This window comes from Pan troglodytes, chromosome 14 (assembly GCF_028858775.2).
Source record: "Pan troglodytes isolate AG18354 chromosome 14, NHGRI_mPanTro3-v2.0_pri, whole genome shotgun sequence".
In the NCBI taxonomy this organism is placed as follows: domain Eukaryota; kingdom Metazoa; phylum Chordata; class Mammalia; order Primates; family Hominidae; genus Pan; species Pan troglodytes.
The window spans coordinates 26,645,936-26,934,293 of NC_072412.2; the positions used below are offsets into that span (position 1 = coordinate 26,645,936).

The window sequence follows — 288,358 nt, forward strand, 5'->3', positions numbered from 1 at the left end:
GCAGGATGATCTTACCAATGCCATGGCTTTCTTACTGGTGTTTATCTGGGACACACATACACACAGCCTCTTCTTCTGCCATCTCCTAGTTCTGACACTCAGCCCTGAGCAGCCCTCAATCCAGCAGCTGGAATACCTCCATGCCCAGGCTTTAAGGCCATAATCAAACTAATACTGTCTTAGTCTATTTTGTGCTGCTATACCAGAATACCTAAGAACATAAACTTTATAAAGAACATAAACTTTTTTCTCACAGCTCTGGAGGCTGAGTAGTCCAAGATCAAGACACTGTCATCTGGCAAGGGCCTTCTTGCTGAGTCCTCACATGGCAGAAGATGGAAGAGTGAAAAAGAATCCAACTTCTGCTGTCAAGCCCTTTTAAAACAGTATTAATCTATTCAAAAGAGCAGAGCCCTTGTGACCCAAACACCTCCCAACACTGTTGCATAGAGAATAAGTTTCCAACATATGGATTTTGAGGGACACATTCAGATCATAGCAGATATTAGCAGTGAAGTTCCAACCAGGAAAATGAAAATATCTCCAAATATTTAAAATGAGGAAAATAAATTTAAGAATTGGCTTCATAAATGAAGGAAGAGCTAAGAGGCCAACAGGGACCATGAAGCCACTGATAGCTCAGTACCAGCAGGAAGCCACTCCATGCACTTGGACTGATGGTGTCTGGTAAACCCACGGCTAAAGAAACCACAGAGGGAGGGAAGGAATGTCCTGGTTTCTCCCTTCCTTCCTCTCGTCTTCTACCAGCACCTCCCATGCCAAACCCAGCTGGCAGCAGCTGCCCCTGAATCCCACTGTGATACCAAGCAGGGCAGGGGAAGGAGGAGTAACAGGTCTGAGGGCAGGGAAGCTACAGACTGGACACCACCTATCATTGGGTCAAAGAGCCTGTGAGCTGCCAGCTTGTCCCTTTCCCTCCCACCCTACTCCCCTGCCTGTTAGCAGAATGCACTTGAATCATGCCAGCTAATTTTTTCCTAGTCTATATCATCTTTGTGCCAGATCACAAAGATGAAAATATTACATTAGTTAAAAACGACCTCGTAGTCATTTTCATGAATGAGGGAACTGAAGTTTCAGAATGGCAGTCCCTCTCAGCCCTTGCTTCCAAGTTCCACCAAACTGAGAACAACTTCAGGGGCCAGAGAGGATCAGCTTTATAATTGAAGCTCATATGAAAACTAGTCTGCCCCTGGGCAAGGTAGGGGCTTTCTTCTCCCTTTCCCAAAGTCACCAACTGAAAGTCCTGAATGTCAGCAGGCCGAGAAGCAGGAAGGGGAAGTCCTCTAACTCAGGAGGGGTGTCCCCAAGAGCATATAGACCCAAGGAATAGGAAAGGAGGGCTGGGGCTGGAGTTGCTTTTTGGGCACAGTGATCTTACCTCTGCCACTGTGGTCCAATAGACAGAAGGTCTTGCTAATTAGATTACTATCTCTCCCTTGTAGGGGACTGCTATGCTTTGAATGTCCATCCCATCCAAAATTCATGTTGAAATTTCATCCTCAAAGGGGCAGTATTGAGAGGTGGGGCCTTCACGAGATGACTGGATCATGAGAGGGCTCTACCCTCATGAGTGGATTAATCTATTCATGGACTATGAATTAATGAGTTATCATGATAATAGGACTGACTGCTTTACAGGAAGTGGAAGAGAGACCTGAACTAGCATGTGAGCTTGCTCAGCCCCTCACATGTGATGCCCTGCGCTGCCTGGGGATTCTGCAGAGAATCCCCACTAGCAGGAAGGCCCTCACCAGATGCAGCCCCTCGACCTTGACCTTCTAAACCTTCATGACTGTAAAAAAGAAATTTTTTTTCTTTATAAATTACCCAGCTTCAGGTATTCTGTTATAAGCAACAGAAAACAGATTAGGACAAGGAGTGAAAAAAAGAGGTGAGGCATCCAAAGCTCCCTTTATATTTCCCTGAGTGGTACAAATGTACACAGAAGATCCTATTTTATGAGCCAAGGCAGGAATTAAAGAAATGAAACAGGAGGGAGGCCTCCTCCCACCCACACCTCCACCCTCAACTGTGAAGATAACTTGGGGCATTTGGGGGCTCCCTCAGCATTGAAGTTGTAGTCATGATAGAAAAAAAGGCTACCTGGAGCAAACGGAGTAGGACAAAATAAACCCACCCATACCTGACAACGAGAGATAAACAGATGAGAGATAATCTGTTTATCTCTCATAAACCTCATTTAGCCTCATGTTTACATTTATTTCCAGTTCCTCAGATGGTCCTATTTTTGATAGGTAAATGTAATACAAAGGGATCATACATATGTATAGTTTTAAATTCTGCTTTAAAAAATAACATTATGTTATATATTGTATATTAGTAAGTATTCTTCTAAAACATTATATTGGTAGGTTTATAGCAGGTCATCGAATGGCTGCTCAAAATTTAAATGTAGATTGTAAGACTTGCTCTACACAGTGTAAAAATATGGTCATACCTCTGCTATTAAAGCCGCAATTACTTTTGCACCAACTTGTCTTTTTGTTTCCTGTTTTGTTTTGTTTTTGAGACAGAGTCTTGCCCTGTCGCCCTGGCTGGGGTGCAGTGGCACGACCTTGGCTCACTGCAACCTCCACCTCCCAGGTTCAAGCAATTCTCCTACCTCAGCCTCCCGAGTGGCTGGGACTACAGGCATGCACCGCCACGCTCGGCTAGTTTTTTGTATTTTTAGTAGAAACGGGGTTTCCCCATGTTGGCCAGGCTGGTCTCGAACTCCTGACCTCAAGGGATCCATCCACCTCAGCCTCCCAAAGTGCTGGGATTACAGGCGTGACTCACCGTGTCCAGCCTATATTCTTTGGAAATTAATTGCTGAAGCTTCCCAGGCCCTTTGAGCGGAAAGTCCAACTTGTCCCTCTCAAAATTCCCTGCATTTCCCCCAAGTTGTCCAAGAATGCTGGATCCTTCCTCAGCCCCGAGAGGACTCCAGGTAACAGGCTAGCAAAATGACAGCCGGGGCTCCAGCCTGCAGTTCCCGGTGGTTGCCACGTGGTGTCAGTGTTGAAGAGTAGTCCTGTACCCTGCAGCCGGCAATGACCATCCGTCCTGGGATGTCCCTCCGCGTCTAGCCCCTTGTCGTTTACATTTCCATGCTCAGACATTGCCCTCTAAGACACAGCCACTAGGCAAGGCTTTTACGGGTCGGAGGTACTTCCAAGGTCAGCCATATACTTAATGCTCTGGAATCAATTCCACTACCAATTCTTTGGCCCTTGTGAAATTGGGACATGAAACTTGAATCTCCTTCCTGCAGGATAACTATTTCAACGTCTTGTTCACTTCCCTCTTACTAGATTTGAGTCCCCCTTTTGTACGTTTCTAATTTCAAATCAGACCTTTCTAATTTCAAATTTGAGAAAGTGGTGATTGGACTGCTGGCCCCTTTAGAAAACCCTGAGCTTCTCAGGGAAATCAGCCCACTTCTTCCCCAGCCAACAGCTCTGCAAATCAAGGACTATGTCAGATTTTGCTAAGCCATTCAGGGAAACAAAATGTTTTATGGTTTTTTGTTTTTGTTTTTGTTTTTAAATGGGTGCCTCCTTGTCCTCTGTTTATAAGAGACCACTGACACAATTCTTTATAGATCGAAGATCTGTTTCAGTGTGATTATCTATACCTGTGTTAAAATTTCTTGGTAAATAAAAATCTCATCCTCTATGTACCCCATGACCTGGTAGTTGTTCTATTGCTGGACTTCAAGTTGTTACTATGTTTTAAAAGTCATAATAATAAATAATGCTGACTTTTGGCTTAAAGATGTCAAATTGTCATGTGTTTATTTCCACTCCCTCCTGGTATCTTACTGAAATATATGACAACAACAAAAAAGTAAACAATGGGGGAAACCTCTGGCAGAGAGAGATAGTGGGAAAACATACCATTGATAGAGAAGAAACATGGAGACGTTCTGATGTAATAATAATGGCTGTGTGGGTTTACTGTGCACCCAGCCCTGCTCAATGCCTTTACATGCATGCATCATCTCACCAAAGAATATGAGATAGGTGGAAGCTCCAAGCAAATGGAACTGGACTGCTGGGCACATGATACGGTTTGGCTCTGTGTCCCCGCCCAAATCTCATCTAGAATTGTAATCCGGACGTGTAGAGGGAGGGACCTGTAATCCCCATGTGTGGAGGTAGGGAGGTGATTAGATCATAGGGCGGTTTCCCCATGCTGTGCTCTGGATAGTGAGTTCTCACAGGTCTGATGGTTTTATAAGGGGTTCTTCCCCTTTCACTTTCTCTTCTCGCTTCTGCTGCCTTGTGAAGAGGGTGCTTGCTTCCCCTTCCGCCATGATTATAAGTTTCCCGAGGCCTTGCCAGCTTGCAGAACTGTGAGTCAATTTAACCTCTTTCCTTTATAAATTGCCCAGTCTCAGGGAAGTTCTTTATAGCAGTGTGAAAACGGACTAATACAGCACATCAAGCAACACTCCTGTTTCTCCTTTTTCACACAGAAAAAGAAGAGGAGGGCTCCTCTGAGACCTAATTGGATGCATTCCCCAGCTTAGCCCAAGTGTGGGCTGCTCATGGGGTGTTGTGAGGGTGCGGGGATGGTTTGAAGGGCAAACGTGTCAGTGCGCTTCCGGGACCCCTCTCCAAGCCAGGCACCCAAAGGCAGGACCGGGGACTCAGTCTACTCACGAGGACGAAGCTCAGCTTGGAAACCCAGATGCTCCACCTCCTCAGAACTCCTTCCAGCGATGCGGGGACAAGGTGATGCAGCCCCCTTCCCGTTGTCTGAACTCCAGCAGGTGCAGAGTGAGCACTTTGGTTGGAAATTCTTGACTGCGAGCTGTCTCCTGGGCTTCTCTCACAGGGGCCCCACAGTGCCCCAACCCTCCAGCAGGTGCCTGGACCCACTGCCATGCTGTTTCACTTGCCAAAATCAGGGGAATTCCTTTTCCTGGCTGGGCCTTTTCTTCTTTCCCAGTGAGCTGGGAGGTGAAAATTTTAGGACTCTATGAACAGAGACCAGTCAAGGCTCCTTATGGTTTTGTCCTTACTGCCCTTGATTTTCAGTCCAAAACCATTTACAAGGACAACCTGCCATGACCTCCACTGGCTCAGCGTTCTGCCTGAAGGAGAGCTGCCTTCAGCAGCAGATCTCAATTGCCCGCCTTTTGGAGGTGGACCAAGGGGTCTTGCCTCCAACCAAATGACAACCTCAAAGTGGACCAGGTGTTTTCCTTACCTCATTTATAACCTGGGGTGTAAATGATTGGCAGTGGAAGGTCAAGCCGTAATTCCTGTGATGAATTGGGGCAGGTTAAATGGACTGATCTGTTTCTGTTCATCCATAGTAACATCATGCAGCTGCCCAGCAACATATTTGAACAAGAGTTTTGCAATCATCACACGTAAAATCTTTCTGTTGGAAAAAGGCACGCATATCCCTTGGTAGAATATATTTGTTAATTGCTATTTTTGTTAGCTTCATCTTTTCTTCAAAATAGAGGAGAAATTATTACTTTGATAATGGGTAGAGGGGTTTCAGGCTTAAAAAGAGGAATTTTCCAAGGGTATTAAGAACAAACACAGCAGCCAGGCGTGGTGGCTCAGGCCTGTAATCACAGCACTTTGGGAGGCCAAGGTGGGCAGAACACGAGGTCAGGAGATCGAGACCACCTGGCTAACACAGTGAAGCCCCGTCTCTACTAAAAATACAAAAATTAGCCGGGTGTGGTGGCGGGTGGCTGTAGTCCCAGCTACTCCGGAGGCTGAGGCAGGAGAATGGCCTGAATGTGGGAGGTGGAGCTTGCAGTCAGCTCAGATGGCACCACTGCACTCCAGCCTGGGCGACAAAGCAAGACTCTGTCAAAAATAATAATAATAATAATAATAAACACAGCAGGGCAAAAACTGCTGTCTGCCGTCTGCAGCCACACATGATGCTGGTTATTGAGGAGAGTGTGTCCATCTGGAATCAGATGCAATTGCTGAGGGAACTACTGATGCTTGTATACCATGGCATGTGATACATGGAAGCAGACAATAACAACACAGAATCACTGGATGTTTGTGGAGAATCAGCACCTCGAAGGAAAGAAAGTATTTCAAGCAATCAATATAAATACCTATCCCTACATATTATAGAGTTATTTCAGGAAACAAGAAATAAGACAATTATAAGTAGTATTCTTAGAAATATCCAGGCATGGCCTGGCGCAGTGGCTCAGGCCGGTAATGCCAGCATTTTGGGAGGCTGAGGCAGGCAGATCACTTGAGGCCGGGGGTTCGAGACCAGCCTGGCCAACATGGAGAAACACAGTCTCTACTGAAAATACAAAAATTAGCCAGTCATGGTGGTGCACACCTGTAGTCCCAGCTACTCGGGAGGCTGAGGCAGGAGGATCACTTGAACCTGGGAGGTGGAGGTTGCAGTGAGCAGAGATTGTGCCACTGCACTCCAGCCTGGGCAATAGAGGGAGACTCTGTGTGTGTGTGTGTGTGTGTGTATATGTGTGTGTGTGTGTGTAGTTTTTGGATATGTATATATCCAAGCAGATATTCCTTCAATAAAGCAAGAGCAGACTTGGAAAAGAGCAATTAGATAAGAAAGAAGCATATTTTAGAAATTAAAAATTCCAATGGAAACAAAAGATGATATACCCATACAATGAAATACTACTGAGGAATAAAAAGGGAAAAAATTACTGATACACTCTACGGCATGGATAAACCTCAAAAGCATTATGTTGAGCTAAGGAAGCCAGTTGCAGAAAGTGCATGCTATATGGTTTCTTTCATATAAAACTCGAACACAAGTGAAATTAATTGATGATATTAGAAATCGTTCGTGATTTCTGGGGAGGGGTCATGAATTGACCAGAAGGAGATGAAAAAACTTTCTGGGGTCATGGAAATGTTTTACATCTTGATTGAATGGCTATACGTGTTATATGTATGCATTCATTACAACTGACTGTGCACTTAAAATTTGTGCATTCTATTGTATGAATATTATACAGGAATTTAAGAAAGGTGGCAAAGACTAATATGAATGGACTCCACTCTCAAAAACAACAGCAGCAACAACAAAACACCTTTATATATACTCTGACTTATAGTAATTCAGCTGAAAACTGAATTAGTGAATTAGAGGAAAAGGTGATGGAAGTCATGAGAGATGGTGAAATATAAATGCAGTGTCACCATCACTTGTATAATAGGAATTTCATGATGAGAGAATAGAAGGAAAAAAATCACTGAGAATATGTAATAAATTGTTTCCTGAGTGGAGAAAAAGAGGCCATTGAATGCCAAGTAGGAATTCTCAGAAAACTACCTCCAGTCTGGGCAACACAGCAAGGCTTCATTTCTATTAAAAAAAAAAAATAGCCGGATGTGGTGGCACACACCTGTAATCTCAGCTACTCAGGAAGCTGAGGTGGGAGGATCGATTGAGCCCAGGATAAGCCCGCAGTGAGCTGTGATAGTGCCACTGCACTCCAGCCTGGGTGAATGTATAATGTATGCTTTCATCAATAGTGCACAAGAGGTAAGACTCTGTTTCAAAAAAGAAAAAAGAAAAAGAAAAAGAAAGAAAAGAGAGACAGAAAAAAAGAAAAACTACCTAAACATAGTCTGATGAAATTTCTCAAGCCTATGGTTAAAGGGAAAAATTTATAAGCTTCATGACAGGAAAAAAAAATACCGTCATAGAAAAGAGAATCAAACTTTTAACTTACAAACCAAATGCTAGAAGATTGTGAAACCACGTTCCTAGGGTTTCCTCTTGGAAAGGATTGTTAGTAGCATTCCATACCCACTCAACTTATCTATCCTGTGTCAGGGTAAAGGAAGGCAGTCAGTATCCTACTCATATACCTCCTCTGCTAAAAATAAAACAACAGTAAGAAACCTCAAGGCCGGGCGCGGTGGCTCACGCCTGTAATCCCAGCGCTTTGGGAGGCCCAGGCGGGTGGATCACGAGGTCAGGAGATCGAGACTACCCTGGCTAACAAGGTGAAACCTCGTCTTTACTAAAAATACAAAAAAATTAGCCGAGCGTGGTAGCGGGCACCTGTGGTCCCAGCTACTTGGGAGGCTGAGGCAGGAGAATGGCATGAACCCAGGAGGCAGAGCTTGCAGTGAGCTGAGATCACGCCACTGCACTCCAACCTGGGCGACAGAGTGAGACTCCGTCTCAAAAAAAAAAAAAAAAAGAAAAAAAAAATTCAAAACATCAAAATAGGGCAGGCGCAATGGCTCACATCTGTAATCCCAGCACTTTGGGAGGCTGAGGTGGACAGATCACAAGGTCAGGAGTTTGAGACCAGGCTGGCCAACATAGTGAAGCCCCATCTCTACTAAAAATACAAAAAAATTAGCTGGGCCGGGTGGCGTGAGCCTGTAATCCCAGCTACTTGGGGGGGCTGAGGCAGGAGAATTACTTGAACCCGGGAGGCAGAGGTTGCTGTCTGAGCCGAGATTGCATCACTGCACTCCAGCCCAGGCAACAGTGGTAGACTCTGGATCAAAAAAAAAAAAAAAAAAAAAAAAGGAAAGCATCAAAATAAATAATTCAGAAAAGATGAAGACAAAAAACAGTAATAAACAATAAGACCTGTAAAGTTTAAGTAATTATTGGTAACACGGCTGTTTAGTACATTTTAAAGCTTTTTTTTTTTTTTTTTTCTGGAGACGGAGTCTCACTCTGTCGCTCAGGCTGGAGTGCAGTGGTGCAATCTCAGCTCACTGCAACCTCTGCATCTCAGGTTCAAGCGATTCTCCTGCCTCAGCCTCCAGAGTAGCTGGGGTCACAGGCATGCGCCACCAAGCCCAGCTAATTTTTTTGTGTTTTCAGTAGAGACGGGGTTTCACCATGTTGCCCAGGCTGGTCTTGAACTCCTGACCTCAAGTGATCCACCTGCCTTGGTCTCCCAAAGTGATGAAATTACAGGCGTGAGCCACTGTACCCGGCCTTTAAAGCTTTCTTAAAGTAGAAGAGGCATCATGTAAAAAAAATAATAACATCAATCTAAACATCTAGACGATTTCAGCAGAGCTGGAAATACCCAGCAGGGGAGGCAGAGAGGAATTAGAAGTATGTGAATCACCCTTTTTTAAATCGAGGGAGTTATTTATATTGTTTAATTCTTGACACTGATGAAAAATACATTTTCAGATATGTCTGTTAGAATTGAAACAGGATTTTTAAAATGTTTCATTTCCCACTTTAGCAGCACATACACTAAAATTGGAATGACACAGAGCACGGCCCCTGAACAAGGATAACATGCAAGTTTGTGAAGTGTTCCATATTTTTGATGACTGGATAAAGAAAATCTGGTATATTTACTCCATGGAATATTATTCAGCCATAAAAAGCATGAAATCCTGTCATTTGTGGCAACATGAATGGAACTAGAGGACATTCTGTTAAGAGAAATAAGCCAGGAACAGAAAAACACCACATGGGATTCATTAGATTCTTATAAGGAGTGTGCAGTTCACAGTAAAGTTTGTGCTCCTATGAGACTCTAATGCTGCCAATGATCTGATAGGAGGCAGAGCTCAGGCTGTAATGCTTGCTGGCCCGCAGCCTGCCTCTTGCTGTGTGGGCCAGTTCCTAACAGGTCACGGACTGGTACAGGGATCCCTGCTCTAGAACAGTTGTATAATGTACACTTTCATCAATAGTGCACAATAACCATTTCATTGTAACTGCAGCAATACTGCATATTTTAATTTTAAAAAATTAGCGGCCGGGTGCGGTGGCTCATGCCTGTAATCCCAGCACTTTGGGAGGACAAGTCGGGCGGATCATGAGGTCAGGAAATGGAGACCATCCTGGCTAACACGGCTAACAAAACAAAACAAAACAAAAATTAGCCAATTTGTTAAAAATAAGAGTATTTAGGGGTAGCACTTCATTAATGTTGAAGTCTAACATTTTTTCTATATACTTATTTTTGTCAATTATGATTCCATTTATTTGAAACTGTAGAACATATATGGAATTGGGGGAGATTGTTTTTATTTTTGCTATTTATATAACTTGTGTAAGTTGCTTTGTAAGTCTTTTACTCATTTTTCTAAGAGACTTAATATTTTTCTTGTGGATTTTTGTAAACTTTTCACATATTAAAGACATTAATTCCTTATCCTATTTCCTTCAAATATTTTCCCAGTTTTTCATTTGCCTTTCAGTAGTGCCCTTTGACATATTCAGAATGATTCAATTTGGTCTTAAAATTTATTTTTGCTTAGATAAGTTCTTATGCATCTAAAAATCAGATATGCATATTTACTGGTTTTTGTTTGTTTATATTTTACTCTATATTCCATGTGAAATTTTAACCTATATTATGAAACGGGAATTTAACTTTATTTCCCCAAATAAGTAATAATTTGTACAACACCGATACAGTCCTGAACTCGAATCCTGGCCCAGAGATGAATTCTTGCTTGACCTTGGACACGTTACTTAATCTCTTTAAACATTGCTTTTATCATCTGTAAAGTGGAGATAATAACACCTACTTTGTAGAGTTATAATAATTAAATAATACAATAAATGCAAAATTCCTAACAAGTATCCTGTTTAATAACTGTGAAGAGCCTGAGATTTTACCCTACTTGCCAGCTGACAAGTTAGCCTGCCAGTTTCACAGATGCTGGCAGAAGACCCAAGACTCCTGGATCAGAAACAAAGGACTTTATTATTATCTAATGCACAGCAGGCAGCAAGAGCATCACCATATGTGCATCAGTTCTCCTTGACTGAAGTCCCATGGTGGTGAAAGGATGAGCCCAGATAATTACCTAAACATGCAGTGGGTTGCATTATAGGAGAGGAACTCTGAGTTTAGCTTATCCAAATCTTCTAAAGCGTTCAGTAAGCATGCCTGCCCTTTGCTCTGTGGGAGCACCTCTTTCTATTTTCCAAGGCTGTTTGCTAAATGAACAGCCATAAAAAGATAATCTAAAACAAAGGAGAGTTAGTCCCCCACAAGACTTGCAGAAAAGTGAAAGACCCATGGAGAATTGTCTCCCAACACCTGCATGTTCAATAAATGGAATTGTGTTTGTTATTATCTACTAAATTATTGTATACATCTGTCTTTGGGCTTTCTATTCTCTTTTATTTTATTGGCACTATGTTTATGTAATCTTATGTTCCATGAGAAAAATCTATGTTAATTTAAAAAAATTACTTTTATATAAAAGCTGAACAGATGATGAATTTGAATAACGTCGTATAGAGCAAAGTTAAACAACTTTGCTATATATGGTTTCGGTTATGGTAGAAAAATTGGTTCACATGGAAATCATCCCCCACTTCCTTTTGTGCTCTAAATACATAACAATGATAGACAAAACATCTTTAGCAACATATGAAAGACATAACTATCTCAAAAACAAGATAAACATATCTGGGAACCAGAGTCAGGATAGAAACGTGAAGGCATTATTACATAAAACCACAAGCCTCCTGGGCTCCAGATCCAGAAGCAGGCAAAACTGGCCACAGGGCTGCCACAGTACACTACTATAGGGGCAGCATTCATATTGCTGGGTTTTTTTAAAAAAAATTTTATTTTTCTCTTTAGAAAAAAAAGGACAGACACATTGTTATCTATGTGAATGGCCTCTCCTGGAGCACAGCTCCATTGGAGGGAGGGAACCAGTTTCATTCATAAAGCAGCCTAGAAAACAGTGTGACAAAGTTGAGAACGCTGCTGATCCGGACTGTGTTGGTATGGAGCTGCATGTATGCTGGAGTGAACATTTGTCATTTGTGGCTGCTTAATATTTTGACCACTGCCATGGTTTGAGAATGATGCCTCCGAAACTCATATTGAAATGTAATTGCCATTGTGATGGTATGAAGAGGTGATTAGTCATGCAGGCTGTGCTGTCAGGAATGGAGCAATGGTATTGCCATGGGAGTGGGTTTGTTACTGCGAGAGTTGGACCCCTTTCCCTCTCAGTCTTGCTTGCTCTGGCCTCTTGCCATGTGATACCTTCCATGTTATGATGCAGCAAGAAGACCCTCACCAGACGTGGCCCCTTGGTTTTCGCCTTCCCAGCCTCCATAGCCATGAGCCAAAGAAATATTTTTTTATTATAAATTACCCAATCTGTATTCTTGTTATACCTGCAGAAAAACAGACCAAGACAACCACCTTGCCCTCATTGTGGTAATTCTCCATATTGAGTCTTGCCTTCCCATAGCAGAAGCCAGAAAATGTGCATTCCAGGAGTTCCTTGAAACTAGGCTCCAGGCATGGGACCTTGTCTCGGCCAATCAGGTGTATCCCCATGAGACGCGGACTTGGGTGAGCAAGGTGTCAGAGACTGATTGTGTTCCCCTAAAATTCATATGTTGAAGCCCTCGTAAAGAGAAAGCCTTTAAGAAGGCAATTAAGGGCCAGGCGCGGTGGCTCATGCCTGTAATCCCAGCACTTTGGGAGGCTGAAGCCGGCAGATCACGAGGTCAGGAGATCAAGACCATCCGGCTAACACGGTGAAACTCCGTCTCTACTAAAAACACAAAAAATTAGCCGGGCGTGGTGGTGGGCGCCTGTAGTCCCAGCTACTCGGGAGGCTGAGGCAGGAGAACGGTATGAACCCGGGAGGCAGAGCTTGCAGTGAGCCGAGATCGCACCACTGCACTCCAGCCTTGGCGACAGAGTGAGACTCCATCTCAAAACAAAACAAAACAAAAACTAAAAAAACCCGAAAGCAATTAAGGTTAAACGAGAACACAAGGATGGGGCCCTAATTCAATAGGACTAATGTCCTTACAGGAAGAGGAAGAAACAGGAGGGATGTGGACACACAGAGGAAAGGCCATGTGAGGACACGGCGAGAAGGCACTGTCTGCAAGCCGAGGAGAGAGGCCTGCTGCTATGGTCTGAATGCTACCCCCCAGATTCATACATTGAAACTTCATGGCTAGTGTGATCGTGTTAAGAGGTGGGGCCTTTTGGGGGTGATTAAGCCTTGAGGGCAAAGTTCTCATGGATTGGACTAGGGCTCTTATAAAAGGGGTTGAGGGAATGGGTTTGCCCTCTTCTGTTCTTCCACTGTGTGAGGACACAGTGTTCATCCCCCCCGGAGGAGACCAGGCCCTCACCAGACACGAAACCTATTGGTGCCTTGATCTAGGCCATCCAGCCTGCAGAACTGTGATAAATTTATTTCTGTTTTTTGTTGCTGTTGTTTGTTTTTTGAGACGGAGTTTTGCTCTTGTTGCCAGGCTGGAGTGCAATGGCACAATCTCAGCTCACTGCAACCTCCGCCTCTGGGTTCAAGTGATTCTCCTGCTTCAGACTCCCGAGTAGCTGGGATGATAGGCATGCACTACCATGCCTGGCTAATTTTGTATTTTTAGTAGAGATGGGGTTTCGCCATGCTGGTCAGGCTGGTCTCAAACTCCTGACCTCAGGTGATCCGCCCGCCTTAGCCTCCCAAAGTGGTGGAATTACAGGCATAAGCCACCACGCCTGGCCTAAATTTCTGTTTTTTAAGCCACACAGTCTGTGCCACATGCTGACAGAGGCATCTATTTATTTGGGGGACAGCAATGGTGCAGAGTTGGTACCTGGTTCTGAATATCATCAGTGAACAAGTAGCAGTGGTGTTTTTGCTAAAATAGACCCTGTGATGTCATTGGGCATCATCCCTAGTTGTGTAGCTCCAGAGCTTGGATTTCTAGCCCTGCCAGAGACCCTTGAGTTACCTAACATCCTATCAAAAGTTCCTTTTCTGCTTAAACACCGCTGTTATTTGCACCTAATACCCCCAATCGATATAGTAATTTTTTGTAGAAGACAGTATTGCAGAAAACCTGACTGCAGTGTCTTAAATACAAGGAAAGTTTGTGTCATGCTCCAGGCATCCTTGACTTGGGCTGGCCAGGTGGGTACAAGAGTTTTTTTTGTTTGTTTGTTTGTTTGTTTGTTTGAGACGGAGTCTTGCTCTGTCGCCCAGGCTGGAGTCCAGTGGTGCGATCTCGGCTCACTGCAAGCTCTGCCTCCTGGGTTCGTGCCATTCTCCTGCCTCAGCCTCCCAAGTAGCTGGGACTACAGGCGCCCGCCACCACACCCAGCTAATTTTTTTTTTTTGTATTTTTAGTAGAGATGGGGTTTCACTGTGTTAGCCAGGATGGTCTCGCTCTCCTGACCTCATGATCCACCCACCTCGGCCTCCCAAAGTGCTGGGATTACAGGCATGAGCCACGGCGCCCGGCCTAGTACAAGGGGTTTTATGAGGGACTCAGGCTCCTTTCTCACCGTTGTCTGCTGTCCTCCCTGTGGAGCTTTTGTCCTCATGGCCATAAGTTGCCTGTTGCGTCTTCTATATCAGGCGTCAGCAAACTTTGAAGGGGCCAAATGATGATGAACGCTGTGTCCTCACATGGTGAAGAACAGAAAAGGGCAAACCCACTCCTAAGCCCTTGTGTAAGAGCCCTACTCCAATCCATGAAGTGTGGGCCATAGGTCTTTGCTAGAGCTACTCAAGTCTGCCACTGCAGCATGAAACAGCCACAGACATGTGTATATAAATGGGCATAGCTGCGTTCCAAAACACTTTATTTATGAAACCAGGCAGCAGGTGGAACTGGGCCCGTGGGCCACAGTTTGTGGATCCCTGTTCCATATCCAGGAGGAGGAGGAAGCAAGAGCCAGAGTCAGCACCTTCAGCTTAAAGCTCAATGGCCAGAGCTGTGTCGTATGACTACCCCCAACTGCAAAGGCAGTTGGAAGTCTGAGCATCTATTAACATTTACAGCCTTTAGAGCAGGGCCCCCCAAACATTTTCATGCCGTGTGATGCATAGAAAATAGGGGTACATGTTTGATGTTACTTACTGCCAACTGGATACGGGGCAATGGCTGGCCCAAGTCCTACCTGGCTGCCGCAAAGGTGGAAGGGATCAAGTTCTCGGTCACACCTGTAACCCATTTGCAGATGCTGATTGGAAAGTTCTGCCCTGGAGTCAGACAGGCAAGGAAGAAGGTTGTAGGACAGAACAAGCTCCCCCACATGTGTACAGACTCAGGGACTGTATCTTTAATATTCTTATGACACGAAAACTCCCAGGCACCACAGAAAACCTGGTTTTCATTAAATACATATTCTAAACTTTGATTGCAAAATTCTTCATAAATAGAGCATTCTTAAAATGTTTTTTAACATGGTGTGACACTCTTATTCTGGTACTTCCCAGGAAGTGGGAGTTGACACTTCAAATTGTAGTTTCTCCACCAGAAATAAGGGCTTCTTTTTGCATCCTGTGAGTAATTGCGACAGGGTGACAAGACACCCTAGCACTGGCCAAAACCACAAAGCTCCATATTTTTGGATTAGTGTGGATATTTAAAAAATGATTCCAATCCCTCACAAAGCTTTCTTTCTGCCCAGGCCCAGCTCTGGCTTTCCCTGGGCCCATTGAGTTACCCAGTTCTTTTGTGCTCAAGCCCATGCTGTATTTCTACTTTGCTTTACTTCTTGTGACTGAGACACACACGGTGTGATGGAACAGTGGTCTCTAGGCTGCCTTTGCCATAACTCCAGGTATATTCCCTGAAACTTGTTTAACCATTCTCTGTACCTGGCCCATATTTGCTTTGCTGCACATAATATAATACTTTGCTAGTGGCCCTTAAGCAGGAGAATATGTATTGTTTACTTAACAAAAAGTTGGGAGGTGGGCAGCCTGAGGGTGGGTTTGGCAACTCAACAGTGTTACTGGGACCCCGACTCTTTTCTGCCACCCTCCGTAGATCAGGTGTCTTTTTTCTTCATGGACACAAGCATTGGCTTCTCCTGACAACACCCATGAAGGAAAGGGATGGTTGTCAAAGCCTTTCTCTCCCTGCACCTCTCTTAGAGAAGGAGCCCCCAACATATTTCTCCATATGTCTCACTGCCAGAATTGGGCCACAGCCCAGTCTTAAATTAAACAATCGCAACAAGAAGAGGAGACTAGCCAATCGCAAATCAACCTACACAGCTGAGACCAATCATGGATCAACCTGCATGGCTGAGACTAATCACAAGTCAACCTGCATGGCTGAGACCAATTACAAATCAACCTGTATGGCTGAGACCAATTACAAATCAACCTGCATGGCTGAGACCAATTACAAGTCAATCTGCATGGCTGAGACCAATCACAAATCAACCTGCATGGCTGAGACCAATTACAAGTCAATCTGCATGGCTGAGAGCAGTCACAAAACAGCCTGCATGGCTGACATCAATCACAAGTCAACTGGCATGGCTGAGCATACTACTGACCAGACAAAAGGGGATTCCAAGAGCAAGAGACAGGAAGGATGGTTATTGGGTAGAAAACGAATAGCACCTGCCATTGTCCCCTCAGCTCTGAGTCAGTTTCCTTGGTGCTTGTTCCTTAGAGTGCAGAGGTCCTGTCTTCTGTGCCTTTATGATCCCCTCTTAGAATCCACTAGAGTGGCCTGTCCAAACGGAGATTAAAAAGATATTTTTAAAAAATATGTGTTCTCATGGAATACTACTCAGCGTTTAAAGGACAAATTACTGGCACGTGGAACAACATAGATGAATGTCACCAATGATATTATGCTGTGTGAACACAGCCAGCATACTACTTTTTTGTAGCATACTGCAAAGAGTATATACTGTATGATTGCCTTTATATGACGATAAATAGAACAGCTAAAAATAATCAAAGGTGGAAAAAAATTCAGAACAGTGGCTACCCATAAGGGGTGTGGAGATTACCTGGGAAAGGAGCCAAAGAAGCTTTCTGGGAGAAGTAAAATGTTCTATTTTGTGTAATGTGTGGATTACAAGGGTGTGTCTATTTGTCAAAATCATACTGCTAAGCTGTCAGAGCGTTCGAGTGTATGCACCTTTTACAATAACAATTGAGTGCGGGGAGTGGGGAATGAGGGAGCTATAGAGATGAAACAAGAATGACAGAATGTTGCGAATTGTTGGAGCTGGTGGATGAGAACTTGGGACATGGGGTTCACTATCTTTATTCTGTTTATTTTGTATGTTTGAAATTTTCTAGAATTAAAAATTGTTCAAAAAGTATTTCTCCCTTCTCTTTCATGCCACTGGGTTTTTAGTTTGCATCTCCTCTCTCCGAGGCTCTTCTCAGAGAAAGACCTGGATAAGCAGGCTTCTGCTGCCTTCTGGCATCAGGGGACTAGAACTTAGTATTGTAACCATGAGCATCTCCGTCATCGGGCAGGGGGCCCGAGTGCAGGCTCCACAATGTGCAATCTGACTCCTTGGAAACAGAGATGCCCACTCTCCCTGTGTGCCTGGCCTCTAGCACAACAGCCTGCTCAGAGTGGGTGCTCAGCAAATGTTTGGTGAATGAATAAATGAATTATGAATTAACAGAAGAATGAAACTAATAAATGATCGTTGCAATAACCTGTAAAAAAACTTTTCAAAAAAAAGTGTATCGTAGGCAGGACCCAATTTATATAAATGGATCGTGCTCCAAAGAGTCATTTGTCACTTGTTTGGATTTCTTGAATTTCTTCTTAGTGGTAAAGTTTCCAGATCAGCCACTAAATAAGGTGACCTACTTCGAGTGAAAACGTGTAACATCGTTTCAAAGGAAAAAAATGCATTCTGAGATCTACCTCCAGAAAACCAGTCTCTAGTTGAAAGCTACGCGTCGCCCTGCAGCCTGGCCTGCAGCTCTACTTTCCTGACTTATACAGCCTGGCTGACTGTAAGATGGAATTAAGTAGTCTGTATTTACTGAGAGGCAATTACTCAAAGCAAGGTGGACAATACAACCTCCTGGAGGCTGTCCTGTCCCATGTTCTATCTCATTTCCCATTACAAAGGGCAGCTTCAGAATTTCTACCCAGGAAAGGGCTCAGGGCCCTTGTATAGAAGCTGTGTTTGTTTTTATTTACATCACTGATGTATTTAGAGTTGCTTAGCAGGGGTGGCAGAGGCCCCCTAAGGCACCCCTGGGCACTGTCACTCCTCATACGTTGCAGTTGTTATTGCTTTTACAAATATGAATCTTCCACCAGTAAATGGCCTGCCTGGTTACGGCAAGCTTCGTGCTGTTTTCCATGCCATTAACCCCATCACCTGGTCAGCACTCCATAGCTGTTGTGGAACGGTGATGTCTGGGAGTGAGGCAGCTGAGTGTGGTGCACGCATGGGGTCTGCAGGTGCTTCCAGACCCCTAGCAGAACATCGCCAACCACTGCAGGCTGGGGCTGGGTTGGACCCCTTTGCAGGTGGCTATGGAGGCATCTCCCATGGGTATTGAAGGAATGATGTCTAGGAGACAGAAGAATGTTTACCCCATGCTATGTGCTAGTGTTTTGATGTACATGATCTCCTTTTATCTTCACCAACTACCCAGTGAGAATTAGCTAAGTAGCCCCATTTAACAGACAAGGAAACAGAGGCTTGGAGTGTTGTTCTGCTTGGAGATAAGAAAGTGTATAAACTCACGAAGATATGTAATCCTCAGGGCCAAAGCCCTCAGCACGTTGAGGACACCAAATCCCTCCTGTCCCCAAGCTCCATTACTATTATGTTGCAGCTACTTCTTGGATGTCAAAAAAATTTCATCCTACAGTCAGCCAGGCTGTATAAGGCAAGAAAGTGGAGCTGCAGCCCAGGCTGCAGGGTGACGCGTAGCCCCCTTACCACCCACTCAAGGACACCCAGTGTGTTGGTGTCTTATTTCCACTGTCACGAATGAACACAAACCGAGTGACTAAAAACAACATACATGTATTCTCTTACCGTTCTGGAAGCCAGAAGTTCAAGCTCAGTTTCGCTCAGTGAACATCCAGCTGTCAGCCAACTGGTTTTTCCTGGAGGCTCTGGGGGGATTCCATTTCCTTGCTTATTCCAGCTTCTAGAGGCTGCTGAATTCCTTGGCTGATCCCCCTGCCTTACACCCCTTCTACCCCTTGCTTCCCTTGCCCCGTCTCTTACTTCTGTAGTCTAATCTCCCCTGCTTCTCTCTTGAGAGGGCCCTTGTGATGATGGGGGCCCACTTGGATAATGCAGGATCCGTACTCAGTCCCACCTGCAAAGTCCATTTTGCTGTATGAGGCAACATTCGAAGTTCTGGGGATTAGGCCAGGTGCGTCCTATGGGGGCCATCACTCAGCCGACCACATTCAGCACCACCGCAAAGATCTGGTGTGGGCAGGCCTAGGGGCAGGGTCAACATGCCAGGAAGAGAATGAACTTGGAAATGGAAATACCAACATTTCACTTGTTTAAGGATAGAAGAGAAAAATCATCCCACTGCAACTTGAATGAATTGACCATTTCTACTTTTCCTGTTTCCCTTCCTGTCCTTGGCTAAATGCAGAGGTAATTTTATATAATTGCAGTGATAGGATTAATACAATTTTCTGTTCTGCTTTTTTCACTTAATATCACTTTTTTTTTTTTTAATGGAATCTCAGTCTGTCGCCTAGGTTGGAGTGCAGCAGTACAATCTCGGCCCACTGTAACCTCCACCTCCTGGGTTCAAGTGATTCTCCTGCCTCAGCCTCCTGAGTAGCTGGGATTACAGGCGTGCACCACCACACCCAGCTAATTCTTTTTCGTATTTTTAGTAGATATGGGGTTTCACCATGTTGGCCAGGCTGGTCTCGAACTCCTGACCTCTGGTGATCCGCCCGTCTCAGCCTCCCAAAGTGCTGGGATTACAGGCGTGAGGCACTGTGCCCGGCCCACATGTATTTTAAACTATTGATAATTGCAACTCAGAATTCATGTTAAATTATTCTTTAATGTAAAAGAGGGTGATGTAAAAGGCTTCCTTTAAGCACCAAAGACCCACTAAGGTTAATAGATGTGCACAAGGCTGTGCCTGTGTTTCCTGGGCCGGGTCTGTGTCACGATTCCTCCCTCAACATCAGGCTCTGCTCCCCTGATGCCTCGTCCCTGGAACAATTTAAGATGCTTTCAATTGAAAGCCTTGGAAATCTGTCTAACCCTTTTATGTCTATTGGGTCCCTCTTGTTTTCTGCTGGATGAAAAGGCCATGCAGGAGCCACATTGATGGTGGAGAAGAGAAAATAAATGCGTAAGGGGACACGCTACATAGACACTGGCCTGGGTCTCATTCCAAATGTATTTCCTAACTCATCCGTGCCCAGCAGCTGAGCTATCAGAAGATTCTGGTGGTGGCTAGATGTTTAGGCCTTTCCTAGACTGGAAATATTTCTTGCTGAAATAGCAGCTGCATATGCCTCCCCCGGAGAAGGTAAAGACGACCAGCAAGAAAAGTCATCTGAAAGTTGATTGAATTCCTGCATCCAAAGGTTATTCTGACGCTGCTGTTTCTCTTTCTAAATCCTACAAAGGTAAGGCAGGAGCAAATTTTACCATAATAGAAAAAAAAAAAAAAAAAACACCCAACCCTTGGGCCTGTGTTTTCAGTAATTAGCTCAATGTGCTAATGAGAGTCTTCAGGGAGAACAGCATTAATTAATGGGTGAATTTCACTTTAATAAATGTATAGGCAATTTTCTAAATGCAGATGGCAGAGTCCGCCCTGATGGCTCTACCTAGAGCCACTCAACACGGTAAGTGTCGGAGGAAAGTGGTTAATTTGTAAAATGTTTCATGATCCTGATTAGAAGAGAAATAATGCTTGTGTTTGCTTTCCAATGTATTATTCATGTCTTCACAACCCAAGAACTCCACATCCTTCCCCACCTCCCAGTGTCCTGAGGCTCTTTGTCACTCCTCTTTGTCGCTTCCGAAATGAGAAGGCCTCTCCCTCTGGAGGACGGGGACCTCCCACCTCGCCTCGAGTGGGCTCTCTCTCTCCACCAGTTTCTAATCCCAGGGAAGCTGAATGCCTTCCACTCTCTCTCTCTGAGTAGACAGGGGCGGAATGTTGCCCAAGCAAGATCAATGACACCGTCTAAAAGAAAGTGCCTTCGAGGCTAGGAAATGTAATGCACCAAAGTCATCATTTCTTTAAGAAATAATTTGCTGGTAGTTGATTACAGACTTTAAAAAGCACCAGTCATGATAGGGAGCTAAGAGAAGTTCTGCTTTTTTAACCAACCCTCTGGGTCAGTGTTATCCTCCTCCTTCACAGTCAGGCAAACAAAGGACAGGGTGAGAACCTAGGCTGCAATTTGAAAACACATTTCCAGCCTTTCCAGATGGGCTCATCTTGATGTTTTGAGAATTAAATGGAAAAGTACATCACAATTATTGCTATTGCTTAGAGAAAAAGAGATGAAGGACAAGATCACCCATTTGTACCTGGTGCAAAGAGATTTATTGAGCACTTGCTTATGTGAACCTATTGGGGGGGAGTCACATGACAATAAAATCAAACTGCTCTGGATCAATAAACTTTATTTATTTTATTTATTTTTATTTTTTATTTTTTGAGACGGAGTCTAGCTCTGTCACCCAGGCTGGAGTGCAATGGTACAATCTCAACTCACTGCAACCTCTGCCTCCTGGGTTCAAGCGATTCTCTTGCCTCAGCCTCCTGAGTAGCTGGGATTACAGGCATGCACCACCATGCCCAGCTAATTTTTGCATTTTTAGTAGAGATGGGGTTTCACTGTGTTGGCCAGGCTGGTCTCGAACTCCTGACCTCATGATCCACCAGCCTCGGCCTCCCAAAGTGCTGGAATTACAAGCATGAGCCACCACGCCTGGCTGTGGATCAATAAACTTTAGCAATTACAACAAGTCCAGATTCATTACAACCATTATCTTGACAATAAAATCTCAATCTAACAAATCTGTCAGCTGGACTCAAAATAATTGAAAAATCCAGTTAAATAGAAATGCCCTGGCCTGTCACTCAATGTTTTAATAATCAAAATGGAAAAGCGCTTCACAATTGTTGCTGTTGCTTAAGGGACACAGAGACGAAGGTCAAGATGACCTGTTTGTGCCTGGTGCAAACTCCCTCCTCATTGGGTGTCGGCCACACTCACCAGAGATCTGTCACCATCACGTACCTTATAAATCTGCGTTGATATCAGAATATGACTCTGAGGAACTGCACGATTCTCAAAGCAGATCCCGCCCACCTCGTCTTCGTATGACATCTTTTCGGGGGAGGCAAATCATCACATTCCAGGGACACTTTTTTATACATAAGGTGGAATTTCCCCCCTCAACCCACAATGACTCAAAAACCAAGTTAATCGGGTGTGATATTCTGATAGATTCTAAATGCAGCACAAAAATCCAGTATAACCACAGAATTTATATAGTCCTGAAATCACAATTTTTTTTCTTTTTAAGAACCAGAATGGAATTTGGGATTATCAAGTATTCATCACCCAGATGAGAAAACCCAGGCATAGAGGAGTTGGGATATTGACTCCAAGCCAGGTGGCTACAACAGAATGATGTCCAGACCCAGCTACTAATTTGCAGGGGCCCCATGACCCAAGAGGGAAATTTGCCCACTTGCTTTTTTCTTGCCAGTCTGCTGGTGTGCACACTTCTGGGACCCAGGCATGAATGCTGTGGCCCATCGCCCTAGGCTTGGCTGGATTCTAGTCTTTGGAGTCAACAGGCTGCTAAATTCAGACAAGTGGAGCAAATCTAGCAAAATGGAGAACCAGTATTGCCACGTCAGGACGCAGCGCAGCTTCACCAGATGCAATCCCTGTGTCTGCTGGGGACTTCTTCCTAATTCACTGGTCCTGGGAAGGCAGGAAACAGTGAACCATGTTTCGTTTCATAATCAAGCTGAGAAGAAAAATGTGTGCTGGTCTCCACTCCATGACATTGGTTATTGGGAGTTGGATAATTTTTGAAAAAGTGTTCAGAAAATTCTCGGTCAGGTGCGGTGGCTCACGCCTGTAATCCCAACACTTTGGGAGACTGAGGCGGGCAGATCACCTGAGGTCAGGAGTTTGAGAAGAGCCCGGCCAACATGGTGAAACCTCGTCTCTACTAAAAAAAATACAAAAATTAGCCGGGCATGATGAGGGGTGCCTGTAATCCCAGCTACTTGGGAGGCTGAGGCAGGGGAATCGCTTGAACCCAGGAGGTGGAGGTTGCAGTGAGCTGAGATCGCACCATTGCACTCCAGCCTGGGTGATAAGAGTGAGACTCTGTCTCGCCAAAAAAAAAAAAAAAGAAGAAGAAGAAAAAGAAAATTATTGCTACGAGTTAGAAGAAACAGTGTGTGAATGGCCAGGAACATGTTGATGCTTTCTCACTCCAGCCAGACTCAGTTCAGGGGCACTGGCTGGAACCAGGAGTGGCCTCTGCTTTGCTGTTATGAGAAAGTAAGGACCATTGATGGTCAGTGTCATGGGGTCTATTTTGAGAAGTCCCCGGGTCACATGAGCATTGAGAGGGAGACAATTTTCTGGTCTACTCCTGGACCATGTTCAAAACTACCAGGAGAAATGCACAAGCCCTGCCCACAACACCGTTGGTGTGCCCAATTGGTGATTTTCACCCTTCAGCAATTCATCCATTTATTCCATAAGCCTTTAACTGACCACCTTTTCTGTGCCAGGTTCTTGGGCTAGGGATAAAATGATGAGGAAAGTGAATGCAATTTCTGTCCTCAAGGAGCATTCAATCCAGCAGTGGAGAGCAAGAAAAATAATCATCTCCACAGTGAATGGATTAGGTGACAAGTGTTCCCTTTGCCTTGCCTAGCCGATCTAGCCAATATGCCAACATGGGCACTAACAGGATAGGTCAGCTTAGCCAAGGCCAGGAGCAGAATCCATCTAGGCTGGAGGCTTAGACAGCAGAGAGATTCAGAGGGTGACTTCTGGAGTAAGACTGCTCTGGTCACTGTTTTGTCCCTGTCGCTCTCTAGTTTTGTGACCTTGGGCAGGTAACTGAGCATGTCCTGGTCTGTCTTTGCAGTTGTAGAATGGGGGGTAGTGTCTCCTTTGTAGGGCTGCTGTGAGCCTCCAATGAACTGGTGCTCTTGCACAGAGCCTGGTATATGGGGAGTGTTGGCTGTTAGCGCACCAAGAGTTCATGGCCAGAAATTCAGTTTGTTGAAAGCAAGATTAACAAGAACGCTAATCTAAGCAGCACAGAGGGCCTGGGGAGTGTCACGGAAATATATTAATAGTAGCAGAGTTTGGCCAGGCATGATGGCTCACACCTGTAATCCCAGCACTTTGGGAAGACGAGGTGGGTGGATCACCTGAGGTCAGGAGTTCGAGACTAGCCTGGGCAACATGGTGAAACCCCGTCTCTACTAAAAATACAAAAATTAGCTGGGTGTGGTGGCACGTGCCTGTAGTCCCAGCTACTTGGGAGGCTGAGGCAGGAGAATTGCTTGAACCCGGGAGGTGGAGGTTGCAGTAAGCTGAGATTGCGCCACTGCACTCCAGTCTGGGTGACACAGTGAGACTCTCAAAAAAAAAAAAAAAAAAAAAGTAGCAGAGTTCAAAAATGAGGCTGGTGTCAGGCAGGAAGGTGACAACTGGACTGACCAACAGGCAGTCTGCGAGTGTTGTCCTCAGAGCTGGAAGGCGACGTGGCCAACAGCCTGCTGTGAACAGATGTGGTCCTTGACCCCCAGGCTGACCCGAAGGCTCTGTTTTGCATTTCCTGAGTCATCAAGATAGGGGTTGCAGCAGAATGGGGAGGCCAGGAGTTTGAAGGGGAGACAGACTTATGTTTAATGCTGTTTTAAGTTTTAAAATCAGAAGGTTAAACTTAAACTTTCCCTCTTGCTCACCTTTAGGAAGAACAAGCTCAATCGAGGTCACATTCACCGTGGTGCACCTGTTTTTCAGCCCAACTATTCAGAGGAAGGCAGGACCAAATGTTGTTCTCTGTCTTGATTTTCACTGGAAGCATAAGAAGTGGGGATGCCTGTCCTGTGCGTGTGTGTAGGAGAGTTTAAGTTCATAGTAAAACTGCAATTGGAGCCCATTAGGGAGAGATTGGGCTGCTGACACACATGGGAAGCAGTGCATTAGCCTATTTCCTTCCCGTAAAGACCTGTAAAAGCCAGTGTGATTTTTGCAGAATGAGACTCTTGCAGCCAGTAATCGGTTCGGGCAGCACCAGAAGCCCTGAAATCAACCAGACCGGGTCAAAGAGGCTCTGTGCTGGCTGTGGAATGGGAACTAATTTATCTTAACAGTCACAATGGTCAGATGGGGTCATGATCACCTTACTGCTTCTTGAGAGTTCTGCTGTTGCCAGAATTCCTTACATGCTCTGGGTTTTTTGGCGATCTAATGTGTGTGCTTGAGTTTTGTATCCCTTGAGAATACAAATGGCATCTTGTCTCAGCTGGAGAAGGGGAGAGAGGGGAGGGACTGGCCAAGGGGCAGCTTGTGAGTGTTGTCCTCAGAGCTGGAAGGCGATGTGGCTTTGGGAGCGCCGTGTGCCACACTGAGGGCCTCACGCATGCCCAGCCATTTATCAGCTGAGTGTACCCAGCTCCTGGCCACGCGGTGGCCTGATGCAGTTTACCACTTACTTTATGCAATGAGGATCTCAAAAGAGTGTAATCGTGTGACTATTTATTCCTTATAAATCACTCACTGGCTTGTCTGGGAAATTCTTTCCCATTGATATCTGAGTTAGAGAAAGCCGACCGCTGCTGTGAACAGTCTCTGAGTAATTTGATCCTAAAACCATAACCCAGAAGCAATCAAAGACACAGCTCTGTTGGGGAGACAGGGCCTTCCCATGATGTGGCTTTGAACAACTCAGAAATCACTGACCTAAGTGATGGAAGAAGAATTTCCAGATTCAGACCCACAAGGAATCCTTAACACTTTTGGATGGCACCACTCCAAGCCCAGAGCCGCTGCCGCAGGAGTCACCCCCATCGTGGCATCCCCCGGGGGACCAGGGCACACAGTCCAGCACTGTCTAGTTTGTGATCATCCCTCTCGTTCAAGGAGGTTCTATGCAGAGCTTTCCCCCGTGTGGTTTATGGTTTATTATCCTGTTTGGAGCTCCTTTAAATTAAAACAATCCATGCCAGTGTGGCGCTCTCATTGTTGCCCCTGGTCTGTTTACTCCCAGCTCTCTTCAGGGAGGAAAAGGCTGGAAACTGTGTCCTAATGGCCCAATTAGTCCTAATGCTGCGTAGTGTTGACTGTTTAGTCACTACCATATTGTGTACAGAACTAATTGTGGTGAAAGCAAATGAATGGTCAGGAAACAAACAGGCTACTAGAAAATAATTACTTGGAGTGTTTCTCTTTAGTACCTGTGCAGCGGATTTCATTATAGTCAACAGCCTCTAAGCTGCTCGAAATAGTGGTATTTGTCATTTTCATAGAAACTTGATAATGACATTAATTTATCTTAATGGCCTGTTCTATTGTTATAAATAGTAAAATTAGCTTAAATTGTCTTGCTTTTGCTGGTTTTGGATGGCTGCAAAGGGCCCCACGGCAGCCGACGAGTAGATAATTTGGTGTGCTTGACAAATTTCCAATAATTTGTTATGTGGAACATGAGTAATGCTAGTACCATTAATGTTCATTTTCCTCTAAATTCATTACTGCCCTTTTCCCTTTTATCTTTTTTAATGTCTGGGCCATTTTTCTATATTTCAAGTGGAGCCACAGAGCCTATTCATATTCAGCCGGCTATTAACATTCTGCACATAGCGAACATCCTGTAGAAAAACAACTCTTTATGAAATGATGAGCCTGGTTGCTCTATCTGAGAGAAAAGCAGGCAAAATGGGGCTTACTGGTATCAGGGCCTGGGTATAATTAAGTCAAATGTAATTTTAAAGAAATTTAAATGTTTTCATTTTATGGCAAAGGTAAAACACACTCCAGGGAGAATCGAAGAAGGTGTAAATGCACTAATAACATTCATTCCTCCCTTTCATATTCCTCCTATTTCAACTTCACATGGCATTTTATCAAAGGTTATTATTCAGCATTCTCTATAAATTTGATTCTAATTAATCCCTAAGAAATATGGTGACTAATTTCATTTCTGTAAGCAGATATGTTGACATCTGAACAAATGTGAGGACTCTTTTTTACTAGAAAAACCCCTAGAATTTAGTATGCTTACTTTCAGTTCCACATCTTTGTCTTTCATTCATTATGGGTTGGGAGAGGCCGCATCATCAGTTGATTCAGTCTTTCTGCAGTTTCTAAGCATCTCCTCTACTTTCTTTCGTGTTGTCATATGAAGGCCACCAAACAATAAAGAGGCTGACTAGAGCTTTATATCAATTAAATAATGTATGTAAAACATGTACATTACAAACATGAAAACAATGTGTGCAATATCTATCCTGTACAAAGGAATGGACATTGAGACCCAAATCCAATTTATTTCTACAATTTGGGTAGAATGATGTTGAAAGCTCAGGGCTTATCTACATTAATTCTTAGACTGGTACAATCCACCCCACTTTCACTCCAGGTTAAAATGCCCATCTAGAGTATAAAGAAAACACAAGCATATCTGGGGAGAAACAGGCATCTTAAGAAAAAAAAAATGTTGGCTTTCTTAGGATGCCTTGCTTTCTAAAAAAGGAAGAGTCTCCTTTCTGGAACTGTGCAAAACTCTTCCCAGTATTGTCTGGTCCTATTGGGGAATGCCAAGGAGGAAAGATTAGCTATTTTTTTTCTTTTTTTTTTTCTATTTCTATTTCTTTTCTTTTCTTTTAAGAGATGAGGTCTCACTGTGTTGCCCAGGCTGGTCTCAAACTCCTGGCCTCAAGTGATCCTCCTGCCTCAGCCTCCCAAAGTGCTGGGATTTCAGGTGTGAACCACTGCACCCCACTGCTGATATTTTTTAAGTAGACCTTAGACATTTCTGTCAACCTAAAAGTCCCTGGATGACGACTTTTACACTGAAACAGAAAATCATCATTTAAAGAACTTTTCTTTTCATGAGACAAAATTATTCCTCTTTTTCCACTAATACAAACAGATTTTAAAAGCAGCCTATTCAATAAAATCACCCAAATGTACTCCTGAGTGTGTACCCAGGCTCTTCAAACCTCAGGGAGGGATGAAGCATAATGTACTAATAATGTAATGTATCAGCGGGGCAATTCATAAAATATTTATCCTAAAGCAGAAAATGTGTCTGTCTGCCTTGTTCATTTATAAAATAATAGTTTAGGGGAATTAGGTACCAGCTAGATCCCTTAGTCAATGTAGTTGGCTTCACCCAGAGTCCATTAGACTAGGTTATGTATCTGCTAAGGAAGACGCAGCCTGTCAGCAGTGCATAATGGATCATGAAAGATAAATGGAATTAGGCAATTGAATAATTAGAGTGGTGCCTCCCAGAGTGGCTCTAAGTAAAGGGTTGCAGGGATTTCCATTAGAAACCTCCATTTCCATGGTTAGAAATCCATCTGGAAAAATTTGGCTGGGGCTGAAAGTTAGTACCAGGTGGGGCACTGAAGGGAAAGAATCTCCCCAGAGGCGCTGTGGTCCTCAAAGGCCAAGGCTGAGTGATTTAGGAGTCATGATACTGGAGAGACTCAAGCCCCACTCCCTTCCTCACCTAAGTCAGCCTCCCAGGCACCAAAGCACCAGATCTGATGGAAGCGAACATTTCCCAGCTTGGGGGAAGGGTGTTATGTCTGATCTGCTCCTCTGCCCTCAGGCTTGGAGCACACAGTGATGTCTTAGGGAAAGGCTGTGCTGTGAATGGTGTGCCCTGGGACAGTGCAGTCTACAATCTACACAACTGTGCGAAGCCTCCCTTCAAGGGCCACATCCCCAACACCTAGCAGAGTGCCTGGCACACAGAAGCTGCTCAACAATATCCGATTAATACACAAACAAATTACTGTGATCTTTACAGAATTCAATGAGAAGCAAGAGGAGACAAATTGCAAACGAAGGTATTCCTAGGCTTGGCAGACAAAGAAGAAGAATCGCTGCAGCTCTGTGCAGATGCCTTATGAGAAGAGAATAAAATCTCTGGGCCATTTTTAAAGACCCCAGAATCAATTTCTTCAGTCACCGGTGTTTACTGAGCAGCTACAATGTACCAGGCTGTTCTAAGTGCTGGCAATACAAAGATGAAAACACAAGGATCCTGCCTTGGGGAGCTTTGTGTGTATGGGAGAGACATCAAGCTGGAGTAAAGGATGGTGCCCAGGGCAGGGGAGCACTAGGAAAGAGCCCCTCAGTCTGCCTGGAGAGCCCTGAGGGCTCTAAGCACACTCGTGTGAAGTAAAACCCACACCAACATTCAATTGCCTATGTTCATTCAACAGGATCTAGCTCTATTCTGAAAACTACTGGTGGAGGGAAAGGTTTTTATTCAATATGTGACTACAAATACAGGGAAAAGCAAAGTCATCTGGCCCCTGGCTTGGCCTCTTATTAGGTGAGAAACCTTGGGCAAGTCACTGAACATCTTTAAGCTTCAGTTTCCTCAATGTTAAAATGTTAATAGGTTGATAATAGCCAACTCACAGGTTCTGGGGTTTAAGTGAGAGATCCTATGCCTGAGCATACTGTGAACTCTATGTGTGCACAGTTTAGTTATGGCCAACACTATTTAAGGGAAATTTGAATAAGTCCATGTAGCTTTTTTTTACTTTTTTTTTTTTTCTGGGGGTGGGGTGGGGACAGAGTCTTGCTCTGTCGCCCAGGCTAGAGTGCAGTGGCACGATCTCAGCTCACTACAACTTCCACCTCCCGTGTTCAAGTGATTCTCGTGCCTCAGCCTCCCAAGTAGCTGAGACTACAGGCGTGTGCCACCATGCCCGGCTAATTTTTGTATTTTTAGTAGAAATAGGGTTTCCATGTTGGCCAGGCTGGTCTAGAACTCCTGGCCTCAAGTGATCCGCCCGCCTCAGCCTCCCAAAGTGTTGGGATTATAGGCATGAGCCACTGTGCCCGGCCCATGTAGCTTTCATACATGAAATACATGACATGTTTTCATCCACCACACACATTTGCATTAGGTCATTGGGCCCTATTTTATAGAGGAGGAAAATGTGACTTTAGAAGGCTTGGTAATTTGCTCTAATTCAATTGATTCATAATACGGGCGGGACTCAATCTCAGGGCACGGGGCTGTCAGGCAGCAGGTTTTGCTTGGCCTGCACAGTGGGGAGGGCCTGGCACAACAGGGCGCAAGCCGGGAACTCGTGCGTGGACACACAAGCCTGGTCCACAGTGGAGATGGGTTTCCACCTGCAAGCTCCTGCTGGTGGAGATGCACCAGGGACAGATGCTCCCAAGGAAGTGCTGTTAGGGGCTGGTGTGTGACCATCGTGGCTTCAGGGAGCCAGCCTTGGGAGGGCCAATGGCCTCATTACTGTCCACACAGTTGCTTTATTAACAACTTTGCCCAGAGTGGCCCATAAATGGTTCAGCACCTCTTGAGGTCTTGCTCAATACAAAGGTGTGCTTCCATCCTGTTTTCTTCTCCATCTTCCTGATCCTCATCCCTCCTCCTTCTCTCCCGAGCCCACCCTCACTGTGTGCTGGCCCCCGTCCGGCCTGCTGCTTCCACATTCTCACACTAACAACCCTTCCCACTTCTCTATCTCCAGCTGTCTCTTTCACCCAGCTCCTTCATGTCAGCTTAAAGATATTCTCCATCCTCCCAATCCTAAACATAAATTCCTTAAACAACAGTCTTCCAGCCATTCTTTGGGTCCCTCAGCTATCGTAAGAATCCAGGTTCTGTCCCCGGCCCTCTATCTCCATCCCCTTCATGCAGGCTCTGCTTTTGCTGTGGTGACTGATGACCTCCTGCCTGGACATCCAGTGTCTTCACCCAGCCTGTCGTCAGCATGTCCTCAAACAAGTGGTGGGTACTGGTTTTGTGCCTCCTTCTCAGGGCTCTCTTCTCCCTGCAACACCCTCTTATCTTTCCACCTGTCCATCTACACCATCATTGATTCCTCCTCCTGCTCCAGCCCTTGCAAACGTGGTTTTCCCTACTTCTTTGTCCCATAGCCTCAATGCTATGTTCATACATATCATATAGGTGATACTGTCCTCTTCACCTGTGATCCTGATACTGAATACATCCAGGTCAATGAGCAGATCCCATTGCTCTCTGCCCCTTCCTGGCAGCATTGTTATCCTTCCGTTCTTCCCTCTTTGTCTCTCTCTTTCTTACAATATTTATTCAGTGCCTGCCATGTGTCTGCTTCTGTGCTTGGCCCTGGATACTGAGAAAGACTGATGGGGTCCACCCTAGCTCTGGGCCTGAGTGATCCTCGCAGTCTGCTGCCACCTGCCCCAGGACATCCCTCCCACAAGGAAACCACCCAGGTGTTCCATCCTGAAGCTTTAGAAACAGCTCACATTTCACCTCTCCCTCTCACTTCACATCCATTCCATCCCAAGCCCTCTCATCCTTGTCTCATAAACGTGCCTCATCCTGCAGCCACTGTCCTCTGCTTCCTGCTGTTGTTGCTGGTTATCTTCCCATAACTGGAACCCTGCTGGGGTTACCCAACTGCTCTCTGGCTCCTGTCCCACCCTCCATTCTGGTTTCCGCGCACCAACAGAATGGTCTTGCTAAAGTGCAAAATGCGCGATTTGTTCTTTCAACATCTGCGGTGCAGGGTGCTGGAGATGCAATGGTGGAGCAGCAGGTGACGCCCCTGCCCTCGGGAGCTTACAGCCCAGGCTGGGTGGAGATGGACACTACAGTGTTGTGGGGGTCTCAAGGGAGATGTGCTGTAGGCTGGGACCCTTCGATGGCTCCTATCAGTTCAAGCTCAATCTCCTTAAATGATAACTCAGGCCCTTCCCATCTAGTGCCCACCTACATTGCTGGTGCCATCTCCCACATCCCCCCGGTGTCCTTCACACTCACCACACACCAGCTCACCAGTCCTTGAAGACACCCTGGGCTCTTTCAAGGCTCCACACTTAGGGGTGCTCTTATCTGCCAGGACGTTCTCTACTCTTTTTTCTTTCTGCTTAAAAATGTTAATTGTGATAAAACATACACAAATAAAATGTACCATCTTGACCATTTTTAAGTGTGCAGTTCAGGCCGAGCGTGATGGCTCACGCCTGTAATCCCAGCACTTTGGGAGGCCAAGGTGGGAGGATCACTTGAGGTCAGGAGTTCGAGACTAGCCTGGCCAACATGGCGAAACCCCGTCTCTACTAAAAATGCAAAAGTTAGTTGGGTGTGGTGGTGCATGCCTGTAATCCCAGCTACTGGGGAGGCTGAGGCTGGAGAATTGCTTCAACCCAGAAGGCGGAGGTTGCAGTGAGCTGAGATTGCTCTACTGCACTCCAGCCTCAGCAACAGAGCAAGACTCCATCTCGGAAAAAAAAAAAAAAAAAGATGCAGTTCAGCGGCATTAAGGACATTCACATTGCTGTGCAACCATCATTACCATCCATCTCCAGAATTCTTTCATCTTGCAAAACTGAAACTTTGTACCTGTTAAACACTAACTCCCACTCCCTTTCCCCTCAGCCCTTTGCAACCTCTGCTCTGTTTTCTTTAAAAAAAATTTTTATTTTTAATTATTTGGGGTACATAATAGGTATATATATTTATGGGTACATGCAATGTTTTGATACAGACATATGATGTGTAATGATCAAATCTGGGTAATTGGGGATATTCATCACCTCAAGCACTTATCATTTCTTTGTGTTAGGAATCTTCCAATTCTACCCTTTTAGTTATTTTAAAATATACAATAGATTACTGTTGGCTATAGTCACCCTGTTGTGTATCAAACACTAGATCCTATTCATTCTATCTAATTGTATTTGTGTACCCATTAACCATCCCTACTTTATCCCCCTCTACTTCTGTCTCTGGATTTGACCACGCTAAATACCTCATGTAAGTGGAATCATAGAGTTTTTTCTGGCTTATTTCACTTAGCATAATGTCCTCAAAGTTCATCACATTGTATCATGTGTCAGAATTTCCTTTCTTTTCAGGGCTGAATAATATTTCATTATATCTGTATCTAGCTCACATTTTGTTTATCTATTCATCCAGCAATGGACACTTGGATTGCTTCCATCTCTTGGCTATTGTGAAAAATTCTGCAGTGAACATAGGTGTCCACATAGTTCTTTGAGTCTCTACTTTCATCTCTTTGAGATATATACCCAGAAGTGGAATTGCTAGATCATATGCTAGTGCTTTTTTTTTTTTTTTTTTTTTTTTTTTTGAGACGGAGTCTCGCTCTGTCGCCCAGGCTGGAGTGCAGTGGCACAATCTCGGCTCACTGCAAGCTCCGCCTCCCGTGTTCACGCCATTCTCTTGCCTCAGCCTCCCAAGTAGCTGGGACTACAAGCGCCCGCCACCATGCCTGGCTAATTTTTTGTATTTTTAGTAGAGATGGGGTTTCACTGTGTTAGCCAGGATGGTCTCGATCTCCTGACCTCGTGATCTGCCCGCCTCGGCCTCCCAAAGTGCTGGGAGTACAGGCGTGAGCCACTGCGCCCAGCCGGCAGTGCTATTTTTTGAGGGACTGTCATACTGTTTTCCATAGTGGCTGCACCATTTACATCCCCACCAACAGTGCACAGGGTTCCCATTGCTCTATCATTCCCAACACTTATTATTTTACATTCTTTTTGATAGTAGCCTAATGGGTGGGTGGTGTATTTCACTGTGGTTCTACTCATCTTTGACCTCACTCAAACCTCTTCTCTCCTATTAAAATTCCCCTGATTTCCCCAAGCAGAGTTAGTGTCCCACAACCCCTGCCTCCCAGTCGATCACATTCCATGAGGTTCTATATGTATTTGCTGATCTGTATCCCCTCAGGATCTTGAGTTCCTAGAGGTTGGTCTCATTTAGTCAGTGAGGTGTCCTCAGCATTCCAGGCACAAGAACTATTTTAGAAGTGTTTGTTGAATGAATAAAAAGTGTTGTATCACACGTATTTAACACATTTTTGTTGGTTGATTTGCTGGTTTTAATTTTTTATCAAACTATAGCTTACATATGTTAAAGTGCACATATTAAGTGTGCAGCTCTGTGATTTTTTTACATTTCCACTTGTGCAACCATCATCCAGAGCAAGATGTAGAACATTTCCAACACCCTAAAAAACTCCCCAGTCAAACACTTGCCCCACCACAAAAGTAACTCCTGTTTTGATTTTTAAAAACTCTCGATTGGTATGCCTGCATTTGAATATTCTACAAATGAAATCATGGAGAATGTACTCTTAAGTGTCTGCAAGATTCACCCGCATTGCTGTGTGTGTCAGTGACTCACTCCTTTCGATTGCTGAGCTCTGCTCCATTGTCTGAATGTACCACAATTTACTTATTCACTCTCCTGTTGGCAGATATTTGGATTGTTTCTAGTTTCTTGGCTATGGTGAATAAAGATGCTGTAAATATCTCGTACATGTCATTTGAAAGATATATGCACTCATATCTCTTATGTACATGACTTAGAGTGGATTGTGCACAGCTTTAGTAGGTAGTCCCAAACAGTTTCCAAGCAGGTGAGTAAATTTACAACCCACTCCCCAACAATGAGCTCTGGTGGCTCCTTATTCTCACCAACACTTGGGTATTGTCATTCTTTTAATTTCAGTCATTCTGGTGGTGGAGCATAGCCACCATGAAATTAACAAACCATGATCTTGTATCTAATTTCAAACTTCTTCTTGGTAGCAAAATTTTTATTTTTTACCAGCCTTTTAAAAATCACTTGTCACTCACATGCACACGTATGTTTATTGCGGCACTATTCACAATAGCAAAGACTTAGAACCAACCCAAATGTCCATCAATGATAGACTGGATTAAGAAAATGTAGCACATATACGCCATGGAATACTATGCAGCCATAAAAAATGATGAGTTCATGTCCTTTGTAGGGACATGGATGAAGCTGGAAACCATCATTCTCAGCAAACTACTGCAAGGACAAAAAAACCAAACACCACATGTTCTCACTCATAGGTGGGAATTGAACAATGAGAACACTTGGACACAGGAACAGGAACATCACACACCGGGGCCTGTTGTGGGTTGGGGGGCGGCGGGACAGATAGCATTAGGGGATATACCTAATGTAAATGGCGAGTTAATGGGTGCAGCACACCAACACGGCACATGTATACATATATAACAAACCTGCACATTGTGCACATGTACCCTAGAACTTAAAGTATAATAAAAATAAATAAATAAATAAAAATAAAAATCACTTGTCACTGATAATTTCTTTGTCTTTCCTTTCTTTTTCTTTTTCTTTTTTTTTTGTGAGACACGGTCTCACTCTGTTGTGAGGGCTGCAGTGCAGTGGTACAATCCTAACTCACTACAGCCTTGAACCCCTGGACTCCAGGGATTCTCCTGCTTCAGCCTCTCATGTAGCTGGGACTATAGGCGTGCACCACCACGCCTGGCTAATTTTTTATTTTTTGTAGAGATGGGGTCTCACTATGTTGCCTAGGCTGGTCTTGAACTCCTGGGCTCAAGTAATCCTCCTGCATTGGCCTCCCAAAGTGCTAGGATTACAGGCCTGTAATTTTGTAATTGTGTAATTGACACACCTGGCAGATAATTTCTTCTATTTATTAAGTGCCAGTATATTTACCTCCTTCTACATTTGAGATATATATTAAATACACTTTTTATGTAAGTTTTTTTTTTTTTTTTTTTTTTTTGAGGCAGTCTTGCTCTGTCACCCAGACTAGAGTGCAGTGGCACTCCACCTTCCAGGTTCAAGAAATTCTCCTGTCTCAGCCACCTGAGTAGCTGGGATTACAGGCATGCACCATCACACCCAACTAATTCTTGTATTTTTGGTAGAGACAGAGTTTCACCATGTTGACCAGGTTGGTCTCGAACTCCTGGCCTCCCAAAGTGCTGGGATTATAGGTGCTGGGATTAAAATAGGACCGCATGCGGCCTATTTTAGCATTTTTAGTAGGGTTGTTAAAGCCTGTTTAAACTGTTGGGCTGAAGTTCTCTCCCCACTTTAGCATGAGAGGAGTTACAGCATGGGGCTTGAGAGGCCTGGACTGAGAATGCTTTGGTGGAAATTCCAGCTCTGCCACAGAGCTGCTGTGTGACTTTGGGCAAGTTTATACAAGCTCTTGGTAACTCAGTTTCTTCATCCATAAAATAGAGATAATAATATAATATGCCTTATGAAGTTGTCATTAGTATTAAATTAATTATTGCACTTGAACTCCTGGTGCAGAGTTAATTCTCATTAAATATTAGCTGTTACTGTCACCCAGTTCCCCATGACACTATTAAAAGTCACTTCCTTTCCCATTATTTTCTTATTCCCAGTTAGTCTTAATAATAGCTCCCAAAAAGGTTAGGCATATATAAGGAATCTGTGCTTTATTTTAATCATTATTTTTCCTCTTCTTATGCTGATATCATCTAGTTTTGTTGATTGTCATTTAACAATATATTTTATAGTTATCTGAGAAGTTTAGTTCTCCTGGTTCTGCTGTTATTTTCCTTCCCAAATGCAATACTCTTAACTATTTATTCTTCCAGATGGATTTTGATGTGATTTCTGTGGGAATTTTAATTGCTAAAGGAGCTCTTCCGTCTTTAGCATTTTAAATTGTCCTAGACTGAAACAGAGCCCAACACCCAATTCTTCAATACTTTATTTATTTCTCCCTCCAGAATTTTGTAATTTTTTTCCATACCAGGTTAATTTCCAAGTATATTCTTTAAAACTTTTGTGAACTGGATTTCCTCCTTCACTGTACTTAGTTTATCCCTTATATTAGAAAGTGATTGTATTTGTGGATTTATCTTACAGCATGTCAGTTTGGGGAACCCATTGATAGTCTCTAATAGTATTTTTCTGCTTGGTGAGAGAGCAAACAACAGTGGGAAGGACATGGGCTTTGGGGCAGATGGGCCAGGCTGAAACACACCTCCTTTCATGACTTGCATGTAAGACTTCGGGCAAGTTTCCAGCTTCCCTGAGACTCAGGGTCCTTATTGGTAAGGGGGGCATGCAACTACAGCTAGGGAGGGCTTGTGCTGGAACTCTAGAGCTTCTTTTTTAAATATCATACAACCTGTTGGGTATATACCCAAAAGAACTGAAAGCAGGATCTCAAAATGGTATTTGAACATCCACATTCATAGCAGCATTATTCACAATAGCCAAGAAGGGAAGGTAACCCAAGTGTCCATTGATGGGTGAATGGATAAAAAAAAAATAATATATACATACAATGGAATACGATTCGGCCTTAAAGAGGAATGAAGCTCTGACACATGCTATAACATGAATGAACCTTGCAGATATTAAGCTAAGTGAAATAAACCAGTCACAAAGAGCAAATATTATAAAACTTAATATGACGTGCCAAGAGTAGCCAAATAGAGACAGAAAGTAGAATGGTGGTTGCCAGTGGCTGGAATCTGGAGAAAAAGAGAGTTATTGTTTAATGAGAACAGACTTTCAGTTGTGCAAGATGGAAGAGTTCTGGAGATGGATGGTGGTGATGGTTGCACAATCATGTGACTATACTTAATGCCAATGAACCATCCACTTCAAGATGATCAAGAAGGTATATTTTATGTTACCATGCATACCATGTGTATTTTACCACAATTACAAAGAATAATAACTTTTAAAAATTATATAAACTGGAGTTGCCATTCTGGAAACAGATCCTGAGCAGATGGAAGTTATCAGTGCAGCAAAACTTTCAAATCTCCTGATATGTGATAAAGGGAGTCACATTTGCTCCTTTCTTAAGCTAGTAAGTTGAAGGGAAGAGTATTCCTTCCACATGCTACACTGGTGGGTAAGTGGGGGATTCCAGGTGAGAGTAAGGGGAGCACAAAGAAGCACATGTAGAATAATCTTGTTTATAACATTAATAACATTAAATTAGCACGTAGTATTTATTGAGTCTTTGTGCTAAACATTTTAAATCATTAATCATTCCTTTATTAAGTATCCATAGCAACCCATGAGGTAAGAATTATTCCAATTTTCCCAGCAGGAAAACTGAGGTTTAGGGAGGTGTGTGTTTGTGTGTGTGTATGTGTGTGTCTGAGAGAGAGAGAGGTAGCAGTCTATTTTGCTGTTCCTGCAACTGTTCTTTTTCACTCCGCAGAGGATATGGGGTTGGTATTTCTGAGAGAATTCTTACAGTTTTCCAATCAAAGAGGCAAGGATAGGTTATTCCCTCCCCAATCCAGTTTGACAGATCGTGGAAGAAGGCTGATGGGCCAGCTTGTTATATGTCCTTTCCTGAAGCAATCACTATGGCCAGGGGACATGTAATACTGTAATTTTCCCAGAGAAAGACAGGAGCCTTTAAATACCCTGGTCTTGTGCCTAATTTTAAGGGAGATGCATCTGACCTATTACTATTAAAATGATGGATTTTTAAAAACTCTAAAATGTTTTATTCAACATTGTATTCAAGGTCTTAGAGTAGTAAGAGAAGAAATATAAATAAAAGATATGTATTTTGGAGAGGTGAGGTGGCTTGTGCCTATAACCCCAGCTACTCAGGTGGCTGAGACAGGAGGATCGCTTGAGCCTAGGGGTTTGAGGCTACAGTGAGTTATGATCATGCCACTGCACTCCAGCCTGGGAGACAGAGTAGACTGTCAAAAAAAAAAAAAAAAAAAAAAAAAAAAAAAAAAAAAAAAGGAAAGAAAAGAAAAGTAAAGGTTACTGGTGGAAAGTAATAAATAAATCTAAATTTTATGACACTTGACGTTATCATTTACACAGAAAACTCAAGGGATCTATGGAAATATTATTAAAAATAATAAAATTTTGTAAGGTGCCTATGTGTAAGATTAATATGTAAAAAGCAACTAAATCGCAAAGTAAAGAGATGAATAAAAACAAAACACAACATACCAATACTAAGGGGGTGTAGCCAAAGCAGTGCTAAGTAGAAAATTTATAGCTTTTAAAAACTTCTATTTAAAAAGGAGAAATATTTCAAATTAATGATGTAAACTTCCACCATAAGAAGAAACTATGAATAAAGAACAAACTAAACCTAAAGCAAGCAGGGGAAGAAAATAATGAAGTTTAAGGTGAAAATTAATAAAATAAACAAATAGTAGAGAAAATCAATGAAACCAAAAGTTGGTGTTTAGTAACAATCAACAAAATGGACAAACCTTTAGCTACACTGAGCAAGAAAAAAAGAAAGAAGACTCAAATTACTACATGGCCTAGTGAGATTTATTCCAGGAATACAAGGCTTTTTCAAGATACAAAACCAATCAATATAATATATCATGTTAACAAAATAAAGGACAGAAACCACAGGATAATCATTTCAATCAATGCAGAAAAAGTATTTGACAAAATCTACCACCTGTTCATGACTGAACAAACTCAGACTAGAAGGAAACTTCATGAATCTGATAAGGGGCATCTATGAGAAGCTCACAGCCAACACAATATTTAATGGTGAAAGACTGAAGGCTTTCCTCTTAAGATCAGCAAAAACTTAAGATGTCTATTTTTGCCACTTTCATTCAACATTGTACTGAAAATTCTAGCCAGGACAATTAGAGGAAGAAACAAAAATTGGAAAAGGGAAAGATTGAAAATGAAGAAATAAACTATCTTTCTTTGCAGGTGACATAATCTTATGTATGGAAAATCTGAGGATCCTCATCCACACAAAACTATTAGAACTCATAAAGAAGTTCAGCAAGATTGCAGGATACAAGATCAATATACACAAATTGATTGCATTTCTAAACAATAGCAAGAAATAATTTGAAATTAAGAAAATTTAATTTATAAATTGATAAAAAATTATAATTTATAAAATTATGGCATCAAAATGAAGAAAGTACTTAGGAATGAATTTAACCAAGGAGGAACAAGATTTGTACACTGGAAATTACAAAATATCTTTGAAAGAGTTAAAGAACACCTAAATAAATAAAAATACATACCATGTTCATGGGTGGGACGGCTTAATCTTGTTAAGATGGCCATAGTTTCCAAATTAATCTGTAGATTTAATGCAATTCTTATGAAAATCCCAACAGAGCTTTTTCCCCCCAGAAACTGACATACTAATTCTAAAATTTACAAGGAAATGCAAGAAGCCCAGAATAGCCAAAGCAGTCTTGAAAAGAAGAACAAAGTTGGAGCACTCACACTTTCTCATTTCAAAACTTACTATGAAACCCTAGTAAGAAAGACTGTTTGTAACTGGCATAGGATAGACATATATCAATGGCATAGAATTGAAAGCCAGAAGTAAACCCATCCATTTATGGGTAATTGATTTTCAACAAAGGAACCAAGGCATTTTAACAGGAAAAGAATAATTTTATCAACAAATCGTGCTGGGACTACTGGGTATCCACTTGCAAAAGAATAAAGTTGTATTCCTACCTCATATCATACAAAAATTAACTCAAAAAAGATCACAGACCTAAAGTTAAGAGCTAAAACTGTTCAACTCTTAGAAGAAAACATAGATGTGACTCTTTGTAACCTTGGATTAAGCAATGGTTTCTTAGATAATGACAATGAAAGTATAAGCAACCAATGAAAAAGCAGATATATAGAACTTCATTACAATAAAGAATTTTGTGCTTCACTATCAAGAAAGGAAAAATGCAACCCATAGAACAGGGGAAGAATATTTTCAAATCATATATCTGAAAAAGGACTTGTATTCAGAACATTTAAAGGGCTCTTACAACTCAACAATAAAATTTTTTAAATGGGTAAAGGATTTGAACACGCATTTCTCTGAAAAAGATATAGAAATGGCCAATAAGCACATGAAAAGATGCTCAACATCATTAGTCATTAGAGTTAGGCACATCAAAATCACAATGAGATATCACTTCACACCCACCAGGATGGCTGTAATAAAAAAAATAATGAATGTTGACAAGGATATGGAAAATTGGAACCCTCATACATTGCTAGTGGGAATGTAAAACGGTGCAGCTGCTTTGTAAAACAGTTTGACAGTTCCTTAACAAGTTAAACATAGAGTTACCATAGGACCTAGCAACTCTACTCCTATGTATACACCCAAGAAAAGTGAAAACATATGTCCACACAAAAACTTGTACACCAGTGTTCACAGCAGCATTATTCATATAAGCAAAAGGTGAAAACAACCTAAATGTTCAGCAGCTGATGAATGGATAAAGAAAATGTGGGATATCCATACAATGTTATTCAACCATTGTTCCACGGTGGTCAGGTTGATGCAAAGCTACCCCTAAAGTCCTAGGAAGATGAGAGGCTGAAGATAAAATCTGACTTATCCAAGTTTCTTAGAAAGAAGCATTTAATAGGGTCTTACAAACAGAAGCCATAGCCTTGGGCGGCCACAAGACAAGACGGTGGATCCCCACACCATTTCCCCCAAGACCCATGGTGTATATGCCATAGGCAAGTAATGTATAGACCAGGAAAAGGTAAGAATGCTATGTGAATCTGCCTAAGGGTATAATTTATAATAAAGGTTGGTTTACCTAAGGGCAGGAATTATGGTAACATTACATAAAGTATAAATCTTAGAGGCATTTCCAGGTGTTAATCAGAAGTCAACATGGTAGCCGGGTGCGGTGGCTCACGCCTGTAATCCCAACACTTTAGGAGGCTGAGGTGGGCGGATCAGGGGGTCAAGAGATCAAGACCATCCTGGCCAAAATGGTGAAACCCCCGTCTCTACTAAAACTACAAACAATTAGTGGGACACGGTGGTGGGCACCTGTAATCCCAGCTACTAGGGAGGCTGAGGCAGGAGAATCGCTTGAACCCAGGAGGTGGAGCTTGCAGTGAGCCGAGATTGCGCCACTGCATTCCAGCCTCTACAGAGCAAGACTCCGCTCTAAAAAAGAAAAGAAAGGAGAGGAAAGGAAAGAAGGAAAGGGAGGGGAGGGGAGGGGAGGGGAAGGGAAGGGGAGGGAAGGGGAGTGAAGGGGAGGGGAAGGGGAGGGAAGGGGAGCAGAAGGGGAGTGAAGGGGAGGGGAAGGGGAGGGAAAGAGGCGGGAAGCGGAGGGGAGGGAAGCAGAGGGGAGGGGGAGGGGAGGGGAAGGGGAGGGGAAGGGGAGGGGAGGGGAGGGGAGGGAAGGGGAAGGGAGGGGAGTCAACATGGCAGATTAGATCCGAGATGGAGTCGCTTTGTCCTCCACAGCCATAAAAAGGAATAAAGTTCTACATCATAGATGAACCTTAAAAACATTGTGCCAGCTATGGTGGCGGGCGCCTGTAGTCCCAGCTGCTCGGGAAGCTGAGGCAGGAGAATTGCTTAAATCTGTGAGGCAGAGGTTGCAGTGAGCCGAAATCGCGCCACTGCACTCCCGCCAGGGCGACAGAGCGAGACTCCACCTCAAAAAAAAAAAAAAATTGTATATAAAATGAAAAAAGCCAGTCATAAGAGACCACACATTATATAATTCCATTTATATGAAATATCCAGAATAGGTAAATCCATAGAAATAGAAAGTAAATTAGTTGTTGCCAGGGGAAAAGGGTTTTGGGTGATAAAAAAAAGTTCTGGGGTTAGATAGTGGTGATGGTACATAATTTTTGGAATATACTGAAAATCACTGAATTGTACACTTTTAAATGGTGGCTTCTAGATCTGTGGATTATCTCAATTTAAAAAGTAAAAGCAGGCTGGGTGCGGTGGCTCATGTAATCCCAGCACTTTGGGAGACCGAGGTGGGCAGATTTTGAGGTCAGGTATTTGAGACCAGCCTGGCCAACATGGTGAAACCCCATCCCTACTAAAAATACAAAAATTAGCCGGGCATGGTGGTGGGCACCTGTAATTCCAGCCACTCGGGAGGCTGAGGCATGAGAATCGCTTGAACCCAGGAGGCAGAGGTTGCAGTGAGCCAAGATCGCACCACTGCACTCCAGCCTGGGCAACAGAGTGAGACTCCATCTCAAAGAAAAAAAAATTAAAGAACTACTAAAAATAATAAGAAAAAAAATCATACTACCCAACAATAAAATGGGCAAAGGTCATGCACAAATATATTTCAGAAGAGAAAAAGTAAACGGAGAACAAACTTATGGCACGATGATAATCTCATTAGCAAGCAGATAACTGTAAATTAATACTGCAATGCTATTCCATCCTGACAGGTCTCTTGTGAACTGCTGGGAAGAATGTAAAATGATACAGACACTTGGGAAACAACTTGGAGTTCCAGCAATTCCTTTCCGAGCTACATGCCCCTGAGTTGCTCTTGCTTTTGCCAAAAGGGATCTGGAAGAATGTTCACAGCAGTACTCAGAACAAACAAAAACTAGAAACAAATGAAATGCCCATCAATAGGATAAATAAATCATGGTGTGATCACACAATGGAATATTCTAAAATAGTGAAAATGGATGCCTGTCAGCAATATGCAAAAGCAAGGACGAGTCTTAGAAACAACACTGAATCAAAAAAGTCTCAGAAGAGCCAGCATGTAACATTTTATAAATCTCAAAATCAAGCAAAATTCTACCTCATATTATAAAACTGTACATTTAAAAAACAAGGGATGATAAACAGAAAATTTAGACTTGTGTAACCCCCAGGGTTGGGGATGAGGCAAGAGAAGTGGGTGCAGGAAAGGACGCTCAGCCGGTGTTAGTGACTCTGGTGACACTTTTGTTCTCAGGCTGGGTGGTGGGTTCATGGTGTTCATTTTATTATTATTGCTCATGTTATCATATGCATTATTTTGTATATATTAAATGTTACATTTTTTTTAATTTAAAGATAGTTTTTATAAAAACAAGCAATGGGCAAAGAGGATTTTTTTTTTAAAAAACCTTAGTGTTTATAGAGGAAAATGGAATCTTTCGAAGTCTTCAACAGACAACAGGCCAAGTGGGGGTGCCTCATGTCTGTAAAATCCCAACATTTTGGGAGGCCAGGCAAGAGGATCACTTGACTCCGGAAGTTCGAGACCAGCCTGGGCAACATAGCAAGACACTGGACTCTATAAAAAATATAAAATATAAAATATAAAAAGAAACAATGGAAGCATCTGTGTGTCTTTCAGCTGAACTGTGTGCCACGAATCAGACTGCTGGTCTTAGTCAATTTATCTAGAGGGCCTGGTGCGATTCAGGTGAAAATGCCATTCAGCCACTCAACAAACCTTCCCTAAGAAAGGTGCGTGCTGGGCCCATCGGTCCTCTGGAGGAAGCCAAGATGGGTGGATATAGCTCTGCCTGCTGGAGCTTCTTAGGTCATAGAGGACATTGTTATACTAAGAAAATATTCAAGGGAGACAAAAATGATCTTTTTGGGATGCAATCATGTCTTATACCCTTTGCTTACTAGCATTGAAGGACTTCCCCTTAGCCCTGGAATGAAACTCAGCTGCGACGCATGCAAGGACTTCCTTTATCTGGCCCTGACACCCCTACAGCCCTCAGTGCCTTGAGTCTCTCACCCTTGGTTCTCCATGTGACACTCATACTGAAGTTCTTTGGGCCCCTGGAATGTCCCTGAGCTCTCTTCCCCCTATGCTTTTGCACACTCAGTTCCCTCAGTCTGGAATGTCTATCACCATCTGCCCTACACGTGGCCGAGCACCACTGACCTATTCTGTTTTTTTTTTTTTCAAAGAAGCATTCCATGAACCCTGGACCAAAATAAGTCCCCTGGCTGCACACATCTACAGCGCCCCAACCCCTGTCACCTCCAGGGTTACTGTGTCAGACTCATTCACTATGGTAACCCCAGCATCGCCCCAGAGCATAGCAGAGGTGGAATCAGTATTTGCTGGATTTAATTTTATGTATGTCTTAAGAGTTCTGTGCAAACTGTAGAAGAGGAAGAGATAACTTGTATTTGGAGGGAAGAGGTGGGCTTGAGGAGGAAGTGGCACAGCACGAGGCTGGGTCTATGACATGCATCACTGTCAATCACTGGGGTGCTTTTCCTGTATTTGAGGTTGTCCTCAAGCTGTTGGCTGTGTCTCCCTGTGGTTGCAGCAGCAGTGCTGGGTAGAAATGATCTCTTCCTCCACCTAGTCCCAGCTTATTCCTTCCCATGAGGCTGGAGCGTGTGCTGTGTCCTTTCCTGGTTCTAGCATGGGCCATTCCCAAAGCTGCCTTCCAGTCTGGAAGAAGCTCTGCATCAACTCGAATGGGCTGTTCACCACCATGTGTTCAAATTGCAGTGCTCTGTTGACTCCAGCTCCAGGGTTACAGCTTCCTTTGCTATCCCAGGCAGGACTGCCAAATCCACAATGCTGAGCCCCAGGGGATAAAAGCCACATGGTGCAGAAATCTGTGTGGCCAGTGAAGAAAGTGGGCCTGTGTGTGTGGAATATGAACAAACTAGCTCAGAATCTGCAGAACTTAGAGGAAGCTCAGTTGTGGCAGTGCCTTGGTCATAGGTTGAGACTGTGAGATGGAGATTAACAGGCAGGGCCTGCTCTTGGGATCAACACTTGGTCCCCTTCCTTGAGGCCCTGGGGGAGGTCAGGCAGCCCCATCCTGGCACCCACAGACCACCTCTGCTGAATGGGCCTCCCTGTCAACATCCCTAGACCTTCTACCTGCTTCCTTGAGAGCATAACCTTCTTCCCCAAGTGTGTTATTTTTATTTTTGTAATCTCCTTAAATGTTATACAAAATTAGTTTACACACAAAGAAAAACAAACAAAAAAAAATTTTTAATGATGCAATTTCAAGAAGTGTGGGATGGCTAGAAACCCGAGGAGATGTCTCCAGGAAGACACTGGGGTCTCCAAATGAGCCACCTGTACCCTTGACAGAACCAGGGACACAGAGGGGGAGCCTGGCTTTGGGCGGAAGGTGACGGATGCTTTGGGTCAGTTAGAAGAGTTGGCGATCTGTGGGAGCTCAGCACAGAACTGCTGCTCTGGTTACAGGCCAGGCGAGTGGGAAGCAACAGAACAACACCCAGCTTCTTTCCTGAGTGCCACTGACAGAGGAGGGTACCCTCCACCAGGGAGAATGCCTCATGCCAGGCAGCGGGAAGGCAGGGCTGCGACTGCCAGGAGAGCCCATCAACCCTCATGCCAACAAGGCCCCAGGGCTTCCAGCTAGATCATCCCAAACCCGACTTCTTAGATGTATTTTGAGTTTTGAAACCTGAACGTTAGAAAAGGGATTGAAAATGGAATAGGATGTTTTATGACATTAAAAATGTAAACATTCATTAAAGCATAATGCACATAAATAAAAGTGCACAGATCATAAATGTGCATCACAAAGTGAATACAGCCATGCAGCCGCCACCCGGGCCAAGAAACAAAATCTCTGCAGACCTCCAGAAGCCTGATCTCTCATCCCCCCTTCCAATCTTTAAAGTTTTAGAACATGTCTGTTGTAAACAATAATAATAAAAAAAAGTAAAACAGTTCCTACACACGGGCCACCGGTCCATTCATGCACCCAGGTACCACCAAGACGCACATTCTCTCAGCAGTCCCTCTGGTCTTTGAGACCATTTCATCCCAGATGCAGTGCTGTGCTTAAGAGGCATTACATCTGAGCATTAGAGAGTGCCAGAGCTGCGCGGTACTCGGAGAGCCTCCTGTTCAACCCCCTCATCTTTCAAATGCAGAAACTATTATGGAGAGTAGTATTAATTTGATGATGATGAGGCTTCTCGTGCATCTGTTTCAAGACTTGCCCCCACCACCGCCGCTGAAAGTAACTAAGCAAAGTCTATGAGAGAAAACTCCAAGTTTTAATACACTTTGTTATTCACCACTTCTCTTTTCTTAATTCCTTGTTAGCTGTGGAGGTGGGGTCTGTTAAGGTGTCTTTTAGTCATTCCAGGCAGAGCAAGTCACAGCAAAGGTTGTGGCCTGATAACTGTCTGTGTTGTTGGGTTAAGAATCCCATGTGGGTCATGGATTATCTGCTGGAAACTTCAGAATCTCCTTTCAGTGAGATCCTTGTAAATCCATCCTGCTCTGTGGCTGACAGGGGTTAGAGAGGCATTTTTTCTTGTCTCTGGTACTCCATGCAAATGCTCACTGCTCTCTTGATTTTATAACCGGAGCTCCAAGCTCCTGTCTGGCTCAAGTTTCCAGGGATGATCCCTGAAGCAGGAGCCCATTCTCTAACTGCAGGTGGGCATCCTCACCCTGCACAGATGGGGGTGTCATGTGGAGATCGTGGGTATCCCCTCCTGGGCGCACTCCATCTCTTGAAGCCTCATGCCAAAACCCTTCCACTCCTGGGTACCATCTGTTTGCCTTCTATTTTTATTCCTTTGGTTTTTGTCTTCCTAATTATCCCAACCTGACTAGCTCAAGGATGCTAGAACTACATTCTCACCATTGCCAGAAGAATAGACAAACAGAAGCCTGAGTTTTACCTAAAGGTAGAATGACAGTCTCTACTTGTATATTTGTCTCTCTTTCTAGGTTGGGTTAGACAGAGCCCCATTTGCTTCTTTGCCCCTGGCTCCTGGTGGGCATGGGTCCTGACACTCATTCATTGGGAGCTCTAAAGCTGTCGGCTTGGAGTTTGCCAGGTGCCATCATCTGACTCCTTGACAGGCTGCTGCAGGCTGCCTGGGTGCAGAGCAGTGCCCCTGGCCTTCCACAGGATGCAGCTGTATCATTGCTGCAGGATTCTCTTCCACACAACATATGGGCAGAGAACAATGAAAATAACTCCTTACATCTATTTGCACACTTCTTTCTAGTTTACAAAGTATGTTCACATTCGTTATCTCCTTTTAGTTTATGTTTCCTCTGTCACTTTGTCAGCTTGGAAAGGCTATCATTATCCCTTGGTACAGAGGAAGACACTGAGGTTCAGAGGTGAGATGCTTTGCCCAAAGCCCACAGCTAATAGGAGTGAACCCAGAATTGGATCAAGCTTTTTCTTGATTCCAATTCCGATGCCCTTCTTCCTTTCCCAGTAGGAAACCCAAATTCCCTTAGGTCAGATCAGCCTCTCCCTTGGTGTTTAAGCCCAAATACTCCCGTTTCCTCCTCCTCCAAGACAGGAAAGCCTAGCAGGAGGTGTCTGGGTCATGGGGGTGAACCCCTCATGAATGGCTTTCTGTCATTCTGAAAGAAGTGAGTGAGTTTTGATCTCGTGAGACTGGGTTAGTTATCACAGGAATGGATTCGTTCTCACAAGAGTGTGTTGTTATAAAACCAGGAGGCCCCTTGGTTTTTCCTCTTTGCATTTATCATTTCTCCTTTGACCTTCTGCCATGTCGTGACACAGCATGAAAGCCCTCACCAGACACTGAGCAGATGCTGGTGCCCTGCTTCTTGAACTTTTCAGCCTGCAGAACCATGAGCTAAATAAACCTCTTCTCTTTATAAATTACCCAGTCTCAGGTATTCTGTCATAGCAACAGAAAATGGACAAAGACAGTAGGAAACAGGGCTATTCAGGGTCAAATTTGCTTCCAAACCCTCTCTTCTCAGTTCTACCTCATGCTAGGTCCATCTGGATGCCTTTCTCAGGGTTCCCTTCTGAGCAGCAGCATACTTACAAGGCTACCTCTTAGGGCAGAAGAGGGGACGGAGGCACCCGGATCATCTGGAAGTAGGTAATGAGGAATGGTGGCTGAGCTCTGTGAGCACACACCAATGCTGGGAGGATGCCACATGTGCCAACCTGGGAAACAGCTGATGATGCTCAGGCTCAAAGAGGTTAAGTGACGTGTCCAAACTCACACAGGTAGCTTGTGGCATGGCCAGGATTCAAACCCGAGAGTGGCTGGATCTGAAACTCCACTCTACAGGCTATAGGCAGGAGTGCTGGGAGGTGAGGTGCTCAGCCCCACAGGAACCAGGAATCAGGGCTCCAGGCCCGAGGAGAAGTGTCTTCCCTGAAGAAAGGGCATGCATTTGGTCTCCTCTCCTTTTGTTTGTGGTCATCTTAATGAGATTTCCTTCCCCCTTGGCCTCACCACCCACTTTCTTACACACTGGCCTCCTGTGTGGGAAGGTGGAGCTAGCATTAGATCTAGAGGCTGGAGCCTGGATCCTGGTTCTGGTTCAGCCCAGCTGGTTCAGCCCAGCTCCGGGGAAGTCATTTAACTTATCTGAAGTCTGGTTTCCTCACCTGAAAACCAGGGGGTTGAGCAGGTGATCCCCTGCTGAGATGTTCTCACCTGCAGCATTCCAGGACTCTGACATCTCCGTGATCCACAACCCTCTCCTCTTCTCATACCCCCCACCTGCCTGCCTCTGCCACCCTTGTGGGGGTACAGATGACCTGGCACAAGGCACTGTCACTATCAGCCAAGGCCGGCTAAGGAAGACAATGCCAGCCAGCTAGTGCCGAGACACCCCATTCTGAGGAATGCTGGCACAGTGAGGTGCTCTGTAGAATGCAGCTATTTTCTTCTTCCTAAAATGATCCCCAGTAGCTGTGCCTTGGGCTGCCAGAAGTGCTCTGCAGGAGATAACTTGGTCCTATATGCTCTTCACTCTTGTTTTGCATGACTTTAAGCAGTAAATGCCCCCCGACACTCCTTTTCTTCAGTGTTCCCCACTAGAAACTCCCTGATATAGTTTGCATATTTGTCCCCTCCAAATCTCATGTTGAAATGTAATTCCCAATGTTGGAGGTGGGGCGTTGTGGGAGGTGTTTGGATCATGGGGTGGCTCATGAGGAGGCCCTCATGAATGGCTTGGGCCATCCCCTTGGTGATAAGTGAGTCCTTGTTCGAGTTCACAGGAGATTTGACCATTTGGAAGTGCGTGGCAACTCCCGCCACTCTCCCACTCTGGTGCTTGCTCCTGCTTTTGCCCTGGGAAGTGCTTGCTCTTCCTTTGTCTTCTGCCATGATTGGAAGCTTCCTGAGGCCTCCCCAGAAGCCAGGCAGATGCCAGCACCATGCTTCCTGTAAAGCCTGCAGAACTGTGAGCCAATTAAACCTCTTTTCTTTATAAATTACCCAGTCTTAGGTATTTCTTTATAGCAATGCGAGAACGGCCTAATACACCCCTCCACGCACCCAAAGGAGCCCCGCAGATGTGATGCAAAGGCATGGCCCTGACACCTTCTCCTTAGTCCTAAGTCACCAGCCAGAATCTCAGTGTTGGAGGTCACTTCCTCCAACCTCGCTCCCATGCAAGAAGAGTCTCTCCTGATGCCCACCTGGCTTCTCCATGGAGCCTTCTGGAGACACTGGCCTCGTGCCGGAGTGCCTGGAATTGTTGCAACTTGTCTTGGCATTGTGACCCCGTCTGCCTTCCCACAATTCTCAACACGAGCACCCGCTCAGCCTTCTGCAGTGATGCAGGAAGTGTCAGCTCTCTTCTGCAGGATGGCCTAGAAGCTTATGAAGACAGCCGATGTGTGCCTTGGGCCACTGCATGGTCAACGTCTACAGTTTCCTGTTACAGCTCAGATGATGAGGTTTCCACAGCTACCTTCGGGACATGATCCAGATTCCCACGTCCACCTCTAGGAGTGCCCAGAAGAGCTGGATGTGTTATACTGAGAACAGACGACAGCGGGGGCCACCCTCCCTTCATGTAGACGCTGTGCTCCACTGGGTGAATGGAGCTGACTACTGCACCAGCAGCCAAGTTACACACCAGTTCATGCTGAATTTGTGGCTGTCTAGAATTTCCAACTTTACTCCATTTTGTTCATATGCAATTAATCATTTGAGCCTAAATGAGACACTTTACCTTTTAAAAGTTCACCCTTTCCGTTTCAGCATCATCTAACTTTTTAGTTTTTCTGCCTAGCTTTGTGACATTTTGAAGTAAAAAGTCATATAGGACAACCCCCAGGACAGAGCTCTAACCCCAATTTTACGTTACACACACTCTTAGTTGACTCTGAAGCGCTGGAAATTAGGTATTATTTCTCAACCACATCTTAATAGCTCTGAATGTAATAACATCTATTCCACATCTCAGAAGGTTTTTAGAAAATCTTTTTCGCCCCAGGTTTTCTAACGGGGAGGAGCTGCTTGGCTGGCAGGGCCACACATCGGGCAAGTTACTTTTCCTTCATTTCTACATCTATAAAATGAAAATGAGAATACTTACTTTGCAGGGTTGTTTTTTTGTGAGCATTAGATAAAACAATTTGTTTCCATTTCCACGAGTAAGTTCCTTTTACACCTCCCTGGGGACTGTGGCCTGCACGCGAGCATACCCTGAACATTTCTTTCAGTTTACATCGGAGACACAACATATGTATTATAAAAATTCATGTTCATTCTGCGAAAATGATAAAATACGCTGAAATCAACCAAAATCACACTAGTAATTAGATGTGACCACTGTAAACACTTTGAAACATCCTTCCATTCCTTTTTAATGGATAATTGCACATACACTCACACACACATAGTCTTTAAAAATCATTTGTATAATCTGAACAGTTTGTATCCTGTTTTTTCCCTTAACATATTCATAAGCATATTTGCATGTCAACAAGTATATTTATAAAATATTTAATGTTTTCATTGTGGTAAAATATGCATAACATATTTCATGCATAACATAACACCATTTTAACCATTCTAAAGCACACAGCTCAATGGCATCAGGTGCATTCTCATTGTTGTGAAACCATCACCATCATCTCCAGAACTTTTGCATCTTCCCAAACTGAAACTCTGTGCCCATTAAACACTAACTCCCCACTCCCCACCCCTTTCTCCAGCCCCTGGCTGCCACCATTCTACTGTCTATGAATTTGACTACTCTGGGTGCCTCATATGAGTGGAATCATACAGTACTGTCCTTTGTAACTGGCTCATTTCACTTAGTATAATGTCCTTGCGGTTCATCGATGTCACAGCATGTGTCAGAATTGCATTCCTTCTTAATACTGAATCACATTCATTGTATGTATAGACCACATTTGGTTTACCCATTCATCCATCAATGGACACTTGGGTTGTTTTCACCTTTTAGCTGTTGTGAATAATGCTGCTGTAAACACGGGTGTGCAAATATCTGTTTAAGTCCCTGCTTTCAGTGTTTATCAATATAGACCCAGAAGTGAAACTGCTGGATAATTGGACAATTCTATCTTCAATTTTTTGAGGAACAACGATACCGTTTTCCATGCTGGCGGTACAATTTTACATTTCCTCCAGCAATGCACAAGGGATCTGATTTCTCCACACTTGTTATTTTCTGTTGTTGCTGGGGTTTTTTGTTTTTTTGTTTGTTTGTTTTTTTGTTTTTTTTTTTGATGGAGTTTTGCTCTTGTTGCCCAGGCTGGAGTGCAGTGGTACAATCTGTACTCACTGCAACCTCCACCTCCCAGGTTCAAGGGTCCTCATGCCTCAGCCTCCCAAGTAGCTGGGATTATAGGAGTGCGCCCTCATGCCTGCCTAATTTTTGTGTTTTTGGTAGAGACAGCGTTTCACCATGTTGGCCAGGCTATTCTCAACCTCCTGACTCAAGTGATTCACTTGCCTCGGCCTCCCAAAGTTCTGGGATTACGGGTGTGAGCCACTGCACCTGGCCTGTTGTTTTCTTTTTAATGGTAGCCATCCTCATGGTGTGAAGTGGTATCTCATGGTTTTTATTTACATTTCCCTAATGATTAGTGATGTTAAGCATCTTATCATGTGTTTATTGGCCATCTGTATATCCTCTTTAAGGAAATGTCTATTCACCTCCTTTGCCCATTTTTTTCATTGGGTTTTTGTTTGCTGTTGTTATTGTTGCATTATAGAGCTTCTTTGTATATGCTGGATATTAATCTCTTATCAGATATATGATTTGCATATATTTTCTCCCATTCTGTGAGTGTCCTTTGATATACAATTTGTTAATTTTAGTGAAATCCAATTTATCTTTTCATCATTGTTGCCTGTTCTTTCGATGTCATATCCAATAAATCTTTGCCAGAAAACTTTTTGCCTGGTTTCCTATGAGTTTTATAGTTTAGTTGTTACATTTAGATTTTTGAGTTAACTTTTTAAAAACTATTAGGTAAGGGTTAGGTAAGGGTCCAGCTTCATTCTTTTGCATGTGGACATCCAGTTTTCCCAGCATTTGTTGAAAAGACTGTCTTTGCCCCACTGAATGGTCTTGGCCCCTTTGTTGAAAATCATCTCTCCATATATGCAAGGGTTTATTTCTGGCCCCCTATTCTCTTCCATTGGTCTATATGTCTGTCTTCATGTCAGTACCACAGCTTTGATGACTAGCTATGTAGCAAGTTTGAAATCAGGAAGAATGAGACCCTCAACTTTGTTCTGGGCCCCTTTAAATTCCATATGAATTTTAGGATGGATATTTCTATTTCTGCAGAAAACATGGTTGGGATTGTGATATTGTATGGAGTCTGTCTTGGGTAGTATTAATCTTAACAATATGAAGTCTTTCAATCTATGAACAGAAAATTTCTTTCCATTTATTTATGTCTTTTTTAAGTTCCTTCAGCAATATTCTGTAGTTTTCAGTGTACATGTCTTTCATCTCTTTGTTCAAGTTTATTCCTAAATATTTTATTCTTTATAATGCTATTGTAAATGAAATTATTTTAACTTCCTTTTGGGATTGTTCATTGTTAGTGTTTAGAAATGCAACTAGTTTTCGTGTGCTGATTTTGTATCCTGCAACTTTGCTGAATTCAACATAATTTTAATTGCTTTTTAGGTTTTATTCTTATAAATTGAAATGGGGACCCCAGCCAGAGAACACTCTGGACCACACAATCTTTTGTCCTCAACCTCCATATCCCAGTCTCCCCATAGTCCAAAGATTCCCTTACCCTGCACTGCCAGAGGGTTAAAGGGTCAGTTCCAGGCAGCTCCTTTGTCAGGATTGCTGGCCTCCAAAGCTCCACCTCGCTAATTCTGTTTCTTCATTGTCAAATAAGGAGGTCCATCTCTGTCCTCTCAGGTCTTCTGCAGCACTGGATACCATGTGTTAGCTCACGTACCTGAGTTCAGTTTTCGTGAGAGTTCATGATGACTGCGGTATGGTTAATCATTTGTTAAATAGTTAGATTTTTATTCCAGAGAAACACCTACTCTACAGAGCACATATGAAACAGGTTTGCATTGCATGAATTATTTTACCATTTGAAACCCAGAATCTCACTCAAATGGCTTTCCAACCCATATTGTACTGAAGCATCCTGTTCGTTCCATTAACTATTCACAGAGTCAACTGGGGAACCGTTGTTATTAATTTCAATGGAAAGCTAAAATGCAGTTCATTTTCTGTAATTGCAGGCCCACGGTCTAAAGAGCCAGCAAAAGCTTTTAATCTGAGGCTTTTTTAGAGGAGTATGATCAGAATTACATTGAACATCTTTTGAAGGTGCGTAATTATCAAAACCTCAATAACATTGACATTCAAAGAGCCCTATACCATAGAAGCGAAACTCACATGCAGGGAGCAGGACAAATTGCGGTCTGAGTTACCCAGGGATAGAGAAATGGCCACGGGGAAGGTCGACAATGTTTGCACATCTTGCTTTGCTATTTTATTCCAACTATGAGGCTCTTCATGCCACATGGGAAGGGGACAGACGCACTCCCTTCATATATGTAAGTTGTTTGTGGCCTCAGATATCCAACCCTTCCTGCTGCAGCTTCCCTGACCTCCTGCACCGGGAGCCACCGGCTGCAAACAGGCTGCAAACACCGGGGAGCTGCAAGCGAGGGCGGCCAGTCCATCCAGCCAGCAGAGGGCGCTGAAACGCGGCCCAGTGAACCAGGGACGTCCAGGGCCAGCGCTGACCACTGGTGGTGCCCGAGCTCCCAGGGCTCTGATGCCCGGCTGCTCCAGTCCGCAGAGAAAACTAACCGGACACTCCACTGCTACTTTCTTCCCGATGCTCATGAGTCTCACCTTTGGTGAGGGCTGTCACCCTTTAGCCACAGTTCTGTGAGAGAACCACCTCCTTTTCCCCCATAGGAGGAAGGACAGCGGCAGAGGAGGCCAGGGGATTGGCTCACGCAGTGACAAGTGACTGCAAGGCCACCCCCACAACACTTCCCACAGGTGGCACCACATGTGCACTTCCGCTCAAAACTGAAGCGGGGTGACAGCACACTGCTTGGCATGGGGACAGAGACAAAGGAGGCAGGCACCGGGGACAGGGTGTCAGCATGTATGTGCATATATATATGTGTATGTGTGTGTGTATATATATACACACACACACATATATACACACCCTGTATATATATATATACACACCCTGTATATATATATACACACACACATATATATATACACACACATACATATACATACACACACAGACATACATACATATACACATACATACATATGTATATGTATATATATATTTTTAGTTAAAATCCAGATCGATGATGCTGGCACCATCACGTACTCCAAATGTCAAAGCCACACGTTATGAGGTTGGTGAGATAGGCCACCCACCCTCACATACTCATTCATCTTCAGCTTGTTGCCACTTACTATATTTTGTGTGCACCCGGATAAGTGGATTTAAGGATTTCATTATTCAGTGTTAACTAAATTAAATTTGGAAAAAATGTATATGTAGCTTTAAAAATATGGTTGCAAAGAATCTGTAGGTTGGCAACATTAGTAACGGGAGCACAAGTGAACTCAAAGGAAACAGCAGAGCTCTCGCATCTCTTACTCCTAGGAAGGCCCCTTTATCAGCCAGTCCGCAGGAGAAGCAATGATGAGCTCAGCAGATCTGACAGTCTTAGGCCAACCAGAATTTTTTTTAGAAAAGCAAACAAATCTGTCATTTCAAGCAAAAGATGTTGCCACAATAAGTGAGAATGTAATTGTTCCTTTTTTGCCCCCTGGGAGTGGGGGTGAAATAAAAGAAAGAAAATGGGAAATCCTATCTATAAGACCAAGTAAAAATAATCATGCATCGGGCATAGCTCTTACCATGAAGTGGCAGCAGACACATCAGAACCGTGGCAGATCACAGACTCTTTCCAAGTGGCAGGGATTGTCCAGGGAGCGGCTGAGTCAGCAGCAGGGCCTGTCCCACCTGGGCACTATTTCCTTCTTTCCTTTACTGCCACCCCATGTCAGATGGTGACAAGAGGATCATGACAAACAAGAGGCAAAGGTCAGATCAGAAGTCAGAGTCAAAGGCAGGGTCAGAGTGCAGATTTCTGACTCCCTGACCAGTGCTCACAAAGGAATCAAGCCCGCATCTAGTGTGGGCCCTGGCGTGGCCTTGGTGTTAAACACAGGAGAGAGCATAGCATGGTGGGCTCTAAACCCAGAAATCAGACTCCCCCGACAACTTCCAGCTCTGAGACCCAACCTCTCTGTGCCTGTCCTCTCTGACTGTAGAACTGGGAAAGTTAATGAAACTTGCTTTGGAAGCTTGTCGTGAGAAATGAATGGATAAACACATGTGAACGATGCTTGGTGCATACTCAACTTTTAACAAATGTTAGCTGTTGTAATCTTATTTTACCACTGAAGCTGAAGAAACTTTTTTCAGGTTGAGATACTGCATTCCTGGAGTCCTTCAGATCTTTTACCAAATTCCAATATCAAGTTCTCAACTTCCACAGTCTCTGAATCCTGAAGTACACTTGAGAATTTCTGCCAAGATATGCACCTTCAGAGCCAAGAGCAGCAATTAAGAGACCAGTGAAGTTCTCCTGTTTAGACACTACAACGGAAAATTTGAAAGCAAATATCTCAGACAACAAGGATGGCTGAAATACAGTACAAACCAAGAATGCTAATCATTTTCAAAGTCAAAAAGTAAATTGGGACACCGATTTAGCACAGCTTGCAACCTTGCAAAATTCCTGCTCCACAGAACTGTAACTGCTGGCCTCTCCAAAGGTCGGGCAGAATGCACTTTATTTACATTTCATCCAAGCTTGCTACTTTACAATGTGGACTTCCCAAAGGGCAGGGCTGTCTTACTTATTTCTGTGTTTGTTGAATGAATGTTGAACATGGCAGTCTACAGCCATACCACCCTGAACGTGCTCAATCTTGTCTGAACGTTGAACGTGGCAGAGTGCTCCTCATGGGGAAAGAAAATGCGAGAAGAGGTGGGATGCAATTATTTCCTTGTTTTCAGGATGGGCAGTGTGATCAGGATACTAATGTGAAATGTAATGATGCCGAGTCCTTTTGCAGTGGGCAGGGAAGGGTCACTAGGGGTGCCGGTGACTGGTGTGTATTTTTCCACTTGCCAGTTATGTGCAAATGAGTAAGTCATGAAATCTCAGTGTTTTTCATTTATCCAACGGGAGCAATCTATTTGAAACATACCTCACAAGTCTATTATGAGGATCAAATGAAATGTTTGTAAAGAATGCACAAAAGTGCAGAAGTGAAATGGTGTAGTGAGTGCACGGGTGTTAGACACACGCATGGTGTTGTTAATCATTTGCCACCCGCACTTCTTGAACATGTAAAGATAAAAGAATCAAGTCTGCCTAGAAATTATGCCAACATAGGTAAAGGAAAATAAATGACATATTTCTTATACAGGCTCACTCTATCCATTTCAAACCGCAGGGGCCTGGCTAACAACAGCTTTTTTTTCTCATTTCCAAACTTTTGCACTCATTTGTTTCTGCTGTTCTATTTCCATTATGAAAACCTTCAAACATTCCCTTACTCCCGTTTTCTCTTCTTTGTTTCCTGGATGGTTTGAAAGCAGACCTCAGACATCATGTCGTTTCATCCACAGGTACTTGCACATTTTGCCAAACTTTTTGTAAGAGCAGCCGAGAACAACTCTGTGGCCTCGGTGTCCAGTCCTTAGCGCTTTGCCATTGGACTTCCCAGCTCTACCCTGCCATGGAACCTATTCTCTGAAAAGTCACCAAGGATGTAAACCCAGAGACTATTTCTCAATCCTCACCCTCCCAATTTCTCTGCAGCTTCAGACACTGCTGAGTCAAAGCCAGCAGGCATTGCATGAACACCACGTGCAGGTGCTGTCAGGTGTGTGGGTGGCTGAACACCCAGGCCCTGGAGGAGCTCTCAGGTGCTGAGGGGCACAGACAGGACAAGTGGCAGCCAGCGTGTGCCTCTAGGGAAGTGCAAGAACAGCGAGTGGCGGGGGGGCTGCAGGTGCCAGGCAGCCTTGATGCCGCTGGCATTGGGCTGGGCTTAGAAGGATAAGCAGGGCTTGATGGCTGGGGTCAGGTTAGAGAATCAGCAGGACAAGGCATTCCTGGAAAAGCGGCACAGTGTGAGCAGGAGCTGGCTCTTCGGAAAGCTCAGGGTGATGCCTGGGGAATGTGAATCACTTGTGTGATTAAGGCGCAGGAGAGAACTTGCTGACTGTGTCATATTTACGAAAACACACACCATGTTGAGAGTAAACAAAAGTTTGAGTTCAGAGGAACCTCTAAGAGTAGATTTTTTCCCCCTGCAGTCTAAAGGGAGCTGTTTTTTTGTTTTTTGTTTTTTTTTTCTTGAGATGCAGTCTTGCTCTGTTGCCCAGGCTGGAGTGCAGTGGCGCTATCTTGGCTCACTGCAAGCTCCGCCTCCCGGGTTCATGCCATTCTCCTGCCTCAGCTTCCCTAGTAGCTGGGACTACAGTTGCCTGCCACCATGCCCGGCTAATTTTTTGTATTTTTAGTAGAGACAGGGTTTCACCGTGTTAGCCAGGATGGTCTCGATCTCCTGACATGATTCACCCGCCTCGGCCTCCTAAAGTGCTGGGATTACAGGCATGAGCCACCACGCCCGGCCAGAGGGGAGCTGTTTTAATAATTCATTTGTAGTGTAATTCTTGGTCATTTCCAGGGATGAGTAATTCTAGCCAAAATCTCTCTGTCTATAATATCTACAACTACCACCTATTTAGCACAATGTGTCAGCCACGTTACATGCATGATTTCTAGAACTTACAGCAATCAAGCAAGGTAGGTATTAACCTCAGGCTGCCTGGCTCTACCCACTGTGCCACAGCACTGGCCTCCCTCTCGATCTGGATCATGTGTGCACCAACATACTTAGTGTTTCTCTGTTACAGGACAGAGGGAAAAAGGAGTGGAAGTCAGCCAGCAGGCTGTGCCCCCAGAGCCCATCACACCGGCACGGCCTTCCTAGAATGATCACTATTGAGACAAAAATATCCCATAGTCATGAAGCCTTTCACACATGCACACACGTCAAAACCTAACATGCCACCGAGAACCTGGATTCAGCCTCTGTTATGTCTCCTCAGGCCTTCCCCGCACACCCGCACACCTCTCTCACTTGGTTCATTTCGATCCTGTGTTCTCCATTTACCTGGCTTTGTTTCCCCATTGCATTTATCAGTTTAAGGGTGAATTCAACAAGAACTCCCTTCTTTAGATTGCCTGAAAGCTGACCAAGAACGGTTAAGTTAGAGACATCTATTCCCCAGACTCTAAAAGATGAGAAGCAACAACGACTTGTCCAATGTCAAGGTTGTAAGGGTGGCGGCAGCTATTACAAATAAGGTTTTTTTGAGACGGGACGAGGTGATTCCAACTGTAATCTTAGCATTTTGGGAGGCTGAAGTGGGGGGATCACTTGTGCCCAGGAGTTCAAGACCAGCCAAGGCAACAGAGGGAGACCCCCATCTCTGCAAAAAATAAAAAAATTGCCAGGCGTGGTGGTATGCGCCTGTAGTCCCAGCTACTTGGGAGGCTGAGGCGGGAGAATCATTGAGCCCAAAGGGTGGAGGCTGCAATGAGCAGTGACTGAGCCACAGCACTCCAGCCTGGGCAACAGAGTGAGACCCTGAAGTCATGTTATTTCTTGATTATGTCCCTGTGTATCTCTGTGTAAGCACAGAGATAGCAACTACTCCGTCTTAAAAACAGATGAATTCTGAGCCTCTAGAGCAGTGCCTGGCACATGGTAGATGCTAAGAGAACATTGGCCAAGTACAATGAAAAGATGAATCAGTAAGTGTTTTGTGTCTTGGGCCTGCCTAATATTCATTTAAATATGAAAAGTAACAAATGAAGAGACATCCCACCTGCCTGGCCTCCTCGTTTCTACACTCTAGCTAGGAAGAGGGACAGGGACAAATTATTACTAAAAAGGAATCGCTTAACAATTAGACATGCCCAAGGGAGGCGATGCCTGGAATGCAGCAGGGAGGTCCCTGTCACGGGAAGCCTTCAAGCAGGAGCTAGATGACCATATCACAGCGGGGACCCGTATACCAGAAAAATGGACAAAGAGCTTCCCTTTCTAAGGTTCCATGACTTGGGATCAGCAGGGGGAAAAAGTAGCACTAGACTGGGGACCTGGATGACACAAGGACATCATATCCTTTGGAATGACTTACATATGACAGGTGACAAGGACTGCCTTTCCTTAAACATTGACTAAGTATCCACAGAGGGAGTTTTGTTGCTGTGAGCACCCCCCATCCTCCACAGGTGCCCATCTATCTCAGCACAGGCCAGGACTCCAGGAGCAGGAGTTTAGCCCACAGCCGCCAAGAGACCAGGCAAGGATCCCAGACTCCAACTCTTTAGGACTGTGCCACGCAGGAAGGAACAGGCACAGAGGGGTGAATCTACAAAGGGCTCTGGGGTATTGCTTCCCTGGTGGGAGAGGCTAGCAGTCAGGAGAATGGGACTAAACACATCCCATGAACTAAGACATGCTCAGGTCATTTCTAGAGGAGGTGAGTGAAAGGAGACCTTTCAATTAAACCTAGGTAAAGTAAAGAAAAACTTCATTTTTTTGAGACAGGGTCTCACTTTGTTGCCCAGGCTGGAGTGCTGTGGCTCAGTCACTGCTCATTGCAGCCTCCACCTCTTGGGCTCAATGATCCTCCCGCCTCAGCCTCCCGAGTAGCTGGGACTACAGGTGCACACCATCACGCCTGGCAAATTTTTTACCTTTTGCAGAGATGGGGTCTCCCTCTGTTGCCTCGGCTGGTCTTGGACTCCTGGGCACAAGTGATCCGCCCACTTCAGCCTCCCAAAGTGCTAAGATTACAGTTGGAGTCACTTCGTCCCATCTCAAAAAAAACCTTATTTTTAATAGCTGCCGCCACCCTTACAACCTTGACATTGGACAAGTCATTGTTGCTTCTCATCTTTTAGAGTCTGGGGAATAGATGTCTCTAACTTAACCGTTCTTGGTCAGCTTTCAGGCAATCTAAAGAAGGGAGTTCTTGTTGAATTCACCCTTAAACTGAAAACTTTTGAAGAAACAAGGCAAATGCTGATCCAAGTTTGTGAAATAGCCCATCTTGAAAGTGTTATTTGCAGGTGAGTGAGTGAATAGAGCTCAAATGGAAATCTCTAAGTGCTTCTCACTCAGCCATGGAGCGAAACCACCTTCTCCTGATGGGAGGCACGCTCTCTGCCACCTGCGGGGACGGTGTGAGTCCTCCAAGTGCTAGTCTTTTTTTTTTTTTTTTTTGAGGCGGAGTCTCGCTGTCGCCCAGGCTGGAGTGCAGTGGTGCGATCTCGGCTCACTGCAAGCTCTGCCTCCCAAGTTCATGCCATTCTCCTACCTCAGCCTCCCAAGTAGCTGGGACTACAGGCGCCCACCACCACGCCCGGCTAATTTTTTGTATTTTTCTTTTTCAGTAGAGACGGGGTTTCACTGTGTTAGCCAGGATGGTCTCCATTTCCTGACCTTGTGATCTGCCCACCTCAGCTTCCCAAAGTGCTGGGATTACAGGCGTGAGCCACCACGCCCGGCCTAGTCTTTTATTCTTGTAGGTGATTAAAGTTTTAGCATTTCTCACTTAGGCACTTTATAGCTATTAGGCACTGTGCTTACATGTACAACTTCACTTCTAAAGAGCTTCTGTGTTGCCATAGAAATTAATTAGTAGTATATTTACACCATAAAATGGCAAAAGAGCTTTCTAATAAGGACCTTAGGGAGCTGAAATCTTTCCCTCAGCAAGAAGACAAGACAGACTTAAGAGAAAAACCTCAACTCATGAATTCCTAGCCTGTTACCAGGGCAGCAGTTTACCATGTTGGTGTGTAATCTATATGGTTTTGTTGATCACCCAAGGTGGACAAATGAAAGAAAATCTGCATTGTAAAAGACGAAATTAGGTGCTGTGAAGAAGTGACCCAGAGCCTCTCACTATGTGTTGTGCACAGCAGGTGCTGGATAAACTGTTTAAACGATTCCATGGAAAAGCAACACAGCCATCACTCGAATGAGCCTAGGTATTTTATAGTGCTTAAGGAAACTTGGAAACAGTATACTTTAGCATGCACTTGAAACATCTCACTTTCCATTTTTTAATGTTGATTAAAGATACTTATTGCTTATATAAAGTGCCAAGTTAACCTCACCTCTCTTTAAGCTTTCAAATTCCAAATTAGTTAAGTCTGAATTAACAGGGCATTAATGTACTGTAACATGGGTGTCAGGCATGATGAAATGGGCGAAGTGCCCACAGAAGCTGAAATTCAGGTTAACTTCAGATTTAATTTTAACCATCCATGTATCTGATTACAGCTTCAAACATGTGAGGAATCATAAAGCAGCAGCCCACTTTCATTTACAGAAGAATGGGTATCAAGTTCTGAAGGTACAGCAACAGAATGAACAGACCTCAGGTCTTCTAGTGAGAAAAGAGCCACAGCTAGGACAGAGAGGGAGGATTCAGCCGTTAGAGAACTGGTCACTGTGCACAGTATCTTGAGAAAACGAAACCCTCTAAATCTGCCTTCCAAAATTTCCTATGAAAACATGTCTCTGGATTTACAATGCAAGTTGCATTTGCTCTAGAAAAGTTGGTGATAGTGACCTTTGCTGAACTGCCCTTCCCCCAACCCCTCCCATAAAAAGGCAAATTGCTTCAGTGATTTCCAGACTGCTTGGAAACGGGCAATATAATGGTGAAAATGTTGTTGCGTCCCAAGCTTTTATAAAGTCTTTCCTTATATCTGGATTGCAACTTCAACTTTCAGATAGCATGAGTCAGTGTGCTGCCGTTAATCCCACTCTGGCCTTCTGTTGCCCACATGTCCTTTGTGGGATGTTACTGGAATGTTAGGAACTATCATAAACTGTGCTTGCATCAGCCTTTCAGTATTTTACATAGCTCAGAAATGAAATCTAACCAAACCCCAACAGTATATAACAATTACCATAATACTAACTGGAGAGGAGAATGAGGAGGAGCTACAACGCTTGCCACTAAGTCAGACCTCAGGGTGGTTGGAGTCACGTGGTCTCAGGTCCTTGTATTGTGCAGAGGGGATAGAGCTATTGTTCACGTTGAAACTTTATGTTAAATATGCACGAAGAAAAATTCAAGGGTAACTGCAAAGTGAACAGAAACAGAGCTACAATTCAGTAGAAGAAAACATGAAGCACAGAGAGGCAGAGGAAATTAATATAGGGTGGAAAGAAAACATATAATAATCATCACAACATAAATGGACAACCCTTGGCAAAATAACAAATTCCAAAAGTAACAGAAAAGAATCTGCTTATATGCTATTCATACACTTGTTCACATTATAATGATGAACTTTGGTTTATCACATCATTACAGCTGAAATGAGGTCACAAATTGGGAGAAGATATGTATACCTCACATCATCCACGAAGTATTAACATCCAGAATAAAGAATGTCTACAAATGAAAAAGAGAAACACAAATAGCCCTTTAGAAAATGGTCCAACAGGTTAGTCACCAAAGAAGGGACCTGAAAGACAAGTAAATATGTGAGAAGTTCCTCAACTTCACCAGTAAATGGGGAGATGGGAATTGAAGTCACAGTGGGATGCCCTTTTCACCCTCTTCGGTTTGAGAACACCAAATGTTGGCAAGAATGTGGATCAACAAAACTTACCCAATTACTAGTGGAAATGTAACATTAGTGCAACCACTTGGGAAATTAATTACCTCGTAAAGATGCACCTACTCTAAATGCAGGAATGCAACTCCTAGAGCAGTGGTTTTCAACTATGGCTGCATGTAACCCCCCCTGAGGAACACACAAAACCAAACAAAATTGATGTCCAAGCCCTAGCCCAGACCAACTAAAACAGCAAAGCTCCCCAAAAGATTCTTGTGTGCAGCCAGGATTAAATGAGAATCACTGCCCTGCAGAAAGTCTCCACATGCACATGAATACTTGTTTATGGGTGCTCCCACCAGCACTGTTAATGATGAGAAGAAAAAAATAACCTAAATGTCAAGTAACTAAAATATGGATAGAAAATTGTCATAATCATTGACTAGCAAGAAAAACTTGAGCTACACAAACATGCATGAATCTTGCAGCAAAAGTAGTTGCAGAACACCACATATGCACATCATTTAAATATTTAAAACCATACACACAATACTATATTTGAATGATGTATGAATACGTAGTATAACTATGAAGAAACAATGGGAAGGCCAGAGGGTAGACACAAATGGGGAAGGAAGTCAAATGGCAGTGGCCCTGCTTATATTTAAGCTGGGTGGTGGGTACACAAGTGTTCACTGTATTATTTCTGACTTTTGTGTCAGAAAAATTGTTAGGAATTAAAAATAGCTAAAGAATGCAAAATGGAGACAACTCTTTCGGGAAACTTTACTATGAATAGCAGAGTCAAGAGAGGGTTATTTAGAGACAAGGTCTTGCTCTGTTGTCCAGGCTGGAGTGCAGTGGCACAATTGTGGCTCACTACAGCCTTGACTTCCCAGGTTCAAGCGATCCTCTCACCTTAGCCTCCCAAAGTGCTGGGATTACAGGCATGAGTCAATCTGCCTGGCTGAGTTTGTTTAAAATATGAAATATGCCCCTGATATTTTTTCTTTTTTTGAGATGGAGTTTTCACTCTGTCACCCAGGATGGAGTGCAGTAGTGCAATCTCGGTTCACCGCAACCTCCACCTCTCGGGTTCATGCGAAGTCTCGTGCCTCAGCCTCCTGAGTAGCTGGGCTTACAGGCACCCGCCAGCGCACTCAGTTAATTTTTGTATTTTTAGTAGAGACGAGGTTTCACCATGTTGGACGGGCTGGTCTCAAATTCCTGACCTCAAGTCATCCGCCTGCCTCGGCCTCCCAAAGTGGCTGGGATTATAGGCACGAACCACCGCACCTGGACTACTGCCCCTGATACTCTTAACCAAGGATTTCTACCTGCCTTCTACCCACAAGGTGCTCCCTAAGCAGCACTAGAGGCCTCAATTTTCCTGACCAGCTCAAAGATAAACGGACAGAATAACTCCCACTGCTCAAGCATGGGCTGCACACACTATTGTAGAGAAACCGGATAAGTAGTTGAGGCCAACTTCAGCAGCCATAAGGCACACAGACAGCAGGTATCCTTGATATGAGGACAACAACATTTTACCTTGGGGATATTGCTCCAAAAACCCATTTGCCAGTCATAATAAGAAAAAACAGCAAATTCCAATAGAAAGCAACTTGCAATATACCTGACCAGCATCAGCATTCTCAGCACCCTCAAGAGCAAGGAGTCTGAGAAAATGGCACAGCCAAGAGGAGAATAAGAAGACATGATGACTAAACGTACTGTAGACTCCCTGAACAGAAAAAGAAATTAAGCCTCGATTCTATCTTGGCAATATCTTGAGCTCTTCAGAAGTGACAGAATCTCTGACATTTATTGTCTAGTTTTAAAACACTGCCACAGATGGGGTAATCAAGCATCTACCTGGCAAAGTTTTCTTCTTCCTAGCATATAGCTATGACCATAAATGTGTAACTTACTGAAATCTTTAAAAGGAGCCAGAAAAAGCTTGCCCAGAGAGATTGGTAAAGATTTCTTAAGAGTGGTGTCACTTGAGCTAAGTCAGTCCCTGCAGACGCAGAGAGCAGGGGATGTATGCGGGCTGGGGTGGTTTATATAGGAAGCAAGAAAGGATGGGAAATAAGGCCACAGGGGCAGGTTGGGGGCCAGACCACAAAAAGTCTTTGTGCTATACCAAGGCTTTTGATTTATCCTGCAGACAACATGGAACAAATTTTTTGTTTGTTTGTTTTTGTTTTTTGTTTTGAGACGGAGTCTTGCTCTGTCACCCAGGCTGGAGTGCAGTGGTGCTATCTCAGCTCACTGCAAGCTCCACCTCCCGGATTCACAACATTCTCCTGCCTCAGCCTCCCAAGTAGCTGGGACTACAGGCGCCCGCCACCACACCCGGCTAATTTTTTTGTATTTTTAGTAGTGTGTTAGCCAGGATGGTCTTGATCTCCTGACCTCGTGATCTGCCTGCCTCGGCCTCCCAAAGTGCTGGGATTACAGGTGTTAGCCACTGCGCCCAGCCAAATGAAGATTTTTAAACAGGGCAAGGATATGATTAGAGTTGGGGTTCAGAAGTTACTCTCAAGGCTTAAGAGTTTGGATTGAAAGATGAAGAGATAGGAAGTAGGCAAATGCTTGGGAAAGCACAGATTTCAGTTTTGGAGGTGCTGAGATCTAGGTGTCTGTCTCAGGCTGTGGACTGTGGGAGCTGTAGACTTAGGTGTCAGTGGTGCTCCAAGTTGCAAGGTTAAAGATGGTACTTAAAACTCTAACTAGGTAGCAAGAGATCGAGGCCAGAAGAAATGCATACACAAAGGCCTATGGAGATTCACCATTAGGAAGGAAAGTGGGGAGTGCAGTTGAGAGTGAGACACATGGAGCGTCACTTGAGCCCTCACTCCAGATATGGGAACAACGTGAACCAGCAGAGAAGAAAAAGCTTTACAGTTGGAGGAAATACCATAAGTGTGTGCTCTGAGGAGGCTGCTGGAGCAAGGGAGGGTAAACGGCACCATGGAGCCATCTGGACAATCCAATTAGGAGTCTGACCACAGAGGCCTTGGTTTGAACTTAACTTACTAGAAAACTAGGAGACAACTTTGTTTCTTTCAGTTACAAATTTTTTTTTTTTCCTAGTAACCATATTAGAAAAGAAAAAGAGGCCAGGCCTGGTAGCTCACCTCTGTAATCCCAGTGCCTTGGGAGGCTGAGGCAGGTGGATCACCTGAGGCCAGCAGTTCGAGACCAGCCTGGCCCACATGGCAAAACTGTCTCTACTGAAAATATAAAAATTAGCCAGGCCTGGTGGTGGGCACCTGTAGTTCCAGCTACTCAGAAGGCTGAGGTAGGAGAATTTCTCAAACCACAGAGGCAGAGGTTGCAATGAGCCAAGATCGTGCCACCGCACTCCAGCCTGGGTGACAGACCGAGACTCCATCTCAAAAAAAAAAAAAAAAAAAAAGGAAAAAGAAAAACTGTGGGGTGAGAATAAGGTGGGTTTGTGATCCTGAGGTTTCATGCTCGGTGCTCGGTATATTATAAGGACAGTGGAGCCAGCAACAAAAATACAGATCACAGACTAAGTTAACAGCTGCTGTTCAAGAAAAGAGACAACGTCACTATTACAGAAAGGATGACTTTTATTTCCATCCTGAATGATTCACACCATTATTTAAACATCTGAAAAATCCTGAAATAATTTAAACTGAAGGCACAGAACAAACCAAAATATTTAACTATCAGAACTAAAAATGAGAAAATCCAAATAGTTCTATAGTAACAATAAATTATGAACAAGTTTCCATCACCAAATATCACTCTAACCAAAAATGACTGTCTTTTGTCATAAAAGCTACAGCTTAAGCTGACTCCAAGATTTCTATAAAAATGAGAGTGAAAAAATTTCTTCTTTCAAAATACTCATTATGCCACCAGGTTCAATGTAAGTATTTTGTATATAACAAAGTAGCAGTCAGGATATTTGTTGATGGATGGCTACTCCCCAAGAAATGACACATTCTTACAAACTTTAAAAAAATAGCAAAGTTGGTTACAAAATTCTATTTGGGGAGCAGGGAAAAAACTTGTTCCATGTCAATCAGAATATCAAGGCATTTCAAAATCAAATTGCTTCCAAAGCCAATCATCACACAACAGTAATATACTGTATGGGCCATTCCACTGTATCTTGTTATATGTTGATCATACAGTGTAACTAAGGGGTTGAACAAGTCAGTAGCAATGATTGTTGCTGTATCTTATTCCAAATAGATATGTTTTTAAAAAATCATTATAAAACTAACTGAAATAATCAGTGACATGCTACAGATACAATAAACCCCAGCAATACAATTGCTAAGTTTCAAAATAAAGTGGTCATGCTTCATAATATATTGTACTGTAGTATTCTGAAATACATTCTCTGATTATCAATACCATTTATTACAGAGGTCACTTGTAAATTAGCTCAGATTCTGAACTAGGTTTCTAAATGAAATTTTTTTCAAGTATGTATAATATTAAGGTAAAGATATTTTTATCTTATTCACTTATTTATGTGTTCAGAGGATAAGTATGTTGAATAAAGGACAAAAAATGGGCTAGTCATAATTTTCAAAAACATTTCAAAAAATATGAAATAGTCTAGTGACTGAGAGCTGACTGAAAGATACATCTAAAACCTACATTTCCAACAAAACAGAACTTTTCTGTCTCCTACTTGAAACAACTAATGTCATAAGAAATAATGGGAAAAATAATTGTTTCTAAAATACACAAGAAATACTCCTACCTGAACAAAATAAAAAGGTCTCCCTTTCTCCTACTTAGCTGTGATATATATGTATTTAATAATATGGTTTTATCTTTATCATTTCGTTTAATCGCATAAATCACAAAAACATTTCTAGCCAAGATTACTGCTAAGAATAACACAACTCTAGAAATAATTTTTTAGCAAAAACTACTTCAAAATTTCCCTACATAGCAAAACATTCCTCTGGAAATAGATTTTTAATGCTTTTGGGCTGTTCAAGTAAGTGCAGCTTTACCATCTCTAACATTAAGTTATAATTATCATCCAAATTCCTTTGTAACTGGATAACATTATCTTTTATCCTCTACTATTCTAATAATAGTATATTAAGAAATTTCTTTAGTGTTGTCAGACTTATTTCTTCATCTTCTATGAATATTGAGAGATTACAGTAGAAATAAACCAGAAAATCAGTTTATAAACAGTATGAAGTTTTGAAATGTTGGCACCAATAAAAAATGGGAACGGCCGGGTGCGGCGGCTCACACCTGTAATCCCAGCACTTTGGGAGGCTGAGGCGGGCAGATCACAAGGTCAGGAGATTGAGACCATCCTGGCTAACACGGTGAAACCCCGTCTCTACTAAAAGTACAAAAAATTAGCTGGGCATGGTGGCGCACGCCTGTAGTCCCAGCTACTCGGGAGGCTGAGGTGGGAGAATGGCGTGAACCCAGGAGGTGGAGCTTGCAGTGAGCTGAGACTGTGCCACTGCACTCCAGCCTGGGTGACAGAGTGAGACTCTGGCTCAAAAAAAAAAAAAAAAAAAAAAAAAAAAAAAAAAAAATGGGGAACAGTTATCACCAAAATTTAAAGTATATTCATTCATGGTATTGGTTATGACAGTGGCAGTACACGCTGTTGTTACTGGCTTCGCTGACATCAGGCCTGAGGGATACAGAACTCGTTCTATGATTCAGTTACTGAAAACAAAGACCCACCAGAAGGTCTTTACTCCAGCTGGGGCACAGTTTGGGTGAGCTTTGCTCATTACCATAGGTAACATTTTAACAACTAAGTCTGAATTCTGAAAATATAAACTCACAAAGGTTAGTGGAAGACTGTTTCCCAGCTAAAAGAAATGTAACTAACTTAGGAAACCATTTAAATAAACATAAACGGACAATCTTAGTGGGTTTTGGCCCTGTGTATACCAGCAGTGTCAGCAGCTCCTAAACCACAAACACAATGAAACCAAAGGGTTTTCTTTCAAAAATCTAAAAAAGGAAGATGCAAGATTTGAAACCAATTTCCAAAATCTATACAAGGCTGCCAGGCCAACAAATAACGGTCAGAGTGACTTTGTTCCTCTGCTCCTTCAACATGGGAACTAGTGCAGAGTGGCTCATGCCCACGGTCGACAGCCCATTTACGGCCACAATCATGTCGCCACACCTGGACAAAGAGAGACAGATACAGAATGTTACTATTTTCATGGTATTAAAAATATCCCAATTGAGATTTATGTAGCATGAAAAATGCGGTTTCACTTACCACTGAACTGTCAATGGTTAGGGTGTATAATCTACTTTGTCTGGGACAGCCCTTAAGCCTATGCTGGCTTTCCCTTGCCAATCAAGGAAACCCCTGTGCCGATGACTCCATAACCAGTAGGTGAATGTCAAGGACAAGCAGAGTAATTTTCACACTAATTTAAGCAAAATATAAATATGCTCTCTCTTTAAAAAAATACCAAGTCATGCATTTGAAGGGGGTTATTATTTTGACTGCTATTTTTCTATTCATTCTTAGAGCTCATACATCTGAGGGCTGAATTAGATTGGAAATAAGACCCATACTTCCTCTTCTTTCAGCTGTTGACACTCACTGTACTCTAAGCAGAATTATTATGGATGGATGATGAATTGGAGGACCTTTCCAGCCTTATAATTACCATAATTATCCTTATGGTTTTTGGTCTTCTATTTATACCATAAATATACTATTTTATTGTTAATTACTTCAATTTCTTTTTGGAAGTAGGAGGAATACAAATTATAATTAACAGAGGCCCAGACTGGTTGAGTAACTTAGCTAAGAGAGTGATTAATTCATTTTTCCCTACTCTTTCCTCCTAAAATGATTTTTTTCCATCTTTATCAATATAGGCTGACCTGGAGCATACCACTCCCAATCACCTTTCCATACATTATTTAGATGTCACTTACTCCTTGCAAACAGTGTACATTCTCCATCTGCATAGCATTCTATATAGAATGTCAACATTTACTTTTTAAGAACTGGTTCTTCCTTCGTAAACCAGGTATTAAGAATTTACAATCAACTACCTCCTCTCTGCTGGTGATGATGTCTTGCCATGACACCTTCTCTTTTCTTCTCCCAGTGCCCGAGCTTTGATAAGACACTGTACACTGAGCGAGGACTTTTGCTCAGTGGTAGAGGCTGGCAGAGGGGTTAAAGTCCAGGGATCTAGAGCCAGATAGTCCTGGGTTTGAATGCCAGCCAACCACTTTCAGCTGTTTCATTGTGGGCAAGTTTCTTAACCTTTCCAAGCCTCAGTTATCTTGTTTGTTTTAAAACAGGGATAATAAAGAAACTTACCTCATAGCATTGTTAAAAAGATTACATAATGCATGCACAGCACTTAGCACTGCGCCAGGCATCCTGTAAGCTATTGTACATTCATTCATCAAATATTTATGGAGATCTTACTTTATGCAAGGTATTGTTATGACTGCTAGGGATATAACAATAAATGCAACAAGATCCCTCCCTTATGGAGCTTGCATAAATACGATCTCAGGTAGAGATGAGTGCTATGGAGAAAAATAAAGCAGAGTCATCTAATGACAGGACTGGACCTGAGTAGGCTGTGTGGGAAACTTACTCAGCGCTCAATGTCACATCACAACGTGATGAATGAAATATGTCCGATGAAATAACTCAGGTTCAGTTTCTGTCATCAGATTAATGAAACATAGCTATAAGTGACAAGACAGTAAAGGTAACATTTCAGTCTAGATCGGGATTGGCAAATTTTTTCTGTAAGGGGTCAGATGGTAAATATTTTAGGCTTCAAGACCCATACAGTCTCTGTCACGATGACATCAACTCCGCTGGTGTAGTGTGGGAGCCAGAGAGTACATAAACCAGTAAGTGTAGCTGCACTGCAATGAAACTTTATTTTCAAAAAGATAATGGGCTGGATTTAGTGCTGACCCCTGACCCCTGGTCTAGATCATGTCCAATGTCATCACCATGAATCACATCATTAATTAGAACAAGACTCACTTTAATCTTCCATCATAATAAGCTGGAGTTCCCAAGACAATAGTTTTAATGAAAAAAGGCTGATTGGTGTGGTTTTCTTCATATCCACCAACGATACTAAAGCCCCAACTTCCCAAGTAACTTCTTCGTAAAACTATATCGTGGCAGCTATGAAGTGTGCTATAAACAAACAGAAAAATAAAGAAAAAATTAACATGGAGGCTTTTATAGCCGCTTATTTTTGTTATAACCCCATACCATGTTATATTTACCACTCTTGGAAAAAAGAAAAAGGGCTATTAATAAATAGATTATTTTGACAATCCATTTTCTAGCACAGACACAGTCCTAGGTAGACTCAAATTTCTCCAACTTTTTTCAGTCTTCCCAAGTGAAGACACACACACACACATACACACACACACACAAGTAGAGAACCTGGTTACAAATTACACCTCAGTAACCTGTACAAAAAGGTCATGTATCTATATCAGCTCACTGCATTGTCAACAAAGTCCTCAATTCTACTAATCACTTTTATCTACAAGAGGAATTACAATGTGGGATGAAAGAGGTCTAGTACTGCCAAGCCCAGCATGCAAATGAAAGAAGAAAAAGATTAGGAACGCAGCTTCCGAAAAGAAGGCAGATAATTATCTCTCTTTTCTAAAGGTCCTATAGGCTTTTAGTCTACATGAGGAGTTATTTGTTATTTTCTCCTTTACTTAGGATGTTTTCATTTTAAGGGAGACTCTAATTGCCAAAATAGAGAAATCAATCTGGAAAACACTAACAAAAAATCTTTTTCTGTTTTTTTCTATCATAGACAAGCTGGGTACAGCGTCATGTGTCTGTAGTCCCAGTTACTGGGAGGCTGAGACAGGATGATGGCTTGTGCCCAGGAGCTTGAGGCTGCAGTGAGCTATGATCATGCCAACTTGGGTGACAGAGCAAGACCCCATCTTTAAAAAAAAAGAAAATATATACACATCTATACACACACATGCATATATAAATGTATCATAGACACTGAGAAACTACAGTTAGAATGCTACTGCCAGATTGCAGGATGTGTCCAGAGAGGGAGAAAAAAAAAATGTACTTATGTTTCCATAGCTCTATGGATTTGGGAACAAGCAGTGAGTAAAATCTTAAAAACAAAACAAACAAAAAAACCACACCTAAATGATAAGGAAAAAAAAAATCTCTTCATAATAAATAAATATCTTTCATCTTTAGGTGGAACTGGATCTAAATGCATGGAAGGCAAGGTTTCCTGTTTTAAATCCATAATAAAATAATAAATATATATAATATAAATATAATAAATAATTTTAAAAATCCTGTTTTATTATTTCTTAATAAAGCCAATTCTATAAAGCAATGTTTACCATGCCAGAACTTCTCATCTTATCTAGTTTCCTAGCTCACTGATAAGAAAGGCTTCTGGGATGGAACAAGGTCCCATGCACTGGCCTGGATTTAAAGGGACAGTGTTGGTTATTTTCCTAATGCTGCATCTTCTGAAACAAACAGCTTTCTTGTATACCCCAGCAAATCGCAGTGGAAGAATCTCCCTTTTCAAGAAAAGCAGAGCAGAGCTGCTACACTATGCCGTGTGAAACCTGCATATAGGGGCCACCTGCACCCACTGAGGAGGACACATGGCTGTTGAATATAGCTTTGCATTCAACAGAGACCTCCATACACACATTGAATAAGTAGCCTTTTATCGACAGGTATTCTTTCAACACAGGTGGGCTCAAAAACAGATTTTACTATACTGTGTATTTCTCATCTAAAATCTTTGCTATTATGCCTGGCACACCAGAAAATGCTCTGAACAAAGAGGTCAATGTGCCAACCTCCAAACTAGACTGGTATATCAGATAAGGAAAATTAAAGGAAGCACTAGGGACCAAGTTTCTCCAGGACGCTGCTGCTCTCTGCCTGCCCCATCATTAGAGGTGCAGACGAGCTCTGAGGTCTGCAACGTGCTGCCCAGCCACTGCACGAGTAGACCACTTCTCACCCACTATGAGCAAAGGGCCTTGAAGCACTATATAAATGCTAGTTGCTGTTATAAATGTATCCCACGAGTCAGGTGGCTCAGAAAATAGCAAATTCTTATTGTTTTATTTTAAAGAATCAATAATTTTCATACTTGGTCAAAAGTCAAAATGCTTCATAGCTTAGTTTTAGGATTCTTAGGTACGGTAAGACTCTAAACGGATTAGACAACAAATGATGATAGGAACACATTCTTCCTATCTCAAATGTCAAACAACAACAACCGCGGAAAGGAATGTACCCTGGGATGCCACTGGAGGTTCCATGTGCTTCTGTGACCCCGACACTGACCAACCACAGCATATCTTGGCTGGTCACATTTATAAAAAATAAAAGTGAAGCAGCCATTCTTGAACACTAATGGTTTGGCTTAATAGACTCTTGTATCCAATAAAAATTGAGTTTTAAATGCCGCCTTTTTTAGCGAGTTAAAATAAATTTAAAAAGGTGTTAAGAAAGGCTTCTGGGATGGGGGGAAGCCCCAAGATTGGCCTGGGTTTTCTGATGAAAAATGCATGAAGTCTCAGCACATAGCAGAATGAGTGCTGGTAAACGACAACTTTTCTAAGCAAGAGGCTGGGTTATCCAATCTCATGGCTAGCCCACTGAGGAGCCTTAACAGGAATGGACACAACTGCTTTCTTTGTGTACCTTTTAAAGTGTAATATCCTAAGAAAAATTATCCTTTTCTTTTGTAATTTGATTTGATGTTGCTATTTTACTGAATTAAAGCTTTTTTTTTTTATCCCAACGAGTAAATTTATCATGCTACACACTGATAAGGGCTGCAAGCATGATTATGATTTCCATAAAGCAACAAGAAAGCGCTCAGTACCTGGGAAGCCCAAGCCACATGACCCATGATGGGGACCAACTGGCATCATACTCATTTTCGCTGAAAGTACTCGGCTGCTCCTCCGCGTTCTGAGTCGCCTCCTCAACAATCTGGACCTCAAGTGCTTTAAGGGCAACAGCAGGGGACGCGGCACTGGCTTTCAGCATTGCAACTGCCTCACTGTGACTTAAATTGGTCAAATCAATGCCGTTGATATTTAGCAACACATCACCTGTTCAGATGAAGAAACAAGAAAAATGAGCTGAGCCACTGAGTTTTCACCTGCAAATCTTGTTGTTTATAAACTAAGCAACAAAAGTTAGTTCCCCCAACTCTGATGAGATAAGGTATAATAATAAATGGCATTTATTATTTCTTTGTAATTTTTATAATATTGAGAAGAAACCCAATGCACAGAAAACATTCCATAATTTTAAAATAATGTCATAATACATAGAAAAAAGTGTGGCCTGAGGCACCTTGACATGATTGGAAGTTCGAATCATCAGTCTGAGTTTAGCTGTGTACAGGCCCTGGGCAGGTTCATTTCTCTTCTTAAGAGTTTCAGAGATTTCTACAATTCTGTCCAATCAAAAATCACTTGATCCTTTGCCCTTAGAAATAAATCTTTAATGTATTCTGCTTTATATTTACACAGTTCTATACATAAGGACAGCCCTGTATAGTTTATTCAGGGCAAACATCAGAATATGTACAGAGAAGCTATCCCTGGGCCCACACGAAGAAATGAAACTTGCGGTTTGAATGTCTTCCCTGTTTCAGGAAGAAAAGAACTGTTGCTCTGCTAAGTAATATAATAAAAAATGGCAATGAGGATTATATCAAAGGTTAGGAAAGGATTAGTTTTGTAGGAAGCAGACATTTGTGCTACAAAGTCTACAGAAATTTATCTCTCCCAATTTATCATCAGTTTTTCAGATTATTAAAGCAAATCATTCTCATTGAAGAAAATTTAGAAAACACAATAAAAGAACAAAAAGGAAATAAAATTACCCCAATACTACAACTGGATAAATAACCTTTACTTAATAGCAGCTTGAGAAATAATTCACATACTATTCAATTCACCCATTTAAAGAACATAATTTTATGGTTTTAATATATTCACAGTTGTGCAATCATCACGACAGTAATTTTGAGAACATTTTAATCACTCCCTCTATACCCATCATTTCCCTTCCCCAACCCTAAGCAACTACTAATCTACTTTCTGTCTCTACAGATTTGCCTCTTCTGAACATTTCATGTAAATGGAATCATACATGGTCTTTTATATCTAGCTTCTTTTACTTGCATAATATTTTCAGGGTTCATCCTTTTAATTTGTGCCAGTACTTCAGTCCTTTTCATAGCCAAATCATATTTTGCTGTATGGGTAGACCACATTCCATTGATCCATTCATCAGCTGATGGACATTTGAGTGGTTTCCACTTTCTGGCTATTGTGAATAATGCTGCTATGAACACTGGTATACAAGTTTTCATATGAACAGCTGTTTTCATTTCTCTAGAAGTGGAATTGCTGGTCATATGGTAACTATATGAGGAATCAGTTTAACTCTTTGAGGAACTACCGAACTGTTTTCCAAAAACAGTTGTACCACTTTATATTCCCACCAGCAATTAATGAGGGTTTCCACTGCTCCACATCCTTGCCAGTGTTTGTTATTGGCTGTCTTTTTCATTATTGTCATCCTACTGGTTGTGAAGTAGTATCTCACTGTGGTTTTGATTTGCGTTTGAGACAGGATCTCACTCTGATGCTAGGCTGGAGTACAGTGGCATGATCTCAGCTCACTGTAGCCTTGACCCTCTGGAGCTCAGGTGATCCTCCCACCTCAGCTCCTAACTAACTGGGATTACTACAGATTCACACCACCACAGCTGGCTAATTTTTGTATTTTTTGTAGAGACAAGGTTGTGCCATATTGCCCAGACTGTTCTCAAACTCCTGGGCTCAAGCGACCCACCTGCCTTGGCCTCCCAAAGTGGTGAGATTACAGGCGTGAGCCACCACACCCAGCCTGAGCATCTTTTCATGGGAAAACTGGCCATTTATTTATCTTCTTTAGAGAAATGTCTATTCAGATTCTTTCCTCATCTTTATGTTGTGTTTTCTGTCTTTTTAATTAGAGTTGTAAGAATATATATTCTAGACACAAGTCATTTGTCATATATATAATTTGCAAATGTTTTTCCCATTCTGTGGGTTATTTTTTCATTTGCTTGGTTGTATTCTTTGTAGCACAAAAGTTTGCAGTTTTAAAGTCCAGTCTGTCTATATTTTATTCTGTTGCTTTTGCTTTTAGTGTCATATCTAAGAAACTACTGCCTAATCCAAAGTCATGAGGATTTACATTTGTGTTCTCTTCTAAGAATTTCAGCTCTTATATTTAGATCTTGAATCCATTATGATTTAATTTGTGTTTATGGTGTGAGGTAGGGGTTCAACTTCATTCCTGGAAAAATAGGTTTTCAGAGTCACTTTTCTTACCTCATATACAAACTAAGTCAATGGAGACTGCTATTTTTACCATGGCAATAGTGGCTAGCTGCAACCCCCATCTATACAAATTATATAGCATTGATAGGGAATATGAAATGGCAAATGCATTTATCCCTAAAATTAATTTTGTCTTCTGCTCCACCTCCTCTCTGAGTCCCCTTCTACACAGACACTTTATTAAAAGAAACATTTTTCAGTGAGATGGCCCTTCGGAGTATCTAAGTCTGTTGTAATGCTAGAGGATCTTTTCCCAAGATAAAATAATCTAAGAGTCTGAGTAACTGTTAGCAAATTCTGGAACTGTCATCAAGGTTCAGCAACTTTCCTTTATATAAGGCATTTTTCTAACCTCATAGAATGACTTTATGCTTCCATATGCAAGGGACAGTTTAAAGAACTTTAAAAAGTCATGTTTAATAGATACTTTGTAGATATTCTTTATTTTTTTTAATGTGCATTTAATTCAGAAATAAGATGTGGTAAAATTTTTCAAGATCCCATCTTACCTCTCTTTATTCTGCCATCTCGTGCAAGGCAGCCATGGGGTGGCACACTGGTCACAAAGATGGGCAGCTCACCACTCTTACTTCCCCTGCCCCCAGCAACGGTCATGCCAAGGGATTCATGTGGTTCCTTCTTTACAGTAATGTGTTTTTCTTGGCATGTAACACACTGAGTAAGATCCTAAAACATACAAGAAAAAAATCATTGGATAATGAATAAAATATAGTTGAAGTAAAGTTATTACTTCAAACTAAGGTAATAACTTACATGGCATTTATAAAGTAATTATTTTTTATTCCTTAATTGCAAATGAAAGTAATACACAGTTCTTAATAAGTCTGCTGTGGATCAATGTCAAATTTTGGACTATGTTATTTTCATATGACTGTTTATGTAGCTGAAAAAACTCAGGACTGCTGAAATACAGCAGTCAAAGTAAAATAAGCACATCATTTGTATAATTTGTTTGAGCTTCATGTTTGATCAACTTCACAAAAGGAAATGATGCTTTTGAGTTTTAAGATTCTGAAGACAAATCAATTAATTTTACTTCCATCTTTCCCCCATTTCTTTGAAAGAAAAGTTGACAGAGTAGTACAAAAGTGTAGATTTTGGCAACTGCCAGAAAAAGGCCATCGACCTATCTCCTGATTCTCACTGACTACTACTATGAGTGCTCAATCATGAAGAAGATGCAAATCTACCTTCAAAATCTTCATGAAAAGCTAAAAGGATATAAAATGACTGAATTTTTGAAAAAGTTAATGACAGGGAAATAAATTCCCAACAAATTAATATCTCCTATTTTTACTGACATTTGTTACTACTACTTATTATTGAGATGTTCCTGGAAGAAAAAGAATTTAAAACATCACTTTTCTTTTGAATTAGAATTCAGTAAAAAATAAGATGTACATATGCAATATTAATATTAAAATAATAATTAACATTTGGGCTTAGCCTGTGAAAAGCTAATGCCTTTACATGCATTATTTCATTTAACCTTCACAAAAGTCCTGAAATTATATATTATTATTGACCCCATTTTACAGATGATGAAACAAACTTAGGGAGGTCATGTAACTTGTCCCGAATCATGTTAATATAGGCAACTGTCCTGGGATTCAAAATTTATGTATGTTAAAAGAATGTACTATACATTAATACAAATAGTATTTTGTATATGTTTATATAGTGTGATAGACGACATGTACATATTGTATATATGCACCTACACAAGAACTATCCCATTAAGTGTACAGTGTAAGATAATGTCTCAGAAGGTTTTAACACTTATTAACTTTTAAGAGAATGTTGTAGATAATTAAAATTGTTAATAATATAAAAAATACAAATTACATTCACAGAATTATAACATTTCCTTAAATCACATTAGAGAATTGACATGTATTTAACTGTTAATAATGGCATTTATCAAATCTCTAAATCAGGGCCTGGAATTCTAGGCCTATCTACCCTTCTCCAGATGTGAAATCTATACTCTTGAAATTTTACCAAAGGAGCTATGTGTAATAGCAGCATAGTATTCCCAGAAAATGTTATGACCAAGGAGAAAATTTGTAAATGTTTTAAGGCAATCTCCTATCTAAAGGTATGAAATTTTTGTCAGCAGCCTTCAAAATTAGACAAACACAACTTTATTCTGAAGACAACTCAGGTAAACTCAACCTTGAGTATATTTATTTAAGCAGGTTCAGCCCTTACATATTTAAGCAAAGTGTGGGTATTTTATTACTCTAGGTGTCTAAAATGTATGCAATTTTTACCCAGGAACCCAACCAAACTTCAAAGATTATACTCAGTTTGCTTCAAGGAACTTCCTAAAACAAACATGAATGTTTATCAGAACAGCTACTGGGAAGCTTTATAGAAGACTAATATATATTTTAATTTTTTCAGAATGATTATAATTGTCTGAAAAGATTGTTTTGGTGAATGTGTATGTGTTTTCCCTAGGAGACCTTTACTTTGCTGTATCAGGATTTGACAAAACAAATGGAGCATGTTAGTAGTAAATAGCTAAATGAACACATTCCATTTCAAGTGGTTTTTCTAACCAGCCAGGTTTGCAGAGTGCCTGGAATAGAACAAATTCAGCATCACTATTTAGAACATTGTCATATAAAATTAAAGAGAATGAGAATTAGCATAGTTATGACAGAAAAATACATGTGCCCACAACAAATTGAATTAAGGAGAGTTTGCTATAGGAATACTGGAATTATTAATTACAGTTTTTCAAACTCTCTTAAAACTATAATGTTGTTATATACACCCATATCTCAAATTATAAAATTCAATAACATAAAAGATTCAATTATCAACTTGTACCTTATATTATAGTTTTATATGTATAAAAAACTTGTAAAGCAAGGACTAGCTATATGAAACAACGCCTATTCAAAAAGTCCTGTTTAAAACAATTACCCCTTTTCCACAGTCATTATTTAAAGGCAAATTATAGGTTTCCTTCATACATTTTGGTTTTGCTCAGAAATGAGAATGAAGTCTGTGATTATAATTTCTTTTTAGTATTAACTAAATCAAAGACCAGTGACAAGTCTGTAGAGAACTTAAGCTCAGAAAACCATATAAACCCAATGGGCCAAAAATACTGTGTCTTTAAGCTATGCTTTCTTAGGGTACCAGAGACAGACTCCAAAGCTAATTATTCACTCAAATGTTACTTTCAGGTGACAATAAATAAGTTTTTGCTTAGTAAAGCAATTTAATTTTACTTAAGGAGAATTACTCTGGTAGGTCACATTTAGCTTTTATTTTTGCATAATCGGGTAAGCATAACATCATTGTTTTAAAACTTCTGGCCCACTGGAAGTTAAGAGTTCAAATGAAGGATGAAATGAAGTAAATAATATCAAGAATGCTAAAGTATCATCCTTTCAGATTTTTGGACTGAAAGTGAGGTAGCATCAAAATTCTCAGCTCAGGTAGAATACATTATAAAACCAGTGAAATACTGATTCTGAAGAAACAGTAACAAAGCTTAACATATGGGAATTTTAAATGATTTAGGGTAATATTCCTCTAAGCTTTAACATAAAAAGAAATATGCTATATATGTACCTATCAAATATGCTATATGCTATATATGCTATATATGTAAATATGCTATATATGTACCTATCAAAATTCATGATTCATATGTTTAATCTTCATGTATCTAATTCAGGTTCCGTAGGCAACAGGCTCAATTATTAAGCATAGATTTGTCAATCTTGTCTTATGTTTTTTCATTAACTAACTCTTATATTTAAATAAGCAACCCAAGATAAATTCCACTTTCAAGTAGGATTAAACAGATAGAAGATTTCACGCTTCTTGTTAATCGCCTGGCAAAGGAAATTTCCCCTCCAAGAAACTATCTCCAGATCTAAGGAACAAAGCGGTCACTTTCCAAGACAGCAAAACATATACATTTCATATTCCAAACACCTATATTTTTCAACAGAATAACAACCCTCATTTGAATCTTTTTTTTAAAAAACTGCTTTATTGAGGTATGACTCACACACAAAAAAACCTTCATTTAAATCTTACCAGCTTGTAACAATGATCCTTTGATGGTGGCATAAAAAAAAAAATCCTCACCTTATGTGAGCTTGGTCTGCTATAATACGGTGGTGGTGTGTGGTGCTGGCTGCTGCTGCTATGATTTCCTGCTTCTCTAATGGTGTTACCAGGCTGGGGTTTCCCTGGTCTAGCAATTGTTAAATTCACTCTCTCTCCACTGGCCTGGAGAAAACACAAATACATTACCACAAGTGACTAATGATGTTTGTCATTTTAAAGATAACACACAGTGTAATTTTCAATGAACTTCTTAATCACTGTACCAGGGCGTCATCTGGACAGTGACCGCAAGCAACTGGTGGCAAGAGGAATGAGTTCATTTCATTAGCTAATATCTTAAAACTTCAGCAGTTGAAGCGCATACACACAAAAATCTTGGGCATGCCCTCTGCAACCCCACCTCCAAAATGACCAAGGCAAAGTGGTCACACTGCCTGGGCTCTTATCGCCCCGTGATTGGTAACTTTTCCTGTAATACTACTTTGCATCTTCAAGGTTGGCCTTAATATTGCAAGACAGAGCAAAGGAAATAAAACAAAAGGAAGAACTGCTTCAAAACTTGATTAAAGTCCATTGTGACTTTTGAAATAAATTTCCATGGTGGCTACTTCAGAAATCGTAATGAAATTCTGCACAGCTTTGTTTCTGCTGCTATAGGTCTGAGTCAAAAGTAGGATATCGGCTTCAACATTCTTGAAAAGAATGACTACAGAAATCCTGCATAACAAGACTTTATATGTATGTGTGTGTATATATATAGCATACGTGTGTGAATGTGACACACGTCTCAAGTGTTAAATTATTTTAGAGGTTCATGACTATCGTTTTAAATTTAGAGGCTTGTTAGCTATCATATTTTGAACATATGTTTACATCAGTTACATTTTTACAAGTTATTTAATGCTTCCTTTTAAATTATAAGTCTAATTTATTTGATGCTGACTCTTGGTCATGACCACAATGCCCAATTTTACTGTAATTCCTATGGGAAAATATGATAGCCTGCTTTAAAGAAATTGTGGTACAAAGTGGAGACCTCTCCCATGATTATAGTCAATAATGTTAAGAAATCACTTTATTTTCAAATCTTACATTAGAAAAGAAGTGAGAAACAAGTTTAATGCCTTACTAAAATCATTTACTATTGGTCTCCTTTTAAGACATGGAGTATATGTTATTTTTTAAAATCCAAAAACAATAAGGCTTTTACTTATTTTCAAAAAGAAACAGAGCAACTTTAGTTTTCCATTATTTGGAGAAAATTATAGCACAAAATACGTTGAAACTATTTATAACATCCAAATATAAAATATGATCACGGACAATTTAAAATACATTTTCTATCTGTGTATCTGTATTTTTCACATTTTGGTTAGAAATTTAGTTAGAATCATCCAATTGAATGAACTAGATTAGATAATTTAAGCATTGCCTGAAATACATATAGTCCATCTATTATTTTCTGTCTTATTGATCTGGCCTCTCACTTGACTCTTTTACTCAAACAGATGCTATAACTCTATTAGCTTTCTTCTTCCTCCTCCTCTTTTCTCCCCTCCCTCCCACTAATCTCCACTCTTACAAGATGAGCTGGGTTTTAGTGGTGCAGCTGCTGGCTAATACCCACAGATATAGGTCCTAATGTTGCCTTTGATTTGAGGAAATTTTAAGGCATCCAATTTCTTTCAACCTCAAGTCTATGAAATTAGACCAATATCAGAATCTCCTCTCAATACAATAAAGAGAGTTGAGACTTGGATTTTCTTATAGTCTTAAATTTTCATTGTTATTTGATTCTGTGTTGTAAACACATTCTTCAATGACTATCGGCCTACCCTACTTCCTGATCCTCAATTACATAATTCTTGGTTTCCTTTACAGTGTTTTGTTTTGCTAACTTTAAGAAAGACATCTTTTTGTTGCACCCTTATCACTGTAGAAGTTGCTCATATCATTAAATGCTATGGCATGTTGCAGAATGTATAGATCTCCTCTGGATGACTTTCCAACTTATCCGTCTTCATGCTTTTATGAAAAACATGTTCTTTCTCTAATAATGACTATCCTTACTTACGTCACAAAGATGCTATGAGGACAAATTTTATCATGTATTTTAAACACTGTGAATTCCTTAGAAACAACAACAAAGCACTATAGAGATAAGATTTATTCTTCCTCTATTTATATAGATCCTGACAGGGAGTTAAGAGACCAGGTAAGTCAGATCCTTGGTAATCACAGCTCTTTTGAGCCTCCCTTTCCTCACTTCTAAAAGGTGGACACTATCATCTGCTACATCTGGCTTAATAGTAGAACCCAGGACCCAAATGAGAAATGAATGTGAAACAGTAGAGCCTACGCTCAGTAAATAACCATCCCCAAAATTCACAGGGATATAGTTTTTAGAAAAAACTATCTCCAATGAAGTTATACTAGTGTGGATTTTAAAGAATTCAGGTAGCCACACCTGATTTTCTAATGAAATATAAAATGTCCCCTGAATTCTGATGTTATTGGCCAGTGAAAACAAATACTACTATATGATCATTTCGGCCAAGCCTTTGGAATGAAGGCCAAGAGGGTTTACCTGAATAATCTGGGCAGCAAGCTCCGGAGTTCCATGCTTCAGGTCGTGCCCATTGATGGCCAGCACTCGGTCATTGCTGCTTAGCCTGCCGTCCTGGGCAGCCAACCCCCCTTCCAACAGGTCAAGAATAAAAACCCCTGGCTCATCTGTCCTTCGCACCAATTTAATGCCAAGCTGTTCACCAGAGTCCCGTTTATGAAGAGCCACTTGGAAAATCTCTTCTCGTGGAGAGTTACTATCAGAATGGTTGTGTGCTCGGTTGCCAAAGCGCCTCTCTCGAAGCACAGTAAGATGCAGTGTGTTGCAGGGCTGGGAAAGGACAGCTCGGGCATAGTTATGGGACACATTGCTGATATTGTAGTTGTTGACCTAGAAAAAAAGAATTGTGACCGAAGTGTGACAACCTTTTATTTTTCCAATTTGTAGGAATGTTTATGTGACATTTCCACAGGAAACTAAGTTAAGTATTGTGAGAGTGCTAAGTATGGTGAGAATGCTATATAATCATTATTTACAAAGAAAACCATATTAAAGACATTTAAAAACAGAGTTTCTAATATTAACTTACAATGACTAGCATCAAGGAGAGAATAGTAGCTAGGATCACGGGCTTTAATGACGGTCTTGAATTAGAGTCCTAGGTACTACCATTTACTAACTGATAACTTAGGCAAATTATAGAACTTGTCTGAATGAGTCTCCTCATCTGTAAAATGTGTTTACTTCATGGGATCAGTATGAGAATGAACAGATTAACATGTGGCAAGTGCTAATGAAATAAATACTAATTCTAGTGGAACAGAAATTTAAGTTTTACTAGATTACAAATTTGCTTTTTCCAAATTAAATACACTTAAGCTAGAGAAAATAAATTGTTATTTTAAGGAAAGTAGCACATTTCAGGTATACAAACTTATTTTAGATAAGTGACTTTTACCTGAAAGAAAACCAGGTTAATTGTAATTTCACTCTAATTCTTCAGCACAGAAATATTAGGTTGGTGCAAAAGTAATTACGGTTTTTACCATTAAAAGTAAAATATAATGTATATCTAATGCATTATTCAATACTCATATAACATTTATGTATTCACCTTTATAATCTCGAAAAAAGTATAGTGACTGATCCTTGGGTATGTAACAGCACTTAGAAAATACACCTAACTTCAATTATTTCTTTAGTTACAAGAGATGAGCATGATTCTTAGCATTTATCACAATTAGAGTTCTTCTCTGAATCGGTCTGAGATGAAACCAACATCCTCTGACCATCTGTTATATGACAGGCTCTGAGTTAGGTGTTTATGATCACCTAAAATTCTTACATCTTTTTCACACAAATCCACATTAGGCAAGACTTTCCTCTTCCTATTTACTTAGGATTGATAGTTGTAAATACTATTTTGAATTTTGTTGATTTTGACCTATTAACACCTTTCAGAATTCAGTCACCAAATGCACAGATGTCACACACGAACTTGCTTTCTCCCAAGTCTGCAACATCTATTTATTTGGTAGTCATCCAAGTCCTTGGTAAAAGTATTGAATAATACAGGGTCAAGAATGGAACTTCTGAAGTTCTATTATATTTAGAAAGCAGCTTCTAAAAATCCACGCAGATATAGATTCATTAGTCAAACCACCGTTTCCAACTATTTAGCTACAAAGCTACCTACCTGTAGGTTCACATTTTTCTGTCTTATATTCAGACATATCACACTATCACAAATGACTTTACAAAACGTCTGGCTAAAATCCAGCCATGTGTAAACATGCAGCCTCATAACATCTTTGTGAAGCAGGCTGGGGAATATTCTACAACTGGAAAAAGATTTTTCCTCCAGGAATGCATGGTTGCCAGTGAAATTCAGAGAAAGCAGAAACCAAATAAAATATTGTTTCTAGATTTTGTAAAAATAACATCAGCATAGCAAACTATCTCATTTTTGAGCTAAATGTTTTTTTATCAATACAATCAACAGCTGTAATTATTTTCCTTCAGAACTGAAAATGCCATTATTGATGACTTCATTAAACTGAAAATACTTATTCTTAATAATGTTCTAAGTTATATTACTTTTATTAATGATAGTGAGGTAATTTATAATAGCAGTATTTTTTTTCTTCAAAACTGCTCAAAGAGGCTGCATATGAAACTCTAAGAGTAGCAAAAAGCTCTGAAAGCATATGGTTCTCCTTTTCAAAGAGGCTATTTAATAACATTTGTATATGTAAATAAATATATATAAATGTGGGAAAACCACCAAAGCCACACACTGCTTATGTATATGGTCTGCAAAAATGAAAATGCAAGCTAGCTCTCTGGTCTGCAAATCAACCATCTTACTGCCTCTTTGAGATTTTCAAATTGGCTCACTGTGTTATATTTATTTAGCTTATACAAAGTTGGAGGTAACCAGATAGTAAAAAATACCAATAGGCCTCTTTCCAAGTGTTTACTCTTGAATAACCATAAACAGTCCATATGTGGGAAACGGGGGTGGCTTTACTTGGCTCCAACACACCAGTTAAAAGCCAACCAGAAGTCAGGGCCTATAATAGGAGAGACCCTTTGTGAATTCATTAATCAGATTATGTGCTCAGACTTTTCTTATCAATTTGAATCAGTAAACTAGATGTAAGATTGCCATTATTGGAGTTATTAGTATACAGGTTTCCATAAACAGTAATAATGCAGTGGAATTTCTACAATGTAGACTTTATAACTGAATTAATTCCCAAAAATATGGTTGATAATTTCAGATAATTACAATCTTTTGAGGTCTAAAGATTCAGTAGTGTTAATGAACCATTCTCTAAAATAGAAACAAGCCCACTGATGAAATGTATTAGTAAAAAAAACTTAAACGAATCTGTTATATTCTAAGAAATATAAATAAAAACATTTGTAACAATACTGGGCAAGTAGCAAAAAATAAGTGTACACTTACATTTCAGCTAAAAAGCCCAGAAGTGGAAGAGTCAAAGAACACTCAGTGGGCTGCAGAAAAGGACTATCTGCCCTTCCTGGTCCTGACCACCAAAGTGTCAAGATGTCTGGGAGGATGAATCTGGGAAATGAGCTGTAAGAGTCCCTCTCTGCAAAATCAAGTCAGGAGCTAGCATGTAAATAATACAAGGGGTCCTACAAGTTGTGCCAGCCTGTGCAGCTAAAGTACTAATATCATAAAATGCAGCTAGGATAACTAAATAGCTAGCTATGACAGGATCAGAAATCTGATTTTATATGAGCTGGATTAGTTATGTTCCTGTATTCCTCTATTACGTCTAAGTATTTGGTAAAAAAAAAACACTGTTTGAAAGTTCAGTCTGTCTCAGCCATGCCTAGGGGTAATGAAGGAAGGGTTTTGGGCTTGGTGTTAATTATTTTCAGGAATAATACACCATGAAAAGCAGCATACAAGCGGGAGTGGAAATCAAACCCAAGAATCCCTAGTAGGGTCAATCCTGGCTGCCTTTGTAGACTCCCATAGCCCCAAGTCTAGAGATTTCTTTTCAACAACTAAAAATCCTAACCAAGTTTTTCTTTTAATAAAGGAGATGGCTATTCCCAACAGCATCTTATATTCAAATTCACTCTTTTATTGACTCAGCAAATATTTTCTGAGCACTTACTACAAGCTATGAGAAATCTGTATCATAATCTGTACCATTAGGGTGGTTGCAATTACCTTAGATCATGCCTACATACGTAAAATGTTCAAACAATTCTCTGTAACTCATCACGTGCCAAGTGATGAAAAGAAAAGTGATGAATGCCAATAATAACTAATGTAGGAGGAATCAGTATGGGGGAGAATGGCTGAACAAAAGCTTTAAGGATGAAGGTGAACAAACTGGCTCATGAGATGAGGACAGGCTGCAATGTGGGAATAAGGTGTTTGCAGGGAAGGAAGAAGACTGCTATGTCTGGCTCTTCCACTAGACAGTATATTCCACGAGGACAGGTCAGTATTTTGCTCTGAAATGTACCACCAGCAACTAGTATAGTGCCTAGAATGTTGTGAGAAATGAATGAGCTGGTGTGCCTGAAATGAAGAATTGAGATTAACAAGACAGGTTGTAGAAGAGACTGTGGAGGACCCTGACTATTAGATTAATCAGTCTGGACTTGACCTCCTAGTTGAACCTTTGCAAGGCAAGCAGGGTTACTGATGTATTAACCTGGCAGAGATTGTTTCAGATTTAAGGGAGGAGAGTTGGGAGGCAGAAGTATATGATGGGGTATTCTACTAAGTTAGATATGAAGAAGAGAAGTCCTAGACTCAAGAAGTGGCAGGAAAATGGAAGTAGGGGGTAGATATCAACAGGTCATGGTGAAGGACCGAACCACAAATCCAAGGAGAGAGAGGAGTCCCTGCGCTTGGGTTGACAGGAGACATTTTCTCTTGTTCATGAATATTTCCTCCCTCTCCTAGAAGTTATCCATTTTTAAGCTTCAATTATTATCACCTTTGTATGATGAAAATGGTCCAGGCCGGTATTAACATCAACTCCGGTATTGTAGAACTCTTACCATTCTCCTCCCCTCATCTCAACTTGCCCTCTAATAAAGTATCTTATCCCATGCTAGTTATTTTTGGAGAATACCTGTTTCTTCTTAAAGATCATCTTCTGAAAGGGAAAACAGTAAGGGGAGCGAAGGGGATTATTGAAAATGCAGAGTTAGGGTGTTTGCTGAGGAGAGTGCATTAGGGAGTTGATAGGAGATGACTGCAAGATTTCTGAACTCTATCTTATAATCTGTGGTATAAATTATGAGTGCTGCATGGTTCCTTCTTTTCTAGATTTTAGTAGTCTGTATACAAAAGGATAAATCCAACAATGAAGGTAATGAATGGGAAAACTGGGTATAAAATAATACCAATGAGATGATAATTTCAACTTGGATGAAGGTGACCCTTGAACAGCCATTCAAGAAGTCCAAGCAGGAAGAGGCTAGTCAGCCCAAGGAAGAGTCTAGCTAGCTCAGCGAGCCTGAGATCATGTGCCAAGCCACATTGCATGCAGGAATGAAAATTAAGATAGGAAGAAAAAATACTCTGTGTATATGGGAAAATACCACAAATTACACATAAATTCTGATGTTTTGCATATAGAAACAGTAAAACTAATCTATATATAATTTAGGTTCCATAACAGCACAATTTTCTAAGGTTTAAGTGTTAAGAATGGAACAAAAAGGCACAAGTTAACAGAATAATTAAAACTGATACCTGAAGAATCTGGTCTCCAGCAAGAAGTCTCCCGTCTCTGGCAATGACCCCATCCCGATAGACCTCCTGGATGACAATGTTAATCAAAGGTGTTTCGTTGCCACCCACAATGCTGATTCCTAACTGAATGTAAGGATTGGACCGATGAATTTCAATCGTGGTGATTTCTCCTTCTGGTAAACTAAGTGGCTGTTGTGTGGCTGCCAAGTTAAAAATGAGACAGACAAAAACAGATGTTAAAAAAATAAACAAACCCAACAATTTATATTCTGATTATCTTCAGGTAAGTATGTCACATTAATACATGATTAACAGCTAAGCAGTATCACTGGATAAGAAACAAAATGACAAAATATCTGTTGTTAAGATTATCTAAAAATTTTCTCTACTAAAAGTGATCAGTAAATAATAAATAGCTACTATGTATCAGATCACTAGGGACGACACAGTGATCTGATTAAGAAATATGAAAAGAAAGTCATTCTGTCCTCATTGATGAGAGAAAATTTGGACCACGAAACAACTGTACATAATGTGAGGCAGTACAAAGGAAACACTAGCTCTCTGGCATAGAAACAGCACAGGTGTTGAGAGAGTAGCCACATCCAGCTCGTAAGAAGAGGTGGGTCTTGAACGGAGACGTAGGAAATGAAGAAGGCGCATAGTTGCGGCAAGGAAAATTCAAATTTGTAGTAGAGCTTGGAAAAAGAAAATCATTTTTAAAAGGAAATATCAAGGGCCCACTACCATGATATGCCCAAGATCCATGACTACAGGCCTTCTGTTAACTTCCTAGTGGGTAACAGAGCAGTGGCTGGTACCAGAGGTGTATAATGGTGAGATGCATGGTCTTGGAGTCAAATACAAACCTAGTCATTTACTGGTTGTAGAAACTTGACCAATTAATCTCTCAAGCCTCAGTTTTCTTGTTTAAAAAAAAACAAACCCAAACTTAAAATGTTACAAGCATCTAAATAGCTAATACATATAAAATGTTTAGCACAGTGCCTGACACAGAATAGCATTTAATTGTGTTGTTCTTGATGTTGACTTCTTATGACAAGAAGCAAACAAGTTTCTGAACACAGACAGTAATAACCACGCGAATGACTAGTGAGTGCACAGACTGCAACAGAAAAGGGATGGGTTAGGACCATCTGCCTCGGGGGTAAGATTTGTGATTTGTTTCTAAAATGCAAACTGTTAGAACTGTACAATGAAAAGGGTGAATGATGTATATAAATTATATCTCAATGAAGTTTCTTTTATTTCTGTTTGTTTTCTTATTTTTATTTTTTAAATTTTTCTTTAAAGATGAAAAAAGTACATCTTGGGCAAGTAGTGGGAAGAAGGGAAATAGAGATGAAATACACAAGGAGTTGCACCACACATACTGTCAGCTCCAGCGCTCTCCTCAAAGGCAGGGTTGTCAAGGCCAGGCTCCTCACTCCATGTGGGAAGAGATGCTGATGTCAAGTGCCGCTCCACAGGCACTGCGCCTGTCCCCAAACAGTCTGCTTCTGGAGATAAGGTACCTGCAGGATCTAGTAGAGTGGGCCCATTTTCATTCTCAATATCTGCTTGAGTTCTACTAGTTTTCCTTCTCTCCAGGGCAACTCTCCGATGAGAAGCTCCAGGACATCTAGAAAAAGAATATCAGATGGTTTCCAGATGATTTTGAAAACAAACAAATAAATAAAATAGGGAGGGGGACTAATAGCTTCTACACAAACAGAACCAGAAGCTAGAAGTACCTATACACAGTTCTGATCCTAATCTCCACTCACACTAAGTTCTTACTGCTCCATAGAGCAGATAATCAAGAACAGAAGGATTAGCATGAACAATGGTTTGGTATGTATCCAAAGAATACGTCAGTAAAAAATTGTATGCAGGTATATACTTGTCACCAGAAAACACCCTCATAGTCATCTCTGTACTGCAAGAATTATTCTGAAATTCTGATCACATAACCCATTTACAGGTTAAATGGCTTAACCACAGCAGTGAAATCAGCAGTCTTCTCCCACAAGTGGTTGCGTCCTGACTTAGACCTTGATTGTGCCACCATGCTTCTACACTCTTCACAGACACACGACATGCTCATTAATTAGTGGGTAGTGAGACATCTGAAGCTTTACAATTTACTGCAAGGCAAAGGAAAGACCCATATAATTTATTTTATGATAGACATGGAAAGAAAAATATGCCTCCTAGTTTGTGAAATTAGAATTTCAATAGAATTATTGATATGCTATGTAAACTGAAGAATATATTCCAAGTACTTGGAAACTTACATAAACACCCAGAAATCACAACCGTTAACCTGTTTGTTTTTACTTATTTAAGCAAATAAAAGGAGCCGATGGATGCTTGTTTTTAAACTTATAATCAAGGAAACATTTAAATAAAGGCTCTATATAACAAATATTAAAAATGATGTCAAGGGGCCAGTGCCTTTCCATTGGACACCTTGATTGGACAGTGACTAATAACCCCTAGTTTGAAGGATGGGAGGAGGACAAGAAGATTAGTGAAGGAAAGTTGGACACATATACCTGAGGCCTACCACGACTCTACGGATGCCACATGCTTTGGTTGTAATTAGCTACAGTAATGCTTGGTAGGATGGGTGATCATAGACCTTATGCCTAGGGTTGCAGACCTTCACTCAACAATATTTTTAAAACTCCAAAATTTCTAACACAACACAGAATTAAATACAATTAAAACTAAAAGCTATCGCTTAACTATAAAAGTAATATTTTCCCTCCTGAACTAAAGATTTCTTTTAAATCCTGGATTTCAAGTTCTTGAAAGGGATTCACTATGAAATATCTTTATTCACCTTTCTCTCATTTCTTGTTTGCTCTACACCTTGTTAAGAAGGGGGACAAATGGTTTTCTCCTCTGTATTGTTGTACAGCACTCCAGGGAATGCTCTCGCAAGGGCCTGACAAGTATTTTTGAAAATTAGATCATGAAAAAAATTACTTTTGTCAAGTAAGCAGGTTTAATTCGAAATATATTTTTAAAATATTTTATTCAAAAAAAAGTTGAGGCTAAAACTAGACCATAAAAATAGTATGACTGAAAAGACAGGTAAAGATTTAATTTACAAAATCACGTCATACACAAATATCTACACAAGAATAGCTAGTGTTCAATGGAAAAAACGAACCAGGAACTGGAACTGAAGAAGAAATACAGACAGATTATGTACATCTGGGAATCAGTCTAGCTGACAACTCTACACCTTCACAAACGAAATATGTAAGGCCTATCTTATAGTTATTAAACACACAAAAATAACTTTTAAAAGGAAAAGCTAAAGTTGTTAGAGAGGTAAAGTAACAGGTATACTTACAGTCCCAGTGAGACAGCAAACTGCTAACACGAACTAAAGAAAAATATTAAAAATGACATCATGTAAAAATACAGAAAAATTATTTCACTCAGCATTAGAAGAGGAAGGCCATAGATTGAACCTTTGGGAAAACCCATATTTAAATGAGATGGACCAGCCTGAGTAGATGAAATTGAACAACTAGACAGAAAGAGATTATGAGACAAAGAGTGCAAACTTAACTAGGGAGACAAGCAGTCAACAACAACAAAAAGTGACCAATAGTGCAAATGGCCACAGAAAGGGCAAATAAGGACCAAAAAGTGTTGGTAGACTTGGCAATTAGAAGGTAACCTCAGAAAGAACACTTTCACTGATGAGGGCAAAAGCCCAGATTATACTACAAACATTTCTTTTAACATAATATATGCATTCTAGAAAAACTGCAACAGGGCTTAAAGGAAAAAAAGAGTTGGGGTAGACACTCAAAACCGTGTATCGGGGAATGGGAAATGGCTGCTAATGGGTATTGGGTTTCTTTTAGGTATGCTGAAAATGTTCTAAAAATTGGATTGTGATGATGGTCACGTAATTCTGTGAATACACTAAATAGCACTGAATTGCACACTTTAAATAAAGTGAATTTATTTAAAGTGGGCAATTTATAATGAATTTATAAAATAGGTGAATTTGATGATATGTGAATCTCAATAAAACTATATTTAAAAAAAAACTATTAGGGAATGAGTAGATCAGAGCAGACTTGGGCAGATAAAAGCTCATGAATACAGACAGCTCAGAGCCATCATCCCTCAAGCTGCAAATACTTGGAACCGAAAGAGAAAGGAAAAACTCAACATTTGTGGAGTGCCTAATTTGTGCCAATTATTTACGTAACAACCTTTATATACATTATTTCATTAAATCCTCACAATTACTCTGTTATCCCCATTTAAAAATGGGAAACTTGAGACTTAACCAACTAAGCCAACATCACACAGCTATTAAATTGCAGAGCCATAATCCAAACAAACTCAGATCTGATTTCAAAGGCTTCTAGCTTCTGTTCTTTCCAGTGTATCATACTAAATTCATTCCTATGGTATTCTTTTCCTAGGCCTTGGGAAAATATAAATTGAATTTCTTCTAAAAACTTGTACCTAGAAACACAATCACAGAACGTTGGGGCTAGAAGGGTATTAGCGATCATTAAAAAACAGAAATCACAAAAATAAAAACCTATCCATCTTTGGAAATGGAACATTTAAGAACACAAACTGAAACTGCACTGGGGGAGGTGACTTGGTTTATTCAGGCAGGTGACTCAGTGTAGCAGGAGACTAGTACAGAGGATATCAAAATTAAATAAAAACAATAGAATAGAACAGCATGTGACATCTAATTAGATTGAGGTAGGCACATGCTGAGACCATACAGTGGAGCTCTGAGATGGTGGGCTGCTGAGGCAGTGCAATCTGCCATGGGCTGAGGGCTGCACCTCCTGAGGGAGGGATCTGTACATGTAGGTGTGTTTTTTAATTTTCTTAAATAAAACCAAAATGCTCTTGCAGCAGCCAAGACCCAAATAGGGATTTTTCCTTTCCTGCTGAAGGTTGTTCTTCTATTCCCACTATTCTGGCTCCCCTCCTAAGGGAAAAATTATATATGGACTAATTTGATTTATGCTACCGTGACATCATTCCCTGATAACAACTGCATATGAGCTAGTTCACACTAGGAAACACATGGTGCAACAACACACTATATTACTGTCAGTAATATTAGTATTAATAGTGGGGGTGGTGGTAGTGCAGTAGAAACAAAATAAAACAATGCATACTAACCACTGCACAATGCCAGGTATTTAATGACACTGAAAGAATGTGAACACCTTAGAATCAAGAAAAATGATAAAAATAGCTAGGGAATAAACAAAAATTAATTCAAGTCATGTCAGTGAAAATGGTGAATTAAGAATATCTGAAAAGTCTCTCCTCCATAAAAGCAGTAAGAACACTGGAAGAAATTGTCAGAACCAGCCATTTCTGAAGTGTGGAAATTAGCCAAAGAATTATAGCAGTAGGGAGAACATTTGTTCAAGAAAAATGGCTGACTCTCAGTAAGAAGAGAGAGCTCTGTGGCATTTGAGTTTACCCTATTTCCATCCTCACCTCCCCAGAATATTGGAAAAGCAACAGCCCACATCACAGTGGAAATCAGGAGGCTGGCAGACACTGGAAGAGCAGACTGGAGAACCTTCAAAGCCCCATTCCCAGAGATCTGTTATTAACTGACCTGTCTATGGTTCCCCTCTTGTGTGCTTGTCTTTTTTCTTCTTTTTTTCCCCTATACTTGTTTCCTGTATGACTGTGTGCCTGTCTTTACTTGGCTTGACTCAGAGCTCACCCAGGGCAAACTTCCTTTTCATTGGGGGCATTTGTTAAGCATTGGTTAAAAAAAAAAAAAAAAAAAAAATCAGAGGTCATTGCTGAAGATTGTGGCTGCCTGAAGACAAATACAAGGCTAACCAGAATGTTTACAAGAGCCAGGGAATGACACGTCCACAGAGGTTCAGCTATGTTCAGGGCTGTGTGTGTAGGCTAAGGTGGAGCTGTCAGTGGCGTGAGTGTTGAGGGTGTGGCATGCCCCACCATGCACACAGAACCCCCATGGAAGACGGGGAGATTTTTTTTAATCTCAGGCATTTAAAGAATTCTCTGTCCAATCATTAGCTGTCCAGTACACAAAATGAGCAGAGACTTTACAGAATTAGTTCATAAGAGTCACGTAGCAAACAAACAACAAACAACAACAATAACAAGTCCTCAGGAAGGAGAAGAATCTAGTTTTCTGAGTTGCCACATTATATTATTTAAAATGTCCACTGTTCAATACAAAATTAAGAAACATGCAAAGAAACAAGTACAACCCATTCACAGGAAAAAAAGAAAAAAAAAAGCAGCCAACAGAAACTGTCCCTAAGGAAGCCCAGGCATTAGCTTTATCAGACAATAACTTACATCAGCTATTTTAGATATGTTCAAAGAAGTAAAGGAAACCTATCTAAAGAACTAAAGAAAAATATGAGAATGATGTCTTATCAAAAATAAAATATCAATAAAGAAACATTAAGTCATAATAAAGAACCAAATAGAAATTCTGGGGTTAAAAAGTTTAATGAAAAAGAGTGCATGGCCGGGTGCTTTAATCCCAGCACTTTGGGACGCCAAGGCGGGTGGATCACTTGGGGTCAGGAGTTCAAGACCAGCCTGACCAATATGGTGAAACCCCGTCTCTACTAAAAATACAAAATTAGCCAGGTTTGGTGGCACATGCCTGTAATCTCAGCTACTTGGGAGGCAGAAGTGGCAGTGAGCTGAAATTGCGCCATTGCACTCCAGCCTGGGGAACAAGAGCAAAACTCTGTCTCCAAAAAAACAAAACAGAAAAAGAATTCACTAGAAGTTCAACAGCAGAATTGAATCAGAAGAAAGAACTGGCAAACTTGCAGATAGGTTTATTGAGATCATCCAGTCTGAGGAACAGGAAAGAAAAAAAAAAAGAACAGAGCCTCATGATCTTGTGGGACACCATTAAGAGAATAAACATATACATCATGAGAGTTCCAAAAGGAGAGAGAGTGAAAGGAGTAGAAAGAATATTTGAAGAAATAATGGCCAAAAATCTTCCCAAATTTGATGAAAAACATTTATCTACACATCCAAGAAGCTTAATGAACTCCAAGTAGGAAAACTACAAGATATACACACTTAAGACACCTCATAATAAAACTGGTGAAAGCCAAAGATAAGGAATCTTGAAAACAGTAAGAGAGGAACAGCTCATCACAAGGAAAGGATCCTCAATAGTATCTGCTGATTTCTCTTCAGAAACCATGGAGACTAGAAGGCAGTGGGATGACATACTCAAAGTTCTGAGGGAAGGGGAGACAGAGAAGGGGAGAAAACTCTCAACCAGGAAGTCTATATCCAGCCGACTTCAAAAATAAAAGAGAAATTGAGACATTCCTAGGTAAAAACAAAATGTTTGTTGGTAGCATGCTTAACCTGCAAGAAACACTAAAAGAAGTCCATCAGGCTGATGTGAAAGGACACTAAACAGTAACTCAAGTTCATGTGAAAAATGAAGAGCATCAGTACAGTACTGAATTATTTTATTTGGTTTGTAATTCTTTTACTCCTATCTGATTTAAAAGAAAAACATATAAAGCAATAATTCTGTGTTGATGGGCATATAATGTGTGAAGATACAACTTGTATAATAATAATAGCACACAGGAGGGGAGAGAGAATGAAAGTTTTTGTATACTACTTGTGATGGTTAATTTTATGTGTCAGCTGAGTGGGCCACGGGGTATCCAGATTAAACATTGTTTCTGGGTGTGTCTGTGAGGCTGTTTCTAGCATGTGAATCAGTGGACTCCATAAAGTATAAAGTAGATTGCCCTCCCCAATGTGGTTGCATCATTCAATCCTTTGAATGCCTGAAGAAAACAGAAGGTGGAGGAAGAAGAAACTCATTCCTTATTTTCCTGCCTTACTGCTTGAGTTGTGACATCTCATCTCCTGCCCTCAGACTGGGATCAGTGGCTCTCCTGGTTCTCAGACCTTCTGACTGAGAAGGTCTGAATTATGCTACTGACTTCCCTGGGTTGCCAGCGTGCAGAGAGCAGAATGTGTAATTTTTCAGACTCCTTAATCACGTCAGCCAACTCCTCATATATTGGTTCTATTTCCTTACAGATCCCTGACTAATTCATTAGTGAAAATGAAGCTAGTATTCATTTAAAATAGACTGCTATAAACTAGGATGTTAATTGTAAGCCCCAGGGTAACCACTAAGAAAATAATTTTAATTAAGAGAAATGACAGGGGAATTAAAACAGAATATTAAAAATATTTAACACAAATGGAAGAAATGGAAGAAAAAAGAAATAAGACATATAGAAACAAACAGCAAAATGGCAAATGTAAAGCCTACCTTATCAGTAATTACATTAAATTACATGAATGAAACATCCCAATAAAAAGTCAGTGACTGGCAGAATGGGCTACAAGAAACATAATCCAACTGTCTACAACAGACACACTTCAGATTCAAAGACATAAATAAAGCAAAAGACAGAAAAACATAACAAGATGTGACAATTATAAACAGAAATTGTACCAAACAATGGCCCCAAAATACGTAAGTAAAAAATGACAAAGAGAGAAATAGACAAATCAACAATAAAGCTTTTGATACTCGACTTTCAATACTAGCAGAACAACTAGACATGGAACCAGAAAATAGACCCTTTAACACTATAGACCAATTAGACCCAATAGACATATGGAGCACTCCATCCATTAACAGCAGAATACACATTATTCCCAAGTACACACAGGACATTTTCCAAGACAGGCCATGTGCTAGGCCATTTTAAAAAAGGCCTCAAGGCTGGGCATGGTGGCTCAAGCCTGTAATCCTAGCTCTTCGGGAGACCTAGGTGGAGGATCACCTGAGCTCAGGAGTTTGAGACAAGCCTGGTGCAATATGGCAAGACCCCGTCTCTACTAAAAGTAAAAAAAAAAAAAAAAAATTAGCTGGGCATGGTGGAGTGCGCCTGTAGTCCCAGCTACTCGGATGCTGAGGCACAAGAGTCACTTGAACCCAGCAGGTGAAGGCTGCAGTGAGCCAAGATTGCACTGCTTCACTCTAGCCTGGGTGACAGAGCGAGATGCTATCTCCAAAAAAAAAAAGAAAAGAAAGGCCTCAATAAAATTTAAAGGATTGAACAACACACATTATGATTTCCCATTGCAATTAATTCCAAATGGATCAAAAACTGAATTATAAGAGAGAAAACTAGAAAACTCTTAGAAGAAAACATACATGTAAATTTTTGTGACCTTGAATTGGGCAATGTTTTCTTAGATATGACACCAAAAGCATAAGCAAACAACAATGAACTTCATAAAAATTAGTTATTTGTTCTTTAAAGGATGTAGGAAAGTGAAAAGACAACTGACAGAATGGGAGAAAATATATGCAAATCATATATCTGATAAGGGTCTAGTATCCAGAATACATAGAAAATTCTTACAACTTAGCAAAAAGACAAATAATCCAATATAAAAATGAACTAATGATGTTGAGCATGTCATGTGCTTACTGGCCACTTGAGTATCTTTGGAGAAATATCTATTCAAATCCTTTGCCCATTTAAAATTGGATTTATCTTTTCATTTCTAAGAGTTCTTTATATATTCTGGATACTAGAATACACATGATTTGCAAATACATATATCTGCTTTTTCACACCATACATGAAAAAACAATACTGATAAGAATGTGCTAAACACAAACTTCCCTCCAAGTTAAAGTGTGAATTTAAAAGTGCAATCATGCCTCAGCCTATCCTGATCCCTTTTTTTTCTATTTAATTTTTCCTGGACCATCATCTAAAGCAGGGTTGTCCAATCTTTTGGCTTCCCTGGGCCACACGGGAAGAAGAATAATTGTCTTGGTCCACACATAAAATACACTAACATCAATGATAGCTGATAAGCTTAAAAAAAAATAATCCCAAAAGCCTTCCTGGGCTGCATGTGGCACAGGCTGAACAAACTTGAACTTAAGGTTTCATAACCATCTCACGAACAAGAAAAGTTCTCAGCAAGGAAAGAGGCTTCTTTAAAGGTTTTCTATTGTAAACTTTTTATAATGGCATTAAACTGTAATTTTTAAGAGGAAAAGTAATTCTGAACCTTGCCATAAACTAGGGCACAAACACACAATTTAAAAACAACAACAACAACTAGCACTTACAATTACCAAAGGCTTAAATGTTAAATCATTAAGGGTGGGTTGGAGATGAGTGGTAGAGGGTAGGAGGAATGCTATATAGCTGATGTTGCTTGGCAGAATTTCAAAGAAACAATTAAAATGTTACATATTTAGTACAACTGTAGAATATTTTTCAAAGGCTTTATTTCTCTGTTCAAAGATAGAGACTGTCCATGTCTCTTAAAATTCTTCATTTCACTAATACATAATCAGTTAAAAATAGTAATTTTATTTGAACATGTTCATCTTTCATAAATATTTTATCTGTAGGAGAAAAATGTTTGCTCTTCTCAAATCAAAACACATTTGGTAAGGGCAGAATTTCATTCAAATAGGAAGGTGATCTTAAATGTGAAATTATCAAATTTATGCAAACTACTGCTAATGCTCTATTTCTACCAATAATTAAGAGATTCCTGTAAACCCTAAAAGCTCAAGAGCAAAGGCACATGACAGCCATGCAACTTTTATACAATGACTCATTGTTGCTGATGCTAAAATCCTATGAATTTCAATGAAACTTACAGACTTACCAATTTCTAACAAACAAGTGAGATTTGTATACCGAGAAGCCGCAAACAGTCGTAGTAATCATATTCTGCGCCTCATAACATCATTCTTCTTGCTAGTTTATGTTGGTTTTAGAACATGGTTGCAAATTTTTTTGACTTCCCATCACAAGGTGAAACCTATGTCCCCTTTTCCTTGGATATGGGTGGGTTTATGACTGCTTCCAACAGAGAAGGGATGCCAGGCAACTTCAAGGCTAGATCATACGAGGCCATGTAGCCTACTAGACACTGAACCACTTACGTAAGAACTTTAAATACCCTGAGGCTGTCATGCTGGGAAGGCTACCTGTAGCCTCTCCAGCTGACAAGTCCCACGCACCTAGTCATTCCCATCAAGGTGCCAGAAATGTGAATGAAGAAACCATCTTGGAAGTAGACTCTCCAGTTACAACTGTTGCAGTCCCTGGCTTTCAGCTCCTTCCCAGCTGTGGCACACATAAAGATAGCAGAGACAAGCCATCCCTGTTTCATCCTGTCTGCATCCTGACTCACAGAATCAACAAATGCTTGTTGTTTTATGTCAGTATGTCTGCGGTGGTTAGTTTCTCAGCAATGAATAACTGAAACATAGATCAACAATTTAATTGGACTAACATGAGATGACTGTCAACTTTGGGCAAATAAACTGAAAGACTATAAAGACATGGTTCTGTTTCTAAAGGAATCTACAACCCGGCATTAGATTCTAACTTGCAGAGACTACCTAACACCTAGAAAAGTATCTGGCACATAGCAGATAATCAATATTTGCTGAATAAACAAATGAACTATATTATTTAGGGTTGAATATTGTATAATATACATTTCTACCTGAATTTCAATGTTCTTATTTAAGAGAACAGAGAAAGGTCAGGCTGTTCATCACTATCTGTTCAAATGGCATATAAAAATCATATTACATTTTATAATTTTTTTACATTTATATACTCAGTAATCACTCTTAGCTGTCTGTATCAGGCAAATCACCACCTTTTCCAATCATCCATCTTTTCACTGTATCTTTCATGTTACAGGCCTAAGATACTTTAGAAATGATAAAATTGGTTACTTCAATACTAATAAGCACAGCTGGAAAATGAAACCTTCAACTGGATAAGCCTTTACCAACATGTAAATGAAAAGGCAGTTTGCAATTACCAAGGTTTTTAAAATTCTCATTATAAATGGTTTGATAAGAAACACTAGTAATAGTTCAACTGCAAATTAAATTCTTGAATGCATGTTAATTAAAGGAATATTCCTGAAAATGTGTGAAACTGTTATCTTTCAGCTCTCAAAATCATAAATAACTGAACTGACATTTCATTCAGTTCCTCTAACATCTCATAACTGATATTTAGAAAAGAAGCCTATACACTGAAAAGAACAGTTCTACTGAAAGAAGCAGCCTGAAATATTCTTCAGCCATAACTAGTCCTGACTCAGACTAGTATATTCAAAAGACCAGTGTCCGTTTCCAGGAGGCCTCTGCCATCATGTTCAGATTCTATGCTTGCTGGTTACAGAAGATATAAAAAAATGTAATGCTACATTATTACATGCATTTTCAAAAGTCTGTGTATCCTACTCTATCTTATCTCCTAGTTCTAGACAACACAGTTTAGAGTTAAGCATTCTATAAATCTAAATGTTTCCAACATTTTAATAACATCTTTGTTTTTTTCATTGTTTCTCATGTCAACTCTGATGTTTAGAAATAAGGGGGAGGGGGGAGGGATAGCATTGGGAGATATACCTAATGCTAGATGACGAGTTAGTGGGTGCAGCGCACCAGCATGGCACATGTATACATATGTAACTAACCTGCACAATGTGCACATGTACCCTAAAACTTAAAGTATAATAAAAAATTTAAAAAAAAAAAAAAAAAAAAAATAAATAAATATCAACAATATATTGATACAAAATGAATGTGTATTTCATGTGCACATGAATGAAACTTTGACTACTACATAGCAGTAGAGAACATGACTTGACCTGTGATAGAGTCAACATGGTTTATTAGAATAGTAAACAAGAACAGTAAAGCTTGAGTCTAACTACAGCATTAACTAAATTTTTGTGACTCAGTCTCCTTATTCATAAAATGAGGGGGATTAGATAATCTCCTTCAAGTCTATGATTTTATGTGTGAGTATAATAGCAAGCCATTCTATATCAGACTTACACTCTTACATCTAAGTCCAGTATAATGTAGTATGCATTGTTTTTCACAGCAATCGAGATTACTGCAGATTTATACTGTACAACTGGCTTAATTTGAAATTAGAAACCAGTATTTATTTCTGCCATTTTATGTGATTCTACACAAATGACGTATACTGTAACTCTTCCTAAGTTAAAGATCAAGTCTTTTAGCAAAATCGAATTATAAAACTCATCAGCTAAATAAATTACTTAACCTTTTAAAAAGCTTTTATGAGAACAGAAATTCCCACTAAATATTTATTTTCCAACTCCTAATTCTTGTTCAGTCTAGTCCCTGAACCCAGAATCTTTACAAGATCTTAGCAAATAAAATAATGTATTTATTTCCATATTGCAACAAAATTATCATTTTTATTGGCTGCATAATATCCCACTGAGTTTATGTGCATAGCATTTTTTAACCCTTCCCTACTTTTAAATAACTGATTCCAATTTACCAAACTATGCACAATGTTGCACTGAACATATTTACATACAATTTTTCCTCCTTTTAGATTATTTCCTTAGGATAATAAACTAGATAAAAGGAGATTTACATTCATATAGTTTTTAAAAACTAACTGCCAAACTGCCTTATAGAAAGAATCTATCATAATATCCTGTCATCCATTTGAATATATCAGTTTCATATTACAGCAGCAGAAATATTAACAGGTATAAAACAGAACTTCCTCACTGTAGTTTCTGTATTCATGTTTTTGATAAATAATGTTAAATACTGTTCCATACGACTTATTTATTGTATCTCTTCTGTACTTGATTTACCCATTTACTTACTAGTGTTCTGCTTTGTTTTGTTTTAATCAAGTTTTTATGTTCATTTGAACCACCTTTTTCCAAAATCTGGAGTTGCTTCTTTTATATTTTTTGCTTACCTGTTTTTGAGATGTGCCTCCAGATCACAGCGTTGCATTACATCTTTGCACACTGAAGAAAATGGACATAAAACTAATAATTTGTCTAGGAGTTTATGAACTAGAATACTAGACTTCTTGCACAACTTAAAATGAAGTCTTTTCCGGTCCAACGGACAGAAATCTTTCTCTTGTAAAAAGTTTCTGAGGCACTTGTAGCAGAATGTATGTCCACAGGGTGTGTCTAGTGGCTGCAGCAGAGGCTGAAGGCAAATATGGCAGACTAGATCATCATCCACTTCATTCTGGTAATTGTACAAATGGTTTTCTCTTGTCCAGTGCTGTTGGCCACATTCAAAACACAAGGGGTTTAGAGAAGAGGAGGAGGTCTGTTCCACAGACACCATCTCATCACTTGTTGTTCCCATTTTGAATCAATTCTGTATCCTCATGTGTTAGACTTCCACTTCAGGCTTGGTTTCCTTTAACAGACAATGATGTATCTGACTAAAGTCAAGGTGTGTTTTTCTAGATAAGCAAAACAAACACATTAAAAAAGGTAATTAATATCAATCAAGATAGGTTAAAAGTATCAATGTAATATTACTGGTTAGCTTTTTTTAGTAAAAAATTAAAGGTTCAATGAGGTAATAAATTAGTCATAAAAAATGAAATTAATTTTCTAGTTGGCTAAGAATGACTTACACTGCCAAGTTCTTTTTTATTATAATTTTTAATTGTCTCATTTGTTTTTTTATTTATTTGCTTTTTAAGTCAGGGTCTTGCTCTGTCACCCAGGCTGGAGTGCAGTGGTGCAATCTCAGCTCACTGCAACCTCTGCCTCCCAGGCTCAAGTGACTCTCCCATCTCAGCCTCCCGAGTAGCTGGGACTACAGGTGCACGCCACCATGCCCTGCTAATTTTTTTGTATTTTTTTGTAGAGACAGGGTTTCCATGGTGGAAAGCCCAGGGTGGTCTTGAACTCCTGGACTCAAGCAATCAGCCCTCCCAAAGTGCTAGGATTACAGGTGTGAGCCACCATGCCTGGCTCCCACTGTCAAGTTCTTGATAAAAAAAAAAACTTTTTATGAAAGGTAAAGACACCATATATTATATAGTGTGACATAAGAAACAATCAATTTGTTTTACTAACTGAAATCCCCAAATATGTTACTGTTCACAATGGTAGTTTTAAAGCCAATTAATTGTGCTAATAGTAATGCTGTTTGAGGTATATAACACATTTGCATGTCATCTTAGACATGCTTCTTTGCTTCTGATTGATTTTCTGCATTTACAGTACAATATCAAAGATTGTGTCTTCGAAATGTAGTCTCAAGGATAATTCAGAATCAACTAACACAGGAACAGAAAACCAAACACCCCATGTTCTCACTCATAAGTGGGAGTTGAACAAGGAGAAGAAATGGACACAGGGAGGGGAACATCACACACCAGGGCCTGTCAGGGGATGGGGGGCTAGGGTAGGGATAGCATTAGAAGTAATACCTAATGTAGATGATGGGTTGATGGGTGCAGCAAACCACCATGGCACATGTATACCTAATATAACAAACCTGCACGTTCTGCACACATATCCTGGAACTTAAAGTATAATAATAATAAAAAATGACCTTTGCTCAGCACTATGGGAAAAATGAATTTCAAAATATGCATGATTTGAATACTCTCTCCATATGTAACACAGATTATAGAAAGATGCATCTGCATAGCATATATAAATAACAGCGCAAACGCTGCGAAGTACAATACTATTTTATTCCACTAAAAGAAAAAAACCTGTCAAAATTCAATTAAACAGATAAGATATGTTATACATTTCAATTTCACCTCATAGTATTCCATACTTCGATTTGGGCTTGCTTACTCAGAGCAGCAGAGAGAGAGAGAGAGAGAGAGAGAGAGAGAGAGAGAGAGAGAGTGTGTGTGTGTGTGTGTGTGTGTGTGTGTGTGTGTGTGTGTGTGTGTGTGTGTGTGTGTCTCCTCTCCAATATAACTTTTTTTTAAGTTCGATCTGTTGCCCAGGCTGGAGTACAGTGGCGTACTTGGCTCACTGCGACCTCTGCCTCCCAGGTTCAAGCGATTCTCCTGCCTCAGCCTCCCGAGCAGCTGGGATTACAGATGCCTGCCACCACGCCTGGCTAATTTTTGCATTTTTAGTAGACACAGGGTTTCACCATATTGGCCAGGCGGGTCTCAAACTGCTCACCTCAGGTGATCCACCCACCTTGGCCTCCCAAAGTGCTGGGATTACAGGTGTAAGCCACCATGCCCGGCCCTCCAATATAACTCTTACAGCAGCCTCCTCCAGGGTAGTGCGAGCCGAGCCAGGAATGCTCCCCTCATCTAACGGTTTCCATCTTTCTACTGCTGAAGGATCAGGGATTAAATATTCAACTCCAAAGGCAGCAGCTCTGTATTTCTTCTTCTGTAAATATTTACATAAGAAGAGACTCTAGAATGTACCAAACGTTGAATATCGAGACAGAAGAGGTAGGGAGAGGACAGTTAAAACCCATTATTAAAATTCAATTTAGTAAGTACTCTAAGAAAAGTTATGCACAGGCTGTTATGTGAGAGACATGAAAAGAACTGGCATCTAACTCTGGCTTTGTGGCCGGAAATATTTTCAAAAGGGGAAAAAAAAACATGGGACTGCTGAGTTGTGACAGGAAGTATCAGTCAGAGAGAAAAAATGGACAAGGGCACCTTGGGTGAAAAAAAGCATCAGCTAAGTTGCAGGGGCTTGAGGGTACACAGCACATTCAGGGAATATGAAGCAGGTAAAACTGTGCAGCAAAGAAAACACACTCAGGGGAGGGGAATTCTAGAACTTAGCGTGCCTGCCACAAGAACCTTAAGAGTAGGATACCATGTTGAGGCTACTAGCATTTCTATTTCAGTAACAAAATTCTCCAATCACGTATATGTATTTGCTTATTTATTTAAAGCATTTATTGGAAAAACAACATTAAAGTAGGCCAGGTGCAGAGGCTCACTGCTGTAATGCTAGCACTTTGGGAGGCTGAGGTGGGAGGACTGCTTGAGTCAGGAGTTCGAGACTAGCCTGGGCAATATGGTAGGACCCTGTCTCTACAGAAAAAAAAAAAAAAATTGCTGGGCATGGTGGCATGTGCCTGCAGTCCCAGCTACTCAGGAGGCTGAGGTGGGACGATCCCTTGAGCCCAGGAGTTTGAGGCCAGCCTGGCAACATGGTGAGACCCTGTCTCCACAAAAAATAAGAAAATTAGCCAGGCGTGATGGTGCATGGCTGTAGTCCCAGTTAATTGGGAGGCTGAGGCAGGAGGACTGCTTGAGCCCAGGACTTTGAGGCTGTAGTGAGGCAAGCTTGCACCACTGCCCTCCAGCCTGGGCAACAAAGCGAGACCCTGTCTCTAAATAAATAAAAATTTTAAAAGAAAAACATTAATGTTTTAACAGATTTAACAACTGTCATAAATTAGGAGGTGGTGGCATAGGATTCAGGTGGGACAGTTGGCCTCAGATAAATTGTGTTTTTAAGAACTAATAAAATAATACTAGCAAGGCTGGGCACGGTGGCTCACGCCTGTAATCTCAGCACTTTGGGAGGCCGAGGCAGGTAGATCAACTGAGGTCAGGAGTTTGAGACCAGGCTGGCCAACATGGTGAAACCCCATTGCTACTAAAAATATAAAAATTAGCCGGCTATGGTGGTGGGTGGCTGTAGTCCCAACTACTTAGGAGGCTGAGACAGGAGAATCACTTGAGCCTAGGAGGCGGCAGAGGTTACAGTGAGCAGAGATCATGCCACCGCACTCCAGCCTGGGTGACAGGGTGAGACTCGGTCTCAGAAAAAGGAAAAAAAAAAAAAAAATGGGCGAGGCGCGGTGGCTCACACCTGTAATCCCAGCACTTTGGGAGGCTGAGGCGGGTGGATCACGAGGTCAGGAGATCGAGACCATCCTGGCTAACACTGTGAAACCCCGTCTCTACTATATTTTTAAATCAGCCAGGCATGGTGGCGGGCGCCTGTAGTCCCAGCTACTCAGGAGGCTGAGGCGGGAGAATGGCATCAACCTGGGAGGTGGAGCTTGCAGTGAGCCAAGATCGCACCACTGCACTGCAGCCTGGGCAACACAGCAAGACTCTGTCTCAAAAAGGAAAAAATAAATAAATAAATAAATAATAAAAAAATACTAGCAGCCTATAATCTAAACTCTATCAATACCAACATCAAGAAAGCAAACATTTCTCGCATTTCATAATTCATGTTCTTCTCCCTTTGAGCATCGTAACTTTTAACACGTCAGTGCAAGTACATGAGATTAAGGAGAGAAACATCCTGTATCTCAGCCAGACAGACACGTCCAAGCTAGGTATTTTAATACGGAATTTCTGCAGATTCTTGTTTCCTACCCAATAGCAAGAATTACCAATTAGCAAGAATATTCACTTATTTTTTATCCCTCTTTGTGATAGTGTTTATTCTAATTTTTCTCTTCCTCAAAAAAAATACTACAATTCTAGCCTCCCACATGATGACTAAGAAAGTATTTAAGACGATTATATTTTAGCTACTTTCTAAATCTCTAAATAACTTCAGTTCTTTATTTTCATTTTATCAAAAAACTTTTCATGAAGAAAATTAACATGTTCCCATTTAGTAACAGCGGTCTATCTCAAAGGGTCAATATAAAGAATAAGTGTATATATATATACACTTATATATATATACTTACATACATATACTTATATATATAAGGCAGTACATATATCTATATCTATATAATATCTAAGTTCAGATAAATACACGTATATATATATACACACATACACATATATATTGCTGTATCTGGCAAATCATAGGTGCAATGTAAGTGCTATCTGTTATTAAAAATAGAGAATCAAATGTTCACACAGATTTTATTATTTGCACAAAGCCATATAGCATATAGTTACTTAGTAAGAAAGAAGGAAGATAAACCCATTCCTTCTGGCTTTAAAATAACATAATAGGAAAGATATTCCAGGAAAGCTTTAGAGTATGAGTTTTGTAAGGAGAAAGGCACCCTGACCTCACTTCTCTAAGCCCCAATCCCACCCCTCTTCTCCCAGCTCAGGCAGATCTTTCTCTTTCTGCTTTGTGTGCAAGCTGGCTGTACTGCCTTACACTACTCTCACACTGGGGTCCCTCACTGAACTATCAGCTCTAAGAGTGAGCCTCCCACAGGGGAGGAGCTCAATAAATGTTGAATGACCAACTGGGTGACAATAATGCTTTCTCTCAGCAAGTTTAGGTGAACAAAACTACATCTATGTATACAGGAGGATATGCCCATGTTCATATATGTTTGAGTTCAGATATTATATATCTGTGAGCAGTGTGAAATACTAAAGTACAAGTTAAATAATAGTCTCAAACATTTCCTAAAATATAAAGATAAAACGTAGCATAATGTGCATCTTTTCTAACTGTATAATCTATTTAACAGTATTGCTGGAATAGTAAAGAGAAGGAAGCTGTTAGCCTGGGCGGGATTATTACAACACATTTAAAATAATATCTTGAAAAATAGCCAGTGCAATAGGAAGGGAGTTTACTACCTAATTTCAGTTAAGATTAACATGCTTGATCTTCCTGGTTTAAGGGATAAGAATATCCACAAAGACTCTCAGAAAGAACTATGGTTTTCCACCATCAGTTTGCATACTCCAAAACTATGTATTATTCAGTCCATTTCTCTCGATGTTACTCCTGACTCAGATTTAAAGGGTCTTCACTGGCCCTAACCTAAGAGATCCAGCTCAGGGAAAAAGACGATGAGCTAAGAGTTACCACCCAAGGTTAGACAGGAAGCATCTGTGGTTCCCTTAACTCATCGGTACCAGGGGTCTAAGAATACCCTACCTCTCAAGTCCCCCTGGCCCATCCTTCTCATTCCTTAGCTTCAGCTCAAATTCTGCCTCCTCCTACTCTTGAGCACTCCCCCCCTTCCCTTCTGCTCCTGCTGCCCTTTACACATATTTTCCCTTCAGCAATTCCTACAGTGCATGTTTGCTCATCTGCCTCCCCTCCTCTTTGAGGATAAAAATAGCCTTTTTAATCTTTTGTATTCCCACTTCTTAGGACATACTAGGCATTTAAAAAAGATTGTTCTCAGGCTCATACATGATCCTGAAATGCAAAAAGGGTCCTGATATGTATAACTATATTCATATATGAGGAAATATTGTGCATTTGTGGCACTTCAAAGGAATCAACATATGAACCCAGCCCGTTAATTTACAAATGCACAAAGAATAAGGTAATACTCCCTTTAATCTTCAAAGGGGTAAGGGAAAAAAGTTTCCCCACTTGGTATCAACACAAGAAAGTTTTCTCATGGTATATGTCACATACCAGCTTTGATAGCTGCTTCTGTATAAAGCAGTGCTGTCGCCAGGCGCGGTGGCTCACGCCTGTAATCCCAGCACTTTGGGAGGCCAAGGCAGGCAGATCACAAGGTCAGGAGATTGAGACCATCCTGGCTAACACAGTGAAACCCCATCTCTACTAAAAATACAAAAAATTAGCCGGGCATGGTGGTGAGTGCCTGTAGTCCCAGCTTCTCGGGAGGCTGAGGCAGAAGAATGGCGTGAGCCCTGGAGGCGGAGCTTGCAGTAAGCCGAGATGGCGCCACTTCACTCCAGTCTGGGCAAGAGTGCGAGACTCTTGTCACCAAAAAAAAAAAAAAAAAAAAAAAAAAAAAAAAAAGCAGTGCTGTCAAACCTGTTTGACTTCAGAATCCTTTTATCCACTCTGGACAAGTTTGGCAGTTTCCTTAAAAAATTCATGCAACTACCATATAATCCAGCAACTATACCTTTAAGCATTTATCCCAGAGAGGTGAAAACTTACATTCACACAAAAACTTGTGCACGAATGTTTCTAGCAACTTTTATTTGTAGTAGCCAGAAACTACAAAACAACTCAGATGTACTTCCACTGATGAATGGGTAAACAAACTGTGGCACATCTATACCACAGTTTTACTCAGCGATAAAAATGAATGAACTATTAACCTCTATGAACAACAACCTCTATGAATCTCCAGAAAATTATGAGCGAAAAAAGCCAATGCTAAAAAGCTGCATACTGTATTGTTCCATGCATATAACATTCTTGAAATGACAAAATTATAGAAATGGATTAGAGGTTGCCAAGGATCAAGAAGTGTTAGGGGCAAATAATAGGGCAACACAAGGGGTTATGTGACAATGGAAATTTTATCAATGCCAATATCCTGGTTATGATACTGTACTATAGTTCTGCAAAATGCTACTATTGGGGGGAACTGGATAAAGGGTACATGGGATCTCTCTGTATTATTTCTTCTTACAACTGTATATGAATCTACAATTATCACAAAATAAAAAGTTTAATTAAAAAATTACTGAAGCTCCTAAACAGCTTTTATCTGTCTGTATTATGTTAGTAATGAAGATTCAAATATCCATGTTAATAAAAAAACAAACCCAGTAGATTAACATTTTTATGGAAAATAACTTTTTTCAAAGTAAAAAACATAGAAGAAATATATTATTTTACATGTTTGTTAATCTGGAGTCTCATATATGTTTCTGTTTTTAATCTGTCATGAGCTCACATGTGAGGTCTGGAAAATTCTACTAGACACTTGTGCAAAAAAGAGTGAGAAAGGCATTGTGAAAACAGTTTTGACCCTGTGGATTCAATGAAAGAAAAGGGGGTAAATGACTGATATAGAGCATCGAAGAGTTCTAAAACCCTTCTTTCACAAGAAGTACCGGTCAATAACCAACAATCCTTTTGGAAAAGCAAAAACTAAAAATGGAAAAATGCTTGATTGAGCCTTGCTATAGGAGTCTGTCTTTCCCGGAATAAAGTTCTTTCCCCAGGGCCTCTTCCTACTGGAAGAAGCATATCTGGATATTTAGCTGCACAGAAATATTTGCTGTATCATATGGGAGCTTCACATAAATTTTATTCTATAAACTACTGGCTATAACTATAATCTACTGGCTTTGCTTAAATAGTAATTAATCACATACACACACAGAGGGAGTTTGAATTTATCTCTAAAACACGATTCTGTATCTGTTTATATATAATAAAACACTTATTGGTATATTTACCTTTTAGTCTCAGTATTTGTTCATTTTTATTTTTTGATAACTTTAATCTTTTAAATATTCTATATAAGGGAGGTCAAATTGTGGCTAATAGAAAATTTTAAATTTTAAACGCCCTTCACCTTTAGTTCTCCTAATTTTGAAATTCTCCTAAACCATGATGAAAAAGGTTTTTTTAGTGCAAAGTGATCAAGGCAAAAACCAAACTGGGTTACCTGCCTAATTCCTACACTGAGACAGTTATACTAAAGTTATACTTTCAAAGGTTACTCTAAATCATGTTACCTTAATTTGGAAACAGAATTTACATAAAATTATTTCAAAAAGGAAATATATTAAATATCATGCTAAACCTTTCCAGTAACATCTAGATGAACCTCTGCCAATAAGACCGCTGTGGAAAGAACTTTGCTCCAACAAGAAAGACTTCTCCAGCACCTCCAACACGTGGGCTTTCTTCATTAACAGCAGTCTTCACCAGCCAGCTGAGTTGGGGCAATTTTTTTTTTTTTGAGATGGAGTCTCGCTCTGTCACCCAGGCTGGAGTGCAGTGGCGTGATCTCGGCTCACTGCAAGCTCCGCCTCCCGGGTTCATGCCATTCTCCTGCCTCGGCCTCCCCAGTAGCTGGGATTACAGGCGTCCGCCACCACCCCCGGCTAATTTTTTTGTATTTTTAGTAGAGACGGGGTTTCACCATGTTAGCCAGGTTTCACATGTTAGCCAAAAGTGCTATTTAGGAGATGCTGCTGCATCTATGGTTGGTTTTTTATTTTTATTTTTATTATTTATTTATTTTTTTTTTGAGTCTCACTCTGTTGCCCAGGCTGGAATGCAGTGGTGTAATCTCGGCTCACTGCAAACTCTGCTCACTACAACCTCTGCCTCCTGAGCAGCTGGGATTACAGGCACATGCCACCATGCCTGGCTAATTTTTATATTTTTAGTAGAGATGGGTTTTTGCTATGTTGGTCAGGCTGGTCTCGAACTCCTGACCTCAAGTGATCTGGCTGCCTCGGCCTCCCACGGCCTCCAAAAGTGCTGGGGTTACAGGTGTCAGCCACCATCCCCAGCCCGGTTTTTTTTTAAGGCAAGCACAGGTAAATGTTAGCAGCATAGATGGCTTTAGTACTAACCCAGATGTTAGTAAATAGGTGGTTTTAGATAGCAGATTTTGCCTCAGAGCCAATCTTATACTTTTTCATAAAAAATATCTAAAGCTACAGAAGAAGAAACTTGTCAGTCCTATTTTCTCCAATAAATGCAAAAGAATCAGGTGGATACTGCTATTCTGTGATCAACCTATGCAATAAGGTAAAGGAAATAGAACTAAAATAATATCATGGTGATATTACTAATAAAGATTCCCAGGCTTCATTATCTTAACTAAGAACAAGATATAAGAAATTTAAATGTTGCAGCTTTCAAAGCTAATCAGTGACACCAATAATTTAAAAAGCATATTTAGGATGTTCAATTTGCTCTACTTATAACTTTATATATGTATTATATATATGAAGTGTATATATACATATACTATATATGTGTGTGTATATATATGTGTGTGTACATATATATATATGTACACACACATATACATATATACCATCAGATTAAGAATAACTTTGGGTCAGACCTTGAAAAGCCATATTTGTGCTTTCTCAAGGCCAGACTAAATAGACAATGGCCTCAGGGGCAGGGACCAGAGCCTTGTTGGCCTTGATGTTTACACAGAATGATTCCCATGTGCTGACACAATGTCTTCTAATTTACTTAAGTTACAGTTCTAACACTGAGAAAACTTAAAAGAAAGAAAATACATTGTAATTCATTACAGATTCATATATATCAAATATCCCTGCAAAATACAAATGCATGTTACATGATTCAAATATTAATAAAATATTTGCACTGTAAAGCCAGAACTATAAAGAGGCTGTACTATATGAAGTCCCTAGGATGATCAACAATGCACCTCCAATTATAGTAGTTTCCTGTGTTTCCAAAACAGATTCAAACAAAATCCTAGGTTTCACATGTTAAGTTGCTATTACCTGCCTTTCTGACATCTCCACTAGGGAGTGAACTTTCACAAACCAACTATATTGAAAAGCATACTAATTATTCTTTTCCCTAACCTCAAACCTGACCTCCCATTCTTTTTCCTGTCTGTTCGTCCATCCATCTAGGATTTATTGAGAATCTCCTATGTGCCAGACACTACTGTTCCAGGGCTAGGAATTGAGCACTGAACAGACAAAAATCCCTGCCCTTGTGAAGTTAACAGGGGGAGAGGGTGGAGGATAGACAACATATAAGAAGAAATGAAATGCAGTATTTTAGACGCTGAAAGGTTTTACAGAGCAAAGGAAAGCAAGGCAGGGAAGTCAGAGTACTGGGAGGACAGCTATTTTAAACAGCATGATCAAGGAAGAACTCACTGAGAAGGTGGCATTTGAATTTAAAACCAAAAAGAAGTAACTAGAAAGCCATGCAGGTATCTGGTGTAAAAATGTCTGTTACAGGCAAATGAAACAATAAGTACAATGGCCTCGAGGCGAGAATGTCCCTGGTGTGTTCAATGAACAGTAAGGAGGCCAGCATAGATAAAATTAGGAAAGTTCAGAGAAGACATCAGAATGGTTACTGGGCTAACTAAATCTTGTAGGGCCTAAAAAACTTTGGTTTTTACTCTGAGTCAGATTTTAAAAGATCATTGGCTGCTATGTTGAAAATAATCTGAAGGGCTCAAAGGCAGAAGCAATTAAAAGCCTACTGAAATATTCTGAGCCACAGATGATGGTAGATTGAACATGATGAACATAGTTGAGATAAAGAGAAATTACTCAATTTTAGATATATTCTGAAGGTAGAACCAATACAGTTTGCTGATTAATAAAATGTGTTCATGGGCTGATGGGAGGGGGGAAGGTCAAGGGTGACACCAAGATTTTTGATCTGAGCAACCGGAAAGATGGGGTTAGCATAACTGAGATGCACAAGTCTGTAAGAGAGCAGGTTTAATGGGTATGCTCAAGCTGGAATATGTAAAATTTGGACTGCCTGTTAGATTTCTAAGAAGAGACACTGAATAGACAGTTGCACACACAAGTCCAGTTCAAAGACAAAGACTGGGAAGATGATATAAATTAGGAAACACTGGTGTAAAGATGGTATGGAAGGCCATCAGATTGGAAAAGATCACTAAAAGTGTAGATGAGTGTAAGCAGCAAAGAGAAGGGCTGATTCAGGACTCCGCCTTGGCACCTTTCTGGGGGATGAAGAGGACCAGGCAGACGAGGAGTGTCCACTGTGACTGGACGAAAATTAAGAGAGTATTGTACAGAGAAAGCAGATAAAGAAAAGGGTTCCGAGGAGGAAGAAATAATCAACTGTGTCAAATCCTGTAAGCAAGTAAAATAAGATTAGGACTGAGAATTAAGCACTGGATTTAGCAGCATGAATTCATTGGTGACCTTGATAGAGTTTTGGTGGAGACAGCAGAAGCCTCCTGGAATGAGTTCAAGTGAGAATTGGAAGGGAGGAGTTAAGAGCATAGACAATTCTTTTGAGAAAATATGCTAAATGAAAAGGGGAAATTTGTATCTTGGTAGGAAGCAAAACAATCAGAGGTGATAGCATTCCACCCCATTAACAAAACATTTTTCACCCCCATGTTTACAGGTTTATGATTTGCATCTGTCTACATCCTTTCTTCTTTTGCCATATCTCTCCCTCTCCTTTCTAAAAGCTAGTTTCTCCTCCACCTGGGTTCATCCCTTTGGAAGCCTTTGTCATTTATCTCATCTTCTTCCAATCTCTAACTTTCTCCCCATCACGTACAAAAACATTCATGTCTTATCAACTTTAAAAATAAAAACAAATCATTCTTCTACAATGGTTACCCTTTCCCTCACCTCCATTTCATCTCCAATAGTTTTGAAAAATACCATGCTGCAGTTGTCAACTCCTTACCTAAAAGGGCTTCTACCTCCATCAGCCACAGAGACTAGTTTCACTGTGGTTATGAATGTCTAACTGCTAAACCTAATGCCAGTCTCAGACCCTCATACTACTTTATCTCTCTTCAATATCACTAACGTCTCTCTCCTTGAAACTCTTTGCTGGCTGAAACTTTTTTTTTTTTTGAGATGAATTTTCACTCTTGTTGCTCAGGCTGGAGTGCAATGGTGCAATCTTGGCTCACTGCAACCTCCGCCTCCCGGGTTCAAGCGATTCTCCTGCCTCAGCCTCCTGTGTAGCTGGGATTACAGGCGCCCACCACCACGCCTGGTTTGTTTGTGTGTGTGTGTGTGTGTGTGTGTGTGTGTGTGTGTGTGTGTGTGTGTTTTTAAGTAGGGACAAGGTTTCACCTTGTTGGTCAGGCTGGTTTCAAACTCCCGACCTCAAGCGATCTGCCCGCCTCTGCCTCCCAAAGTGCTGGGATTACAGGTGTGAGCCACCACGCCCAGTCTGCTGGCTGAAATTATACCATTCTTGTTCTTGTTCTCATCCTATCTATCACTCTTTTGTAACAGCTGTCCAATTACTTCCTTTATACAAACCCCAAAAAAGTCAAACTGTTGGACCAAAGTGAAAGGAAGACTTCTGATTTACATTACAAAACTGCCCTCCAAAATGGTGAACAAAATTTGGACTCCTACTAGCAATGTATAAATATACTAACTTTTTCAAAATTGCTCTAAGCCTAGTCAATTTTCTTTTAATATTTATAAATTTTATAGTTGAAAATATTTCATTGTTCTTTTAATTTGCATCTTTTTTAGTCCAGCTAAATTAAACATATGATTATTATCCTTAGTTATCTTGTGAAGTGTCTGTTTATAACCTTAGCCCCAGTTTTTTCTTATTGAATTGTACTGTTTTTCTTATCAATTGATTTGAACTCAACATATTAAGACAGCAACCCTTTATCACATTATTATAGTCACCTCTCCCAAGCCTCCTGTTTGCCTTTTAGTTGTCTACCAGCATAAAGACGCTGTCAATTTTCATGTAATTGAATACACTCACTTTTCCCTTTGAGAGTTCTTCCACCACTCTTTTCTTCTTCTTCATAATGAGATAAAGATTTGCCTCTATTTTCTTTATTTGTATAGTTCATTTGTATAATAAATTTTTTTATTATCACTTTATTCTGGTTAGTATGCAGTATGAGAATAGATCTAACTTTATTTTTCTCCCAGTTGTTAGAGTATATCTGCCTCACACTTGTGTTCAAAAACTAGGTCTTTATTCCCCTCTAAATGATCCGTTTCCTCACGGCACGCCTATATTCCCAGTATCACATAATTAGAACCAGAGGATCCTCCCGTTTCTCTTTCTCACTCCCTGCCTCATTTTCCATACCTAGGCACCAAGTTCTCCTCGATTCCACCTCCAGAATGTGGCCTCCCCTTTCTTCCATTCGCACCACCACTCTCAGTTATTTGTTGCACCTACTCTTTCAGCAAACGCAGAAGGTTTTCCCGTCTTTTTTCTGTCCTACCTTCCGTCACAACACTAGTATCCAAAAAGCCATGATACTATTTTCCCTGCCTGAATACTCTTCTGTGGTCCCCAACTGCTTCTACAAAATTAAAGCCAAATTATTCAACCTTGCAATTAAACCTTCCCAGATCTGACTCTAGTTTCACTTTCTGACACAATTCTACACATTTGTGCTTTGGCCACACCAAATTATTTACAACTTCCTGACCACAGCATCCTCTTCCCTGCCTGGAATGTCCTTTCCTACCTTGGGTATCTGCAGAACCCCCATCCATTTAGTGGTCAGCTCAAGTAAACACTCTGCTGTGAAGCTCTACCCAATCCACCCAAACACAGCTCTCACTATGTCCCTTCCACCGCCACTTATCAGAGTTATCATGCACCTCACTGCAGTGGTTTGCAATCACTTGTTTGCATGTGTCTTCCCTACAGACTGAACAGCCATTAGAAGGCAGAAACCAAGTCTTAGTTGTTCATCTCTATAACCCCATGCCTGACATGAGTATGTGGTTAATAATAAACCTGAGGAAAGGGAATATGAATGAACAAATGTGTCCTCAACTTTTACCTGCCTTACCAATCCTACCAATTTTGTCTCTAGAATTCTTATTCCCACTACCTCTGCTCCAATTCAGATTATTGCTACTTCCTGATAATCTTCTAATTGCCTCTAGTTTCACTTCCTCATCACAAAAGGTGATCTCTTAACAAATAACTAAGATTCTATCATATCTGTCTCTATGTCCACCTGTAAACCCGAAAACCCTGTGTCCTAGCCAGCTGTCACTTCAAACCATTCATCCAAACCATTCAAATCTCTCTGTTTCCAATATTCGTTAGTCTGTCTCTTGTACCTGGATATTATCTTCTACTTTTCAGTTTCTCTGCCACCTCCCCTAATGGTATTTGTCACTTGTTACTTCATCCTCTTTTCTCCCTGGCCCCCAACAACATACTTAGAGCTGTTGCTGCTAATCTGCTGTAGGCTGAGTATTCAGATACTCAAACTTATTAGGAACCATATGCTAAGACGAAGCCAACACTGAGGCTCAGAAAAGGAACAAGTAGGTGGCTTCAGTGCAGGGTATTAAACACAAGTATCTACGGTGCTCAACTATCTTTTACATGTACAGCTGACCCTTGAACAATACAGGCTTGAACTGCATGGGTTCACTCATATGTGGATTTTTTTCAATGAATTTATTAGAAAATTATTTGGAGATCTGTGACAATTTGAAAAAACAGATGAACAGTATAGCCTAGAGATACTGAAAAAAATTATGAAAAAGTTAGGTATGTCAAGAATGCATAAAATATATGCACATTTTGTCATTTACTACCTTAAAACATATACAAACTATAAAAAGTTAAAATCCATCAAAACGCATACACACAAACTGTACATGGCACCATTCACAATTGAGTGAGATGTAAACAAATATACAGTATTAAATTACAATTGTTTACAGATTCATCCTTTATTATAAACCATGTTTCTAACAAAGCCAAATCACCGTTATTTCTAAAACAAATTATAACAGAAAAGATGGTGAACAGGAAAGGATCCCATGGAGATGTATGTTAAACATACACATACGGCCAGCCCTAGACCAATTCCATTTCACAAATTTTATTTTGTTATTTTCTTAACTTTTTCTCTTTTTCTTCATTCTTCCCTTCCTCTGTTTCAATATTACATTCTTTACTCTTACCCGCCTTTTCCAAACAAAATCTTTCCAAATAAAATCTTTCACAAAATCTGTAAGAAAATCTCAATCAAGTGATCTGCACACGATTTATGAAAATATACCTTTGTCTAAGGACATTTGTACATGACAAGAGAAAAAGCTAAACATTAAAGGAACGACTCTTTAAGACACTGCCAAGGAAATACAATTGAATAGAGCCAACATAACAAAGAGGCTTTCTCAGTCTACTCCCAATGTCATAACATACAGATAAATGTCTCTGTAAAGTTTAACCCACCTGCATAAGTGTCTAATAGAGAGTGCTTCTCTGAAGGTTGCCTTCCACATCTAAGTAGGCAGTTTCCCCTCAAAAATATAAGGCTTCTATTAGCCTCCCTGTTTTCTCTAGTCTCAATCATAAACTTCTTTATCATTAGATTACTACTACAGGGAAAAACCTCTAAGGCCTATCCTTATCAGAAATCAAAACCTCTAAGGCCTATCCTTATCAGAAATCAATCTGTCCTTTTGTAGATGGCCAACTTCATTGAAACCATATCTTCCTAATTTCACAATAAAAACGGCACTCAATATTTTGAGAAACACAGCAGTTTATAAGTCCTGCTATGACATATAGGAGAGGCAGACATCCAATATAAGGATATCTGGGTCAAGTGGAATAAAAGAAGCAAAGTGTTATGCAAGTATAGGCGGAAAAGAGTAATTTCTATTGCAATAATTGGGAAAAGTTTCTTGGAGAAGTACACGGGCTCAGAAACAATACGAGGACTCTCAATGGACAGTTATGGGGAACAAGGAACAACAGCTTTAAAAATTGATATTTCAGAAATAGTTGATGCACTCTATGTGGGTATATGCATGTAACGGGGGTGGACGGACAGAAAAGAGAGTCTGAGGGCTGGACTAGGTACAGAGAGAAAGCAAGGGTTCCTGAGTCAAATGATGTGACTAGACCCATGTGTCTGGGTAGGTAACTCTGGCAGCAGAGTTACGGCAATAATGAAGGGGGGTAAAACAAAAAGTTACTGCAATGGCCAAGATGACTGGTAATGAGAGCTTGAACTAAGGGAATGACTATGAACAGTCAAAGGAGGAATGGATTTGAGCAACATTTTAGGATACAAAAGTTTTAAAAGAGAGAAAGAAAAGAGGGTAAGAAAAGGTGTTAGCATACCATAACCAGCATAGACATATCAAAGAAAAGAGAATTATAAGGGAACTTTCTTCATATTTCCCATCAAAATATCCCTATATTCCTTACAATTCAAAAGTAGTTTCTCATAAATATAAGAATTTCCTGGTATCTCCAAAAAGCCAAAATTTGATAATCCATTTACTATTTTACTCTATAAACTGTACTGTTGAGAAATAAAATGTCTTTCAATTTACAACAAATGTCCATTATCAGCAGGAGTTGCAGCCTCAGGCCCTAACCTTCTGCTTTGAAAAACTGGGGCACTGTGCTAAACAATCTACAAAGCTTCTTCCAGCTCACTGCAGCACATCACTTAGCACATCCTTACCACACCACTTAGGAGTGGGTAAGGGTCTCAGCACTGTTTTAAAAAAAAAAAAAAAAGACATGATCAACCCCTATGGCCCACATCTGGCTGAAACATCAAAGTCCAATTACCTAAAGAAAAACAGTACAGCTAGAAAAAGGTTGAGATGTAGGCCACTAAAATTAGAAGTGAAAAAACAAGAACACAGGACAAGGACAGAATATTAGGATTTTTGTTATTAAACAAAAGGGGATGAGACCGATGTCACAAAATCATACACAGTCTAAATTGAACAGGGATTAACCCATGGGGTCAATTTTGACATGTAAAAGGAATAGATTGGGAGAGGGAATGATAATAGCTAACATTTATTTAGAACTTACTTTATATCAGGCATAGTGTCAACTGGGATGGAGAATTAACAGATTTAATCCTCAAGATAACCCTGAGATGGATACTATTCTCACATTCCTCCCCATTTTTCAAATGAGGAAACTGAGAGTAAGGCCCAAGACCTAAAGCTAGTGAGGGATGGAAACATGATTCAAATCAGGCAGTCTGATTCCAGAGCTATAATTTTAAAGTATATACTGTACCTAGTACTTACAGTATAGTAAATATAAGCAGGCTGCACAAACCAAAATATATACATACCTATACATATACAGTATATACATACACAAACATGTACATATACACATATATATGTTTACATAAACAAGTGAATGACAGATCCAAGGGGAAGTTACCCTCTATTGTTAACTTTCCAGAAGAAAACATGTATTGCCATCTATATGGGGGCCAAAATGCTGGATGGACCTCATTTCTTAGTCTCACAAAAAATTTTCCACAATTCTGTATTTTCACTTTTAATTTTTACTGTAATAAAATGGAGGCTTCAAAATTGACACTACTTTTTGTATCCACAGAATTCAATAATTATATGCTTCTGTGTTCAGATATCAAAATCAATTTGAATGAACACAAAACTGAATAGCATCTCAAATTTTGAGCTGCCCATCAATCTCTCACAAAGCTTCTTGGAAAACATTCATTTATATTTGTCATGGGGCACAAAATTTGTACAGTGCTTTGAATGCAACCTTTGTATATAAAAGGGTCTATACAGAAATGTTTTAACCAAGCTTGAAGCTTTTCTCCTAGGGTTTTAACATACAGATACCAAAAGGAGCCTTTGTTTACTCATTGGAACAACACTGTCTTCTAAGGCCACTCACCACTACTTTGTAAATTAGTGCCTCAAGATCTGGAATCCCACTTGGTTTTTCTTGCCAATGGCTCTAGGTGTTTGAACAATTTGGGATATAACTGCCTCTATCCTTATCTACTAGCATCCTCATTGCAATCTGAACTTACGATTCTAGTAAAAGAAATTCATTTACGTTACAGACAATATACTTATGTTCTAACCAGGTAAAGGTCAATTAGTAATCCATATTTACAAAGCTATAATTAGGAAGTAAGTTAGGAATAGACAATATAAAGTAAAACAATAACAAAGGTATCTCGTAGGAATAGAATAGCACCTGTACTTTGGCAACTCTTACTTTCCTGCAGATTATGTTAATGGAAGGGAAGAATTTCAAAGGCACCCCAAAAAGGCAAATATTTAGCAACTTTCTCTCAAATCAAACTTTTACACTTTGGATCTCAAACTCAAGAAACACACATCTAAATATTTAAACTTGTGGGTCTTGGTTAACAATGGCAGCAAATATCACCCAAAGAGCATTACGCCAATCCTGAAAATCTTTTGGTTGCTGTTTCCATGGAAACAGCCTAGATGAAGAAAACCTAAGAGTAAAGAATAATACAATTTTTAAAACCACTTTATCTTGTTTTCCCCTATCAGTTAACTAGCATGGCACATAACTAACAGGCACATCAGTTATGTACCAGAAAATTCATGACTCATTCAACAAATATGTGTTGGTTATCTGCTGCATGCCAGGCACTGCACCAGAGGATAGGGTTACTCTGGAGAGCTCACAGAGCTCAGTCTAGCACAAAGACATTTACTAGCCAACGACACAAAATGATCGAGAAATTTCACATTCTTTTGTCATATTAGGTTTTTGAAATTTTACATTTCAGAAACAGTGTACATTTTATACTTACATCACATTTCAGTTGGGACTAGCCACATTTCAAACCCAATGCCAACAAAAGGCTAGTGTCTTGTACTGGACAACATGGGTACAGATATTCCAATGGGGACGAAAAGCATGCATATCAGGAGTAAGTCGTTTCCTCAAAGAACATAAAATCTAACCAGTAGATTAGCCACTATACATGCAAAATATATATGGTACAGAAACATAACCGTAGAATTAGTAAGTAAAGAAATCTGTAAGAAACATTAATATATAAGATACTGGGTGAGCAACTGTGTGTAGAATTCTTTCAGCTGCAAATGATGGAAAACCTGACTGAAAGTGGCTTAAGTGAAAAATAAGATAGGTGTTACTGACTCGGGGCTTTCTCCCAACTCTGCTTCCTCTAGATTGGGTTCATTCTCAGGCTTCATGTGGCAGCTAGTTCCCAGCAGTTTTAGGGGCACAGTGTCAGACCCCTTGTTCTGCTTCCACAATACTGCCAACAAATGCCCCAGAATTACATCTTCCTATTTCTAATGGCTGGCTTGGTCATGTACCTATGCTGAACCAATCACAGTAGCCAGGGACATGTGATGCTTTAATGGGCCAGACCTGGGTCACTTCTGTAACAAGGCATCAAGTCAACTTCCCCAGAATCACAAAGACTAAAGTGGCTTAACACTGATAAGCCTGATGTATGGCCTATCTTCCTTTAACCATATTACTTGACTGCTTCACTTGATACTCAAACAACCCGGAAGAGTCTTATAAAGTCCATTTCCAGTGATTTATTCCTTCATAGCTCAATTTATTCACTATTACTACATGCTGGACATTATACTGATTGCTTTACAAGCAGTATTTCATTTAATCTTTCCAACAAACCCTATGAAGTAGTTACCATCACCATTACCATTTTATAGATGAGGAAAACGGGGATCCAAGGGATTAAAAACAACTAGGCTATCAGTGATTGGAATGGGATTCAAACTCTGGTCCATCTAATTCCAAAGTCCACATTCAGCAGTACCTGAAATTAAGATATTTTTACTGTTCCCTCCCTCTTCCCCATCATTAAAGAAAAAATAAGAAAGACATTATATAAGCAATACGTGATGCAATTCCACAGAAGCCACATGATTTATAACACCCTATCTGCAGACATTGCTGAGAAAACTGATGACAGCCCCAAAGAAAGACAACTGCATTAATAAACTAGAATGATACTTCTCTAAATTCTAACTCCTCAAATAAGGCTATGATTTGGTGTAATTAACAGTATAGTTAAGTTCTCAAAAATTCTCAGCCATAAGCTCATAAATATCACTGGAGCAAAGAGGAAGAAAATAAAGTTTCTAAAATAATATATCATGCATGAACAGACAATGAAAAGTTCCATTATTAATATTTTCCCAAAAATTTTTTAAAATTTTTATTTTTAGAGACAGGGTCTCAGTTCTGTCATCTAGGGTGGAGTGTAGTGCCATAATCACAGCTCACTGTAGTCTTGAACTCCTGGGCTCAAGCGATCCTCCCACTTCAGCTTCCAGAGTAGCTAGGATTACAGGCGTGTTGAACCATTGCACCTGACCTTCCCAACAATTTACTATGAACATTTTCAAACATACTGAAAAGTTCAACATTTTCAGGGTAAACACTTGTACTTTACAAGTCTACCATTAAGATTTAACTATATGTGCTTTGTCACATATCTCCTCATCCTTCCCTGTTTTATCAACTTCATGATCTTCAAAGTAAATGCAGAAGTCAGTACACTCCTAAATATGACAGTATGCATATCAACTGAAGTTCCTATTTGTTTACATTTAGCTTTTGAGGTGGAATTTAAATACAAAAAAAAATGTGCAAAACTTTTTTTTTTTTTAAGACCGCATTTCGCCATGTTGCCCAGCACTCAAGCAATCATCCTACCTCAGCCTCCCAAGTAGCTGGGATTACAGGCATGTACCACCATACCAAGTAAAATGTGCAAATCTTAAGTCTACATTAATTAAGCTTTTGATAAATGCATACAACTATGGAACGCAAATCCCTATTAAGATAGAGAACAGAATCATTACTCCAGGTTTTTTAATGCCCTTCCCAGCCAATCTCAACCCCAATTATCTCTAGAGGCAACCACTGGTCTGATATTCTTTCCATCATAGATTAGTTTTGACTATTCTAGAGTATCACCTAAATGGGAACATAGAGTATGTACTCTTTTGCATACAGCTTCTCTTACTCAGCATGTTTTTGAGATTTACCTATGCTGTGGTATATATCAGTAGTCTGTTTCTTTGCATTGCTTGGCAGTATATCACTGTATTGTGTCCCTTATTGATGGACAACTGGGCTGTTTCCAGTTTTTGGTGATTATCAACAAGAACTTCTATGAACCTATGTTTTCATTTCTCTTGGGTAAATACCTAAGAGTAGAAGGGTTGAGTCCCAGGGAAGGTAGATGCTTAGTTTTATAAGTAACCACCATACCTTTCCCAAAGTGGTTGTACCATTTGACTTCCCTAACAAGAATGTATAAGCTTTGGTTGCTCCATATTCTTTGTCAACATTTGATGCTGTCTTTTTAATTTTAGCCATTGTGTTATGTGTGATCAATTAATATTTTAATTACTTTTGAGTTAAATCTATTTGTAAGATACAGCACAAAAATAATTGAGGTACATAAGATATAGGGCAACATTAAGAGAAATTACAATATTATAAATTTTATATATAACTTTAAACTTTTTTCTACTTTCAAGAAGTCACATGATTTAAACTACACTTTCATTCAATGCCTCATGAAATAATTATGCTGTCAAATATTAGCACTGTTGCTTAGGAAACTGGTATCAAAATACTAACTTTTCTTTCTGTTTATCTCTTACTACTTAATAATACCAACAATTTATGGCTCACTTAACCTACAATTTAGATCAATAATATAAATTGAAAGATATTTGTTAAAAAAGAACACTGTCAATGTCTCTCTTTAAAATCTAATTCTCATTTGCTATACTAAAATATTTAGTCACCTTTTCTAACATAACTCCATCTTGGAACTATGTCCTCTAATTAAGTTCTGGGGGGACCAAGAATGGCATCTGATGCCATTCCTTAAAATAAAAACAAAAACACACCTTGGTACAATCGCACATTCTGAATTAGCTTGTAAAAGCAGCACAACTGTCCCAGAAACAAGCAAATCACTCTTGGATATATTATGATATTTTTCAATACAGTATGCTTACATAATCGATGCCATTATAGAACTCAGCAGGTGACAGTCCACATCAGTAAACAGACATCTACTGATGACAAAGAAATAGTAACAATAGCCACTTAGGGAAGCCACTAGCGGTGCCTGAATAGATAAACAGTTTCATGGTCAGATCCCATTTTTTATGCAGTCTCTTACCTGTCAAGGGGCAGCCAATCCCTACATAGTTACTGTTGACTTTTCTTCTACACAAATGTCAACAATGGGGCACAAAATTTTAAGAAATGCTTCCTGACTCCTTAATGTCATTGTAGCTTACAATGACAAACTTCAAATTGGTGAAAAAATGACTATTATGTATTCCACCAAAAAGGAGATGTCCAACTACCATTTTAACACATGCCTATCTTATTCATACCACTCTGCAATGCACCAATTTGTTTTGCTGTTTTTCTGAAATGTTTTCCTTCCTTTAAAAAAAAAAAAAAAAAAGGCCGGGCATGGTGGCTCACACCTGTAATCCCAGCATGTTGGGAGGCCGAGGCCAGTGGATTACAAGGTCAGGAGATCAAGACCATCCTGGCTAACACGGTGAAACCCCGTCTCTACTAAAAATACAAAAAACTAACCGGGCGTGGTGGCGGGCTCCCAGGTACTCAGGAGGCTGAGGTAGGAGAATGGCGTGAACCCGGGAGGCGGAGCTTGCAGTGAGCCGAGACTGCGCCACTGCACTCCAGCCTGGGCGACAGAGCGAGACTCCGTCTCAAAAATCACAGTATAAAATGAACCACACTCTTTCCATGCTATGCTATGGTACCCTCTCAGATGAGGAGAGCAGGCATGGCTAGCAGATCCACACAATGGGCAGAGTCAGCAGTGCACTCCGTGCAAATGGCTCCTCAGCTATCGAGCACACTATGGGTGATCAAAGAAACAGAGGGTAAAGAATAAGAATAAGGAGGGATTTAGTGGAAGTCCTTTGACACTCCAAAGAGCATCACAAATTTAGTCCACCATAAGTTTCACCGCAGATTAGAAGAGTGCCCAACAACTAGAAATGGGAGCAAGAGCAAACCATGGAGATATAATATATATATGGTACAAGAGATTACACACTTTTTTTCTTACTCTTATCTGTTTTTCCAGATTTCCTATGAATATCTATTACCAAATGTTCTACCATTTAATTATTTTATAATATAAAAAGTAAAAAATTCTACTATTCCACAAATTAAAAAAGAAAGAAAGAAATCTATGGCTCAAAGGGTTGAAACAAAGATGTTAGTCTTTTTTTTGTTGCAACCCCTTTTCTTATGCTTGCTCCTAAATTGCCATTTCCTATGGAATTGTATTATTATTAAGTTATTTCTATTTAATTTTTTTTTTTTTTTTTTTTTTGCCCTGCCTTTTGCTGCTGACCTACTGAATTTTAATGGGGGAAAAACAGATCTTTTCTGAAGAAAACGACATACAAAATGAATACACAGAACCATGTAGGTAAATATCTCACTAGATAAGTATTACAAGAAGGGTTTGATAAAATTAGAGTTCTTGCTAATAGCCCATTACAAAAGTCAGGGTAATTATATGCTTTTTCCGGGTCCAGTCTCTGCAACAAAGAACCAATTACTCTTTAACCCCCTTACCCTTCCAAATATTTCACTACGTAAGCTTGAAGACTACTAACCCAAATTAAACAACGAAGAAGTTGAAGCAGTATATAAAGAATGTAACTATTCCTTTCTCTAGGTTTAATAGAGAGATGAATGGCAGACAGGCTGACAGACAGGTGGACAGTGATAGATAATGCAAGCAACAGGCTTTTCCCTTTAAAACTGAAACCAGGGTTTCTACAAAATCATTCAACTGCATTAAAACAAAACAATTCCACTGAGTTTCTATTGAAAAATCATCTCATTATGAGTCCAAGAACATGACTGTGGCCATTTACTCTTAGAACCTATCTCTTCATTGGCCAGCTATGTGGCATGAACTAAAATGATCTTTAAAGTCCTTTTCAGCAAGAAGAAAGAAAACAATTATGATTCTATCAAAACTTTAACTTTTCATATAACCCTAGTACAGTAAAGAGTAAGACAGCTTTTAGATCAAAGAAGTCTGGTTTCCAATCATAGGTAACCATATTATCTTGTCCAAATTGTATATTACCTCTGAAACTTTCTGAGCTCCAGTCCTTAAATGAAAAATATCGACCTTACAGGGTTACTATGACAATTAACTACTGAATGAAACTTAAAGTTCCTAGCTCAGAGATAAGCCACAGAGCAGTCACGCAAATGGCAGTTATTACAATGATTAATATTGGCAGTTGCACAATTCTGTCCACTTATATTTCACCACAGAAAGAAAAGCAATGTAACACTGAAAATATTAAAACTTTCTATGGCAATACTCATAAATTACTGAAAACAATTTACCTTTTTTTCCCCTCTAGATCTAACATCATATTCTAATTGAACTCAAGGAAAAGACCACCTCTCCCACAACCCTTTTCAGAAAAACAAAATGGATGCACCTGACAATCCTCAAAATGAAAGCTATTCTAAGAGTGTCCACTACAAATATTAAAACTGTAAAGGGACAATCTGCAGACTTGATGAACACTGTAAAATGCACAAAGACATTTCCAATTAGCAAACAGATGTGTTAAACAAATAATTTTTAATTAAGCACAACTTGTACTACAAAATTCCCTAATAATCAAGCTTTTTAGCAGAATTAGTGTACCAAATATGTTTTATTTCATGGTTGTGCTATATTTGCTAGACCAAGGCCACCTAGTAAATATCCTATTTTAAGTTATCATGAAGATGCCCAGATTAATTTTTATTGTGTTCAGCATTCCCTTGAAAAAGGATTAAGTAACAAGGTCATGATTTATAGCGAAAAAAAAAAAAAAAGAGAAAAGCTCAAAAAAAAAAAAAAGGCTCAAATAATAATTTTGTTCACAATTATATCCAACAAAGAAGACCTCTGTTTTCCTTAAGGTTACATTAATTAAGGTGGGATCAGCAAACGAAAGGTGATCAAGTTAAATTTCAAAAAAATTAGCAAAGTAAAACAAATTTTGCACTATTTTAAATCAAGGTACAGAACAGTATGAGTTTTAAAATATCTATGTATTAATATATAGACAGACACATGAGTTTATACACACAAAATATGCCTGGAAGGATATACAAAAAAACTAACAGCAGTCAACTCTAGGCGAACCAGGTAGCTGGGGTGAAGAGCTCACCTCAGGCTTGTTTTTCATGAAGTATCCATCTGAACACATACACTTTCATGTGTATGGAAGTATATTTATGGCAGGAGCAAGGGAGCATGCACAAAAAGAAATAAAGCAGAAATTAGAAAGCAGTCAAGACTGGTTCTTATATACATGATTAAAAAGCAAAGTACAGAAACAAGATCTTCACATCAAAAATAAGAACAATTTTATGGAGCACTAAAAATGAAGTTGCATGCCCAAGACAATGCTTTTTCTTTACTGCTTCATTTCTGTTTCAAAAGTAAATAAGTAAAACACAAATCTAAATATTAATTATCACATTTATCTGCAAAGTTATTTCCTATCATAAAAATGGGAGAAATGTAAATTATTGCTACATTTAAGAATCTTTTTGCAAGACACATTGTTTACACATATTCTATTCAAGCTTATTGAAATGTCCAGTGTTATAATACATTTCTAAGAATCAATTTAACATTCAGCTGTAATCACACCAGCACAGAAATAGACAAATTTGTGTTTTCTTGTATTTACTTCCTCTACTGCTGCTTAAGGGAAATCTACTATGGCATTCCTGGTTTCTAAAAACGCACCACAACGTCAACTGATGAGTCATGGGTCACACTCCAAGTTCTTATGTACCAAAGAAAGCAGGGCACTAAAGTCTTACACACCAATTTTAAAGACTGTCTAATAAGCTCGGTTACAAACCAAGAGTTCTTTATAAGGTAACACAGATGACAGTTTTTAAACAAGGCGTGAAAAACTTCAAAATAAAACTGCAAATTCCACAAAGAGTGATAGAATTATTTACTCTTTTTCAGACTCCTAATAACTGGTAGGGTTTTGTTTTTCTTAATTGAGAACATACAAACATAAAGCACTGTTGAAATACTGGCAGGTACAAACTCAAGTTTGTAAAAACTCAACAAACTCCTAGCTTCCTGAAAGTCCAAATTATCTGAGAAATAATTTTCTATATGCCTTGTTTTGACTCTTAATTATTTCCAGTTTTCACTATTTAACCATTTCACTGACTGGGAAACCTCCAGGAGAGGGTACAAAAGGGCAGGAAGCAAAGATGACACCATTTGATTCCTTTGGGCATTATTAGTTAAATTTCCGTGGTGAAGAGACAAATAGCTAAAAGGAAACCTGGAGACCAGCTGTAGATTCTAGTAACCAGCATAACAGACCATTGAGATTTAATCACATCATCTAATTTTCCTCCTAGCATCCATCATTATCCACTCCATTAATTGCTTACCTATTTGCTGTTGTTTCTCTTCCTGCCCCACAGCATGTAAACTCCATGAGAACAGAGATCACACCTGTCTTGCTCATTGCTATAGTCTCACCATGTAGAACAGTGCCAGGCACATAACAGGCATTCAATAAACACCCAGTGGGAAAAGAAGACATATATGTATTCAGTTATCTTAGGACCTGCAGTCATGAAAAGGCTAAAATTTATGTTTGCTTGAAACTATTCTTTACTCGTAACTTCTAATAAATTTTTATTTTGCCTTGTCACAACTCTATGCTTTTGTCATCTAAATATGTTATCAAAATAGAGTAATCATACTGAAATTATAATCTAGACTAGATTTCTGAGAACAAGAACTTCTATAATTCACTTTTCTATCCCAAATATCTAGAATGGTACACAGCACAGAATAGGCATTCAAATATTTGTTGGAAAATATTATTTTAAAAGAATTATAACTGGTGGGATTAGTAATGTTTATTCTCTTTGCATAGTTTATGATTTCCTGCATTTTCTACATTAAGCATGTATTAATTTTAAAAATATACACTGCGATTTTAAAAAAGAAAATCAACATGTATCCCTTATATCTTCATGTAGTTTATAATGTATACAATAAGGTAAATCAAACAGATGTGCTGCTTAATCCCCAAGAGTAACCAAACAGAAAAACATTCTTTAAAATTGAGATATTGCTAAATTTTAAATTAAATTTAAAGTATTACTTTTAAGAATATTAAGCTTTATTGTCCAGAAAGATATCCTTCCATAAATCCTAGTGTACTCAGAGAGCAATTTCTTTGAGTTTTTTGTTTTGTTTTGTTTTGTTTTGTTTTGGTGGGGGGCCAAAGTCTTGCTCTGTCACCCAGGCTGGAGTGCAGTGGTACGATCTTGGCTCACTGCAACCTCTGCCTCCCAGGTTCAAGCGATTCTCTTGCCTCAGCCTCCAGAGTAGCTGGGACTATAGATGTGTACCACCACCATGCCCAGCTAATTTTTGTGACGGGGTTTTGCCATTTTGACCAGGCTTGTCTTGAACTCCTGGCCTCATGTAATTCACCTGCCTCAGCCTCCCAAAGTTCTGGGATTACAGGCATAAGCCACTGCGCCTGGCCTGTTTTTCATTAACAGAATCATTTTCTTTTCAAAAGGTTCAAATAACCAACAGTGATTTTTTTTTTTTTTTAAGAGATGGAGTCTCGCTCTGTTGCCCAGGCTGGAGTAGAGTGGCACGATCTTGGCTCACTGCAATCTCCGCCTCCCGGATTCAAGCAGTTCTCCTGCCTCAGCTTCCCAAGTAGCTGGAACTACAGGCGTGCATCACCATGCCCACCTAATTTTTGTATTTTCTAGTAGAGACAGAGTTTCATTATATGTTGGCCAGGCTGGTCTCGAACTCCTGACCTCAGGTGATCTGCCTGCTTTGGCTTCCCAACGTGCTGGGTTTACAGGCGTGAGCCACTGCGCCTGGCCCAGAGTGATTCTTTTTGAAGACAAAGAAAGTTATATTATAAATAAACAACTTAAGAACTACATAATGGTTTGCTTTCCTCCAGCACCAACTTTCAGGTGAACCCAAACTGTAGAAAGAGAAAATATAGTCACTATCACATTTAGAAAGACTAAAATCATGCAGAGCAACTGTGTTACAGGTAATCATTTTATAGGAAAAAAGTTAATACAACATAAATTAGTTGAAAGTTGACTGATGTTTAATAACAGTACTCAAGATTTTACCATCCTTCTACATTCTGCAAAAGGGATTCATTAAAAGTTTTTAATCTTTTCAAAAAATAGGTACTATACCATTGAAAAAAATCCAGACTCTCAAAATAAATCCTGAATGGTTTCTTAATGTTATCATACTCCATTAAAAACAGAAAAGAAATTCAAATGTGCTAATAAATGTACTACATATACCGGAAAAAGAATAGGTCAGTGTCCCAAAATAGAATTATGTCTATTTTTAGCAAAATCTAAAATTAGTCTATTGAAGTATCAATTAATACATCTCATCTATAATAAAAGCACAAAGCCTGAAACTGAGAAATCCATGAGATTAATAAATATTTCATGTGGGAACTAATTGCTATGGACACTTGAAATCTATTAAATAGCCTTCGCATAGTGGTCTTAAAAGGTCATGCACTGCTACTGCTGATCAAATGCTTGACATATTTAGTAGCAGAGGCACAGGATACAACCACATGCACTGTGATACCTGGCCTCTCCCTACCAATTTTATATTTCAGCTTCAGCTAAACCCAGACTATTGACTGTTTCCAAATTGGTATCTTGCAACTATAAGAAATAAAAACAACAGAGAAATTCACACTAGAATATACTATGAAGCAGCTGAAAACTGTATTCTAGCCCAATAAGCGACATCAATTCTCCCAACTTAAAACTATTCCATGTATTTCAGACCTTTCTCTCTCTTTGCTATAAGCAGGGTCTCAGCAATATGCTCAAAATATTTTGTTTGGACCCTTCCTTATCTTACACCATATTCAAAAATTGCCTCAAAATGGACTAAAAACCTAAATGTAAAACTTGAAACTATAAAACTCCTAGAAGAAAACATACTGGAAACGCTTCATGACACTGGATTTGGCAAGGATTTCTTGGATATGACACTAAAAGCACAGGCAAATAGACAAATGGGACTACATTAAAATTAAAAACTTTTGCACATCAAAGGACACATCAACAGAATGAAAAGGAGAAAATATTTGCAAATCGTATCTGATAAGGGGTTAATATCCAGAATATGTGAGGTACTCCTACATCTCAACAATAAGAACAAAAAAAACAGGCCAAGGATGTGAACAGACATTTCTCCAAAAACGATACAGAAATGGCCAACAAGCACATAAGAAGTTCAGCATCACTAATCCCAGGAAAATGCAAATCAAAACCACGAGATATCACCTCATACCCATTAATATGGCTACTATTAAAACAGAAAAGAACAAGTGTTGGTGAGAACATAGAGCATGTAGAGAAACTGGAATCCTTCTGCACTGACAGTGAGATTGTAAAACAAGTGCAACCGCAATGAAAAACCGTATGGAGGTTCCTCAAAAAGTTCGACTACCATATGATCTAATAATCCCACTTCTGGGTATACATCCAAAAGAATTCAAAGCAGGGTCTCAAAGAGACATCTGCACACTCATGCTTATGGCAGCACTATGAGCAATAGCCAAGAGGTAGAAGGAACCCAAATGTCTACCGACAGATAAACAAAATGTGGTATATGTATACAATGGAATATTATTCAGCTTTACAAAGGAAGGAAATTCTGTCACATGCTACAACATGGATGAACCTTGAGGTCATCATCCTAAGTGAAATAAGCAAGTCACACAAAAAAAGACATATATTGTATGATTTCATTTACATGCGGTATCTAAAGTACTCAAATTCTAAAAAGTAGAAGAGTGGTTACCAGGGACTGGGGAGAGGAGGAAATGGGAAGTTGTTTAATGGGTACAGAGCTTCAGTTTCATAAGATGAAAAAGTTTTGGAGATCCGTTGCACTGTAATGTGAATATATTTAACAGTGTACACTTAAAAATGGTTATGATAGTAAATTTTATGTGGTTGCCACAATAAAAAGCTGAAGCAATGTAAAATATTATTCTGTTAAATATTCATAATTTTGGTAAAATTTATTTTACTTCAACCACTGAAAATTCAGCATCCAAACTGAGATATACTGTCTAAGTGCAAACCATTTCACTAGATTTCAGTACTTAATATGGGAAAAAAGAATGTCAAATCACATTTACAATTTCATATTGATGACATATATTTTGAACACACTGCTTTAAAATATGGAATTTTAAAAATGTTATGCTTTAAGAACAATAATTAGAGAAGAATGTGGGGTCAATGGAACTGTGTTTGTTTTACAAGGTTAAAGATTGGAGCATATTTATAGGCTGGTGTGAAAAAGAAAGCAGGGAGAAAGAGATTAAACATAGAAAAGAAGGGAGTTAATTGATAAAGCCGCTCCTGAAGGAGACTTGAAGAGATAACAGGCACATTTGGAAAAACAGATCTGAGACTTAAGTAGGTAAAGTTCGGAAAGGGAGAGACAGAAAAGTCCTAGAGAAATCACAGCAGATCATCTCATTTCCTCCATGAAATAACCAGATTATCTGCAGACTATATAGAAGAGGTGGAGTTGGATAAAAGGGTTTGTAATGATGAGGTTTTGGAATAAATCACGAGTGATGAAGAACAAAACCCTCATTGGGGCTAACAAGACCCATATGATCAGGCCATGGCCTACCTCCCTGGCCTCAGCCCCTGCCATGGTCCCAGCTCTCTCTCATCCACCTCCTCCCCCTCCCTCAAAGTGCCATCCACCTCTGACTGCCTCCTCTGAGGGTTTACCTGTGTAACACCTACTCAGCCAGATATCTGTTTAAGGACAACTTCTTCAGGAAGTCTTCAGTGATACCCCACTTTGCAGAGACTAGGGCAGTTTCCCTTCTCATAACCCAAACACCCTATGCCAGCATCATCCAACAGAAAGATCACTTGAGCCACATGTGTCATTTCAAACGTACCAGTAGCTATGTTTAAAAAATGAAAAGAAACAAGTGAATGAATTATTATCATTTTGAGACAGAGTCTCACTCTTGTTGCCCAGGCTGGAGTGCAGTGGCACAATCACAGCTCACTGCAGCCTCAACCTCCTGGGCTCAGGTGATCCTCCCACCTTAGCCTCCCCAGTAGCTGGGGTCACAGGCATATGACACCACACCCAGCTAATTTTTTATAGAGACAGGTTTCGCCATGTTGCCCAGGCTAGGCTCAAAATCCTAAGCTCGAGTGATTCTGCTGCCTTGGCCACCCAAAGTGAGCCACCATGCCTGGTCGAATTATTTTTAATATTTTATTTAACCCAATATATGCAGAATATTATCTTGAATCGCCTCTAGATTGTAAACTCCATGAGGATACCACAGCATCCTTGGCTCAGTGTCAGAGCACTCAGTAGGAGCTAAACAAACGTTTACAAATTGACTGAAGGGTATGGGGGTAGGGGGTTGAGGGACATTTCCCTGCATTGAGGACCAGCCATTTAATTGGTGATACCAAAGCAATGTGGAGACAGAAGCAGAGTTAATCTGAACAGGGGCGTTATCTGGCAGGTACAACACAAAAGACAAGTCCAAGGGAGGCAAAGGTGCCAGTGGGAAGCATATTCCAGGTGTTTAACCATGGGCTTCCAAACTGGATAGAGACGCTCTGCAAGGCCAAAAGGTGTCCCTGCAGCAGGGAGGGGAGGGTGAGGTGGAACAGAAGGACTGGCACACTGTTGCTGTGAGGGGGAGGGGGCACTCTAATAGAAAGTGTGGGTATTGAGAGAGCTGCAAAGATACGAGAAGAGACGGAGGTCCAACTACAGGATATGTAAGTTTTAAGATTTCTAACATGGAAAATTTAGGGAAACGACAAGATGCCAAATGAATGTTCAGACACAGTGGAAGCAGGCCGGGCGTGGTGGCTCATGCCTGTAATCCCAGCACTCTGGGAGGCCAAGACATGCAAATCACCTGAGGTAAGGAGTTCGACACCAGGCCAACATGATGAAACACCATCTCTACTAAAAATACAAAAATTATCTGGGTGTGGTGGCAGGTGCTTGTAATCCCAGCTATTGGGGAGGCTGAGGCAGGAGAATCACTTGAACCTGGGAGGTAGAGGTTGCCGTGAGCCGAGATTGCGCCACTGCACTCCAGCCTGGGTGACAGAGCGAGACGCAGTCTCAAAAAAATAAAAATAAAAAAATAAAAATACAGGCTAAGCAAAGGTCACCCGGCTGCAAATGATTAACTACTCGAATGAATGTCTTTTAAGATTTTAAATACTACAAGGGCAGAGACAATCTTTTGTGTGCCACCCAAGCCCAGCACTTCTTAGGTACTTGTTAAATACAACTAAACTGAAAGTCAAAGTTCAAATGTTAAAAATCAGATAGAAGTAAAACTGCCTTTGCAAAAATTATATCAGTGAAAACATAGCAGTGGGGAGATCTTAGCCAATTCTCTTCTTGCCTTTAGCTTTCAAGCTGCCCTTAATTATTCCTGGGCTTAAACCAAGCTAATTTTGGGAGAAATTTAGTTTATAGTTTAAATGGTAACCGCTCTTCCCCAAAATTCAACCACCTTTGTAAAGCTAATGAGGGACCACGAAGCTAGGCAACAGAGGAACCTGAATTCAGCTAAGGTATAGACATAAACAATTGCCAGCCACTATTCCAGAGGTCACAGGATATGCAACTTGCCCAATTACTCCCTCAGATAACATCACTACTGGAGAAACTAAGATTGGCCTTTTGAGATATCTGTTCAGGTTTTTTGGTTGGACCCACTGACCACTCCTGTGGCCTCACCCAGAAGCCACTCAGAGCATAGGAGTACCATTTCCCACACCCCTATGATTGTGCCCCCAACCAATCAGCAGCAAGCACCCATTGCCTAGCCACTCCCACCCCTTCCCCCAGACTACCTTTGAAAATAGCCCCCAAATGCTCAGGTAGGCTGATCTGGGTAATAATAAAATTCCAGTCTTCTGTTCAGCAAGATCTATGTGTGTAAAAACTCTTTCTCTATTGCAATTCCCCTGCCTTGATAAATTGGCTCTATCTGGGCAGTAGGCAGGAAGAACCCATTGGGCAGCTAAAGAAGAAAAAGTCACAAAACTGAAATAAGATTTAAGTAAAGGTCTCCAATTTATGGGTTCAGTAATTATTTATTTGTCTAAATGATAAGGGTTCTCATAAACGATTAAGTCTTTAAGATTAGCAGCCGAAATCCCAACGGGGAAGGGGGTGGCAGGTATAAATATTTCCCAGACTTACCTTACTTTTATCTATAAAACAAAGTAATAGACAACAGAGCCTTGGAAACTGAGAGGAAATAAAAACACACTCAGGAGTGTTTTTTTCTATTCTCTTATTCAACACAACAGTCATCAACACAGAATACTTCTATGTCCAAATGTGGGTTCCCCCCCACACCCCAATACACAAAGCAGTGGACACCAGCTGGGTGTCCTCTAGTTCAATTCAATTCTGACCTGGAGATAACCTCAGATCCCAAAGCTGAGGGCTCAGTCTCCAAGACCGCTCCCCTCTCCACCAGACACCAGTCGCAAGTGCAGGCCTCAGAAAATTCTAACTGACTGGCCTCAATTTGGGGTTCCCATAACCCCTCTTTGGGTTCAATTAACTTGCCAGAGCAGCTCACAGAACTCAGGGATACACTTACTTAAGTTTACCAGTTTATTATAAAAGATATTACAAAGGATATAGATGAAGAGATGCACAGGGCGAGGTACGGGGAAGGGGTGCGGAGCGTCCATGCCCTCCCTGGGGCGTGTTACCCTCCAGGAACCTCCATGTGATCAGCTGTCCAGAAGCTCTCTGAACCCTGTCCTCTTGGGCCTTTTATGAAGACTTCATAACATAGGTATGGTTGGTTAAATCATTGGCCATTGGTGATCAGCTTACCCTTCAGCTCCTCTGCCCTCCCTGGAGGGTGGTGGTGGGGCTGACAGTCCTAACCCTTTAATCCAGCCTTTCCAGTGCCCAGGGCCCATCCTGAAGCTACCTAGGGGCTGCCAGCTGTTCAGTCAACTCATCAGCATACAAAGACACTTAGCGCTTTGCAGATTCCAAGGAATTTGAGAGTTGTATGCCAGGAAACAGGGATAAAGACCATATATATATTTCACAACATCACAGAAGCTTTAATACAGCCAAATACATCTTATTTTACACATAAGATATAGGTCCTCGAAACTTGGCTATCAACACTTTTTACACCGGGCCCTATTACATACTTTAGAGCAATCTGTTATTTAAAATAATTCTAAGATTACTCTTCAAGAAAGAAAAAATTAAACCCTCATTTGTTTTACATATGAAGGTGGTATGCTTTTAAAGCAGACACACAATGATTGTTTTATGGTATGTTACTTGTCTATTGCCTATTTTCTGCATTTGTTTCTATTCCTCATTTCTCCTGCTCAGCCTGATTTTTTAAGAAAAAATAATTTTTCCCTGCATAATTTCTCCACTGAGGGAAAATGACTGTCAAAATTATCATTCATAAATCTCCAGGCTGGAAAGATTAAACGTATAAGCTATGCTTGCATCCTATCCTCCACAACAGTTCTGTTCCTATCTCTCCAGCTATCTTTATCGAGACTTCAGAGGCTCTGCCCCGGTGCTTTGCAAATAACCAACAGAGGACAAATTTATGATGCGGCTATTGTCAGTTTACCTCTGAACAAAGCTTTATCTCTATAAAATAGTTTAATCATAAGCCATCAATGTTGCAGTTCTTCTATATTCCTATAAGAACAGGAAACAGTTCAAGCTTCCTCACTGGATCAATTCTCTTTTGCTTTCCCTCTGACCAATGACTGTTTCAAAGATTTGGAGAAGTCTGTGAGCCAAGCCAGATCAAAGCCAATTTGGATCCAATTTGTTCATTAATGCATGCTGTCAACAAAAAGAGTCAAACTCTGCAACATATTTGAAGAGATTTATCGTGAGCCAAACCTGAGTGACCATGGCCCATGACACAGCCTTCAGGAGGTCCTAAGAACATGTGCCCAAGATGGTAGGGGTGCAGCTTGGTTTTATACATTTTAGGGAGGCATGAGACATCAATCAAAAAATTTTAAGAAATACATTGGTTTGGTCCAGAAAGGTGGGACAATTGCAGGGGGTCGGGGATGGGGTGGGGGGTTGGGGGGGTAGCGGGGAGTGCCATTCCAAGCCATAGGTAAATTTAAACATTTTCTGGTTGACAGTCGGTTGAGTTTGTCTAAAGCCCTGGGATCAACAGAAAGGAATGTCTGGGTTAAGACAAAGGATTGTGGAGACCCAAGTTCTTACTTTCAGAGGAAGCCTTCAGGTAGGTGGTAGTAAAACGTTTCTTATCGGACTTAAAGTCTATGTTAATGTTAATGTCAGAGAGGTATAACAAGTCATGTCCGACCTCCACTTCCCAATCATGGCCTGAAACTGTCTCTCAGGTTAAATTTTAAAAGACCTCTGGATGAGGAGGAAGTCCATTCAGATGGCTGGGGAGAGGGGAAAGCTTAGAATTTTATTTTTGGTTTACAATACATTAATATTTGTTTAAGTACTTACGGATTCTGCAGTTAGCAAAATAGATAGGATCCCAGCTCTAGGAAGCATACATTCTAAAGGATAGAACCTACCACACCTGCTTCTTTAAAAGCATACTAACTAGAGGACAATTTATTATTGTAATGTCATGAGCACTTGCTTGTTAAAAAATTCCTTTTTTGAGACGGAGTCTAGATCTGTCACCCAGGCTGGAGCACAGTGGTGCAATCTCAGCTCACTGCAACCTCTAGCTCCTGGGTTCAAGCGATTTCTCCTGCCTCAGCCTCCTGAGTAGCTGGGATTACAGGCACCTGCCACCACGCCCAGCTAATTTTCGTATTTTTAGTAGAGACAGGGTTTCACTGTGTTGGCCAGGCTGGTCTTGAACTCCTGACCTCGTGATCGCCCGCCTCAGCCTCCCAAAGTGCTAGAATTACAAGCGTGAGTCACTGCACCTGGCCAAAAAATTCCTCTTAATAACTTCTTAGAAGGCTAATACACAAAATAGCCACCTTTTCTGAATCCAACCAAACAAAATAACTTATTAACCACAGATTTTCCTACTGCTTTGTATTTTCTGAGGAAAAGAAACAGACGCCAGGAAAGCTAAAAGGGATGTGTTTTGTAAGACTCTCTGGCCCTCCTACAGGGTCAATTTAGGTAGGCCTGCCCCAGTCTTCTAATTCTACATGCAAGATACATATATATTACTTTTTCAAACAACACTGCTTCCTAAATAGAGGAGAACCTATGAAATGAGACCTGTGATTCTTTTTTAAAAACCTAGATGCATTTGGATAGAGGAAGGTGGGCCTGTGAACTCTAGCCCTGTAAGCAGGAAGGAAAGTTAAATAGTTCCTCATAATACAATTTAAAGATATCGGGTGGCAATTGTAAAGGAAAGAAAGAAGAGGGGAAGAAGGCCAAAGAGCCAACCAGATTACAAGAGCCTGGAGTCCTCCTTTCTTTGATGGTGGCCAAAATATATTTTAAGGATAGAAATGCCTAATATTCAATGTCAACACTTCTGATATCGCTCCACTGTGAACCCCTTCACCCTCCCTTTCCTCTAAATCTCTCATAAAGCTTACCATACCCATAAAGCCTTTCTGTGAACTCTTTTTCTTTTCTATTCTTTCCTAGCTCCTGTGAGACACAACTATCCAACAACTGCATCATGGATCTCTCAACCATCCATTTAGCATCCTTAGATTAGTCCAAAACTGAACTTATCTTCCCTTCTACACCTCTACCATCAATTGTTTTTAACTGCTCCTTCTCATATCCTCCAACATTCCACTAGCTCATTAATGTCATCATCTAAAGGAACAACTAATATTTACTGAGCACTTGGAATGTGCTAGGTACCCTGCCAAAGGCATTACATGCATAATTCCTCAAACCCTACTCAACAGGTACGACGATCATTTCCTAAATGTTAGGAAATCAAAGTTCTGTCAGGATAGTTATTCCAAGGGTAAGTAATAGAATTAGAATTTGACCCGTTTTAATTTCACAGCCAGCTTACCCAGTACATGTCAATCAATGCCTGAAGTCAAACAACCCAGGATTCATCCTTCCCTCCTTAAGCCTAACCAGTCACTTATCTAGTCCAGCCTCCTAGTCATACCTCTTAAACACCACGTCATTTCTCCTTCCACTGCCAGCACACTAGCATTTACTAAGTCCTTACTATCTGGCAATCACTATTCTAAGTAATAGACATGTTTTTTCAAGTTCTATCCCCCAAACTCTGAGATGACAAACCTAAGGAACAAAGAGGTTTCAGTGTATGACAGAGCCTGATTCCACCCCAGGTAATCTGAATAGAGAATCCCTGAGCACTTATCCCCTCCATTAGAACAGCCTCCAACTTAGTCTCCATATCGCCCATCTGGAAGCCCACCATCCTCCAGACGCTGCAGATATCTTTCTGGAATGCTTACCCGTTATCATGACATTCTCCTGCTTAAAATTAGCAGCTCAGTATCACTGACTGGATAAAGTCCAAATTTCTTAATCTGGTATAAAAAATCCTTCATTTTTCTGTTCAAGTCAATTCAGTAAATATTTTAGTGCCCAATGTAAGCAAGAAAAGGTGCCAAGTGTTCTGAAATGAATAATACATGTCCCTGACTACTACCTCCACCTCGGACACTGGGTCCTTCGGCCAGACAAGCCCATATGCAAAGCTCGTAATACAACAGCCCAAAGACACATACATTTATTTTTAAGTGGCCTGCGTGCTACGTGCCTACAATGTACGAAATCCCAAACCAATCTGAAGACTAAGTGCCTACGTAACACCTATTCTTACAGGTCTCCAGGCAGAAATGCTCCCTAAGTTCAAATTACTTCAGGGTAACTAGTGGGATAAAGGCATGGATCAGTTTCCAAATGAGAAAACTGGGCAAGAAGCAACCCCCGCCATCAATGGCTGGCATGCAGTAGGTACTTTATCAGTGGCTAAATGAATAATGAAAAAATTTCAAAGTTGATGAGAGAAACAAGATATATGGAGAATGTAACACACAAGTGGGCCGAATTAAAAGTGATGTTATTCTACTTTGGTTCTCATTTGGCCTACTTTTACCCCATGGGAAAACTCACATGTGGGACTTGGACAAGCTAAAAAGCCAAAACTTTGTTATTCATGGCTCAACAAAGCTTTGACAAGCCAAAAAGGATACCAGATTCCCGCTTCCTTCTTTACCTGCCAAAGTCCATTTTCTAAAGAGGTGTGGGGGTGGGAATCAAATCTAGCAAAGTAAATAAAATTGATCTACTGAGATCCAACTTCATTAGTGCTGCATCGAAGTACATGCAAAAGAAATATCAAAACCTGTCCTGGGAAGAAGGCCAATTTACAAGTAAGTACTATTGCCGCAAGAATGTGAAATTCTTAAAGGCAGTTCCAATAAGCTGGAGCTCACAAGTGTTCCTCCTCCTGCACCGCCACCGCTTTTCACTCAACTTTGTTTCTGATTTCTGTGATTTTAAAAAGCATAATATACACAGCAAAGCCCATGCATAAGTGTACTTTAGCTCCTCGTACAAACGAACGTCTGGATTCATAAACTTAACGTAAACTGAAATACTAGAAGAAACACTACATGAGTCAAAAGTCCTTGTTTAAAACGTGGCATAAAGCTTTGAAAAGCGAGTGATGTATTTCCTGAATGATGCTTTGTGTGCAACTGCTTCCAAATCAAGATTCATATTTTTAAATTACCCCCTGGAAGATGTCAAATCTCTCTCCCACCCTCTCCAGCCTAAAGAGAAAGGTGAGAATTCACAGGCAACAGGCTGGGGCGGAGGGAATGATCTCTGCCCATCCCTTTCCAGAGGAACAAAACCCGATAAAGGCAGCTAGTGCCACTCTCATTGCCGACACCACACACACACAGAGGAAATTTAAACACTCACCCCACCTCTCCCTTCCCTTAAGAAGCAAACGACGCCAAGATCTGCACCACGGTGGCCGGAACCAGCAAACGCTAACAACCGGAGGCCGCCCGCCTCCCGGGCGCCTGCAGGCGGCGGGCACCGGGCGCCGACTCTCCCTCCTGGACCAGCCCCACACCCGAGTCCACGCCAGCCCCGCAGCCCGGGCGAGTGAAGACAGTCGCGAAGGACCAAGGCTCCGGGGCGAGCTGTGGCGCCGCTCCGGCCGCCTCCCGGGGCGCGGCGCTGCCCCACACCCAGATGACGCCCGCACCTGAGGCGGCTGCCCGCAGCCAGCGAGAGGGCGCGCAGCGAGGCGGGCAGGGCAAAGTTACTCACTGGGAAAGCGCGGCTGCCCGGGCCGCGCACGGGCTCCTGGCGCCGCTGCTCGGCACCAGCTCCCGCTCTCCGCGGCCCGCTGAGGGAGCGGAGAGCCTACCCGGCTCCGCTCCGCCAGGAATCGCCGCCGCCGCCGCCGCCGCCGCCGCGGATTTCCTGGTAAGAAGCAAACTCCGGCCAAGACTTCACTTCTCAACCGCCCCTGCTGCCTTCCCGAGGGCAGCGCCAAGGCCGAGCGGCCCAACCCGCACCCGGGCCAATCGGAGGTAGCACAGGGAGGGAGGTGGGCGGACCAGAGGGCGGCTTCACCTATCCGAGAGCTCGGGAGGCGGGCCAGAAGGGGCCCGTCACTCCCGGGTTAGAGTGAGACCACTCCGCCCTCGCCGCCCGCCTCCCCCACTCGCCCCGGGCTGTCCCCGCCGCCCGCCTGATTCGCCTGCGGAAGCCCCGCTGGCTAGGTGTCTGCGCGCACCCCCGGCCGCCGCCAAGAGTGGCACAGCTGGGGAAGGAGTGAACATCCAGAGGAATCGCGGGGCGGGGCGGGGTGGGGGGAGGCCAGGAGAACAGGTGGCGCAGGGAAGCAGAAACGTAGTTGCGCTGGACAGCTGGAGTGGGGCAGGGTCGGGGCCAGCGGCGAGGGGACAAGAAGGGCCGATTCGAGAGGAAGCGCACCTGAGGAAGCACAGCGAAGGCCGGGATGCAGGGAGCTGGGTGGAGAGCGAGCCTGGGCGGCGAAAGGTTGCCGAGGCGGGGGCTGGGCGCCTGGGAACAAAGGTGAGGGCGGGTTCCGCAGGTGAGGAGGTTTGAGGAGCCACTGGGGAGAAAGGGAAAAGGAAGTCTACAGCCGGAGAGGACGCGCTCTGGGGGTAGAAGGAATCCTAGGACGGAAAGGATAAGGTGGGAAACAGTTTTCTCCCAAACTCTCACTCCCCCAAAAGAGACATTTCTTTCTTGCCCTTTTTTGACCCAGTTGAAAATGCAACTGCAAGCTCCCCGGTGAGACAAATACCGCCTTCAACCTTCGTATTCTGTGGTGACTCATCTCGCACGTGACACTCCCCCCCCCCTTCAAGGTGTGTTGACCGACTACAGTTTAAGCCTGTCGTCCCACAAAAGGCCCGGGAGGGCCGGGGTCCCAGGAAGGGCCATCCTGGGTCAACACCGCCCCAGTTGGGAAGTCGGGCCGCTTTCGGACTTGCCACTGGAAAGGGAAGTGATTTGGGGGCGGCAGGTAAGGCCGCGCCCCTTCGCCATCACCTGGGGAAAGGTACCAGAGTTGAGCCGGGGCGCCCGCAGGCCTGTCTGGGCCTCGGGGTAAGGCGGCGCTGGCCCCGCCCCCTGCCCCCCCCGCCGCGAGTGGCCTCGCGTGGTCGTCCAGGTGAGCCGCGGGGCCGCGAGCCACCGCTCACCCCGCGTCGGGGCGGGGCCTGGGGGCGGAGCCTCATGCCCCGCCCCGCGGCTGGGCCCTGCCGCGCCGCTGCGGCTCCTCCTCCCTCCTTCCGTCCTCCGCGCCTTCCGTCGGTCGGTCCTTCCTTCCTGCTTCGCCTCCGCGCCTCGCGCTATGGGACAGAGCCCCCGATCCGCCAGCACCACCTGAGGATCCGGAAACCGCCCCAGCGATGGAAGAGGATCAGGAGCTGGAGAGGTAACGGCCGAGGAGGAGGCGGGCGGAGCGGGCCGCGCCCAAGGGGAGCGGGTGGCCGAGGGGCACGCTGCCTGGCCTGGCAGCCGGGGCCTAACTCGGGGCGCAGAGAAGAAGCATGGAGAGAGAAGTGGGGAGGAGACATGAATGTGTTTCAGTTGAGAGGCTGAGAGGTACACTAGCTATCAAGGAGGGAAGACAAGTTGGGAGACCAGAGTTAAGTATCCGAACTGCCCACCCCCGTTACAACAGCAGTGTGTAAAAATCACGCCCCGGGCCTCTGCTCCTGAGGACGGTACTCGTGCCTCTGTCCCTGTAACTACGGCTCACCTTCTTTTCTATGTGCAGACTGCTCCTAAAGCCACTCTGTGCGCTGAGCTCTTTTTCTCCCTGCTGCTTGACTCCTGAACCTTCCATTCTAGTTTCCTTCTCTTGCAAAATGGAAGCCGTAGTTGGGCCTGCACATTGATCATCTGTATCCTGTATTTTTATACTAGAGCAATCGGGATTTCTATGCCTTTCAACCCCCTTTTCATCCTCTAGCAGGACCAGTCCTATTCTAATCCTATCCCTTGCTTGTGACTCTACCAAAAAATATTTTTGCAAACACTTAAGTTTGTGTTTTTCTAAGAAAACTCCCCTTGTGGCCAGTGTGGATGGTCAAATGGAGCAGGGAAAAACTGGAGGCAATAAATTAAATATTTATTCATAGAGTTTGTGGAGGCAGGAAAATGAGAGGCGAATAATTCTGTGTAGCTGGAGTAGATTAATAATAATGTGTTGCAATGTGATATAGTAAATGAGAAAAAGCTAGTTACAAAACAATATTCAGTATGATCTCATTTTTATAAAAAATATGTGTGTAGAAAAATATCTGGATTGAAGACCTCAATGGCTGAAGGCGAGAGGAAGACAGCCCTGGAAATGGTCCAGGCAGCTGGAACAGATAGACACTGTGTGACATTTGTATTGCACGAGGAAGACCATACCCTAGGAAATTCTCTACGTTACATGATCATGAAGAACCCGGAAGTGGAATTTTGTGGTTACACTACGACCCATCCTTCAGAGAGCAAAATTAATTTACGCATTCAGACTCGAGGTACCCTTCCAGCTGTTGAGCCATTTCAGAGAGGCCTGAATGAGCTCATGAATGTCTGCCAACATGTGCTTGACAAGTTTGAGGCCAGCATAAAGGACTATAAGGATCAAAAAGCAAGCAGAAATGAATCCACATTCTAGTCCTTTATGCAGTATACAAGGAGAACTGTCCTGTAGGATATTCTCTTCCTGATGGTGCAGAACCCAGAATTAGAAGTTTGTGGTTACAGCATACTCTGTCCTTCAGAAAGGCGTGATTCTAGCTGTTGACCCCTTGCAGCTGTTGGAATCTCTGCAAGAACCTCTGTATTCTTCTAATAAATTCCCTCTTTTATTTAAACTAGTTTGACTGGTTTCTGTTCCATGCAACCAAATGGTCCTTGAGGATGACTTTTTTTCTAATTAAGCCAGCATTGAAAATGAGGAAACTGAGAATATCAGAGGCCTAGACAAGAACTGTGATCATGGGAATTAAAAGGAGTATATATCCATGTCTGTAGTTGGAGTGGTGGGGGTAAGGGAAGAGACAAAAACCATGACCCCAGTTAGATTGTTGTTAGTTTAAAAACAGAAGGAAAGAAGATTGGGGTGGGGACTTGGCTTCTTGCTAAACTTTTTGGCTTTTAAAGAATTGCATCATTTGCTGTGATTGGTAGACTGGGCAAGGGTGGGAATAATTTGGAAGAAGTGTGAGAATTCTGGTTTTACATGAGAGTTTTAGGGAGTAAGGCTCCATCTTTGAGGCATTTACAGGAAAGATAGCAGTTTACTGCTTGAATTTTGGGATATATTTAGTCATGATCTAAGTAAGGTAAGATGTTTTGATTATATTACAGAAGGAGAAAATTGGGATGACTAGAAAACATTTTCAGTCCTTAAGTAGGTATAGCCTAGGGTAATGTAGAAGAAGCCCTATTTGAGAGAAGGTAAAGCCAAGGAGAAGGAAAATTCCATATAGGGGAAATGACTGTTTTGGAAAACACATACCCCACCCGGCAGTGCTCTGTGCTTTGGGGCCTTGTTTATCTATCCCCTCTTCCTGGGCCAGTCTTACTCCTGCCATACTCTTAAGTCAAAGCTTATGTGTCAGGCCTCTCAGCCTAGTTTGGGTACTTCTTTGTGCTTTCATTACACCCTGTGTTTCCTGGCCTTGGCATTTACTATGCTATTGGTAGTGCTTATCTTGTTTACCCACTAAACCAACTTGGAGGTCAACATGATTCTGGTACCTGGAACACCTGACAGGTAGTGGACACTTAGTAAATACTCTATGAATTCATGTAAGTAGTTATGGCATGCAGCTTTTCAGTCCCTCAAACCTGACCTCTTACACTAGCCTGCCATAGAGCCTACATTTCCTACACTCAGTCAACTTCTTTAAAGATATATCCATATTTTTGAGTACTAGTATGTTCCAGGCCTTGGGGATAGATACATAGTTATAGTGGATGAGACAGAGTAAGTCCTGTTCTCATAAAGCATGTGTTATAAGAGCCCCTTAAAAAAAAAATTGTGAGGCTCGGCATGGTGGCTCACACCTGGGAAGCCAAGGTGGGAGGATCACTTGAGCCCAGGAGTTTGAGACAAGCCTGGGCAACATAGGGAGTCCCTGTCTCTACAAAAAAATAAAAAAGGTAGCCAGGCATGGTGACACATGCCTGTAGTCCCAGCTACTTGGGAAGCTGAGGCAAGAGAATATCTTGAACCTAGGAGGTTCAGGCTGCAATGAGCCATGATCACACCACTGCACTCCAGCCTGGGTGACAGAGGGAGACCTTGTCTCAAAAATATATATAAAATTAAAAACTTGTAATTCTGTAAAAGCAGCAAATTTAGGGTCAAGATAGAAAACATGAGAAAGGAATCTACTTTAGGCACGGAAGTTAGGAAAGGTGTTCTAGAGATTACAGGAAGGGAGAGAGCTGGCTGTGCAAAGAGGAGAGAAAATGCACTCTGGGGGTATAGCATGTGCAAAGGTCCTAAAGCAGAAAACTGGTGGCATGAGGAACTGAAGATATTGAACAAAGATTTGCATGTTTTTGTAGCACAGTAGACGAGAAGGGCCTGTCCTCTGGAGTCCGTGGGAGGAAGAGTTGGGGTAGTAGGGATTTTGGATTTTAGGTACAGTGGGAATGACATCTTCATTACTTTGATTACAGAGTGGGGGGAGATGAATTATAGGGAGGCTGGAGTAGAAGCAGAGAGAGACACTATAAAGAGTTGAAGTGGCCTGGAAGGGTAGAAGCTAGTGATGGAGAAGAGAAGGTAGGTTTGAGGTATATTTTAGAACTGAATTGGCACAGAATTGGTACACTTCAGGAATTGTGGAAGATGAAGAATCAAAGATGACTACTGCCTAGCTTTGGGGCCAATTACTGAAATTGGGAAGCTTAAAATGGAAAATAGATTGGGAGGTGGAAAAGATGATAGGAGTCAAAAGTTTCATTTGTGAACGTTGTAAGCAGTGGCTATGTGAGTTGGAGATCGTGGAAGAGATCTAAGCTGGAGACAAATTTTATGAGTCCTTGCCATAAAGATGACATAAATTGATTTAAAAAAAAAAATAATAGAGGGTGACAAAGAAATGGGCCCAGAACAAAGCCCTAGGCAACTTCAGTATTTAAAGTTTGGGTCAAAGAAGAGTTAAAGATAAGAGTATTTGTAAGTTTGGGTCAATGTGATGGTAGGAAAGTGCAAAAATAGGGTGTGGAAGCCAAGGGTTTCAAATAGGGAATAGAAAAATGTCACCTGGAGTTAACATGGAGGTCACTAGGCAGTAACAGCATTAGTTTACTGCCTAAGAAGAGTAAACATTACCACTCATTATACAGAGGAATGGCTTAGTTTGGTTTTCCAATAAAAGAATCACATGAAGACGTTGGAAGAGGTGAGTTTAGGCGGGAGCAGGGATGTCATAGGGCAAGGATACAGCATATTCTCTTATGGTAATAGTAAGAAATTCTGGAAAGTCAATGTTTGTTTAAGGGCATTAGCCTTTGAAGATAAAAGGAAGCTCAAAAAGGATGTGGAAAAGGATTAAAAACTTTTTTCCTCTCCCAAAACTTTGCCTGTGGGGATAGTAAACAGAATGACTTACCTGGAGTTTAATTCCTCTAAACCAAGGCCTGTCAGGAGATGAAAACAAAGTTTAATTAGTGGACATCAAGGTACAGACTGATGATAGATGAAGTACAGTGGGAAACACAGCCAGAGGCGACCGCTCACCACATCACGACTTCATTGCACCTAAAAGAATTTAGACTGATCACGTAGCATGCAGTCTTGAATGTCTTTAGGGTGACCATAAACTCACGGGTTCATACAAAACACCTGCAGAAGGCAGTTGGGTGGAGGGAAGAAACTGAGAATGGGGCAGGCAGGTTAACCAAGAGTCTTGTATATGTGAAAGGAATCTGCATAAAGTCTGTAGGGACCTGAGGGAAAGCTGAGTTGGTCCAAAAAGGACTAGGGAGATGAATGTGAATCTTATATATCCTGTGAAAAGTTAATCCGCATCTGATTTGCACTCCAATAGCATTTCATTCTAAATAAACTCATGCCAGTGATTCAAGATCAGAAATTCTCTTCAGCTGTAAAGTACTGTGACTTTTAAAAAGCTGATTATTAAATATATACCAAAGGCTTTTAACATATAGTAATTCTGAGTACTTGCTGGTACTTTCTATTTTCAAAGTACTTTACAAGCTAATTATTTACAAATTGCATATAGCTGTAACATCTAAGTACTCTAATTAGTTGGCATAATGCACAGGTTCACACAGAATCTCGAGAGATGGAAAGGTGTCTACAAAGTGGTCTCTTCAGTACTGACCCAAAGAGTGTCTTGCATCTCAAGAGATAGGAAAGCATATCAAGTTCCGTGGCCTACCACTCCCCACCCTTCTTTTAGTTTCCCTTAAACACGTTATTCAGATTTTAGATGGTCTCCAGATCACTAGACAAAAGTCATCTTTTTGGTTAGCGTAATTTAGAGTCATTCTTTGTAACAACCTTTAAACTGGGCTCTTAGGAAGTTTACCCAAATCTACCCATCTGCTTTCAAGTACTTATTAAGACCCCCAAACCCAGCCTTTTCTTGCTCAAATTCTTAATGTTGCTATTTTCTTTTCCTGCTTTATAAACTATCCTGGTACAGTTACTGCGTGGGTCTGGTTTTTTTTTTTTTTTCTCATGATGAAATTATTCTTAAACTTGGATTATTAGATCTCTAATTATATAACTATACAGTAAGTATGTACCTAATAGTAGCACAGTCCTGAGAAATGGTGGAAATAAGACACTATGAGTCTGTCCTGAAAACCCTTCTGTGGTTTTGGAGAAGGCAGACAAGAGCTGTACACATGAAAAAGAAAACCAATTGTATTGACAATGAAGTGCCCGAATGTGCAGTGTGGAGTATTATGTGATGAATTCAGAATGGGATGGGTGAAAGGCACTGCTGAAACATCGATTCTTTCATGAGCACTCATTCTGTTGGCCAGTGAAGATGGCAAATAAGAATTGGCGGCTTATTATTAATAACAGGAATAAATGGTTTCCTTTTTTCCAGTGTAAGAGAGCTGTTAAAGATTCTTGAGCTAGAACTGCCGTAAAGTTTTAGTTTTTTTTTTTTTTTTTTTTTTTTTTTTGTCCCATGCCTGTGTGCAGAATGGGTGAGTGGAAGGAAACTGGAAGACAGCAGTGAGCTGGGGACATTTGTAATAGTCCAGGTATAATGTAAGGAGGGCATACTTGTAAGAGAGGAGATAAAAGGATGGATACAAAAAAAAATGCTTAAACAAAAAAAGTAACTTGGAGACAGATTCTATAGAGGGGTAATAGAAGAGTTGTAGATGACCCCAAAGGCCCCATATCCAGGTTCATTTACCCCTTTGTTTATCCTACCATTCCCTCACAACCAAAAACCAGTAAGGCAGGATTTATCATTTCTTCTCTCCAGCCTGTCCTTACTAGTGGGAGTTAGTGGGTGCAACCACCCTTACCTCCTTCCCCGACCCATATCAGAAGAATTCATGTATTTTACAAGGATATGAATCCAGGGCTACAGATGTGAAAATTGATAGTTGAGAAGAGGCGATCAGGGCAGTGAACAGCCTGGCTCTTACGGTCTGCACTCACCAAGCTGCTTGCTTTACAGGGAATGTTTTCATTAATTGGCTCTGTAAATATTGAGCACATACTATATGGAGGCACAGTTTAGGGGCCAGGATACGGCAGTGAACAAGTTGGCCCACATGCAGTTTATTTTCTGATGGCAGAGTTAGACAATAAAGAAACATGCAAACAAATTTAATTTCAGGTAGTAAACTAATAATGACAAGGAGAAAACACTGAATAGTTAAGGAAGGCCTTTCTGAGGAGGTAACATTTGAGCAGAGAAATACAAGAAGAGAGAGACCAAGGATAAAAGAGAATGAGCCCAGAATTTTTTTAAAAACCTGAGCTTAGATTATTCAGCAATGAAAGCAAAATTATGAACCTTTCTAGAGGAATAAATTGTATATTTCAGCCTTGTGTTTGTGACTTTTATTAGTGCCTAAATTTATATCATCTGTTTTTAATCTGTATATGTATTTACCTAACAATTATAGTAAAGAATATTGGACTACTCTGTGGGAAGGAGGATATGTAGGATATTGGAGTTATTTTCGATTGGCTGATACATGTATGTATATTGGAGGGGCTTATTTTAATTGAACTTTTTAATTCTTTTTTTGAGACAGTCGCACTGTTACCAAGGCTGGAATGCAGTGGTGCAATCTCAACTCGCTGCAGCCTTGACCTCCCAGGCTCAAGCAGTCCTCCTACCTCAGCCTCCTGAGCAGCTGAGACTACAGGCATGTGCCACCATGCCTGGCTAATTGTTTGTTTTTGGTTTTTTTTGTGTGGAGACAGTCTCACTATGTTGCCCAGGCTGGTCTTGAACTCCTGGACTCAAGTGATCGTCCCATCTCAGCCTCCCAAAGTGCTAGGATTATAGGTGTGAGCCACTGTGCCCAGCCAAAATAGACCTTCCTTAGGAATAGAAATTGATATGTGTGGAATCTTGGGTATCTTTTCAGTAAGCATAGGCATAGCAAACTTAGGCAGTATAACATTGGAATTTAGAGCTGTTGGACTCACAATGCCTGGGTTTTGATCCTGGCTCTAGATGTTAGCCATGTGACCTTGGACATACTGTTTGATCTCTTTGTGCCTGAGTTTCTTCTGTAAATTGGGATAACAATAATACCATATAGGGATGTTACAAGTGTTAATTTAGATAATATTCAAAGTGCTTAGGACAGTACCTGAACCATAAAGCATACTCTCAATCAATGTTAGCTATTAATGTTATTATTGTAATATCATTGATGTTGAGCAAGCTGGGTTGGTTTATATTCCTTCATGTGAAAACTTTGAAACAAAAAACCTTAGTAGCCTGTGTATTTTTTTGTTTTCTTCAGTCTGTAATATGATTTGAGGACCCCTGTATGGAAGGTTATCAGTCTGTTAAACCCATAGCTTTTAAGAAAAATACTATAAAATAGCATTTTTATTAATAGGATATAGAGAAAAGTCGCAGACAAATTGTGTTTCTCCTCTTTTTAAAAAGAAATTAAGATTCTGATGGAACATTCATAATCATCCTTAAGCTTTAAGATAAAGGTTAAGCAGAAGGAAAAGCAAGTTCTGTAGCACATGGGTACCTGGCTTGGTGCCAGGTATCTGGACTATTGGTAGGAAGCCAGGGCTCAATCTAGGTCAGTTGATTGTAAAAACTGCATTAAAAAGACTTTATTTATTTATTTATTTTTTTGAGATGGAGTCTCACTCTGTTGCCCAGGCTGGAGTGCAGTGGCGCAATCTTGGCTTACTGCAACCTCCGCCTCCTGGGTTCAAGAGATTCTCCTGCCTCAGCCTCCTGTGTAGCTGGGACTACAGGCACCCGCCACCAGGCCTGGCTAATTTTTGTATTTTTTAGTAGAGACGGGGTTTCACCATATTGGACAGGCTGGTCTTGAACTCCTGACCTCGTGATCCACCCGCCTCGGGCTCCCAAAGTGCTGGAATAGCCAGCCTGATTTTTTTTTATCTAGTACTGTTTCTCAGTATATTCCCTGTTCATTGTGCAAGGCACTTAGCATATCTCAAAAACAAAAGCTACCTTGGTGCTTTTCTAAGTTTTACCTTCCTGACTGGAGTCAAACCTCAAAAAAATTATGAATAATGCCCCCACCAATTTTATTAAAAGGACTCCAAGAGAAAATCCAACAGCCTGGAGCATCTAAGTACACAGAGATTGAACTAGTTGGCTTAAACAACAGCTTGGGGTTACAATTTTTGTTTTTTGTTTTTTTCATGGGTGGAAGAGACTTTCTCTGCTGACCTCTTTCAAGGCAGTGTTGTGTAGAGGCGAAGGGTAGGGACTCTGAAGTCAGAGGGCCTGTTGGCTCCACACTTCCTATCTTATGAATGTGGGCAAGTGATGTAACCTTTCTGAGCCTCAGTTTCATACCTATAAAATTAGGCTAATAGTAACACCTACTTCATAGGGCTATTGTGAGAAATAAATGAAATAAAACACTTAGCACAATTTCTAGTACACTTAAATACTCAAACATTAGCTATTGCTATTGATATATATGGTTGTTGTTCAAGTCAGTTAGTGGGAGTTAAATTTATGGTCTTCATAGTACAGGTTGTGTCATGTTATCCATAGGAGCCCTCCTGGCTGGCTTGCATGAGCTGCCCGCCTCCCCCACCCTGCTGTCTACCCAAAGCATCACCTGTGACTCTGCCATGCTGGCCTTCTCACTTCTTTTATTCATATAAGCCCAACATTGCCATTTCAGGGCCTTGGCACTTGCCCTTTACTTCCTGAACCTCTCTTCCCCTAAATCTTCACATGGCCTGTCCATTTCCAAAGTCGTTTGCTCAGAGAGACCATCCTTGACTGGGTATTAGTCCATTGCTGCATAATAGATTATCCCAAAACTTAGTGGCTGAAAGCAACAAATACATCTCAGTTTCTGTGGGTCAAGAATCTGCGTGGAGCTTAGCTGGGTGATTTTGACTCAGGGTCTCTGACAAGGCTGTAGTCAAGATGTCATCCAGGCTGCAGTCTTGAGGATTGCATGGGAGAGGATTTGCCCACAAGCTCACTCATATGGGGCTGCTACATGCCATGGCAGCTGGCTTCCTGCCAGAGCCAGGAAAACAGAGTTAGATAGAACGCAAGACAGAAGCCAGTCTTTTTATGCCCTACTCTCAGAAGTGGCATTCCATTGCCTCTGCTCTATTCTGTTGGTTAGACATGAGTCAGTAAGTCCAGCCCACACTTGAGAGGAGTACATGAGGGTCTGAATACCAGGAGGTGGGGATCCTTGGCACCATCTTAGCGGCTGCTTACCCATCCGCCTTCTCTAAAGTGGCATGCACACCCACATACAAACCTCCATCACTCTCTATTCCTTTACCTTGCTATATTCCTTCATAGTACTCATTGTCAACTGACATTATATTATGTATTTATCTATTTATTGTCTAACTCCACTTGAAAAATATCTCCTTGGTGGCAAGGGCTTTGTCCTTGTTCGCTTCTGAACCCCAAGCACTTAAAGCTGGGTCAGGCACACAGTAGGCTTTCATTAATGTTTCTTCAGAAAGTCAATGAATAATGTGCATGATTACATACGAGTGTCAGAGTGTGAGTACCACAACAGGAAGAAGGACTGATGATTTATAATGACATTATTTTGTAGACTTATCAGCTGACATTTGCAACTCAGAAAGCTACCACAGTAACAAGCTTCAAGAAGACAAAAAATTATTGAGTGGGACAAGGAACCATGCCTATCCTGTGGCTTCAGTGGGAGGAGGAGCTGGGGGGAGGCAGGAGTAAGCATCATAGAGAGCCTTGATAAAGGTGGTTATGCTTTATATTCTGTTTCATTTTTGTCTTCTCTGTGTCCTCAAGAGCCTCTAACACTACTGTCTTCACCACGTTGATCCCATGCCTCATCTGTTATCTTGTCTATTGGTTTAAAAAGGTAGAATATCTCCCACTTGAAGTTGATTGATGGATATTTTTACTTTGCAAGAGCAGTATGGGAGAGTGATATGAATTTTCCTTGGGATCTTGTCCCCACAGAACTCTAGTAGGGAAAAAGCGGTAGGATTGTTGTTTTGAGTACCATGAAGTGGAATTGAAAGGATTTGATTCCAAGGTATGCTGTTTTTTCAATGCCGAATAGTACACTCATTTCCTAACCAGCTGTCTCGTAAATCTGTGCCATTTACTACAAATAGCATTGCTTTGGAAAAATAACAGAATGCATGCATTTGTTTTTCCAGCAGCTATTTAAGGTCCATTTGTTTTCCAGGTACCAAGAAAGCAAAGACGAATCTCATTTCATGCCTACCTTCACAGAGTTTGCAATCCGACTAGACCAAAGAGCTGTGTAGTATTAAAGAACTGAAGGATAGGTGTCATTTCTTGTAACTCTTTTACCTCATTAAAATTGCAGCACCCCCTCCCCACCCCCCAGCACTCCTACCTTGTAGTATTTTTTCTATAGCACTTATCTTCTAACATATGAGATATATAATTTACCTTTTTATTGTATTCATTATATATTGCCTTTCCCTCTACCCCTCAAACACACACACTGTAACATAAGCTCTGTGAGAGCAGAGATTTTTGTTTGAATGTTCACTGATGTATCCACAACCCCTGGAACAATGCCTGGCTCTTAGCAGGTGTTCAAAAAATGTTTATCAAATGAATGAATAGCAGATTGACTCTGTATTGTTTTTACATTAAATACCCCAAGAGCTGAACTTGAATTTAAAAAGGGAAATAACTATTCTATAAGCTTCGAATTGAGAACCACAAATTTGTGGTTGTGTGTCTTCAACTCTATAGTCTGTCACATGTAGTTGGCAAGAGACTGGGCCTGTCCAGGAGGAGTCAGACCTAGAGGTTCATTTAGGCAAAGGGTGACCAGAGCAGGCAAAGATAGAGTGCCAGAGGAGTAGCCTATGCAGTAGGAACCAAGCAGATCTGATAGATATTGCCAGGTAGATGATTCCAGAGGGGTCACGTGAGCTAAGAAGAATTGGGCATGTTGTTTATACACACATAAGAAGGCAGGGCTTTGTATCTGCAAGGCCAAATTTGACTGCAACGCATCTCACATTAATGAGAACTGACCCCCGCCAAGGCCGACAATGTTGGTTTTATGAGCACCTGTTCTACCCATATACCTACTGTGTGATTTTGGATTTGGGGAATTCCCAGACCGATAATATTTCAAAAAAATCTAATGGGGTGAAAGGATGTAGGATTGCTTAAGTTTTATTTTGCCCTTACTTTGTGAAATGGACTTTCCTTCACTTTGGTGGAAAATTGCCAGAAATCCTAGTCTTTATTTAGGTGACCTGAAGCACTTGAAGGACAAAACAAAGACTTAAAGCATTCAATAATTTGATGTCTGTTGTGCCATTTTTATCATGTTAGCTCCATAATAAATTGAACAGACTATTGCACTTTTCCCTTGGGTCCTCATGAGCATTTGTCTACAACTGTTAATAAGTTACATGGGATCTAAGAATAAATTTTCATTGGAATTCAGATTTCAAGTGAAGGATCACCCAACATTGCGATCCCTCATCTAACATTATTTCAGATCCTGAGTTGCTGCTTCGTTCTGCATACTTAAACATAAGTCCCGGTACTTGGAATACTTAACAAGGGGTTTGTGTTGCTGTTGTTGTTTCCAAAAGTGATTAAAATTGGTAATATAAAATTAATATAAGCTTCATTTATCTCTTCATTCCCTGAAGATGAGGAGTAAGAGAGTACCATCATCATATTCTTGTCAAAGTAAATGAGTTGGAGTTATATTCTTTATCAGACCTTGTAATTGAAGCCTTCTAGACTTGATTCTACAGTTTTATTTCTGCTTTTTGTTTATTGGTTTGTTTACATGGCAAAGATTGCAGTTTGTCCTTAAATGGATGGAAAATATTAGGGATTCCAGGGGCTTATGATTAGAAACTTATGATTAGTTTGTTTATATGGCAGAGATTGTACTTTGTCCTTAAATGGTTGGAAAACATAAAGGATTCTAGGGGTTTATGATTAGGAACTGTTGTGCTGAAAATGTCTGTCTTTAGAAGTGTTAGCTTACAGGTGTGTCACTGTCTGCTGCCCAGAGTTGTAGCAAGCAAGCAGAGGATTCCCTTCCTATTTCCTTGTTCTAATAAGTTGGTCCCCATCGGAGAGCAATGAAAGATCAGAACAAGCCAGAACATGAGGAAGCCAACTAGACTTACTCCTGGCCAAAAGCAGACAGCCTAACAGACACGTAACTGTGACTGTAAAGTAAGAAGACTGATTTGCCTCACCAGGTAGGAAAACCAGTTTAATCCTCCTTCAAGGTAGATAGTGTCTTTTCCCCTTTATAGAAAAGGCAACTGAGACCTGGGGAAGTTAGGTAACCAGCCTAAGGTTATATGACTAGTAATTAGATAGGAACTGAAAGATGGCCTGACTCCATAGACTCTGCTTTTTTTTTTTTTTTTTTGACACATGGTCTCACTCTGTCACCCAGGCTGGAGTGCAGTGGGGTGATCTTGACTCACTGCAGCCTTGACCTCCTGGGCTCAAGCAGTCCTCCCACCTCAGCCTCCCGAGTAGCTGGGACCATAGGTGCAAGCCACCAAGCCTGGCTAATTTTTGTATTTTTTGTAGAGATGGGGTTTTGCATGTTGCCCAGCCTGGTCTCGAACTCCTGAGCTCAACCTATCCACCTGCCTTGGCCTCTCAAAGTGCTGGGATTAGTCATGAGCCACTATGCCTGGCCAAACTTAGCTTTTAATGGGCGTGATGTTGTCGATGTTACCTGCCTTGGACTCATAAAGATAACAGCTTTGCCAGAGCATATCCTCCAAGGAGTTCAGTTTAAGAGACAAAATTGTTGGCCTAGCTGAAACATGCTGGCAATAGGGCTGTTCTTTGTAAATCTTAAACATGAAAAGAATCAAACGAATGAGAGAGTAACTTGTTAAGAACCCAAATAAAGGTTTACTGATAATACTTGGTTTCTGAAAACACCATTTTTCATATTATTAAACCTTATTAGTATTATCTTTAAATATGTTCATTTTAACTTTTTCATCTATATTGTGCTAAAGCAGTACTTGATCATCCTCAAAATATAGAAACTTTTATTCACGGATTGAATGAAATAAGGGTATGTGTTATTTGACAGGACTCTGGATATGAAGTCAGAAAGCTCTGGGGTAGAGTCAGCTGTTCCCCTTACTGGTTGACCTCAGACAAGGCAGCCTCCCTAAGCCTTGGTTGCCTAAACAATAAAAGGGAAACAGGAACTTCAAGGGTTCATCTCAGACTTGGTGAGGTAATATATATTATTCAGTAAATTGCTGTGCACATGATATTTTAGTTAACATACATAACTATCAATAGTCTATCTATGATTACTATTAAAATTATAACTATAAAATGATTATTTTTTTAAAAATTCTTAATAGATTTGTTCGGTGCTCTATAGTTACAAAGTAACTATATATATATACATACACACACATATATATATAAATTGTATTTAATCCCCCTAAGAATTCTGAAAGGATAGTAGAAATATCTTCATTTTAATCGCATAGCTTTGTGACCTTGGATATCACAGGATCACAGAGCTAGTAGGTGCGGAACTGGGACTTATTTTCTCACCACTATATTGTGGCTGCTTTCTTATTCTCTTAAGGTTACTTGATGGTGTCCTAGATTTAAAACTGTAAAGGAAGAACTGCATAATTTGTCTTCTAAAAGCACTGAGAGGTGTTTTAGGGACTATATAAAGATAGAACAGTTACTGAGTAAGTCTATTCAGTCTGGATTTTTTGGGTAAGAAATTCTGCTCTGAAGCTTGTGTATTGCAGATCACAGTAATCATAGACACATCACATAGCATTGGGATAGTGTTAGTGTTGGTACTTAAAGTGTTGTCCTCTAAAGGTAATGATCCTGGGCTGAAATATTATAATTATAATCTGTCTCCTCATCGTTTCTCCCTAGGGTGACCATACATGCCATCTAGGCTTAAATATTGGTAATTTTGAGTTAAATTTTCAAAAACCAGATATTATTTAGTGTTAGGCAAGTTGTTAACTTCTCTAAACCATAATTTCCTCGGTTTTATATGACAAAGTTAAACCAGATGGCCTCTAACTCTAACATTTGAGAAACTTTTCCCTTACATTTTTTAATAATATAGATTGTATTTAATGGATCTTTACCCGAACATTTTGGTTCAGGTAATTAAAATGAAAGTTATAGTGAAAAGATCCTTGAAACTTTTCTAAAAACACTGGGCGTTCAGGAATTAATATAGTGTATGTCCCGATTTCTATCAAGCAAACGCTAAGAGAGAATTGTAAATTTAGGGGTCTAATATTTCAAATGAGATGTGAAAGTATGGTCCCAAGCATTTGTACTGAAAATGCAGTGCCCCTTTTTTGGTAAGCGTAAGAGTGTATTAGACTTTGGGAGGAAGCCAAATTATGCTGTTTGGATAATCAGCATGATCTATCTCTCAGAATTTTCCCCTGCGGTCTCAATTGGGTACCTATTCTATTTTTAACTTAGTTCTAAACTCTTTGTTAGCATTGCTCCATCCAATTAAGCTGCAGCTGCTGTTCCATCCCTAAGGATTGTTTATGTTTCAGTGGATGAGATGGTCCTAATATGTACGGCTACTTAAAGTATAGTTTTAATTCAGGGACAAGAAAAGATTGTGTTTAAGTTTGTGATATTTTTTAAAACAATGCATAGTTAAACATTGGCTCTAGAACATGCTTTCACATTTCCCTTCTTAGTTATATCATCACATATAATTTATAAGTCTCTGAATGATAAAGTGTGGTTTGCTGGGTTTTGGTTGTCTTGCAGCTGGTTTCTGATGCCAGAATCATCGATTGTATTACTCTCTGTGGTTTCTTTCTTTTGGCAGCTGATGTGTTGTTGGTATGATATGTGTTATGATATAAAGGTAAAGGTTGGATTAATTGTAATAGAATTTTCCATGCCTTGGGTTTTTCTCCATGCTATAGAGATTAGTCTCCATGAGCTGCTTCCTTCCTTCCTTTCAGTTAATCTCTGCAGCCTTTCTAGTGGTTCCTCCTGTGCTGTTGAATTCAGCATCTGTAAGAATGTGTTTGCATTGTACCAGAGCTCTACAACTTTGGCCAGATAAGAAGGAAGCATCTCTGGGAGCTTTGAATGTCAATATAAAACCTTATTTGCACAGTTGTGCACTTTTGGCTGACTTGTTCAGTGGACCATCTAAGTTCATCACTTTGAACTTTTGTAAACATTTTCCTTAAAGGGATGCTGCTCTCAAAGTTAGGTTTATGTGTATGTTTAGCCGCTTAACTCTATTAACTACTCCTTTATATAAATATAGAATTTTCCCAAAACACTTGTACATATATTAACTAAGTTTTTAAAATTGTAAAATGGGATTTAAAATTACCTTGTCCTACTTAATTTCATTGCCGTATAAATTGGCACCAGAAAAACAACTTGAAACTTGAGGGTGTAGGGTTTAAAGAGTTAAGAATTTACTGATGGGTTTTAATACATTAAAAAAAGTTTTTTTTTTTTTAGAGATAGGGTCTTGCTGTGTTGCCCAGGCTGGCCTCAAACTTTTGAGATCAAGCGACCCTCCCCCATCAGCCTCCTGAGTAGCTGGGACTACAAGCATGTGCCACCACACTGGCATAAATTTTTTTTTTGTATAGTATATTTTTGTAGTTAATTATTGATGTAGAAAATATTGTCTACGTATATATGTACTATTTTTTCAAAATCTCTCCCTGCCAGTGTGTAGAGGAAACTACCATATGCCTCAAAGCCATGTTTGATGCCTAGAGTGTGAAAGACAGAAAATGCCTGGTGATCAAGATGAGGCCTGGTCTGGCAGTCCCCACAGCAGGAGGGAAGCACGGTTGCTCTAGAGTGGGCTACATCCTCTATTTCACTGGCCCTTCATCATCTCTTGCCTCTAAGGCAGGACTGTGCCTTGCACTTAACGGTCACAGGACTGTCACTGAACCTGTGATGTTGTCTGTGGAGTGCAGGCTTTCTCTTCTTCCCATCTCATTGTGTATTGCTAGATTTCTAAGAATTAGAAGTATACACATGTTTTCTTCCTGGGGTTAAAAATGGCTTTATTCAGATGATGACAGGGAAATTATTTATCTTGAAATAGCATTTTCAAGAGACTAATTTCTACGTGTATTTTTAAATGAAAACTCTTTTTAAAGAGCATGAAATGATGAGATGCCAAAATCCTACACATTCTAGAACTTTCTTTTATGTTTTTTTTTCCTATTCTTTGGCTTTTAGCTTTGAGTATAATTTATAATCATTTGCTGAATCAGAGACTGAAATCTACAAGGGGTGGACAGCTTGTTTTCTAGCAGATTACTGTAGCCTTGACACGCTGAAGAAAATAGCTTCAGCAGGCTGACCAGACTTTCTGCTGAATAGGCCATCCTCGGGGCTGAGATCCAAGAGCTCTGAGGTATTGTTTAGGACAGTCTACAGAGAACTGCAGATGATTTGTATAAAATAAAGCTCTTTTAGGATTAAGAGAGTGATTTACAGACAACGCTTTTGGTGAGGTGATTTTTCTGGTATGTGGTGTGTTTATCAAAGAACAGTACACCTACCAAACTTCTCCCTCATTAAAAAAAAGCTGTAGAGGCAAACTTTAGAGGCTTATGTTGTAATGTTTTCTTTTGTACAAATTCTGCAATATTTTTTTCCTGTCTACATTTTGAACAGCTATTTGGTGAGAGTCTGAATTTTATTTTTTATTTCTGCTTTTTGGTCTTCTGCCATTTTTCCTATCCTTTACTAAATTCAAGCAGCTGCCATATTAGCTTTTCTTTGCTTGGATATTGGCTCCCTTCCACACCCATCTTTCTAGACTTTAAATCCCTTTTTCTTTTGCAGTTTTGTTTTCATCAGTTTTGTTCTCCAAAGCATCTGTTCTCTTAAAGAGATAACAAAATACATTTTATTGAGTAAAAGAACTCAATAATTATTTGACCTTATATTCTCTGTGTGGATTTTTCCCCTAACTAATATTTCAGAAGAGCATAGACTGTAATATTTTTAAACCTAACATTTGACCTATCAACAGATCTGCTCTTCCTGTTATTGTATTGTCCATGGGCTTTTCTATTCAGAGTTTACTATTTCCTAAGTAACCCTATCACCACCACCCCACAAAGTTATTTTCAGTAAGAGCTGCCTTTCTTCATAGCTTATATAAAAATTTACCATAGCACATTTACTCAGGTTTTATAATATGAATTGAAAAACAATCACTGTATTTTCTGTATCAGGATTTAAGAATAAATATTTGTAAAAATACTTGCTGCTTTGAAAATGAGGTCAGTAGACCCGACAGTGAAGTAGGTGTCTTATGAACTGAGAAATAAGTTTTCGCTGGGAGCTAAACGTTAAGAATTAACCCACATTTTAACTGAAGAAGTGATCTCTCTGTAATAGTAATCCACTCTCAGAGGCCATCTATAAATGGGTAGTTGCAGATTTGAGAATGTCGAAGTCCAGGTGAGGGGACTTGAGTTTTGTCTTTGCCAGAGCAGTTCTTGTCATGATAAGTACCATTAAATATTGCTGCTCTCCTTGCCCCTCTCACTAGACTGAGCTTCTTGAGGACTAGGATCATGTTTTGTAATAGAGCCGTAGTGTAAGGATTAAGATCCTGGGGCCTAGAGTCAGGTTGCCTGGGTTCACATTCCAGGCCCTATCATTTATCGGCTGTTGTGGCCTTAGGTAAGTTTCTTGACTTTTCCTTATATTCTCCTTATTTCCTTATCTATGAAACGGTAGCTACATAGAGTTGTGAGGATTAGCTGTAAGGTACATGGTACATAAGTACTGTTACCATTATAATTTTTCATCATGTCCCAGTGGTGCATATTAAATGCATATTATAACTGTATTCAAAGGAGAATTGCCTGGACCCTGGATGAGGAGAGCAGCCCTATATATCACAAATATATAGATGCCTCTGTCAGTGGAGATCCAGTGCTCAGTGCAATTCATAACCCAGGAAACACCCTACTCATGTTTTGACCTGCACCCTTGAATGAAAGGAAACTGTTTAAATATGTGAAGATTGTACCAATGTTGACTTTCCAGTGGACACTAATTTAGAGTATGGAAAGGTTTTGAACTGCAGAAAAGTTAAAAAAGACATTAACTTGTCAAATCCTTCATCTTGGCATGAATGCAATAGATCCTTCACTAAGAAAATATTGTTTCCCACTAGTGCTAAGCTTCCATTTTCTTGCTTGTCATATTATTTCAGTTCATGACTCTGAAGATACTCATGATTTAATACTGTACTTGAAGCAGCTGCACCTGGAAACTGAGTAACCTTTTGCAATCTTAAATCATATTACTCTTATGTTTGTATATGTGTAGGTCTATGTGGAACATACAAGAAATTTGACACTGATTCATAGATCATTTTATTATTTTACATTTTGTTTTTTAATACTTTTAGACTATTATGGTTTATAGAACATATAACCTTCCCTCAGTATCCCTGGGGGATTGCTTCCAGGACCCCCATGGATACCAAAACCTGATATAAAATGGCATAGTATTTGCATATAACCTACATGCCTCTTCCTGTATACTTTAAATCATGTCTAGATTGCCTGTAACCTAAGTAATCTATTATTACTAATATTACATTGTACTAGGTATAATCTAGTCTTACCTAGTACAATGTAAATTCTATGTAAATAGCTCTTATTCCGTATTGGTTTTTATTTGTGTTATTTTCATTGTATTGTTATTTTTTTGCTTCTTTAAAAAAAATTTTCAATCCATGTTTGGTTGAATCCACAGATACAGAGGGCCGACTGTACACTCTTGTGCTTACAAAAAAAGGGGCACTGCATTTTCAATACAAATGCCTGGAACCATACTTTCACATCTCATGTGAAATATCAAATGCCTAAATTCACAATTCTCTCTTAGCGTTTGCTTGACAGCAATTGGGCCATATGCTAAACTTCCATATTAATTCCTACACATCCGGTGTTTCTAGATAAGCCCCAAGTCAAAGTATTTACAAGGCTCTTTTTCCTATAATTTGCAAGGAATGAAACCACTTTTAATTTATATGAAAATCTTGATTATAACAATATAATTAGGGACTTTATTAAAATCAGTGCAAGAAAATAAGTTTCATGGAATATAAACGAAATATTTCTGTCTTTCCACATTAATCCAAATATTACCATTAATCCAAATATTAATATTAATCCAAATATTCAGCCATTTCAAAAAATGGCTGAAAATATTTTTTATTTTGTTATGATGAAAGCATATTTGTCAAGATAGGAAGAAGAAATATATTTAAATATTTTTAGCTTATTTTATAACTTTTACATGTTCGGAAATATTGTATGGGGACTTCATGTGCCCCTCAGTGGGCCTATAAGAAAGGAGCAGTTACTTCTATTGATGTGGAGCAAACAGGGAGATCGGGAAAGGCTTGGTGGAGAGGTAATGTGAGAGCTGAGCGTCTGGTGTAAAGGTTGTGAGTGGAGAGTGATTTGGACAGAGGGCATAACCTGGGCAAAGCTCCCCCGTGCATGTAACAGCAAATGTAGTGTTGCAGTTGGTGGGAGTGTCTAAGTCGTGTTATGTCTCTGGACTGTCAGAGCCAAGGCCCTAGATGTGGTTATCCCACAGAGCATCTGTGTGGCAAGGCCTTGCAGAGACAGGCCAGTGGCCCCACTGTGACATCTCACCCTCTCTGTAGTGGCACCCTCCACTCCAACACTAGGCGCTGTCATCTCAAAACACAATTAGCATCTCCACTAAGAAATGGAGTTCAGAGGATGTTAACATGTGTATATATATATATAATGAAGCAAAAGAATAATATTGGAAGCTAAACAAAGGCCATTTATCTCTGATCAGTAGCTCACTGAAGGGAAAAGTGTTTTCCAGATCTGAAACCTTGCTGAGATTTTCAGGCAGCCCTAGTAGATCAAAGTCCTCAATCCTGACAGGAAATATTCCAGCTCTGCCTCATTCTGTGTCCTTGGTCAGTGTCTGTGGTTTCCCAGTCTGCCCTAATGTTTGATGACACTAAGGATACGTGTTGCTGTTGTGCCCCTGTTCGTTTGGCCACTACAGGGGATTGCTCCCTCAGGAACCTGTAGCTCTTCATTTTTTTCATTAAATTTATTTACCCAGTGACATACTATATTTTTTTCTTTTATCTTCTTCTCACCTCCTTTGTCTTTCCTCTTCTTCCATCTCACCCATCATCATCTATTCTGTCTACAGATGCAGTATTTTTATTTTTAAAACCTTGCATTTGTATCATGTCCCACACATACCCAGAACCCATTTATTCCCCAGATCTTAACTTAACCATGTATGTGCCAGGCATAGAGAAAACTGGGTTGAAAAAGACAAGTTCCGAGACCTTTAGGAGTGTAAAGAAAATAGCTATCATATTTCTTCTGCTTCTTATAAAATACAGAACACTTGGATCCAAATCAAATATTTTATTTTATCCTCATAACAACCCTGTGAAGTAATTATTATCATCATTGCAAAAAGCAATCTGCAGTATCTTTGTCTTATTTTTCCACCACTGCTTAAAATACCACTTTCATCTATCTCTTTAGTTCATGTTGGGCATGAAATCAACAAAGGAGCTCATTAATTTTCCTTTCAAACTCATGTTCCTCCATCACCTTCCAGTCTTTTACCAGCATAAGTTCTTCTTAAAAATTCAGCACCTTTTCTGTTTGTTATTTTATAAATGAATATTGGAGCTCCCTCCTCACATTCTCCTAGATAATCCAGTATTTGTTTTTAAAGTACATATATGGCTCTTTATTTTATATGCAGGCCCTAATAGCCTCTTCAGGGAAGAGCCTAATTCACCGTATAAATCACAGTACCTTGTATTTAGCAAGTGCGTAATATAGATTAGCTGAATTTAACAAAATGTGCAGATTAATTTATTGTGCCTTTAGTTTATGTCTGTGAATAACTCTTTTCATTTCCCAAATAACCTCAGTGTTCCTATTGAGTTTTACCTTGTCTTTAAAAACCCTTTTCACAATTTGAATTTTTGTACCTTTCTTTAGAGCTGATACATGACCCCAGACAATCTGATATTTTACTGAAATTAAATAAGGATATTTCTGAATTTTTGCCTGTGTCTGTAGTCAAAATACTAAGTCATAAAGAACCCAAACTTTGTCCTGTGGTTTCTACAGATCCCTATGACTACTAAACCACTAGTTACTACTGGCAGTATGAACCTATAAGCAGTTGTTTGCAGATGTTCAGAGTGATCTGATCATCTGTCTATATTTTTTTAATCAATGACCTGACATCAAAACTTTACTGAAGATCGAGTAGATAGTTCCATTTTTCTCTCTAAGCTTTATCATTCCATTATGGGAAGAAATTTAGATTGCCATAGTAAGGTTTCTTTTACACGTATGTGGACGACTCCACAAGTATAAACATGTTTGCCTTCAGCACTGATAATGTGTTGGGCCTTTTAGATAACTTCCCAGTCAACAGCAGCAAATGATGCTGTACTCATTTCTGCCAATTTTCTAAGAAGTCTGTATTCTTGTCACCAAGTCATGCTTGTTTGAACACATCAAGAAGAGAGTAGTCTTATTAAGCAATGTATTGCCTTTTTCGAACCTGTTTTTCTGTCCATCATGTGACAGATACTGTACTATACAGCTAGCTGATCAAAGGTGACTTTTAAAGACTGAGAGAGACACAAATGAGGAAAGCTTCTAACGTTCAGCCTTGTGTTCCTAGCTTTCCTTCACCATCACAGGAAGAGGCCTATAGTTCCCTCTGACTGACTCCATCATTTTTGAGCAGTTATTTGAGATTTAGCTTCTCTGATTTTATTCCTTTAAAATTCCTGTTTTCCTACTCTATTATTTAATTTTCCTCTCAATTTCTGGTGCTTTATTTCAGTTGCCTTCAATTTCTTGCTATCCTTCTGTACACTGGAACAGTTAACCCTCAGTTGATTAAAGTGATTAAAAAGAAGCAGACCCAGATAACTCAAAACTAATTTGTTTGACTTTGGATTTTAAGATGATTTTGTACCAGATTTGCATTCCTACTTGGGTTTTATTTAAGCTGCTATTATGATCAGTTGACATTCCTTAAGCATGTACCAGCTGGCTAATGGAGTGAACAGGCAGGCCTGAGGAAGCTGTGTTAGGATGGAAAATTGGCTGGAGATAATACACACATGGATCATTGAAAATTGATTGTGGTTTGTTCCTGTGCCCAGAAAACCGTCTGCTTAATGACTCAGCTCTCTTGGGTCTCCATGGAACTTAGTATTCTAACATAATTAATTAGTTGTACAAAGAAACCTTCAAGATATTGAAAAGAACCAAGTATAAAAACTAGCATACCAAGAACTAAGTTTATGTCTGAATAATTTTTTAATTGTTCAAGTTCTGTATATACTTAGTTCTTATATATTCTCCTATTTGCTTTTCCTGTATTTTAATTACAGTTTACACTTCTTTCATCACCTCATTAAAAACTATCTTGTTTCATGCATGTTGATGTTTCATAATCTTTGATAATTTAAGTTATTTTGCCCCTGTGATCGTGCAGAATAGAAACTGGATTTATAATTTCCTTACCCAATAATTCATTAATGAGATTTCTAGAGGAAACAACAGAGGCTACAGTAATGGGGAAGTTGCTGACTTTCTCCCCTTAATTTTGAAGGTAGTTATAGTGTTTTAAGGTTGGGATACTTGATTGCTAGAAATTGTTTTCTTCTTTGGAAGTAAAGCTCTGTAGAGGGAGCTTATGCAGGAGACTTTTGGGTGGGAAGTAGCGAATGCTCAACATTCTTAGGACAAAATAGTGATCAGTCCTCCTTCATTCCTTCCGCCTCTCCAGTATCAGCCTATCCCCCAGTTCTCTTTGAATGAATGCAGTAGTGGCACTCTGTTAGGCCTTTTTTTTCCCCATTTAGTTTATATTTTGCCTTTTAATGATAAACAATTTCTCCAGGATTTGCTGCGCAGATATTTGTGGAGGAGATAGCCTAATAGAAGGATCAGATGATGCCTAGCCTTAAAAACAGAAGTTGGGTTTTGTTTGCTTTGTTCCTCTTCCTCATTGCCCTTCTCCTTGATCGTTAGCAGTGTTACTTTGGGCAAGTTAGTCGATGTCTCTGAATATCACTTTCCACATCTGTATTGGTGGTAATAACTATGTTATCATGGTTATATAGAATAGTACTTGGTATACTTAAAGCTCTATATCGACATTAGTTGTTGTTAAACCAATTGCAGATACCTAACTTGGGTAGATCCGAACCATGGGAATGGGTCACACTGCACCACTTTGGCTGTGAACAGCAGCTAAGCCCCCTTTACCAGTGGGAACACGGTAGACCAGCTGACTGAGTGCCCTCCCACCCAGTATCTACTCCTCCTTTTATGGTCCTCCATCCTTGGTGAATTTGTTTCACTGCAGGCAGTCTTTCTCATACATATATCTTCTTTTCTCTTTGATTGTACTTGTAAACCAGAAGGCATCCTTAAGCGTGCCAGGTAAAATTAATAACAGTGCTAGAGACAGTTTTAAGTAGAATCGACACTAAAGAAGAGTCACTGTCAAACTTCAAGCTCTTGAAAGCACCTAGAATATGCCTTCAGGGTCTCTGCAAGAATCTTTACTGAGTATCTTCTGCAGATGTATAGCATTTCAGCTGGTTTCTGACTCAAATAAGCTTCTATAGTCTGGTCCAGAAAGCTAGGCAAACATTTTAACATAGTTTTTATGGGAAAACACATTCTAGTTTATTTGTAACTGATACATATTTTGTTCATAATTGGGGAACTGCCCCAAAAAGTTGTTTTCCTGATTGTTTTTAACCATTTCTTTTGACAGAAGGAGAGCACATAGGTGGATCTAGGTATGATTTATCTTTTTATTTTAAAACTACCACACTAATTTATGGGAAAGGAAGAGGCATATTTGGAATATTTATACCCTTTAATTTTTTTACTTAAATCTATAAGGGTGAAAAACAATCTCTGTTTTGGAATTAGGATAAATTTTGCTTGAACTGTAAGAGACAAAGTCCCCAGATCATTTCAGCAGGCCATATCATTATTCTAAAGAGCTAGAAGAAGCAGCATATGTGGTCATCAGATGAACTTACCTCTTTGTGATTCCATAAGAGGTTGGGCTGCGAAACTTGTGATTGAGGGAGTCAACATGTCAGTAGATAGGCAAGCGCTTTAGTTTTTCATTGATCTGTAGCAGTGGGCCTTCCCAAGAAGGATCAGAAAATGTCAAGCTGCTGAGTTAACTGAAAAGACATCTTTTAAAGATCTCAATAAGAGTTTATTTTAAAATGAGTTACACAAAAATAAGCAGATGTATTTTTGAAGATTAAGAGGTGGTGAAATAGTTTGAAAGCATAGTATTAGGAATATGGAGGTAAATAACGAGAAACAGATGAAAAAAGTTGAAATTGTTTTCTTTGGTGGGTAGGGCAGGATAATTTAGAAGACTGTTGTATTTAAAATCTTTTAAATAATATTTGTCTTTTTAAACTATGTGCATGCTTTACTTTGATAAAACAAAAATCAACATGAAATAAAACATTCTTATAAACAATGTTAATATCATTTGAAGATTATGTAGTGTATGGTAGTATTATAATAGTGTCATAATATTTTAATATAGACTGTATGTAATTATCCAGCTTCAAAAATTCATGATTAGATTTATAGTTCTGTCTTTGGACTATATTTGTTTTGGACTATATTTGTTTATACCTCTCTTTTTCTTAACTTTGTTTTTTCTTAACTTTGTTATTGATACATCATATTCAAGTCAGGGACGATCATCTTCCTATGTTGCTACCCATAGCACCTTGCACAGTATCTTACACATAGTAAAGTCTCAGAATATGGTTGATAAATATGTTTTGTTTTTTTAACCTCTTCAAAAATTACACAAATAATACATGTTCATTGTAGAAAAAATAGAAAATACAGCAATGCAAACAGAAAAAATCACCTTAAAACTCATCTTACTGTTTTGATAACATCCCTCCAAATTTTTTTATTATTATTATTTTTATTTTTTTTAGAGACCAGGTCTTGCTATGTTGCCCAGGCTGGTCTCAAACTTCTGGCTTCAGGTGATCCTCTCACCTCACCCTCCCAAAGTACTGGGATTACAGGCATAAGCCACCACACCTAGCCGTCTCCAAATGTTTTTCTATGTAATATATATGTAAATAAATTTGAAATTAAGGTTATTCTACACATATTCTTTTGTACCAGCTTTATATACTGAATATGTTATGAGTGTCCTGTGCCAAAAATTCATTTGTCTTCATTTTTAATGACTGCCTAATCTTCCACATATGTGGATATGTTATGATTTATTTAACCAATCCTTTATCAGTAAATATTTAAGTTTTCTGTTTTTTCTTTAATTGTTAACAAGTAGTTTGAATATCCTTGTACATATACTTTTCCGTACTTATTTGAATATTTTCATAGGACAAAGTAAAAAATTTTTAGATCAACTGGTATATACTATTCTTAAGGTTCTTTATTGTGTTGCTGGATTGTCCTCCAGAAATGTAATATCAGCTTCAGTCCCCATTAGTAGAGAAGAAGTTATCCATTTCTCTACCCCCTCACTAACTAATGGGCAGAAACATTTATCCTTGTTGAGTTCACTGGTATTTCTTTGAATAACAGTGAATTTGAAAAAATATAGATATATACATATTTGGCTGTTCATGTCTTTTGGTTATTCAAATTAATAAGAAAAGATAATTCTTATATTAAGGATATATGATTTAACTGTCTCATATCAAAAATATTTTTTCCAGTTTGTAATTTTTTTCTCTTCAATGTTGCTTCTCTTTATATTAATAGTTTCTTTTTAATTTATGTGTTCAAAATTGTCAACCATTTAAAAAAAAATTTGCCCCAGCAATCATGCTTCAAAAGTTAGTTCCTTTCCCAAGATCATGGACCTGGAATGAATTGATTTTCAGAACTTAGTAGGGTGACTGCCTCTCAAATCTTTTCCTTTTTCTTATCAGGAAAGCAATAGAAGAACTGCTTAAGGAGGCAAAACGTGGGAAAACTAGAGCTGAAACAATGGGACCCATGGGTTGGTAAGTTCTTTGAGTAATCTTCCTTAAAACTTAAGAAAAAATTCTTAGCTGGAGATATAAATATGTAAATCTTTAGCATATAGAGGAAATGGGAAACCATGGAAGCAGAGGAAATCGCTCAGAGACAAGTGTAGAGTAAGACACTGCTGAGAACTGAATGTTGAGAAACTCTAATAACATGAAGAAATGGGCAGCGGGCGCCTATGGAGGATACGCAGTATAGGTTCATTGTCCCTTTAGTTCACAAGTCTCCAAGAGGTATTTAGATACTACTGTGCCCAAAGTCACCTGTGCAAGAGTAATATTATGTTGGTGTTCATTGTTTAAGAATTTCTAGTTTACTTATAGTCCTTAGTAAATTAAAATTTATTTTAGGAAATTAATTTTAACTGTAAGCATTTTGATTATGTGACAATTCAGCCATGTAGAATTAAAGATTACCTTTGCAGATTATGTACAAAATAGAGCTTGTTAAAACTTAATAATATGGGCTGGGCACAATGGCTTATGCCTGTCATCCCAGCACTTTGGGAGGCCAAGGTGGGAGTATTGTTTGAGCCCAAGAGTTTGAGAATAGCTTGGGAAACATAGTGAGACTTCATCTCTACAAAACAAACCAAAAAAAACACCCTTCTAGGCACTACTTTAGTGATGCCATTTGCATTTGATGAATTTGCTGATTCTGGAACTTATATCTACAGTTAAAAATGTACTGCAATGGAATAAGGAGGGTCATTAAAAAGAGTAAAATGTAAAAATGTGATAAGAGTAGAAGCTAAACTTCTGAACATAGCTTGTTTTGTAATTTTGACATTTAGAACCATGCACATAGTTTACCTAAAATCCAAGACAAAAATTAAAATGGAAAAGATAATACCTAAAAATCAAGCAAAATAAAACATGGACCTGATAAACCATTGAGTGGATGGCTTAGCTACATGGAAAGAAACTATTTCAGGTGATCTGGAATTTGACTATATTTCCAAAAGATAAAAAATAACTACAAAGAAATTGTTTTCAGTCATCATATTGTTAGTAATAATATTGGTATTGCTATTCTGAAAATATTATATAGTAGGATAAAACAAGCAATACTTTCTATATATAAATACCAAGATTTAACATGAAAATTTTAAAGAGCTACAAATATAAAATCAAAGAAATAAAAACCTACCTATAATCCTAAATTTGAATTGGAAACATCAGTATGAGGTTGTGCTAGATTTTCTCTTAAAAAAGAGAGGGAGAGAGAAAAGCTTTTTCTAGTTCTCTTCACAGAAAAGGCCTAGAAACAATGACCACCCACCCAGTAGCAGTGAGCACCCCTGGTGCCAAAACTGTGTTATGTAAATACCATTTCTCACTGAAAGGAGAGCGGAATCCTTAGAGTAAGAACTGATTGCAGACCTGAAGCAGTGCCCAGAGTTAGCCAAACTGCAAAATTAGAGGTCACAGTCCCCACGACTATCCTTACTTCTTATACCAACCACAAGTTCAGAGGGTTCCCCCAAACTACCACGCTTAGCTTCAATAATTCACTGGAAGAACTCACACAATTAACTGAAATCTGTTATACTTGTGGTTACAGCTTATTACAGGGACAAGATACAAACTAAAATCAGCCAAAATAAGACACAAAGATTAAAGCCACTGTTATCCTCTGCTCCGTGAAGAGGACATGCTACCCTCCCAGCATCAGTGTGTGATAATAAGCATGGAATATTGCCAAGCAAGGAAGCTCATCTGAGGCTCAGCATTCAAAGTTTTTATTGCGGTTTCATTAAATAGGTTTGAAGTCATGACATGCTACCCTCCCAGCATCAGTGTGTGATAATAGGCATGGAATATTGCCAAGCAAGGAAGCTCACCTGAGCCTCAGTGTTCAAAGTTTTTATTGAGGTTTCATTACATAGGTTTGATTGATGGATGGATGGATTACATGACTGATCTCAGTTTCCAGGTTGACTGATACCACATAACCCAAAGCTCTCACCCTAAGTCACATGTTAGTCTCTCTGGCATGGCCAGCTCCCACTCTAAGACTCTTAGGTATGACCAGCTCCACCCTAAACAAAGACATTTCTATGACATTACTTTCTGGAAGCTAAGGCAAAGGCCAGCCCTCTCTTTGGGCCAAACCAAACTCTTGACTACATGGGCAGGAAATGTATAAGAGAAGCTGGAAAATCTTGTCACACCAGAAAGAAAAGAAACTGTCAAAGACCAATGTACTCATTTCAGAAAGACTCAGGACCCACTTGAAAGATCTCCCATTAGTCAAAGATGATATAATTTGATTTAAAAAACAAATAAATGATTAAAACACCTAAAATATGTTAAAATCTGTAAGGTCATAATGATAATCATAATAATAAACCTGGTAGTCCCTTTTATAGGATGCTAGAGCACCAAATCACTATTCACAAAACTGATAAATAGGAAGAAGTAAGCATTTACCCTGTTCCCTGTACAAATTATACTTCAAAGTCACCAATTAATTGATGAAAGAAAACTTTACAGAAGAATTGTAACTAATATATTAGAAGGATTATAGAATAATATTATCATCATTTGAGTTTCAACACATTCATTAACCCTCATACCACAGAAAGATGCAAGAAGAGCAAACCACCACCTCTGGGGCATCCTTGTCAAAAAATTGAACCTGAATCTGATCAAGTCTCTAGTTAGAACTACTAGTTTGCAAGAAATACAGAGGGCAGAGAAACATGTTAAATGACACCATAAGGCTGCAATCACAAAAATCCAAAATGTGAGAAATGCTACAGGACAAAGAACCCAGTTTCTTTAACAAATGAATTGCAAGGAGAAAAGAAAGAAAAGTATCCTGTGAATTAATAGATTTGAGGAACATCAAATAAAATGGGTACCTTGTTTGGGTCTTTATCCAAACTAACTGTAAAAAGTTATTCAACAATTGAGGGTATTTGATGATATTAAGGAACTGATGTTGATTTTTTAGGTGTGATAGTATTGCTGTTATTTTAATTTTTAAAAGCCATTATCTTTTAGAAATGTATTCTGATATATTTATGGATGAAATTATATAATGAAATAATCCAATGTGAGTCAACCTGTATCTATCAAGTGTAATCATCTTAGCTTCAGTAAAATACCTAGTAAATAATAGATATATTATTTTAGAGTGAATACTGAAAAAAATGCTCAGCTTTAATTTTGAATATTTATATTAATAGATATAACCCACATAAACAAAATCTCTTTGGGGTGTCCGCAATCATTTTTAGGAGTGTGAGTGTAAACTACCCTAAGACCACAAAGTTTGAGAACCACTATTATAAGACAATTGAAAAAAATAAGAATGCCAGCAGGAATTCTTGTCTTATAGACTCATGGGAAAATTGGGAGGATGGTAGTGAAAATCTGGTGAGATAATGTGTATGAAAACACCCAGCATGGTTCCTGGCATGTAGCAGTTAGTTAGTAAATATTAGTTAAATCTGCTCTTCTTTCCAGCCCTCCTCTGTGCTTTACAGAAATAAGGTGCCTCTACTATTATGAGTCAGATTAGTATAAACTTTTTAGGCACAGGGTGCTTTGGTTTTGGATATAAGGCTGAACCTTCATCAGGCTGTCAGTAATCATTGGTCCAATCTAATACCTATTAGAAAGACTCAGCATAGAGCTAAAATCATGCAATTTACAAGTGAGTAAGAAAATATCAATTATAGTTCTTGCTCTGTAAGGAGCGTTCAAGGGGATTGGTTGTTTCTTGCCAGCTCTCCAGATAGACATCATTTATCCTGACAACTTTAGTACCACCTACTGGCTTCATAAAACTTTCTGATAGTAAAAGAACTAGTGTATCAATGCTAGTTCTGCTCTCCCTGGGGAAAGTTACCATGTGCACCAGACTGTCTTGAGATTTGTGTGGGCGTTGATGTACTCTTTAGGAATAACACTGGTTAGGTTGGTAGTTACACAGAGTTACTGGGGACCCAGGCTCCTTCCAGTTTTCCAAATCTCCCAATCATAGGGTATGACTCTTTTCTACATAGTCTAATATAGTAACAGACATTGAGTCCACATTTCAATCAGCAGAAAGGAAGAAGAGAAAGAAGGCACACCCCTTTCCTTTAAGAAAACTTGCCATGACTGGGCGCTGTGGCTCACGCCTATAATCCCAGCACTTTGGGAGGCCGAGGTGGGCGGATCACTTGAGGTCAGGAGTTTGAGACCAGCCTGGCCAACATGGTGAAATCCCATCTCTACTAAAAATACAAAAATTAGCCAGCTGTGCTGGCATACGTCTGTAATCCCAGCTACTCAGGCTGAGGCAGGAGAATCACTTGAACCTGCGAGAGGGAGGTTACAGTAAGCCGAGATCACACCACTGCACTCCAGCCTGGGGGACACAGTGAGACTCCATCTCAAAAAAAAAAAAAGAAAACTTGCCAGAAGTTGCATTTACCATTTCATTTTTTTGAGACGGAGTCTTGCTCTGTCGCTGGATCTCAGCTCACTGCAACCTCTGCCTCCCGGGTGCAAGCAATTCTCTGCCTCAGCCTCCCGAGTAGCTGGGATTACAGGTGCCCACCACCATGCCTGACTAATGTTTGTATTTTTTTTTAGTAGAGATAGGGTTTCACCATCTTGGCCAGACTGGTCTGGAACTCCTGACCTAGTGATCGCCTGCCTTGGCCTCCCAAAGTGCTAGGATTGCAGGCGTGAGCCACCGTGCCCGGCCTGAATGTACCATTTCTTCATGTACCCCACTGGCCAGAATTTAGTCTGATGTCTACATCTAGCTGCAAGGACAGAAATTTCATCTTTTTTTTCATAGGCAGTTGCGTGGCAGATAAGTATCTGGGGTTCTTTGACTACAGAAAAAAGAAAGAGCAGATATTGAGGGACAACTAGCAGCTTCTTCCCAGGTATAGGGAAAAAGCATGTTGAAAAGGGAGTAAATAAAAGATGGCAGGCAAAGTAAGATACTCCAGATTGTAAGAGGTGGATCCCGTGGGAGACTAGGATGTGAAATTACACTTTCCCATGAGTCTGAAAGACACGAATTCCTGCTGGGATTGTTACTTGGTTATCTCAATTGTCTTGGAACAGTGGTTCTCAAACATCTTAGGATACTTGCACTCTTACGTTATTGAGAACCCCAAAGAGCTTTTGTTTATGTGGGTTATATCTATCAATACCAATGTTTAAAATTAAAGCTGGGCAATTTTTAAGTATTTATTCATTTTTAAATAATAAATACATTAAGATAAATAACATTTATAAGAAAAATAACTATATTTGCAAAACAAAATGCATTGAGTACAGTAATTTTGGAAACCTCTTTGATGTCTGGCTTATAGAAGACACCTGGGTTCTTATATCTGCTTCTGAATTCAATCTATTGTAATGTGTTATTTTGGCTGAAGTATGTGAAGAAAATACTACCTTACAAAGATATGTATTTTCAAAAGGAAATACATATCAGAAAGTTTAACGAAGCCAGTAGGTGATACTAAAGTTGTCAGGATAAATGATGTCTATCTGGAGAGCTGGCAAGAAACAACCAATCCCCTTGAACGCTCCTTACAGAGCAAGAACTATGATTGATATTTTCTTACTCACTTGTAAATTGCGTGATTTTAGCTCTATTTCAATAACTTTTTCAGAAGACTGTAGATATTCTTCTTTGATACTACATCAGAACTTTGCAAGTAACTTCAACAAGTAGTAATTTCATAATATTCTTTTTAATAATGTGTACTTTTCCTATCCTATTACAGTAAAAGCCCTTTATATAATATCCTTGTACCTTGGCTGGATCTTCTACTTATTCTTGATTTTGTAACATCATCATTGGTCATCTGGAAAATATTGGTTCACTGAGTTATGAAGCTTCCAAATGTTGACACGTGTCATTATATAATATTTTTTAAATCACATTTGTAAATATCATCACCAATCTCATCAGATCAGTCTTTTAAGTGTCAAGGGAACCTGTCAAGTTCACCGTTTGCCAAAATTCTAATTTTCTTTCATCTGGAAGCTCCAGTTGTATATTGGCAATGAATACTGTGAGTTGTTTTCCTAGAAGTGACAGGCTCACCCACATCTGAATAACCAGCTAGTTCACTTTGCCATTCAGTCACACAAGTACTTTTCCTTGAGGCCTCCATCATAATCTCAAGTAGCAGAGTGCTTTGTTATGTATGTCCCGTTTATACACATACATTATTAAAAAGACTGATGCTCAAGGGTAAAAATTTAACAAAATTAATAATTTGCACTGCTTCATCAAGGACATTCTCAAGTAAAACTGGCCATTTTTAACTGGAAGTGCATGGTGGTAAAGAGTACAATGACCACTGGTACAGTTTTTCATCACTGCCTTGTTTCTTGCCACTGTTTTACTTGTTGCTTTTGCACCATCAGTGCAAATGTCAACCTTCTGGAGAAGAGCAAATTATATCAAAACTATGGAAATAGCTTTGACTTTGTAGATTGCCTCATGAGTCTGGAGGACTCTCAGGGTTCACGGGTCACATGGTGAGAACTGCTGCTTTAGATAGGTGCCAGCAAGCAAATACAGCAAAACAAGGAAAATAACTAGGAGGAGAAAAAAGGAGACAAAGGGTCATTTGTTGAAGATAGGATGTCTACCCATAGTGGTTTAGCACAAGATAAACATTCAAAATCAATTCCTTATACAGTCAATAGCCCACTAGAAAATATAATGAGAAAAAAGGACATTGTTTGATTATCTATGATTGTGTGATATATTTACATGTAATACACAAACATATAATTTTTGGCTGAACCATGTGAAAATTAATTGTAGGCATCTTGATACTTCAGCCCTAAATTCTTCAGCATGCAGATCTCAAAGACATTCTCATACATAATCACATTGTAATTACCATATCAATGAAATTAATGTATAATTTCATATTGTCATCTAACATCCCAAAAATGTCTTTTATAGTGGTCGCCTTTTGTTTGGGATGCAGATTCAGGATCCAGGCAAAAATGTTCCACATACTGGATTTGCCTTATTATGTTTTCTTGATTAGATTCAGGTCAAACTTGTTTGACGGGAAGGAATATTACACAGGTGATGTTTTTATATGTCTTAATTACAACAGATCAGGAGGACTTAATGTCAGGTTGCCCTTGATAAAGCTGGTGACTACCAGATCTCTCCATTATAAAGGTGCAATTTTTCAGCTAAGATATTTTTGGGAGGAATGAGATGAGAATATTGCATGCTCAATATAATAATAGTATGTAAATTTATAGTAATTAGTATGAGATTCGTGTAAGACTAAAGACATTAGTGAGAGAATAGAGAATCAAGAATAGAGACTGGGGGAAGAAAGAGGCAGGAGGAAGGAAGGGAGTGGAGAAGGAAAGAAAACAAAAAAAAGAATGGAGACCGACGTATGTATATGAACTAACTGTGTGGAAAAAGGTCATTGTTCATACTAGTGGAGAAAGGGTGGATTATTTAGTAAGTGATGCTGATACAGTTGACTATTCATCTGTAATACTGAAAATTAAAAACTAAACATACAAAATATGAATCTTATAGAAGAAAATACAGGATAATATTTTTATAATATTGGCAAGGATAAGGTAGAAACCTCCCTCAGCCAGGCACAAAACCTAGAAGCTATGAATGAGACAATGGCAGATTCAACCATGTCATAATAATAGTAAACTTCTACATAGTAAAAGATACCATACAAAAAGTTAACTTGTGAAAAGACAAGTGGTAGACTGGTTGAAATTATTTGCCATATATAACAGACAAAGGACTAATACTCTAAGTATTGAAAAAGCTTCTACAAATCAGTTTATAAAAAGAAAACCATATCTGTGTGTGTCTGTGTCTGTGTCTGTGTATGTGTATATATCAAAACTACAAATGGCCAGTAAGTAAACATACTAACACGTTTATTGAGTACTTAGCAGAGCTAGGCTCTGCTATTTTGACACTCATGTATCTGTAAACAGAATGACAAAGATTCCTGCTCTCTTGGAATTTATAATCTAATGGGGATGGGAGTGCATGCATAGGTATTTATATTCCTCTTAAATAGCACTTAAATTTCACCCATTAGATTGGCAGAAATGAAAGAGGCAGTAATCCAGTGGAGATGAAGGGATGTGGAAAGGGGTGCAGTGTGGTGCTTCAGGCAGTGGTGTGGTTTGCTCTGTGCAGGGCCATGGGCAAAATGTTGAGTCACAGTTCTCTGTGCCCCTTTACCCAGGATCTCTGCTCCCAGTAATCGCTCTTTCATAGAACTTAATAAATGTGTGCAGACCTAAGTACAAAATTATTGTAGCACATTTTGATAGTAAAAAAAATGGAAGCAGTCCAAATGTCCATAGATAGGAAAATGCTTAAATAAACTGTGGTACATCCTACTGTTGAATATTTTACAGTCACTAAAAAGAATTGGTCAGCACTATATGAATCCTTGTGAGAAAATATCTACTATGTATGTGAAAACCCGAGTTGTGGATCAATGCATGTAATCCTCTATTGGCCAGGTCAGGGAAGGCCATGGGACCCCGTAACACATAAAGGTCTGTGAGAAGTTAGGCCTCCTAACAGTGAGCACTAAGGGGAGCATGAGAAGCGGGGAATGCTATCCATTGTAACCCTCTACCAGGGGCTCTGTTACAGTAATATATAACAAATATGTGTTCTATTTATCACTTTTTAATAGAGTTTTTTTAATTAGAAAATAATCTGGAGAGGTTTTTAAAAATACAGATCTCCAGCCAGGCGTGGTGGCTCACACCAGTAATCCTAGCACTTTGGGAGGCCGAGGCAGGTGGATTGCCCGAGCTCAGGAGTTCAAGAGCAGCCTGGGCAACACAGTGAAACCCCATCTCTACTAAAATACAAAAAATCAGCTGGGCATGGTGGCGCCTGTGTTCCCAGTTACTCAGGAGGCTGAGGCAGGAGAATCACTTGAACCCAGGAGGCGGAGGTTGCAGTGAGCCAAGATTGCACCACTGCACTCCAGCCTGGGTGACGGAGCAAGACTCCATCTCAAAAAAATAAAAAATAAAAATACACATCTCCTTCCCTGCTTCACTCTAGGGCATTCTGATAGAGAAGTCTAAGATCGGTCCTACAGGTTTTTTGTTTCTTTGTTAGTTTTTTAAGCTTACCAGAAGATCTCATCAATCAAGTTTGGGAAGCACTGCTCTGAACAATTGAGCAAGTCAATCCCATAGAAGACTTCACTTCATTAAAAATAAAAAGTTTATCTGCTTTTTTCTCTATCTCTCTCGTAATGTTTACGTTTTGATTCTTGATCTGTGTTGCTCTGGAAGCAGGACTCTCTGGGTACTTGCTTATTCCAGGGGCAACTGTTTTTTCCTAGCCAGAGTTCAGTCCAGCAGTTCAGCACACCCAAACAGATATGGGCTATGAAAGGAGGTCTGGACCCATGACAACCGTGGCTTGCTTCTACTCACTAGTGCTGGGACAAAGGGCACCTGCCCTTCATCTGCTCGTCCTGGAAGATCACCTGGTTTCCATTTATTTAAATAAGTGTATGTGAGAAACTTTTAACCACTAGTCATTAGTTCTCAAATTTGTCTGCACATTTGGAATCACCTGGAAAGCTTCAAAAAATACTGACGCCTGTGCCCCACTATCAGTGATTATGAACTTGGGGTGTGGCCTGGGCTTTGGAGTTTTAAAGAGATACCCGGGTGATTCTAAAGTGAACACAAATTTGAAAAACATTTTACTAGTCCCTTTTGTTTTATTAAAAAGAATGATACCAGCCTGCTCTGCAGAATCCAGAACAATCCTACACCTCGGCCAGAGGCAGACAGCTCCTCTGCACTGAAATAGCACTTAGGTAGCCTGGCCAGGTGTTCAGCCACAAGAGTCCCAAGACCCATCGCTGTGGAGTGGACTTCTTGGACAGTTCTTAAAAGAGTAGCAATCTGTTGTTCACTAGTGGCCATGGCCTGGTTTTTTCTAAGTATCTAGAAGACCTTTTATTTGCTTTAAAATTTAAAATAGAACTAGAGTGAGTGGTATTATTTTTTTCATTTTGGATATTCCATAAGAAATAGATGGTTGAGCAGTTGCCAGAGAGAGATTGCTGATCTAAAGAAAATGCAAGTGGGATGCCATTTTTTATTTTATAAAGAAAGAGACCATTTGGTGCTATATTCTTCCTTGGATGTATTTCAGCAAAAGAATCTCTTTAGAAGCTGTTGTTGACAGATGCTTTAGGAGAAGCTGAAATATTGGCTCATATGACTTCCTTTTAGTCAACATAAAGGAATTTATAAGCATAAATTTCAGAAAGTTGCCCAGCTTCATTGTCTACAAAGCTGTTTTTATTCTGGTCACATTCACTTTAGCTTATCTACTGCCCAATATAATTTCTGAGTCTAGTGCCTGTGGAACTTCAGCCTTATACTTGGAAAAGCTTATATTTTGGCAAAATAAATCCTAAAGGTTGAATTGAGAGAAAATGATTCTTGAGTTCTCTTAACCCAATTGTTTTAAGGGGAATGACTTTTTTTTATGCTTTTCTGTTTGGATTGAGAGTCAATCTAGAGATATGGAAGGAAGTCACCCATCTTGTTCTTCCAGTTTATGTCATCAACTGTTGATTATTGGAAACTAAATAATTTCTCCAGTCTTTATCCAGACATGTGTTTATTTATTTATATAAATATTCACAGGGCACCAGCAGGTATGTTAAGAGGCTGATCATGGACAGCAGTAAAGAAGACTCACTTTCCTGGCCTTAAAGTTTTTAATCCCCTGGTGGATACAGAAACAAGCATCAAGTGATCACAGTGTGGCATGCCACACTGACTGTGTTAGAACCAATGAGGAGGGGAGCAAGGGCTCACATCTCAGACGATTCGTGGAGGAGGCTCTTGGCAATATTTTCAGGCCACAGAGATCCAAAGCCTTTATACGTATAGAACATGAAACCCAAAGAGTTTTCCTAAAGCCCTGGCTAGCGAATTGCTGATGGGACTATAACTTGGCTTTCCTATCTGTCACTTAACACTCCTTGTATGGCATCATTTCTCTCTGTGGATTATTGTCTGATAACATGCTGAAATGCCAATGCTTACTGCCCCTGCTTCCCACATTCCTTTCATATCCAGTTATGAAAGTGAATGAGAGAGCCCTGAATGTGTTACTGTTAGAGCACATATCTATGTAAATGATTTGCGTTGCTGAGGGAGCTGGAGGCCGAGGATTATAGCCTTGCAAACTGTCTCAGTGTGTTACTATTCACGTATATGCTTCTGAACTTTGACTTCCCCTACCTTCTGTTCCTCTTGGTAGTCTCCAAAGACGACAGAGACACATAAACAGATAGCTTGGTATGTATCTTTGCTACAGCGCTTAGCATAATGCTTTGCATATCTCAGGTGTATATATATATATATATATATATATATATATATATATATATACACACACACACACATACATATACAGACAAACACATGTCAATGATTTTTTATTACTTTTAGGTACAATGTTGGAGACAGTCATTGAACACCCACTGTGAGCCTCAGGACTGTTGTACATAGTAATTAAGGGTTAACAGTTTACTAATAGGGATTATAACACCATAAAAAGCATTTTTCAGGTGGCCACATGCTGAGGCATTTGATTGCCAAATTATAAACTGTAGCACCATGGGTGGTTTTGGTAGTTGTGGCAGCATTAAACAACAAAATGAGTTGTAATCAACCACAGCATCAAGATAAAAAATATTCCCCTTGTTTCATGCAGAGTTGGGAGAGTTAGGCCTCTGCTTCAGTCTTTCTAGATGCATTATTCCAGACCTACATCCATGAGAGTGCAAAGACATGTACAGAATGGAAGATATGCTATTTGCTAGTATGGGAATGGATTTGTCCATAGAATAAAAGAACGCATTGAAGTGCACTGCATGGAAACTTGCTTCCATGACTCCAAGGTGTCTATTCCCTAACCATAAAAATAATTCTTATTTCCCACTACCTGTTCGACTTCACACATCTCAGAGTCAGGCATGTTTAAGGGACTCTCCACCTTTGTCCTTGGCCGTGTTGGTGACTCTCCTGGGCTCCTGAGTGGCCAGCTGTTCTCAGCAGACCTGTCACTGTGTGTGCATCTGCTGCTTCATGCCTGTCCTGGATGAGGAGCCTTAGCCACAGCGTGCTGACAAGCTTTTCACCTGCGGTTTCTTTCTTGACTGCTCTGTTAATTGGCCATCTGGTTGGACTGCAGTGAGTCTTTCTCTGCTCCACTCTCTCTGCCCCATTCCAGACTCCCTGCTTCCAGTCTGGCTCCACATCTTACTAGCTTGGGATGTGGATAGGCGCTGTACCTTTCTTCTTTTCTTTCCTTTCGGATGGTGGCTGTGGAGATGAAATGAGGCAACATTGGTAATGGAATAGCACAAGGTAATTGTGTCTTCAGTGTACCCTGTTGGCTGGTGATCCTGTGTCACTCTCAGATAGGTCCTATTCAGGAAATATTTTAGAAGCAAAAGGTAGCAGGTCTAAATCTGTGGAAAGTTAGATACTACTACCTCTATCCTTCAGCAAGAGAGACAAAAAAGATGAAAAGCTTGTAATTCTAGCCCCAGTGAGTCTTCATCTCTCCAGTGGCAGATTCTTGAGCAGTCAGCCTTTCCCATGGCATGTGGAACCCTTCCATCACAGCCTCTGAGCCCACAGGTTTGAAAGTGAAGGAAATTGCTTTCCTTTTAAAGTTTAACCTGGATAGAATGCCAGATCTCAAATCTGACATTGTGTCATGGGTACTTTCCAAAGCAGATTTAACCAGTCTCATGATATTTAGGGTTTATATCCATTTATGTTGTTAGCACCTTAAATCTGGCTCTTACCATGTGAGCTAGCATAATTTTCTAGAAACAAAAATAAACTAAATATAAAAATAACTAGCCAGGGTGAGAAAGTCGCCCCCCAGGTCAGAGCTAAGACAGGAAATCAGCTGCCCTGTCCTGTGGCCTCCTCCAGTCCTTCCCCCAGCACACCTTTTGGGCATAGACAGTGACAGACAGTGCACACACAGCAGGCAGCCGTGGCCTATGATCTTATGCTCAATTTCAGGGCTCAGATGGTTACCCTAAAGCTGATACGAGAAAAGCCAGGAATGGTGGAGTGTCTAATGCCAGCTTATCATGTCATCTCAAATACTGTGGAAGATCGGGGGAGGCGGGAAATGGCAGTAAGAAATAATTTCCTAATGTGATAAATGAGAAGAGTGAACTTTTCTAAAGAGTTAATGTACAGAGCATGAGCAGAGGATCCTAAAACTGGAAGGGACTCTAGAGATCACCTACCTACTTCAACCGTTAGTTTTACATCTGAGGACAGAGGCCTAGAGGGTTTGTGGAACAGTTGGAAATACAAATGATAAGCTCAAAGGTAGTATGTAGTAGCCGCTTGATCCCGGTGGCAATGGAGAATTGAGATAGCCTGGAATCTGAAACTTCTACAAATACAAATCTAACCATGTTAAAAGTACCAAAACTTTTAAATTTTAACCCTTTTTTTGGAAACTTATGTAAAATGTCTCATTAACTTTTAATGATGGCTTACTTTTTTCTTAATCTTTTCTTTCATAGAGATTCTACTCTGTTCTTGATTAACTTATTATCACAGGTGATTTGAGGCTTTGGGATATCTTGAGTTGCCATCTTGCAAAAATTCCGGATGTATTAGCCTATTTGAGAGCTACGTGTACTCTTTCTCATGAAGAGAGAGTAAAATAATATATGTCCACCATCCTTTTTCTAAAACCTTTGTATCCAAATAAGTCTCTAATTTTAGATATTTTTACATTTTAGAAAGGTATTACAGCACAGATAGCATGTACTAGACACCCCCCCACCACTACTCTGTACTTGTTCAACATGGTATCATTTCTTCAGCAAAACATGAATGTTTATATTCAATGGGATAAAGACTATATAAATAGCCCAAAGTCAGGTCAGATCAAGTTTTGCTGCCAAACAAACTTTGGTGTCATAAAAATAACTTGGTTTTAATAGGTTTTTAAATTTTGGAATTAGGGATAAGAAATTGTGGACCTGTAGGTAACATTTGTTGCAGTTTGCTGTATGCCAGATACCATGCTAAATGCCTTATGCATTATCTCATTAAATCCTCACAATAACTTTATAAGGTAGATACGTCTGTTATTCCCATTTTGCAAGTGGGGGAAACGAATGCAAAGAGGAGTTAAGTAACTTGCTTGTGATCACACAGCTAATTAAATAGTAGGCTGTGAACCAAAACTGAAATTAACCAAATGCCTTTATGTGTCAGGCATTGTTCTGAGTACTTTACATGTTCTCATTCATTTGATCTGCATGCAACCCTTTAAGATAGTCGCCATTATTATCCCCACTTAACAGCTAAGAGGCAGCAGGGAGATTACATAACATGCCCAAAGTCCAGTCTGTTAGTGTGATTCCAAAGCATGTGTGCCCAGCCACTGTCTCATGTAGTGTGATTTCTTAGCAATGAAACAACCGTGAGATTCAGCAAAATTAATTTCTATCTTAAAGGCCAGAGAAGCTCTCCCCACTGATTCCCTCAGACATTGGTTTTGATGTTGCCGTCCTTAGACTTGGATCTATTCTGTGCAGATTTTGGAATTTCTTTATATAAAATGATTTACTATATGTACCTTCACATCTGCTTGCAACTACTGTATCTCATTGCCCTGCCCTATTTATTAGTAGAGTGTGAATGAGCACTTGTCATCACTTCTAAAATGTGTACTGGCATGCCTGGGAGATGTCTGACTTTCAAACCCCACCTCCACCCCACCCCAGTAAACCAAGATCTCCTCAGGCCACCCTTGGCTATTTACCTAGAATAGAATCCCAGGCATAACCAACATTAAAAAACTGCATCTCTGATGTTAAAAGAGATGTAAATGCCAGTTTTCTTGTGGAATTATTCTATAAAACCATCTCATTCTCTGGCTAACTCTTTGGGTCACTATGTTGAGTCAGTGGGTTACACTAGCAGTTGGAAGATAGGTGCAGTCCCCTCTGCCTCTTGGCATGAATGCTGCAGTTAGTAGCAGGGCTTTGCTCACCTCGAGGAAGCATTTGGTTTTAAAGATGATCTGACATTGAAAACAGCAAAATAGAGTGGAATTCACCAGTAGTTACCAAAGGTTTTGTTCTGAGATCCTGGATTACCATCACGTCTGGGAAAAGTACCTTTCCTTGTTGTTTAATGCAGAGAAGAACTGGCCAGTTTACCACCACTGAGATGGCCCACTTCAGTGAAAAGACCCCAGAATTCTTCTGTTGCTGGACATGTTTCACCAGCTACTCCTAGCCCTATATATCCAAGAGACATATGTAGTTCATTTGTCTATAAAAAAGATTTTGCTCTTGTAGTAAGCACCAGGCCACCATTGCCAAAGATAGGCCCTCTAAGCTTTTTACTCTCTGTGATGGAGGGTAGTTTTTCCTGTAGGCTGTCTGTGTTACGCTGTTTTGGAACATGCCAGTGTTTAATACTGTTCTGAATCATTGCTGAGTTTGCAACTGCAGTGGGTCAAGTGTCTTCACCAAAGCAACGCCTGCATTCAGTAGTACCCTGTCAGACCCTGCAGGAGAGCTCGGCTTGCCTCTCATCACGTGCCTGCCCTCCTGCACAGGAATGTCCTAATGCCAGCGTGCCCCCAAGAGGTAGAAATGTCTTTACCTTGAGACTACTAAGGGAGCGTAATGCCAGTGTACCTTTTCTGGAAGCTCTGTGAAGCTCTATAGTTCGTACTTGCAGAACTGTTTTTTCTTTGTTTTTGCCTTTCTTCTTTGCCCTTCGTCTCATTCACTGTGGCTTCTAAACTCCAGAGCTGTCACCACCCCTGAATGTTCCCACTATTTCTATTGCACTCCATTGTCCTTTTCTTAAATTTTCTAATTTTCCACTGTCCTTTTCTAAATTTCTCCTCGTTCTAGTTCATTCCTTTGTCACTTTTCTGGCCTGACCATTTTTCTCAGATATTTTCTCTGTCCTTGTAGGCTCAAGAGCTACCTATTTGCAGCAGGAGGTATTTTCTTGTTTTTCTTCCTTTTACTTCCAGATTCAGTGCCATTTTGGTTTTCTGAGGTGGTCTGACCTCTGTGAGTGAGGCTATGATAATGCCTGACTGCTTATACTTCACCTGTACAGTACTAGTCCACACAATTCCTATGTGGAGTGTTGTTGGCTTGATTTTGAAGTATTGTTTGGGGTTCTCTGTAAATCAAAGTTTTAGAGAAATGTGGCTATTCTACATTCGTTTTTGTTTAATACCAGCCACCCTGAATAACATGATTTTGAGAATCAGCATACTCCTAAAGTAGCCCATCATATGGCAGACACCTCAAGGCTAAGAGAAATATGAATGTTCTCATTTGTATAGGGTCATGTTTTTGAAAATGAAAGATTTATTAACACCTGAAAAAGATAATACATAGTATATAAGTAGATCTAAGCACATTAATTAGCAATTTGATTGGTTGCAGCCTCTCCTAGGTAAACTTGAATCATGAAGGTACTGAAATATATCCTGCACAGAAATTCACCAGGGCAGGAGATTGAGTAAAGGGCTCCTCCACAGAGCATAGCCTGGCATCCTGAAATGGAAGTGTAAGAATTTTTTTAAGTAAAAGATTATTGCATATTTATGGATTCTTTACACAATTTTTTTTATTCTATAGTAGATCCTTTAGCTCCTGTATTTAATATACAGCAGAATATACTTTTTAGTTTCCTTGGAAAGGAACAGTTTTCACTGTCTGGTAATAAAACGCAAGATGCAATAAATTTAATCCAAAATAAGTTACAGTAAAATAGGGCACTTACTAGTTTGAAAGAAAATATTAAATGATTCTGTTAGTTCACAGTGTGGTCAATACCTGTACATATGAACTTCAGTAGGAAATTTAGTCCCAGGAAGGAAGAAAGGTTTAAAGTGTTCCAGCTAGTCTTGTCTTAAGAATTCCAATCGTCTTTTTTTTTCCCCCTGGTACTCAGAGTTTACACTAGGTGGCATGCAAGGAAAGCTAACAAATTCAGAAACTCGATTCTGTGGGAGCAGGATTCTTTGGTACTAATCACGATAGTGGGTCCAGCTTTGGAGTTAACCATTTGATTTGTGATGGTTTTTCTTTTCTCCTCCCCACCCCAGGATGAAGTGTCCTCTTGCTAGCACCAATAAAAGATTTCTAATTAACACAATTAAAAACACATTGCCCTCTCATAAAGAGCAAGACCATGAACAAAAAGAGGGCGATAAGGAACCAGCGAAGAGCCAGGCCCAGAAAGAAGAAAACCCGAAGAAACACAGAAGCCATCCTTACAAGCACAGCTTCCGCGCTCGAGGTTCCGCCAGTTACTCCCCGCCACGAAAGCGGAGCAGCCAGGACAAGTACGAAAAGCGGTCCAACCGGCGGTGAGGCTGGAACCAGGGCCAGCCAGCCCTGCGGGCCTCCGTGCTCCCTCGGGGTGCGGTGTGCGGAGAAGGCGTGAGCTGGCAGGGCAAACACCTGAGAGTGACTTTGACAGTAGGTCCTTTGTTGTTTTTAAAGAGGCTGCTGGCCACAGGCAAAAAAATGACCTAGTAACTCTTGAGGAAACAAGTACAAAGGAGGATGTCTTGGCAAGTTTAAGCTACTTCCGCAGTGTAGTAGACTTACGTATTGTTGTTTATCTTGTTTGGAAGTGTGTTTCAAAATAAACATGTCTAGAATTTAAAGTTTTCAGAGATTGTTAAAACTGGTTCCAATTTTCTGGTCATTTCTCAGAAAAATAAAATACTTAAAAATTCTATATTTTACTTTTTGGGGGTATCACATTTAAAATTTAGAAATCATCAGTCCAGTGACCATATTTATGAAAAGCTGTAGCCCTCCAAGGTCTGGGAATTTATTGAGAAGCTCTTTGATAGCTCTGCTTTTGTTTTCCCTTAGGTGAACAATGTAGGAAATCCTCAAAGTGGCTTTGAATTTAATGCTCCACTTCAGTTACCAGAGGTTAAAAATGGGTTTTGTTGTTTCCTGTGCATTCTCAAACTCATTTATTAGATAGAACAATCTTTCTATATTTAATTTTTTTAATATATAGGTCTTAAGTGGTGCTTTAAAAAGAACCCTCACAAGTTAAAAATTAACAGTTGTTTCAGTGCTAGATCTTACCAGCTAAAGACTTGTGATACCACTGTATAGTATAGTTGTTCCAGAAATCTTCATTTTAAATAGAAGTGTTTACAATGCCTTTTTTCCCCCAGTATTGGTTTTCAATACCTGTTTTCATATACAATTACAAACCTTTCAAACCTGTATTCCTTCTTTATACTCAGGAAAATGTCACCAAGCACCCTCCTCCCCAGTCCACAAAAGGAAGAAGATGAGGATTCTGTCTCCCTGTTCCCCCTCCCCAGTTTTCCAAAGTGTCTGAGCATATGCCTGGCTGTCCTCAGATCATCACCATGCCACATCCCTGCTCCCCACTTCCTGGCAGCCAAGAAAAGCCCTTTCTACATGCTAGAAGGAAATACATCCAAAAAGTTAGCATTGGAGTGTTAGAAACTAGAATAGACCTCTCTGCCACCGAGCTGCTGTGTCACACCCTCAGCCTGCTAGGGAGTGACAAACCCAAATCATTCTTGATCCACCCCTTCTGCCACCCCAGATCCCAGGGACTCATCCTGTGACTTTGTAACCACACTCATTCCTTTCAAACACAGAGGAGGAATTATTGCTTCATCTGACTTTATTCAAATCTAGTTATGTATTAGCCTAAATTATTTGTGCAAAATTTGAAATGTTTTTTATTTAAATATTAGAAATAGCACAAAGTCATGGAGTTTTTAAAAATTGTTATAATTAAGTAAAAATAAAGCTGAATTGTGTCATTTGTGTATGCATTCCGTATTTATTCATTATTTATTTATTTATTTTGTTTGAGACGGAGTCTCGCTCTTTTCCCCCAGGCTGTAGTGTGATGGCACGTATCTCGGCCCACTGCAACCTCCGCCTCCTGGGTTCAAGCGATTCTCCTGCCTCAGCCTCCTGAGTAGCTGGGATTGCAGGTGTGCGCCAACATGTGCAGCTCATTTTTGTATTTTTAGTAGAGAGAGGGTTTCGCCATGTTGCCCAGGGTGGTTTCGAACTCCTGAGCTCCGGTGATCTGCCCGCCTCGGCCTGCCACAGTGCTGGGATTACAGGCATGGGCCACTGCACCCAGCCTTGCATTCTGTATTTATAACACACAGACAAGTTCATTATCCTTTAAAAGGGAATGACTGAAATGAACACATTTTTGTACTCAAAATTAAGGGAAGCTTTTTAGCCTAACTATACTTACCTTTCTTAAGTTGTGTTAAACGACAAGTGGCCTACAAAACCATTTTCCCTTTTAAAAGCACTGTTCTATTTCAGAAAAGTTTATTGGAATCTTTAGGCTTCTATCAAGAGCAGCCATAATTTCCAGTCTAAAAATGTCAAGAGAAAATTATCTATTTTTATTCCCTATGTATACAGTAGATGTTAGGGGAGGGATTGGTCTTGAGATACATGCACCAGCCACCTCCTGTTTCTGTGGTTAACATACTGGCACTGCCAAGAGCTCCCATCCGCCTGTGTTACTATCTGATCTCCATTGTAACTATATTTAGAGATCACAAAGCCTGGGATAGAGGTTAGAGAAATTGAATCTTAGTCCTGCCTCTGCTTCTGGCTAGCTTCAGGCCTTATCTGGGTCACTTTTCTGGACTGCATTTTTTCATCTGCAAACTAAGATGTTTGGAGTGAGTCTTTAACTTTCAATAGGTAAAGAAAGAAGTGCAAATAGCCCTAAATTTTAGGAACAGCGTTCCATGCTTCCACTAGAAACCTTTAAGACTTAAACACAAATGCAACTTGACATAATTTTTTGTTTTATCTCATATTAGAAAACATAGCCTGTAAGAAATAAAAGCAAAAAGCTATGGTTCCTAGCCATATCTGGTCACCTACTGGTGGCTAGTCTTTCTGAATCGCCCATGTATGAAGGGGGAGGGACTTAGGGTAGGTCCCTCTGAGTAGGCAGTTTATAAATTTTTATTTGGAAACACATGTTATAAATCTCAGTGGGCTTTACTTTAGGGCTCAGCAGGCTAAGCACTAAAGGACATTTCCTCAGAGCTGATTCTGGAAGATGGCTGTGGAGTTTTGAATTTCCCTGTGGACTTTTTTGCTGAGAGGTTGGCAGGGGGGCGGGGGGCACATTGGCACATCTGCTTCAAAGCATAAAAAATGCTTTGGGGTAGCACTTATTCTTTCACTGATTATTCAAGTGACTTAGCATGGCACTTATGTATTTATTTATTTTTTGAGATGGAGTCTCGCTCTGTTGCCCAGGCTGGAGTGCAAAGGCACGATCTCAGCTCACTGCAACCTCTGCCTCCCAGGATCAAGCAACTCTCCTACCTCAGCCTCCCGGGTAGCTGGGACTACAGGCATGTGCCACCTGGCTAATTTTGTATTTTTAGTAGAGACGGGGTTTCACCATGTTGGCCAGGCTGGTCTTGAACTCCTGACCTCAGGTGATCTGCCCACCTCGGCCTCCCAAAGTGCTGGGATTACAGGCGTGAGCCACAACACCCAGCCCATATTTTTACAATTAATTACATATTCGTCATTCGTAGAGGTCATGCCATCACCTTAGAATCATAAAGAGTATCTGGTGGATAAGCAGTGCCTATTTAATAGACATTATATGAGGTGGGTTCCTGATGAAATGAAGCCTCATCACTTTCCTAAGGAGTGTTCTGTGTCCTGGGATCCAGTATAGAGGACTCCCCTCCCCCAGAGGAGCTGAATCTAGGAAACCTATAAATATTCTCCCTATGAGGTGTTTGTAGGTTGTATTGGAACTGTGTGGACAGTAACAGTGATTGTCTATCACCTGTGGCCAAACACCGTTATATCTTTACCTGTGTCCAGGTAGTTATCCCACAACCCTATGAAGAAGATGCTATTCACCTTCATTTTACAAATAAGGGAAACTGAGGATAGATTAAAAACTTTGCCCAAAATCACAGAACTAGGAAGTGGCAGAAATGCTAGCTGAAGCCAAGACTCTCTGAATCAAAAACCCATACTCTTTCCTGTACCCTATGCCAAACTTAATCCAAACTCAGCTCCCTCAAAACACAGGACTGGAGGGTCGTCTCAAGGTGTATATGCTCCATGTCTTCCCAATTTAAGAACCTAAAGAACTTTTATAATCACTGCATTTTGCAAGCCAAAATCTACTCCCATAGATCGGAACATGGAAGCCCCAGCAAAGAACATTTGTATGGGGAACTGTTTCCCAAGGGCCAGTGTAGACAGCGATCTGAATCCAAGAGAAAAACTCTCACAACTCTTGTGAAATGGTTAAATGGCAGCTAATGGAATATAGCTATGGAAAACTAAAACCTCAGGTGAAGCCAGTATTTTAGATCTTCCATGTTTGAATTTTTTTTTCTCCATCCATAAGAATAGTGAGATTTGGGAGTGAAGAAATCCTTGGGACGGGGCCTCTTTGATACCATAGAAAACATTCTATAATCCAAGGAATCTGAGAAACTATGTCTTGGAAAGCCATGTCAGCAGATCATAAATTGAGCCTCACCCATGGCTCTTCTGAGTCTAGATACTGAGAAGGTTAGTTTGCCAAGTGGAAACTCTTGTTCTCAACATGGAAAAGATGCCCAGGAAGCATGCCCTTTTACACACAGGAACACATAAAGAGGAAAGTAAATTAATCCCCATTAAACTGGCAAGACAACACTGAAGGCAGAATTCAAAGGCAACTTATAAATTTTTATTTGGTAACCCATGTTATAAATCTCAATGAACATTACCATGAAAAGGCCAATAATAAACATGGATTTTGGAGCATCATTAATAGTAAGATGAAAGATGAACTATTTCTCCCATCCACATAGTCCTGTAATATTCACCTTTGGTTTCGATAACTTATAAATACTCTCTATGTGAAACAAATACCAGATATAACACATCATATGAAACACCTGAGGGAGACATTTCTCCTCCACATAAATGTATAGCCTGCCCTAAGTGGTGGTCCCTTGTCCTTCCTGGATTGTTTTTTCTTATTAATTCCTCAGTGGTAGCTCCCTCAAGTTGAACTAGTATATACTGTCCAATTACAAGCCCCTATCTACTCCAAATTACACTTATCAGTCTGCTAAATACTCCTTTCAAAGCTCAGTACCAATTTACAAAGAAAACTCCACAAGACTTATTTTTAATCCCATATCCTGCATGAAGAACAGACCATTGGTGTACTCATTCATTCTCTCACTCAGTGAACACTTAGAGAGTCAGGAGATTATGACAAGCACATGCTGGGCCCAGACCTGGACAATTTAACCCCGTTCCCAAAATCTAGGCCATGCTTGTGTCTTCCATATTTAAAGCTACAGAGTATTTGTTCAGTACAATACTTGCTTCCTGAAATTTTTTTGGCCCTGCCTGCAGTTATTCTGATCTTCCATACTGGTGAAGCAGTTGGTAGTTGTTCATCAGCACAAAAACAGTGCAGATTCCTTCATTTTCATTTTGTTAAAGAGTCCAAATTTTCATTTTGATGAATTCTAAAAACATACATCTGATGAATCTTAAAAATATGTATGTGAATCTCTAAAGTATTAACAGCAGACATAGCAGGCAATGTATAATATATAACCAGCTCATGTAAAACTACTAGAAATAAACTAAGAGCACAGTAAAAAAAAAATTGGTAAAGATGAAATGCTCATGGAAGAGAAAATACAACGGTCCAATAAGCATATGAAAAAATGTTCAAATCAGCAGTAAACAAAAAAAGATGCAAATTAAAACAACTTTTTTTTACCTTTCAATTTAGCAAAGACTGTGAGGTTTTTGTTTTTGTTTTTGCTGTTGTCATTTTAAGTAATTCTTCTGACAAAGGTGTGGTAATGCAGATACTCAAAAAATTTGTAAGAGGGCACAATGGCTCAGTATTTCCAGAAATATTTAAAATGTTCTCTTTTGTTGACAAAGTACTTCTTCTAAGAGTTTCACAGTTGGTTTTGTGTTTGGCTTCAGTATTTATCTATTATGGGTTGAACTGTGTCTTCCTCAAATTTATATGCCGAAGCCCTCACCTCCAGTACTTCAGAATGGGACTGTATTTGAAGATTGGGACTGTAAAGAAGTAGCTAAGGTAAAAGACTGTCAGGGTGGCCTCGATCCAATCTGACTGGTGTCCTTATTTAAAAAAAAAAAAAAAAGAAAGCCAGGCGAGGTGGCTCACACCTGTAATCCCAGCACTTTGGGAGGCCGAGGTCAGGAGTTCAAGACCAGCCTGACCAACCTGGAGAAACCCCGTTTCTACTAAAAATACAAAATTAGCCATGCGTGGTGGCACATGCCTGTAATCCTAGCTACTCAGGAGGCTGAGGCAGGAGAATTGCTTGAACCCAGGAGGCAGAGGTTGCAGTGAGCTGAGATTGTGCCATTGCACTCCAGCCTGGGCATCAAGAGTGAAACTCCACCTCAAAAAAAAAAAGAAAAAAAGAAAAAGATTTGGATACACAAAGAGACACCAGGGGCTCCTGCATGCAGAGGAAAGGCCATGTGAGGATGTGGGGAGAAGGCTTCCATCTGCAAGTCTAGGAGAGAGGCCTCAGGAGAAACCAACCCTGCAGACACCTTGATCTTGGACTTCCAGCCTCCAGAACTGTGAGAAAATAAATCTCTGTTGTTGAAGCCACTCAGGCTGTGGTACTTTGCAATGGCAGCCTAAGAGACAATATAGTATCCTTATCTAGATGGTTGCTAAAACTTTCTTCTGATTTAATCACTGGGCTTTTGTTCTTGTTTTAATTATTCTGCTTTGGAACTATATGAACAAACATAGTAATAATTATATCAATGTAAAAATGAAAATAAATCACAAATGTCTTTTCTTACATGTTAACTATGTTCATTTCCCCATGTTCCCAATGCATTATGAGATTGGGATGCTGTTTAACAGGATGCAGTATGTACTCTGAATTAGTGACCAACAAATTGTTTTTTCTCCCAAAGCCAGGACATGACTAGTCTGGAAACCAAGAGGAGGATGTGGCAAAACTCAAAATTAAAATTAATGATTTACTTTCAAAAGCTTGTGCTCAGTCTCCCTAAATCTCTGAGCTCTGCAGATCTGTTTTAGGATCCAGTGGAGAAAGGGTACTACCAGGGATCATAAAAGCAATGACACTGAATTGGAAGTTAAGACTGCCATGTGGCAATCAACCCAAATGCCCGTCAATTAACAAGTGGATTAAGAAACTGTGATACACACACACACACACACACGATGGCATACTTCTCAGCCATAAACAGGAATGAATTAATGGCATTTGCAGTGACCTGGATGAGATTGGAGACTATCATTTTAAGTGAAGTAACTCAGGAATGGAAAACCAAACATCATATGTTCTCACTCATAAGTGGGAGATAAGTTATGAGGCTGCAAAGGCTTAAGAATGACACAGTGGACTTTGGGAACTCAGGGGGAAAGGGTGGGAAAGGGGTGAGGGATAAAAGACTACAAACAGGGTGCAGTGTGTACTGCTCGGGTGATGGATGCACCAAAAACTCACAAATCACTACTATAGAACTTACTCATGTAACCAAACACCACCTGTTCAACCAGTAACGTGGGGAAAAAAAAAGACTGCCACATCTGCCACGTGGCAATTTCCGCCTCCTCTTTAGGATCACACTCTTGAATGGGGAATTTGACCCTGAATATTAAAAGAAAATCGGGTTGGCACTCTATCTTGGGAGCTGGAGAAAGCTTAAGAGAAATCCTGGTACACCTCCATGTGGGATCATGCTCAGGGGTAAAGGTTAGTGGAAGACCAAGCATCAATTAGCCATGCCATGTAGACCAGGGGCATGCTTTGCCCATATAACACCTTTATGTGAATGGGAGCAAGATGCCTGCTTTGGGTGGCTAAATTCTGGAGGCTATATGCATTGGCAAGCTGGATTTTGCCTCCATTCGCACTCACATCTGGGCGCCCTTGTGCAGGTTCCATCACTTGGAGTTCCAAGTGGCAGCCCTGACATGGACTTTACGGACTTTACTTCATGAATGAAAGTTTAGGTTACCCCACTAGACAAAGAGTCCCAGGGAGCTAAGGTGCTGGCGGAAGGCAACTGTTTCATGGAATGGGAGAGGACTCACAAACGCCAGCTACGCTGTTATAACCAGCTAAAGAAACGAAGACTATAACTTTTCATGATTTAAATTATTTTTCTTGATCTTTCTTTCTCCTTTCCCTTACTATTGTATATTCAATGTGTTGCCTGTGGTTTGGTTTATACTTGAGTCCACAGAAGTGAGTGGAGACTTGAGACAAACTAAAAGTAAAGTAAATCAGCTGAGGTGCTGGAGCTCAGTAGTCCCATGACATCACTTCTAGAAGCAGTAGTTGGGTGTGATGCTGGCTCTGCCAATGATGAAGTGAGTTTGTATGTAGGACAGTTACTTGGATTAGACTGGGATATTTTTGGAACTCTGTGTGTCTCTCTGTTTATGGACAGTGTAGGGGTGGACTGAAATGACCTTATCTGCCCAGTACCTCTTCCTAGCCTTCATTTTGTAATGGAGCCTGCCCCAGCCATAGAGGTGGGTACGTGAACCAGGCTGGGCCAATCAGACAGACTACTTCACACCTGAAGCCAAAAAGGGTTTATCCAAGGATGGGGATATGACCAAAGGAGGCTCAGATTAGGCCTATTCTCTCAGGAGTTTGGAACCTGAACAGAAACATACAGAGAGAGAAGGCAGTTGGAGCTGAAGTCATTGGATGTGAGTGTCTAAAAGAGATGGTCCTTGTGTTCCTGCTGCTAAGCTCCCCAGAGAATCCTGTTCTTGTCCTTTCCAAAGCTTGGTTGGGAAGCTGTTCACCAGCATCCTTCCAATAACGTCCCTTTGTGCTTAAATTTATTATGTAGATTTCTATTGCTTGTAGCCAAAGGACCTTCGCTACTATAATCACTATGCAAGGATTAAAAAAAAAAAAGCTCCTAGATATTTTAAGAAAAATAGCAATATACAGAATGGTATGTATAACATTACCATTTGTATAAGAAAATAAAATGGAACATCTTTGTATAGATATGGTAATATATCTGTATACAGACATACACATACCATTCTTTGCATAGAATACCTCTGGACCAATACTTAAGAGACTGTAAACAGAGTGGGAAATGGAGAGTGGAAGGCATACCTCCAGTTTTGCTGTTTCCATTTGATCCATATAGTTTTGAACCATGAGCATTATTTTGAAAATAGTTATTTTATTTTAAATAAATGAATTAAGTATATTATACTGCTATCATTTGGATATTTGACCCTCCAAACCTCATGCTGAAGTTTGATCCCTAATGTTGGATGTGGGGCCTACTGGTTGGGTGTTTGGGTCTTGGGGGCGGATTCTTCATGAATAGATTTATGCCATCCCTAGGAGGTGGGGGTGGTGAGTGAGTTCTCATTCTGTTAGTTCCCATGAGAGCTGGTTGTTACAAAGAGCCTGGCACCTCCCACTCCTTGCTCCCTCTCCTACCATGTGATCTCTGCACATGTGGCTCCTCTTCACCTTCTGCCATGAGTGGAAGCAGCTTGAAGCCTTCACCAGAAGCAAATGCCGGCACCATGCTTCTTGTACAGCCTGCAGAACTATGAGCTAAATAAATCTCTTTTTTAAATAAATTACTCAGGCATTCCTTTATAGCAACACACAATGGACTAAGATATATGCATTGTGATGGAAATGATGTATTGTTATGTGAAAAAAGCAAGCTGCAGAACTTTAAGCAAAATATGACCCCATTTGTGTGTGATTTCTTAAGTCTTTGTGTGTGCATTCACATGTGTGAGAGGGCATGGCCTAGTTGTATGTACATGGAATACCTTCTACTAGGCCCCACCTCCAACGCTGGGGATCACATTTCAATGTGAGGTTTGGAGGGTCAAATATCCAAATGATAGCAGCATATACATCTACTTAATTCATTTATTTAAAATAAAATAACTTTATTTTTAAAATAATGTGCCCATGGTTCAAAACTATATGGATCAAACTGATGTCTTATGTACATACAACTATGTACATATAATACATAGAACTATATGTATCAAACGTACATACAACTATGTACATATAATACATAGAACTATATGTATCAAACTAATAGCAGTGGCTCGCTCTGGAGTGAGAGGGGATAGTATGATTATTATCATTATTATTATTATTATTATTTTGAGATAGAGTCTTGCTCTGTTGCCCAGGCTGGAGTGTAATGGTGTGATCTCAGCTCACTGCAACCTCTGCCTTCTGGGTTCAAGCGATTCTCCTCCTGCCTCATCCTCTCAAGTAGCTGGGATTATAGGCGCGCACCACCACACCTAGCTAATTTTTTTTATTTTAGTAGATACGGGGTTTCACCATGTTGGCCAGGCTGGTCTCGAACTCCTGACCTCAAGTGATCCACCCACCTTGGCCTCCCAAAGTGCTGGGATTACAGGCATAAGCCACCGCGCCCAGCTGAGAGTATTATTAATACATTTCTTTTCTTTTTATGCATACTCTTAAAATGTAGATGTATATAAATTTGTAACAAAAAAAATCTGTAAAGAAAAAAAGAAAGAAAAAGAAATGTGTAGGGAGCAAACCCAGTGACTTATCCCCACCCTGTTCAGTTCTTTTCCCTCACACATGTTCACAAGGGCTCAAAGTGGTGACATCACTCACATGTTTGTGGTGGTGCTGGGGCTAGCAAACCTATTGCACTGCCAGTGATATCACAGTACAGCACATGCAATTATGTACAGTGAATAATACTCAATAATGATAATCAATAACTATGTTAGTGGTGCATGTATTTACTATATTTTTATTGTTATTTTAGAGTGTACTCTCTACTTATTTAAGAAAAACAGTTAATTGTGGAACAGCCGAGCAGGTCCCTGAAGGGAGTACCCCAGAACAAGGTGTTGGTATCATAGGAGATGACGGCTCCGTGCGTGTTATTACCCCTGCAGACTTTTTAGTAGGACAAGATGTGGAGGTGAAAGACAGTGATGTGGATGATCCTGCTCCCATATAGGCCTAGGCTTACGTGTTGTGTTTGTGTCTTAGTTTTTAACAAAAATGTTTAAAATGTAAAAAAATATATATATATAGTTAAAAGCTTATAGAATATAAAATAAGGATATAAAGAAAATATTTTTGTATGACTGTACAATGTGTTCATGTTTTAAGCTGTGTTATTACAAAGCCAAAAAGTTTTTAAAAATTAAAAGTTTATAACACAAAAAAGTTACAGTAAGCTAAGGTTATTATTGAAGAAAAAAAAACTTATTTAATAAATTTACTGTGGCCTAAGTATAAAGTGTTTCGAAAGTCTCCATTAGTGTACAGTCATGTGCTAAGCCCTCACATTCACTCACCACTCACTCACTGACTCACCCAGAGGAACTTCCAGTCCTACAAGCTCTATTCATGGTAAGTGTGCTATACAGGTATACAGTTTTTTATCTTTTATGTTGTACTTTTCCCGTTTTTTCCTATATTTAGATACACGAATGCTTGCCATTGTATTACAATTGCCTACAGTATTCAGTAGAGTAACATGCTGTACATGTCTGTAGCCTAGGAACAATAGGCTACACCATATAGCCTAGGTGTGTAGTAAGCTACACCATCTAGCTGTATGTAAGTGTACACTGTATGATGTACACACAGTGGTGAAATCATCTGGGCTGGGGGCGGTGGCTCACGCCTGTAATCCCAGCACTTTGGGAGGCCGAGGTGGGCGGATCACCTGAAGTCAGGAGTTCAAGACCAGCCTGACCAACATGGTGAAACTCCATCTCTACTAAAAATACAAAATTAGCCGGGTGTGGTGGTGCATGCCTGTAATCTGAGCTACTTGGGAGGCTGAGGCAGGAGAATTGCTTGAACCCTGGAGCTGGATCGCACCATTGCACTCCAGCCTGGGCAACAAGAGCGAAACTCCATCTCAAAAAAAAAAAAAAAATCATCTAACAATGCAGTTCTCAGGATATATCCACATCGTTAAGTGACACATGACTGTATTTGACAAAGTGCTCAACATCGTCAGTAATCAAGAAGTTGCAAATTAAAACCAAAATGGGATAGTACACACCCAACAGAAGAGCTAAAATTAAGGAGACTGACAACTCCAAATCTCAGTGAGGAGCTAGAGCAACCAGAATTAACATATATTGCTGGTGGGAGAGTAAAATGGCATAATCACTTTAGTAGTATTTTTTTATTTGTCTGTTTGTTTGTTTTTTGAGACAGAATCTCACTCTGTCACCTAGGCTGGAGTTCAATGGTGCGATCTCGGCTCACTGCAACTTCCATCTCCTGGGTTCAAGCGATTCTCCTGCCTCAGCCTCCCAAGTAGCTGGGATTACAGGCATGTGCCACCACACCCAGCTAATTTTTGTATTTTTAGTAGAGACGGGATTTCACAATGTTGGCCAGGCTGGTCTTGAACTCCTTACCTCAAGTGATCCGCCCACCTCAGCCTCCCAAAGTGCTGGGATTATAGGCGTGAGCCATCTGGCCCAGCCTTAGTAGTTTCTTATAAAACTAAACATACACCTACCTCATGACCCAGCAATTCCATTCCTAGATATTTACCCAAGATAAATGAAAGCATTTGGTCATGGTAAAACTTGTACAAAGTGTTCCTAATGTTCATAACTGATAATTGCTTCAAAGTGGGAAAGCCCAGAATGTGGCATGCACATAAAACTGTAGACCTGATGAAGATGCCATTCAGATGCCCCTCGAGAAGGATGGGCTGACCAGCTGCAGGGAGTGCAGTCAGCAGGTGGCTTCCAGCTCCCAGCTCCTCAACATCAGTCTGAGCTGCAAAGAAAAACATACCCTTCTGGGCGTGGCCTGCATCTGGTGACTGAGCAAGGTGGAGAGATAAAAGCACGACTGTTTCGGCTCCACATGGGAAACTGGCAGGCAGGACTTCCTCCGAGTTCCCCACTGGTTTGGCAAGGCTCTATCTGGCCTGCAGGGCAGTTCAACCTCTTCATCTTTCTCAACTTCAATTGTACTTCTGCCTGCTTCCTTACACAGGTGTTGATCCCTAGTTAGCTTCTTGCACCCTAAACTCTGTCTCATCATCTGTGTCTAGACAATCCAGTTTGCTGCAGTTGTGTCTGGAAAGAGCAGGCAATCAAATGGGATTTTGGAGCTGAATCATTCACCGCCCAGCTAGCAATGTGGACACCTTGCACAGATGGTGTTTCCATTGTTAAAACTTCCACTGGTGGTGAATCAGGAGAGTGGATTTCTGGAAAGGGATGCACTGCAGAGGTGATGAGTCAGGTGCTTGAGAATTCTGGAAGAAATAGTAGATACAAGGATAAGGGGATTCTATGGCTACTGCCTGGTGCTAAAATGACTTGGGAAGCATGGAAAAAGCAATGGCCCCTGCTGAGTGAAACTGAAATGTCATTATCAAATAGCTGGTCTTTCATGAACTTTTACCTCTAGTCATAGCTGTATTAGGAAAGAACTCAAGTTCCAGGTATTCGGGAGTAGAGCCCCTCTCTGCCCATAAAGTGCAGCAATAACCCTATTTCTACTTGTTAATTAGGAGCAATCACCTCAGCAAACACAGCACCTCCACTTTATGCCAGTTGATTCACTAGCATCAAAAGCCACAATGGCCGTGTGATTGTCTCACTGGACCCATTGTTGAGTCCCCTCTAGAAGCCTGCCTTCTTTGTCAGGCCTCTAAAGAAGCAGGACCTAAACCCAGAATAGGAAGCAACATTTTACAAGTGAGTCCTTATGTGTCACAGTGGTAGGTGCCACTCCTACTTTCACCCCTTGATTCTTGGACCCATTTTTTCTGCTTATGCACCATAAGAAGAGAAACTGCACCATATATTGGCTGTTGTATAGAACAAAACCCTAACTTCACTTGTAAATCTCCAAGTTGATATTATGAATGAGTCATCAAAAGGCCATTCTACCACTCTATAGGATGAGTGACTTCTAGCTGATGGTGTTTATTCTAAGAACAGTGAATCCTTTGAGCATATTGAGTCACCTTTTTGCTGTCAAATAAATTTCTGCCAGATGCAACATTGTAAGGAATAACGTGATGGTGAATAAGACACAAAAAATATCCATGGATGGAGATGCTAGATGCATGGTGGACAGGAAAGGCAAATCTATATTCAGAATGTCTACTTCAAAGAGGATAAATTACTGCCCTCTCCATGATGTAAGGAGTCGAGTGCAATCAGTGAGCCACTAGAAGATTGGCTGGTCCCTTCAGGGCATGGTGCTAAATGGTAGTTAGCAAGTTGGATACTCTGCAGTGGTAGTGGTAGTCAGATCAGCACAGTGGCAATATCCATGGATGCCTAATCTCCAGCCCTGCCACCATGACCACATTGTACACAAACTCCTCAGATGTAGTTCACTGAGATCTACACAGTGAGTCATGTTGTCCATTTGGTTAGTGAGATCCTCTTCTACCATGGGCTCCCTCTGGCAAACATTCATGTAAGATATCAATTTATCTCACGCTGTGCATTCTAAGAGGTTTGGCCATATATCTCTTGCGCAAACTTCCTTGTCTCTAATTCTCTGATCTTGTTTCTAGCATGTCTCTGACCATCTGGCCAAATCATTGTCCAGTGACTATGAATCAGTATAGGTGTGCACCTCTGACTTCTTCTTCCATTTAAGTTAGACAACCAATGTCCTGCTAGATGTTCTGCCCACTGGGAAGATTCCTTTCCCCAGTGTCCTTCAGGGCCACCCATGAGTGGGGCTGTAATGCTATAGCCATCCCTACAACCAGCAGAAGAAAGCTGTAAATGAGACCAGAGGGATGAAGGAGATGAGCAGGACATCAGGAAGTCTGAGCCACTTCTTCTGAATCCTACCTGTCAGGTGGTGCCTGATCTTCAGGATCCTGCCTTCAGGACCTGCTTTTGCCTGATCCCATATGAACACTTTGTTTGAAGGTAAAGTGCTGCTTCATATGCCCAAATGTATGATGTTTGGATGACATCATAATGGGCAGTTCATAATGAGCAGTTTGAGTCATATGTTCAGTTAATGCCCTATAATCAAGTGTTTAGTCCCCACTCAGACCCAATAGACATCTAGGAACTGTTTCTCAAGAGGAGATTAGCTATTTGCTCAGGAGTGTATAGCTTCTTTCAAACACTGTAACTGTAACTACAATTCTTCCATGAGTTTGCCCAGGGCTCAATAGAGTATCTTCTACTTCAGACATATTGAGTATCACTAGATTTGCTAGATCATAAAGCCTGAGGATGATAGTCACATTGTGCATGACCCAGCTAGGAAGCATTCTCTTGCTCTTGATGCCACTCAGACCTGCTAGCTTTACATATTTCTTGGTAAATGGATAGAGAATCACACTCAAATATGGCAGAGTAGGGCACTATGGAATTTGTTGTCCCAGTCCAAGCACATTAAAACAAAAAAATTACTTAAAATACGTCAAGACAACAGGCATAGACTTGAACTGTTCCAGGCAAATAAGTCACTCTAGACATATATTGCCTCCAAGATTCAAAGAAGCCCAGCAAGGATTTTGATTTTCTTTAAGTGGAAGAGGATGCAAACTGTTGTGTTACCCAGTCACTGAGCTATGTTCAAATTTTAATTATAGTCTTTCTATTCTCTCTGTGGTTCAAGGGTTTTTCCTGCAGGAAAACAAATGCAGTCTCAGTGTGAGAAAGGTAAAGGGATTACCCATTGGCATCTATGACTGAGTAAAGACGACCTTGAAGTCTTGAAAAACTGCATGAAGATACAGGAAAAATAACCTCAGGACTACCTGTATGAGCTGGAAAACCAGTCAGCTAATATAAACTGTATGATACCTAAGTCCTTCTCTTGCCTACAATTTAAGTTTGTTGTCGCTTTAAGTCTTGTTTTCCTTCTATTCACCTTGTCCACCTCCCAGAGGTTTCTCTTACACTGAGGATGAACAACTACAGCCCTTGGAAAGGTATAATTACAGATAATGAATATATACATATAATGAATGGATTTATATATCCATAGAGAGAGGAGAATGATGAGGGAAAACACCTTTTATGGCAGATATTCTGAAAACTCTAAAAGAATATTGTCATTACCTTTCTTTGCAAGTGTAAATTTTTTCTGGTTTACTACCACTCCATCTGTTTTCAAAAATATACACCTGAATCACTTTTCAAATTTATACTATATGTTTATTTATATATTAGCTAGTTTATATGTAGAAAGGTAGGGTGAAGATCTTGGGTTGTACTTGTGTAAACAAGAACCTGTGAAATTAATGTACTAAGAACTGAAGTGAACTTCTGCTTCTGGCCAAAGTGGTACACCAGATTTACTCTCTGAGAGGACCAGATTTACCCTCCCACATGAAATAACGAAAAAAAACCAAAAAGATGAAAGATGTGAAAAACAGATCTCAAGATATGGGCAGCAGGCAACAAAGAATAATGATCCTTGAGTAGAAGACAACAAATGAGGTGGACCCTATGATTGTCCTTGTGTGGAGAAAGTTCCTAGGCTATGGTGCAGGAAACAGGAATCCAGGTAGAGCCACAAGGTTCTCCTGAGTTGAGAAGACAGAACTTTCTGGGAGTCTAGAGGGGGCCACAGCAGCTAGAGTTTACAGGGGAACATATTGAAGAGGAGAGATCACAAAGAAAGAAGCCAAGATCACCAAAGGGTCACTATAAGATATTCAGATAAATACTGATCAGTGAATGTGTGTAAAAAAAAACTATCTGAGGCTAGGAATAAAAACAACAATCATGAAGGCATTAAATGAAACAATCCTCAGAGCTCACATAGGGTTAGGAACAGTTTCTGGTTTTGCTAGCCACAGTGGAAAACCTAACAATTCACAAAACATCAGAGTACTTACATGAATTTTGCCTCAGTAGTAGGGAAAATTTAGCCCTAGACTAAATAGCTTTCTGAATCCACCAAGCAAAGATTAAAAGCAAGACCTAAAATAAACAAATTGTTTCCAAGTAACCTAATTGCATTCCAGAACAAAGTTATAGAATGATCACATGAATCCAAAGATATACAGCATCACCAGATAAAATCACAGTGCCTGGCACTCAATCAAAAATTAGAAGGCATGAAAGGAAGCAGAAAAACACAAGCCATTAGGAGGAGAAAGACAAAAAAGACATAGAGATGTTAAAGATGATAGAATTAGTAGCTAAGGACAATAATTGTTATTTCATATATGTCCACATAAATAGATCAAGATTAAACATCTTAAGTGGAGACATGGAATATATAAAAAAGACCCAAATCAAATAGATAGAGATGGAAACTCAATGTTCTGAGATGAAAAATATTTTGGATGGGATTAATGACAGATTAGGCATTGCAAAAAAAATTAGTGAACTTTAAGACAGCAAAAGAAACTATTCAAAATGAACTATGGAAAGAAAAATGACTGAAATGAAAAGGAACAGAGCCCTGGAACAAATTCAAGTGACTAAATATGTTTGCAATTGGAATCCCTAAAGATTAGGATGAGTAAAAAAATATATTTGAAGAAATAATGACCAAAAAATTTCCATATATAATGAAAACTATAAACACATGGACACAAAAAAACTCAATGAACTCCAAGAATAGAAAACATGAAGAAAACCACACCAAGGTGCATAAAAATCAAATTGCTTAAAACCAATGATGAAGAGACAATAAATATTAAAAGTAACCAAAGGAAAAAGATACAGTACATTCAGAGAAACAATAGTAAGGTTGAAAGCAGATATGATCACAAACAATAGAAGCCAGAAGACAGGGAAACAACATCTTTAAAGTACAGAAAGAAAAAAACAATTGCCAATGTAGAATAGTTAAAATACCTTTTGAAAATGAAATATTATTTCCAATGTCCTCATCTTCACTCTCTCGTCAGCCTCATCAGCCATGCCCTTCCTTGCACAAAAAGTCCTCTTTGGAGAGAGTTTTCCAGCCATGGAATTAGAGTCCCCTTCTGTAGCTGCCACCAGCTTGAGCCCCTTGTGAACACTTGAGGGAAAATAACTGAGTAGGGTGATGATGAGGTACTGTTGTTTTGAGGTTTTTTACATAGTGCTTTGGATTTTTTTAAGGTACTGTTCTCTGTTACAAAATTTATGCATTTTTTATTTTTAAAAGAATGTCAAAAAGAAAAGAAATGTACAAATTATACTCTTCCCTTACTCTTACCTAATGGTGAAAGTCTGAATGAATGTTCTTCCCTATAAGATCAGGAATAAAGCAAGGGTCACTATTTCTCTCCAACATTATCCTGGAGTGTCTAGCCAAGTATAATAGCTCAAGAAAAAGGGATAAATGTTGTTCATACCAGAAGAGAAGAATCAAAACTTTCTTGATTTGCAATTGACATAGTTTTCTATTAGAATATCCTGTAGAAACTTTAAATAGCTACCAGAACTACTGAGCAAGTTTAGCAAGGCTGCAGAATACAAGAAGAGAATACAAAAATGAATTATATTTCTAATACTAACATCATTGTTCTAACGAACAGTCAGAAATAAAATTTAGAAAAAAATAAGTATTATTAAAAATATGAAATACATGGGGATGAACCTGATAAAGATATGAAAGGCCTGTACACCAAAACTACAAAACATGGCCGAGATTTCTGAAATCTGGCCAGGCATGGTGGCTCACACCTTTCATTCCAGTACTTTGGGAAGCTGAGGAAGGCAGATCACTTGAGCCCAAGAGTTCAAGTCCAACCTGGGCAACATGACAATACCCTATCTCTACAACAAAATACAAAAATTAGCCAGGCATAGTGGCACATGCCTGTACTCCTAGCTACTTGGGTGGCTGAGGCAGGAGGATCTCCTGAGCCTAGGAGGTTGAGGCTGTAGTGAGCCATGATTACACCACTGCACTCCAGCCTGGGTTGACAGACTGAGACCCTGTCTCAAAAATATGTATATTATAAATAAATAAAAAGACTTCTAAAATCTTAAAGATCTAAATAAATGGGAAGCTATACCATGTTCATGAATTGAGAGATTCAATATTTTTAATATCTCATTCTTCCAAAATAGATATATAAATCCAATGCAATTCCAATAGTGTTTTTTTTTTCAAATGCCTTCAAAAATTCAGATGAAAATGCAAAGGACCTAGAGCAGCCAAAAAACTTTGAAAAAAAAATGTTAGAGGACTTATTCTACCTGCCTTCAAGGCTTATTATAACTTATGTAATTAGGAGAGTGTGATATTGGCATCAAGAAAGACAATTAGATTACTGGAACAGATAAAGATTCCAGAAGTAGACCACACATATATGCTCAATTGACTTTTGGCAAAAGTGCAAAAGCAATTTAGTGGGATATGGATTTCATGCATAATAGTATGGGGAGCTCTGCAGACATGTTCCCCAGTAAAATGGTGAAATTATTTTATTATTTCATTTTTTAATTTAATTTTTTGAGACAATGTTGCACTCTATTGTCCAGACTGGAGTGCAGTGGTGCAATCATGACTCACTACAGCCTTGACCTCTTGGGCCTAAGCAATCTTCCCACCTCAGACACATGCTACCATGTTCCACTAATTTTTTTATTTTTTCTTTGTAGTCAGTCTCACAATGTTACCTGAGATGGTCTCAAACTCCTGAGCTCAAGCGGTCCTTCCACCTCAGCCTCCCAAATAGTGCTGGGATTACAGTATGAGCCACTGCATCTGGCCATGAAAATTATTTTAAAAACAACTATTTAAATATCCCTAGAAATGATTTTAAGAGTGTATAGCCAGCGAGGAAACATCTATCTTTTTAAGGCTACTAAAATTTGGTAAGAACAATGAGAGTTTTGATATTTAAACCAAGACCACTTCTCTCTCCTCATTGATCACCAGTTCAGCAAGACAGAAATTCCACCCCAGACAGGTGCAGCCAAGAACACAGGGCTCCCTCTGCCCCCAGCAACCAGTCAGTGGGCCATCCTCCTTGGAGGGGCAGGACATCAGCATTCTCATCCAGTTCCCAGCTACCTGTTGCTGAGACTGAGTTCTAGGCAAGTATGCCCAAGGGATGGGCTTCCTTCTCCCATCCAGTCCCCACTGGTGGAACAGAGGCTTGGCCTTGGGCATGGCACCACTGAGAATTCTGTGTCTCTCATTTTCCCTGCCCTAGTTCATAAGGTGATGGTTCAATGCCAGGAGAGGCAAGATGAGAAGACCCAAAACCACTGTCCCCCCTCCACCTCATGATCAGCTCCTTAAGTAGGGATATCACTCAAAGAGAAGCACACCATTATCACAAACCCCAGCTCCAGAGCCCTGGATCCAATATTTCGCCTGGAAGAAGAAGCAAATCTAAAAATAAATGGCACCTAATCTCATCCCAAAGCAATTGATTTTATTTGCAATAGAGCATGAAGAAGTTTAAACCTAAGGATGCACTCAAGAACAATGAAGGTTGTGGTGAAAGGCATTTGGAAAGATATTGGTAGATTTGTTGAAGATTTGTGCATAAGAGAGCTGGAGAAAGAGATAGATAGAAGTAGCCCTCCTAGGGTCAAAACAAATATCAAACACTGACCACAGGAACTATTCCTTCGAAGGAGATGAAATTTGATTGGCTAAGTCTGTAGATCGATTTATGCCCCAGGGCATTGTTGAAAACAATAATGCAATTAGCCCCCAGTTTGTAGAGTTTAGCAGCTGGGTGCAGTCTAGGGTAGAGACAGCTAAAGAGAGCTCTGTCAAAACCACTGTCATCCCAGAATGACTGTGGAAATACCCAAGGCTGCCCACCCTAGGAGTAACACCAGGGGTTTAACACTGTGTTTGTGTGTGTGTGTGTGTGTGTGCACGCATATGTGTGTGAGACAGAGAGAGAGAGAAGGGATGAGAGGAGAGAAATAGATAGAGATGGTGGTGGTGGTATGGTGGTGGTGGTGGCGAATAGATTTCACTAAGATAAAAGCTAGTCACTAAGCAAATAGCACACAAATAATAAGCCCTGGAGAGGGGAACCATAACCGAGACTTTCTATTATATATTATCTAAAATGTCTTGTTTCCAACAAAAAAACTATGAGACATGCAAAGAAACAGGAAAATATGGCTCATATACTGAGGGAAAAAAGCAGGCAACAGAAATTACCTGTGAAAGTGACCAGATTTTGGATTTAACAAAGACTTCAAAGTAGCCATTATAAATATGTTCAAAGAACTAAAGGAAACCGTGATTAAAGAAGTAAATGAAGGTGTGATGACAATATTGCATCAGATAGACAGTATTAATAAAGATACAAATTATTTAAAAAGATAGAAATTCTGGGGTTGAAAGGTACAATAATTGAAATGAAAAGTTTATTAGAGGGGCTCAACTTCTTGTGAAAGAATTAGCAGACTTGAAGATAGACTGATTCAGATTATACAATCCAAAGAACACAGAGAAAAAGAATGAAGAAAAATGAACAGAGTCTCAGAGAAATGTGGGATATCATTAAGCACGCCAACATAAATGTAATGAGAGTACCAGAGGAACAGAAGAGAAAGGATTTATTTGTATATAAAAACCACAATGACCTGACACATCAATTAGAATATCTAAAATTAAAAATAGCGGCCATCCCAAATGTTAGCAACAATGTGAAGCAACTACAGCTCTCATACACTGATGATAGAAATGTAAAATTGTACAACTACTTTATAAAACAGTTTGACAGGTTTTTAAATGGTTACACATATATTTATTATATAATCCAGCGATTCCTCTCTTAGGTGTCTTACCCAAGAGAAAGGAAGTCATATGCCCATACAAATACTTATTCATAAACACTCCTAACAGCACTATTTGTAATAGTCAAAAACTGAAAACAACCCAAATGTCCATCAAGGGGTGAATACATTATCAAGTTATGGTATATTTATGCAACAGAATACTGCTCAGCAATAAAAATAATTTAGTATTGATTTATACAATAACATGAATCACATGGATAAATGTTGATAAACTTCAAAATAATTATGCTGAATGAAAGAAGTCAGATGAAGAGAGTACACAGTTTTGCCTCCCTTTATCTAAAATTCTAAAAAGTGCAAACATCTGTAGTGACAGAAAGCAGATCAGTGGTTGCCTGCGGTGGGGTTGAAGTGAGGAACAGGCAGACATGAACAAAGGGGAACGAGGAAATGCTAGGGGTAATTAATATGTTCATTATCTTGATTATGGTGATGGTTTCACAGGTGTGTGCATAGGTCAACATGTATAAAGCTTTATACTTTAAATACATTACTTTGTTTTATACCAATTATGCCTCAATATAGTTGTTTTAAAAATGTTATCAGAGAAAGAAGAAAACTAAAGTGAAGTAAATAATCATCCAGCTATTGGCTGATGGGTATTGTTATTCACATAAAAATTTTTCTAATAAAGAGTAAAAGTTGTATTTGAAAAAAAATCCTGGCACCCCAGTCCTGAGGATCCCTAGAAAATTTACAGGGGTGGCAGTCTTAAAAAATTTTTAAGGGCAGATTTTCAATCCTTGGCTTGCATATACCTTGCCAAGACACCTAAGGCACCTGCAATTTCTTGCTTACCAGGAATTTCCAACACCTGCCAGCAAGATTTTATTATATCAGTGTAGTAGACCAGCCTGAAGTGCTATGGACTGATAGGGGTACAGTCTTTATGGGCTTGACTATAATAAAGAGATAGAGGGTCTAGTTAGGTAAACAAAAACAGTTTCTGGGCTTTTTGCTTAGAGGAAGTAATGAGACAAAGACATACTTCAGATTGATAGGTAAATACAAGAGGCCAAAGGTTTTACTCCAGTGAAGAAACTACATGTGGGACAGTAGCTGCAGTTGGAGTCATCACCTGATTAAGTTTATGATGATACACTCTTACCCTCTAAGACTGTCAGTCTTCGAAGCATATACTAAACAGGTGAGTCAAATGCAGATTGATAGGAATAATTACCCTGCATTTTTAGTCTTGCTTGGTTACATTCATCTTTGAGATTCCACACAGGGATTTAGTATTGCCTTCTATTTTTTGTAGGGTAATCCCAGGTCCTTCCACTTGGTTATTTCTACCATAATAACTGTTATTCGATGTGTCAGAAAGCCAATGTGGGAATTCCATCAGTTGTCAGGTGTGCTTATTGAAGCATTCACTCAGGAACAGTATAAATAACCACAAGACAGGTTTATGGATACACTGAACCAGCTATGAGAAGGACTCAACAAAATTCCATTTGTTATCGCACCCCTATAAACACCCATTTTGATGGGTGGGCCACAGTGGAGTCCTGGGTTCCAGCAAATTAACCATGTCCAGAATTCCTAGAAAGTCTGGATATTTTCCTTTCTCTAGAACACAATTATTCTAATACATGGCTGCATATTCCTTTGGGGAAATACTAGGAAGAAGCAACAGAGTATACATTCCTTTCACAAGGGTATCTGGCCTCTTATTTTAGGTCAAGTTATTGAAGAATAGTTTACATACAATAAAATTTACTTTTAAAAAGTGTATAGTACAGTTCAACAAGCTTTGACAAATGAATACAATCATGTAACCACCATCATAATTGAGATTCATTAGGGTTTTAATGTCAGTTGACAAGCTCATCCAAAAATTTGCACAGCAGAGCAAGACTCCAAAAATTAACATGAAAATTCTGAATCAGAAAAAATATGACAATTTTGACCAGATATGAAGACTTTAATGATTAACCTTTAGTATTAAATATAGTGTGAAATTATGCAGATATCAGTAGACTAATGAAACAGAATAAATTCTAGAAACAGACTCATTCCTATAGAGAAGTAATGTATTACAGAGGTGGCATTAAAAATCAAGGGATAAAGTATAAAATTTTCAATCCATGTGTTGGGACAACTGGTTATCTACATAGGAAAATAATTGATCCCTACATCTCCCACAACATACCACAATATATTCCAGGTAGACTAAAAACTTAAATGGGAAAAGCGAACTTAAAAATCTTTGGAGGAAAATATGATGTAAGAGTACAGGATTTTTGTTTTTTTAAAAAAGAGATCAAGTGGAGTATTTATACATCTGAATACATTAAAATTTAAAACTCATGCATAACAAAGGACATCATAAACCAAGCTAAAAGACAAACTACTGTATATACTTCTGAGAAGATGAAATCGATGTATTTTTCTCTACCCCTCTTGCTAAGTACAATTACATACCCTGGACATTATACATAAAACAAGCATAACGACGTTCTGAAAAGTCAAGAAGACAAACTGGGTAAGGACCTTGGAACCCAAGAAACATCATGATGATGAGTTCCCTAGCTTTTCTTTTGCCTCATATATCCCAGACTTGGAGCTGAGGAAGCCAGCAGTCAGGAAACACCAAAGGGTACAGATCTTAAAAGCCTGCTCTCTCTAGCCAAAGAACTAGGAAAGGGACAGCCTAGGAAGACAGAAAACTTTCAGACAATAAATGCTCTATCTAGCCAAATACCATAGAAAAAGCAGTGGATCCATCCCAACCGATGCCAGAAAAGGCTTAGTGGAAAACCTAGACTTCCACTCTTGCCGGGCTGTAATGGAGCATCACAATACTCCCACTAGGGTAATGTCAAAGAAGACCAAGGCAGGAGCCAAGACTTACATCCCCAGTGGGTGGTAATGAGAGCTGATCCCCAGCCCCTACCTGGCAGTGTCCTTTTTTTTTTTTTTTTTGAGACGGAGTCTCGCTCTGTCGCTCAGGCTGGAGTGCAGTGGCACGATCTCGGCTTACTGCAAGCTCCACCTCCCGGGTTCCCGCCATTCTCCTGCCTCAGCCTCCCAAGTAGCTGGGACTACAGGCATGTGCCACCTGGCCTGGCTAATTTTTTTTTTGCATTTTTAGTAGAGATGGGGTTTCACCATGTTGGTCAGTCTGGTCTTTAACTCCTGACCTCAAATGATCCTCCCACCTCAGCCTCCAAAAGTGCTGGGATTACAGGCATGAGCCACTGAAGCTGGCCGGATCCACCCTCTTTCTACTCCTGGAATGGTGTCATATGAAGCCAGCTAAAACAGAAGGTTTAAATAAGTTCCAGACTTTTATAACATAATATCCTAGATTTCCAGGTTTCAATAAAAAATTGCACCAAGGACCAGCAAGATCTCAAACTAAATGAAAAAACACAATCAATAGATGCCAACACCATGGTAATATAGATGTTAGGATTATTTTACAAAGATTTTAGGTAGCCACCATAAAAATGCTTCAACAATTACAAATACCCTTGAAACAAATGAAAAATATGTCTCAGTAAAGAAATAGAAGTTATAAATAAGAACCAAGTAGAAATTTTTGAAATGAAAAATACAATAACTGAAAAGTAAAAATTAATAGATGATTTAACAGCAGAGTGGAGGAGCCATATGAAAGAAGCAGTGACTGGAAGATAGAATAATAAAAATTACTTAATCCCAACAACAGAGAGAAAACCTTGAGAAAAATAAACAGAGCCTCAGGGACCTGTGAGGCTGTAACAAAAAAATTGAACATTTATGTCATCAGAATTTCAAGAGAGGAGAAAGAGGGCAGGTTTGAAAAAATACTTGAAGAAATAAAGGCTGAAAAAGCCTCAAGTTTGGCAAAAGGCATAAGCCTACGTATTTAAGAAGCTGAATGAATACAAAACGGATATGCCCAAATAAATTACACCAGACACATAATACAGTCAAACTTCTGAAAACTAAAGACAAATTAAAAAGAAACTGTGGTATACCAGAAGGAAGTGGTACATTTTTCAAGTGCTGTCAACTCAGAATTCTATATCCAGCAAAAACGTCATTCAACAATGAAAGGAAAATCAAGATAGTCTCAAATGAAAGGAAATGAGAATTTGCTGCCTTTTAGGATGACTAAAGAAAACTCTTAAAACAGTAAGAAAATAATAAAAGAAGGAATCTTGAAACACAAGATAAGAATAAAGAACAGTGGAAAAAGTAAAATCATGGGAAATATACTACATTTTCTTTCTCCTCTTGAGTTTTCTAAATTACGGTTGATGCAAAAATTATAACACATCTGATGTGGTTCTAAATGTATATAGAGGAAATATTAAAAACAATTAAGAGCTGGGCATGGTGGCTCATGCCTGTAATCCCAGCACTTTGGGAGGCCAAGGCAGGTGGATCACCTGAGTGCAGGAGTTCAAGACCAGCCTGGGCAACAAGATGAAACCCCATCTCTACCAAAAATACATACAATTAGTTGGGCATGGTGCTGTGTGCCTGTGATCCCTGCTACTTGGGAGGCTGAGGTGGGAGGATCACTTGAACCTGAGAGGCAGAGATTGCAGTGAGCTGAGATCATGCCACTGCACTCCAACCTGGGTGACAGAGTGAGACCCCTTCTCAAAAAAAAAAAAAGTTATAAATAGGAGAGAATAAAAGGGAGTAATATTTAAATGACTCACCGGAACTGGTAAAATAATGACATCAGTAGATTGTGATAAATTACATAATACCCAAAGCAACCATTAAAAAAAGCTATGCAAAGAGGTACACTCAAAAGTACTATAGATAAATAAAAATGAAATTTTAAAAAATGTTCCAAAACCCACATGGAGCAAGGAAAAAAACAGAAAGACTAGTTAAGAGGTAATTACAGGTTAGAGGTGTAATGATCTGGATATTGTGATAACAGTAGATATGGACAGAATGTAGTTTGGGAGTAAAATTTACTAAATTTTCTTACATATTAGATATGAGGTGAGAGAGAAAAAAAGGAATCTAGAATGATTTCTAAGATTTTGACAGGAGCATATGGGTAATGCTGATGCTGAGGTCCGGAAGACTAGAAAAGAGATAGAGGTTGACAATTTATTGCTTGATCTTAGAAATGTTAAATTACAGATTAAATTCAAGTCAGTTTTTCCCTACATTAAGAACCTAGAAAAAGTCCCTGGTGCTTGGTTAAAGTGCATACAAGGTCTAAATAAATAAATAAATAGGCATTGTTGCTTCAGAGATGGCAGTAACTTGGGAGAAAATACCCGGAAGGAATGGAGTTCTATTTTACAGAATGCATTTATATTTTGAATTGGAGACCATTATATGGTGCTATCTCCACAAGAGCCAGCACACACTGCTTTGCAAATCAAGGGGTGAGGCAGAAGTGAGAATGGATCTTCTCACCATTGCACCTAATAGTCTTCTCATGGAATTTTTGCTTCCTATCCCAGCAACTTTGAGCTCTGCTGGTTAGTCGCCAAGGTGGTGGTAGTTGGGAAGTGGGAGAATGCTTCCACCAGGGATCACATGAATGGTTCCACAGAATTAGAAGATGAGACTGCTACCAGGCCATTTTGGGCATCTTATGCCACTGAAGCAACATGCATAAAAGGAGGGAGGGGTGGTGTTACCCTACTTGTTGAAGTGATTGATTCCAATTACCAAACTGAAATTGGAGGCAAGGAGGACTATGTGTGGAACCCAGGGGACTCTCTGGGGTGCCTCTTAAGTGGCTATACCATTTTGCATCCCCCCCAGCAATGAATGACAGTTCCTGGTGTTCCACACCCTCTCAGCATTTGATGTTATCAGTGTTTTGGATTTTAGCCATTCTGATAGGTGTATAGTGATATCTCATTGTATTAATTTGCTGTTCCCTGATGATATATGATGTTGAACATCTTTAAATATGCCTACTAGCCATGTGTATATCTTCTTTGGTGAGTGTCTAAGTATTTTGCCTATTTTATAATTGGGCTGTTTGTTTTCTTAATGCTGAGTTTTAAGAGTTCTTTGTGTATTTTGGATAACAGTCCTTTATCAAATAGTTGTTTTGCAAAGATCTTTTTCCCAGTCTATGGTTTGTCTTTTCATTCTATTACCAGTGTCTTTCACAGAGCAAAATATTATTTTTCAACTTTTATTTTAGATTCAGGGGGTACATGTGGAGGTTTGTTACCTAGGTATATTGTATGATGCTGAGATTTAGGGTACAAGTGATCCTGTCACCCAGGTACTGAGCATCATACCAAAGAGTTAATTTTTCAACCCTCCGCACTTCCTTCCTCCTCCCTCTGGTAGTCCCCAGGCCTATTGTTGCCATCTTTATGTCCACGAGTACCCATGTTTAGCTCCCACTTATAAGTGAGAACACACAGTATTTGGTTTTCTGTTCCTGCATCAATGCTTTAGGATAATGGCCTCCAGCTGCATCTATGTTGCTGCAGAGGATATAATTTCATTCTTTTTTTATGGCTGTGTAGTATTCCATGATGTATATATATACCACGTTTTCTTTATCCAATCCACTGGTGATGGGCACCTAGGTTTATTCCATGTCTTTGCTATTGCAAATAGTGCTGCAATCAACATGTTTGTGTCTTTTTGGTAGAATGATTTGTTTTCTTTTGGATATATATCCAGTAATGGGATTGCTGGGTCAAATCATAGCTCTGTTTTAAGTTCTTTGAGAAATCTCCAAACTGCTTTCCATTACAGCAGGACTAATTTACATTCCCACCACCAATGTATAAACATTCCATTTTCTCTAAAGCCTCACCAGCACCTGTTGTTTTTTTGACTTTTTAGTAATAGCCATTCTGACTGGTGTGAGATGGTACCTCACTGTGGTTTTGATTTGCATTTCTCTGATGATTAGTGATATGGAGCATTTTTTCATATGTTTGTTGGCTGCTTGTATGTCTTCTTTTGAGAAATAACTGTTCATGTCTTTTGTCAATTTTTAATAGGGTTGTTTGTTTTTTGCTTGTTTGTTTCTTATAGATTCTCGATATTAGACCTTTGTTTGATGCATAGTTTGAAAATATTTTCTTCCATTTTGTATGTTGTCTCTTTACTCTGTTGATAGTTTCTTTTGCTGTGCAGGAGCTCTTTAGTTTAATTAGATCCCACTTGTCAATTTTTGCTTTTGTGGACATTGCTTTTGAGGATTTGTCGTAAATTCTTTCCCAAGGTCAGTGTCCAGAATGGTGTTTCCTAGAATTTTTTCTAGGATTTGAGATCTTACTCTAAATTTGTAATCCATCTTGAGTTAATTTTTGTTTATGGTAAAAAGATAGAGGTCCAGTTATATTCTTCTGCATATGGTGCTCCAGCTATCCCAGCACCATTTATTGAAGAGGGAATCATTTCCCCATTGCTTATTTTTATTGACTTACCTGAAGATTGGATGGCTGTAGGTGTGTAGCTTTTTTTCTGGGTTCTCTATTCTGTTCCATTGTTCTATGTGTCTGTTTTTGTACCAATATCATGCTTCTATGGTTGCTGTAGCTTGAAGTAAGGTAATGTAATGCCTCTGGCTTTGTTCTTTTTGCTCGGGATTGCTTTGGCTATTCAGTCTCTTTTTTGGTTCCATATGAATTTTATAACAGTTTTTTTCTAGTTCTGTGAAAAATGATGTTAGTAGTTTGATAGGAATAGTGTTGAATATGTAGATTGCTTTGGAAAGTATGGCCATTTCAACAATATTGATTCTTCTGATCCGTAGTATGAAGTGTTTTTCCATGTGTTTATGTCATCTATGATTTCTTTTAGCAGTGTTTTGTAGTTCTTTTTGCAGAGATCTTTCACCTCCTTGGTTAGATGTATTCCTAGGTCTTTTAAGACTATTGTAAATGGGATTGTGTCCTTGATTTGGCTCTCAGCTTGAACATTATTGATGTATAGAAATGCTACTGGGCCAGGCACGGTGGCTCACACCTGAGCCGAGATCGCACCATTGCACTCCAGCCTGGGCAACAGAGCGAGACTCTGTCTCAAAAAAAAAAAAATGAAAGAAAAAAAAAAAGAAATGCTACCAGTTTTTGTACATTGATTTTGTATCTTGAAATTTTACTGAAGTCATTAATTTTTGAGTTAATTTTTATTTATGGTGAAAGATAGGAGTCCAGTATCATTCTTCTGTATATATGGCTAAGCAGCTATCCCTTGAAAGGATAAACAGTTCCAGGAGCATTTTGGCAGAGTCTTTAGGGGTTCCTAGGTATAGAATCATTTCATCCACAAAGAAAGATAGTTTGACTTTTCCTCTTCCTATTCGGATACCTTTTATTTCTTTCTCTCACCTGATTGCTCTGGCTAGCACTTCCAGTACTATGTTGAATAGGATTGATGAGAGTGGGCATCCTTGTCTTGTTCCAGCTTCCAAGGAGAAGGCTTCTGGTTTTTGCCTGTTCAGTATGATGCTGGCTTTATGATGCCGGTGTGTTTGTCATAGATGGCTTATTATTTTGAACTATGTTCCTTTGACGCCCAGTCTCTTGGGGGTTTTTATCATGAAGCGATGTTGGATTTTATTGAAAGATTTTTCTGTGTCTACTGAGATAATATATGGTTTTTGTCTTTAATTATTTATGTAGTGAATCACATTTATTGATTCACATATGTTGAACCAAATTTGCATCTAAGGAATAAAGCCTACTTGATCATGGTGAATTAACTTTTTTTATTTTATTAAAATATTGAGTTTATTTCACATGTATATTTTTGTCTCCCTACCATTTCCATTTCTGACCACTGCTACCACTATGTCCTATCATAACATTCCATACGTACTTAAAACCAAGCAAAGGGTGGAGTTCCATCTTTAAAAACTAAACAGGCATTTTGGACAACATATTCTTGGCAATGGTACCTGGACAACATTTACCAAATATGGTAGGGAAAGTTCTCATTCTGCATTATAAAAAGGACAGCCAGATATCAACTGTTACTGAAATGAAATAAGATGGAACGTTCGTAACAAACAATTTAAATTATTTTCTTAAAGAGACTTCCTTCACTGCCAGAGATCTTGAATAGCCTCCTGGTCAGTCATCCAGAAGCAATTCTTCACATAAATGATGAACGTGGTTTCCACTTTGGGAAGAGAACCACCTTTTTCTACACTTGCTTGCATTTTTGCTTTAATATCTTCTACAGAACTAGATCCTTTTGGTGTTTCAGTTTTTTTCTCTTTTTGAAGGATTCTTGTCTTTTTTGTCTTGGTGTTGATGGTTTTGAGTCTTTTCCATTCTCGTTTGACTTCTGTGCTTTTTTGGCTGGAGTATCTGGTATAGATTTCTTCACTTGTGCTTTTTTTTTCAGTTTCCTCATCATCTTCATCATCATCATCATCATCTTCTTCTTCATCAGCAGCAACTTTTTTCTGTGAAATCTTGCTACCACCTCCAGGGGCAGATCACTTTCCAGATATACTTAAGAGTTTTACAACCTCCTCCTTTTCATCTTCGGACTCTGCATCTTCCTCTACAGCTACTACGTGCTGTCCACTATTATGCACTGGCCCTGAACCACACTTCAATCGTAAAAGCACAGGTGGTGTTATTTCAAAGCCCCCAAGGGAAACCATTGGCTATGCAAACATTTTCAAAGTTGCCGGTGTTACTTTAATTGGATTTCCTTCATAATTCATTGCCTCTGCTTCAACAATGTGCAATTTATCCCTCAAACCAGCCCCTAAACTGGTGCTCATTTTCATCATTATCCAGATAATCTTTGGTCAGCCTTTAGTTCACAACCAAAAAGATAGTTGTGGGGCCTCAGGGGGCTCATTTCCATGTCCACCAAATCTTCTATGGGTTGGTGGCATGCACTAAGGCGGAAGAGAAGACAAATGGAGATAAAGGACTACTGCTCCAGAGAACAGCTGCTCAGGACACAGTCATACCAGGGAACTGAATTAACTTTTTCAATGTGCTGTTGAATTCAGTTTTCTAGTATTTTGTTGAGGATTTTTGCATTTATGTTCATCAGGGATATGGGCCTGTAGTTTTCTTTTTTGGTTGTATCTTTGCCAGATTTTGGTATCAGGATGATGGTAGCTTCATAAAATGAGTTAGGGAGGTGTCCTCCCCCTTGACTTTTTTGGAATAGTTTTAGTAGATTTGGTACCGGCTCTTCTTTTACATCTGATAGAATTCAGCTGTGAATCCATCTGGTCCAGGGCTTTTTTTGGTTGGTAGGATTTTTCTTACTGCTTCAATTTTGGTATTCGATATTGGTCTGTTCAGGGTTTCAATTTCTTCCTGATTCAATATTGGGAGGTTGTGTGTTTCCAGGGATTTATTCATTTTCTCTAGATTTTCTAGCTTTTGTGCATAGAGGTGTTCATAATAGTCTCTGAGGACCTTTTGTATTTCTGTGGGATTGGTTGTAATGTCACCTTTTTTGTTTCCAATTGTGTTTATTTGGATCTTCTATTTTTTCCTTTGTTAATATAGCTAGTAGTCTCTTTATCTTGTTTATCCTTTAAAGAAATCAACTTCTGGTTTCATTGATTCTTTATATGGACTTTGGGTCTCAATTTCCTTCAGTTTGTTCTGATTTTAGTTATTTCTCTTCTTCTGCTAGTTTGGGGTTACTTTGTTCTTGTTTTTCTACTTCCTGTAGGTGTGATGTTAGATCATTCATTTGAAATCTTTCTAACGTTTTGTGGTAGGCATTTAGTGCTATAAGCTTTTCCCTTAGCATTGCTTTTGCTGTCTCCCAGAGATTTTGGTATGTTGTGTCTCTATATGTTAGTCTGCTTTTGTGTCATTATAAAGAAATACCTGAAGCTGGGTAATTTATAAAGAAAAGAGGTTTAATTGGCTCGTGATTCTGCAAGCTGTACAGAAAGCATGGCACCAGCATCTTCTTGGCTTCTGCTGAGGCCTCAGAGGGCTTACAGTCATGTTGGAAGACAAAGGGGGAGCTGAAATATCACATGGTGAGAGAGGGAGAAGAGAGAAAGTGGGGAGATGCCACAATTTCTTAAACAACCAGATCTCACATGAACTAATAGAGTGAGAGTTCACTCAATATTGCTAGGGCAGCACCAAGCCATCCATGAGGGAGCCACCTCCATGACCCAAATACCTGCCACTAGCCCCCCCTCATTTCACATGAGATTTGGAGGGGACATACATCCAAACCATATCACTCTGTTTTCATTTATCTTAAAGAATTTCTTGACTTCTGCCTTAACTTTGTTGTCCCAAAAATCATTCAAGAGCAAGTAGTTTAATTTCCATGTAATCGTGCAGTTTTGAGAGATCATCTTAGTATTGATTTCTATTTTTATTCCACTATGGTCCAAGAGTATGATTGGTATGACTTTGATTTTTTTAATTTATTGAGACTTGCCTTGTGGCCAAGCATGTGACTGATCTTGGAGTATGTTCCATGTGTAGATGAGAAGAATGTGGTTGATGAGTGGAGTATTCTGTAGATGTCTATTTGTTCCAATTGATCGAGTGTTGAATTTAAGTCCAGAACTTTTTTTGTTAGTTTTCTGCCTCAGTGATCTGTCTAATGCTGTCAGTGGGTTGTTGAAGTCCCCCATTATTATTCTGTGGCTAAGTCTTTGTAGATCTGTACTTGTTTTATAAATCTGGGTGCTCCAATGTTGAGTGCATATCTATTTAGGATAGTTAAGTCTTCTTGTTGAATTGCACTCTTTAAATGATTTTAATTGTAATGAAGTCCAAATTAATATTTTTTCTTCCATAGATTATACCTTTGGTATTCTTTCTTTTTTTTTTTTTGAAACAGAGTCTTGCACTGTCGCCCAGGCTGGAGTGCAGCGGTGCGATCTCGGCTCGGGCAAGCTCCGCCTCCCAGGTTCACGCCATTCTCCTGCCTCAGCCTCCTGAGTAGCTGGGACTGTAGGCGCCCGCCACTACGCCCGGCTAATTTTTTGTATTTTTAGTAGAGATGGGGCTTCACTGTGTTACCCAGGATGGTCTCAATCTCCTGACTTCGTGATCCACCCGCCTAGGCCTTCCAAAGTGCTGGGATTACAGGCGTGAGCCACCGTGCCCTGCCTTACCTTTGGTATTCTATCTAAAAACTTATCACCAAACCCAAGGTCACCTAGAGTTTCTCCTATTTTATCTTCTAAGAATTTTATAGTTTTATGTCTTACATTTAGGCGTATGATCCATTTTGAGGGTTTTTTCAGGGTTTTTTAAAAATTGGTTTCTTCAGATTTTCTTCATAAACAATCTATGAACAAAGACAGTTTTCTCTCTTTGTGACCTGTATACTTTTTGGGGTTTTTTTTTGTCGTTTGTTTGTCTGCCTTTTTTTTTTTTTTTTTTTTGAGACCGAGTCTTGCTCTGTCACCCAGAATGCAGTGGCGTGATCTCTGCTCCCTGCAACCTCTGCCTCCCGGGTTCAAGTGATTTTCCTGCCTCAGCCTCCCAAGTAGCTGGGATTACAGATGCCCACCACAATGCCTGGCTAATTTTTGTAGTTTTAGTAGAGATGGGGTTTCACCATGTTGGCCAGGCTGGTCTCAAACTCCTGACCTCAGGTGATCCACCCACCTCAGCCTCCCAAAGTACTGGGATTGCAAGCTGGGATTACCTGACCTCAGATGAGCCACCTCGCTTGGACTCTGTCTACCTTTTGTTTCCTTGTCTTGTCATATTGCATTAACTAGAACTTCTTCTACAATGTTAAATAAGAGTGAGTAATAGGGGATATTCTTACCTCCTTCTTGATCTTAGCAGGAAAGTCTAGTCATCTCACAGTATCCATGAGGAATTGACTCCAAGATTCACTGTGGATATGCAAATCCACAAATACTCAAGTTCCTTGCATAATATGTACAGTATTTGCATATAAAATATGTACATCCTTCCGTATACTTTAAATCATCTCTAAATTACTTATAATACTTAATACAATGTTAATGCTATGTAAATGACTATATTTTAAAATTTGCATTGTTTTTTATTGTATTATTGTTTTTCATTGTTTTAAAAATATTTTTGATCCACAGTTGGTTGAATCTGCAAATGCAGAACCCACACATTCAGAGGGCTGACTGTATCTAGTTTCTCACCTTTAAGTATGATGTTTGCTGTAGGTTTTTTTGTAGATTTTTAAAAATCAAAGTTCCCCTCTCTAGTAAACTTACAGTTTTTATCATGAATGGTGTTAGATTTTGTCAAATGCCTTTCCTGTATCTATTGACATGATCACATAATTTTTTTAGCTGTTTATGTGATGGATTGCATTAGTTAATTTTCAAATGTTAAACCAGACTTACATATCTGTAATAAATATCTTTCAATCATGTCGCATAATTCTTATACACTTTTGAATTTGATTTACTAATATTTTGTTGAGGATTTTTACATCTATGTTCATGAGAGTTATTGATCTGTAGTTTTCCTTTCCTGTAATGTCTTTTTCTGTTTGGTATTAGGGTAACACTGGCCTTATGGAATGAGTTAGGAAGTATTCTCTCTGCTTTTGTTTTCTGAAAGAGATAGTAGAGAATTGGTATGATTTCTTCCTTAAATGTTTAATAGAATTCACCGGTTAACCCACATTGGCCTGGTGCTTTCTGTTTTAGAAGGTTATCAATTATTGATTCAACACATTTAATAGATATAGGTCTATTCCAATTATCTGTTCTCCTGTGTGAGTTTTGATAGATTATGTCTTTTAAGAAATTGGTCCATTTTATTTCAATTATCAAGTTTGTAGTCATAGAGCTATTCACAATATTTTTTTATTATCTTTCTAATATCCATGGGATCAATAGTGATGGCCCTGAATTAGTCAGAGTTCTCCAGAGAAACACAACCAATAAGATAAGATAACCCACTTATAGGAATTGGTTATTATTTCTACAACCAATTATAGGAATTGACTAACATGGTTATGGAGGCTGAGAAGTTCTATGATCTGCTGTCTGCAAGCTGGAAAACAAGAAAAGCCGAGATGTAATCCAGCCTAAGCTCAAAGGCCTAAGATCCAGGGGGTCCAGTGGTGTATGTCCCAGTCCAAGTCCATTAAGAATTGTTATGTCCTGGTTGGGTGTGGTGGCTCACGCCTGTAATCCCAGCACTTTGGGAGGCCAAGGTGGGTGGATCACGAGGTCAGGAGATCAAGACCATCCTGGCTAACATGGTGAAACCCCGTCTCTACTAAAAATACAAAATAGCTGGGCATGGTGGTGGGCACCTGTAGTCCCAGCTACTTGGGAGGCTGAGGCAGGAGAATGGCTGGAACCTGGGAGGCAGAGCTTGCAGTGAGCTGAGATCGTGCCACTGCAATCCAGCGTGGGCGACAAAGTGAGATTCTGTATCAAAAAAAAAAAAAATTGTTATGTCTTTTAAAGAATTTACTTATTTATTTATTATTAGGTAATGTTCCTCTTTATTCTTGATAATTTTCCTTGATCTGAAGTCTGTTTTTTCTGAAAGTAATATAGTTACTGGAGTTTTATTAAAATTATTAGAATTAGCATACTCTTTCTCCATCCTTTAACTTTTTTTTTTTTTTTTTTTTTTTGGAGACAGAGTCTTGCTCTGTTGCCCAGGCTGGAGTGCAATGCCACGATCTCAGCTCACTGCAAGCTCTGCCTCCCGGGTTCATGCCACTCAACTGCCTCAGCCTCCCAAGTAGCTGGGACTACAGGTGCCCACCACCACGCCTGGCTAATTTTTTTGTATTTTTAGTAGAGACGGGGTTTCACCATGTTAGCCAGGATGGTCTTAATCTCCTGACCTTGTGATCCGCCTGCCTCAGCCTCCCAAAGTGCTGGGATTACAAGCATTAGCCACTGTGCTCAGACCATCTTTTAACTTTTAATCTATGTGTCTTTATGTTTAAAGTGGATTTTCTATAGACAACATAAAGTTGGGGCTTGTTTTTTTAATCTACTATGAGAATCTCTGTTTTTAATTGGTATATTTAAGCCATTTATAGTTAAAGTGATTATTGATATGGCTGGATTAATATCTACCATATTTTTCACTGTTTTCTCTTCATTGTCTCCCTTTCTTTTGTCTTCTACTCTTCTTGTCTTCTTGGTTTTAATTGAGCATTTTTTATAATTCTATTTTTCTCCTCTCTTAGCATATCAATTATACTTCTTTCATGGTTGCCCTTGAGTTTGCAATATACACTTACAACTAATCTAAGTCCACTTTTAAATAACACTATACTACTTCACACATCATACAAATAGCTTAAAGCAAAATTCTCAATTCCTCACTCTCATTCCTTATAACATTGCTGTCATTTGTTTTGCTTATCTAATAGCTATAATCACAAAATATATTGTTGCTATTATTATTTTAAATAAATGTTATATGTTAGCTCAGTTCAAATTAAGAAAACTAAAAGACAATTTTACCTCAGTTATTCTTCCTCTAACACTTTTCTTGTTGAAAGTTCTTCAGAGAGAACATTTCTGGCAACCTAAATAAGTTTTTTAAATTTTTGTCTGTTTGAGAAAGTCTTTACTTCTCCTTCACTTTTGAAGAATAACTTTGCTGAATACAGAATTCTAGGTTGGCAGGTTTTTTCTTTCAACACTTTAAATACTTTACTTCACTCTCTCCTTCGTTGCATGTTTCCTGAAGAGAAGTCTGATATAATTCTCATCCTTGCTCCTCTAAGATTTTATTTTTCTCTGGGTTTTTTTTCAAGATTTTCTTTTTATCTTTGATTATCTGCAGTTTGAGTATGAGATGATTAGGTCTAGACTTTTTGGGTATTCATTTTGCTTGGTATCCTCTGAGCTTCCTGGATCTGTGGTTCAGTACCTACCATTACTTTTGGAAAATTCTGCCATTATTGCTTCAGATTTTTTTGTGTTCCTTTTTCTCTTTCTTTTCCTTTTTGAATTTTTATTATGCATATGTAACACCTTTTATAATTGTCCCACAGTTCATTAATATTCTGCTCCACTTTTACATTTTTTTCTCCTTGTCTTTCAGTTTTGGAAGTTTCTGTTTACTTTTCTTCAGATTCCCTCGTTCTTTTGTTGGCTGTGTCCAGTCAATTAATGGGCCCATCAAAGACATTCTTCAATTCTGTTACGAATTTTTTTTATTGCTAGCATGTTTTTTATTCTTGCTTAAAGTTTTCATCTTTCTTCTTACATTATCCACCCATTTGTGCATATTGCTATCTTTTTCCATTAGCACCCTAAGTGTATTAATCATAGTTGTTTTAAATTTCCAGCATTTCTGTCATACCTGAGTCTGGCTCTGATGCTTGCTCTGTCTCTTTGAACTGTGTTTTGTATATTTTAGTATGCCTTATATTTTTGGTTAAAAACCAGACTTGATGTATTGGCTAAAAGGAACTGAGGCAAATAGACCTTTAGAGTGAGGTGTTATGTTTGTCTGGCTAGGAGTAAAATTGTGTTTGTGTTTGTTGTAGCTATAGGCATGGGATACTAAAATTTCCTTTGGTATCCCTGTTTTTTGTCTCCCCTGTTTTCTTTGCTTTTCCCTAGAGACATCTTAAATAAGATCTGAGATGAGTATTCCTTTTAGTTGTGTTCCCATTATTATATAGGAGCTCTATTGATGTGGTAGTAAGAGGGGTGTGTGTATTGAGGGGAAATATTCTATAGTCTTATGATTAGGTCTGTCTTTTAGTGAGCCTGGTCTCTGGGCTGTGACCTTCATAAGTCTATTGACGAGAGCAGTTCTATTTTGACTTGTTTTATCTTCCCACCCCTGTCAGACAGGAAAGCTAGAGGGTCTGGAGATGGGCATTTTCTTTCTGCCACACAGAAAGCTAGAGCAGGGTGGAGTTGGGTATTCCCTTTCCCCCAGGTTGGTAAGGCTCTGGTAAAATTCCAGTTGGTTAGTCTCTGGTAAAGTCAATTTCCTTTGAGGCAGGTCTTGTTAAGAACAGAATGCCCAAGGTGTATTTTAAAATAGCTACTTTTTCTCCTTCCCCTCTGGAAGCACAGATTTTTCTCAGATCTTCACTGTGAGAAACTGGGGAGGAACGTGGTGGTAAAACACTCAACAGTGTGTAGGTCCCCCTAAGACTGGGCACACTGGTGTTTTTAAGTCTTAAATATGTCCATAATGAAATTCTAGAGATATGTCAAATATAGTTTAAATTTAATTGCACTGTGATCCAGCAATCCCACTTCTGGGTGTATATCTAAAAGAATCCGAAGCGGAATCTCAAAGAGATATTTGCACATCCATGTTTATTGCAGCATTATTCACAATAGCCAAGAGGTGGAAGTAACCCAAATGTCTGGGTATGAATGGGTAAAGAAAATGTGATATATACATGCAATGATATTATGAAGCCTTAAAAAAAGAAGGAAATTTTGTCACATGGATAAACTTTGAGGACATTACGCTAAATAAAATAAGCCAATCACAAAAAGACAAATACTGTGTGATTCCACTCATATGACGTATCTAAAGTACTCAAAACAGAAACCGAAAGTAGAAGAAAGGTGCTTTCCAGGGGCTAGGGGGAGGTGAGAGAGGGAATTACTGTTTAGTAGGTATAGAGTTTTAGTGTTGCAAGATGGAAAAGTTCTAGCAATCTGTTGCACAACAATGTGCATATACTTAACACTACTATACTGTACATTTAAAAACTGTTAAGATGGTAAATTTTATGTTATATATTTTTACCACAATAAAGAAGGAAAATATGCTAAGATTTTAATGGAGGCTGTTTGGAATATTTGTCTTTCATTGAGGAAGAACTGACATCTTCATTTTGAGTCTTGATCTCCATAAATAATTGTGTATCTCCACCTATTTAGGGTTTCTTTATTCTCTTTATATGTTTTATAGTTTTCAGTGAAAGGGAGTTTTACATTTTTTGTCAGATTTTCTGTTACTAGTTCATATTTTTGTCATTTTGTAAATGGTAGCTTTTTAGATTCTACTTTCTGAATGTTCATTTCTAGAATATAGAAATACAACTGATTTTTGTATATTGATCTTATATTCCCGCTATTTTGAGAAACTTGCTTGTTAGTTCTACTAGGGTTTTTTCATTGATTCCATAGGATTTTCCACATAGATGATCATGTTATCTGAAAATAAAGACAGTTTTAATTATTTCTTTTCAATCTAGATGCCTTTTATTTCTTTTTCTTGTCTCATTGCACTGGCTAGAATTTCAAGTATGATGTTGAACAGAAGGAGTGAGAATAGACATCATCTTGTTTCTGAACTTAGGAGGAAAATATGCAGTATTTCACCAGGAAGTATGATGTTAGCTGTAATTTTTTGTAGGTGCCTCTTCTCAGTTTGAGGAAGGTCCCTTCTATTCACAGTTTGCTGGGAGTTTTTAAAAATCTGGAATGGATACTAAATTTTGTCAAATGCTTTTTCTGCATTTATTGAGATGGTTATGAGGTTTCTTAACATGATGAATTATATAGATTAATTGTTGCATGTTTAACAAACCATGCATTCCTGGAATATGCCTCACTCAGTGTTGATATTTTATTTTTGTTATATATCAATCCTTGTTGGATTTGATTTACTAAAATTTTGTTTAAAAATTTTGCATATATGTTCATTGAGGATATTAGTCTGTAGCTTTCTTTTCTTGTAATATCTTTGTCTGTTTTTGGTAATTGGGTAATGCTGGCATAGAATGAGCAAAATAGTTCCTCTTTTTCAATTTTCTGGAAGAATTTGTATAGAATTTAGTATTATCTCTTCTTTAAATGTATCAATGAAGCCACTTCACCTGGGGATTTTTCTTGTGGGAAGATTTTTAAGCATTCAATTTTAAAAATAAATATAGAGACATTTGGGTTATCTATTTCTTCATGAGTGAGGATTGCTCATTTTTTTCAATTTATTGGCATAAAGTCATTTATAATATAATATGATTATGCTTTTACTATTTGTATAATCTGTGGTAGTGGCACTTCTCTTGTTCCTGGTATTGACACTTTATATCTTCTCTCTATTTTCCTGATCAACCTGGGCTACTAGGTTACCCATTTTATTGATCTTCTAAAAAAAACACATCACCCCAATCCCTGCTTCTATCATCACATTGCCTTTTCCTTTTCTGTAGTCAGATTTTCTCCTGCCTCCCTCTTTTTTCATTTCTTTTGAAACGAGGTCTGACTATATTTCCCAGACTGGTCTCAAACTCCTGGACACAAGCAATCCTGCTGTCTCAGCCTCCCAAGTAGGTAGAACTACAGGCATGAGCCACTGCACCTGGCTCTGCCTCCCTCTTATGAGGACTCATATTTAGGGTCCATCTGGATCATCCAAGACAAACCACTCCCCCGATCTTTAATCACATCTACAAAGTCCCTTTGCCATATAGAGTAAAATTCACAGGTTTCCAGTCATTATTTGCATGTCATTAATTATTCCACCACAGCTCTTTTAAATAGTTGCAATGACATTCTATATAGAATTGTGCATCTTGCTTTCTTCACTTGCTATAGTTTATTAGCACTGATTTGTTTACCATGAATGGGCTTCAGGGTGATAGAAAAGGTTTATTTTGTTTTTTATTTTTATTTTTATTTTTATTTGAGATGGGGTCTCGCTGTTGCCCAGGCTGGAGTGTAGTGGCATGATCTCGGCTTGCTGCAGCCTCCGCCTCTCGAGTTCAAGCAGTTCTCCCACCTCAGCCCTCCGAGTAACTGAAATTACAGGTGGCCGCCACCACGCCCGGCTAATTTTTGCATTTTTAGTAAATACGGAGTTTCGAACTCCTGACCTCAGGTGATCCACTCACCTCGGCCTCCCAAAGTGCTGGGATTACAGGTGTGAGCCACTGCACCTGGCCAAAAGGGTTTATTTTAGAAAGAGAGAAAAAGAAAAGAGAAAGAGCGAGAGGAGGGCAAGAGGGCAGGAAGGGAAGAAAATGAAAGAAGGAAGGAAGGAAGGAAGGAAGGAAGGGAGGGAAATTCCCAGTGGAAGATAAAGGTATGGATCCTCAGGATGATGTGTGAAGACAGAAATCCTAAGAAAGGACACTACACATTCAAGCTAAAGACAATCCTCACCTGATCTAGTAGGATCCAACATGAAAGTAAAGTATAAAACAAGAAATGTAAGTCACGACACTTAGTTATTATGCTAAACAAACATTTGTTGAGCATCTACTATGTGGAAGGCATGATATCAGGTCTAGAGGTAGGCATGAACAAGGGGAAGGGGAAGAAGGAAATGAAAAGATGAATAAGACAAGGTCCCTGCTCTCAGTGCCCTGCAGGTGAGGAGACGAGTTGAGGAATGACTAATGGAAAGCAGAAAAACTTAAGTGCTAGGAAAGAGGTTTCCAGGTATCAAAGAGGGAGGGACCACAGCCAGCTCTCAAGAGAAACCTTTCATGAAAGAAAGCGGTATTTGACGTGGGGCTTGGATTAAAACTTTTTCAAGGCCGGAGTGGTGGCTCATCCCTGTAATCCCAACACTTTGAGAGGCTGAGGCAGGCAGATCACCTGAGATCAGGAGTTCGAGACCAGCCTGGCCAACATGGTAAAACCTTGTCTCTACTAAAAATACAAAAATTAGCCAGGTGCGGTGGCGGATGCCTGTAATCCCAGCTATTCGGGAGCTGAGGCAGGAGAATCGCTTGAACCCAGGAGGCAGAGGTTGCAGTGAGCTGACATCACATCATTGCACTGCCTGGATGACAGAGTGAGATTCCGTCTCAAACAAACAAAGAAACAAAAAACTTTTTCAAATGTTTACTATGGAAGCATAAACAGAAGGTTGACCATGTATCCTTTCAATCTGAGAAGTACCTAAACCTTGGGTAATGATAATGTCATCACAGGAAGAATGTGAAGACGATCCTCAGTTGTACTAACATTGGGCTGCCTCTTGACAACCTAACAGAAAGAACAGCAGCAACTTCTCGGAGAAAAAGAAGAAAGCTAATAGGGGATCAGCAAGATTGGAAGAAAATTGCAGGGGTGGTTTTGCGAGGGATCCACCCAGCTAGCCAGAACTGTTTCCCAGAATTCCTTTCCTGTGTGAATCCAGGTTTGAGTTGGCTACAGGGAAAATATGTGGATGACGTGAAAAGCAAAAGTGCAGCAGCATCCACTAAGCTCTGAAGATCGGTGCCAGGTAGAGGCACAGCTGTGGCTCATGCATGTCGTTGCTGACGTGCTGGCCTCCTGCTGAGTATGGGACAGCAGCTGGGCTCCCTCCAGCTCCCATCCGATCTCTTCCTTCAGCGCCTCTGAATTTTAGGACAGGCACAGGTGCAGCTCAGGGAGGAGAATGCCAGCTTCTGTAGGTCACCCATGCTGTCGAGGCGAGAGGTGATGGGAGACAGACACAGGTCCCAGTTTGTCTTTGTGGGTCGTAGTTTGTCCTTGCAGGTTCCAGTTTGTCTTGCTTGTCCTGTTTCTGGCCTGGCCAACCTACAGCAACTTCAAACCCACCCCCAGACAACAAAGGCAAGGGCTTTCCCTAGATATTCACAAGCTCCCACAACTGTGAGAGGTCCAATCTCTACCCAAGTCTCTTATTTTGTATCACTCATTCCGGTTCTGCCTCCCTGACTGAACCCAGACTTGTGCAGTGCAGCCTGATCCAATGAACCTATCTGGTGAAAAGGGGTTAGGTATCTTTTTCATTACTTTAGAAAAGGTAAATCCAAGAGATTGCTTGCTTTGAAAATATTTACAGAGCTATCAGCAAATATATGGAGTTTTTTACTGTTGAAATGCAGATAAAAGCCTCTAACTATCTTCTCCAACCAAATAACTCTTAAGGACCTCAAACTGTGAAATCTAACATGTATTTCTTGATAAACACAGCTACTGGACTTTTTTTTAATATCGTAGAAAAATCCTAGACTTCTAAGAAAATAAAAGAGGTCAACCTACAATCAGAGTATAACATTGGTTTTAGTCTCAAAATATTTCTATTCAACTAAATCCTTTTTCTCCTCTTTAAAAAGCCACTTGAGAAATCCCATTTGACAAGGGATATTACTACAGTTTGTACTGCTCAACATCAGGGCAAGACTTTTTTCCCCCTTTTGTAAAATCAATTTGAGTTATTTACAATGAACTTAAAAACCATGAACTTTAATGAAAAAGCTTGACAGGTTTGATGTATGATAGACTAAAGTTTAAAAAAAAGACAGAAAAAGATTTTTTTTTTCTCTTTGGCTGTGGGATAAAAACATGGGTCTAGCTACTCAGAGTCACTTCTCAGAGAGCAGTGTAATAGAGTTGCCCAGTGATTATAAAATTTCTACAGAAAACTAGCTAACAAAGGAGATGTAAATGTTTTTCCATCAATGGAATAATGTAGCAGGAGGGGGTTGCGTTTCTCCCAACAAACAGAATCTTTTTGTGTGGTGTGTTTGTCTGCAAGCTAGTTGCTGATTACATTATTTGGTTTATTTTGTTGGGGTAGCTCCTAATAATTATTTTCTGGGAGAACCACAAAATAGATTAAGGTGCAGGACATCCTTCCAGAAGGGGCTGGATTCTGGCCATGGATGGCCTAAAACACTGGATGTTTTCAATACATGACTTCATGTCCTCCACGGCATTTGCATCCCAGCTCCTTGTTTGCTTAATGCCTTCACACTAGTTGTAAGCAGTTTCTCAAACATAATCTTCAGCTGGGTGTTTACTTTGACCATGGACTTGATTTAGAAAGAACACTTTTTTCAAAGCAAACCCATCCACTCTTCCTGTGTCTAAAGGCAAAAGAGAATAATTGTGTCATGGCACCCAGCCCTGTGTGTTTAGAGCTTTGAAATGATCCCAAAATTACTTTTCCCCTTTCATTTATTTTCTTCTTAAATCCTGTTTTACAGTAATCATTGAAGTGACTTCACTACATGGTCAGCTAAATGATGGCTTCAGGAATCTGGCTATTTTAAGTAGTAGAGACTAAATATCCACTTCTCAGTACAAACCTTTTTAAAAGGTATTTGTTTAATGGATGAGAAATGCCTGGAATATGAATTAAAATGTGCCCAAAGTACAACTGCATTTTTTCTAAAACACTCTGTGCAAGAAAATGTAAATTTTGTTCCTTGTTTGTACCTTTCTTCTAGATTGTATTTGTGTCTCTTTATATGAAATAAAGAGGAAAAGAGCAGGGCAAATTTAGAAATAAAAACATATTTTAATATTATTAGTGACTTCTACCTGATCACTTACTAATTAATTTTAAGTCAGTGACTTTGCAATGTAAATATAAAATCAGTTATATAGTTTGGAAAAACTCTGCCCCCTGAGTTCTATCCCTTTCACACGTTCTTTGACCCTTTTAAGTTTATCCTTTGGCTATAATGAGTTTATTCTTTGGCTGAGTTTAATATTTAGACTACAGAAAGAAAAAAACTTGAGTCACTCTAAGTTAGTTTGGCACTTCCTTTAATCTGGTTGTTCTTGTTCAACTCCAACCCCTCCCACCCCCGAATGAGGACAACAATATCAAACAACAATTGGGATACTGGGTGAGAAAGTGCTTCCTAGTTGGGCTTGGGAAGAGGTGAGCTCAGGAAGTGAGGGCCACATTTAATTGCTGAATTGATTCACAAGTGCTGAGAGGCTGTTGGAGTTGAATACACTCAGATAGATTCAGGAAGACTGAAAATAATTAATGAACTTTGTCACTTAAAATTTGGATTTTAAAATATTTTATTTTTGATGCCATTTTGTTTAGAAAATGTCAGAATGTAGAAAGAATGATGGGAATAGAAAATCATCACTTAGCAGGAATAATTATTTCAGTCAAGAATCATCATCAATGATAATCCAACAATCCCATGACTTCATATGTATCCAAAAGAAAGGAAATCGGCGTATCAAAGAAACTTCTGCACACTCATGTTTATTGCAGCACTGTTCACAATGGCCAAGATACGGAATCAACCTAAGTGCCCATCAACAGAAGAATCAATAAAGAAAATGTGGTGTATAAACACATGAAATACTATTCAGCCATAAAAAAGAATGAAATCCTGTCAATCGTGATGACATGGATGAACCCAGAGGACATTACGTTAGGTGAAGCAAGCCAGGCACAGAAGGACAAATACCTCGTGTCTCACTCGTATGTGGAATTCTACAAAGCTGATCTGGAATTTGGGGATTGGTTATGGGATTCAAACAAAGAGGTACAGATTAAAGAGGATGGAACAAAAACGATTTTTGTTGGAGGGAGTTTTTTTGGAGGGAGTGTGTGTAGTGAAACCTGTGAATTTCACAGTAGTTATGGACTGCTAAACAAAAGATTTTCCAATATACAGGCCAAGCAGAGGAGTAAAAAGAAAAGACGACTACAGGCAGAGACACCTGAAGAATTTTTCAAAGAACTTCCCCATCTTCTCCTTGGCCAGCCCCACAGATGCTGTGACAATCACTCGTGGAGTGGGGTGAGGTTAACACACTACTTATGAATCAACAAAAAGTCTCTCATAAATAAAAGATGTCATATGTAGGTTTTTTTTGTTTTTGTTTTGTTTTGTTTGTTTTCTAATTGCACCAAACTCTTTCAGTGGACATTTTAACAGAAATGAGTGTGCCTTGCAAATTCATATTTTTGGTATGAAAATTGATATTCAAAATGTATCATCAGGTTTTATATTACTAAAAATATGAGGTTTGTATAATTTTTAAACCTTCAGATATCCCCAAATATTTTTGAAAAATGCAAAACTGCTGACACCTTTTCAAATAATTTTTTTTTTTGAGAGACAGAGTCTCACTTTGTTGCCAAGGGTAGAGTACAATGGTGAGATCATAGCTCTCTGCAGCCTTGAACTCCTGGGCTCAAGCAATCCTCCTACTCAGCCTCTTGAGTAGCTGAGACCACAGGCATGCACCACCACTCCTGGCTAATTTGTTTGTTGTTTTTTTTTTTTTTTAGAGAAATAACACAGTGGAGGTCTCATTATGCTGCCCCTGCTGGTCTCAAACTCCTGGGTTCGAGCGATCCTCCTGCCTCCACCTCCCAAAGCACTGGGATTACGGGTATGAGCCACCATGCCTGGCCTTCAAATAATTTTTACAATATGTTTAAACAAAAGGTTTCTAAGATGCCTGTACTTGTAAACTCATTACTTTGTTACATTTTATATCATATATTATAGAAAAATAGTTTTTAAATCTTTCTGTTCTGTTGGCATTAAGATATCTCAATCCTAGCAAGGCAGTTGACATGGGACAGCCAGGCTGAGTCCCAGACGTGCCAGGCAAACCATCTTCTGTGTATTGTCACCGCCCCCACCAGGGCCAATGAGTTTATGCTATGAATTGGAACAAAATGAAATCTGAATTCCAGCTTTAGCACTTCCTAGGAGAACTTGGATGAATAATCTTCCTGAGCCAGTTTTCTCATCTGGAATATGCAGATAATAATGCTGATTTTTCAGAGTTATTGTGAGGATTAAATAATGCAAATAAAGTATCCAGCATGGAGTCTAATACAAAGTACAAATATAGTATCAGTTCCTTCCTTTTTTCCTCTTTTCTTATAATCCATGACTAGAACAATTTATATGTCAAATCAGCACATGATAATTTTATTGTTTGGCAGCAGATTTATGAATGATTGTTGCATTAGTAAGACCTGAGTAATTAATTAATTAAAGCAGAACATAGCATGGACAATAATGATAGTATCTTGATGTCTGTATTCCAAGCACTTTGGGAGGCCGAGACGTGAAGATCATTTGAGCCCAGGAGTTCAAGACCAGCGTGGGCAACATAGCAAGACCTCATTTCTACAAGAACTGAAGAAAATTAGCCAGGCGTGGTGGCATGTGCCTGTAGTCCCAGCTAATTGGGAGGCCGAGGCAGGAGAATCACTTGAGCACAGGAGTTTGAGGCTGCAGTGAGCTATGATTGCACCACTGAACTCCAACAGAGAAAGACCCCATCCCTAAAAAAAAAAGTATTTTGACCTCTGGATTATGGTTAGTCAATTCTCTGTAATTGAGGTCCAATTTAAAAATTAGACATGCTCATGTGTCCAACTAGTACTCTTTTGTCCTCAAAGTTTAACATTTAAATTAAAATGTTAAGAAGAAAAAATCCTTTTGAAATTTTGCAAAGTTAGGAATCATAGCTCTAGGGATTTCCATGCAAAAAGCTGATATGGGGGCCGAACGCAGTGGCTCATGCCTGTAGTCCCAGCACTTTGGGAGGCCAAGGTGGGCAGATCACGAGTTAAGGAGTTTGAGACCAGCCTGGCCGACATGGTGAAACCACGTCTCTACTAAAAATACAAAAATTAGCTGGGCATGGTGGCACGCGCCTGTAGTCCCAGCTACTCGGGAGGCTGAGGTAGGAGAATCGTTTGAACCTGGGAGGCAGAGGTTGCAGTGAGCTGAGAACGCGCCACTGCACTCCAGCTTGGGCGACAGAGTGAGACTTCGTCTTAAAAAAAAAAAAAGCTGATATGGTTAAAATATACACAAAACTTTCTAAGTGGATCAGTACAAGAAAATTTATTAGCCTGACATAGACATTGAATTTCATCTATTTTTGTAATGCCTCAACCATGAATTCAGTATACAAATAAGATGGAGCATATTTATTCATTCAACAAGTATGTATTTATTTATTTATTTATTTATTTATTTATTTATTTATTTTTGAGACAGAGTCTCACTCTGTCGCCCAGGCAGAAGTACAGTGGCACAATCTCGGCTCACTGCAACCTCCACCTCCTGGATTTAACTGATTCTCCTGCCTCAGCCTCCTGAGTAACTGAGATTATGGGTGTGGGCCACAATGCCCAGCTAATTTTTGTAGTTTTAGTAGAGATGGGATTGCGCCATGTTGACCAGGCTGGTCTCGAACTCCTGACCTCAAGTGATCCACCCACCTTGGCCTCCCAAAGTGCTGGGATTACAAGTGTGAGCTACTATGCCCAGCCAACAAATATTGATTGAATGCCTACTGTGTGCCAAACTGGTTTTGTAGAGGATAGAGAATAGACCTTTGATTTGGGCAAGATGGAGGGCACTGATAACCTTGATGAGAGTGGTATCTGTGGCGAGGTGAAGACGAAAGCCTGGCTGGAGTTGTTGAAAGAGAAAGTAGGAGATAAGGTGTAAGGACAGTAAAACAGGAAACCTGAGATTTGCTATAAAAGAAAACCAAAATACTGAGTGATAGCTGAAGGAAGCGTGGAGTCAGATGACTCAAAGTTTATTTTTTCAGGTGAGCACTATAACAGGGTCTGTTATGTGGGCTAAAACAGACCCTCAGAGAAGCAGAAATTGATAATGCAAGAGAAGAAGACGGGAGTTTCAGAGCCAAGTCCCTAAAAAGATGAGAGAGAGTGGGATTCTGGGACAGCCTTTGGAAAGAGAGGAAAGGCAACATATGTGGACACAGGTAGGGCATGCTGAAAGATTTGAAGATAGGAAGATGAGGTATGTATCATCTGCTTTCATTCTTCAGTGAAATATGGAGCTAGATCAATATCAGAGTTGATGTGTGTGTAGGACTCGGAAGTCTGAGACTGAAGAAAGAATGTGTGAAACCGCCACCTTAGGCAGCAGAAATCTAAGTTGATAAAGACAAGGGATGAGATGGCTGGGCAGTGCCACTTGCCAAAGTGAGAACTGTCTGCACGGCATGTGCCCTCTTGAAGTCACATTCAGCTGCTCAGGCGCCAGTCCACAGAAGGCAGAAAGCTGTATCTCACCAGTTTGCTTTTCCCTGCAGGCGGTTATAATGGAGGGGTAGGGAGGACAAGGGTCTAAAGCATAGACTCAGCTGGGCTTAGTGGCTCACACCTGTAATCCCAGCACTTTGGGAGGCCAAGGTGGAAGAATGGCTTGAGCCCAGGGAAACATGGCCAAACCCCATTTCTGCAAAAAAAGTTAAAAATTAGCCAGGCATGGTTGCATGCATCTGTAGTCACACCTACTCGGGAGGCTGAGGTAGGAGGATCACTTGAGCCTGGGAGTTCAAGGCTGTAGTAAGCCATGATCACACCATTGCACTCCAGCCCAAGAGACAGAGCAAGACCCTGTCTCAGAAGAAAGGAAATAAATAAAATAAAGCATAGACTCTACCCTGGAGAAGGACCCGGTGAAAATGATTGATGGAGAGCATTAAAGTCAATAAGTTGGAGGTCTTGCTTGGGTTGAAAATGTTGGGGTGGAGGGTACTGGAGTAAGTGACCTGCTGAAGGGGAGAGGAGCCGTGAGTGGGAAGTATGATTTAGCAGGTGGTGCAGTTCTTGGTGAAGATGAGGAGAGATCCTGGGAAGTGAAGACAACAAGGAGAAGTCAATGTGTTGTATGTATCATCGACATAGATGCTGGAGTTTCTCAGCATGATGCAGTAGTACCTATGGAGAGAAAAGCATGTCTCAAAGGCCATAATCTTCAAGAAATAAGGGGCAGGAATGGGGAGATTAGTAGATGACAAGGAGAAGGAGGGGTGGCTGATGACAAAGCTGCTGGTATGCATGTCAAAGGAGCTGGGAGTTGGAAGGAAGATGGAGGCAAGAGTCAAGCAGGTCACAAGGAATGTGAGATATACTGTGAGTGTGAGAAGAAAGTCTGCATCCAAGAGAAACAGGGTGAAATTGGTGTCCACAGGAGAAAGGTAAGGCTTCAGTTACAGTAAGAAGCCAACTTAGTAGGTTATGAATCACTTTCATGGGACATGACTGAGCTTTAAAAAAACTAAAAGAGAATGTATATAAAAGAACAGAAAATATAAGAGCATAATATTGGATGAGGTTTAGATAAAATTGTTTTGTAAAATTATTTTTTGTTTAGTGTGTGTGTGTGTGTGTGTGTACTGGATATAGACATAAAATCCATTTCTTATTGTGGGTTGGAGTGAGAAGAGTTTGAAAGCCACAGCATTAGGTGATTATAGGACCCTATGGGGACAAGAATCCCTATGGTGATGAATGGCCTGGGTGGCTTGGAAATGGGAAGGAAAGTGAGGCATGATGGGATTAATGCCATTGATCTAGTAAGGGAAACTGAGTCATAAAGCCCCAGGCTCTGGTGGCCTGGTGAGGAGGTGTCTTTCGTCTGTGTCCAGGTTTATGTGGCAGCCTTCGCAATTTATCCCTGATACAATAAGCAATATATTTTGGGTTTTGTCCCTGGTTCGTGGCACAGAGCTCCTAAAACTAAGAATTTCCTGAGTGACTTGGATGTCTTCTGTTATTCATGATAACCCGGCTTTGGATCACACCTGAGCTTATGCTAATGAGGTGAGTTAGGCTGGGGTCCCTAGGTAGCCTCAGAATTGAGCTGGTCACTGGAAAGATCAAGTGATTAGAGGGCTGGAACTTCCAGCCACACCCACCAAAGTGGTGGAAAGTGGTGGAGGGCAGCTGGAGCTTAAGTCCTATAAAATTTTTTGAACAATAAGGTTTAATGAACTTCCAGATACGTGAATGCTTGGAGGTGCCAGGAAGGTCGTGCACCTGGAGAAGGCCTGGAAGTTTTGTGCCCTTCCCACATCCTTTCCCTGAGCATCTCTTCCATGTGGCTTTTCACCTGTATTCTTTATAATGTCCTTTATAATCAATCAGTTAATGTGTTTCCCTCAGTTCTGTGAGCCCTCCTAGCAAATTAACTGAACCTGCAGAAGGTGTCCTGGGCACCCCAACTTATAGCCAGTCTGTCAGCAGCACAAGCCCAGTCTGGGACTTGCAGTTGGCATCTGAAGGGAGGACAGTCTTGTAGGACTGAGCCCTTTAACCTGTGGGATCTAATGCTACTTCCAGGTAGGCAGAGTCAGAATTGAATTGAATTATAGTATGCCCAGTTGGTGTCTGCTGGAGAATTGCTTGGGGTATGGGGAAAATGTCCCACATCTGGTGTCAGCAGGGTTCTGTGTGAGTGTAGAGAAATGAAGTGTGGTTTTCCTCAGACTAACCATTTTTCCAATCTATTAAATTCAAGTGTATTAATGCTAATTTTTTATGAACTAGTTAGGTATTTTAGCTTGACTAATCAGAACTCACTGTAAAAAGATCATGACCATGAATTCAATCCCTATAAATAATACATTTTTAAATGACACACCTCCATGTCTTTGCCTGAAACTCTTCTTTAAGCCACAAATGATCTCAGCTCCCTATTGGGTCATGATCACAAAGAGGACCAATCAGAACTTGTAAATGGTTCAGGGTGAATTCGTCTCCAATAATGAGGCTTAAAAAAATAGCATCACCTTTGAATATGGAAGACAGAACAGTGTGGAATTTCCTTCTGTCTTTTATGGAATGATCATAACCCCATTAGTGAGGCTTAAAGACTCCCAAGGGAAATATTGTAGAAGATGGAAAGTCTAATGAAAAGATTAGCTTCTGTCCCCTCTCCTGAGGTGCTCATCACTGTGAATAATAACTCACATTTAGGTATTCTCTTGATGCTCTCGAAGGGGCATTCACATAGAGCAATTCCTTAGGTTTTCTTTTCTTTTTTTGTTTTCTGAGACGGAGTTTTGCTCTGTCGCCCAGGATGGACTGCAGTGGCATGATCTCAGCTCACTGCAACCTCTGCCTCCCCAGTTCAAGTGATTCTCCTGCCTGTACCTCCCGAGTAGCTGGGACTACAGGCGTGCACCATCATGCCCAGCTAATTTTTTACATTTTTAGTACAGATGGAGTTTCACCATGTTGGTCAGGCTGGTCTCAAACTCCTGACCTCAGGTGATCCACCCACCTCAGCCTCCCAAAGTGCTGGGATTACAGGCGTGAGCCACCGCATCCGGCCTCCTTAGGTTTTCATGACCACACTCAGAGACAGGCTTCACAAAAGACTAGGGTGAGGCTCAGATAGAGTCTTCCCTCAGTCTGGCAGTCAATACCACTGTCATATGTCGTGTGTCATTTGTCACATGTGAGGCATCATTCCAGGTAGTGGGAATATGGCAGTGGACAGAGAGAAATTCCTGCCGACTTCTCAGCACCTGCATTCTGGAGAACAGGGGGCTTGCCTCAGGCTTCCCAGCAAGCCTGCCCTCACCAGACCCAAGTCCTGGCATCTGACTCCCATTATGGGGCTTCTGCCACCCAGCCTCCCTGGCCTTCTTGGGAAAAATGGACAACCAATGCTATGATTGCTTCTTTGACTTACACAGTACTTTCCCATCTAAGAAGATGTAAGAGAAAAAAACACATTTCTCTTTATGAGAATAAGCCCCCTGAGGTAGGGATTACGGATTAAAATCCTTGCAAAGTTTAAAAGTCATTTTCCATGGTGAGAAAATAAGAAAATTGAGATTTGATGACTCTCTTGCTTTGAGACTACTGTTTTAATCAATTTAATTTTGACTGTATTTGGATACACTATGACATTTATGTGCATTTAGAGCACTTTACAATTCCTCTGTTTTCCTATGGCTTTGGTCCCAGATCACTTGCAAACTACCAACTGTGTGTTTCTGACTGACAATTACACACAGGGGCCACTGCAAAGACACAGAGAGGCAAGACAGATACAGACAGAGGACTCCAATCCCATGGTCACACTTTGCTATAATATTCTAAAGCAAAAATGTTTCCAGTGACTGTTAAACAAGCAACCCAGAACCAAGCAGTCTGTCGAGAACAGGGATTTATAGGTCTGCACTGAAGCTGGGCAGAGACCTGGGAAAGAGTATTAGACACGCCGACTCAGTTATGTTTTGGCCATTTTCTTCATCTGTGCTTAATTAGCACAAACTTTCTCAAAGGAGCTAAGGTTCACTAAGGCTTTTCATCAGGGGAGGGAGGATGGAGAAACTGGTGGAGGGAAGCCTAGCAGTGAATTGTTCCAACTATATCTCTGTTCAGTGTGGCAAATACATTCTTGAGGCAGGTGCTTGAATTCACAGGCTCTTTAGAGAAAAATTTAGCAGCCCCAGGAATATATTGGTTGAGAAGAAGAAGAAAGGAGGGGCAGGGAAAACACACATCAGCTGCTAGGAGGGAAAAAGCTAATCGTAGAAACTTCTCTGCCAGAGAGAGGTGCAGCTGTCAAAGCAATAAGGTAAATGAGTCTCAGACTAAAATGGATTTTGCAGTAGAACTGTGTTCTCTGATAAATAGGGGAGATTGAACTCCAGCACCATCCCGCTATTCCTTGGTAATGCCCCATGTGGGCGCTGACTGGGTGGTCTTAAGCCCACTGCCACCCTGGCTAACACCGGCCACACCAATCAAGGCCCCGCAGCTGAGACCCTGAGTGACCTGCTTCAGGGGCCTTTTTCAAACTCCGATTCAATCATTTGTGTGGGATGCTTTTTTTGCTACTTTATTTATGGGATTACATAAATGAGCCATTAAAAATGTAAATCTTCAGAACAGTGGAATAATACAGATTTAAACAATAGCTCGGGGCGGTACAGTACAGAAACCGCCCTGCCCCGGCACTATCACCCCATCGTGACTATGGCAACAATAGGGGGTTCAGGGAAGGACAGAGGGGAAAGAAATAAAACATCCCCGCATTGGGGCCGTCATTGGCACCAGAGAAAGATTAGGGTGTTTTTTTTAAAGGAGTATTAGAACAATAATGAAGATGTGCCATTATAACCAACAAAGGAGCTGGGGCATCCCACACAGTGCGGGTGTCAGACAATCAAGGGACCGCAGATTTGAGAAGTTTATCCCACCTCGTGGCAAAGTATTTAACCCTTTTGTGGCTTTTGCAGAAGCAAAAAAAAAAAAAAAGGAAGAAAAGAAAAAAGGAGAAGAGTTGGGGGTGGACTCACTCCCATCTCCTCATCTAGCTGTGATAGTTTTAGGGTTATATTTTTAAAAAATAATCTGTTTCTGCCTGTGAATTCTATGGGTTCTTTTCATCTGGGTTAGTAAATTAGCCTGGGGAAATGCTGCTACCTTTCTGCACTGAGCAGTCCCCGGCTGGCAGGGAACAGGGACGATATGTGGTGGCCAGGGGATCCGACGATATGGTAGCCAAGGCAGGAGAGGAGGAGGTGGCAAGAGGCCTGCTGGAGAGAACCTGCAGAGGAACTTCACAGGCCCCTTGAGGTCCTCCTCCTGGGCCAGGCTGGGGATGGCTCAGACCATGAGAGCTGTGAAAGTCAGATGTGGAAGAGGAAGTCCACATTGTGGGAAGGTAGATTAGATTGGCAGAAAAAGACTGCCTGTAGTATTGATCACTAAAAGAAGTTAAGTGTTCCTGTTGGTAACATGCTAGGGGTGGGGAGTGGGGCCACAAGTGGTTATAGAAATCTGCTTTAAATGTAAGCCGATGGGCCGGGCGCGGTGGTCATGCCTGTAATCCCAGCACTTTTGGAGGCCGAGGCTGGTGGATCACCTGAAGTCAGGAGCTTGAGACCAGCCTGGCCAACATGGCAAACCCCCGTCTCTACTAAAAATACCAAAATCAGCTGGGTAGGGTGGTGCACGCCTGTAATCCCAGCTACTGGGGAGGCTGAGACAGGGGAATCGCTTGAACCCGGCAGGCGTAGGTTGCAGTGAGCCAAGATCACACCACTGCACTCCAGCCTGGGAGACAGAGCGAGACTCCATCTCAAAAAAAAAAAAAAAAAAAGTAAGCAGATGAATACCCATGTACCTTGTAGCACTATCACAATAGCCAAGAGGTGAAGAAACCCAAGTGTCCATCAACAGAGGAATGAATAACAAAACAAGGCATATGCATACAATGGAATAGTAGCCTCAAGAGGGAAACAAATTCTAACAGATGATATGACGTGGATGAACTTTGAATACATTAGGTTCAGTAAAATAAGCCAGTCACAAAAGGACCAATACCATATAATTCCACTTTTATGTGGTACCTAGAGCAGTCAACTTCATAGAGACAGAAAACAGAATGATGGTTGCCAGGGGCTGGGAGCAGAGGAGAATGGGCAGTTATTGTTTAATGGGTGCAGAGTTTCAGTTTTGCAAATTGAAAAGAGTTCCAGAGACGCATGGTGGTGATGGTAGTAAAACGATGTGAATGCACTCAGTGCCACAAAACTGTACATTTAAAAATGGTGAAAGGGTAAATTTTATGTCTATTTTACCCCAATTAAAAAAAAATAAATAATTGTTTAAAGAGAAGGCAGAGCGTACAAAGAAGCATGCCTGTAGTATTGATCACTAAAAGAATTAATTGTTCCTGTTGGTAACAGGTTAGGCCTTCGGCCCTCCGTGAGAAAGATCTGGGAAGTTGCAGGGCCTTCCCCTAAAGCCACAGTAAGTCAGTGTCTGGACTTTCCTCCAGTTAAGTCAAGTAGGTACCACAGGATTGCAAACTTATGCTTAGCAGAGGAAGCCTTTGCATGAAGGAAGTCGAATATGGATCCTGACCCAACATGAGTGAAAGCAGAGCTTTTCTGTTGCATCAGACACTGGCGCTCTCCCTGCTCCCTTCCCTCAGCAAAGAGTCCTTCAAACTGTGATGGGCCCTGAGGCCCATCTGTGGAGTCCTGTGTTGAAAATCCCTGCCCTCTGCTAAGGCCCTGCCTGCCTTGACCATGACCATGCAGCCCTGCTACCTAACAGTTCATTGCATTGGTGAGGATACCAAGGCATATGCAGCATGGTGGGGATTCGCCATGCCTGGTGAGCAGCCTGCAGCCCATTCCAGGAGCTCTTCAGGAGAGACAGCTGGGACGTGGGAGTGAGGGTGGCCCCAGAAAGAACAGACTTGAATGTGAGCCCAGGTGAGACTCTCCCACCCTTGATGCCCAGCCCCCATGTCTACAGGTAGTGCAATGACCTTTTGCACACTGTTTCCTCTTACAGTGACCTCATGAGTACCCACAGCCTGGGAAGTCCAGGTGAGCTGGGTTACAAACACAGCTGCCTCTGCTCAGTGGAGATCCAGCAGGTCTGCACCTCTGTGTCCCGGTCTTGAGATGGTCTTTCTCCTGGGGCTGCTTGTCTTATTGCCTCTCTGGCTATACCCCCAGCCCCACAGATAACTTTTCCATCACCTTCTTTCATTTGCTTCTCCCCCCACCATGTTCCTGGAAACGTCTAGCTCCTAAAGAAATGGCTTTAGGCTTTACAAGGTATAATCATTTTCTTCCCACAGCTAATCCACACCAAGGAGAAAAGGCCCATTTCACAGCTCTTTTGGGAAATTGGGGAGGGGGGAGAAAGCACAAACCAAATGACCTCCCAACTCACTGAAGGCTTCCAATCACAGAATTTTAGAACTCTAAACCCAGTAAAACTCTAAATCCTTCCCCCTTTTAACCACTATTCCTAATTTTGAGTATATTCTTCCATATTGACCATGTAAACAAATACACCCTGTAGTCAGGGTGGTTTGTTATTCCTAGATGAAAATGGAAGCCTAATCAATGTGTACTTCTGAATTGGCTTGACTATATAGAAGGTCATCCTCACTATTACCACCACAGTCCACATTCATGAAGCGACTGCTGTGAATCTCTGCTTTGCATGCATCATCTCCTTTTAGCCTTACAACACCTCCTTGGGGTCCATGATATTATTACCTCCACTTTCCATAAGAGGAGGCTAAGAACCACATAAAACTCTAAAACTCTTAAGAGCTACGTCTTCTCTTTCTACCCTGTGCCTCTTCCCACTTGGTGCTTAGCTCTGGGTTTGGCAGTTGTACATGCTTGGGAATGATTGTTTTCATGGCGTTGTCTATTTATTTACTTGGATCTTCTTGAATGTCTCTCAACATTTCTTCTTTCTTTTTTTTAAAGAGTCAGGGTCTCACTGTCACCCAGGCTGGAGTGCAGTAGTGCAATCATTGCTCATGGTAGCCTCAAACTCCTGGGCTCAAGTCATTCTCCTGTATCAGCCCCAGAGTAACCGGAACTACAGGTATGCACCACCACACCCAGCTAATTTTTTATTTTTTGTCTAGCTATGTTGTCCAGGCTGGTCTTGAATTCCTGGCCTCAAGTGATCTGCCTGCCTCAACCTCCTAAAGTGCTGGGATTACAGACATGAGCCACCACGCCCAGTCCATTTATTTCAGCAATCTGAAATTACATGAGTGATAGATGCTCACTGTCACGATTCAAACAGTGCATAGAAGTGCTAAAGTGGAATTAATAATCTTACCCTACCCCCTTTTAATCACTATCACCAACTTGGAGCATATTCTTCCATATTTTTCTATACAAACACATACACCTGGAGATAGACTTGTTCATTATTCTTAGATGAATGGAATCCTATCTATAATTCTGTAATTTCAGTTTTTCACTTAAACAATGTATAATATGAATATCCCTCAAGGTCGATTCATATACAAGTGTTTCCTTCATTCTTCTTAATAGCAGCAAAATATCACATAATATGAATGAACTGTAAATATCCCATTGGTAACTGACTCACATTGGATTCCCTTTTGGCTATCACAAGCCATGATGCACTCTGTATATTTATTTCTGACACACATATTTCTAGAAATGGGATTTCTGTTTCAGAAGTCAGACCCATTTTAAACTTTAATAAATATTTAACAAATATTGGCAGCTTACTTTTCAAAAAGGATATAGTAACTTATAGTCTCATCCTGTAGAGAATACTCATTCCTTCACCGCTACCAGCCCTGTATGGTATCAGTCATTTTTGATAAGCAAATGGGCAAAAACTAGAATCTTATTATTGCTTTAATTTGCATTTCTCTGATTGCTATGAGATTGAGCACCTTTTTATTTTGGGATCTCTGGTCCCTGCCTGCCACCTGTGACCGCCAGGTTCCCACAAGTGTGTAAAGGCTGTGATCTGTGGGTCAAGCTCAGAACAGGAACCTAGGAACATCTAAGAATCATCCGCGAATATGAAAATGAATTTGGAGCATTTCCCTCCTTATGGCCCTCCAGGAGGAAGAGGTTATGACTGTCTGCTAGACGGGGTTCTCAACATTTGCTATATGTTGGAATCATCTGCAGAGGATTAAAAAATATTGTGTCCTGGGCCCAGCTTCTGGAGCTTCTGATTTCATTGGCCTAGAGTGCAACTGAGTATCAGGAGTTGGTGGAGACTCTGCCAGGTGATGTTTATGTGCTTCCAGAGTTGAAAATCACTGTTCTCAAGATAATGTAGATGAGTAAGAATTTTCAAAATGTATAGAATCTTCTGATCTTATATGTCACAGCCACTGACCTGTCAGAGTATAGGACAGTTGGGAACAGAAGAGCAAAGGACTAGAGAAAGTATGAAGAGTAGGGAAAACCATGTATTTTTCTGATTCCAGCAGGAAATGGAGAGATATTAGACAATACCTTTCTATTATAGCAGGTGGCACTAGAAATACGTGGGTGCACATCTGTTATGTCCACAGACAATCTCACTGGGGATAAGAGGTGGCCGTGTGGCTGCTGGAAGGATCCCAGCGAGTTTGCAACAGTGGTTGTTGCCGGATGCACACACTCATCCATTCAACAACTAGTTTTTGAGTGACCACTGTCTTCTTGTCATTTGCTCAGCCCTGGCTACACAGCAGAGAATAGGCCAGGCAGCGTTCCCTCACCAAGCTTACCTTCTGGTGAGAGAAATGGAGATTACACAAGTAATGACCCAAGCTGTTATTTAAGTTACAATGTCCATAAGCGCTATGAAAGGAAGTGTGAAAATTGATCACAGAGTCCATTTCTACACTTCTTCGAGCTCCTGTCTAGCCCTCCATCCCATAATCTCAACCCATCCTGAGCACAGAATAGGACTAGTTAAGTGGCATTGAATTCACAGAGTCAAATTCTTGTTAGTTGAAGTGAATTTACAAATGAGAATTAGGCTCAAATAGGTGGATCCCTTATTGCTTCCCCAGTGCTCAAGCTGGGATAGAGGGCTTTTGGTGCCACGATATGAAGAGTGTGTAGAAGTGATATCGTCTGCTAGAGTCCTGCAGAGTAGGGCTGATATAGCTGGGCTAACCAAGTGAACTTAAACTAACAAAACAACACATTCACAAGTTGGGAATAATATTACTTATGGCCGCTATATACTTACTGAGGAGGTTCTGAGTAGAGAAATGTAGGGTGTGGGTGGGGGTGGAAAGGTGGGGGCATGGGAGGATAGGATCTATGAGAGAGGGCAGCACTAACTGAGAGGCAAGTCTGCATCAGGAAAAAGAAAAACACTCCAGCTCCACACTGTGAGCTGGTCTTCCCTCTTGCCTGGCTGCCGGCCTTGGCAATATTCCCAATGCGTTCCTGAGGCTTCCCAAGTGTGTCAGAAGTATAGTCCTTCCCTAAGGCCTCATCAGAACGAGGCCTTTATACCACAGAGGACACACACACCACACAGACTGGACATCTCAGAGGGCCCATGGCATGTTTTCAAATTGCAGAGAGCAAAAGAGAGGCCATAGTTAGGACTGATCATAGTTCATCCTCAATCGTGTCAATGAGTGCAGGTAAGCCAGGCTGTAGAAAAACCAAAGAGGGTTTCTACTTGGTTTGAAGTGGAATTTTTTCCTTATTAGACATATAATGGTGGATTGGGAGTCATTTAAGGGCAGAGACCGATTAATTTTTTTACTCTATTAACAAAGTAACTTGCTTATAATAGGAATGCAGCAAATCTTTGCTTCATGCTTGTGCAACTTGCTTTCATCCACCTGGAGTACTTCCTTCTTTCATTCCTGTCCTCTCTTCCTCTTCAACGATCCAAATTCCACATGGCATCCTCCTCCAGTTTTAGCTGAGTAAGGTTCTTCCTCTCCTCACTCAGGCACTCTGTCTATCTTGACCACACTCTATTCCGGCTGGTGCCCTGTTGCTGGGGCAGGTCTCATTTTGTTGTCTCCCCATGGCAGTGTCTGCTCTGGGAATCTCTGGGCTATTTTTTATCTTTTGGCCTCAGTGCCCAGCACTGTGCTACACTGAAACAGTCTTTATATTTCTGATAAGTGAATGGATAAGTGAATAAATGAATGAATGAAGTAATAGCTGTTATGTGTGCATAGTGAAAAACTAATTTAAGAGTCCCATTGGTTCTTAAGCAAATAAGTTGTTGGAAAGTTTACTTTTATTAGTGTTACCCATCCCATTTTGGCATCATATGAATTTTGAATACATGAATAGATAAAATTACCAGAATAATGCAAAATAACTCGCACTTTATGATACTTACCTTGTGCCAAACTCATTTCTAAGCACTTAAGATATAGAATAGTTTCAGCCGGGCACGGTGGCTCACGTCTGTAATCCCAGCACTTTGGGAGGCTGTGGCAGGCGGATCAGAGGTCAGGAGATTGAGACCATCCTGGCTAACAAAGTGAAACCCCATCTCTACTAAAAATACAAAAAATTAGCTGGGCATGGTGGCGGGTGCCTGTAGTCCCAGCTACTCGGGAGGCTGAGGCAAGAGGATGGCGGGAACCCAGGAGGTGGAGCTTGCAGTGAGCCAAGATCGTGCTGCTGCACTCCAGCCTGGGCGACAGAGTGAGACTCCGTCTCAAAAAAAAAAAAAAAGATATAGAATAGTTTCTACTGTAGACTTTATTCCTGACTTACTGTAGTCTAGATACATTGTATGTGTATATACTCACACACACACACACACACACACACACACACTTTCTCTGATGAGTGGAATCTTCATCATTCATTGTTGCTTAGCTATATAATATACCTTATCCATTTCTTACACAAATCGAAACCGTTATGTGAATTTAGGAACATAAATTTGCCTTCCTAAAATTATAGCTTGTGTTGCTATCATCATTTTTCTATAAAATAGATAACTTCAAAAGAGTGAGAAAACAAATGCCATGGATCCCAGAGAAAGATCATTTCCATCGCAATTGGTCCTACTAATGCTGCTTTTCAACCCTGTTTTCTACAAACTGGGGCTACGAAGGGAGGCTAGAATAACTTGTCCTAACTTTGTGACTCAAGACAAATGTTTTAATTTTATAAGCATGTTTTTACATGTTGAGAGAAATTGAAATTTACAGATTATGAAAATCATCCTTTTAGGTCCTTTTTATTTTCAGGCTAGGGGAGTATGTTGAAGGGACATTGAATTCATAGGGTGAAATTCATGTTAGCTGAAGTAAATTTACAAATTGAGAATTAGGTGCAAATAGTTTAATTTCCTGTTACTTCTCTCATTCTCAAGCTGGGATAGAAGGCTTTTAGAGATATGATATAAAAAAGTGTGTAGAAGGGTATCTTCTGCCAGAGTTTGGGGAATCTGATGATGATGATGGAGATGATGGTAAGGAGGAGGAGGAGGACGATGACCAAGGAGGAGGAGAGGGAGGAGCAGGAGCAGGAGGAAAAGCACCATCAATGCATCAATGGTGCTGCTCCTTCATAGGGATGTTAGTCATGCATCCCCACTGCACTGCATCTATGGGTTAACGTGGTGACTAAACGTCAATTTTTTAAGTACTCGCAATATTGTAAAACTGCAGCGTATCCTGAAAGGCCTGCCATTTTGTCTTTTGTCCCGAATCAGGCATCTTCACCTGGGCAATGCCCTGCAGTCTTATTCACCTTTCTGGGCCCTGGGCACTTGGCAGGCAAAACAAGAACGCAGAGCTGTCATTTTTAAGACTTTAGCAGGAGGGTTCTGCCCAGAATTTCACTGCTGCTTTCCCAGTGAGCGGCTTGGATTGATGCTTTTTGTTGTTTATCCAAAAAAAAAAAAAAAAAAAAAGAATCAACAAAACCCGGCGACAACATTGCCTCTTCTTGTGTTCTCTCACTATTTTGAGGTAATCAGCATGTTTAAAGTTAACATCAATTCGTCTTCTATATTTTATCTTCTTAAGAAAAAAGAACTAAAGCCTACTAACTAGTTTAAAAGAGATGACACAAACAAAGCAGGCTTTTTCCTCCTCATGAACTGTGTATATAATTACTTGAATAATGTTGAATTTCACCCATATGCCGGGGAAGGGAAAAAAAACAGCAAAAATAACTACTGTGAATTCAAACCGCAAATGAATGGAACTGGCCTCATTCATAAATGTCATATGAAGCTTTGGTTTAAAAGGCAAGTCTGTCATTCCAGGGACAGCAGCTGTTGTTATGTTGAACAAAATGGATACAAATGGGTATTATTTTAAAGTGAAATGCTTAATTTCAGGCCTAACAAGCACACTGTCCTCTGTGTAGCCCCGTGTCACACAAGCCATGATCTCCAGTAGAGGGCTTGATTGCACAGGAAATCAAGCTCCCGGGCTGTGGCTGACCGGACCAGCGAACACACTGGCAATGTTTGAGTTACTATGGCAATCACAAAATAGGAAGGCCTTTTCTTCTTTTCCCCATCTCTGCATGCAGCCGCAGCCTGCTCCTGAATAGGCCACATCTGCAAAAAGTTTTAACACGGTACTCAGATAAAGAAAAGGATCCCAAAAATGGGCACTGACCCGTCTCAAAAAATGTTGCAAATTTTACATACAAGAATTGGGGAGCTGGACCACTTTGCACAGGTTATGTCATAATGCAAACACAAAGGGATAAAAGCGCATGGAGGCTTTGGCTGTCAGATATTGAGAGGAGGGAATGGCAGAAGTAAATGACAGCTTAAATGCAGATGTAAGGAGAAAAGTCAAAGATGGGTGACAGAAAGTTACTGGTCAATGAATAAGGGAGAAATTTCAGACACACACACAAAAAAACAGACAAAAGGGTAAAATACAATAAAATCTATCTATAGAGATTTACTGAGAAAACCCCCCAAAGCATATTTAGCAAATCTTAGAACTATGAAACCCTGTGAAACCAACACATGGCTCTTTAGACAGGGCCTTTGTGGACTTTCTGTGTCCCACCACTGTTTCCACGCAACTTACGGACGGGAGAGGATGTTTTCAAACAATGGAGGAGCCTCCCCGGGAACTGATATTTTAGACACAGCTTGGAAAAATGGATGTTTGCTGATGAAAAAAATATATGTAAAGACAGGTAGAGATAACCCTTGGAGACAGGCCTTTCCTGGAATGGAGACACTGGCTCGCAGCAATTCATGAGTTATTTGGGGCTGACACCCCTTCCCCCACCCTATTCTCTTGGCCCCACATTTCTTTAAAATGTGTTACTTAGTCAGATTTTGTTTGTTTCCTCCTCTCTCCCAAGTCGGAAGGTGATTCAGCAGATTTCTGGAATGGAGCTGCCTCCCCATGCTCTTGGCATCTTTAGGTTGCAGAAGGACAGGCCTCCTTCCCACTCTGTTTCACCCCTCACCCCCTCCACTGAGCCAAGGGCCGAGTGACCAGGCATCTGTCTTGAAAAACCCAAGTGTCAAGAAGAAGCAAAAATACTGAAATTAATCTTCACTGCTTTTAACTGAAAGAGCTATTCACGGCGTGAAAGCAGTTGGAAAAGACTTGGGTGGGTAGTGAACTGAGAAGTCACCATTTGCAAGAGTTGAAACTCAGAGGGAAGAATACTTTTAAGTAGCATGAACTCGCCACAAAAAGTCGCAGTGCTCAAAGGCGTCCAGAGTCCAGTAAAACTGACACTACATTTCACATTCATTGACTCTTGTTCTTTTGGGGGAGTTTTCGTATGAAGAGAAAGGGACAATGGAAGACAATAGTGCTACCTTATCAAAGTTCATTCATGCAGCTATTTCAAATACTTTTAACTGCTTGTCAATAGGTCTCGCAAGTCCCTGAGATTCTAAACGTTCTGTCACGTTTGTGTACTAACCACTTAAAGTTCTGCTGAAGCTTTGTGCCCCGGACTGCCTCCCCTTTATGTGGGTCAAAATGCAAGGCAAAGCCATTGTGTTAACCGGCCTCCATTAAATTCATTGATTTGACCTGTATTTTAAAGACCAAAAGTCAAACGGAATGGGAAGTTAAGGTTCCCATACAAAATCTTCCCGTGGGCACTTTTCGGCTTCCTTGAACTATCTAGCATGTAGGCAAAGGACGTTTTAGGGCTGTTTGAAGTCTGGCTTGCTGCCCCACAGCATTTTTGCTTACATCGTATATTTGGAGAAAAGTTTGGGTTTGTTGTTAATTTTATGCAAGGATGAAACAACGCTAAAGTTGAAGGAAGTCTGTTATCTTGAATTTGATTTTCTTCCCAAGGAAGTGGTTTTGCTCACCTTCTTCAGCAGCTTGACAAAGCTACAGCTGAGGCTGGTCCTGTTGCCCTAAGCTGGCTGGGCTCTCTGTCCTTGCTCAGAACTTCCTGATCGTGAATTGTCGTTTTTTCAGTCAGTATGCACCTTTGGACTTGAAGTGAGCTTAAGTTTTCTTTTGGACACATTGAGGAATGGCGGCATTTCAAAGCCCTGTCTTTTTCTCATGAGCGTTTTTATGGCAAAAGTAGTCACAAACAGTTCTCATTTAAAGTGTGTGAAGTGTGGGGGCAAGTAAGGAGGAGAAATTATCAATAAAAACCCAAAAAAGTGCCCTTCAACCAGAAGACAACTTCAGCCTGCTGTTCCTCTCTCTCACTTTTACTCTTAAGCATTCTCCCATTTCCATTTTGTCCAGTTAAAAAGAAATGGAAAACTGCCAGCACTTTGAGAGGCCGAGGCAGGTGGATCTCTTGAGGCCAGGAGTGCGAGACCAGCCTGGGAAACATGGTGAAACTCTGTCTCTACTAAAAAAATACAAAAATTAGCCGGGCATGGTAGTGGGCACCTGTAATCCCAGCTACTTGGGAGGCTGAGGCAGGAGAATTGCTTGAACCCGGGAGGCAGAGGTTGCAGTGAGCCGAGATCGTGCCATTGCACTCTAGCCTGGGCAACAGAGCGAGACTCCGCCTAAAAAAAAGAATAGGAAAACCATCCATCCACTTCAATGCAGAAGGAGCAAAAATCAAACTATTGATACCACTTAACACTTACTAGATACCACAGTTCTGATGACTTTTTAAAAATAATTCTATCAACACCATCAGCCAGTCGGGGAGATGCCAGGCCTAGCGAGATGTGGTTGAGGAGCCTGAACCCAGTAGATATGAAGTGCCCGAGAAAGGCAGAATCCAGTGAACACTTTGTGACTCTATATCAAACTGAGAAGATGCAGAAAGCCCATCGAGCAAATATATGTGTAGAACTCTAAAAACTCCAGGGACAGAGTTCTTGAAAGTCATGAATAAATATCTCTCTGCCAGGAAAGTTCATTTCTAATGGTTGCTAGCTACTATTACAATATAATAATATAGCACAATTGTTGAGGGTAAGATTGCTATACTCATTTTATAAATGAGGAAATTGAAACTCAAAGATCAAGGAACTTCCCAAGTTCACACAGCAAATAGATAGCAGAATAGAACCTGGATCTGTGTGATCACAAAGTCCACACACTGAGGAGAACTTTATGTAAGTTCCTTCCAATGACCAGATCCTGAGTGATATAAAAGCACACATGAAATTAAGTATTGATATGTGCTTATTGGGGATTACTGCTATGAGATACAAGATATTTTCCTAAGGCTATCTTTTTTTGTTGTTTTTTCTTTTTTTTTTTTTATTATTGTACTTTAAGTTCTAGGGTACATGTGCACAATGGGCAGGTTTGTTACATAGGTATACATGTGTCATGTTGGTTTGCTGCACCCATCAACTTGTCATTTACATTAGGTATTTCTCCTAATGCTATCCCTCCCCCAGCGCCAGAAAGGCCCCGGTGTGTGATGTTCCCTCCCCTGTGTCCACGTGTTCTCATTGTTCAATTCCCACCTACGAGTGAGAACATGTGGTGTTTGGTTTTCTATCCTTGTGATAGTTTGCTGAGAATGATGATTTCCAGCTTCATCCATGTCCCTGCAAAGGACATGAATTCATCCTTTTTATGGCTGCATAGTATTCCATGGTGTATATGTGCCACATTTTCTTAATCTAGTCTATCACTGAGGGACATTTGGGTTGGTTCCAAGTCTTTGCTGTTGTGAATAGTGCTGCAGTAAACATATGTGTGCATGTGTCTTTATAGTAGCATGATTTATAATCCTTTGGGTATATACCCAGTAATGCAATTGCTGGGTCTAATGGTATTTCTAGTTCTAGATCCTTGAGGAATTGCCACACTATCTTCCACAATGGTTGAACTAATTTATACTCCTAACAGTGTAAAAAAAGTGTTCCTATTTCTCCACATCCTCTCCAGCATCTGTCGTTTCCTGACTTTTTAATGATCACCATTCTAACTGGCATGAGATGGTATTTCATTGTGGTTTTGATTTGCATTTCTCTGATGACCAGTGATGAGGAGCATTTTTTCATGTGTCTGTTGGCTGCATAAATGTCTTCTTTTGAGAAGTGTCTGTTCATATCCTTTGCCCACTTTTTGATGGGGTTGTTTGTTTTTTTCTTGTAAATTTGTTTATATTCTTTGTAGATTCTGGATACTAGCCCTTTGTCAGATGGGTAGATTGCAAAAATTTTCTCCCATTCTGTAGGTTGCCTTTTCACTCTGATGGTAGTTTCTTTTGCTGTGCAGAAGCTCTTTAGTTTAATTAGATCCCATTTGTCTATTTTGGCTTTTGTTGCCATTGCTTTTGGTGTTTTAGTCATGAAGTCCTTGCCCATGCCTATGTCCTGAATGGTATTGACCTAAGGCTATCTTTTAAAATAGAATAAAAACACAGTTCTTGAGAAAGATTTATTTTATTTATTTACAGAGACAGAGTCTCACTCTGTCACCCAGGCTGGAGTGCAGTGGCGCCATCACAGCTCACTGCAGCCTTGAACTCCTGGGATCAAGCGATCCTCCTATCTTAGCCTCCTGAGTAGCTGGGACTACAGGGATGCACCACCATGCCTGGCTGATTTTTATTTCATATTTTGTATTTTTTGTAGACACGGAGTCTTGCTGTGTTGCCCAGACTGGTCTCGAACTCCTGAGCTCAAATTATCCTCCCACCTCAGCCTCCCAAAGTGCTAGGATTATAGGCATGAACCACTGCACCCAGCCAGGAAAGATTTAAATAGGACAAGTCTAGAAGGTAGACCAAGAAAGTGAACGATTGCCTCTATCCTCACCCTCACAGAAATCATACAAACGTATTATACTCTTGCTAGATGGTGTTCCCAGGGTGTGCTCCCCAAGGCTGGGATGAGAAGTGGTAAGGTGAGCCAGGATGGGTGTGATCATAGGTCCCATCCCATGTCCCCTTGCCCTGTGTCCCCTCTCTGCTGACCTAGGCATTGTGGTCCCTTTTACCCCTGCTAAGACAAAACCTGCATTGTTGTTATCTTTGATAATTAACATTCTAAGAAGTTACTGCTTTTCTTTCTATTTTTTTTCACAGAACGTAATTTTTCATGGAACAGAGATTTGAGTTCAGTATCTAAGTTTTGGGGATGGAGAAACTAGAACTCAGTGAACTTTGAGTTTTAGGTTGTTGCCCCTGTAGAAGGCATATGGCCTTATGTTAAAAAGGCCATTCTTTCCTTCCTTGGGTGAACTAAAATGTTAAGAGAATCTTTAGATTTGTTACAATTTAAAAAATTATTAATTCAAGAAGCCCAAGGGCCGGGATGATTCCTCTTCAGTTCTAGAGGTTGGAGTCGCCACTCAGGACCAAGAGACTGAGACCTCCATTTTGGTGGGCCCTGAGGGTAGGGCCACCCTGGCTGGCCCAGAGGACAGAGCATCAGCCAAAGAGAATTATTCTCAAACCTTAAAATTTAATGGAATTTGCTGCCAGGTGCAGTGGCTCATGCCTGTAATCCCAACACTTTGGGAGGCCAAGGTGGGAGGATGGCTTGAGCCCAGGAATTTGAGACCAACCTGGGCAACACAGCAAGACCCTGTCTCTACAAACAATAAAAAAAAATATTAGCGGGGTGTGGTGGCTCATGCCTGTAGTCCCAACTACTCGGGAGGCTGAAGTGGGAGGATCACCTGAGCCCAGGAGAGTTCAAGTTTGCAGTGAGCTATGATGACACTACTGCACTCAAGCTGGGATGACTGAGTGAGACTCTGTCTCAAAAAAAAAAAAAAAAAAAAAAAAAAAAAAAAAAATTAAATGGAATTTGTCCTGCTAGATTTTAGATTTGTTTGGGCCTCATAACTCCCTCTTTTTTTCTGATTTCTTCCCTTTGGAATGGACACGCCTATCCTAAACCTATCCCACTATTATATTTTGAAAGCAAACAACTTGTCTAGTTTCACAGGTTCACAGCTGGAGAACAATTTTACTCAGATGAATCATACCTCACCCATATCTGCTTTTTTTTGGAGACAGAATTTCACTCTTGTCGCCCAGGCTGGAGTGCAATGACACTATCTCAGCTCACTGAAACCTCTACCTCCCGGGTTCAAGCGATTCTCCTGCCTCAGCCTCCCAAGTAGCTAGGATTACAGGTGCCCACCACCAGGCCCAGCTAATTTTTTGTATTTTTAGTAGAGACAGGGTTTTGCCATGTTGGGCAGGCTGGTCTCAAACTCCTGACCTCAGGTGATCCGCCCGCCCCAGCCTCCCAAACTGCTGGGATTACAGGCGTCAGCCACCGTGCCTGGCCCCATATCTGCTTTAGATGATGTTTTGATGAGATTTTGAACTTAGAGTTGGTGCGGGAATGAGTTGACTTTTGAGGCTCTTGGGATGGGATGGGTGTATTCTGAATGTGAAAAGGACATGAATTTGGGGGTAAAATGCTACGGGCTGAAATGTGTTCCCTCCAAATTCAGATGCTGAAGTCCGACCCCCAGAATAATTGCCTTCAAATGTGAGTATATTTGTAGATAGAATCTTTAAAGACGTGATTAAGTTAAAATTAGGTCATTAGGGTGGGCACTGATTCAATATGACAGGTGTCCTTATAAGAAGAGGAAATGGGGCCAGGTGCAGTGGCTCACGCCTGTAATCCCAGCACTTTGGGAGGCCGAGGCTGGCGGATCACGAGGTCAGGAGATTGAGACCATCCTGGCTAACATGGTGAAACCCCATCTCTACTAAAAATACAAAAAATTATCTGGGCGTGGTGGCGGGCACCTGTAGTCCCAGCTACTCAGGAGGCTGAGGCAGGAGAATGGCATGGACCCAGGAGGCGGAGCTTGCAGTGAGCCAAGATCATGCCACTGCACTCCAGCCTGGGTGACAGAGCGAGACTCCGTCTCAAAAAAAAAAAAAAAAAAAAAAGAGGAAATGGGCTAGGCACAGTAGCTCATGCCTGTAATCCCAGCACTTTGGGAGGCCGAGACGGGCAGATCACCTGAGGTCAGGAGTTCGAGACCAGCCAGGCCAACATGGTGAAACCCCCTCTCTACTAAAAATACAAATATTAGCCAGGCGTGGGGGCAGGTGCTTGTAATCCCAGCTACTCGGGAGGCTGAGGGAGGAGAGTCGCTTGAACCCGGGAGGCAGAGGTTACAGTGAGCTGAGATAGTGCCATTTCACTCCAGCCTGGGTGACAGAGCTAGACTCTGTCTCAAAAAATAAATAAGTAAATAAAAAATAACAAAGAAGAGGAAATTTGGACACACATGCACAGAGGGAAAACTGTGTGAAGACACAGGAAGAAGATGACCATGTAAGTCAAAGAGAGATGCCTCAGAAGACACCAATTCTGCCAACACCTTGATGTAGGACTTCTGACCTCCAGAAGTGTGAGAAAATTAATTTCTGTGGTTTAAGCCACTCCCTCTGTGGTACTTTGGTGTGGCAGCTCTAGAAACCTAATACGCTCTGGTTCCAACATTGCAGGCCAACATCAATTTTTTGTTATGTTCATTGCTCTGGCTGCCATAAACCATTGCACTCATATTGAGGACCTAGAAACCCTAAGAACTTTTTACCTGATGTGCTCAAGTTGTATATGAGAAAGTTTGTCTGGCCTTTGTCCCTTTTGGTCCTTCATTATCCAATATATTTTCTGAGTACCCAGTGTATATTAGGTTATGAGCAATATAGTAATAAACATGACAGTTTAGGTCTTTGTCTTTGAAGAGTTACCATTCCAATGGGGGAAACTTTTTTTTTTTTTTTTTTTTTTTTTTTTTTTTTTTTGAGACGGAGTCTTGCTCTGTCTCCCAGGCTGGAGTGCAGTGGCCCGATCTCAGCTCACTGCAAGCTCCGCCTCCTGGGTTCACGCCATTCTCCTGCCTCAGCCTCCCGAGTAGCTGGGACTACAGGCGCCCGCCACCACGCCCGGCTAATTTTTTCTATTTTTAGTAGAGATGGGGTTTCACTGTGTTAGCTAGGATGGTCTCGATCTCCTGACCTCGTGATCCGCCCGCCTCGGCCTCCCAAAGTGCTGGGATTACAGGCGTGAACCACCGCGCCCGGCCGGGGGGAACTTTTAATAAACAAATAATATGGTGTCAAATTACGATCATCGTATGAAAAAGACAAAGCAGGGAGCTCTAGGTTATTATGATAGATTTAACACATGCATCCAATTTAGTCCCTCTAGAAACACCACTAAAACCAAAGGAAAGAGATTTTTTTCTAATCCAGGAGAACAGGAGAGGAACAAAAGCAATATTTAGAATTGTAAATCCAAGAGACAAATAGTAACAAATGTTGTAAAACTAAGCAAGCTGAATCCCAAATCCAGCTCAATTTCTGTCACAAAACCCTCAAAAGGCACAAGGACTGGGAGCACCAGGTGTCTCTGAAACCAGGGGTAAAGGAGAAGAACTAAAACAAGAAGGACAGGTGAAACCATTTGAGAAGAAGTTCTACCCCAAGACCGCCACACACACCCATTCCACTCCACTGGGCATCTGCCCTCCTCTATGAGGAAAGAAGACTGGAGGTTTGCTCTCTTCAGAGGACCTCTGGCAATGAGGACATATGACAGTGCCATTCTGAGAACAGGAGGATTGGGTGGTTAGTGCTAGTGGAGCAGGAGCTGAAACTGCCCCTGCTCCCCTCCCAACTTCACCCTCACCAGTTGTTTTCTCCCATCCAGTTCCCAGAACACCAGCAGCCAGATCCTTGCCCCCCAAGCAGGAGACTAAGAAACCTTAAAGCCGAAGAGGATAAAACAAAGATAGGGACATTGGATGTTCCTCAAGACCCCTCAAGGCCTGGGAAGGACAACAAGCTTTAAAAGAACTCTAAATCATTAACAGACATCAAAGGTTAATAGATAGCTGAGAACTCAAACAAACAGGAAAGTCACCTGGCATAAAACAGAAATCAAGAAGTGAGAGGATTCCTTAAAAAAAAATAACAAAGCAAAAACATTATCATTAACATTCTCAGAAAGGTGAGCAAAGACCTTATATCAATAAAACAAGCACAGACACTAAGGGAACAAATGAAAGGAACAAAAAAGAGCTCCTGGAAATTAAAAACATGATAGCAGAAATGAAAAACTTCAATAAATGGCTGCAAGATTGAGCTGAGGAAATAGTTCAAAAAGTAGAAAAAAAAGATAAAAGATATTGAAAATAGAAGTAGAGTACAACTCCAGGTTGCTCAACTCCTGAATAATAGGAGTTCCAGAAAAAGAGAACAGAGATAATACAGGGGAGGAAATAATCAATGAAATATTGTAACAAAATTTCCTGGAATTGATGGACATGAATTTACAGAATAAAAAGATTCACAAAGTGCCTGGTACAATTGATTCATTCATTCAATCAATATATAGTAAGTGCCTACCATGTGTCAGGTAGTATTTTAGACTCTAAGGATAAAAGAGTAAACAAAGCAACTGAAAAAAAAAGTCCAGGAAAGTTTTAATGACAGATTGGGCAGGGAGAAGGCAGAGAAAGAAGTAAAAGGAGGTTAGATTCTGGCTATAATCTGAGGGTAGGGCCAATAGGATTCACTGATAAATTAGATGTGGAGCATCAAAGAGAGGAGTTAATGATGACTTAGAGATAACTCCAAGAAAAAACTAGAAAAGAAGGAGTTGTTGTTTCATAGAGAGAAAACTCAGATGCAAGTTTTTTGGTGGGTAGTGAGAGGGATTTGGAACTTGGTTTGGGGCGAATCAAATTTGAGGTGTTTATTATGCATCTAGGTAGAAATATCACTAGGCAGTTGTATGTATGAGTCTGGAGTACAAGGGAGAAGTCCAGGCTAGAGATAAAAATTTAGGAATCATGCCTTTCCATGCTCTGCTGCTGCCTGGATCGGTCAAGGACATTCATTCCAATATATGGAAGTATTCTGCTTTGATCTGCCTTTTTTTTTCAGTTCTAAAGAAAAAGTAATCTCAGCATGTTTTAGATTGGCATAACACTCAACCTATACATTCATAATTTGAAAAGAATTGCTTGTATTTTTTCCTATTCAGTGACACGATGTCTTACTATTTGCTCATATCAGTATTTGTATCTCTCAATAAAGATTTATAATTTATTATTTTCTGTATAAATCCTTCATATTTCTCATTAAATTATTCTTAGGTTCTGTGTTGTGTGTGTGTGTGTGTGTGTGTGTGTGTGTTGGGGAAGAGGTTGTTTCTAACATAAAGAGATTTGTTTCTCATTGTATCCTCTAATTGATTATTTCTTGGTATAAAAATGCTATTTTTTTTATATTTATCTTATATCCTGCCACCTAGGTAAATTATTTTATAAATTTTGATGGTTTTTCAGTTCTTGCATTTTCTAAGTGGAAATTACATTACCTACACATAATAAGTTTTCTTCTCCTTTCTAATACAGTTGACCCTTGAACAACATGGATTTGAACTGCATGGGTCCAATCATACTCAGATTTTTTTCAGTAAGAATTACATCAAGTGTGCCAGCCTCTCCTGCCTCCCCTTCCACCTCCTCCACCTCTTTGGCCTATGCCACTCCTGAGAGAGCAAGACTAACCCCTCCTCTTCCTCCTCCTCAGCTTATTCAACATGAAGACGATGAGAATGAGGACTTTGTGATGATCTTCCACTTAATAAATGGTAAATATATTTTCTCTTTCTTATGATTGTCTTAATATTTTCTTTTATCTAGCTACCTTATTAAAAGAATATAGCATATAATACCTACAACATACAAAAAAAAAGTGTTAATCAACTCTGTGGGCTGTTGATAGGGCTTCCCGTCAACAGTAGGCTATTGGTAAAGCTCTGGGGGAGTCAAAAGTTAAACACCACATGTTCTCACTCATATATAGCAACTTTAAAAGTTGATCTTATAGAAGTAAAAAGTAAAAGGGTCTTAAGATACCAGAGGCTGGGAACGGTTGGGGGAAGGGAAGGGTGGGGAGAGATGTGTTAAAAGATACAAAATTACAGCTAGATAGGAAGAATAACTTCTAGTGTTCTATAGCACTGTAGGGAGTCTATAGTTAACAATAATATATTGTATAGTTTCAAGTAGCTAGAAGGAGGATATTGAATGTTCCTAACACAAAGAAATAATAAATGTTGGAAATGATGAATATGCTAATTACCCTGATCTGATCACCATACATTATATGCACAGAAACATCACTATATATCCCATGAATATGTAAAACTACTAATTGTCAATTTTTAAAAATTATACATGAATTTTCTGCTGCATGGGGGCGTGAGCACTCCTAACTCCTGTGTTGTTCAAGGGTCAACTATATATATGTTAGGTTCAGTTCTGACTCTGAAATCATTGCTTTCCACTACACCATTCTCCTTCTTCCTTCCATATCCTTTTTGTAATATCTTCAGAACAATACATGCGTTGTGCCATGCAACCTTGTTTGATACATGAGAAAAAAAGGGTCTGGCCACAAAAGTTAAGTGATATATCTTGGTTAGGTGCCAATGCATACAAGTAAACCAAAACCTCCAGCTGATCAATACGAATTAAGAGGACCAATAGCCCCTATTGATGACCTCATGAGAGGCTCCAACCAAACAGAATAGTTTTATTGGTTAAATGGTATAGGAAACATTCATAATAATTGGTTATGGGAAAAATTCTTTTGTTTTATGGGTAATAATAAGTATAACACAAATTAAAGTGCTAAAAGAACATTTGGGAGAAATTCAAAATATGTCTATTATTCTTTTTTCAAGATCTTTGATTCTTCCCTCCTGTGATCCTTGATTCTTTATTTTTTTGTGTTACAGATCAGCGGAGCATCACTGGCTGTGTGGGACTCCCTCCAGTAAGTAGGTCTAGGACTTTAGCCGCATCTGCTGCTCATCCCACATCTTGACAAAAGTACTCAAGAATCTCTAGTGCTTCCATGTCTCCAAATGCCATCTCCATTACACTTCAAAATGCACCCCCAACCTAGGATGATTGGGCTGTCCTTCTTAGCTGATAAAAACAGCAGAAAAACTTGATTTGTTTTCTTTATTTCTGTCAACTATTGCTATCAGGTAATATGCAGTATGTTTAACACTCTGAAACATGAAACCCCTGTAAGTAAGTAATCCAGGACACACACCTCCTGTAGCACTGTGTCCTACTCAGTCTTAGTCCAGCTAAATGTGGAAGTGTATGCACATTTGGATCTTTCTAGACATTTTCTGTAAGTACCATAAGAGAAGCATAAGGCATCCCCATTTGATTGTTAGAAGGCTAGCTGGTTTGCAAGAAAGGGACAGAACTTGGAAGAGGCTAGGGCCAGTCCTTGTGAGGCCACCACCAGCATCATCTCTGCCAGATCATGACACGCCACTGCAGCTGTGCCACTTCATCCATCCCTTACACAGCCTCCTCAAGGAGTTCTCCTGGCACAGCACATACCCTGCTTACTGCAGAACATGTGAGGCCCTTGGCCGGGCACAGCGACTCACACCTGTAATCCCAGCACTTTGGGAGGCCAAGGTGGGCGGATCACCTGAGGTCAGGAATTCGAGACAAGCCTGGGCAACATGGTGAAACCCCGTCTCTACTAAAAATACAAAAATTAGCCAGGCATGGTGGTGCGTGCCTGTAATCCAGCTATTCAGGAGGTTGAGACAGGAGAATCGCTGGAATCCAGGAGATGGAGGTTGCAGTGAGCTGAGATCATGCCACTGCACTCCAGCACTCCAGCCTGGGCAACAGAGCAAGACTCCATCTCAAAAAAACAAAAAACAAAACACAAAAAAAAACATGTGAGGCCCATGCTCCGGGGGACTTGCCTTGCCAGGTCTTGAACTTACAGGTAGAACAAGTGGTAACCACAGAAAGACTTGATCCTATTTTAATAACCTGATTCTCATCTCTTATGACCACAAAGTATGCTTATCCTTCTACGTCGATGTCCGCATTGGTCTGGGACCCTGACTACTCCTAGGGAAGAGGAATCAGACTGCCCTTCTAAGTGGTATCTATTCTTTCAAGGACAAGGGTGCCTTGTATGAAAGACCAAGGGTCATTTCTTATCTTTCCTTATGCAAGCAGTTGGTTTTGCAGGACCAGCCATGGTTCCCTGGAGACCCGGCCCAACTTCTGGTACAGAGTAGAGAACTGGACAAACATGTTTTGCTGGGCCCTGCAGCTTTCACTGAGAGACACACAGTTTTGGGGATGGGGCTTGGCCACTGTCAATCACTTAAGGCCCGTAGATGTTGCCTCAGTGTGGTGGCATCTGCCACCAAGGCCAGATCTAGGGATCTAGTTGCTAACTCAGCAGCAGCCTTCTGTTTTTCTACAAGCCTATAGAAATGTTTTGGTTTCTTTTCCTCCTCCTCCTTCTCCAGAATTGGCTTTATTAACAGCAAGAATTCAAGCAGTCTCCCTGGTCTCTCATGCAGTTCAATCCCCGACAGCCTTTCCTGTAAATGCCACCTGCTGTCACATGCTCCATCCGGGCCTTTGTTGTCAGGCTCACTTCTTTCTACATCTTCCTCCATTGACTTCAGCAGCTCCTTCATGCATGCCACAGTTTTTTCTGAAGTCTTTGGATGCATTTTCATAATGACAACATCAAAGTTCCTGCTTCTCTCTGTGTTACCAAATACTTTGTTGGAGTTGTTGATCTGACTTGGGACTTTGTAACATTCACTGAGGCAGACATGTATTTTAGCCATAGTTCAAATCCTCCTCTCTGGGAGCTGGCCTTGCACCTCTGGAAAAGAACCACGTTTTGATCACAGTGGCTTCCACCAAGAGCTGGGGACCACTGACAAATGGCTGGCCCTTCCCCCCCAATTCTAAAGGCCTCTGCCAGAGCTCCAGAAGCCGGGCGGAGCCTGCCAACAACCATTATCAGCCTGTCTGAGTAGACCCTATCTTCTTATTTGAAGAAAAACCCCACTTTCTTTAGAAAAGTAAGATATGTGAAGATGCTGGTCTACAGGGTCCTTTTGAAAACATCTAACATCTTCTATGGGACGTTTCCACAATTCACCACCTGAAACACTTGGACCACACATGTTTGCACATCCTGGACTTTCTGTCTGATACATCTAGGACTGAACAATGGGTTCTCCCAGAAGTTCCAGAGGGAATTCCTACAATTCTCGCTTCAAGATGGCGCTCCAGCTGCATCACCTGCAGGCCTGGGCTAGGATGTGTCTTGACTCTCCTTATGACACTGTCTTGGTGGCTCACTTGGGTGAGTGTGGGGCCAATCCAAGGGAAGTTGCAGGGAAGCTCCAAAAAGGTAACTCAGATTTTCTTGGGAGAAGAGAGATTCTGAGCAGATTGGAACATACCATCAACAGTGCCTTCTTCCTCCTGAGCTGATATCTGAATGAGTCCCTATTCACAGGAAGACCCTGGCCCACCTTGATGTCCCACTCAACTGTAATCCATTGGTCCTTTTTGGGCAATGACTGAGTCCTCTCCTGACCGAGGAAAGGAATGCATCTTAAGCCTCTCCCCATCAGGCCTTCATTAGCCCCATCCCCTACACCCACTGACTCTGCTCCCACTCCCGCCACTGTATCGCCCAGTGTTGCTTCCTGCAGGAAACCCTGCTGAGGAGTCTAGTGGAGGCAGAGATGCCCTGTGTTGAACACTCCACCATGCATTATGTCATTTTCTCCACACAACAGCCCTGAGAGGTAGGAAGTGTTATTCCCATTTTATAGAAGAGAAAACTGATGCTCAAACAGGTTAAATAATTTCTCAACTGTTGACTGAAGAGTATGGGATACAAGTTCTAGGCCATTGTCGGCAAAGTCTGTATGCTTCACAGCCTGGCTGTGGGATGTGCTCCTCTGCCTTCAGGAGCCAACCCATCACCTTGGCCAACCCTTCGACCAGTGCAAACACTGCATCTTTGTCAGCCTCCTCTGCTAGCACAGCCACCCAGCCACCTCTATAACCAATGCCAACAGCTCTTGCAAGAGCAGGAAAGACTCTCCTTAGACCAGGTGTCCCATCCTCAGCACTATTGGCATTTTGAACCTGATAACTCTTTGTGGTGATGAGGTGTTGTCCTGTGCAGTATAGGATGTTTAGCAGCATCCCTAGCCTCTAGTTGTTCTCTGGTTGAGAACAACTGCCCTAGGGTACTCATCCTGTCAGCTCTCTCTGCTTTTGAGCCAAAGTTCCTGAGAAATAAAGGTCTCTGATGCAAAGCCTGTCCCCACTATAGCACTTTGAAACATTACTCTTGCTGGGACAGGCACCTAACCAGGCTCCCTCTCACCATCTGTCTTAGTCCAGTCCAGCTGCTATAACCAAATCCATGCTGGATAGATGATACATGACAGAAATTTATTTGCACACAATTCCGGAGCCTGGATGTACAAGATCAGGGTGTCAGGATGCTCGAGTTCTGGTGAGGGCTCTCTTGCAGGTTGCAGATGGCTGTCTTCTTGCTGGGTCTTCACATGGCAGAAAGAGCATGAAGGAGCTCTCTGCAGTCCCTTTTCTAAGGGCACTAATCTCATTCATGAGAGTTCCACCCTCATAACCTAATCACTTCCCAAAGGCCCCACCTTCTAATACCATCATCTTGGATATTAGGATTTCAACACATGAATTTCTGTGGACACAGACTTTAAGTTCATTGCACCGTCACTGTCCTGGTGCTCCCTGATGTACAGCCCCTTCTTGGGGAACTCAGATGGCCCCAAGTGGAATTAGTTTAATCATTGGTCAGGCTCCCTTTCAACAGAGTGTGTCCCTGAATGCTCCGTGCCCCCATTTTCAACATTCAACTTTACCCTCTGATACAGTTTGGATCTGTCTCCCTGCCCAAATCTCATGTGGAATTGTAATCCCCAGTGTTAGAGGTGGGGCCTGGTGGGAAGTGACTGGATCGTGGGGGCGGATTTCCCCCTTTCATGGGAAATTCATATGAATTTCCCAATTCATATATTCTTATGATAGAGTTCTCATGAGATCTAGTTGTTTAAAAGTGTGTGGCACCTTTGCCATCTCTCTCTTCCCCTTCTCCAGCCATGTAAGATGTGCCTGTTTCCCCTTCACCTTCTGCCATGATTGTAAGTTTTCTGAGGCCTCCCCAGAAGCCTAGCGGATGGCCAGCATTATGCTTCCTGTACAGCCTGCAGAACGGTGGGCCAATTAAACCCCTTTTCTTTATAAATTAGCCAGCCTCAGGTATTTCTTTATAGCCATTCGAGAACAGCCTAATACGCCCTCCCTTTCATGACTCCAGAGCCTGCACTCCCAAATCCTATGCCATCCAAGGGTGATGACCACCTGGATAAGAACGAGCCCTCCACTGGAAAGGACTGTGTAGAAACGAAGCCTGTACTCCCCAACAAGTCCAAACCTGCCAGATTCAGGCAACTACCCATGGAAATGCCAAGTAGGGCACCTCTGTGGCCAATCATTCCGGCCCGTTGGAGAGGAGGAACCGTGTGGGCAATCCATCATCAGCTGATGGTGGTGCCGGCTGCTGGCTCCCCATGCCTAGGCTGGTCTCCACTAACATCATTTAGTTTTTAGATTTTCCCAATTAAGAAAGGTTCCCACCAGCAACAGCAAAAATCCTCACCACCTCTTTCATTATCTCAGCTTTTCTTCCCCTTAATTACTATTGAGCTCCTGGCTGATTAAATTAGTTTTTGAGGTCCTTTCTGAAATCTTGGGGAAATTATCTAAAAATCATGAAATCAATTCCCTTACGCTGTTTTAATCCTTTATGCCCTAGGCTCAAAGAGGGATGGGCAGACAAGTGCAGGCCCTCTGAGAAGTGTGCAGCTCTACACTGCTTGCCAGCCTTCTAGGGCCTTTGTGGACCATCTGGGTCAATTTCCTTCCAAGTAAATGAAATGCAAATAAAAATTCCAGCAGTTTTTCAGCTGCCGGCTGCCCAGCTGATTAGCATGACAGAGGCTGGGAGATGAGGCCTGACCCGGTGCACTTCCCCTCATCTCATTAAGTTGTAACTCCACCGCGGCTGCATTCATGGTGTTTATTGACGCTGAAAGGCGTCTTTATCCAAAACTAGCTAAATTCACATTCAGAGTTTTTACTTGGAAGTCTTGCCTGCTCCAGCATCCACATGAAAGTGAACCTATTGTGGCTGGCTCATGTGTCCTGCTGATTCTGAAACAATCTGGAGGTTTCTCAAAAATGTTTATTTCACAAGTTTGTATCCTTCCATCCTGCTCCCCCAGCCTCAAAATGCACAGGGACACTCAGTGCAGGAAGAGGTAGGGGTGAGCGTGGGAGGAATTCCTAAAGTCAAGTTCTTAACAGATGTGGGAAAGCGAGGGTCTGGGAGAAGGATTTTGGCCTGGATGATCCTGAGATCTGTAGGTACAGTGAAACCTGCCACAGCTCATGGGGCCCTGCCAAGCTTTCTCACCTGGGTACTGGCTTCTCAGAGACCTCTGGCCAGGCACACAGCCCCACCAATGGCTGTTCCCCCTGGATTGATTTTCCTTCTTTATAACGCATTTAAAGGGCAGTTTCCCGTATCTGCCTCCATTAACCATGCATGAACATATAGCATGACCGTAGCCTTGATTTGCTGCTGGGGTCCTCACTGCTTTGTGGCTTTGCACCAGGGCCTGTTTGCAGGCTGGGGAATGATTTTGCTCGCGATTGAGGCTGGGAGGTCCCAGGACTGTGCGGCTCTTCTCTCATTTTCATCTAACAGAATGCTTCATGGGAGAGAAGAGGTATTTATCTTTGGAAATTGAGAATGAGGGGAAAGGAGATAAAATTCAAGAGGAGGAAGTCACTACTATTTGTGATTCTCTGGTTGCCCCCCAAAGGAAACATCATGATCAAAATTCAATCTCTCTGACCCACGTGGGATTACAGCTGGGAAGAGAGCTTCGAAATCAAACTTAATGAATAAACTGGTTGATGAGTGACTTTTTTTTTTTTTTTTTTTTTTGAGACAGAGTCTCGCCCTGTCGCCCAGGTTGGAGTTCACTGGCGCGATCTCGGCTCACTGCAAGCTCTGCCTTCCGGGTTCACGCCATTCTCCTGCCTCAGTCTCCTGAGTAGCTGGGACTACAGGCGCCCGTCACCATGCCCGGCTAATTTTTTTTGTATTTTTAGTAGAGACGGGGTTTCACCATATTAGCCAGGACGGTCTCAATCTCCTGACCTCGTGATCTGCCCGCCTCAGCCTCCCAAAGTGCTGGGATTACAGGCGTGAGTCACCGCGCCAAGCCGATGAGTGACTTTTTAATATGCAAGTAAAGCTGGATGCTTTTGATAGGTCCTGGTTAGTATTTAGCCAACAGGGTATGCATGGATTCGCATGTGGGAAAAGGGTTGCTATCCTTCAAAATGCATGCCTGAGATCTTCAGCCATTCAGAAGACATTTTTTAAACCAGTAAACAGCGTTGGGCCTGTTATAAAGGTTTACCAATCTGCAAAACTATCTTAACCGTTTGCCCATAGGATCTGTGCTAAGGATGATAATAGTTAACATTTTTGTTAAAATCATTTTCTATACTAGGTTTTCTTTTAGGGCTGGTTTCTGCTCAGGGCCTAATTCAGTAGGTTGGCCACTTTGTGGTTTGGCTCAGATTTTCCTGGCTGTTGATAAAAAGATTTTGTTTTCTCTTTGGTTGGCCAACAGGAAGTGGTGGGCGCATCAAAGGCTGAGAGTGACCGACCATCCATAGGCACAGTGTGGAGGATCGTCAGCTTGCTCAGCGTGCTTAGCTACAAATGAACAGCACATCCCAGAAGGCTTATAACTCTACAGGAGCAAAAAAGAGCACAGGGTGTGATCTTGGTAAGAGAAGAGGGCTAGCCCAAGGTATCCAGGCCATCTTCTCATGGCCTGCAATGCAGGACTCTTGGTCTAAGGGTTAACCCTGTGTCTGATGTGTGATTGCAAAAATTATGATAGGGGTAGGTAATCCAAGTGAGCTTGCCTGGCTGTTTGTCTGAGTGGATGCTGCCTTCCAGAAAGAAACTAGCCAGTACCTATAACATTAAAGGTACCATGTTATAATGGTGCCATCTTACAATGAGCCATCCCCCTCATTTGTCATAATGTGTCCAGAATTGGTGGGTTCTTGGTCTCACTGACTTCAAGAATGAAGCTGCGGACCCTCGCGGTGAGTGTTACAGCTCTTAAGGTGTTGCATCTGGAGTTTGTTCCTTCTGATGTTCAGATGTGTTTGGAGTTTCTTCCTTTGGTGGGTTCGTGGTCTTGCTGGCTCAGGAGTGAAGCTGCAGACCTTCGCCGTGAGTGTTACAGCTCTTAAGGCAGCGCGTCTGGAGTTGTTCGTTCCTCTCGGCGGGCTCTTGGTCTCCCTGTGCTTGAGGAGTGAAGATGCAGACCTTCGCAGTGAGTGTTGCAGCTCATAAAAGCAGCGTGGACCCAAAGAGTGAGCAATAGCAAGATTTATTGCAAAGAGCGAAAGAACAAAGCTTCCACAGTGTGGAAGGAGACCCGAGTGTGTTGCCACTGCTGGTTCGGGCAGCCTGCTTTTATTCTCTTATCTGGCCCCACCCACATCCTGCTGACTGGTAGAGCCTAGTGGTCTGTTTTGACAGGGCGCTGATTGGTGCATTTACAATCCCTGAGCTAGACACAAAGGTTCTCCAAGTCCCCATCAGATTAGTTAGATACAGAGTATCCACACAAAGGTTCTCCAAGGCCCCACCAGAGCAGCTAGATACAGAGTGTCGATTGGTGCACTCACAAACCCTGAGCTAGACACAGGGTGCTGACTGCTGTGTTTACAATCCCTGAGCGAGATATAAAGGTTCTCCAAGGCCCCACCAGAGCAGCTAGATACAGAGTGTCGATTGGTGCACTCACAAACCCTGAGCTAGACACAGGGTGCTGATTGGTGTGTTTACAAACCTTGAGTTAGATACAGAGTGTCAATTGGTGTATTTACAATCCCTGAGCTAGACATAAAGACTCTCCACGTCCCCACCAGACTCAGGAGCCCAGCTGGCTTCACCCATTGGATCCCGCGCTGGGGCTGCAGGTGGAGCTGCCTGCCAGTCCCAGGGCTGTGCACCCGCAATCCTCAGCCCTTGGGTGGTCGATGGGACTGGGCACCGTGGAGCAGGAGGTGGCGCTCGTCAGGGAGGCTCGGGCCGCACAAGAGCCCATGGAGGGGGTGGGAGGCTCAGGCATGGCGGGCTGCAGGTCCAGAGCCCTGTCCCGTGGGAAGGCAGCTAAGGCCCGGTGAGAAATCGAGTGCTGCGCCCGTGGGCTGGCACTGCTGGGGGACCCAGTACACCCTCCACAGCCGCTGGCCCGGGTGCTAAGTCCCTCATTGCCCGGGGCCAGCAGGGCTGGCCGGCTGCTCTGAGTGCGGGGCCCGCCAAGCCCATGCCCACCCGGAACTCCCGCTGGCCCGCAAGCGCCGCACACAGCCCTGGTTCCCGCTGGCGCCTCTCTCTCCACACCTCCCTGCAAGCTGAGGGAGTGGGCTCCGGCCTTGGCCAGCCCAGAAAGGGGCTCCCACAGCGCAGCGGTGGGCTGAAGGGCTCCTCAAGTGCCGCCAAAGTGGGAGCCCACGCAGAGGATGCGCCGAGAGTGAGCGAGGGCTGTGAGGACTGCCAGCACGCTGTCACCTCTCAATAACAACCCAGCTAGTCTTATATAGACAGCCCCATTTCAGTGACCAGGAAACTGAAGCTTGGAGAACCACTGTGTTGCTTGAGACCACAGAACTGGGGTTAGAAGGTCTAACTGACCCCAGAGCCCATGCTCTTCCCAATATGCTGTACTGTCTCCACAGCACACCACGTGCCACACATTTCCCATTTCCAATCCAAAGATCATGCCCCTCACATAAATCAAACCACAGACCATGGGAGCTACACACAGGACACTCAGCAACCCTCTGACTATAATTATTTGATGTTGCTTGCCACAGGCTGTTTGTGCTGCCTGACAATTATGTCTGCCCAGCCAGAAAGCGGAAGGTGAAATGTGTAGAAGAAAGAATAAATGCCCTTCAAAGCCTTTCTCCATTTCCATGGAGTGTTGCTGCACCCCACTGAAGACATGGTCTGAGCTGAGGCTTCGGAGTTACCCTCAAAGCTGGGCCTTGGCTTTTCTGATCTTCCCTGCAAGCCAAGTTGTCCCAAGAACCCAGCTGGCCAGGCCACAAGTCTGCTACATCCTGCCCTCCCCTTACTGTGAAAACCTGGGGCAGATGATCACCTGGCAGTGCAGGCTGCCTGTGAAGCAGTCACTCTCCCCATAGCAGATCAGTGAGAGCCATCTCTTACCATGTCCTTGAAGAGGAGAATCAGCTTTGCCCCAGTTTTGATCATATGAAGCAATAGTGTACTAAATAATAAAGCCAAAATTGTGATAGGCTGCCTGGCATACTGACACCCTACAGTATGCCAGGCACCGTACGAAACACTTTGCAACTGTCTTGGGTATTAAACAAGTGGAGGATATCATTACTGGATAAAGCATCCATCAGTCCATGGTCTACCTTGCTTTTCCAAGTGTGGCCCACAGATCAACAGCATCAACCAACATTATCTAGGAGCTTGTTAGAAAAGCAGAATCTTGGGCCCCTCCCCAGTACTAACCTGCATTTTAACATGATTAAGAGGTGGTTTGTATGCACATTAAAGTTTGAGAAACACTGGCGTAGCGTTCTCTTTAAGTCCAGGATCAAGCAGAAAGTATGATTTTTCCCTCAAGATTTTTAATCCAAATGAGACTATACATATATGAGTTCTGCAGCAATTTGGAGCTTCTTGAATTTATATTTCCTTTGTACCTGGTAAAGAGATTTTTTTCAAATTTTCTTTTAAAGCTTGCTACCCCTCTCAGGCCTTTATAAGGACAAAGAAGCTTTTACCCAACAACATCTGAGCAAAGGTAGGAACCTAGCATCCTTGAGTGCCTTCAAAGGTGCATTGTGTGATTTATCTCTGGGAGCTGGATATTATGTTTGCTGTTTCTCTGTTACAGGTTAAAAAAAAAAAAAAACTAGATTGAAAGGAACTACTCTCGGTGGCTCTGGCTATTAAGCGGCAGAGCTGGGATTCAAACCCAGGTCCTCTGACTTTAAAGTTCCCACCCTCCCACCATATACCAGGATGAGTCCGCTGCCCAGCCAAGCCAAGTAAATTTAAAATGGGTCAAAATTGCCGGGCGCGGTGGCTTACGCCTGTAATCCCAGCACTTTGGGAGGCTGAGGCAGGCGGATCACGAGGTCAAGAGATCGAGACCAGCCTGGCCAACATGGTGAAACCCCATCTCTACTAAAAAAAAAATACAAAAATTAGCTGGGTGTGGTGGTGCGTGCCTGTAATCCCAGCTACTCAGGAGGCTGAGGCAGGAGAACTGCTTGAACCAGGACCCGGGAGGCAGAGGTTGCGGTGAGCTGAGATCATGCCATTGCACTCAAGCCTGGGCAACAAGAGTGAAACTCTGTCTCAAAAATAAATAAAGAAATAAAATAAAATGGGTCAAAATCATAAACATTACTATCCTTTTATCTGGATAAAAATACTCCAAGCACAATTGAGTCTTCATATCCCTAACACACAATCTCATGGAAAGAGCAAGAAATGGGTTGTTTTATTTTTATCTATAATGCTATTCAGATGCTTGCTTAAGGGATTTACAGCTTATGGAAATGGCTGGTTTAGATTCTAATGGAAAAAAAAACTCAGAGAGGAGACCTTAAATATTTGCAGCTGTAGTTCATTGTCTTAGCTGTCCTGGGACCAGATAGCAGAAATACAGTATAATTGCAGTGACAAAAAGAAGATAGCAATGCATAAATATTAGGGCTAGGGAAGACTTTGGACTGCTTCATCAGGATCATCAGCCAGGTTTAGGCACTACTACATCAGGAAGCTTAACAAATGTCTCTTGAGTTAGAGACCAAACAAGCGAGAGACAGAGAGAGAGAGAGAGAGAGAGAGAGAGAGAGAGAGAATGCCTAGTGACATGCAGCTGTGCTCTTTAAATCATAATTTAAAAGGTGCCTTTCCCCAACTGCAGTAGTGCTTTCATCATCAACCTAACTAGGTTAGGGACTGACTCTGCTCACCCTTGGGAAGTGGAAGTAACAATTTATCCTAATGATTTTCAGAAACAACACAGCTTCTGGGCTAGAATCATATCAATTCCCCAGGGAGTTTCTTACAGTCTCACTTCACTGGGCCAGTGAGGATTTCCTTTCAAGCTGGGTTATCAAGCTGTGGATGAATTTTTTTTATCAAGATAAATAACCATATAAAATGAATGCTCTCTGTAATTAAATAAGTAAACACCAAAAGATGTGTTTCTCTAGGGGGATTATCGTGAAAGTACAGATTTTCCAAGCAGGCCAAGTTCAAATTCTACCAAGCAATCAAAAAGCATATTTTCAAACTAACAAATATAATTTGTTGGTGAGATGAGAAAAAGCTTGCTTCCTGACATCTGCCAGACCATGTGCAAAGGATTTTCAGAGCAGAGGTTGAGGTGGAGTTTGCATCCAAGAAGATGACAATTTATTCTTTCATAAAACACCTAAGGACGCTGATTTCACCATTTAAAAAAAATTCAGATTAGAAAGTTTCCCCATCTCTCTCGAGGCTCCTTTCTCATCATGACCTGTCCTCCACCCCATACCAACCTCTCCTCCAGGGTTCCTATGCCCTCTTCACATCTAGCCACTGGAAGCTCCCCAAGGCATCGAAACTCCAAACTTGTCCTTCAACAGGACCCAAGAAATACTCTCCTCTCTTTTTCCTCACGCCATCAAACCTCCTGTTCATCAGCAATGTGAATCTCAGTTAAGTGCTGAGAAGAAATCAGGCTCACTAAACTAATTCACTCTAAGGTGTGAATGATTGATAGCCCCATAAATATCCCTTGGAGATTTGCATTTTAAAAGAGGATTTTATGCACCCTACTGAATCTTCATTTGCATGCATTTCAAGCTTGGGAAGAAGAGATTTGTTTTGTTTACCACATAAGCAACTTGGAACCTGTCATACCAAAGATCAGATCTTTTTACCATTTATAGTGAGTTCATTGGTTGAGTTATTATTTTCATCATCAGTTGCCTAATGCGTTGCTGAGCCCTGTCTTGGGTAAAGCACTTTATCCCTCCAAATCTAGAGCTGAACTGAAAGGGGACTGTGTCCGTCTTGCTTCACTCTTTCCTCGCCTGAACAGACAGAAAGTCCCCCAAATAACCAGTGCAGCTGCATTTAGGCCACTTCTTAGGTGGCACTTAGCAAGATGAAAAATGAGATCTACTCCAATTTTTGTAATAATCTTCCTGCTCCCTGCCTTCTACGTCTTACTAGATTTTGCTATAGCCCCTTAACTCTGAACTGTAGATTCAGCTCCACTTCCAGAACTCCAGGCTTTGGGCATAGGGAGCAGAAAGAATTCAGATGAATTTCACTTTGAAGAACAAGGCACATTTGGAGTGTTTTCTCATTGCTTCACTCCATTTACTGCACATTTACTGAGAAACACTATGTTCAGTGTTTAATCTTTACATCAATCCTGTTGAGGAATATCACTTCCCCTGCTCTACAGATAAGCTATGTTAGACTCAGAAGTTAAGCAACTTACCCAAGATACCACAGCTAGTTTAGCAGAGCCAAGATTCAAATCCAGATCTGTCTAACTCCCAACTCCTAACTGCTATGTTGCAGTATATGTAGTGGGAGGGAGAGCACGGTCTTAGAGTGACTTCGCAGGCAGGGCCAACCTCTCTGTTAGGCGCAGTGGGCACAGTGCCTAAGGCCCACCATACCTTTAGAGACCCGCCCCACGAAGTGTTTTAATTCCTTTAATTAACTTTCTTTGGGGTCAAAGAAAATGTTTTCATAAATATTAATATATTCATCTTTATACCAACACCATCATAAAACACATTTTAAAAAACTTTTATGGAGGAAAGGGTCCACAAAGGCAAAAGTGCCAAGGCCCATCCCTGCTTAGAGGTGACCTGCTCCCCCCACTCCCAGAGGTTTCTGCTGCTCTGCCACCTGAGTCATTGTCAACTTTGCAAACAGCCACAGAAGAGCCATGATGTTATTATCTTGCGTCAGAGAGCAACAGATGAACAGAAAGGCTAAGTATATTGGTCAGGGTCATCTCGAGAAACAGAACCAATGGAATATACATGCATATATATGTGAAGAGAATTACTGTGGCAATTGGCCAAGAAGTCCTACCTCTGCCATCTACACCCTGGACACCCAGGAAAGCCAGTTGCATAATTCAGTCCAAGTTCCGGAGCCCAAAGGTCCGAGAACCAAGAACCAATATCTGAAGGCAGGAGAAGAGGGAAGTCCCAGCTCAAGAAGAGAGAGGAAATTCCCCCTTCTTCCACCTTTTTTTTCTACTCGGGCCCTCAACGGATTGGATGATGCCCACCACATTGGTGAAGGGGGATCTTCTTTAGTCAGTCTACTAATCTTTTCAGGAAACACCCTCACAGACACACACAGAAATAACATTTTAGCCGGGCATGGTGGCTCACGCCTGTAATTCCAGCACTTTGGGAGGCCGAGGCGGGTGGATCACGAGGTCAGGAGTTCAAGACCAGCCTGGCCAAAATGGTGAAACCCCATCTCTACTAAATATACAAAAATTAGCCAGGTGTGGTGGTGGGTGCCTGCAATCCCAGCTACTCGGGAGGCTGAGGCAGGAGAATCGCTTGAACCCGGGAGGCAGAGGTTGCAGCGAGCCAATATTATGCCACTGTACTCCAGCCTGGGTGACAGAGTGAGATTCCATCTTAAAAAAAAAAAAGAAAAGAAATAACATTTTACCAGCTATCTGGGTGTCCCTTAGCTCAGCCACGTTAACACATAAAATGAACCATCACACTGCATAATTCTCTCAAAGTCATGGGGTCAGAGGCCTGACTCATGTGGTAGGTCCTGGTAGTAAATCACTGGAGCAAGTGCGTTTCAAGGGCTCTCAGATTGGCTTGCACATGATACCACTGGGTGGAGATTTGGAGAAGACCAATGAGTCTCTGAGTTTAACATATCTTATCTGTAAAGTAGGGGAAGTGATATTTCCTCAACAGCATTGATGTAAAGATTAAACACTTAACATAGTGTTTCACAGTTAGTAAATGTGCAGTAAATGGGGTGATTGCAATGAGAAAACACTCCAAATGTGCGTTGTCCTTCAAAGTGAAAGAACAACATTTGCACCCCTTTCCCCAACCCAGGCCAGTAAGTTTGTTCTCTTCCATGATCACTTAGACATACTGAACTCCAAGTTTCTCTTCAAAGAATCAGTATGTCAGTATGTTCAGCTCTCTTATTCTTTGATTCTCCATTTTAAAGTTTAACTTCCTGGTTCTCTTCGCCCCCTTGCCTCTAGTTTCAGTAAACAACTTTCCCACCAGTTCTAATCAGTGGTTCACATCTGTTCCCCTGGTCACCTGCTTTGACCTGAGTCACCCCTGGTCACCTGCTCTGACCTGGATCATTCTCAGTCACCTGTTCTGTAACTGCCCTTCCCACCAACCTACCCACCCCACCACTCCAGCTCGTATCCCCACTCTCTTTAAAATAGCCAGTTGGAATTAGCTTAGACTGTGCCGTCCAACCCTAGCCAATAGGGGAACGACACAGCAGAAGGGGCTAACTGCATCAGGAATAAGAACCCCTTCCCCTCCCTTGTCCAGGTGTGCTCTTTGCCATTACTCCATCTGCAAGTCGCACCCTTCCATAGAAGTAAAAATTGCCTTGCTGAGAAAATTAAATTTATGTTTAAGTGCTATTTCTCTGTGGCACCGAGGAACAAGCATTTTGTTTCTAACATCACCCAGACCAGGGGTCTTGCTGCCATGTGCTGTCAAATTATAGACTGGGGCAAGGTGGATGGTTCTGGGCCAGCAGATCTGATACAGTGGTAGGTTAGAAATGTTTCTGCCCTTTCAAGATGCTGGACAGATGAGATTGGTTATCCAATCCAGATTCTCCTCTGCTTGGCCACTGGAACCCAACCAGAGAAGGACCTGTGAAGAAATCCCTCATGCTTTGGCTTTTTTCAGGGAATCATTCCTTTGATGGTGTCAGCAGCCTGACAGTTGCCTTTGAGAACTCTTGGCCAACATTAAGGGATTTTCATGCAAATAATAAACTCTGGCCTGGAAAAAGTCAACTGGAGCGTAACTTCTTTTTTTTCTCTCTCTCTCCTTCTTTAAACTAAGGGATACTGCTCAAAGTTAAGATGAAAATTATCAGTGATGTATAATAAGAGATGCTGAAATAAGGGTGATAATAAAGGTCCCGGGCTTGCTCACTCATGGTCACAGTAAAATTTTTATGCAAGTATATACCACCTTACATAAACCTCACTTTAGATATCCTCAAGTGATTGCACATCAAGATCTTGCAAGTTGAAAAATACGTTAAGTATGCCATGGGGTTGACTTTTTATCAGAATTCACACATGATTTCTTTCATACGTTCAGGATCTTTTAGGGTGCCCATAGCCTTGCCTATATTTATGTATTTTATAAACCTACATTTTGGTATATGAAGTCTTTTCTTTTTTTTTTGAGACGAGTCTCGCTCTGTCGCCCAGGCTGGAGTGCAGTGGCATGATCTTGGCTCACTGCAAGCTCCGCCTCTCAGGTTCACGCCATTCTCCTGCCTCAGTCTCCCAAGTAGCTGGGACTACAGGCACCCGCCACCACGCCCAGCTAATTTTTTGTATTTTTAGTAGAGATGGGGTTTCACCGTGTTAGCCAGGATGGTCTCGATCTCCCGACCTCATGATCCACCTGCCTTGGCCTCCCAAAGTGCTGGGATTACAGGTGTGAGCCACCGCGCCCAGTCGAAGTCTTTTCTAAATAGAACACAAGCTGTTTGCTAGTTTCTTGAGTGCCATTTTTAACTATAAACTATAATAACAATACAAATGCTCAAGCAGGGTTCATGGAGACAAAAAAAAATAGAGACTAACGTATTTGAAAAAAAAGGTAATAGTTCCCTGAAAGGAATGTTGCCTTTGAGTCACTTTTCCATGTGTAGCACAGATCCAGCCCCTGGTTCCATCCTTTCTATTTTCAAAACATCGCATTTTTGCAGGAGTTGAGGGCAGCCTATAATATGGTGATAAAGACACAGTTACATGAAGAACATACTCCTCTCTCAGACTGCCCAGGTTCAGTGATTCATTCAACAAACTTTATTGATCACCTACAGAGTGTTAGGTACTCTGTTAGGTATAGGATTCAACTGTGAAAAAGACATATTAATCTCTGCCGTTGTGCAGACTACATTTTTTTTTTTGAGGTGGAGCTTTGATCTTGTTGCCCAGGTTGGAGTGCAATGGTGTGATCTCAGCTCACCACAACCTCCGTCTCCCAGGTTCAAGCGATTCTCCTGCCTCAGCCTCCCGAGTTGCTGGGATTACAGGCATGTGCCACCACACCTGGCTAATTTTGTATTTTTAGTAGAGATGGGGTTTCTCCATGTTGGTCAGGGTGGTCTCGAGCTCCTGACCTCAGGTGATCCACCAGCCTCTGCCTCCCAAAGTGCTGGGATTACAGGCGTGAGCCACTGTGCCAGGCCTAAATCTATTCTCAAGATGTTCAGTTGTCAAAATGGCTTGCAAATTTCATCTTGAAAAACCCTGCTAGATCTGCCCTGCTGCAACATGAAGTGGCTGCTCTGCAGGCCTGGTGCACAGCTGTCATCCTGAGACCTTTCTTTTTATCATTTCCCTGAGTCCCTTCCCCTTTTTCTTTTCTTTCTTTCTTTCTCTCCTTTTTTTTTTTTTTTTTTTGACACAGGGCCTTGCTCTGTTATCCAGGCTGGAGTGCAGTGATGTGTTCATAGCTCACTACAGCCTCAAGCTCCTGGGTTCAAGTGATCCTCCCACCTCAGCCTCCAGAGTAGCTGGGACTACAAATATGCACCACCATGCCCAGCTACACACACACACACACACACACACATGCACACACACACACACGTAGAGACAGGGTCTCTCTATGTTGCCCAGGTTGGCCTTGAACTGCTAACACCTCAGCCTCCCAAAGCTCTGGGGTTACAGGTGTGAGCCACTGAACCCAGCCCCTTTCTTTCACTTTTTTTAATGTTACGTGTTCTGTTCCTGTATCCCATTATGTTCATTTTACTTGGCTTACTCTCTTATTTTGGTGGAGCACATTCTCTCGTTGCCCAAGGAAGGATGCATAAGATGGAAAAATTCTGAGATCTGGAATATCGGAAAATGCCTTTATTCTGCACTCACACTTGATTGAGAGCTTGTTTGGGCATAGAATTCTAGGTTGGAAATGTTTTTTCTGGTCTTGTTTCATGTTTACAGTATTTCCTACAGTGTCTCTGAGAGCATTAATTGTATTTTTGAAGTTTTTGGCTTCTACACAGTTCCTGTATCTCCAAGGTTTGGTCTTTCATTTTTCTTTTCTGTCTGTGTGTTTTGGTCTCTATCTTTCATTTAGATGCCTTTCCTCAGCACTGTGATAGTTTGCTTATTTGCGTATATTTAACAGTAGCCAGTTAGCATCTCTGAGCATAAAGTTGAAGGTTGTCAGGTCTGAGTTTCCCATGTTGGGCTGTTCTGTCAGCACCTTTAGGTCTCTTGCACTGGTCAGATTCCCTAGATAACACCCTTCAGGCTGGGTGCAGTGGCTCATACCTATAATCCCAACACTTTGGGAGGCCAAGGTGGGCAGATCAATTGAGGTCAGGAGTTCAAGACCAACCTGGGCTACATGGTGAAACCTCATCTCTACAAAAAATACAAATTAGCCAGGAGTGGTGACACCTGTAGTCCCAGATACTCAGGAGGTTGAGGCAGAAGGATTGCTTGAGCCCAGGAAGCAGAGGTTACAGGGAGCTGAGATCGCACCAGTTCACTCCAGCCTGGGTGATAGGATGAGCCAACTGCAATGGTGTGATCTCTGCTCACTGCAACCTCCACCTCCCAGATCAAGTGATTCTACCTCCTCAGCCTCCCAAGTAGCTGGGACTACAGGTGCACACCACCACGCTCAGCTCATTTTTGTATTTTTAGTAGAGACTGGGTTTCACCATGTTGGCCATGCTGATCTTGAACTCCTGACCTCAAGTGATCTGCCAGCCTCAACCTCCCAAAGTGCTGGGATTACAGGCAGGAGCCACCTCGCCCGGCCTAAAAAGATCCTTTAAATATTCTTTTGGAAGGTCAAATCCTGGTTACATGTATTCTGACGTTTCATCTGGTTTCAGGTTAGTACCCATGACTTTGGGTGGACATATTGTCCTCCATCTACACAGGTTCCAGATAACAGGCCTCTAGCCTCTGCTAGATTTGGGGAGAGGAAGTCCCTAACTCATAGATAATAAAGGGAATCAGGTGCTTTGCAGACAGCTTTCAGCAAATCCTTCTTCGTTTACCTCCCCCTTCACTCTCACTTGAAGGCATACCTGGCCCCCCTGGTTCCTGAGATTTGGGGATTCAACTATGTCAAATGGGCTATTTCTTGGCTTCCCCTATTAGCAGCTTGAGATTCAGCTTCCTTCATTTGCTAAGTCACCTCTAACTAAATCCTTGCTAAATCCTCCTGACTTGTACTTCCCCAAATTTTGTTGTTTCGTCTCCTCTTCCACACTCCCCATCCTTATGGAAAAAATCCTTTGTTGTCTTTTTAGAGGGATTTTTGGCAGAGACTGGAATTAGAGTAAATGTTCAGTCAATTTTATTTTCCAAAGTATCTGAATGGTAACCCCAACCTAAAATCAAGCAAGTCACTCAGATATGTAAACCTAGGTATCACTTTCTAGAACCTACCAGGCCTTTAGAAGAGTAGTCACTGTCTTTGTCTGGGGTTTTAAATAAAACAAACTTGGAGAAATGCAGAAAATCCTAAAGATACAGAATAAAAATAAGAAGAACCAGAGTGTATGAGAAGAAGCCTAAAACAAGTAAGATTATTTAATAGCAAGGGAGGAGCTTGAGAAAGTTTCAGTGTTTTACAGGCATGAGGTTCTCAGGGTGGGAGAGTAGGAATGTGAAGACATGACATTAACTAGCTAGGAAATAGCACTTACATTTTCTCTGCGCTTAATTTTCAGCATTTGTAAAATGGAAGTGCTAATAGTTCCCTCTTCTTGCTATGAGGGCTCAATGAGAAAATACATCTCAGGGATTTGCCACAAAGCAATCTCCAGGACCCCTAAAATTCCTGCCAACCCTCACAGTCCATGATTCAATGACCCCATAAATAGATTTTAATGCAGCATGAAAAATTAGATGGGCTGGTAGAAATGTCCTTTTAAAACTTGTCAAGTCAACAGAGATTATCCTTCTAAGACAATTTGAGTATTTTATTCCCCTGGATCTGGGGTAATGGAATGCATGTTTATACAAACCTAAACATAATATTTCAAAACATCACTCAAGGGTATGACTAGAATTTGGGAAACTAAAACACTAAATTCAGAATTCATTCTTCTTCTTTTTTTTTTTTTTTTTTTGAGATGGAATCTCGCTCTGTCACCCAGGCTGAAGTGCGGTGGCGTCATCTCGGCTCACCGCAAGCTCTGCCTCCCGGGTTCATGCCATTCTCCTGCCTCAGCCTCCCGAGTAGCTGGGACTGCAGGCGCCCGCCACCATGCCCGGCTAATTTTTTGTATTTTTTTTAGTAGAGGTGGGGTTTCACCATGTTAGCCAGGATGATCTTGATTTACTGACCTCGTGATCCGCCCGCCTCGGCCTCCCAAAGTGCTGGGATTACAGGCGTGAGCCACCGCACCCGGCCAGCCATTCTTCTTTAAATTTATTTTCATGACCACAATGAAGACTATCCCTTCCATCATTGTCAGAGGCTTTTGCTCAAATGTTCCAAAGAAGCCATAAGTGAGACTTAACAACTCTTGTCAAATAATGCTACTGCCTCGATCCACACCGTGAATTCTGTGGGAGTTGTTCCTACAGAGTATCACTAGAGGGGGGCTTTCACATGGAGGGCCAGCGGGAGCATATATCAAATGATGAGATGTGACAAACCATTTTCTTTTTTTCAGATAGAGTCTCACACTCTGTCACCCAGGCTGGTGTGCTGTGGTGCAATCTCAGCTCACGGCAACCTTCACCTCCCAGGCTCAAGCGATCCTCCTACCTCAGCCTCCTGGGTAGCTGCGACTACAGGAGCATGCCACCACACCTGACTAATTTTTATGCTTTTTGTAGAGATGAGGTCTCACCATGTTGCAATAGCTGGTCTTGAACTCCTGGGCTCAAGGGATCCACCTGCCTCGGCCTCCCAAAGTACTGGGATTACAAGCATGAGACACTGCTCCTGGCTGACAAACGATTTTTTAAAAATATGTCTGGAAATAGTACTGGCTCCAAGTCAAAGATAAATTGGAAGTTAGGCATCAGATAAATCAGTATTAGGGGAATCTTGAAACAGCTGTTATGATGTTGTCTTCAAATAATACAACCCAGTTCATAGGAGAGGTGTTTGATTTGGAATCTCACCTCCCTCCCTTTCTTTTTTTTCTTTTTCTTTTTCTTTTTTTTTTTTTTTTTTTTGAGACAGGGTCTCACTCTGTTGCCCAGGCTGCAATGCAGTGGCGTGATCTTGGCTCACTGCAACCTCCATCTCCCGGGTTCAAGAGATTCTCCTGCCTCAGCCTCCTGAGTAGCTGGGACTACAGGCATGCGCCACAACGCGCAGCTAATTTTTGTATTTTTAGTAGAGATGGGGGTTTCACAATATTGGCCAGGCTGGTCTCGAACTCCTGACCTCGTGATCTGCCCGCCTAGGACTCCCAAAGTGCTGGGATTACACGCGTGAGCCACCACGCCTTGCCGAGATGCCTTTCATATACAGGCGTTTTAAACATTTGTGAAATCAGCTGTCACTCTTCTAATAGAATGCTTCTGCCTCTCTTGCCCCACTTAGACCTCCATTAGCAAGATCACAGACCTATTTACCTATCATGTTTTCTTTTAGCAGTAAGCTGGGTGTTGAAGGATGTTTAAGGATTGCCTTCCTTGCCAGGAAGACAAACGGATACTACTAAACCAGAATGAAAACGGCAATGACTTGGTTAAAATATTCTCTGACTTGACACACTAAGGTTGCAAAACTGATAAGCTCAACAGTTATGTGAGCCCATTTTTGCCCTCTGAGGAGGCATCATGAGAGTCCTCTCTGTGAATACTGTGAAGTGCCTCCTATCTCCCCACCATCTCCACTTCCCTCCCTACTCCCATTTATTTGTTAAATAAATACATTTTAAAACTAAATGAATCAAGATTGATATAATTGACACTTTTTGTGTGTCTAAATTATGATACCCTAGTTAATCCTTTTAAAATAGCATAAAAATAAACTCAGATTTTGACCTTGTAAAAAGTATAAAAATCTGAATAGAGTTGTAATTGGTAAAGAACTAATATTCCGGGAGGCGGAGCTTGCAGTGAGCCGAGATCACGCCACTGCACTCCAGCCTGGGCGACAGAGCAAGACACCGTCTCCAAAAAAAAAAAAAAAAAAAGAACTAATACTGTGGCTAGAAAAGGACACTTACATTATTGTGTGCTTCTATTTGTTGGATTCATTTTATCATAAATATTGATTTGGGAACTTCTGCTTTCAGCCAAGATGGAGGAACAGAACAGATTTACTTTCCCATCTGAAACAATCTCCCCTCCTCTAAAAAAAAAAGAAAAAACAAAATATTTGAAACAATGGTTTTCAAGATACTGGAAACTGGGCAACGAAGGGCAGTGATCCATGAGAGACAGAAAAAAAATTATGTGAGTCCTATGATTCCCCCCAGATTATTATTATTTTTCTTTTTGAGACAGAGTCTCACTCTGTCTCCCAGACTGGAGTGCAGTGGCAGTACCTTGGTTTACTGCAACCTCCACCTCCTGCTTTCAAGCAATTCTTGTACCTCAGCCTGCCAAGCAGCTGCGATTACAGGCGCCTGCCACTATGCTCCGCTAATTTTTTTGGATTTTTAGTACAGACGGGGTTTCACCATGTTGGCCAGGCTGGTCTTGAACTCTTGGCCTCAAGTGATCTGCCCTCCTCAGCCTCCCAAAGTGTTGGGGTTACAAGCGTGAGCCACCGTGCCCGGTCTTGCCCCCAAATTATTACAGTGAAAGAGTTTTGAGGCCATGGCATAGGAAAGGGGAACTCAGGTGGGCCTTAGGGACTTCCTGAGCTGAGAGGATACAGCTGAAAACCTGGGGAGACCAAGGTAGCTGGAGTTCACAGAACAGAGTACTGGAGAGGAGAAAACTGCATACAGAAAGAAATCAGAAATCCCCTTTGAGTATTCAGGAGAATACTGATCCACTCATGCATGTAGGGAAACTGCAGGAGGTCAGGGAAAGAACTTTTTTCTTTTTCTTTTTTCTTCTTTTTTTTGGAGACGGTGTCTTGCTCTGTCGCCCAGGCTGGAGTGCAGTGGCGTGATCTCGGCTCACTGCAAGCCCCGCCTCCTGGGTTCATGCCATTCTCCTGCCTCAGCCTCCTGAGTAGCTGAGACTACAGGCGCCCACCACCACGCCCGGCTAATTTTTTGTATTTTTAGTAGAGACGGGGTTTCACCGTGGTAGCCAGGATGGTCTAGATCTCCTGACCTCGTGATCCGCCCCCCTTGGCCTCCCAAAGTGCTGGAATTACAGGTGTGAGCCACCGTGCCCGGCCAAGAACTTTTTAAAGGATGGAAGGGAACAGTGTTCAGTTTCTACATAGGGTTGGGGATGGTACTTATTCCCACAGATTGGAAAATATGAAAAAAAAATGAAAAAACAACAATATGAATTAAGATTTTTTCAGAGATATAAAAGCTGACAGCAATCCACACTACAAGAATGCTGAAAGTTCTTAAAACAGAAGGAAAATGATACCGAAAAGAAATATAAGTTTATCTAAAGTAATGAAAAACATCAGAAACGGTACATAACTATAAAGAATCTTTTTTCTTATTTAAATATTCTTAAAAGACATCCTACTGTTTTAAACAAAGATAGTAACATAGTGTGAAGTTTATAACATATAAGTGTAAAGATGAAAATATGTATCAGGCTAATATCAATCAAAGGAATGCTGGAGTTGCTACATTAATGTCAAACAAAGTATATTTCATCACAAAGACTATTTCAGAACTAGAATAAAGAGGGTAATTATGTAATGACATAGGAGTCAAAAATGTGTACATCTAATAATAGATTTTGAAAAATATGAATATAAAACTAATAGAATTATAAAAAGGAATAGAAAAGTTCACACTTAGAGATTTTATTATCCTTGTTTCAATAATTGATAGAACAAGTACACAGAAAAACAGTTGAGTTGTAGAAGACTTGTATAGCACTATAAACCAACTTGACTTGGCATTTATATAATACTCCATCAAACAACAGCAGAATAAACATCCTTTTAAAGTGCTTTCAGAACACTGACCAAGATCAAATTCTTGGGAATTAAACAGTCTCAATAAACTTAAAGGATTCAAGTCAAACAAAGTATGTTCTCTGACCACAATGGAAATAAAGTAGAAATCAATAATAGAAATATATCTGCAGAATTCCCAAATATTTGGAAACTAAATAACATACTTCTAAACAACATGGGTCAAAGAAATTAGAATGCATTTTTTAACTGAATAAAAGTGAAAGTGCAACATAAAAGAATTTGTTAGATACTGCTAAAGTAGTACTTAAGTGGAAATATGTAACATTAAACACTTACGTTAGAAAAGAAGACAGGTGTTAAATCAATGACCTTGGCTTTCATTTTAAGAAATTAGAAAAAAGAGGAAAAAATAAATCTAAAGTAAGCAGAATAAAGGAAATAATAAAGAATGGAAGTCAGTAAGAAGACATAAAAACAATAGAGCAAATAACTAAAACCAGAAATTTTTTATTTTTATTTTATTTATTTATTTATTTGAGATGGAGTCTTACTCTGTCACCCAGGCTGGAGTGCAGTGATATGATCTCGGCTCACTGCAACCTCCGCCTCCTGGGAGGGTTCAAGAGATTCTCCTGCCTCAGCCTCCCGAGTAGCTGGGGCTACAGGCATGGGCCACCATGCCCAGCTAATTTTTGTTATTTTGAGTAGAGAGAGGGTTTCACCATGTTGGCCAGGCTGGTCTCAAACTCCTGACCTCAAGTGATGCACCTGCCTCAGCCTCCCAAAGTGCTAGGATTACATGGTGGTTTACCAGAAATTTTTTAGATCAGTGAATTTGATAAACCTCTGCCAGATTGATCAGAAAGAAAGAAGACACAAATTACAAATCTTTATGTCTTCTTTTGCAGTTTAAAATATGTGACTCAGCAGTTCACTTTCTATTAAATTATTCTACAGAAATACACAAACTAGTTAGCGCACGGATATGTGTACATGGATTTTAGCAGTAGGACTGTTTGTGGTGGTGATGGTAAAAAAGAAAAAAAAAACACCTTAAAACAACCTAGAAATTCTTCCGGAGAGAACCAGCTGAATAAATGTTATATTCTAATTAGATAATGGGAATCCACACTGTTTCTAAAGTTAGGTAAATTTATATGCACAGATATAGAAAGGTGTCTAAGATGGAGATATACAGACACATTCATGTTTAGTTACATACGTAGAAAGCAAAAAAAGGAAAAAAAAGATTGAATAGATATCGACCATTGTATTAGTTTCCTGTTACTGCTGTAACAAATTACTACAAACTCAGTCACTTAAAACAACACACATCTACTCTCTTTCAGGTCTGGAGGTCAGAAGTCAAGGTGTCGGCTGGGCTGGTGGCTCATGCCTGTAATCCCAACACTTTGGGAGGCTAAGGCGGGTGGATCACTTGAGGTCAGGAGTTCAAGACCAGCCTGTCCAACATGGTGAAACTCCGTCTCTACTTAAAATGTAAAAATTAGCCGGGCGTGGTGGTGGGTGCCTGTAATCCCAGCTAATCGGGAGGCTGAGGTATGAGAATCCCTGGAACCCGAGAGGCGGAGGTTGCAGTGAGCTGAGATCGTGCCACTGGACTCCAGCCTGGGTGTCAGCGTGAGACCCTGTCTCAGAAAAAAAAAAAATTAAAGGTGTCAGCATGGCTGGTTCCTCCTGGAGGCTCTGGGGAAAATCCATTTCCTCGCTTTTTCCAGCTTTTAGAGGCCCCTGCATTCCTTGGCTCCTTCTTCCCACTATTCCAACTTTTTGCTTCCTTGGTTGCTTCTCCTGCTACCGACCCTGACCCACCTGCTGCTTTCTCATAAGGACCCTTGCAATTACATTGAATCCGCCTGAATAATCCAGAACAATCTCCCCATCATAAGATTCTCAACTCGATCATATCTGCAGTGTCCCTTTTACCAAGTTAAGGTAACATATTCGCAGGAATTAGGACATGGACATCTTTGCGGGGTCATTGTTCAACCCACCACAACCATTAACAGCGCTTTTCTCTAGGAAGTGGGATTGGGACTGTAACTATCATGTCTGGAGGGGCACAAAGGCACAAGCCATTAGGAAGAAAATAAGGTTGCCATTAACCAATCAAAACACACGTGACATCCAGAGGATGGCGCCAAACATATCCTGGGCTTCCCTTCAGGCTATACATACAGCTTATTGCAAATGGACGTTTGGCAGTCCCTCCTCTCCTTGAACCCCCTACCTCTGACCTCCTCCACACAAGTTCCCCTGATCCCTACCACTTCTCTGCCCATCCAAATTCTGCCATCTCAAAGTTGTTCTGGTCTTCATTCTGAATCTGCTAAAACTGACCACTTTTCAAAGCATAACTTTGATATGTTATACTAAATTTACTATGACTAACAGGAAGGAAAGAAAGGGGAAAAGGAGGGGAAAAGAACATTACAATTAATCCTTCCATGCAGGGGATTTTCACTGTGTTTTACATTTGTCTTTTGTTTCTTATAATGTTTTTTGTTTTTGGTTTT

At 40.7% G+C, this 288,358-nt stretch overlaps 3 protein-coding genes, 2 long non-coding RNA genes and 2 pseudogenes across 11 annotated transcripts; 4 read left to right on the top strand and 3 right to left on the bottom strand.

Moving 5' to 3' along the window:
* The first annotated feature begins 9,223 nt into the window (after window positions 1-9,223).
* LOC112205265 (U6 spliceosomal RNA) lies at window positions 9,224-9,318 on the top strand (annotated as a pseudogene).
* A 57,811-nt stretch (window positions 9,319-67,129) lies between these two features.
* On the bottom strand, window positions 67,130-142,723 carry LNX2 (ligand of numb-protein X 2). Of its 7 annotated transcripts, none has more exons than XM_063792014.1 (11): window positions 142,431-142,723; window positions 102,772-103,278; window positions 100,008-100,248; window positions 90,316-90,563; window positions 88,922-89,121; window positions 83,686-84,054; window positions 81,117-81,260; window positions 77,489-77,666; window positions 74,456-74,687; window positions 71,572-71,730; window positions 67,130-69,714 (listed from the first exon to the last, which is right to left on the bottom strand). In XM_063792014.1, the coding sequence occupies exons 3-11, from the start codon at window positions 100,157-100,159 to the stop codon at window positions 69,579-69,581; spliced, it is 1,818 nt and encodes a 605-aa protein (XP_063648084.1). In that variant the 5' UTR covers window positions 100,160-100,248; window positions 102,772-103,278; window positions 142,431-142,723; the 3' UTR covers window positions 67,130-69,578. The 7 variants fall into 7 exon arrangements, with proteins under 7 accessions (XP_063648084.1, XP_016780596.1, XP_016780595.1 ...); XM_016925107.4 differs by lacking the exon at window positions 100,008-100,248 and adding an exon at window positions 128,224-128,265; XM_016925106.4 differs by lacking the exons at window positions 100,008-100,248; window positions 142,431-142,723 and adding exons at window positions 128,224-128,265; window positions 129,485-142,031.
* A 1,089-nt stretch (window positions 142,724-143,812) lies between these two features.
* On the top strand, window positions 143,813-189,438 carry LOC104001796 (RNA polymerase I subunit D). Its single transcript, XM_009426781.5, has 3 exons — window positions 143,813-144,075; window positions 170,427-170,501; window positions 187,714-189,438. The coding sequence occupies exons 1-3, from the start codon at window positions 144,050-144,052 to the stop codon at window positions 187,979-187,981; spliced, it is 369 nt and encodes a 122-aa protein (XP_009425056.1). The 5' UTR covers window positions 143,813-144,049; the 3' UTR covers window positions 187,982-189,438.
* Window positions 143,942-145,513, top strand: POLR1D (RNA polymerase I and III subunit D). The gene is made up of 2 exons (XM_003952374.4): window positions 143,942-144,075; window positions 144,939-145,513. The coding sequence occupies exons 1-2, from the start codon at window positions 144,050-144,052 to the stop codon at window positions 145,312-145,314; spliced, it is 402 nt and encodes a 133-aa protein (XP_003952423.1). The 5' UTR covers window positions 143,942-144,049; the 3' UTR covers window positions 145,315-145,513.
* A 10,440-nt stretch (window positions 189,439-199,878) lies between the features above and the next one.
* On the bottom strand, window positions 199,879-202,639 carry LOC107967866 (uncharacterized). Its single transcript, XR_001708615.4, has 2 exons — window positions 202,557-202,639; window positions 199,879-200,992 (listed from the first exon to the last, which is right to left on the bottom strand). It is a non-coding gene; the product is annotated as an uncharacterized LOC107967866 (long non-coding RNA).
* Window positions 202,640-218,433: 15,794 nt separating this feature from the next.
* LOC134808210 (nucleophosmin-like) lies at window positions 218,434-219,242 on the bottom strand (annotated as a pseudogene).
* Window positions 219,243-261,035: 41,793 nt separating this feature from the next.
* Window positions 261,036-262,468, top strand: LOC107968049 (uncharacterized). The gene is made up of 2 exons (XR_001708924.3): window positions 261,036-261,097; window positions 262,250-262,468. It is a non-coding gene; the product is annotated as an uncharacterized LOC107968049 (long non-coding RNA).
* Window positions 262,469-288,358: the final 25,890 nt, after the last annotated feature.

What these genes read in the sequence shown, in the direction of transcription:
- LNX2 (XM_522642.8), bottom strand. Translation starts at nt 103,178, where the DNA reads ATGGGAACAACAAGTGATGAGATGGTGTCTGTGGAACAGACCTCCTCC. An exon ending in GCAGACCAAGCTCACATAAG is followed by an intron (nt 77,667 to 81,116) that starts GTGAGGATTTTT and finishes TGTATGTTTTAG; the next exon opens with GATCTTACTCAGTGTGTTAC. An exon ending in ATGTGGCTTGGGCTTCCCAG is followed by an intron (nt 71,731 to 74,455) that starts GTACTGAGCGCT and finishes GTTTGTTTATAG; the next exon opens with CACACTTCATAGCTGCCACG.
- LOC104001796 (XM_009426781.5), top strand. Translation starts at nt 144,050, where the DNA reads ATGGAAGAGGATCAGGAGCTGGAGAG. An exon ending in GAGGATCAGGAGCTGGAGAG is followed by an intron (nt 144,076 to 170,426) that starts GTAACGGCCGAG and finishes TTTTCTTATCAG; the next exon opens with GAAAGCAATAGAAGAACTGC. An exon ending in ACAATGGGACCCATGGGTTG is followed by an intron (nt 170,502 to 187,713) that starts GTAAGTTCTTTG and finishes TCCCCACCCCAG; the next exon opens with GATGAAGTGTCCTCTTGCTA.
- POLR1D (XM_003952374.4), top strand. Translation starts at nt 144,050, where the DNA reads ATGGAAGAGGATCAGGAGCTGGAGAG. An exon ending in GAGGATCAGGAGCTGGAGAG is followed by an intron (nt 144,076 to 144,938) that starts GTAACGGCCGAG and finishes ATATGTGTGTAG; the next exon opens with AAAAATATCTGGATTGAAGA.